The sequence below is a fragment of the Rosa chinensis genome, chromosome 4, assembly GCF_002994745.2.
Source record: "Rosa chinensis cultivar Old Blush chromosome 4, RchiOBHm-V2, whole genome shotgun sequence".
NCBI lineage: Eukaryota > Viridiplantae > Streptophyta > Magnoliopsida > Rosales > Rosaceae > Rosa > Rosa chinensis.
The window spans coordinates 63,102,080-63,354,031 of NC_037091.1; the positions used below are offsets into that span (position 1 = coordinate 63,102,080).

At 39.5% G+C, this 251,952-nt stretch overlaps 24 protein-coding genes, 6 long non-coding RNA genes and 3 other non-coding genes across 52 annotated transcripts; 18 read left to right on the forward strand and 15 right to left on the reverse strand.

Moving 5' to 3' along the window:
• Nucleotides 1-601: 601 nt before the first annotated feature.
• On the forward strand, nucleotides 602-3,119 carry LOC121052604. The gene is made up of 2 exons (XR_005809603.1): nucleotides 602-739; nucleotides 857-3,119. It is a non-coding gene; the product is annotated as an uncharacterized LOC121052604 (long non-coding RNA).
• A 1,244-nt stretch (nucleotides 3,120-4,363) lies between these two features.
• On the forward strand, nucleotides 4,364-6,419 carry LOC112197691. Its single transcript, XR_002935741.2, has 2 exons — nucleotides 4,364-4,489; nucleotides 4,611-6,419. It is a non-coding gene; the product is annotated as an uncharacterized LOC112197691 (long non-coding RNA).
• A 12,825-nt stretch (nucleotides 6,420-19,244) lies between these two features.
• LOC112198221 lies at nucleotides 19,245-21,696 on the forward strand. Its single transcript, XR_002935904.2, has 4 exons — nucleotides 19,245-19,551; nucleotides 20,124-20,161; nucleotides 20,279-20,344; nucleotides 21,598-21,696. It is a non-coding gene; the product is annotated as an uncharacterized LOC112198221 (long non-coding RNA).
• Nucleotides 21,697-21,806: 110 nt separating this feature from the next.
• Nucleotides 21,807-23,257, forward strand: LOC121052977. Of its 4 annotated transcripts, none has more exons than XR_005810434.1 (5): nucleotides 21,807-21,891; nucleotides 22,241-22,409; nucleotides 22,484-22,583; nucleotides 22,703-22,983; nucleotides 23,088-23,257. It is a non-coding gene; the product is annotated as an uncharacterized LOC121052977 (long non-coding RNA). The 4 variants fall into 4 exon arrangements; XR_005810435.1 differs by having other exon boundaries at nucleotides 22,507-22,583; XR_005810433.1 differs by having other exon boundaries at nucleotides 22,484-22,983.
• Nucleotides 23,258-24,449: 1,192 nt separating this feature from the next.
• On the forward strand, nucleotides 24,450-26,701 carry LOC112199843. Its single transcript, XR_002936063.2, has 4 exons — nucleotides 24,450-24,504; nucleotides 25,144-25,237; nucleotides 25,801-25,864; nucleotides 26,635-26,701. It is a non-coding gene; the product is annotated as an uncharacterized LOC112199843 (long non-coding RNA).
• A 3,336-nt stretch (nucleotides 26,702-30,037) lies between these two features.
• LOC112197651 lies at nucleotides 30,038-32,023 on the forward strand. Of its 2 annotated transcripts, none has more exons than XM_024338404.2 (2): nucleotides 30,038-30,245; nucleotides 31,577-32,023. In XM_024338404.2, the coding sequence occupies exons 1-2, from the start codon at nucleotides 30,129-30,131 to the stop codon at nucleotides 31,868-31,870; spliced, it is 411 nt and encodes a 136-aa protein (XP_024194172.1). In that variant the 5' UTR covers nucleotides 30,038-30,128; the 3' UTR covers nucleotides 31,871-32,023. The 2 variants fall into 2 exon arrangements, with proteins under 2 accessions (XP_024194172.1, XP_024194171.1); XM_024338403.2 differs by having other exon boundaries at nucleotides 30,052-30,245; nucleotides 31,574-32,023.
• Nucleotides 31,957-33,307, reverse strand: LOC112197650. Its single transcript, XM_024338402.2, has one exon. The coding sequence runs from the start codon at nucleotides 33,136-33,138 to the stop codon at nucleotides 32,044-32,046; it is 1,095 nt and encodes a 364-aa protein (XP_024194170.1). The 5' UTR covers nucleotides 33,139-33,307; the 3' UTR covers nucleotides 31,957-32,043.
• Nucleotides 33,308-42,610: 9,303 nt separating this feature from the next.
• On the forward strand, nucleotides 42,611-43,675 carry LOC112197614 (chaperone protein DnaJ). The gene is made up of 2 exons (XM_024338356.2): nucleotides 42,611-43,074; nucleotides 43,195-43,675. Exons 1-2 carry the CDS (start codon nucleotides 42,814-42,816, stop codon nucleotides 43,465-43,467), a joined length of 534 nt encoding a protein of 177 aa, XP_024194124.1. The 5' UTR covers nucleotides 42,611-42,813; the 3' UTR covers nucleotides 43,468-43,675.
• A 3,583-nt stretch (nucleotides 43,676-47,258) lies between these two features.
• On the forward strand, nucleotides 47,259-48,131 carry LOC112197635 (leucine-rich repeat extensin-like protein 3). Its single transcript, XM_024338387.2, has one exon. The coding sequence runs from the start codon at nucleotides 47,543-47,545 to the stop codon at nucleotides 47,954-47,956; it is 414 nt and encodes a 137-aa protein (XP_024194155.1). The 5' UTR covers nucleotides 47,259-47,542; the 3' UTR covers nucleotides 47,957-48,131.
• An 807-nt stretch (nucleotides 48,132-48,938) lies between these two features.
• LOC112197636 (leucine-rich repeat extensin-like protein 3) lies at nucleotides 48,939-49,777 on the forward strand. The gene has a single exon (XM_024338388.2). It carries the CDS (start codon nucleotides 49,177-49,179, stop codon nucleotides 49,570-49,572), a length of 396 nt encoding a protein of 131 aa, XP_024194156.1. The 5' UTR covers nucleotides 48,939-49,176; the 3' UTR covers nucleotides 49,573-49,777.
• A 498-nt stretch (nucleotides 49,778-50,275) lies between these two features.
• TRNAG-GCC lies at nucleotides 50,276-50,346 on the reverse strand. Its single transcript has one exon. It is a non-coding gene; the product is annotated as a tRNA-Gly (tRNA).
• Nucleotides 50,347-56,969: 6,623 nt separating this feature from the next.
• Nucleotides 56,970-60,511, reverse strand: LOC112200573 (protein WVD2-like 7). Of its 3 annotated transcripts, none has more exons than XM_024341611.2 (9): nucleotides 60,143-60,511; nucleotides 59,144-59,821; nucleotides 58,734-58,895; nucleotides 58,539-58,576; nucleotides 58,368-58,454; nucleotides 58,169-58,265; nucleotides 57,980-58,051; nucleotides 57,769-57,879; nucleotides 56,970-57,675 (listed from the first exon to the last, which is right to left on the reverse strand). In XM_024341611.2, exons 1-9 carry the CDS (start codon nucleotides 60,182-60,184, stop codon nucleotides 57,340-57,342), a joined length of 1,623 nt encoding a protein of 540 aa, XP_024197379.1. In that variant the 5' UTR covers nucleotides 60,185-60,511; the 3' UTR covers nucleotides 56,970-57,339. The 3 variants fall into 3 exon arrangements, with proteins under 3 accessions (XP_024197379.1, XP_024197378.1, XP_024197376.1); XM_024341610.2 differs by having other exon boundaries at nucleotides 56,978-57,675; nucleotides 57,980-58,039; nucleotides 58,734-58,949; nucleotides 60,143-60,501; XM_024341608.2 differs by having other exon boundaries at nucleotides 56,978-57,675; nucleotides 58,734-58,949; nucleotides 60,143-60,493.
• Nucleotides 60,512-69,203: 8,692 nt separating this feature from the next.
• LOC112195978 (probable aquaporin NIP-type) lies at nucleotides 69,204-70,908 on the reverse strand. Its single transcript, XM_024336225.2, has 5 exons — nucleotides 70,653-70,908; nucleotides 70,342-70,563; nucleotides 70,056-70,253; nucleotides 69,900-69,961; nucleotides 69,204-69,785 (listed from the first exon to the last, which is right to left on the reverse strand). Exons 1-5 carry the CDS (start codon nucleotides 70,767-70,769, stop codon nucleotides 69,533-69,535), a joined length of 852 nt encoding a protein of 283 aa, XP_024191993.1. The 5' UTR covers nucleotides 70,770-70,908; the 3' UTR covers nucleotides 69,204-69,532.
• Nucleotides 70,909-77,429: 6,521 nt separating this feature from the next.
• On the reverse strand, nucleotides 77,430-81,594 carry LOC112197037 (auxin efflux carrier component 3). Its single transcript, XM_024337563.2, has 6 exons — nucleotides 79,973-81,594; nucleotides 79,511-79,841; nucleotides 79,342-79,427; nucleotides 78,374-78,531; nucleotides 78,181-78,257; nucleotides 77,430-78,098 (listed from the first exon to the last, which is right to left on the reverse strand). Exons 1-6 carry the CDS (start codon nucleotides 81,240-81,242, stop codon nucleotides 78,032-78,034), a joined length of 1,989 nt encoding a protein of 662 aa, XP_024193331.1. The 5' UTR covers nucleotides 81,243-81,594; the 3' UTR covers nucleotides 77,430-78,031.
• Nucleotides 81,595-89,901: 8,307 nt separating this feature from the next.
• On the reverse strand, nucleotides 89,902-92,008 carry LOC112198153 (homeobox-leucine zipper protein HOX3). The gene is made up of 4 exons (XM_024339220.2): nucleotides 91,776-92,008; nucleotides 91,366-91,547; nucleotides 91,110-91,189; nucleotides 89,902-90,355 (listed from the first exon to the last, which is right to left on the reverse strand). Exons 1-4 carry the CDS (start codon nucleotides 91,840-91,842, stop codon nucleotides 90,058-90,060), a joined length of 627 nt encoding a protein of 208 aa, XP_024194988.1. The 5' UTR covers nucleotides 91,843-92,008; the 3' UTR covers nucleotides 89,902-90,057.
• Nucleotides 92,009-95,091: 3,083 nt separating this feature from the next.
• On the reverse strand, nucleotides 95,092-105,581 carry LOC112196303 (ATP-dependent DNA helicase homolog RECG, chloroplastic). 5 transcript variants are annotated; one of them, XM_040517930.1, is made up of 20 exons: nucleotides 104,998-105,581; nucleotides 104,615-104,688; nucleotides 104,367-104,449; nucleotides 104,143-104,290; nucleotides 103,149-103,218; nucleotides 102,688-102,962; nucleotides 102,462-102,574; nucleotides 101,939-102,167; nucleotides 101,150-101,313; nucleotides 100,702-100,783; nucleotides 100,212-100,301; nucleotides 99,711-99,944; nucleotides 99,298-99,369; nucleotides 98,920-99,072; nucleotides 98,679-98,822; nucleotides 98,174-98,332; nucleotides 97,271-97,354; nucleotides 96,347-96,919; nucleotides 95,649-95,760; nucleotides 95,092-95,554 (listed from the first exon to the last, which is right to left on the reverse strand). In XM_040517930.1, the coding sequence occupies exons 2-19, from the start codon at nucleotides 104,639-104,641 to the stop codon at nucleotides 95,668-95,670; spliced, it is 2,793 nt and encodes a 930-aa protein (XP_040373864.1). In that variant the 5' UTR covers nucleotides 104,642-104,688; nucleotides 104,998-105,581; the 3' UTR covers nucleotides 95,092-95,554; nucleotides 95,649-95,667. The 5 variants fall into 5 exon arrangements, with proteins under 5 accessions (XP_040373864.1, XP_024192389.1, XP_024192391.1 ...); XM_024336621.2 differs by having other exon boundaries at nucleotides 102,688-103,218; XM_024336623.2 differs by having other exon boundaries at nucleotides 102,688-103,218; nucleotides 104,143-104,278; nucleotides 104,998-105,580.
• Nucleotides 105,582-105,774: 193 nt separating this feature from the next.
• LOC112196304 (serine carboxypeptidase-like 50) lies at nucleotides 105,775-107,335 on the reverse strand. Its single transcript, XM_024336624.2, has one exon. It carries the CDS (start codon nucleotides 107,276-107,278, stop codon nucleotides 105,944-105,946), a length of 1,335 nt encoding a protein of 444 aa, XP_024192392.1. The 5' UTR covers nucleotides 107,279-107,335; the 3' UTR covers nucleotides 105,775-105,943.
• Nucleotides 107,336-109,799: 2,464 nt separating this feature from the next.
• On the reverse strand, nucleotides 109,800-111,349 carry LOC112200104 (serine carboxypeptidase-like 50). Its single transcript, XM_024341121.2, has one exon. The coding sequence runs from the start codon at nucleotides 111,347-111,349 to the stop codon at nucleotides 109,922-109,924; it is 1,428 nt and encodes a 475-aa protein (XP_024196889.2). The 3' UTR covers nucleotides 109,800-109,921.
• Nucleotides 111,350-112,451: 1,102 nt separating this feature from the next.
• On the forward strand, nucleotides 112,452-113,899 carry LOC112195819. The gene is made up of 4 exons (XM_024336031.2): nucleotides 112,452-112,660; nucleotides 112,732-112,813; nucleotides 112,942-113,058; nucleotides 113,606-113,899. The coding sequence occupies exons 1-4, from the start codon at nucleotides 112,542-112,544 to the stop codon at nucleotides 113,654-113,656; spliced, it is 369 nt and encodes a 122-aa protein (XP_024191799.1). The 5' UTR covers nucleotides 112,452-112,541; the 3' UTR covers nucleotides 113,657-113,899.
• A 223-nt stretch (nucleotides 113,900-114,122) lies between these two features.
• On the reverse strand, nucleotides 114,123-118,969 carry LOC112195816 (mitogen-activated protein kinase 9). 3 transcript variants are annotated; one of them, XM_024336025.2, is made up of 11 exons: nucleotides 118,548-118,969; nucleotides 117,239-117,647; nucleotides 117,026-117,153; nucleotides 116,842-116,901; nucleotides 116,119-116,268; nucleotides 115,854-116,009; nucleotides 115,599-115,736; nucleotides 115,422-115,495; nucleotides 114,996-115,097; nucleotides 114,607-114,859; nucleotides 114,123-114,448 (listed from the first exon to the last, which is right to left on the reverse strand). In XM_024336025.2, the coding sequence occupies exons 1-11, from the start codon at nucleotides 118,749-118,751 to the stop codon at nucleotides 114,398-114,400; spliced, it is 1,725 nt and encodes a 574-aa protein (XP_024191793.1). In that variant the 5' UTR covers nucleotides 118,752-118,969; the 3' UTR covers nucleotides 114,123-114,397. The 3 variants fall into 3 exon arrangements, with proteins under 3 accessions (XP_024191793.1, XP_040373547.1, XP_024191794.1); XM_040517613.1 differs by lacking the exon at nucleotides 118,548-118,969 and adding an exon at nucleotides 118,393-118,414; XM_024336026.2 differs by lacking the exon at nucleotides 118,548-118,969 and adding an exon at nucleotides 118,039-118,358.
• Nucleotides 118,970-119,579: 610 nt separating this feature from the next.
• LOC112195817 lies at nucleotides 119,580-121,974 on the reverse strand. Its single transcript, XM_024336027.2, has 3 exons — nucleotides 121,406-121,974; nucleotides 120,833-121,216; nucleotides 119,580-120,540 (listed from the first exon to the last, which is right to left on the reverse strand). The coding sequence occupies exons 1-3, from the start codon at nucleotides 121,640-121,642 to the stop codon at nucleotides 119,845-119,847; spliced, it is 1,317 nt and encodes a 438-aa protein (XP_024191795.1). The 5' UTR covers nucleotides 121,643-121,974; the 3' UTR covers nucleotides 119,580-119,844.
• A 151-nt stretch (nucleotides 121,975-122,125) lies between these two features.
• Nucleotides 122,126-124,936, reverse strand: LOC112195818 (nudix hydrolase 25). Its single transcript, XM_024336029.2, has 6 exons — nucleotides 124,764-124,936; nucleotides 124,397-124,447; nucleotides 123,861-123,953; nucleotides 123,298-123,392; nucleotides 122,597-122,708; nucleotides 122,126-122,510 (listed from the first exon to the last, which is right to left on the reverse strand). The coding sequence occupies exons 1-6, from the start codon at nucleotides 124,827-124,829 to the stop codon at nucleotides 122,406-122,408; spliced, it is 522 nt and encodes a 173-aa protein (XP_024191797.1). The 5' UTR covers nucleotides 124,830-124,936; the 3' UTR covers nucleotides 122,126-122,405.
• Nucleotides 124,937-135,891: 10,955 nt separating this feature from the next.
• LOC112198388 (probable jasmonic acid carboxyl methyltransferase 2) lies at nucleotides 135,892-138,575 on the reverse strand. 2 transcript variants are annotated; one of them, XM_024339502.2, is made up of 4 exons: nucleotides 138,392-138,575; nucleotides 137,629-138,300; nucleotides 137,093-137,517; nucleotides 135,892-136,029 (listed from the first exon to the last, which is right to left on the reverse strand). In XM_024339502.2, exons 1-3 carry the CDS (start codon nucleotides 138,545-138,547, stop codon nucleotides 137,125-137,127), a joined length of 1,221 nt encoding a protein of 406 aa, XP_024195270.1. In that variant the 5' UTR covers nucleotides 138,548-138,575; the 3' UTR covers nucleotides 135,892-136,029; nucleotides 137,093-137,124. The 2 variants fall into 2 exon arrangements, with proteins under 2 accessions (XP_024195270.1, XP_040373849.1); XM_040517915.1 differs by lacking the exon at nucleotides 135,892-136,029 and having other exon boundaries at nucleotides 136,069-137,517; nucleotides 138,392-138,574.
• A 19,728-nt stretch (nucleotides 138,576-158,303) lies between these two features.
• LOC112196454 lies at nucleotides 158,304-167,793 on the forward strand. 7 transcript variants are annotated; one of them, XM_024336801.2, is made up of 26 exons: nucleotides 158,309-158,770; nucleotides 159,172-159,284; nucleotides 159,376-159,502; nucleotides 159,890-159,988; nucleotides 160,068-160,136; nucleotides 160,218-160,352; nucleotides 160,424-160,492; nucleotides 160,768-160,823; nucleotides 160,950-161,109; nucleotides 161,729-161,896; nucleotides 162,283-162,367; nucleotides 162,660-162,893; nucleotides 162,977-163,095; nucleotides 163,296-163,338; nucleotides 164,057-164,214; nucleotides 164,664-164,774; nucleotides 164,911-164,979; nucleotides 165,084-165,227; nucleotides 165,672-165,746; nucleotides 165,836-166,012; nucleotides 166,115-166,200; nucleotides 166,389-166,443; nucleotides 166,775-166,900; nucleotides 167,042-167,155; nucleotides 167,246-167,362; nucleotides 167,432-167,793. In XM_024336801.2, the coding sequence occupies exons 1-26, from the start codon at nucleotides 158,654-158,656 to the stop codon at nucleotides 167,495-167,497; spliced, it is 2,892 nt and encodes a 963-aa protein (XP_024192569.1). In that variant the 5' UTR covers nucleotides 158,309-158,653; the 3' UTR covers nucleotides 167,498-167,793. The 7 variants fall into 7 exon arrangements, with proteins under 7 accessions (XP_040373691.1, XP_024192569.1, XP_040373690.1 ...); XM_040517756.1 differs by having other exon boundaries at nucleotides 162,992-163,095; XM_024336803.2 differs by having other exon boundaries at nucleotides 158,310-158,770; nucleotides 163,001-163,095.
• A 268-nt stretch (nucleotides 167,794-168,061) lies between these two features.
• On the forward strand, nucleotides 168,062-171,486 carry LOC112196457 (SEC12-like protein 2). Its single transcript, XM_024336807.2, has 10 exons — nucleotides 168,062-168,506; nucleotides 168,581-168,675; nucleotides 168,811-168,961; nucleotides 169,162-169,253; nucleotides 169,348-169,447; nucleotides 169,789-169,855; nucleotides 169,953-170,073; nucleotides 170,298-170,414; nucleotides 170,519-170,586; nucleotides 171,122-171,486. Exons 1-10 carry the CDS (start codon nucleotides 168,234-168,236, stop codon nucleotides 171,244-171,246), a joined length of 1,209 nt encoding a protein of 402 aa, XP_024192575.1. The 5' UTR covers nucleotides 168,062-168,233; the 3' UTR covers nucleotides 171,247-171,486.
• Nucleotides 171,487-171,602: 116 nt separating this feature from the next.
• Nucleotides 171,603-177,234, reverse strand: LOC112196456 (probable sulfate transporter 3.3). Its single transcript, XM_024336806.2, has 15 exons — nucleotides 176,895-177,234; nucleotides 176,153-176,344; nucleotides 175,000-175,374; nucleotides 174,876-174,924; nucleotides 174,568-174,775; nucleotides 174,308-174,479; nucleotides 174,079-174,144; nucleotides 173,549-173,662; nucleotides 173,350-173,466; nucleotides 173,123-173,249; nucleotides 172,750-173,036; nucleotides 172,469-172,662; nucleotides 172,304-172,380; nucleotides 172,143-172,219; nucleotides 171,603-172,038 (listed from the first exon to the last, which is right to left on the reverse strand). Exons 3-15 carry the CDS (start codon nucleotides 175,330-175,332, stop codon nucleotides 171,808-171,810), a joined length of 2,052 nt encoding a protein of 683 aa, XP_024192574.1. The 5' UTR covers nucleotides 175,333-175,374; nucleotides 176,153-176,344; nucleotides 176,895-177,234; the 3' UTR covers nucleotides 171,603-171,807.
• Nucleotides 177,235-178,778: 1,544 nt separating this feature from the next.
• On the reverse strand, nucleotides 178,779-178,860 carry TRNAS-AGA. The gene has a single exon. It is a non-coding gene; the product is annotated as a tRNA-Ser (tRNA).
• A 2,458-nt stretch (nucleotides 178,861-181,318) lies between these two features.
• On the forward strand, nucleotides 181,319-182,345 carry LOC121052904. The gene is made up of 2 exons (XR_005810195.1): nucleotides 181,319-181,638; nucleotides 181,756-182,345. It is a non-coding gene; the product is annotated as an uncharacterized LOC121052904 (long non-coding RNA).
• A 3,787-nt stretch (nucleotides 182,346-186,132) lies between these two features.
• Nucleotides 186,133-186,954, forward strand: LOC112196833 (10 kDa chaperonin, mitochondrial). The gene is made up of 3 exons (XM_024337301.2): nucleotides 186,133-186,331; nucleotides 186,436-186,575; nucleotides 186,669-186,954. Exons 1-3 carry the CDS (start codon nucleotides 186,227-186,229, stop codon nucleotides 186,715-186,717), a joined length of 294 nt encoding a protein of 97 aa, XP_024193069.1. The 5' UTR covers nucleotides 186,133-186,226; the 3' UTR covers nucleotides 186,718-186,954.
• Nucleotides 186,955-189,561: 2,607 nt separating this feature from the next.
• LOC112196834 (protein ESMERALDA 1) lies at nucleotides 189,562-195,295 on the forward strand. Its single transcript, XM_024337302.2, has 10 exons — nucleotides 189,562-190,213; nucleotides 190,602-190,680; nucleotides 191,518-191,585; nucleotides 191,690-191,778; nucleotides 192,089-192,286; nucleotides 193,035-193,239; nucleotides 193,351-193,518; nucleotides 193,871-194,038; nucleotides 194,148-194,338; nucleotides 194,526-195,295. The coding sequence occupies exons 1-10, from the start codon at nucleotides 189,839-189,841 to the stop codon at nucleotides 194,686-194,688; spliced, it is 1,704 nt and encodes a 567-aa protein (XP_024193070.1). The 5' UTR covers nucleotides 189,562-189,838; the 3' UTR covers nucleotides 194,689-195,295.
• Nucleotides 195,296-195,581: 286 nt separating this feature from the next.
• On the forward strand, nucleotides 195,582-195,652 carry TRNAG-GCC. The gene has a single exon. It is a non-coding gene; the product is annotated as a tRNA-Gly (tRNA).
• Nucleotides 195,653-196,382: 730 nt separating this feature from the next.
• Nucleotides 196,383-199,599, forward strand: LOC112196835 (phytanoyl-CoA dioxygenase). Its single transcript, XM_024337303.2, has 9 exons — nucleotides 196,383-196,641; nucleotides 196,718-196,842; nucleotides 196,945-197,005; nucleotides 197,168-197,236; nucleotides 197,369-197,487; nucleotides 198,068-198,215; nucleotides 198,352-198,496; nucleotides 198,611-198,697; nucleotides 199,289-199,599. Exons 1-9 carry the CDS (start codon nucleotides 196,587-196,589, stop codon nucleotides 199,353-199,355), a joined length of 876 nt encoding a protein of 291 aa, XP_024193071.1. The 5' UTR covers nucleotides 196,383-196,586; the 3' UTR covers nucleotides 199,356-199,599.
• A 20,898-nt stretch (nucleotides 199,600-220,497) lies between these two features.
• Nucleotides 220,498-222,263, forward strand: LOC112199743. Its single transcript, XM_024340717.1, has 2 exons — nucleotides 220,498-221,248; nucleotides 221,395-222,263. Exons 1-2 carry the CDS (start codon nucleotides 220,498-220,500, stop codon nucleotides 222,261-222,263), a joined length of 1,620 nt encoding a protein of 539 aa, XP_024196485.1.
• The last annotated feature ends 29,689 nt before the right edge of the window (nucleotides 222,264-251,952 follow it).

Consider the following 251,952-nt stretch of genomic DNA (forward strand, 5'->3'; position numbering starts at 1 on the left):
TTTATCCCACTAAAAAAATGAAACAAGACAAGCTGGGTTGAATTAACAACTGAAGAAGGAGGAAGCGAGAATAGGGAATTAGAGATGGTAGATAAGAAGTGGAATCCTGTATCGCACTCCTTGTTTAATTGCTCCTATCAGCATTTCAGAACCACACGAGCACAGCTAACCTCATTTCTCTTTCTCCCTCTGTCCTAATTTCGAACCCTACTTAATTTTACTCCATCCATCAACAGTAGTACACTAGTACTCGTCAACTCTCTTTTTCTCATCTACTCTCTCCATCTGTTGGCTGTTGCTTACGTAATCCTCATCTCCCCATGGGTGGATTTTCTACTCTATGAGGAAGGCTGTGATGACCAGCCGATCATAGATGACGACCAAACCATTAGAAAGGGAAAAAAAAACAAAAGAAAGTTAAAAATACAAATGTAGAAGTCAGAAAAGAAAGAAAATATCAAAGAGGTTGTTAGGGATACTGAAATGCACATGCACCAGTGAGTCAAAGCTCCTTCGCACATGTCATGTAGCTTTTTCTACATTCACACGCTCGCAAGCTTCAACCGGCCCCTACCTCAGATTGACATTTATGTTTTATCCTCATGTTTTCTATAAATATAGGCTGATCGAGTTGTTATGACAAAACCAGCTTGCCTCCATGAACATGAAGCTGATTTTAGTCTCTCTCTCTCTCTCTCTCTCTCTCTCTCTCTCTCTGCCCAGAAGGGATATGTTTGAGGTAGTTACATATCCTTTAATTTCCAACTTTGTTTACTTATCTTCTCTAGATTTGTTTAGTTACCTATATAATAAGTCTGAATTATTCTAATCGCTTTTTATGATTTACTGCTTTCAGATTGATTGATCTAAAAAGAAGGTGCAGACATATAAAAAGAAGGTGCAGAAGTACCAGATAGAGATGACATGTAGAATTATGTATATGGGGTGAGTAGATTCCATGCTATGCTTGTCAGGCGAGCAGTCCTCTCTTGGATTAACCTTGCTTTCGTTGTCTGTTCGACCTTGAACACTATTTAATTTTGATTGCATAAAAACCCAAGCTAGCTAACTGCAAGAGTGTTCAACTTCCTCAATTCATTTACAATATGATAAAGTTACAGAGAAAATTCACCCAAAAATTAATAAATCAGATGATCGCTTTCTTTCTTTTTTCTCGACAAATTAACTCAAATTATTGTATTCAGGTGGATTTATAGTTCGTGCACCTTCACAATTTTATGTCAATTTAGGTCGTATGCCGGTCATCCATGAAATTCGTGTGATATATACCTAAGGAATTAGCTATAATTCTGTTTGCATGAAAATGCATGTAAACATATGTTTATATGTATATATGTATTTTTTGTGTTGTTTGTTAGGTATAATCGTACAGTAGATGTGTAGACAGATACAACCTTCTAGTCTAGAGCTTTGCATGCGACTTTCAGGTGCACTGAGAATTCATAAGCAAAAATGGTTTGAATAGATGGATAGAGTAGTACTGAGGGAGTCTGCATTCAATTTAACTCTCCAAGGTTGTACTTTTGGCATTTAATTGACAGAATCATTTTCTATATAGATCATAGTGCTGCGTATCTAGGTCAAGATTGATACCAATTTATACGATTGTATTTGCATTTCAAGATTTAACGATTGTATTTGCATTTCACTTAACAATTTTCACTGAGAGGTATAAGTTATAACAGGTGTATAATACTAAGGTTTTAAAAGTGAAAATTGTTAAGCATAAGGCCGATGTCAGAATGTTGTAGGTAGGATCTTGTGGTGATATTTACACCTACGGAGCAATAGATCAGTTTGTTACTTGAGTTAAGTAGCTTATTGAGTCCATAATTGAAACCAGGTTTAACACCCGTTCCCTGATTAGTATGGGTTACGGACTCCATCATTAAAATATAAAAGAGAAAGGGGAAAAAAATATCTAACTTGATGATCGATTGTAAACAGGATTTCCTGTAAACTACGATTTACTACGATTTTTCAATGTCTATTATATTTTTCAATGTCTACTACGATTTTTTTTTAGGGAAACAGGATCGGGTTCCATACTACTAAGATAAATAGTCAAATACATTAATAATATTCACTATAAATAAGAAAGGGAAAATTCTTATTGTTATGTGAATTGTTTAGTTAATTGGTAAGGCACGTACAATAGGGTAAAGCTATATGTGGTAGGTTAACATTTCTCATACATGCCTTATTTTATTTAATATTTATCATTTTGAGGACTAGTATTATCACTTTGAATACTCATGTGGTAATTAGAAAAAATTTATCAGTAAGGTAAATAAAGTCCTCCTTAGCGTAAAGTAGGTAACTATAAAAAAATCATCACTAAGATAAATATGGTCCTCATTAGAAAAAGAAAGAGAAATATCCTAATGTAATATTTCCAAGGTGCATTTATATGTGTTTTTTTTTTTGCGTTCTCATCTACGTAGGATGTAATCTAGCTGGTGTAGATTTTAGAACGGTTAGTTACGTTGGTCTCACTCCACATTCATATGGGTTAACCTGAGCTAGGTTCCAATTCCAACTCATCAATTAAAATCATGGTATATAGTTATATACCATGAAAGAGGACACACATATATATTTATATGTATCTTCCTATGTAAGGAGGTTTTAGAGAGGATTTTCTCACATTTGAAGTGTAAGGACCCTAATATTGTAAGCATATATAACCTGAGGTCAGAATGAATATATGTTAATCCATCGAGTTCAAGGTCGATCTGACAATGAATGTAAGGTATATGCAAGGGACTGTTCACTTGACAAGGGTTTGCATGGAATTTGACACCCCACCTCCAATTAGTGCTCTACCACTGCCATCTGTTTTATATTCCAGCTACATACAATACCCAATTATATGTTGTCTTCATCAAAAAGTTCCATATCAACAAGAAGCTAGTTCCCAGTTTGACATAGACGACGGATCTCCTCTCTCTCTCTCTCTCTCTCTCTCTCTCTCTCTCTCTCTCTCTCTCTGTGGAATTAGGTCAATAGTGTTGGTAAATCTTCTTTTTTGTTGTAAATCTTCATACTAGTTGTCTCTTGATATTGTTATGAATCATAATTATCGGTCTTATGAGTTATATACTCTGATCCATGCGTGCTTGTTTGAGAGTTCTTTTTGACCTTATTCATCAGTTATTCTTAATCAAGCCTCTGTGAGCGCCTAAATTAGCACATAGTTTGTCTAATCTCATACAACAGTACTAGAAAGGTGTTCCACTATAGAACATATAATATATGTACTTGTTTGTTTGTAATTATCAATGTCTCTTATATAGGAAAATAGTCCAAATAGCAAACTAAGATACCAAATGGCTATGGTAACAATAGAGTTGGGCTCCATGGCTGGCATGAAATATAAGCAATCTGGAGGTTTCCTGCATAAGTTTTCCTTTAAATGCAAGTAACGATTAAACTATATATTCAACGTCCGGATGAAGCTAATTAAGTTTCCTATGATGATTTATAAGAGTAATTATGAAACAAATCACGTCAGGAAGCTTCCAGAGAGCTAAAATCTGGTGTTTGCAGGTAGCTGCGATAATTGAAGCTCGGAATCCTTTCAATCACCGACTCTTTGTTCAGAAGCACGGAGTCCATTTATATGATAATCTAAATGAAAATACCCCGTTATTTCAACATACCGTACGTATCCGCTTTAGAATTTTTATTTTTCTTTCATATTTAATTCATGAATCCCAGCAAAAAAAGAAAAACGAAAACTTTCTGATATAGGATTTGTCCAAGTATCATGGAGCTGACACACAACTCAAGAAAAAAAAAGTCTGGATTCATCCAAAGAAGGATAAAATCAATTATAAAAGTCACTAGGGTAAGTAATGCAGTAATGCCAAGTATTTACAATTAAGTGAAAGTCTTGGGTAGGGGCTGCCACGTGGTAGGGCAGTGTGGCCCACCAATCAAAACTCAAAAAAAAAAATTCTTATTCCAAAATTGTCCTCAATTTGTAAGATAAAATATTCAAAATACCCTCCTGCTAAACAGTGATCGGAGAGCCGCACTGCCCCACCATGTGGCAGCCCTACCTAAGGCCTTCTCAATTAAGTGAAAGTCTTGGGTAGGCATGGCCCCATCACGTTAAAGATTTGGTCGGGCGATATGATCTTAATGTAATAGTAATCTTGAACTAATCAAAGTAATAGCAATCAATCTACCTATGATGATGATAATGATTATTAACAGTTGGTCAATGATCGTCACGTGTAAGAATGTTGCGGGTAAAAGATACGTGAAGAAGTCGCACGCTTTGAACAACTTGAGAAAGAAAGAAAGCGCCCCTTCCATTTTTTTTTTTTTCTGAAACGAGAGCCATTCATTCTTATCTCTTTTAAATTACATTATAACCTAACCTACAGCTCGGATATATAAACGCTATAGCATAGAGCCCTTTGCACCAACTAGCTACGCCGGCCTCTTGCTCTAAGAGCAGGTTCTTTCTTCTCCAATCCTTTATTCCTTTGTGGCTGTTATCATGTTTGTTCTTGATTCAAACAAAGATACCTACTTCGAATACTTATATATGTGTGTGTTTTTGATTTTATCTCTTTCAGATGAATTATAATTATCTGTGGAAATTCCCAAGCAGAAGAAGAAGAAGAATCAAGGATAAAACAAGCCTCAATAATGATCGTTATGTGGAAATTTTCACACGAAGAGCGAGAGATGGCGCAACCATGAGCGAAGATCTACAAGGCCGGGTGAGTGGATTCCATGCTATTCTTGTCAAGTGACCAGTGTCCTTTTGCAAATTAGTCTTAGTTTCGTTGTCTGTTCGACCTGAATCAGGCCTCTATATATGGTGTAGTACTAGACTAGTTAGACTCCTGAGAAACCCTAATTTCAGATCGAAGTTGTGTGGTGAATACTAGACCAGGAGGACGTATGCCGGATTAAAGTCATAAAATTCTCGATTCATGTTAGGTTAGCTTTCTAGGTTTATAATTCTCGATTAAGACAGATGTACCTTGAAGCAAAGTCTCTTTGTTGTGACCAAACATTGGTGCTGACAAACTTTTCTTTGTGGGATCGCAATTTATTAGGAGTCTACCAGCAAACAGAATTAGATCAATCAGACAGAAGTGGTTGGTCAATTAAAATAGGGAGACAACAATAATTAAGAAAGGAAGCAAGATGGGCGTGTAATTCCCGGTTCTTTGAATTCTCGAAACCCTAACTAAGAAGGCCGGAGCTTATCCATTTTTTGCAATTTTCTTTTGGATCCTTTGGGAATTTAGGTTTAAGTTTATGTCTTGTCTCTTGGTTAAAGCAGTGCGTAGAGTTGATGGCCATTTAGTTAGAATTAGTAATACAAACCATAAGATATAATTGAAGTCTATGAGGCTGTCTTCCCCAAGAATGAGGCAGATAGAGGGCCAAATTCCTCTGTAACGTACCTTTCAGCTAATTAAATGGATCAGATATTATTTAGGTGTACATCTTTGGTCAGATATTCTGTATACGTACATATACATTCAGGTCTACACCCTAGAAAGTTAATAGTTTAGTTTAGGTCGAAGGGACATCGAATCTGAGGTATAAGCAAGGAGACTGTTCATTTGACAAGGGTTTGCATGGAATTCAACATCCAATATTACTTGATCGAGTTCCGAGCCTTATCTCTTCAAAGCGTCTCTCATATCCTTGATCTTCACCGAAAGTTGCCTAATAGCCGTGCATCACACAAAGGAGGTAAAACGTACTGTCACCACTCACCAGCCCATCTCCTACTCTATATATGATATGAATGTTTACCTGCAGCGCCTGCTGTTACAATTGTAGGAAGCGGGAACAGCCAGAACTTCAGTATTTCAACATATTTAAGGGTCAGCTAGTAGCTCAGGTCGATATATACAGCAGTGGCACACAAGAAAAGGAGCTAGGTAGTCCTCTCGATCTTAACCAATACGAAGCTACCAAGTTTAGCTGGATTAACTCTCTCTTTTCAAAGTGGTCTTCTCCAAATGGTGGTGCATTTCAGATAAAGAAGAGGAGACCTATGATATGTAGTCATATACCACGTTTTTCTTTACCATGGTGCAGCATCCCACAAGTCCACCAAAGAGGAAGCAACTCTTTCGCGGCTGTGACTTGCCCTAGATCATGCACGTGGGATTCGTTCCAAAACAAAGACATTTCAAATTTGAGCATGAATAGATCAACGATTGCTAGTTTGCCTAGAAACCCATCGTGCAATGTTCCTGTTTTTCCAAGCAATTAACGAGGAAAAGGAAAACAAACAAATGTACTCTAGTATTTGCTCATGTGAGACACTAGTTTATAGTCTTTTTTTAGTAATACCACAGCCCTGTATTAAACTTCATTGCAGAAATGAGAAAAAAAATGTATAGATTCTAGAATTGCATGAGATCTCATCAGGGAAACAACATAATACAATTTGATAACATAATATAATTTATCTAATTGAATCAAACAAATGGATGGTTCTAACAACACTTACTACTATTATGATGAACCTTCCATGTATTTTATAGAAATAAATAACTAAAAGGTCTTCAATTTAATTGGTTTTTTTACAAAGCTAATCTTTGTATTACGTTATATAACATGAATAGTCGAATTAGAAAATTATAAAGTTATTATGCCTTAATCGCAAGAGAGGGTAAATATGCTCATTCACCCAAAGGGTGAACCTAAGAATTGTAAATATAATCAAGATTATTGTTCTTTTAAGTATTTCTTCAAAAATTTATCTTTGTAAAAAATCATTTATGCTGAACTAAACCAACAAATACAATCTGTCAAATGCAACTAAAATGATGATGATAATATATATGTCGAATTGACTAATTAATAAAATATCATGTTACCTGATTTTTGCAAAGACTATCTTAACATATAACCTAAAACTAACAAGTATCCAACGAGATCGATTAACGATACCTTGTTTTTTATTTTTTTTTGGTTAAAACAGGAGTCGGGAAGAGCAAAGTGCTCTCCCACCCCAAATTTATTGAAATAAAGATAATGTACAATCTAATAGGGTGGCACAACAATCAAACCCCTAGAAAACAATGTGAATGACAGCAAATTTAAACAATACAACTAACACAAAGAGAAAGAACTAATTAATGAAAACGAAAGTTAGGGAGACCAAGCTTATCTCGTCGACATTGGTCCTGAATGAAATGAGGAGACTCGTCCTACCAAGACAATGCAGACAACGATAAACCAGTATTAGCAAGAGCATCTGCCATTTGTTTAGTGTCTATGATTTTTTTTTTTTTTGAAAAATGTCTCTGATTTTTATGAAAGCCTTTATTATATGGGGATTAGCTATTCATGTTAAGGTCCTTTGGTTATTTGGTTTTAGTTTTCGTTTAGATTATAACTTTTGGGGAATTTTATTATAGACCCCAAATTGTCATTCACTTATTAGGTTAAACACACCTCTAAGATTTTTTTAATATACACCCAAATCTACCAATTAACACTATGCCAAAAAGTCCATCAGACGACAGAACTGTTCTGTCGTCTGAAGGAACCGAAATCTGTCGTCTAGTACGGTGTCGTGTCTTGGGGGTATCAAATGAAGAACACTTCTGTCGTCTGAAAAATCAGACGATAGAAATAAATAAAAGTCTTGTGTCGTCTAATGAGTTTTGCATTTCGGGACCAATGTGATATGTATCTTTAAAAGCAGTAACACAACAGTTTTGTGTTGTATGAGCAACAAAACAACTACATTCCAATATAAATTCTATTGTGTGAAGCATATCTGCAAGACAGATTTCTGTCGTTTAAGGTTATTAACACGACAAATATTTGTGGTCTGAATATAAAAGAGACCACAAATTATAGGTCTTTTATATTGTCTTTGGTTAAGTCCAACCACACTTATTTGTTGTTGTTATATGCTTTAGACAACATTTTCAACTAACTTCTGTTGTTGTTTTGCCATTTAGACTACAATTTTCTGTTGTACCAACGCCAAAAAGACAATAGACTTCTAATTGGTTTTTGTGTTGTTTTTGTGCAGCTGCAACCACACATTTTGGTGTGCTTTTGTTGTAGCTTGCAATTTGAGATAACACATATTAGTAGTCCCCTGTTACAATTGGTATGCATGCATTCTGGAAATTAAAATTGCCCATTCATGAAAGTATGGAACCATAAAATCCACATCCAAAATCATTCATTGCAATTTCCATTAAACCACCATTGTCTCATGTACACAAACTTAATCATGAACATCAGTTCAAAATGACCCATATCTACTAATCTGGATCTGCAGACAAGTCCAAATGCTTAATGAAGGAAGAATTTCTACTAGACACAAGTTAATAAAGGAACTAGCTAGTTGTACTGCTGTACCAGTTTCACAATCCTATCAGAGCTTTTTACTTACTGGGAGCAATCATTGTAGTATTTTCTACTTGCTTCACGTCATGAATACACAGGTATATGAGAATTGCATTGAGATATGCATGATTCATCAAAGGTTATAAAATTAACTTATTCATAAGAATCATATTCAAACATGAAACTAAGGAATTAAAAAGTGATTGATACTCGAAAGCAAATAGGATAACAACATTAATAATGCAACAGCTTTATGTCTAGTACCAAAATAAGTCATCTATTATCTACTTATTGCTGTCGATACATGAGTACGGTCACCCGTTGGCCCTTCTATAGCAAGCCTGAAGTCTAAGAGATTTGGCTTAAAGTCCTCATGCAAGAGCACGTTGGAGGATTTGAAATCCCGATATATCACCTATTCAAACAATGCAACAAAAAAGGTTCAACAAAGTATATAAAAATTATTGTCTTCAAAGTTCAAACAAATAAAGAGTTACCATGTGAGGTAAGCCATTATCTACCATCCTTAAATACACTCTTTAGCATTTGAATATTGATGGCCAGAAGCAAAAATAGAAGATGACTTTTGTTTCAAGCTCACAAGCAGAGCTGAACCAAATCTATGGTGTAGTATTATAATATTAACATTAAAGCACAGAGAGCATTTTTAAGTAGCGAGAATTAAAAATGTTCCCCTTAATTGATTTTTAGCCACAGAAATGGAAGAACAAGATCAAGGGACTAGTGTGTTCAAGTAAACAGGGGGTACCTATTAACTCACAGAAATTACACAATGATTATTTAGTTCATGCTTCTTTTATATTACTCCCAAGTTTTATGTCCAATTTCGATTTGTACTAGACAGCAAAGAAGAGTGCAATGTCATTCGAAGGTTTTGAACTCAAGAACTCTTATACCATGTGACACAACCACAGGGTCCCAACAGCTAAAGCTTTTAGACAGGGGTCGTCAACGGGCCGGGCCGGGTCTTGCTATATTTTTAAATAATTGCGGGCCGGGCCGGGCCGGGCTTTATTAAAAATCAAAGGATCCAAGCCCGTTCATATAAAGCGGGTCTTGCGGGCTTTTTCGGGCCTGGCCGGGCTTGGCCTTGCGGGCTTTTTTGGGCCGGGCCTTGCGGGCTTTATTTATAAATAAATATTTAAAGACACAAGTATTTTTTTTTTTTAATCAAGCTTTGGAAATTCAATGGATAATGATCAAATACAACCAAAGATAACAATCTATATAACTATATTTTACCCAAAAAATCTATATTTATATATAGATACTAATTTGTTGATAAATAAATTTTTAAAGACACTAATTTTTTATAAATCTATATTTATACATCATACACTCTAAAGAGCTACATATAGAAATTCAAAGAAAATGAGAAACCGACCGTTGGATGAGTTTATTACAATAAATTATGAGTGTGGTAAAAAATTTAGCCAATTTCACCATACTTTCGAATCCGATCGGATTGGTCAACCGTAGTCACTTATATGTTTTATTGGTTGACCGATGGCGTGGCAACCGCGAAACGTGCTTATTTTTTCACATCACGTTTGTATATATTCCATCGATGGATGTGCGTGGACATAAGATAAAAAATAAAAAAAATTTAATTACAAACACATTGGACTATACCAATTTTATTCCTAAAGTTATATGACTTATACATTGCATTTAAATTGTTTAGGTTCATTCTAAAGCAACCATGAAGTGGAAAATGAATTCGGAGAAACCAACCGCTTGATGGAGAGATTGTAATGTTTTATGGTGGTTGTAGAAAATCCAGCCAATTTGGTTCACGTTTCGAATTTGATCAACTAGGTCAAACGTAGTTACTCTTATAAACCTATATTTATATATCATACACTCCAAAGAGCAACTCCTATCAATTCAAATAAAATGGAAAAACCGACCGTTGGATGAGTTTATTACAATAAATTATGAGTGTGGTAAAAAATTTAGCCAATTTCGCCATATTTTCGAATCCGATCGGATTGGTCAACCGTAGTCACTTATATGTTTTATTGGTTGACAGATGCCGTGACAACCGCGAAACGTGCTTATTTTTTCACATCACGTTTGTATATATTCCATCAATGGATGTGCGTGGACATAAGATAAAAAAAATTAATTTTAATTACAAACACATTGGTCTGTACCAATTTTATTCCTAAAGTTGTATGACTTATACATTGCATTTAAATTGTTTAGGTTCATTCTAAAGCAACCATGAAGTAGAAAATGAATTCGGAGAAACCAACCGCTCGATGGAGAGATTGTAATGTTTTATGGTGTTTGTAGAAAATCCAGCCAATTTGGTTCTCGTTTCGAATTCGATCAACTAGGTCAAACGTAGTTACTCTTATAAACCTATATTTATATATCATACACTTCAAAGAGCAACCCCTATCAATTCAAAGAAAATGGAAAAACCGACCGTTGGATGAGTTTATTACAATAAATTATGAGTGTGGTAAAAAATTTAGCCAATTTCACCATATTTTCGAATCCGATCGGATTGGTCAACCGATATGTAGAATATATATATGCACATATTTTATATAAAAGTATAATAGTATAAGAACTTCCACACACACACACACACATATATATATATATATATATCTCTCTCTCTCTCTATATACACACACATATATATTAATATATATATATATATATATAAACACACACACAAATATATATCTATATGTGTCTATATATATATATATATATATATATATATATTTATAAGGGCTAATTACTGTTTAGTACCCTGTGGTTTTAGTCCAACATCAATTCAGTCCATCGACTTTCAATTTCATCAAAAACACCCCTGCAATATCATTTTCTCGTCCAATAGGTCCATCCGTCGGGATTCCGTCAATTTCAGCCGTTAATTGCTGACATGGCAGTCCAACTCAGCAAAAGTGGGACCCACATGAAAGTCAAATATCGAAAATGACCCTGGCCAATCAGATATGGAAAAATCCAAAATAAACCCCAAATTTTGAGGTTTGGGAGACTCGAACCCGCACCACCATGCATGCATAGCAAAGCCCCAACCACCATGCCACTTGCACAACATTGATATATGTCAAACAACATAATATATATATCTGTATACCCAACAAAATCTGGGAAAATCCAAAATAAAACCCAAATTTTGGAGTTAGGGAGATTCGAACCCAGACCACTATGCATGCAAAGCAAAGCCCCAACCACCATGCCACTTGCACAACATTGATAAATGTCGAACAATATAATATATATATATATATATATCTGTATATGTCAACGAAATCTGGGATTTATTTTATATATTATGTCAATATATATATATACTATATTATATATATATATATATTAATTATATAATATTATATATATATATATGTTGCCATAATATATAATATATAATATACAATATAATATATATATTTTATATATATATATATATATATATTGACATAATATATAAAATAAATCCCAGATTTTGTTGACATATACAGATATATATATTATGTTGTTCGACATATATCAATGTAGTGCAAGTGGCATGGTGATTGGGGCTTTACTTTGCATGCATAGTGGTCTGGGTTCGAATCTCCCTAACTCCAAAATTTGGGGTTTATTTCGGATTTTCCCAGATTTTGTTTGGTATACAGATATATATATTATGTTGTTTGACATATATCAATGTTGTGCAAGTGGCATGGTGGTTGGTGCTTTGCTATGCATGCATGGTGGTGTGGGTTCGAATCTCCCAAACCTCAAAATTTGGGGTTTATTTTGGATTTTTCCATATCTGGTTGGCCAGGGTCATTTTCGGTATTTGACTTTCATGTGGGTCCCACTTTTGCTGAGTTGGACTGCCACGTCAGCAATTAACGGCTGAAATTGACGGAATTCCGACGGAGGGACCTATTGGATGAGAAAATGATATTGCAGGGGTGTTTTTGATGAAATTGAAAGTCGAGGGACTGAATTGATGTTGGACTAAAACCACAGGGTACTAAACAGTAATTAGCCCTATTTATAAACACACACACACATATAGATATATCTATATATATAACACACACACACACATACATATATATATATATATATTAATATATATATATATATATATATATACAGATCCGATCCAGAGCGGAGCTCCGCTTTGGAATTAACGTGTGAAGTTCGAGTTTTGGGTCACTTTTCGGTCGCATATCCACATCTCGACCGTTCAGTTTTTAGGTACTAGTGTATAGATCATCTCTGCAAATTTTCAACCAAATTGATGATCGTTAAGGTATCTAACTCGCTTAAACCAATGGACGGACTGAATCTGTCAACCTGAACCGTACTAGCTTTAAGGCAGTTATAAATGCCTTAACGATCATCATTTTGGCTGAAAATTTGCAGAGACGATCTATACACTAGTACCTAAAAACTGAACGGTCGAGATGTGGATATGCGACCGAAAAGTGACCCAAAACTCGAACTTCACACGTTAATTTTCAAAGCGGAGCTCCGCTCTGGATAGGATTTGTATATATATATATATAAACACACACACACACACACATATATATATATAAAATATTTTGCGGGCTTTTACGGGCCGGGCCTAGCTGGCTTTTAGCTGGCCTGGCCGGGTTTTTGCGGGCTTTTTTGTGGGCCTCCATCAGCCCACCAATGCGGGTTTTTACGGGTTTTTTGACGGGCCGGCGGGCCTCCATCGGCCCACTTGATCAGCGGGCTTTTTGATGAGGCCTACTTTTAGAGAACAGAATACATCCAACATAATGGACAGTTACTGAAGTGACAGTGTCCACCAATATATGTAACTGAAGGCAATTATATAAGTAGCAGATACAATTTAAGTTCCAAAGCCAGAGATGCCACTATAAATGCAGCAAACAAGTAAAAAATGTATAATGTAATACGTAGTTGCTACATTCCAATCATTAGTCATGGCTCTAATACTACACTATCTTAAGCAGGTCACACTGATTTGGTAGAAGAAACTACCAAATACTACTAATACAGAGATATGTAAAGAGAATACCATTCAGTTATTCTATTTAGTTGGAAGAAGAAACATTCATTTCATGACTTGTGATTACACGCATTTCTATGCATGTAATTGTACCTAAAACACTATAAATAAGCTAATCCTTGAGCTAATTATAATGTAATTAATCCAATTTTATTTATTGTGTAGGAAATAAGAAGAATTGCAGAAACCGTGAGAAATTGATCTAAAATTGGAGCAAATTGAAGTTTTCGACAAGAAGACGAAATAGTTGAGTTCGGTCAAGCATAGTCAACATGATTGAGAGAACCGAATCGGAATATTTCAAGATGATACATTTCGTGCTTTAAGATCGGAGGAAGAAAAGGAACGACGAAAAGAAACAATTAATTGATCAATCCGTGGCTTAATTAATTAATTATGAACTTGATTAATTAATCAATTAACCAAGTGTATCAGCCATAACGTGCAGCAAGCCAGCAATTAAACATTGATGGTTTTGCTTGGAGCCAATTACACGTGCTACACTACACTAGCAGCCCATTACATTCCTTTTCCAGTTTTCCTCTCATCACCACCACCCACGTGTCTACCATATCCTATTCTCTCTCTCTCTTCAATCACCGAAACCACCCACACCCCTTACCATTTCTAATTTCCATTTTCTCTTTTCCTTACACTCCACATCAAATCCTCATCAATTTCTCAAGAGATTTCAAGAAGCATCAATATTTGAGATTGGGTAAAAGTGAGAAATCATATAAATCAAGGCTAGTCACACTTGATCCATAGCAATTTGTGACTCGTTCTTGTTACTTTTCACTCTTCTTCACCTTTACCTCTTTAATTGATGAATATTGTTGTTGCTTTGTGGATGGGTTGTGAGTAGTCTATTTAGGAAGCTAGGGTTTGAGCCCTAGCATGGATTTAATGTAATAAATATGCTTTGATTTAATGGTTTTCAATTTCGTGTTTGGCATATGTTCTATTCTATAATATTTGGCTTAGATGCATGCTTAGGAGCTTGATTAACTCTTGAATGTGTAGATGAGCATGTCTAGAACAAATTAGGGGACCTAATCACTTCTCTAATTTATGGCTAGGACACTTGTTTAGAACATGGTTAGCTACAATACCAATTTCGATTGCCGTATTGGCTAGCTTGGGAACCTTGATTCTAGGACTCTTCGCCTTTTGGTTCAACTAGAGGCCCTAACAAGACTCTAGATTGTCCCAATTGAGTTTCTACGACCCTTGATCCGGAGTAGGAATACCCTTTAAGAAATCTAATGACCCATGAGCCTTGAAAAGCCTTGGGTACGGTTCTTGATGCCACTATGAATTGAGTGACCATTGTCGGAATATATTTATGCATTAAATTTGGCTAGGAGGATACCCTAGTGACCTAATTTCCATTTCTTGATTAGTTTCTATTATCTTTATTTTTAATTTTAATTTTCAATTGTTAATTTTATTTTCTTCGCAATTAAAAAAATCAAATTTCACAGACCACTTTCATTGTCCATACCATTTGGTTGTGAGTTTCGCATTTATTTGTGGTTCTCTTGACCAATTTTAGGCTTGGTTGTTTCGAGTCGGGCATGTAAATAGCTTGGTGCTATTTATCTAGGTTTTGTTTGTTAAATTGTTGGTGACTTAGTAATCGGCATGACCAAGGATTGAAGTTAGCTTTTCAATCCCCGTGGTACGATAATTTCGGGTTCAAATATTTCCCACTTCTTTGATGACCGTGCCCTTATTGCGCATAAGTTGCATTTAAGCATCAAATCAACTTGTGAATGACTTGGATCTATCTGCTACTATATGCCTTGCCTATATCTTCCCATCTTTTTTCTTTTAAACATTAGCATTTCAATACGTACTAACACTAGTACTACTGATAATAGCTATCTTCAAAATATATAGGTTCCTTCATATATAACAAAACACACTCAAATACATGCTGATTCTTAAAGTAACATTGCTTAACATGCTCATACTTTTACTATACAATATACTTGTTAAGACTAGCACTGCTAAGAGTGGTCTTATCACATACAAGTTCATTTACATGTAGCTGCAACAATTACATCGATCCATGCCAAATCTAATGTTCAGATTGCATACCATGCTCATACTTTTATTATACAAATACAATATTCTATCAAGGAATTAAAATGAGCTTATGATTATACTCAACTAGATAGCAGTAAACATATAATTATTATGTGTAGGCAAAGATATGAACAAAAGGATAATTAGCTAGTTGCTGAATACATATATGTATAGAGCACAAACATTGAAGACTCACCAAAAATTTAGACAAACAAGCCTTCTGTTTTTCTCCACTACACTACTAGCAGTGAGCCTTCCTTCGCAAATCATTTTGTACCACCAAGTTTCCCTATCAAGGCCAACAAACAGAAGAAACATGTTACAAAATAGAAGAACTATTATCCAAACTCAAAACCCCAAAACCCAAAATTTATCACTGTTGGATTGTGATTGGATGGAAACAATCAACAAACTGTAACTAATCCGAGTAAAACAAGTCAGGATCAAAAGAAAAAGTCATTCATGATTCATCAAAAACAAAGATTTCTTACCCTGCCCTCTAGCAAAACAAGGTGAGATGGAATCAAATCATCATATGCAGCAGCATATAAGTAATCAATTCCTATGTTTCATAAAAGACAATTTGATCAGCTTCAAATGAAAGAGAAAAAACAATAAGATACCAAACAAGCAAGAGAATTAAGGAAAAGACCAAATTTGACACAACTTAAAGTGTAACATTTAGGCAGAAACAGTTTGGCTTTGAGGATTTACGAAAAATTCATTTGTGCAACAATGAACTTGAAATTTTCCAAAATGAAAGCTGACATATCAAGGTATGACATACTAAAATTTCAAACTAATGGGAGTTCGAGAAGTAAGGGAAACGATAGGTGCAAATAGACTGAACTGTCAGGTTTCAGAAAAATATAGCAGCAGCAAAGTCAAAACAGAAAAATTCATTTTAAGACCAATTGACAAGAAATCAATTTTGAAACAACTATTGGAATGTTTAGTTCAATATATACAAAGACCAGAGGTTAAATGATTCAAATAGAAGTTCAAATCTCAGCAGAAAGTCAGAGGGTACACTAAAAATTCTGGAACTTTGCCAAAGCAAACCAGACTCAAAAGAAAAATCACTGAAGATTCATTATACATCAAAATAAGGTGAAACTTTTCAGATCATTTGTTAACTAGCGGAACAGAAATATATCAAAATTTCATGACATTTAGAGATCATTAAGTAGGGCAACACAAAACTCAAAGTTACCAAATTAGCAACTTTCTCAGAAAATTCAGTAAAGCTGTTTTAACCACAATCAGAAGTTTTGATTTTAAAGTTGGTCTGTTTTAAGAGTAAACAAGAGAGACACAACAAAAAGAACTACCTTACAAGCGAAAAGAATAGCTACTACATTGGAGAGTAAACAAGGGAATACAAAGAGGATGCATGAAGCATTACATTTGACTCTTTGCTTGTCAAATTGCACTTAAAAATCACAAAGGAAAACATTTCAACACAATCACACCAATTACATACCAAATCAGAATCAAAGCTATAGATAAAAGTTTGTTTTCCCTACCTCAAGCCTTGGGTTTCAGCAGCTAATAAAGCCAATCAACTGCTACAACAAATCAAATTCCAATTGCTAACACCCACTTTGTATTTCACAAATCTAGCCACCTAGACCAAATTTACAACAAATCACACCCAAACTCTTGGAAAGACTGAAACAGAACGAATGGGTTTGAAACGATAGGAAATTTGAACTTACTTGAGATAGCTGCATAACAAAAAAGGATTTCAGTGTTCTCTACCAAGCACTTAGCTCCATCCTTCATAAATCTCACATAGCTGCTGTCAAACTCCTTTTTGAATATAAGCCATCTAAAATTGCAATAAGCTTGTTAATATAAACTTTCTTGCATCAAACTGTATGTAAATATTCATCAACATTTACATGCTTATATATCAACATGATCTAGTAGAAGAACAACAATGCAATTATTGATAAAACCTACAAATCAGTTTTAATTGAAAGAAGAAAGAGTTTTTGTCAAACAACATGGAAATCAAAAGATTCAAAACCCCAACACATAAATCCATTTCAATCGAAGGAAAACCACAACACTAAATCGAAGACAAACCCCCAAGACAAAACCCCAATATAGCTATATCCATTTCAATCACCCCATCCCAAATAGAAAAAAAACCTAATCGAAATCAAACCCTAAAATTGAAATTTTGGATAATAAGCAGACCCAAAGTTTGTAGATAAATCCCTAAAATCTTTCGAAGATTGAACCCAGTCGAAACCCTAAACTAAAAAACGATTGAAACCCTAAATTGCTTACCTATAATCCGAATCGAAAACAACTTTACTGGTTGCTGGAGAGCTCCAACAATCTGGACGCGAAAGATGAAGTAGAGACTAAGAAGAAGAAGGAGAGACTAAGAAGGAGAATCGAGGGAGTGAGAAGATGAAGGAGAGAGTGAGAATCGAGATCTGAGAGAGCTGATGAGGAGGAAAGAGGCTAGTGTTTTGAGTTTTTCAGTTTCACGGGTTCTAGGTCGAGTTGAGAGGGCAGAGTGAGAAGGAGGGAAAACGACTTAATTGTGAGGGATAGCTAGAGGTCAAAAAGCACAAGTCAAAGGAAGTTAAGGAACTCAGAAAACTCAAAAACAAACTCTACACTTAGACAACATTTAAATGTTGTCTAAATGTCACAACATTTTTTAGTCAACTAGGGCTTGGCTATTTGAGAGGGAAAAATACTTATCAAACTATTGGATATCCCTCCAAATTTGAGACAGAAAATCACCATCTTCTACGACAACAAAAATGTGTTGTTTGAATGCTGACCATTTTTTCAAATTGAACGAGTATGGTTTTAGTCTATATTCAGACAACATAAAAAAAAATTATGTCGTCTGAAAAACTTAGACGACAGAAAACAATGCTTCTGTCGTCTGAATGACTTTTTGGCATAGTGTAACTAGCATAAAAATAAAACCTGTTTTTGTTAAAAATTACTTAAGATGCCACAAGCCCCAAACATATCTATTGAAACTTCCTATTCAATGGGTATGTATCAAAGCAACTGACATAACAAGCATTGACGTCTAGCTTGACGCTGTGACGTCGTAATATATTGGAACCTGATTCCATTTCCCTCAAAAAAAAAAAAAGAGTATGTATCATTTGGTTAATTCTTCCTTAATGGGTATTCGTGTTTTGTTTCATGTTCAATAAGTATGTGTCGTTTGGTTAATTCCTCCTCACGAGGTATTTGTGTTTTTGCTTTTAAGGTTTATGCTATTGAACAAGTATATATGTGTTTCAACATGGCTGGCGTTTTTTTTTTTTTTTTCTCTCAATAGATTCTACAAGTTCTTGACTTCCACCTAGAGTTTAGAAAAATTAATTTAAGCTTCATTTCCTCATAATTCAAATTCCAAAATGCTACATTTAATAAAGATTTTCTTTAGTTAACATTTAATATACTAAAGCTCAATCCACTGTTACACTGTTGACAACTGTTCATAAGCGTGTGAAAAGACAGTTTTGCCCTTTGTGTTCCATCAATTACCGGCTGCCACTCTGAGTGCTATAAACACTGTACATACGGAAGTACGGTTTTACCCTCTGTTTTTTGTGATTTACGGCCTGCCACTGTGAATCTGGATTAGAAGGTTAATAGATTTTTAGCATCTTCGGGAAGCCTCTATCGACATTCATCTAACTGTTTCGCAGCCTTGACCTCTCGGATAGAATTTTAGCCTCCCTTCCACATGCAGTCTGGGTTAAAAATCCACCGACTGCAGCTCTAGATATTTTCTCACTCTCGCTCTCTTCCCTCGCGAATTTAACCTGAGAAAGAGAGAAACTTGGACATGCTTCTCTGCTCAGCTTAATTTGGGGTTAAATTCGTGCTTACCCAGTTGGTAAATAGATTGGTTTGACGGTGAAGCTACGAAACTCCATAAACCAATACCAATTGATCCTCCTGACCGATCTCCATCTCCCACTGCTCTCTTAATTTTCAGGTTCATCAGACTTCACAACAATCAGGTAATGAATTTCCTTGCTACGTTTTGTGTGCATAGAGACTTGGGTATAGTTAGATTATGTTAGTTTTCTTGAATTCCTTACTACGTTTTGTGAGTCTTTTTTTTTTCCATGTTATTGATGATTTCCTGGGTCTGGGTAATTCAGAGACTTGGGAGTGCGTGTTTATGAATTTCCATGTTAGATTGGATGTAGTTTCTAGGTTTTTTTTTTCTCCATTTGTATTAGTGATTGGGAAGAAAAAGAAAGAACAGGTGAAATCTTGATTTTGGTTTTATTTCCAAAATGCTAATTTCTCTTGAAACATTATATGGATGGATGGATCGATGGATGGGTTTAAGATAGCATTACGTTTTGTTTTGTTTATTTTGTCAGATGGAAAGTTTTGTTTTGTCAGTTTTAAGATAGGATTATGATTTTTTGTTTGATCACATACAGAACCAACTTATGTATGAGAGCCATTCGGTGCTCTAGAAGAAGGTAACGAAAGACATTTAAGTTTCAGTAATGAATTCCTGTCAATAATTAGGGTTTAATTTTGATCGAGTTTTCTTACTCAACATTTCAATTTGTAGGCACAACTCGCTGGACGGTTCGTCAGCCTGAAACAATGGTTAGTATATTTATGTACATTGATGCATATATTTATTTGTTTCTGAGTTGCACCAAAATTAACAAGGGTTATAGTAATCCATACTATTTTTGTGACATTTTTCTGGTGTAATTGCAGGCAACTCTGGCTGATACGTTTCTTGCTGACTGTGATTAGCTATCTGACAATGAAGCTGATATTCCTGTGAGTATTTTACAACCTTTCTTATGAGAAACTTATAATGCTTTTGTCCTTTATTAGGACTTGGCAGACTTAGAGACACTGAACTATTTAATATGGATACTGATGTGCAAACATGGAAGAAGATGTTGATGCAAGTGTGTTTCAGAATGACTCTTTTACTTATTCTCAGCAAATATTTTGGTCTCCAAAACTTTAAGTCTCTTTAAGCTTAAATCTAATCAAAGAATAGAGAATCAGGGGAGGACTCAAAGTTACCTTTTATGAGAGTCGTGAACACAAAAGAGCGAGAATATAGATTAAATAAGCTAAAAAACGGTAAAAACCATTTAAACTTCAATAGATTTAGTTCCATACCCTCCTAATATAAAAGTATGAATTAAAATTAGTGTTTAGAATGCCATTCAGTACCATTTGCTCTCCTTGCTGTTTCTTCTATTTCTATTTTATTACTGGAATGTGCATATTGACATGTAGGTAACCGAAGCTTACAACTTGAATTCATTTACTGAGTTCTTTTCTTCAAAACTTTTTAGATATATGCAGATGAATTCTTTTTATTACAGATGAATAGTATAAATTTTGCGGGGAAGAGTCATAAAGCAAAACATATCTTGGTCGGGTACTGTGCAACATTTAATATTATTGTTTTACCAAAAAACTCAGGGACTATTGCAAGAAAACATACAATATATAGTATTCATCATACATGAAATTGCTTAATGTATGAGAACTCTACATAAAGAATTCTAACTGCAATTGACGTATCACACAAATAGCTTTTCATTCATTAGATGTCTTTTTATAAACTGTACTAATGGTTTCTCTATGCTAACTGAAGCCTGCATGTATTTCTCTAACTTTTTTTTTTTAGATGAATTCCAATTATGGTAATGTACTGTATATATAATCATCAATGTTGTTGTGTGCTTATTCTAACTCCTATTGTTTTTTTTTTCTATTCTAGTTGAAAGTTACATCTTTTTTCTCTTTTGATTTTTTGGATAATAATTTGAGTAGTGTAGTTCAAAATGTACTCGAAGTTTCGTGCTTGTAGTCAGTAGTTAGACACAACTAGAGTAGTTTAGCTTTTGCTAAGATTAGTACCTGATTGTAAGTGGTATTTGAGAAGGCTTAAGGAGTAGAGTATGTGATTACATAGACATTGTCTAAAGTGGCAAGTTTAGGTTTCAGATTTCTCTTGATCTTTAATATGTGGGTTTTGACTTAACCATACGTTTTGCTTATTGTTACAGGAAGGACGCCGTGCACATTTCATCGAAAGAGACTTGACTGAGCTGGTGAGATGTTGCAGCTGGGGGTTATCAATAAATTGATTGAGTTGGGTCTTGAGGGTAAGCAATTTAGAGTTCCTTTTTTGTTCTTAAATAGTTTGCCATATTTTATGCTCTTAGTGAATGTTAAGTGACCAGAAATTTTTTAATCAACAATATCTATTTGTAGCTGCAAATTGTGCAAATGAGGTTATCAATTATAGTATTTGCTCAGTGGAGTTTAGTATCATTTTGTTTGGTATAGCCAAATTGCAGGTACATATTTCTCTGTAATGAAATTTGCCTAAACATAACTTTAATCCACAATTCTTTGGATTAATATAAAGCTTAAATTTGTATGATTCTGTAGGCAGAGAATCATAAATGCCTAACTATAAACTGCAGCAAAGTTATGGTTAAGCAATCATTCTAATTTCCTGATTGAATTATAGCCATAAGAGAAAGCAAAACTGAACTTTTAGTCAACTGCATATTTTATGTACCTTAACGCTTTTGGCAATGCAATTTGGTTATATCAAATTTACCGGTTACTTTCATTATACATAATACGTACCTGCATTTTCTTGATGAAGGAGATGTGTAAATTATTTTGTGAATTTTGTAGATTGGTTCTGCTGGAGGTCCTATGTTCTGTATGTATAATGGTTTTAGCTATTTATACTTTCTGCTTCCTTGAAGAATTAATCATGGTTGGGATCCCTGATCAGCAGAATAATTGGAAATTTGAAACTTCCAATTTCAAATATTCGCATCAGATATGAGGATGTTGAGAGGTAAAAAGAAAACTATAAATTTCCTCCTTAGTTTTTATATCTTGCATGTATGCCTTATGTCTTCAATGCTGTAGCAATTTTGGTCATCTGTTTGCAGCAGGCATAACCTTGGAGAGACTTTCTGCCATGACAATTGATGATAGTGAAAAGGGACATTAGAGCTGCTTTCAGAAGGTTATACTTATATAAGAATCAAGTTGCTAAACTGTAATTGGACTGTTTTCATTAATTTAAACATCTTAGACTTTTATTTTGTTATCGTCGTAATTTATAACGATTAATGTGTCTTATAGGCGGATCTCAATTACACTTCAGTTCTATAGTCAACCCCCCCCGGCCCCCGGCAACTGGCTCAAAGACAGGTTAGTCTGGTCTAATTACTATTGCAAATAATGCAATAGATTAGGGTCATGTTGATATTAGAGTACTTACATTGAGCAGACTGATGTTTGGGGAATTCATGAGCGTTAATTAATACAAACAGGTTAATTGATACAAACCGCTAAAATTCTCTGTGTGGCTGTTGTCTTTCTAGCAGAAGGTTTTATTACTTCAAACAACAATCATAAAAAAGGTTTGACCAAATAGGCAAATACAGTTTTCATTTACAAAATTTTTTCCTGTAATTTGATCGACATGTTTGATGATTAATTGTGGTTTCTCAATTTTATTGAATAGGCAATTATATACTTTTGGCGCTGACGAAGCAGTTGTGTGACACCAATGAAATTCATGCATCATCAGTTTTGAAGATCCGATATGCAGAAATGGAATCCATAAGAGTATATCTCTTACTTTCTCTTCTCCAATGAGTGGTGTGAATGAACAAATAGCTTGGTTGTTTGATTTGATTTGGATACATAATGTAAAATTTGAATACTGTATATCAAGGCTAGGACTAGGTGACAAACAATTGTGTCTAAGAAGACTGTACAAGGAATGCTTTCATGTAAATATTTAGTTACTTCAACATTGAGATGCAGGTTGTAAGTGTATAGTGTCTCATATTGAACAGAAATGGCCATTAACTAGATTCCAACTTTCTAGAAGTTGCTGGAGTTCCAGAAAATCTAACTAACTGGTATTTAGTACTAAAAGGTATAGTAATGTAGTGAAAAATGGGGGACAGAAAAACCTCAGAAAAAGGTAATTGATTCCCAATCAAAAGGGATAGACAAATAGGATTCTGAACTTCATGTGTCTTATGCTTTTGACTCTTTGTATAAGTTTTTCTTTAGCCTAGGGCCTGCATATATGTATAGGAGTAATATTCCACCTTAACAGATTTATTGAATCAATATCTTAGTTGTTTCATTGTTTTCTGTGTGTTAATCCTTTTTATGTGACTTATATGCAACACTACTATCTGCATGTTTTGGCTTTCGAATTCTGAGAATTTTTCGTTTCATTTAAACATATCTTAGTTATCTATGCTAATCAAACACTTCAAAACATGCAAAATTTAACAAGCATAAAGTAGAAATTCTACCCCGTGGCATCGCGCGGGTTCTCATTCCTAGTCATTTACTATATACTAATTACTAAAGGAGACTTGCTGTTCATTTAACAGTAAAATGACGCTTTTGCCCTCGGTCAGTAACATGGAGAAATAAAGACTCGAGTTTTCTGTTGTGTTCTAGAAGCCCGCATCGAGTGCAGCCAGATACTCTGGGATATAGACGCGGCGTGAAACGGAGGTATCAAGCGTATTGATCCAAGATTTTCGGAAGAAGATTTGGGTTTGTTTTGTTTTGTGAATTTGGATTTGGTCTCTTCCTGTGGGCTGGAAAGAAATAGGAGCGTTTGGATTCGATGTAATGTTTTCGATTTTGATTGTAGGTCGTTCCGGTAGCAGAAAGAAGGGGAGGGATCGAGGATTCTGGTCGACTTCCGGAGGAAGCTTTGGGTTTGTTTTATGAATTTGAATTTGAATTTGGTTTCTTCTTCTCTGATTGTAGCTTTTTTTGTAAACAATTTTTTGATGGTTGAAAAAGAGTGGGAGCGTTTCTCAGTTCGTGTATAGGTGAGGAAATCCAAATTCAAAGCACAGCCTGGATTCGAAACATCAGTTCAGAATATTGGTCCAACTTCTAAGGTATCGATTACTGCATCTTGGTTTCTCAATAAAAATTACTATTTACTCCAAATAATTGTTGAATAAACTGTTAACAGGTAATGCATCTAAGATTCAAATGATGTTTTTATCTTTTACAATTTTTTTCTTTTCAATGTTCTGATCTTCTATATTTTCAATTGAATTATTCTGGGTTTGTGCTCTGTTACTTTGTTCAAATCGTTCAACCTTCAAATTAATTATAAACTTTGTAGGAAACTTATGGCAAACATCTTTTTGTCATAAAAAGCTTTTCCAGGACATTCATTTTTCTACCTTAAAGATAGCAACCAAAACAAATGTATTAGCTTGACACAGCACAAGTGTTTCGTTGCGTGCCTTTTCACTTGCAGCCACAATTAACACTGAAACTTAAGGAAAACAAATGCTACCAGAAGGAAAAAGCTGTTTCATTTTATTTTGTTGACATGGTGCTTTTAACTTACTGAATTTCAGTAGATAAGCATTACTAGGTAAAAAGTAAAATCATGCTCACTGTTTGGGAACACAATATGTAAAATTGGATGACATTTCTTTAAAACAATGTATTTTCATTTTGAATGCTTTATTTTAAGTATTTCCATTTTGAATGCTTTATATAATCAATTCTACGCTTTGCAGGAAGTTCATAATAAAATATACTGATACAAAGCTCCTACAACTGGTGGATTATAAAAATCTGCCCTACTCCTTGCTGTTTTACTGTTTATGTGAGGTAATTTTCTCTCTCTCTCCAACTACATATGAACTATCAAAATCTCATCAAGTTTTGCTATTATGTACAAATCATGAATAGATAAATCAAAAGCTAAAGCTATAAAAAAAAATTGAATCAGTTTTCGTAGCTTATGATAACTTAACAGGTCTGACCATATCTTATGATAAGTCAGCAGGTCTTTAGCTACTTCAGATTTGTTTGATACTCTTTTGTTAATTTATCTTGGTTTTGTCAATTCATAGATTGTAAACCAATATGATAGATGGTATTGGAAATAATAAATTTAGTACTGCTCATGAGCTCTTTTTGTTCTCTCTTTAACAAACTACTCATGATCTAAAAAACATAAACCAAAGATTGTGTGTAAATAACAAAATACTACTAAACTGTTTATCTCTACTGGCTTACTTGCATCTTCCTGCATAACATTACAATAAACAGAGATTCATTTTTAAAATGTTCAAACAATTCTTTCTACTGTTAAAGAAGTGCCCATCAACTCTTGGTTTTCATTCTGATAATTTCAGTGTTTTGTATCTGCTTGCATTTTCAACAAACAGAGAACTTCACTTAAGAATACTGGTCTGGTTTCTGAGCTCTCGATTACCGCCTTTTGCCTACTTGGTAAGTATCACCATTAACCTCACTAATTCTCATTAGCTGAATGACCTATTGACAAGTAGTCCAAATTTGAAGAACTGGCACAATACTTAGGAGTTCTTTGTTTATTAGATTGGTCCCTTAATTTGAGTAGTTGGATGTTTGATAGACTTTGCATCTTTTATTTTAACTGAAGTCAAGTTTAAATAAGCTTAGTAAATCAATAAACAAATACTTTGATTGGGAAAAAAATGAGGGATTGTTCTGTATACAGCTTGAAATTAGTTATCAAATTTTCTTACCCAAATTTGATCTTTTTGTGTGATAATATTGCATTCTTCGAAATGTTTTTTAAATTGAATGAACCTTTGTTACGAAAATCAGCGATCACATTTGATTGTTTTATTGTTTTGAGAAATTGTTAACGGTTTCAATAAGGTAAAATTTATAATAAGCCTTAATTTCATTGATTTTCTGAGTTATCTTCAAAATGAAAGAATTAACTCATTTTTCTTCTAAATATTGTTTACTGTATTCAGCGTCATCGCTGATTAGGAACTTACAGTGCATGTAAGAGTTCATATTTTGGTTGCAAAAAGTTTATTGTTTTCAAGAACAAATCATAAGTTAAATTGTATAAAAATAAGTTTGAAAGTGGATAATCTGTTTACTGACACATTTTAATGTAAGTACACAGTATCTCATACACAATAATTCATATTCCAGTTTATTGTTTTTTTTTTCTTTTCGATTTTTGGTGAGTGGTTTCTTATATATGTTTTCTTATGTGTTAGGTTCCAGGATCAGTGACACTTGAAAGAAGTTAGAGAGAAGTTCGTTATAGGTTTTCTTAAATTGTATTCATTTGTCTGCAATATTTTATTGGGTAAATTCCTCCTATGGTACCTGAGGTATTGTTACTTGGACAGTTTGATACCTGATGTATTAAAGGGGACAGTTTGGTACTTGAAGTTAGACTCCGTTTGACACTTTGGTACTTCTGTTAATTTTTCTGTTAAATGTAAGGATAAAATTGACATTTAGAATATATGTATAAAAACATAATAAAAAAACATGAGTTTGTGGGTTGATTTTCTTCATAATTTTATAGGTATGAATTAATGATTATGGGTTATGTTGAAGGTGAAATATTCGAATTTTATGTTTAAGAAATATAGTAATCATATAGTGAACACTCATAAGAGTACTCCATTGAAACTAGTCTGGTGCAACTAAATTTTTTTAAACATAAAATTCAATTATGTCAACTTTAACATAACCCAAAAGCATTAATTCATTTTCATTTTCTCCTAAATGACCCAAAAAATGATGAAGACCTAAAATAATACCAAATAATATCATCGCATTGTGTTTATGAAGAGGAGGAAAAATGCAAGTTTTGGAGGAAAAATTAGTGGATTCATAGAGAATAGTACAAAAAAAATATCTGATTATTCTATTTCTTTAACATAAAATTCGAATATTTCACCTTTAACATAACTCATAAACATTAATTCACACCTATAAAATAATCAACCCACAAACTCATGTTTTTTTTATTATGTTTTTATTCATATATTTTAAATGTCAATTTTATCCTTACATTTAACAGAAAAATTAACAGAAGTGCCAAAGTGTCAAACAGAGTCTAACTTCAGGTACCAAACTGTCCCCTTTAATACATCGGGTATCAAACTGTCCAAGTAGCAATACCTCAGGTACCATAGGAGGAATTTACCCTATTTTATTTGTTATTTTGGAATCTTTGTTGCTACAAGTTTTATGTAGGCAGTTATTCATTTAACCATTGATGGTAATTATCTACTGTTTTATTGAATGTGTTGAATTACCAGGTAATTGGAACAATTAGTTGATATATGTAAGATTGCAAAATCCTAAAAACATAGGGGAAATGATCTCCTTGGATGGATTTTCAAGCATTCAAATCTTTCAAAGGAGCAAATCAAATCCTTGACTGGATATTGAGGTTGCTCTTCTCTGGTCTAGAAACTTCATCAGTATCCATAGCTTTAGTCATATACTTCTTGCCTGACTGTCTTAATGCAATTGAACAATAACATATAACGATTTTTCCGCAGCAAAGCGCGGACACATTTTCTAGTATTTAATAAGAAGGGCAAAATATTCAATTGAGAAAATTGAAAACATCTTAATTATAATATACACCCTCTCTATGCATGAGGAAGGTTCAATTATGTGAATTGGGTGTAAATTAAAAAAAAAAAAAATGTATGGATAAGCTTTTCCTAATACATACTTGATCTTTTGAATTTATTTTCTCATAAATTTTTCTTTTTCTTCGTGGATCATTAGAGTACTTGTGGTGTTAGCTCAGTGGTTAGAGCACCCACTACCTAAGATTTAGGTTCTAGGTTCGAGTCACCATGGGGGTAGGAGTGAAATCCTTTGATCCTCTTTTAAAAAGAAAGAAAAAAAAAAGTAGAGTACTTGTATTGTTCAAATAGCTCTAAACTGTTTGAACAATGCTTTCTTTCTAGAGAAAAAAATTAGCCGTAGCGATGAAGTTCTGTTTTCAACAATATACAAAGCATATCCTATATGTCATTTACATTTTTTTTTTTTAGAATAAAAGGCTTGTACGGCTACCCTCAAGCCTTGATTAATGAAACCGAATACAAGGGGGGGACGTTGAGCCTAAACCCCTTATTACAATAAGCATCGAGAGAACGTCCCGAAATAATATCAGGAGTCTCTACAAAATACATGTATTCTAACAAGCACCAATTAGCAAAGAGTGCACTACTGGCTACTCCATTTACTTTGACATAGTGGTGACATATCGGAAAGATAACTCGGTTACAACGAAGCATAATTACTAAAATCTCAGCTTTCCCACTATGTTGTCGCCGGACAATAATTCCGACGACACTTAGTTTCATTCTGCCACTAGGAGATTGAGACCATTTAATTGATCGTCGCCTCGCTAGGCCAGATAAGGCACTTAGAGTGCACGCACAGGCACAAAGCCCAACTAGCCCTACACCACAAGTATAGGGACTTATTACTCGCAAAATGCGCAAATAAACTAAGCAACAGAAAGTAAAAACAGTTTTAAATAAAAAAATAAATAAGAAGAGAGCTAGGGCAGGGCCCAAAAATGGAGCCCAAACCCAAGCCCAACTAGCAACCATGGAGTCAAGAAGGTCAAGAGCCGCCAGCCAACATTGGCCTGATCCCGCTATGACCACTGCCGGACCATCCACAATGCTGTTCCGCCTCCAACTCGAGACCGCCGCCGTCATCCTTCCGCCCTCCCCGGCACGCCATAGAGAGACACCACCCCATTCCACCGTCACCTTCCCCAGATCGTACACCGACAGCCCAACCCAGGTCAGGTTAATCCGATCCAAGCCAAGCCCCGCTGCCACGACGTCATTTACATTTATATGCTTGTAATATGAGCAGAGGAAATTTTGTAAATAAAAACTAGTCAGTCAGATGCATAAATGAAAATTATGGTGCAGTAATACTACACTTGTCTCGTAGTATTACAAGTAATACTACATAATAGTAATTCAGCCATACGTGAGCAAAAGAAAATATCATATCTAAATCCGAATATCGCCATGAAAAACTGACATTAATGATTCTTTTCTTATTTTTTACATGTTGAGGACACGTACTAGACAGTGTATGGTTTCAACAAGCCCTTATGCACACTAATATATACAACTTCAGCACTACGTAGCCTCGACCGTTTTTGCTTTGGTACCTTTTTTCAAGACAATTATAGAGCCCTTGATTCATCTCTGTCTTGTATCCTAGTATTTGGTCATCTTGTATCTCATTTGAGCTTGAGAAGACTAGGATCTGCTCGTTGGGTAGCAAGAACAAGCTAGTATAAGGAGAGCATCTTTTAGAAGCTTCTTTATGTGAGAAAAATAAAATTAGGGTTGGTCAATTCTTAGAATTAGAACCGCAAGTTCGAGCTTCTTCCGGTTTGAGAGATCAATCATTTCTAAACTTGTATGTATCAAACATGGTAACAAAATATTTGTTCAATTTCCAAATAATAAAGAGGGACTGAGGTAGAAGTAAACCTAAGAATCATTTGGGGGGGGGGGGGGGGGGGGGGGGGGGGGGGTAAAATTAACAAGAACAGATATCTAGAGGGTAAATCTACACATCCCTCATAGTTCAGGGGCAAAATAACAATTTCTAATTTCCAAATTCTAACCCAATTTCGACCTTGCCAGCATATAACAAGTCTGAGTCTTCGAACCGTTGATATTTTTGCCGGGGAAATATGTCGTTATCTAGTTGGAAACTGGTTGGCGGTGCACTTCCTCCGTCGGTCGGAGAAAATCGGCTCCCCACAAAGCCGTCGGCGCTGACAACCACAAAAAGAGCTCTTCCTCTTCAGGTTCTTTGTTTCATTACCTGTCCACCTATAGATTCAACAACACCCAAATCTCTTGCTTAGAATAACGTGCATATTGTGCTGTTTTTAGCTTCTCTGATTTCTCGTGTGATCTACTTTGCTTCTGATGGATGGACTCAACCTCTTGATGTGACCCACTTCGGTTGTTGGATTTTCCTTCAATCAATTTTTTTTTTTCTGCAACTAATGACTTATTGGGTTATTTGGCTTAAACTCCCACTGGAATCAATTGGGGAGTTTGGGAATACGTGCATCGATTCATATGTAGTAGACTAGTGGGTTGCATTTTACCTACAAATCCACAGATGGATAAAAGGAAAGAAGTTCACAATAGTGTGGATGAGTTGTTTTGATTTCAAGTTACTTGATTCCTGAATTTTCTTGAATTGGACTTAAAATGTAAGCTGTAATTAAGGGCAAGGCAGAATGGCTGGTAATCTGCCTAATGTGTAGAATCGCTAATATGCAGATGAAGGGAATTTCATAGCGGGTGTTAAGTTTCATTAGTTAAATCTCTGCATTTCTGGTATCAGACAAGAGGAGAAGAGAATGGACAATTTTTAAGTTGTCTCCCTGCGATCGTACTTTGATTACTTATTGTATGTTTTTTTGCCAGAGATAGGCCAGGATTTTATAGCGGATCCATATTTGATTAGTCTTCCCTGCAAATTTTTGTGAGCATTTCATCTCATGACCTGTAGCCAGTCTATGATGGTAGATACATATGCTTAACTGGATCAAAGCTTGTTGTAATGAGCTCATGCTGATCTGAATAAGAAGTGCCAAATGTCATTAGTCGCCGTTTTGAAAGTGGAGATAGAAAGCCAGATATTTATGTAGTCTGTACCGAGTTACAGTCTTACAGCTATTTATGGCTGAAATCAGATGTTTCGAACATTTGTATTGTCAGTTGGCCATCCTTGTTTGGTAATTAAGGCCCTTCAAACTGTATTTCATATTTTCAAAAAGGGTTAGTTTTGCAGGGTTAAATGGTTCAGTTTTTCAGACTAATCCGTGATATGTCAAGAGCCTGGAGAATTAGGCAGGGAGAGTAGGGGCTACTTTTGGAAATTCAAATACCCTCTGTAGTCTGTACTCACTAGCATTGTGTTTAATGATCATGATGTTGTGATGGACTCTAAATCCATTGCTTCTATAGTAAGATGCATTTCTCTTTCTAAAGCCATTACTTATATATTGCTTGAGATCATTCTTGGTTACAAAGAATTTATCTCAGAGCTGGAGACATCTTACCTTAATTTTTATCCCAATTGCATATTATGTGACTTCTTTGTTTGATATTATTGCAGGTGGTGAGAAGTGAGGGAAAACACAACTCAGGCCCTCCAAAAGTACTTGGCGTTTCACGAAGAGATGTTATGCTGTCTTTACCCGCTGCGACACTAGCAGCAGCTACTTTTTTCTCAGTCGAACCTGCTGAGGCACGAATTGTCAAGCCCGAGATTAGGAGGAAAATTCAGGAAAAGCTTGAGATGCTGAGGGAAAAGGCGGGCTTATCAAAGCCAAAAACCAATGAAGGGAAACAGCCAGCACCATCTTCGCCACCAGTGCCTCTTCCAACTCCTGTGGAAGCCATTCTCCCTTGAGCAATGAGATGGTAATTGATCTCTGACATGCATGATTTTAAATTTTGTCTTGCTTTCTGTGTTGAACACTTGAACTCAATGTTCACTTTCGATTTGGGGCAATAAGCACAATCTTTATATATAGCAGAAAAACCAAGTTTATTGTTACAAAAACAAGCTACAAAAATGCTAAACTAGTTGGTCTTTTTGTTCATGCTGCCAACAAGATGGCGCATCTGAAACCTCCAGAACATGAAATAAGCCAAACCCAACCCAACCAAAACAAAAATCCAAACACCCTCCTCCTTGCTCTCCTTCTCCGACCTCACCTCCGCTATACTAAACATCTCCCTCTCCGAATTCCCCGTCATTCCCTCAAGCGCATGCCCGTATATCACGTACACCCTGTCCTCCGCTGCCACGGCCACCGAGGTCGGAAACCTCTCCACTTCAAGCTGCGTCTTGTCAAAAACCGCACCCTCTCCCCAGCTGTCTTGGCTCTTAAGAAACCACATTTTATTCATGGAAACCACCACAACGGTCCCGTCTCGTCGGACAGCAATCCCGTCGGCCAGAGGCAAGTCCTCCGGCAGCAGCACCTCCCTGGCGGTTCCGTCCTCCGCGTCCACCTTGAACAGCTTCCCGGTGTTGGATTGCACCACCAGTAGATACCCCTTGCTGACGTAAGCAATGCCGTTGAGGCCGCAGAAGCTAAAGGGCGAGTCGGGGTCCACAGGATGCGCAGAGAATAGCGGGGACTTGGAGAGGACGGAGGCCGCGCCGTCGGAGTTGACTTTCCAGATGAAGTTCGCCGCCGAGTTGGTGACGTAGGCGTTGCCCTTGAAATCCACGGCGACGTCGTTGGCGATCTGGCGGGAGGCGTCGCCGTCGGCGGAGGGGAGGGGCGTGAGGAAGAGGCGGCGGCGCGTACGGAGGTCGTAGGCGGCGAGGGCGCTGAAGTGAGGGAGCGGCGAGGAGGCTTGGACGGCGGCGAGGAGGCGGTTGTTGACGGCGTCGACGGCGAGGCCGAGGAAGGTGACGTTTTCGGGGAGAGTGGGGTCGGAGATGAGAAGGTCGGTTACGCCGGCGTCGGAGACGGAGTAGATGGTGCGTTGGCGGATGGCGCCGACGATGAAGTGCTGGGCTGAGGGGTCGTAGGCGAGGCCTTCGGGGTAGAGATTTGGGGATCGGAAATTGATGACGTGAGGCTTGCTTGCTTGGGTTTGGATCGGGATTGAGCTCAGCAAAATGAAAACAACAAGGACGGAGGAGGCGATTGAACAAGTCATGGTGTTCGCAGCTCAGTATCGGAGGCTCATGAAGAGATTTATTATTTATAGAAAAGGGGGTTTTCTTGCCTAGGAATCCACTCGCAGCCGGCCGGAGTTTTGACTTTGATTTCTTGTCAAACGGAGAACGACGACTGGTTTCAGAAAGCTTAGAGATCGTTTGATTCGTTTTCCGAAACACATGCTAAACAGCCCGTTATTCATACTGTCCATCAGAAAAGCCCGGCCCACCTAGCGTAACGGTCCAAATCCAAACCCGAAACCCAAGTTAGTATCTCTGTCTATAATATTAATGAAATTTGAATCTGTATCATCTACGGTGTCAGTTATTCTAAATAATTAATTGGTCGTCATTGCTATTTTAAATTGTAGTTCACTTCAAAACAACTTGGGCTATAACATTTTGCAACATTCAGAGTAAGTATTGTATGATCGATCCTCTGACTAATTATTTTTTCTTTTTCAACATTCAGAGAGATTGCCGACACTTGTTTACAAGGGAAAAAAGTAAAGAAATAAAGTAAATAGTGTTGTAGAGAAACTAAAATTGAGAGGAAATTGCTGTATATTCTCATTGATAATAAGGGCCCTCTTTATATAGAGGATTACAATGTATAGAATCTCAATCATACAAGGAAAGTAACGTACATTGAATAGGAATCTAGATTCTTCTAATTTAACCATATTACCACTAGGTCAAGTAACCTAGAGTTTGAGCCAAACACAAATTAGGGTTTACTTGAACACTCCCCCTTGTGTTGCCCAAACGCGGTGCTTCCCTCGTTACCTCGTTAAAAACCTTGCCGAGTAACAAAAACCCAGTGGGACAAAAATAACCTCGGTCGAAGGGGAAAAAGAGTACAACACACCATTCACGTTTCAAGGTGAACATGTAGACATCTCCCCCTGATGTCTGCGTCTCCCCCTGATGACTACGATCATGGAAGTTCAGATAATTTCCGCAAGCCAATTCTTGCCACATGTTTCTCGAACGTGGATTTGGGCAATGACTTAGTAAACAAGTCTGCCACATTATCCTCAGATCGAACCTAGTTCACTTTGGTATTTGAGGAGAGTCTGTTGTTGCTGATTATGCTTGGTGTCATCGCTTTTGATGTAGCCTTGCTTCATTTGTTCAAAACAAACAGCATTATCCTAAATGCTCGTAGGCTCATCTTGTGGTAGATTTCAAACCATAATTGTTCGAACATGCGTGATTCTGGATCTAATCCATGAACATTCACAAACCACTTTGTGAAGAGCAATAATCTCTGCATGGTTCGAAGATATAGCGACGGTCTGTTCTGTAGACCTCCAAGATATCATGGTCTTTTCCCATGGTGAACACTTAACCAGTTTGGGAGCGACCTTTGTGTGGGTCAGAGAGGTACCCAACATCAGCAAAACCTTCCAAAACACTTATATCGTTTTGGGATGGGGATAGCGAACGCAGGCCAGCATTGGCGGCGTTTCTGGTGTGTGATGGGTCCGAATCCATCTTCTCTTTGTAGGGATAGAACAAACACATATCAATCGTACATCTCAAGTACTGAAAGATATCTTTTACACCAATCAAAATGGTGTCGCGTTGACGCAGAGCTATACCTTAGCTAACAAGTTCACTGCAAATTAGATGTTCGGTCCTGTGCATTGAGCTAAGTACAATAATGCGCCTATTGTACTCAAGTAAGACACTTTTGCCTCTAGCACATCTTCGTCATCATCCTTCAGACGAAGATGATCCTTTTCAGGATCAAGACTACGGACGATCATGGGGGTGCTTGAAGGTTTGACCTTGTCAAAAATGCCTAAGCATCTATCGACACGATGCTCAAGTTCCAAACTGAGACATAATCGTGTTCTCCCATAATCCTTCATCTCAAAATCGGATTTCAAGTGTTCAGTGGTTTCCTTTAACTCTTTAAGGGCTTCTAATGAAGATCATGTCCAACATGAACCGCGATGGAATCCGAAACTTGTTATGGAAACGCGTGGGCATATCCCTTCCCAATCAAGTAGTCACTTTAGTGAGCGTTTCAACCTCTTTGTAAACGCGCTCCGTGGTCTAGAGCCACTTGACTTGGGTAAATGAAGTTCACCATGAACCTTTATGTATATTCCGTATCTAGATCCCCATAGAGATACGTAGTGACCACATTTGTAAGCTGCATGTTCAGTTATTCGAAAACTACCAAACTGACAGGGTAGTGGAGTGTAATGACATCCAATAAGAGAGAATATGTCTCATAGTAGTCAATTTCAGGGCGTTTTATGAGAAGTCTTGCGCCATAAGGCGAGATTACCATCTCTTTTTCTCACTACGCTTTCTAACGAAGACCCATTAGTCAATAGGTTTTATGTTAGGAGGTGTTGGCATCACTAGCTCGAAAACCTTCCTCTTCGTTAGAGAATCCATCTTAACCCGGATCGCATCTTTCCATTTAGGCCAAATTTCTCTACGTTGACATTCATTCATCAACAGAGCGTGGTTCGATATCGCAGACTTAACAAACTCATGCTCAACGAAATGAGCAACTACATCATCAATTATGATGGAGTTTCTATCCCACGTCTCATGTACACTAGTGTAAGTTTCATAGAGCTCTATATTCTCGGGAATAGGTTCTGACGTTGAGGCGTCCCCCAACGATAAACCTAACCCGGAAGATTCTCATGAGATGGATTTTGAGTCTTGATGATCAAAGGATTGGAATGTGCCAAAGTGTCCTTCGAACCAACGGGCCTCCCATGCATCCTAGCTGGGGCCATGGCCTGTAACGCCAGAGTGCCACTCTCTTTGGCGTTGGCGCCATGCCTACCTCCGTGTAGGGTGGCGCTACGTCCTCTCATAGAGACGTCCTTCCTTGTAGGCTTGTTTGCAGCATATTTGTGTGATCTCGTCACTTTAATAGGGATTGAGATGAGACATAGTGGGGACAGGCCACGACAATTCCTGTCGTTCCTGCTGAACATCCGTGTTCTTATCTCCCCCTAACGAGGGGAAGACTGTCTCATCAAAGTGACAACACGCAAATCTAGCGGTAATGAGATCGCCTTGCAAGGGCATTAAGTGGCGGACGATTGTTGGAGTCTCAAATCCAACGTAGTTGCCCATTCGTCTGTAAGGACCCATCATAGAGTGATGTGGCAGCGCAATTGGCACATAAATGGCTCACTCAAATATGCGTAAGTATGATACTTGTACCCAGTCACTAGCTGTAACGCAGAGGTACATTGAGTGGCGGTGAGTCGTAGACGAATTAGCATAGCTGCATGCGATATTGCATCACCCCAAGCGGATATAAGGAGATTGGTGCGCATTACCAATGTCCGGACTATCATCGTAGTCGTTTCCGCAAGACCATTTGGGTGCGTGGGAATATGATGTCGAACATCAGTCCCATTGCAATATCCATCGAAAGTCTTTCGATGCAAACTTTCTAGCATAGTCAAATCCAATTGGCTGAATAGGATGATCTGGGGAGTGAGCCCGTTGTCATATGATATGTGCTAGGAGTGTAGCATAAGCAGCATTTATAGGTGGACAATGGCACAACACGTGACCAGCGTGTTTGCGTGTCAACCAACATCATGAAATATTTAAGCGTCCGCAAGTTGGTTGAATCAATCCACAGAATCCCCATGGATTCTATGTAAGAACAGAATGAGTATGTTCATTTTCTTTGCATATGACGGTCTTAGTCTTAATTTTCCTAAGGAACGGGCTTTGTAAAAAGAGCGAGAGACTTTAGAAGCAACCAATGAGTATTTTGGTTAGGCCTGAGCGTCTGAAACGCTATTTGAAGCAAGTTGGTGATTGCAGCATCACCTGGGGCGCCATCACCATGATGGACTCTATCCATTGTGTTATGGATAGGGACTGCGCCAGCCCTAGGCTGGTGGTGGACGGAGGCGGTGCCCTAGGTAGTTGCGTCGATCACACTTAGTCTAGAAATCAACTTTTGATTCATGCTTCGTTTCGCTCGAAAGAAATGATGTCCATGTGAAGTCTTTAGTAGACAGATCATCATATCATGACCAGGATGACCTATCCTATCGTGACAAAGCCAATATGTGTCTAAATCCAAGAGATCTTCTCTCGTAACTTTATTGGATTTATAGTAAATTACCACCAACTACACTTTTTATCCAATATTTACCATTAACAGGCCTTTTTTTTTATATTTCCCTTGCGGTACTGTTCATGACCCATGCGCAAGGCCCATATCCCGTGCGGCCATTGTCCTACCAATTTTTTGAATTGTTCTGTTAATGAGAAATTACAAAAATAACCTTAACTGATTTCTAATGGTAGTACTGACTCTCAGTAATGTACCTACTCTCAATAGTGTACTGACTCTCAGTAGCACTCAACAATAAATATATTTCAGAGATCGCATTATCTACCAAGTTAAACAGGTAGAAAAAGTAAATCTAAATTTTCCATGTATGCTGCTTCGCATAATGCTGCTTCGATTAATTTGTGTATATGATAAATGCAAATAGAGTATTGACCCTCAGTAGTGTACTGACCCTCAGTAGTACCAATCTCATAAGAAACTAACAAACACAAAACCAAAGCTACTGACCCTCAATACAAAAGCACAAGTCTAAAACTATGATTCCACAGCAAGACTATCGACACTGATTCCACAAAAACAATAGATATTGCATCCTTTGGATACCCAGCTTGATCTGTAGTTTCAGCTCCTCAGATGTAACACCAGGTATTGACCCTGCAGAAATTAGAAATTATGACTAATTGACTAACGAAACAAATTCACAAAAAGAAACAAATTCAAAACCGATCTTCCAAATGTGATAACCCTCAATACAAAACTGATAATCAGACTATAGCTACTGACCTGCAAACGAAATGTTGCTGAGTCCTGTAGAAATAACAAACAAATTAAGATCCAATAAGAAAGTACCATAAATACAGAACTAAAGCTATTGACCTGCAATACAAAACTGATAATCAAACTATGGCTACTGACCTGCAAACAAAATGTTGCTGAGTCTTGCAGAAATAACAAACAAATTAAGATCAATACAGCTCCACCAAATTGCAAAAGCCTCAGAATTTCTCAACCAAAATTTCTCAGCTAAAGCTACTAAGCATAATCGAATTTCGACAGTGTTGAATGCATAATCAGACTATAGCTACTGACCTTCAAGACTATAGTTACTGACCTGCCGGTGTCGAGCCCTTGCTTCGCCGCCGGGGTCGCTTGCTTGGTTCTCCGCCGGGATTGCGTCCTTGCTTCGCCGCCAGGTTGCGCCCTTGCTTCGCCATCGGGGTTGTGTCCATGCTTCTCCGCCGGGGTCTCGCACTTGGTTCGCCGTCTGGGTCGCACGCTTGGTTCTCCGCCGGGGTCGCGCGCTTGGTTCGCCGCCGGGGTCGTTCGCTTGGTTCACCGCCGGGGTCATTCCTTGGTTCACCGCCAGGGTCATGCGCTTGGTTCACCGCCGGGTCGCGCACTTGCTTAGCCTCTAGGTCGCGCGTTGCTTCGCCGCCGGGTCGCGTCCTTGCTTTGCCGCCGGGTCGCGCCCTTGCTTCGCCGGAGCCCTAGATGTTTTGATTTTCAGACGGTTTAGATTTTGGGGTCGTTTTGATTTTGGGAGAAATGGTTTATATTAGTCAGTGGCATGTTTCGTAATTTCTTAATATTTGAGTGTTCTTTCTTTATGAAGGGCTAATGGTTGTTGACCGCATGAGCTTCATGTTTTGGAGTCTGCTGTTGGTAAATAATAGTGTGATATTGTAGTTATTGGTCATTAACTCTTGGATTTAATAGCTCGAATAGTGACATAAAATCCACTAGAGGGACACATAAACTTTTCTAAGATGCGTCTTTATTCGCAATCATTAGAGGTATTGCAAAGGAACTCATTTCCGTTCTCTACATGCGTTTTCGCATGGAATCCGTTGGCTATTCATAGGTGTGATTCGCCCTAGAAGCGTAGAGAGTTTCTGTGACAGTAATTAAGGTGTCATTTGGCAAGTGGAACTTGGGCTATTCCATGTCCTTGAATTAATACTGATGACCCAGCCATCGTAGTCACAAAAGTCATATGCTCAGAATCAAAATGGAGTCATAAAGAACTCGAAGTTTTATTCATAAGCCAACGGAGTTACATCATTGTCTCTTTGACTAAATAAAATCTAATCCAAAATGATAGCTAATGCAAAACAATGGTAGTCGTCTAACTTCTTTCAGTAATTCCAAAATAAATATGACCAGGTGAGTAGAGAGATGTCGGTGTAGCAAGGCTCGCTTAAGTACCACTAATCTCAGAACCTTCCTAGTCATCACACTTACTTTTAGTGAGCCTACTTTGAAGAAAAGCTAAACCATTGGCATTTACTACAAAAATATATGGCAATAGCCTTTTACATCTCTTGGAAAAATAAAGACTTAAACAGAATTGGCGATCTATTGATCCTAGCCAGATTTGTAGTCTTCAACCCTTCACTCTAGATCATCTTCTTGATCTTCTTGTTCCATATAGTGAGCTTCTCTTGCTTCACAATATGCTTTGTAGGCGGTGACAATTTCAACCCTTCACTCTTCAAATGTGTGCCCAATGATCAGACACTCCACATCGAGAACATACATCTCTTTGCTCAAACTCTATTGATTGAGGCGCTTTGAAAGCGTCATTTACATGGCTCTTAGTGTTGGTGGCGCCACCAACATGGCCAGAGGCGTTGCCTCCCTCTCTCTTTCCACGTTTACCTCTTCGGTTCCATGTTCGCCTATTTCGGCGATTACCTTCCCAAGTAGAGCGATTATATGGACTAGAACGTCCAAATGTATTCCTAAGATTAGGGTTTCGCTCTTGGCGCCCTCTCTTTGGGGCGCGACTATAATTGGATTCCGGAATATGCTCTGTTCTCACGGATCTCGAATTATAGTTCTTCACAAGGATGTTGTCATGCTTTTCAGCGACATTCATAGCTCCAATGAGCTCATGAAACCTTGTGATTCGTCTTGCAGTAACATCGATTCGATAGTTCTTAGCAACCATCAATGCAGAGACGGGGAAAGTAGAGAGAGTCTTCTCAATCAACATCGCATTTGTGATCTCTTTACCACAGAATTCCATTAAAGATTTAATGCGAAGTGCTTCCGAGTTGTAGTCAAGAACTGACTTGAAATCACAGAAGCGGAGGCTATGCCATCTCACTTCTAGGTTAGGAAGCAGGGAGTCACGGACGTTGCCAAATCTATCTTCGAGTGAGACCCACAGCCTTCTGGGGTCTTCTTCATTCATACACTCGTACTGGAGCGAATCATCCATATGACGAGTCATTAGGATGATGGCTTTCGCCTTATTTGCCTCTAAGGCTGCTCTATTTGCTTCCAAAGCTTGAGCTTGCTCAACAGTTAGCACGTCCTGGCTAGTCTCGAGAATCGTATCCAAGATTCCATAGGCCTTGAGATGCTGGCGGATATCACGAACCCACCTGTGATATTCAGAGCCAGTTGTTCCCAATAAAGCAAAGTCCAATTTGTTCAGGTTACTCATCCTGAAAGAGAACAAGAAATTAGGGTTAGTTTCGGAGCGAAAAAAGGCTACCACGAAAACAAATAAAATTTCTGAGCGTAGTCACTTCCAAGAAATTCGATTCCAAGAGGGGTTAGATTAGATCGAAACAATGATGTTTGCGGTCGATCGTTTTATCTCAACAAACTCTAAGTTTGGAGAACTCTACAAGCTCCAAGCTTGGAGTGAGCACGAACCCCCACAGTTCGGCTTAATTTGGTCTCCCCTATGATAAAGAAAGGGGGGTAGAAGAAGGGAGGTTGCAAGTCCCTGAGAAAAAGAAGCGAAAAAGAATAAAAAAACTTCAAAAAGGGAACTTTTAGTAAACCATACCTCTTAGGATTGGATTGCAGAGCGTATTCGATCCTCGTTGTAGGATTGCAGACGAGCTTCAATCCTAGGCGAATCAAACTTGTTGAAATTCGGAGCAAATTCGCTTTTGAACAGCTCCCACTCCGATTGGTGTACAGGTCTCAAAACGACTCCAATAAGGCTTAAATTTGGAGGTTATATAGAAGAGACAGACTTCAACAACTTTGATGAAGGAAGAATTTTGATCTGAAGTTCTGAACTAGACGTTTCGGGGCTTGCAAACTGACTGATATGCACAGGAACGAGCATGGTGAACAGCTCCCACCTCGAATGGTGTACATGTCTCAAAACGACTCCAATATGGCTGAAATTTGGAGGTCAGATAGAAGAGACAGAGATGAACAACTTTGATGAAGAAAGTATTTTGATCAGAGGTTCCGAACAAGACATTTCGGCCCGTGAAAGCAGGCTGATCTGCACAGAAACGAGTGTGCTGCTGTGTTGCAGGGGGCAGCAGGCGTGCGGCAATGCTGCAGGGGCAGTAGGCGGCACACGGGTGCGCAAGGGCTGCAGGGGCAGCATAGGGCGTGGCTAACATGGGCTAGGAGCTTGCGGCAGTTTTGGTGAGAAGAGTGTTCGGTTTTTTTGTTTTTAGGGCTAGGGTTAGGGCTCGTGCTGATAACGTGTTGTAGAGAAACTGAAATTGAGAGGAAATTGTTGTATATTCTCATTGATAATTGGGGCTTCTTTATATAGAGGATTACAATGTATAGAATCTCAATCATACAAGGAAAGTAATCATACATTGAATTGGAATCTAGATCCTTCTAATTTAACCATATTACCACTAGGTCAAGTAACCTAGCGTTTGGGCCAAACACAAATTAGGGTTTACTTAAACAAATAGCCAATTTTTATTATCAATAAGTAAGGCTGAGTTTGGCATTGCGTTTTTAGAGAAAAAAACAGCTTATTTTAAACTTTTTGATTTTATAAACGGTTTGGTAAAAGTAAAAGATCAGCTTAATAACACTGCATTGGTTCAATAAACGCGGATATCTATAAGCAACTCATAACCTACTTTCTAAAAATCACAATACGGAGACCTGGAAAGAGCAATCCTTGATTTATTATTTTTTAGAAATACCTTTATTGTCCTCATAGCACTTTGAAATTTACATCACGTCCCTGTCTCAGTATAAGTTGATTATTTTTACAGTTGAGTTTTTCTATCGTTAATTATTCTCACAGCATATCAAACTAAGCCCAAGTCATTTCAAATCAGAGACGTGATTAGTACGAGATTACTCGATAATTTCTTGTGGCACTGAAACAGAACGTGTACGCTCCACGTTTGCAACGTCTTTGTTTTACTACACGTGTCGCCACAAGACTATGATATCTGCGAAATAATTGCCGCCCGTAAGTATGACTGACTTAATCCGGGACCCCAATACCAGAAAATATCTGAAACCATAAAAAATATCTACCATCACACAGGGGGGACAAGTACGACACATCACACTAACTAGTTTCTTCCGGAACATTCCGGATCGCAAGCGCAAGTTTTAAACACCGCCCCCGAGAGAAATAATTTCAATAAGATTCTCGAATGCACTTCCATACCCCTAAATATCTATACATCCTGACCCTATCAAAATCCAGTCACCGCCACAAACCTGAGCCTCTCATCTATAAATAACCCATCACCGCCTTTCTCTTTCACTTGTTACTGGATTTCAATTCTGGCTACAATTTGAGGTATTTGAAGCTCTGAGATTTTGTGGACGGTGAAGGTGAAGCCGGAAGGAGATGGAGGCCGAAAACGGGCCAGCGTCTTATTACAGTATTCTGGGTGTTAATTCAGAGTCTTCCATGGAAGAAATTAAGCGCGCTTATCGGAAACTTGCCATGCAGTATCATCCAGACAGGTGGACGCGAAGCCCTTCTTTGCTGGGCGAAGCCAAGCGGAGGTTCCAGGAGATTCAAGAAGCCTATTCGGTGTTATCGGATCAGAGGAAGCGAACAATGTACGACGCAGGCTTATATGATCCTGATGATGAAGAAGACGAGGTACGTTCGGCAGTATCGATCGATTAATTTCTATTTATAATTAATCAAGGTGTTTGGATGTCCCTGTTTCCTGATCGATGTGTTGTTGTTTCCTAATCGATGTGGTAAATGAAAAAGCAGGGGTTGTGTGACTTTGTGCAAGAATTGGTGTCTCTAATGGCGGAATCGAGACGAGAGCAGAAGAGTTATAGCATGGAGGATTTGCAGGACATGTTCATGGAGATGGTTCAAGGATTCGAGCCATCTTTTACATTCTGTGGGCCGTCCACGGCTAATTTTGAGCACGCTCAATCTGGGTGCGCAAAGAGGACGCGTCTGGAATCTAAGAATGTAAGTGTCGACACAGGCTCCGCTATAGGGATGTATGGAGGACCAGGATTCTTTTCATTTTAGAGAGGCTGTGTCGTTGATGAGAGAATCAAATGTTTTCATTTGTAATTTTTATGCAATTTTGATTTTTGTGTCAACCTTCTCACTAGACTTTTGTGTTTTGTAAAGTGTTGCTTGAATTATTCCAAAAAAAAAAAAAAAGTGTTGCTTGAATGGTTTAAAGGTGGGCTTGACAACAATAGAATCTGAATGAATGGGCCTATTTTGTTCCTTTGATGTTGCGGCTAGAGTTCTACTCTTTTCTCAAAAGGAAACTAATTGATTTACTTGGTCCGCTGCCATTTGGTTTGGTAATTATCAAACCAACTGAATACCAACTGATGTTTTAGGTTTGGTAAACCAAATTTTTGGTGACCGAAACCGATAAAATCGAAATCGAAAATTATTGAAAAAGTTAGTTTGGTTTTGGTAAATACTGAATTTACTGATTATCTAAATATTAGATTTATATGTTACAGTTTTCAATATACATACATGTATATTAAGAAATAAACATAAAATTTTTTATAATAGTATGAACATTACTACAATACTACATATACTACATTAATAGTACATGTATTTTAAGTAATCTAGTCAAAGATGGTTAAATAACCTAGTTTTATTGAAAATTGTTAAAACTTGATGTCATATATACAAAAGAAAGCTATAATTAGCCGATGAATACAAAAATCTAGTTTTGTTCATTCTAATTTATATTATAAAGAATTAGTTGTTCTAAAGTTGGTAATACCGAAAATTGAAATACCAAATTTGATAGATATAATTAAAAACCGAAAATTTTGGTTGGTAATTGGTAACTCAGTTTTGAAACCGAAAGATTTGGTTTTAAAGTTGGTAATACCTATAACCGATTCGAACCGACCGAGTGACATCCCCAGTCCTAATCCTTGAACCTTCGATCCCTAGTTTTTTCTTTGCTAGTGTTATTAAATTAAGGAAAATGATTTGTGGCCACAATGAGGCTTAAGATTTGTGGCCTTAATGTTAGGTGTCATGTCATGTCACCTATATACGTACATTACCTATTTGTTAAATTATGCATAACTCTTGAGAAAAATATAATTTTATCCTTTCAAAATCTAATGACTTTTATTTTGGCTTTCTAAAAAAAAATTATTTTTACTTTTTTTTTTTCATTTTTTCTTTTCATTACACTCATGTTTAGATTTAAATAACAATTTTTTTTCTCCAATTAAGAATAGAAATTTTTCATGTAATCCCGTCAATGAATTTGCCCATAAATTCGATCACAATAGATTTGCATAACACATTTATATGAATTCAACCTTTGTTGGGTTCTTGTAAATTTTGAAAATATAATGTGAAAAATACATATTCATACGATTATATATATTTTTTTTGTTCATTTTTTCTCTTTATGTAGTTAGGGTTTAAATGTTATATTTGAGTTTATTATTATTTTTTTTCCCCATATATTTAGATTGTAGATGATAATTAGTGGCTGCTAGCCTGCTACTAACTTGAAATATTTTCTTACCTCTTAATTTAGACATAGTATTTTCCAAAATCATGTGGATGAAATTAATCAATGTATGGAAAGAAAAGTTAATGCCTATTTCTTGACACCTAATTCAATATATTAATGCTATTTGGAAAGAAAAATTATAGGAAATAATTTAATTAAATTAAGAAAAATATTGGTCAAAGAATTTGTAGACCTTAAATTAATACATAATTAATAGCTTATCTTTTTTTTCGTCACCTAATTAAATTCATTATTATAATTGATTCATCCTAACATCTGAAAGAAAGTATAAAAGAATAAAGTTGGTGTTGAAATAGTATGATGTGTATGTGGAATTGAAAATAAAATTTATGTAAGTAAACATGACATGACACCTAGAATTTGAGGCTATAAATTTTAGTCCTGATAGGCCCCTATATCATTCCCTTTAAACTAACTAGGACGATAAAGGTAGTTTATTCTGTGAGGTGTCGTAGGCTTGTTGAACAAGTTGATTTAACCCTGTAATGCTTGTTTATCGATTTGGACGCAAGTTTTAGAATGACATGTATCATGTATGTGTCTGACTATGAAGATGTCAATTAAAATCTGCGTTATAAAAAAAAAAATTAAATAAAAATAAAAAACTAACAACGACGACGATAATTGTGGATCCTGAAAATTAAACGCGGAAAACTAAAGCAATGATTGGTTGAAGGAAGGAAGGTTCTTGGAGGAAGTTGACCCAGCTGGAAAGCAATTATAAGCTTTAGGAAAATGGGACGGTGGCTTTTGTAACCAATTCTCTTAACACAGACGCGTGTAGATATTCCACATTCCCACATCTCTTCAGTTTCTTCAGGCTCAAGTACCCCATGAATCTAATACGGCACTTCACCACTTTTTTCTTCACAGTTTAGTTTAGTCCTTTACAGTATAAACAAAATCATACACAGAGGAACAATGGAGTATTCTAGGTCTCTGATTAAAGGGGCAAAAATAAAGGCAACATCATGAAGCTAACAAAGTTTCTTTCTACTCCAACCAATGAAACACTGTCAAAGCTCAAAGCTTCACAGAGAGGAAGGAAAGTGTCAATCATGGAAAGAAAAAGAGACGTGACATGTTATTTGTTGTTGGCTGGTGTGCGTTGGAAATTGGAATCTCGTTATATTGTTAGGACTGCTTTCAAGCAAGGACAAATTGTGATGGGTATATGTGTCTTGGGAGTAGCCTAGCTCAGTAGCTTCTTTCTTCACTAAACGTAATAGTCCTTATCATGTTTATCTTAATTGGTTTTACAGATAATAATATGCCCTGTGAGCTGTAGCATCAGTGGAACTTTAAAACAAATCGGAGGGCCCGGGGCCCGGAAAACTAATGGAAAAACAAACAAAACAAGACTTAGGGTCGACTTGGGGAGAAGGAATCGGGGAAGTTGCAATAACACCTGGGCAAGGTGACAATATGAATTAGGCACAATCCATAATGAACTACAACGTCAAGAACTCCTCCACACGACAACTCTATATCTCGATCATGTGGGAAAACATTGATATAACATGCATTTTTTTTTTTTTTGAATAAGATAGATATAACATGCATTCTATGTAGTTATATATTTGATGCATTCTATGTGGGTTAGGGAAAGAATGTATAAGGGGAGTCTTTCAAAATCCGAGCGAGTTAACTATCTCACTCCTTAAAATCATGTAGTTAATACGTGGAATTGAATAATAACAAATCGTTTTGATTCGCGTATATGTATAATCAATTTTATTAATCTTGTTAAAGGAAAAACACGATATGTGTTTTCGTTAAAGTAAATTAGTGGTTACATCTCAATCATCCATTATTGTCATTATTGTAATTGATATTACCATTGTAATCCTCACCCTATATAAAGGGACTATCTAATGAAATGAGTAGACTAATTTCCCCATTTTACTTTTACAAATCTGAAATTTTTGTGATTTTTTATATCGATTTACTTCCCTTTTCACATTACTAAATCAATGGAAATTATTAGTTTGTGTATGACTTAAAAACATTGATTTGACTTTTCCGACGTGATCATTCTAAGATCAACATATGTCCCGCTTAAGATCAGTTTGAGAAAGAGGAATGTAAATCTTCCCCAAATAATAACCGGATCTCATATTAAACATTACATCCCAACAAATAATGGTCTACTAAAAGCATATACTAATAGTGATTCATAAACAAGACACCCTCCATCACATTCACCTAAAAGAGTCTTTGAGTCGTAATGGCGGAACTCCACAGATTTGACCATCCACATGCAGTGCGATTCCCGTGAAGAAAACGCAACACCACCCTCCTCCTGCTACTACAAGAAACATCCCATAAGAACACGTCTCCCTCACTCAAAAATTTTCTCAAAGCCTAACGCCCTAACCCATCAAACCCCCAATTCTAAAAGAAAAATCAAAGACCTAAACCCTTTCTTACCCTATTGACTCTCCCGTGCACCCCCTCTTAACGTAATAAAAGACTCTCTCACACGCCATTTCCTCCCATTTTCTTCCAACTCTCTCCTCCACTCCGCTCCAGCTAAATAACCAAACTGATCACAGAGACACTCCAATAATGACACACTGCTTCAAGTTTCTCAGCTTGTTCCTTGTTGCTGTGGCCCTTTTAGGAGGAGGAGCTTCGGTTCGAGCCCAAGACGGCAGTGAGAAGTGCGGTTCATGCGCTACACCCAGCCCCCCTCCGCCGTCTCCTCCGCCGCCATCACAGTGTCCACCTCCACCGGCGCTTCCACCACCAACACCGGTTCTTCCCCCTCCTTCCCCCAAGAATCCTCCACCGTCCACTTCGTACTGCCCTCCTCCGCCGTCGTCGTTGATTTACATCACCGGTCCTCCCGGGCAGCTGTACCCTGTTGATCAGGACTTTAATGGTGCTCATGGAGTGAGGAACTCGGTCGGCTTACCAATTCTGCTCGGACTCGGATTGCTGGTGTTCTGGCGTTTTGGTGAGCAGGCCGGACTTGATTAATTGGATTATAATAAGGTAAGATTCAGATGACAAGGGACATAGAATTTGTTCTTTTTTTTTTTTTTGGTAGTTTAAGGGAATTAAAGGGCCCGAGGGTTGGGAATTGTTGCTCCATCTCAATTGTGTATTTTTAAATCTTCAATAACAAACAATCTTTCAGTTTCAATTCTATCAATTGCTGGGTATTTTGAGTGTTCGGGTAAGGTGACAATATGAATTAGGCACAACCCATCATGAGCTGTAACAACAAGAACTCCTCCAAATGACCACTCTATCTCTCGATTACGTGGGAAAACATTGATATAACTTGCATTCTATGTAGTTATATATTTGATGCATTTTATGTGGGATGGGGAATGAATGTATAAGGGGAGTCTTTCAAAATCCGAGCAAGTCAACTGTCTCACGCCTTAAAATCACTTAGTTAATGCGTGGAACTGAATATTTACAAATCGTTTTAGTTCACGCATATGTGTAATCAATTTTATTAATCTGAAATTTTTGTGATTTTTTAATAACGATTTACTTCTCTTTTCACATTACTAAATCAATTACTAATTTGTGTAAGATTAAAAAACATGGATATTTGACTTTCCAATGTAAACTTTCTAGGATCACTATATCTCCTGCTTAAGATTAGTTTGAGAAGGAGAAATGTAAGTCTACCCCAAATATTGACCGGATCTCCTATTACACATTACACCCCAACAATTAATGGTCTGATCTCCTATTAAACATTACACCCCAACAAATAATGGTCTCCTAAAAGCATATACTAATAGTGACTCGTAAACAAGAAAGAGCAATGTACATACTCTCCTCCTTCGAAAAGAAAAAAATGTACGTACTCTCCATCACATACACCTAAAAGAGTCAAGTCGTAATGGTGGAACCCCACAGATTTGGACCATCCACATGCAGTGCGATTCCCTTGAAGAAAAAGCAACACCACCCCCCTCCTCCTATTACAAGAAAAAGCCCATAAGAACACGCCTCCCTCACTCACAAAATTCTTAAAGCCTTAACTCATCAGACCCCCAATTCTAAAAGAAAAATAAAAAAACCTAAACCCTTTCTTACCGTATTGACTCTCCCATGCACCACCTCATAACGTAATAAAAGCCTCTTTCACACGCCATTTCCTCCCATTTTCTTCCAACTCGATCTCCTCCACTCCGCTCCACCCAAAAAACCAAACTGATCACACAGACACTCAAATAATGATGCACTGCTTCAAGATTCTCAGCTTGTTCCTTGTTGCTGTGGCCCTTTTAGGAGGAGGAGCTTCCGTCCACGCCCAAGACGGCGGAGATAAGTGCGGTGCATGCACCACTCCAAGCCCCCCGCCGCCGTCTCCTCCTCCGCCATCACCGTCTCCTCCTCCACCGGCGCTTCCACCACCAACACCGGTTCATCCCCCTCCTTCCCCCAAGAAGCCTCCACCGTCCACTCCGTACTGCCCTCCGCCACCGTCGTCGTTGGTTTACATCACCGGTCCTCCCGGGGAGCTGTACCCTGTTGATCATTACTTTAATGGTGCTGATGGAGTGAGGAGCTCGGTCGGGTTACCGGTTCTGCTCGGACTCGGATTGCTGGGTGTTCTGGCGTTTTGGTGAACAGGTCGGACTTGATTAATTGGTGGATTATAGTACGTTAAGATTCAGATGATAAGGGACATAGAATTGTATTGTTTTTTTGGTAGTCTGAGGGAATTAAAGGGCCCGAGGGTTGATAATTGTTGCTCCATCTCCATATCCATCTCACTTGTGTATTATTAATCTTCAATAACAAACAATCTTTCAGTTTCAATTCTATTATCAATGTTATCTCTTCACAGTTCACGCAAAATTACTAATAATTAAGATGGTACTGATCTAACTTCTTTTCCCTGTTCTTTGTTAATTTCATAGACTTTGGATGTAGGTGCTTCAATTTTCTTTCTTTTAATAATTTCTGGTCTGAATTGTAAAGAATCATTTTGATTTTTGGATTCATAATTGATGATTGATCAATTATGGATCATCATCACCCATTACCAGCTTGCACCTTCCATTGACGTCTTAATTAAATCAATTGGAAAGATATAGCTTTCATAGTGGAGCCCTATTTAACTTTTATAAATATGTTGCTTAATGCTACCTCATGTTTACACGTGGCGCATGATCACTGGAGTCAGCTGGGAATGTGCCAATGCACAAATAAAGGCAAGACTTAAGCTTTACTAGGAACAAAAATTTAGAAATTAGATTAGATCATCCCCAAAAGCCCAGAAGTTATTAATTCATTCCTTTTGTCAAGGGGTATTAAAAAAAGTAGAAATGCACCAGCCGGGAATCGAACCCGGGTCTGTACCGTGGCAGGGTACTATTCTACCACTAGACCACTGGTGCTTGTTGTTTAATGATCCTTATGTTTCTAATTAGTCTAGGACTCTTCTCTTCTTGTGGCCAATTTTTGGAGCTATACACAATTCTAACCAAATAATTTTTCTTTTGGATTTTGCAAAGATAGTATAACGGGTTTGTAAGTACCGGTTGGGACGGCGAATTTAAAAACGGTATTAATAATCGAGAAGAAGGTGAGTAGAAGCCAACAATAGAGAGGACAGAGACCAAAACATGCATTAAACATTTTGTACTATTTCGTTTGTGAAATGAACAGCATGAACTTATTCTGTTTTATCTAAACCGACAGAGCGGTAATTAACAAACTAATTAGTATATGAATAGTTTGGCTAATTAGGTTAAGAGAAAGAAGACAGTTACACATGGCTGATCGGAAGAAATGAGTGAAGGCCGGTGGTGGGTCTACGAGAAGCTGGAAAATGCCAACCATTTTATTTTGATGTCAGAGTTGCAGCTGATCATTCTATAAAGTTGGTACGTGTCAGATGTACAGCTTCATGAAGCTGAAGGGGAATCAACTTCGGTTAGGGTTCACCAAACCAAACTATGGGTCCTCCACGTACGTGCTACCTTTCACATCATTCTTCTGGTTTGTTTTAGGTTAGTGGCGGGTCGACGTCTTCGTGAATACCTTCCTAGCTAGGGCAGGTAATTTGGTAATTAAGTTAACAACTGATTACTCGTCTTTAATTCTACTAAGTAACCACCATTCATAACTCTACCCAATTGCTCACTTTTCGTAATGTGACTATTCATTAGGTAGGCACGCCATGCCAAACAGGTTGGTGGTAATTGGAAAATTAGAGTCAAGATATCATTCATACATGGAACACAAACATCAATCAATTAATTTGGAGTTAAGAAGAGAAAGCTGGTCACTAATTAGGTCATTTTCATAATTAATATAAATGTAAGGTTTAAATTTTGTCTGATACAATTCATTCAGAAATTAATTTATTCATTCGAGACTTGTTTTGTTAATAAATTAATAGGTACTAAATGGATTACATACAATGTGTGAAACTTATGATAAAAGTTAGAAAAGGAATTCTATTCTGTACAGCCCTTTCTAGACCTTATGTGATTTCGGTTAGCTTTTTGGTACGAACTAGGAAGGGTGGTAGTAGAGTTGCTAGAGGTCCTTCGCGTCACTCTACTGTTTGTTTTCCAAGCCCTCTGATTTCCCTTTGCTTTCTTTTTTACTTATCACACGTGCCCAACTTCAACATCAACGTAAAGGGAGAGGATCCTCTCCTAACCTCCTTATCTGCCTAACCTGCCTAAGCTTTCAATGGCAAAGCAACACTGTACAAAATACATCCAATGGCTGATATTGATTTCTCCGCTATACTTTCAATCCTTTCTTCTATTCGTGACAAAGTATTGAAGCTAGCTTCAGCGTTTTAGACTACAACAAAACCAAGGACTCCTGCTTCGTCTTCTTCATCAAGCTCAAAACCCAAGCGTTTTTAACCCCTCCACACAAATGTATCATCTTCATCTAAAACATGGTCATTCTTGCCTTTGCTTTTCTTTCTTGTTATTATTTGATGTTTTTAATCGTTGTTTATTTGGATGAACGAGGATTTAACATAGCCTTCATTGATTCAGATCTGAAGCTACTACCATTGAAGCTTTAAGCAACCAGTTAATTACAGAAAGATTCAAACTTTGATGAGAATCAGAAAGAAGATCGAAGACATGGGTGTGGATTATTACAAGCTTTTACAGGTCGAGAAGAGCCCATATACGATGAATTGAAGAAAGCTTATGGAAAATTGGCTATGAAGTGGCACCCTGATAAGAACCCACTAATAAGAAAGATGCTGAGACCAAATTCAATCTTGGAAACCAAAGGTTGGGCTTGAAGAAAAGACGGAATTCAAAGCTTTGGTTTCCATCATGAAGATGAAATTCAAAGGTTTGGTTTCCATCCCAGCAAGATGGGTTCGTGATGGGACTGTACAATCGAACCAAATTATACTTGTGTTTGATGGAATTGAAGATTTCAAGCATAACAAATTTCATTCCAAAGGGAGAAACAAGATCTGGAAACTGGCAAAGAAGAAACAGAAGAGAGAGACAGAGAGAGAGAGGGACCATGACTTATTTTTTTGCCACAACAGGGATTAAAAAGTAGATAAATAAGTAGGTAGTTTCGAAAATCAGTATGAGCCGTTGGATGCGCTTTTATACACGTGTCACTTTATCAGTAAAAGCTTAGGCAGGTTAGACAAATAAGGAGGTTAGGAGAGGATCCTCTCCCCAATGTAAATGTTCGAAATTAAGAAACTTGATCATGAGGCTAGGGAATGTTAGATAAGTAAATATTAATCTATTAAAATTGTTACCACACTATTCTTCTTAAAATGAAAATTGTCATCGTCTATTGATATATGTGAATGCGTTTTATATTTCGACCCAGAAAAAGAAAATAAAAATGAGAGGGCTGGTGTCTGAAAATTGAACGAATTAACCAACTCGACATGCGACATGTGCAAGCTAAGAAAGTAGAGTTAGATCAATCGATCAGTCTCCTTTTTCAAATTTGTTTGTTTGCTCTTCTACTCTATTCTATCATTATGAAAGCTTCTGAATTATATTGAGTCCCCAATTATTATTTAGCCTAGCAACCGCAATAGCAACAGATGCCAATGCTTGGTGTTCTTTGGCACCAACAGCCTGTACAGGACAGTTGGATCAAAGGGAAAGAAAGAGCGAATTAGAAAGGAAAGAAGAGATTGAATATGAGAACCATTGGCGTCCATATATTTTTTGATGATCAATGGCGTCCATATATTGCCAACTAAAATAGACTACACAAAGCTCTGAGCTTGCCTCGAAGAAAGGTGCTACTAGAGGAAAGTTGATTAATTTTCTACTTTTCTAGTATATGTAGTACCTATCTTTCATCTTCTGGTAAAAGAAAAATTGGAACTTTCAATTGTACATATAAATACTTTCTTTTTAACATATTTATATAAAAGATTATGGCGGTTATTCAGGTAATTGAGCTTGCTTGGTTAGGGAGTGGAAGCACATTTGGCTTAAAGTGGATTCAACTATGGTACTTAATTTCCTTCATGCACCCCATCTTGTTCCTTGGAGGTTCTGTGTTGCTTGGGTTAATTGTTTGCACCGTATCTCGCAAATGCAATTTAAATCTTCTCATATTTTTAGAGAGGGAAATCATATGGCAGATGCACTTGCTAATGTTGGTTTGTCATCGTTAGGCTTGGTGTGGTGGAGTGAGGCTCCTCCTTTTCTTCTGGATCTTTGTCGATGAGACTCACTTGGTCTTTCCAATTTTCGCAATTTTCAGTTTATTAGAATTGTAGTTTTCTTGTCGCTTTTAATCTGTTGATCGACTAGAGGTTAGAACCTCTTTAGCTTTTCTGTTTTTTGGCTAGGGGTATGGACGATGTCCTCCCTTCTTCTGTTTGTATCATCCAGCTCTTTTAATAAATCAAGTTGGCAAGCTCTGCTCTCTCCAATCATATTGTAGCCAAAAAAAAAAAACTCAAAAGTCTAACTTAAAGCAAGATATGAATTTGAAAGAAAATGGTGTTAGTGCATTGTTCTTTGGGGGTATATGCAATATTGGTCCTCTTGGAATATTTAATATTCAGTAATAGACTAATAGCTGTACACTACCACGTCAGGAAATGAGCATTTTCCACCGACACAATGAAACTAGCTAGTTAATTAGGAACAAATTGTCACCTAATATTTCATATTGCCATTTACTGTTACACATCGAACAAGGAGATATATATACTTGAAATTAATTACTAGGTAGGCCTTCCTATAAGAGCCTTAATAAAGTTTATATGTATAAATACCCTAATTTTGAGGCTTCAGTGGTCTTATATATATAGAAACCAAAGAAGTCGTGCTATCTATTTAGTACTGAAACTACTTGCAGAGTTTAATTAGGTTGGGTTTTCTCTGTTAATGGGATGTATATACTTATAACAACGTCAAGATCACTCAACTTCTTGCGCACTTTAATTTCCAGCTTCCTTCAATTTCCTACTCTGAGTCTTGCATGATGGAGGAAATAAGAGTCATTGCTCATATGCGCTTTTTTGAAATTGCATTTTCTACGTACAACCGATGGACCTGTCTATGTCCATGATCGATTTGATTCTGATTTTCTAACCATACTTTAAAGAACTTGGTTAGGTGTAGAATTTAGTGATCCGAGTTGTTGACCACATGGGTCGTCGCTCATCTCTAGCCAAATACACTAATGATTCCTTAATTTTCATAAACTAAACTGAATCATACATAGTCAAATAGTCAATACTGGTGACTTGAGGGACTCGTTAATGGAAACTAGTTTATAATATGCAAGTGTCCTTACATATGTACATTTTTAATGTTATGGAAGGCTTATGCCCGAAGAATGCATGTTCCCCATGAACCCAGCTCCTTCCTTATATTCTGGCTGGTGCATAACAAAACATCGTAATTCCCAGGCACATAATGTGTACATTTTTGCTAATTAGTTTAATTGATTCACTTGGTAAAACTAGCCATAGTTGATTAATTAACAAACCAGAGTTGTGCAACAGATCCAAGAGATTGAGCAGGTTTCGAGTCTAGTACGTCTAAATTATCTAGCTACGTACCATCAAACGACAGATAAAATCCAGGATGTGGTTAATCTGTTCTCATCCATGTATCCAACAGAAGTTAAAAACAGTTGGTCGTATATGGCTGCCTTCAAATGTCATGTCGATCTGTAATCGCAAAAAGAATGGCACGTACCTAACCAGTTGATTTCTTCAAACGCAAGAGAAATAATTGCCCATTATGACCACAGTAGCCAAAGCTTGAATTCAGTTTCTCTACCTTATCCAGCTCTCCCTGTAGTGATTTTCTTTTTGTCTCAAATATATATAGATAAAAGAGAATAAATACAAATGATGAAAAATAAAGAATCCATAATTTAAAGACCAAAACTAGAATAAGCGAATTCTTACTAATTAGATTCATTATTTACAACTCAAAAAAAGTACGAAGTTACAACAAACATGAAGAAGAAGAGAGAAATCTAAACTCATATGGTGAAATTTGAAATTACTGGTAACTAGCAAGTGGCTAGTTAGCTAGGTAGAGGGAACTTGCTTTTCGATATTGATCACTTTCAAATTTTATCCTTTTAGGCATTTTTCTTCTCTTTTCTTTTCTGGAGTCATGACAAGAGAGACGCTCTCATAGTCTTAGTCTCTTCTAATAATAGGTAAAAGGAATCACTAGCCCTTAGCTTAGCTTACCTCCACCACCACTCACCTCACCCACTCCCCATTTGTCTCTCTTCTCTACTTGTTTTCTTCCTCCCACCTTCAACCCCCTCCTTCCTCTCATTTCATCATCACTATTTTCCTAAAATCTTAAACACCACAAACCCTTGGCACACTCAAACACCATCACCATGTCTCCAAAGACAAAACCTTTTCTCCCAACCCTCCTCTTGGTGATGATCTCTATCATTCTGATCAACTTTCCCATGGCAACAATGTCCGACAATCCATGCGCATACCCGTGTTATCCTCCACCTACCGGTACTACTACTACTCCAACTCCGGTGACCACCACGCCTCCTCAGCCTACCACACCGACAACGTACCCGCCTCCGGCCTACCCTACGCCGACTGGATATTACCCTTACAACCCTCCGCCGAGTACATATAACGGCGGTGGCGGCTACGGCTACGGTCCCCCTCCTCCTGACCCTATCCTGCCTTATTTTCCTTTCTACTACAAACATGGTGCTCTTGGAGACGCCTCATCAGCAACCTCATGCCACCTCACTAGGTCAACGCTCATGGCAATAGCCACCGCCACCAATCTTCTTGTCATACTCATGTTTCTTCTTTCTTTTTAATTTCTGCAAGCTAGTACTTAATTTGTGTTAATTAGTCACAATCAATTAATTAGTGTCAGTGTAATCGAAGGTTTGTGTCAATGGAAACCGCATTTGTGTCAATGGAGGTGAGAGGAAAGTGAGAAATGAACATGATGTTCCATCATGATGGTGATGTATATATAGCATTGTATTTTTCTTCTTTTTCTCTTGTCTTAACGCGCTTAAAGTTGATTAGGATTTTGTAACCGTTTGATTTCATGTGTTACATCACCTGTTTTGGTGTTGCACAAAAAACCAGCTGATTTAAACAATCGGCAGGCCCCAGGAACCTTCAAGATAAATGCCAAGCCAATTCCATCTCCGTTCCTATCTTTCTTTCCTTATATATATCATGGTTAAAATGTGAACTTACTTACAGACTCATTGAGTAATTACCAAGTTACTTGGGGAATTGGCAACCAATGAACTCAATCTGACTTTATGTAATATTTTTTTTTTGAAATAACTTTATGTAAATTTCAAGCTAAGTTCATTAACTTTTATGTCGTCGATCATCTAAAATGGCAACCATGGATTGATTGAGATCATATGCGTCTCTATACATATGAAAGGCTATACTTATATGCCTTCAATGTAAACAAAGCCCAGAAAGCAAAACACTGATGCATTAAAAATGCCTAAAATATTCTGATGAGTGTTGGAGAATATAATCTCGCATCGGAAAATTTAAGCCTTGAAAAATAACATCTTCGATGTCTCCATCTATTGATAATTAATTTTAAATTGAACATATTTGTACAAATAGAACTTGTTTCCCAACTTTTATTACTCGATGAGTTATGCAATGGACTTTACTTTGGGTTCCATATATATAAGGTGGCAAGAGGGCCAAGACTATTCTACTCCCTCAAACAGCACAACCATTGTCTCTGCTCAGCTGCAATTAAGCAATTTATACATGGTCTGTTACAAGGTCCCATGTGAGGATCAGACCATGGGCCTATTACTAGTAGCAACAAATTGGTTTTGAATCTTGAAGATTGTCACAAAACACCATAAATTGGAGCTAGCACATTTAGAGAAGGGGGGCCTTGAGTCTTCATTCATGAGGCAACACCAACTGCTAGATGACTCATTCTGGAACTGCTTCCAAAGCCCACGCCTTTCATAGTACCCTTCCTCACCATCTCTCTGCTATTTCTTTGGGCTCCAACTTTCTGCTTCCCCACGTTTTTCTCATTTTTCGCCTCCTTCCTGCTCTCGAATGCTCGACTCCTCTGCACAGTAGTGACTTCACTTTTTGTTACAAATGCCTCAGCCATCTTGCATTTAGTTTCTCCTGTGGCAGCTTCACTCTTCCCTGACTCTGAAGCTGATGTCGATCTTACAGCAGCACTGTCTCGGCTTTTTCCTACTTTAGAGGATTTGGTTGAGAAAATCTGAAAGAACCAAGACATATTATATATGCTCTAATTCGAATTTGGTCTCATTGACTTACTTGGAATTTAATTAAATGCAATGAATTTATTTACCTTGCTCCCATCAGGCCTCGAAGCGCTAGCTACATTGTAGAAAGAAGGCATTGGTGCTGCTTTGAAGTTGAGGGCTTTCCGGAATTGCTTCGTCTCAGCTTCTATCCTTTCCTGCATGCAACAGCATTAATCCAGTAATCCCACACTGACATTGTCAAATATCTCATTATCAGATACGAAATATTGCAATTGAATCATTTTAATCACATACCTGTTTTCTTGCTTGGACCTTGTTCATTTCATCTTCCTTAGCGTGCATTTTTTCTTCCAACTTCATAAAGAACTGGAATGTATGAGCCACAAAGTTGTAGGAACAAGTCATTTAAATGTTGTAAGCCATATAAATCTAAACACAAATTCTTAATAACCTAAAATCTAGGAGAAAATCTTAGTGCCTTGCCTCTTTCCTCTTTTCTGCTCGCTCAGAACTTTTGAATTTGAAAGTTGTAACACTTGATCTTGCATCAGACTTAGTCAAATTGGCTCCGTTACTAACCCTATAGAAGGTACGAAAAGTGACTTGACTTGATAAAAATTCAACAGTTCCAAAATTGAAACACAAATAGCATTCAATGGGAAAATTCTGATGGAACCTATACCTGTTTGTCATTTGGCGTCCTCTGGATTCAGGCTTGAATGCAGAAGGTTGAAGTTCACCAAGCTTCTTAAGTGATGACTCTTTAACACTACAACAATGTGAGAAGCATATTTGAGGTTCCAATCAACAAAGCATATAGGATTTCTAGCTGCAAAAAAAGGCAATTAAGTACCTTTTACTCTCATTTAAAGATTTTCCCTTCATGGAGTCCTGTGTGATTTACGAGAAAAGAAATGTTTAATGAAAGATTTCAGTACTAAAAGACTTGTATATAATTCACTATTTAAAGGGTGAAGAACATCACAGAATGGTGTTTTTCATATTAATCTTTTCTTTTGATATCATCATATAACAAATGCATGCTCACCTCTAACTTCGGAGTTCTGCGAACAGAATGCTTATTAGTTGGCATTGCAGTCTTTAATGGGAGCTTTTCTTTACCCGTTCTTCGTGTACGCTCTCTTTGTCCAGTATTGGAATTCTCTATAGGATATATACCAGATCCCTTAGCAGAAATGTTTCTTTGGACCTGAGAAATGCTGGCCTTAGGCTTTACAAATTTGGATTCTTTTACAGCCTTCAACTAGATAGAACAGACAGGAGTGTAAGCAATATAACATTGATTCTCAAAAGGAAATAGAGCCACAAGCACATTTCAACATGCTAGCAGGATATAATTATGTCTGGATTGAATGCAGTGGAATTTGTAGTATAAACTATTGGTGACTAAAGAAAACAGACTTTTATCATGGTGAAAGTAGTGTTAGGATCCCAAACCTTTGAAGAAGTACTTTTCCCACTTTCCACAATGGTTTTATCAACACACTCAGCTGGTTCAGTATTTGAACATATATCAACACTCTTAGGCGGCTCCTCAGCATTCACTGCATCACCATTATGATTCTCATTTGCATCTCTCTCCAGTTCCTCAACAATCGAAGTAGATTTTGCACAACCTTTCTCGGGTTGATGCGCTTCCTCAAAATTAACATCTTCAACAGCACCATCCACCAAAATAGCAATATGATTCAATGCAGGTGCCCTCTGAGGGTCAGAGGACGGAAGTTCAGTATCTTCTTCTTTTTCACATTCTGTGACTTCAAAATCTCCAAGATACACAGAACCCTCCGACCTTTGGTCATCTGATTCAGCATAACTGCTCCCTTCATTTTCAAGTTCACATTCTTCTCTGTAAGCGTCATCACTCTCTGATACATCATTCTCGCCGACTTGGTAGCATGTACCTCTATAACACTCGGCTAAATTTGGTCTGGGAAGACCCTTCTTAAAATGAGCTTCAAAATAAGCTTTCCTCTCAATAACTGAACCTGGTTTCATGCATTTCTCAACCTCTTCAACATATCTGTTATGTGAGAAAGCAGACCTCCTTTCCCAAGATAAGCCTTCGTTTTCAAACCTCCCAAATGATATGGAGCCAGAATGTATAGACTTTGGCTGTCCATTTCAAACAAGTAGCATATTTTCTGTTAGATAGGAAATAGCTACAGAACTATCAAGATCACAATTCATTAATTATTTCAGTAGTCAATACACAATTCATAATCACATAAATACATATAGTGAAGCCTTAGTTCAACATAATTTTACTATAATTATCCTTTTCTTTCTTCTGTATCGCATAACCATCCTGATCAGATACTTTTTCAAATTAATCTGAGTAGAATTTATGAGCTAGCAACTAATTGGTCATAGCAAAAGTTGAACAACAGAATTATGTAATCAAGCATAAGGTAAAGGATGACAATAAAGAAGTACCTGAAAGCTAAAACAAAAGGGTTCTTCTATTTCCCCAGCCATGACTACAAAGCAATGCCAATCCTTCAGAGACAAGAAGCTAACAAGAAACCAAGCATGACGCCATTGAACAAGTCCATTTATGCTTCACCAAAAGAACGAAAAAAGATCGAGAACCTAAAGTTACATGATTGCAAGAAATGACAGGAGTTTGCCTTTAAAGGCGCATTTCTCAGGTACAAGAAAAGAATCGCAGATTGCTGGGGTTTGTGTCCCTGAAAATGAAAAGGTTTGCTTTACAAGAAATGAGAAGAATATTAGTTAGGAATCTGAAGCTAGCGTGCTAAAAGCCAAAAACAGACGCACATGAGTCACATGACACAGGACAAGAAACCCACCACTGTGTCTTTGCTTTTAAATCTCGTTCTGATTACTTTTTCATTTTAGGGGTCACAATTAGTTCTTGTTTGGCTAACATGCCAGCTCTGAGACTTTGAGAGGGAGAAGGAGGACACAGAGTTTTGGTCAGTGAATGATTAGCATAATGATGAAGATGGGCTAGTCAATCTTAAAGTCTAGAGTGGGATACTTGAAAAGGGTGGTTTGGTTGTATCAATCAGCTACCAGAATTGCGGTTGTCTTTTCTCCATCGTCTTATTATTTCTGACCTCAAATCCTCTCTTCTTAATTTCGTTCATTAAATTGAGTTCTGCTAGGAATGAGCCGACCATTCACAATTGGGACAAACAGATTTAAGCCAAGTCTTTGAAGGCATGTGCTATGGCTATGCTATGCACTCTGTGCATGTCACAGCTTCTCGATTCTCCAAGGTATACAATATAGGGGCTGTGACCACGTACCCAATTTGAGCCTAAAAATAGCCACTTACTTCACTGAGAGTTTTTTAGTCCAATTTACCCAATCTAACATTTATTGTCAGTTTTAACCTTATTTTAATTAATAAATTGCACTCATCTCTCTCTCTCACTCTCTCTCTCTCTCTCACACACACACACACATCCGCCTCTTCACCCAGATCACCGTCGTCGAGCCCTAGGCCTCGTAGCTTCTATCACTGCCGGCTACCAATGGGCATTTCTCGGCCATCACCGCCACCTACTCCATCGTTGAGCCCTAGGCCTCCATAATCGTCACTCTCTCTTTCTCTGTCATCGTCATCCCCCCCTCCTGTCTCCGATCCTGGCTCCAAACAATCAAGTCCCAAATATGGGACGAGGCTTCGGTGAACGAAGCCATCCTCAAATCCTTGGAGTCGATCAAGGTCTTGGATCGCAGCCAAGGGATTCCGATCATGGACTCCAGATCCCGAGTTCACTACCATCTCCGCCGGACGGCGATTGACTAGGCGATTGGGGATGGTGATCTCGTAGCTGGAGTTCGTAGCGGAGTTGGGCTTTGGGAACTAGACGGCAGCGAAGTAGGTCCTTGAAGAAGTGTATAACTCGGAGATCTTGAGGGACAGAAGCTCCAGGTCGAGTTGTGGCGGCCAGTGGCTTGACTTCACGACGCCGTCTTTCTTCTCCACTTGTTCCAATTCTTCTCCATTCAAGCTTTTCCGGTAATCTGCGACAGCCTCGCCATTCCTTCACTCACAGAGCTTTCCCTCAATTTATCTCTTTTAAGCTCTTTCGGCTGCCTCGATTTTGGCGCCGAGATCCAATTGCTAAGAAATAATTGGTTTTGCTTTGTGAATTGCTCAGTGATCATGTTTAATAATTATTACTGCTTCAAGTTTGGGATTTGATTTTGTTTCAAGTTTGTTTCTATTGTTTTGACTCGTTTTTGGGTGGTAATAGTGCGACACAAATGATTATTAGAGGGCAATAATACAATTATTGGGAGGCAATAATACCATTATTGGGGGGAAATAATATGATTATTCGGGGGCAATAATACGATTATTGAGGGGCAATAATATGATTACTGGGTATTATTAGGGGGCAATGAAATCGGATGCCGGAATCAGGTTAAGGATTTCGGTCACCTGTGGCCGGATTCCGGTCGCCAAAGTTCGCGGCTGGCCACCCATCACTGGAGTCCCGCGAGGTCTCTGATAACTTCTCTCTCTAAGTTACAAAGAAGGAGAGGGCAAAATTGTCCTAAAAATAAATAAAAAGCAATAAAAAAAAACTTAATTGGGTGTGATCTACCCACTTATAAGTTATATTTTATTTGTCATTTTTCCAATGTGGGATCTTTCCTCTCCAATACGCCCCCTCACGTGTAACCTAACTCTAGGTCTGTACATGAAATTAATTAACAATCCAATTCCCACATTGGAAATTGGGACTCAAATCTCATATTGTGGTAACAATCCAATCAAAATTTTCTGATGATAATATAAGGAACCCAAATTCGGGCCTATGATAATTGAAGACGTAATTGGAGAAGGACCTGCTCTGATACCATGTTAAACAGCGACAAGCGTGGTTCGTGGCTCACCATTGTACTGATACTGTCTCAACTTAACCACCCATTAGGTGTTGAGTTTTAATCACAAAATGTCTCGGTACAATTGGGTGTGATCCACCCACTTATAAGTTATATTTGTTTTAGGAAATCAGAAATTGAGAGATAATCGCTGTGTATTCTCATTGATAATAGGAGCCTCTTTATATAGAGGATTACAATACATAGAGTCTGAATCATACAAGGAAAGATAATCATACAATGAATGGATATCTCTAAAATATTCTCTGAGATTCTCTCTAATTAAAACTCTATTACCACTAATTCAAGTAACCTAGAGTTTGAGCTAAACACAAATAGAGATATCCTTAAACACTCCCCCTTGTGTTGTCCAAACTCGGTGCTTCTCTCGTTGCCTCGTTAAAAACCTTGCCGATAACAAAAACCCAGTTGGACAAAAATAACCTCGGTCGAAGGGGAAAAAGAGCACAACACACCCTTCACTATTCGAGACGAACATGTAGACATCTCCCCCTGATGACTACGATCATGGGAGTTCAGATAATTTCCGCAAGCCAATTCTTGCCACATGTTTCTCGAACGTGGATTTGGGCAATGACTTAGTAAACAAGTCTGCCATATTTTCCTCAGATTGAACCTAATTCACTTTGATCTTGAGGAACTTCTATTGTTGCTGATTATGCTTGGTGTTATCGCTTTTGATGTAGCCTTGCCTCATTTGTTCAAAACAAGCAGCATTATCCTAAATGCTCGTAGGCTCATCTGTAGTAGACTTCAAACCACAATTGTGCGAACATGCGTAATTATGGATCCAATCCATATACATTCACAAACCACTTCGTGAAGAGCAATGATCTCTGCATTGTTCAAAGATATAGCGACTAGGGTCTATTTTGTAGACCTCCAAGATGTCACGGTCTTTTCCCATGGTGAACACTTGACCGGATTGGGAATGACCTTTGTGTGGGTCAAAGAGATACCCAACATCAGCAAAACCTTCCAAAACACATGTTGTTTTGGGATGGGGATAGTGGACGCAGGCGAGTGTTGGAGGCGTACCTGGTGTGTGACGGGTCCGAATCCATCATCTCTTTGTAGGGATAGAATAAGCCCATATCAATCATACATCTCAAGTCTCGAAAGATATCTTTTACACCAATCCAATGGCGTCGCGTTGGCGCAGAGCTATATGTAGCTAACAAGTTCATTGTAAACGAGAAGTCCGGTCTTGTGTAGTTAGCTAAGTACAATAATGCGCCTATTGTACTCAAGTAAGGCACTTCTGCCTCTAGCACATCTTCATTATCATCCTTCGAATGAAGAGGATCGTTTTCAGGATCAAGACTACGAACGATCAAGGGGGTGCTTGAAGGTTTGACCTTGTCAAATGCCTAAGCATCTATCAACACGATGCTCAAGTTCCAAACCGAGACATAATCGTGTTCTCCCAAAATCCTTCATCTCAAACTCGGATTTCAAGTGTTCAGCGGTTTCCCTTAACTCTTTAAGGGCTTCTAATGAAGATCATGTCCAACATGAACCGCGATAGAATCCGAAACTTGTTATAGAAACGCGTGGGCATATCCCTTCCCAATCAAGTAGTCACTTTAGTGAGCGTTTCAATCTTATTGTAAACGCGCCCCGTGGTCTAGAGCCTCTTGACTTGGGTAAATGAAATTCACTATTCCGTATCTAGATCCCCATAGAGATACGTAGTGATCACATTTGTAAGCTGCATATTCAGTTATTCGGAAACTACCAAACTGACAAGGTAGTGGAGTGCAATGACATCCATTACGAGAGAATATGTCTCATTGTAGTCGATTCCAGGGCGTTTTGTGAGAAGCCTTGCGCCATAAGGCGAGATTGCCATATCTTTTTCTCATCACGCTTTCTAACGAAGACCCATTAGTCAATAGGTTTTATGTCAGGAGGTGTTGGCATTACTGGCTCAGAAAACCTTCCTCTTCATTAGAGAATCCATCTTAACCTGGATCGCATCTTTCCATTTAGGCCAAATTTCTCTACGTTGGCATTCATTCATCAACAGAGCGTGGTTCGATATCATTAGACTCAATAAACTCATGCGCAACGAAATGCACAACTACATCATCAATTATGATGGAATTTCTATCCCACGTCTCATGTACACTAGTGTAAGTTTCATAGAGCTCTATATTCTCAGGAATAGGTTTTGACGTTGAGGCGTCCCCCAACGATAACCATAACCTGGAAGATTCTTATAAGACGGATTCAAGGATTGGTTTGTGCCAATGTATCCTTTGAACCCACGGGCCTCCCATGCATCATAGTTGGGGCCATGGCCTATAACGCCAGAGTGCTACTCTCTTTGGCGTTGGCGCCATGCCTACCTCCGTGTAGGGTGGCGTTACGTCCTCTCGTAGGGACTTCATTCCTTGCAGGCATGTTTGCAGCATATTTGTGTGATCTCGTCACTTTAATAGGGATCAAGATGAGACATAGTGGGGACAGATCACAACAATTCCTGTCGTTCCTGTTGAACATCTGTGTTTTTATCTCCCCCGAACGACAGGAAGACTGTTTTATCATAGTGACATCCTCAAGTCTAGCGGTAAGGAGATCGCCTTGCAAGGGCATTAAGTGGCGGACGATTGTGGGAGTCTCAAATCCAACTGAGTTGCCCATTCGTCTGGAAGGACCTATCATAGTGCACTGTGGTGGCGCAATGGGCACATAAATGGCTCACTCAAATGTGCGTAAGTACAAAATACTTGTACCCAGTCACTAGCTGTAACGCAGGGGGACATTGAGTGGTGGTAGGTCGTAGACGAATTAGCATAGCTGCATGCGATATTGCATCACCTGAAGCAGATATAAGGAGAATGGTGCGCATTACCAATGTCCAGACTATCATCGTAGTCTTTTCAGCGAGACCAATTGGGTGTGTACATGGGAATATGATGTCCAACATCAGTCCCATTGCAATAACCATCGAAAGTCTTCGATGCAAATTCTCCAGCATAGTCAAATCCAATTGACTGAATATGATGTTTTGGGGAGTGAGCCCGTTGTCATATGATATGTGCTAGGAGTGTAGCATAAACAGCATTACAAGTGGAAAATGGCACGACACGTGACCAGCGTGTTTGCGTGCCAACCAACATCATGAGATATTTAAACGTCCGCAGGTTGGTTGAATCAGTCCATAGAATCCCCATGAATTTGATGTAAGAACAGAATGAGTATTTTCATATCCTTTACGTAGGACGGTCTCAGTCCTAAGTTCCCGAAGGAACTGGCTTTGCAAAATGAGCGAGAGGCTTTAGAAGCAACCAATGAGATTTTTGGTTGGGCCTGAGCAAAGGAACTCATCTCCGTTCTCTACATGCGTTTTCGCATGGAATCCGTTGGCTATTCATAGGGCAATTTGCCCTAAGAGTGTAGAAAAGCTCGTAATTAAAAAGGAGTCATAAAGAAGAGAACTCAACTTTTATTAATAAGCCAAACGGAATTACATCATCGTTTCTTTTAACCAAAGAAAATCTAATCCAATAAACTAGTTAATGCAAACAATGGTAGTCGGCTAACTTCTTTCGGTAATTCTAATGTAAATGTGACCAGGTGAGTAGAGAGATGTCGGTGGAGCAAAGCTCGCTTAAGTACCACTTATCTCAAAACCTTTCTAGACATCACTTTTACATTGAGTACGCCTACTTTGAAGAAAGACTAATATCATTGGCATCTACTACAAAAGTAATATGGCAATGGCCTACATCTCTTGGAAAATAAAAAGACTTAATCAAAATCACCAGTTTCTGGGTCTTGATCCTTGTAGTCTTCCACCCTTAGATCGAGATCTCCATCTTGATCTTCTTGTTCCATGTAATTTGCTTCCCTTGCTTCACGATACGTCTTGTATGCATTTGCAACATTCTGGGGTGCTGTACATGCTTTGGCCCAATGTTCAGTTGATCCACATCGAAAACAAACATCATTATGGTCAGGCTCCCTTGATCGAGGCGCCATTGGGGTGCGATTTGGACGACCTATGCTCTTGGTGGCGTTACCACCATGGTCGGAGGCTCCGCCTCTCTCTCTCTTCACACGTTGACCTCCACGATTCCGTGCACGCCTCTTGGATATTTCCTTCCTCTTTAGGGCGAACATATGGACCAGAATGTCCAGAATTGTCCCTACTCTTAGGGTTTCACTCCTTGCGTCCTCCATTGGGAGCGCGACTATAGTTAGACTCCAGAATAGGCTTAGTTCCCACGGGTCTAGCATTATAGTTCTTCACAAGAATATTGTCGTGCTTTTCAGCTACGTTCATGGCGCCAATGAGCTCATAAAACCTTATGATACGTCCTACATTTACATTAATCCGATAATTCTTTGAAATCATCAGTGCAGAGACGGGGAAGGTAGAGAGAGTCTTCTCGATCAACATCGTATCAAGTTCTAATCAGAGACTTGATAGGAAGAGCTTCCGAGTTATAATCAAGCACAGACTTGAAATCATAAAAGCGGAGGCTATGCCATCGCACTTCTAAATCAGGAAGCAGAGAGTCACGAACGTTGCCAAATCGCTGCTCAAGTTCTACCCATAGCTTTCTTGGGTCTTCCTCATTGAGGTATTCATTTTGGAGCGCGTCATTCATGTGCCTTGTCATGAGAATTATGGCTTTAGCTTGTTTTGCTTCAAAAGCAGTAGCTTGCTCAATGGAGAGCACGTTCTGACTAGGCTCTTGGATGGCTTCTAGAAGTCCATCAGCCTTAAGATGTTGGCGCACATCTCGGACCCACCTATGGTATCCTGCGCCAGTTGTCTCTAGTGGAACAAAGTTCAGCTTATTCAGGTAACTCATCCTGAAAAACAACACAAGATTAGGGTTAGTTTGGGAGCGAAAAAGGCTACTACAAAAAACTATTAAATTCCTGAGCGTAGTCGCTTCCAAGAAATTAGGGATTTTCTGAGCGTAGTCGCTTCCAAGAAAATCCGATTCCAAGGTTTTGGATTAGATTGAAATAACAATGTATGTGGTCGATCGTTTTCTTCTCAACAAACTCTAAGTTTGGAGGATTTTACAAGCTCCAAGCTTGGAGTGAGCACGAACCCCCACAATTCGGCTTTTGGTCTCCCCTATGAAGAAGAAAGGGGGGTAGAAGAAGGGATGTTGGAAGTCCCCGAGAAAAGAAGAAGAAATTAAAAAAAAAAAACTTCAAAAACGGGAACTTTTAGAAGAAAAAAAAATTACCTTAAAAATTAGCCGGAAAAGTTGGCCTGAAAAGTGTTGACCGGCGTTGACTGACGGTTGACCGGGGGTGCTGACGTGGCAGATCGGAGCTGACGTGGCAGTGCGGCGCTGACATGGCAGACCCGGTGCTGACGTGGCAGGGCTGACTGGTTGGGCTTCGGGCCGGTTTCTTCCTTCTGGGCCGTGGGCTGGTCCTTTGCTTCTGGGCTTAGGGCTGCTCTGTTGCTTGGGCTAGGCTCTGCTTCTGCCTCCTTTTTTTTTTTTTTTTTTTTTTTTTTTTTCCTGCCAGTTCGGTTGTAGTCTTTTCTGGTGGCCGGTTCGGATGTTTCCAGGCCGGTTCCGATGGTTATTTTTCCGGTTCCGGTAATCTGGGTTTGAGGCGCTGCAGGTGATGGAGTACGGATGTCAGAGGCGGAGGAAAAAGCCTTAAACAGGGCAGAGGGGTTTCTGGTACTTCTGAGGGCCGGTTCGGTATTTTTCCGGCCGGTTCTTGGGGTGGTGCCGCCGGTTCTGGACTCCTGGGGTCGAAACCTTCAAGGTGGGGGTGGTGGTTTCTGGAATTTGAAGGCTACGAATTTAGGGCTTCAGGGTTAGGACTTCGTGCTGATAACGTGTTTCAGGGAATCAGAAATTGAGAGATAATCACTGTGTATTCTCATTGATAATCGGAGTCTCTTTATATAGAGGATTACAATACATAGAGTCTGAATTATACAAGGAAAGATAATCATACAATGAATGGATATCTCTAAGATATTCTTCGAGATTCTCTCTAACTATAACTCTATTACCACTAACTCAAGTAACCTAGAGTTTGGGCTAAACACAAATAGAGATATCCTTAAACAATATTTTATTTGTCACTTTTTTAATATGAGATTTTTCCTCTCCAACATTTGATATATCTACCGATAGTAATATTTAAAACCTTAGTTGTGTACGGTCTTAAAAGCTATGTCCAAATGCCTTTAACAACGGTGCGATGGGTAGGGATAGAGTGGGATCCTTTTTATACTTCAGAAGCTTTTGGTCCAATAACTTCCAATTTGTGTGGCAAAGTTTATCGAAAATAGTATCTACCAAATCCCAACGAGCATGGATCAATTATAGGTATAGAACAATGGAATCCTCTCAGTAACAAAAGAGACTTCCAACCAACCAAACAGATCTCAAATTGCTACTCATATTTTAACTATATGCAGTACTGATCCAGTTATATATCAGAAGACAATGTCACCATTGCTGCAAGGTAACAAAAATGAAACAATACTATACCCTACCCATGTGGCATGCATATGTATTGTAGATGGCAGTCAATGATCTCATGCAGCTACAGAAACCATTAGGTGGGATGGCTATATCAATTATCAAATGGAACTAGTCTATTGTATAAGTGAGTGACTAATCATGTGGATGAGCTCCACGTGCTTTTGATCTATTTATCGATGATAATTTTTCTTAATAGGCTCACATCTGGAGTACAGAAGCAACCTAGCTAGGAAGGAAGGTCATCATATTGCTTGAGTTATACAATATTGGAGTTAAAATAAACCCTGGTTAAAGATATATACATATAAAAGCTAGCTAAGCTAACCCGCTGGTACCTCCACATTGGTTGTGTGCGCCGGGCGGACAGACTACGTACGTACATAGAGAAGATCGATGACGAGGATGATGTGCAGTTCCATGAAGATCTTCAACGTCGATGATCATTGTTGATACGTTAGGTTCTACTGTTGAAAGTGGTGTTCCTGGACATGGACTTGAGGATGGGAACGCTCTTGATCGACATGGAAGCGCTCTTCGTTATTTCCCGGAGTGGTTTGTCGGTGCGTCTTATCAAATTGTAAGCAAATCCACCCAATATTGTCCCAATGATTGGACCTACAATGTAAACCCAGAGTCCCTTAAAGATCTTCATAATCAATGCTGGCCCAATGCTCCGAGCTGGGTTCATCGACGCCCCTGATACAGGCCTGTTCATCATTAGCATTGACATTAGTTAGCATCATAATCAATCAAAACTATAATTTTCTAAATTGATAAATTGTAGAGGTCTTAACTAAAAGAGCAAGAACATAGGTAAATACCCGCAAACGAAGACATCGACTAATATGGTCATTCCTATAGCAATTCCTGCCATTTGGCCAATCTGCATTTTTTAGCTCCGAGTTAGAATCTTTAATTATGTAATGACATGATCGAAGCACAGCTAATTTTACGTAATTAAAGAGATAATTACTAACAGCTCTATTATCTGTGGCAACGCCGGAAATGACGAACATCAAGAGAAATGAGGCAATGATTTCAATGACCAAAGATTGAACATATGATCCAACCGGTACAGTTCCAAAGAAATCATCCGGATGTAAGGTGAAACAAAGGCATAACGTCCCACTCGCAAGTATGGAACCTAAAAGCTGCGCCACGATGTACAGAGGTAACTGCATGTATATGCACTGAGTTAATTAATAAATTATCAAGAAGCTTACTCACAATCAAAATGCTTAAAGAATTAGCGTAATAATATGCCTGTTTGAGAGGAAAATCGCGAAAGATGGCAAAAGTAAGGGTGACGGCGGGATTAAAATGGGCGCCGGAGATATGACCAACAGAATAGATCATGACCATAGCGGTTAAGCCCCAGACTACAGCCACCCCTGGAAATGTTATTGAACCATATATCTTGTTCACCACTATCGAACCACACCCGGCAAATATCAAGAAATATGTACCCAGCACCTCTGCAATTAGCTGCATGCACGCATGCAATGTAGTTTATTAAATTGAATAATTATGCTGCTAGACCTTGCCAATTTATTATCAATTATATTCTTGGTTACCTTTTGGAGAAGGTGAACAATCTTAGAAGATGAACAAAGCCCGGAAAATCTGCTCTTAGTCGGAGGCGAGCTGCCGGCACCTTCTTCCAATGTTGTCAGAATTTGTGGATCGGACATTTTGACTCCCAAACAATTAAGAATGCAACGGATCTAGTTACGCGATTATTTCAACGATACCTTCAAGAGCAAGCAAGGAAAATAATCTTGTCGTTAATAGAGGAAATTTAAATTGCAAATGATTTCCTTTCCTGGTTTTAGATTGGATAAAATTGATGGCGCAGCTATTTATTTGACTAGCGAATGGAGGGTTCATGTTTTCTATATATTTCATCAAATGTATGCCTTCAATGGAATTAACGGTCAAAATTTTGTGTTAAATTTTCAAGCTGTGAGCTAGCTAGCTTAGTACGTTGTTGTAGATTTTTGGGAGCATATAGCGACTCAATAAAATGGGCTGGCCCGGTTTAATAAAAGATACCCAAAAGTGCAGATTTTCTGATATTGCGCTATAAGTGCATGCCTAGTGATCTGCTGGTTGGTTGGTTTGGAAGTTGGAGGAATTTTTTTTGGGTCAATATATATTAAAAAGAAAAAAAGAATACCTAGCTCACTAGCTAATGAACCTTAACCCTACTCCTGAGAAAACTAAGACCAAACAGAAGAAGGAATAGGTAAAGCAAGCATAAGATTTAGCAGGTTTCCATCCCTCCGAGGCCTCCATCCCTTGTTCGAGGGTGGTAATTCAACGGGTGAGTAGCCAATCAGTTCTAATCGAATTTTCCTTAAATACTAGCTAAAAGTGTTTCACATTAAGTGCTCCTATAACGTTATAGAGGTAAAGTGTTTTTTCAACAGAAATAGGGTTGCAGATTGATTGATTCATTGTATGGATGGTGTAAATCTTCAATTGCTAAAAATATCATTTTATCTATGACTTGACTTTGAAAGATCAGCTGGGCAAGGCGTCTGAAATTGGTGTGCCTATTAAGTTAAAGCTAAAAGACCTAATACATATGAACTCATGATATAAAATTAAAAGTCTAGTAGATACAATATCACTAATCAAATGGAGAAACTCATGGGTCCTAGGTTCCTAGCCTTGACATGATTTAAACCCCCGAGTTAGCTAGATAAAGAGAAAAATCACCAACAACGGCGATCAAGCATTCCAGAACCTGGTGTTGATTAACTTCGTGGGGATTGTTTTGTAATTTTGTGTGGGATAATTCTTAGGTTCACCTCTTATTGAATGAATATATTCACAATCTCTTGCGATTAACACATAATAACTTTATAATTTTCTAATACAACAATTCATGTTGTATAATGTAATACAAAGATTAACTCTGTAAAAAATCAATCAAATTAAAGACTTTTTAATTATTTATTTCTATGAAATACATGAACGGTTCATCATAATAGTAGTAAGTTTTATTAGAATCATCTATTTGTTTGATTCAATGAGATAATTAAACGATTTCTGATTTGATTGATTTTTTAAAGAGATGATCTTTAAATTAAGGCTAATTTAAGATATGGACTGTTGGATTATAAATTTATTAAGTAAAAGTATGTTAATCGACAATGAGGGTGAATATATATGCTTGCAATGTCCCTCTCAATTCTTCTCAACGCACCCACCACCCTAATTCCAAATGGTCCCGATCGATTAAAATGGTCCATCTCTCTCTGGTTCATGTTCGTTATTCACCCTACACTGACCACGACGCCATGGCCACCCCCTCTCAATGTTTTCGATTCATTTTTGTTTCCTTGCATTTATTTTTATCTCATCAACAACGCCTATTAATGTTCTGGTCCAACTTGCTCAAAAACTTAATTGTTATCTTATCTGAAATGCTTGATCTCAGTTTGGTCTGGATTACTACTGTGTATACGAATCGTGGACAGATTTTCTTTTTTCTTCTCTTTTTCACCTGAATAAATTTGTGTATAACAAAGTAGGGTATAATTGATGATGTGTTTAAGTGATACAGTATAATCAGTCTTATAATTGGGTGGTAAGATTTGATAAATCATAAATGTTATGAAGACTTGGTGCCTGCAGATTAGGAGCATGGCCATTATGTATGCTGGAGTTTGGAGATCGAATGAAGCCACGCGCACGAGGACAGCACCATATGTTTCTTTGTATATCCAGCTGCATGCCCTACTCATCATCTTCAAGCCCACCAAAATTAATTGTTGATAATACCCCATTCTTATATTACTAAGTACGCATAAGATATTACAACAGTCCCAATTACTAGCTTATCAAATATCCTTTCTAATATAACTTCTATGTGAACTGTGATATGGGGTTTTTGGTTTCTTGTCAATCGCCCGAAAGTGCTTCAGTGCTCCTTAATTGTTGATTAATTTTAGAGGCTAGCTTGCTTAAACATTATAGTTTCGACCAAGAAAGGTAATATAGCAAATACGTAATTCGAACATAAAAACTTGGATTAAAACACGTTTTCTCCTCATCGTATGTAGACGAACTCAGTCATATTAGTCAAAAATCTAATTGTATGGATCGCATGACAAAAAATTAGTGAATATATTTAAAAAGTAGCTTAGTAAGTATTTCCTCTCGGAAGTTGTAAATCTTGTATCTACCTTATTCTAGATTTTGTATTTCAGTAAATTAACTTCGAGTTGAATGTTAGATATATATATTCATCTCAATGTTCAACAACTGTTGTTGATCTTCTGACTCTTGGATTTTGTACCTTTGAGTAAGTGCATGCAGTGTATAAAGAACAAACTGACAGCACTGTACGTACCGAATAACTAGCAATAAACGATCAAATCCTACTCATACTTCAAAATCAATCTGATCTCTTGTAAATTCAAAGATAGACCTGGACTTTCAGGACACGATTCAAGTTCTGCCATTTATATGTAACAACATCAGTGGGGACTGTTTTGTTTGGCCTTCCATAGTTATCATCCACGCACAGTTCCTTGAAAGGAAAAGACTCTGAAAAACAGTAGGACCCTTAACTAGTCCCTGCCCAATTAGTGTGGTTCTTGTCACGTTTGCATTTGGGGGTTTAAGGGTTTTGGGTCCATTATTTTTGTAACGAAAGAAAGGCTACAACCATGAAAGTCCAAAAGCTCAGCCGAACTTGCTTCTCAAACAGTCCCTACCAGGCTTTGATTCTATCTATACTGATCGATCTTTCCCCAATCTTCTTTTCTCGATCTCTTTCCCTCGATTTATATAAGCTTTAGCTAGCTAGCTAATTGTATATACTATATACTATATAGTATGTACCATGCCCCATCCATGGCATGTTTGGCTGCCTGTGCTCAATCACTGTTGTAATTTCAAACCCTGGCTAGCTAAGTAGCTTAAGCTCCACATGAACACCAGAACACGTACGGTATGGGCATCGAGAGCCATCCACATGAGCTTGGACCCAAGCATATGCTTTAGCCACGTGTGCCTCATGAACTGTACGATGATCTTTGGTACGTCCTCATGCCATGCCCAGCTGCCCACTAAGTACGTCTACATCGATGTGCTATTTATATATGCATGCACATTGTGGCCTCTATCATCTATATAAGCCTATGGCCACATTCTGGTCTATTTAACTTTAATTTGCTCCTATCAATTAGTTGCTCTTAGTGACTTGCCCTGTGGTCCCTCTGATCATCTTTACCATCCATGTAAAAGGACATAGATATAGTCATTATTGAAGACTTGACACTCTTAATTGCCAAGAAAAAGATAGATTTTGTTATTTAGAATGAGATTTTTTGGAGTATATCCGACGAATGGTTTCTTTATTAGAATGGAATCGCGTTAAAAATTTCATGACAATTACTTTGCATTAAAGATTAATTTACAACTAACGGTATAACTCTCAAAATTTTGAGCGACTCTCAATATATACACAAAGCAAAAGCTTAAACCCTAAGCAATGTAGATTGTAGAAGATGAAAAGAAACTCTAATATCAATTGGCGCCACATGTTATCCAACAATTTGTCACATAGAGAGTAAAAACAGTGAAGAAGAATAAGCAGTTCGTTCCTATCCATCTAATCCATCAGTTTCCACCCACAAGGCCATGCCAACAACAAATACAAAACCCAGATATTAGTACATAATAATCAATAAACAAGGCTAGCATGAATCTATGTGTATGAAAGTGATCGAAGATGAGCACACGTGGGGGGTGAGAGCTTAATTTGTTGCATTGTGGCTACAAAACCATGTGAGAGCGTTGCAGGAAGATTATTAGGGGTTTCGTAGTTTACCAAGGCCATCGTTTTCGGTCTGTGCTGGCTGGCTCAGGCTCATTATCGAGATCGATGATGAGTAGTGGTCTCAGCAATATCGAGCATGCATGTTGGTCTTGCAATGTTGCATCCTTCTTCCGGGATTTAATGCCTGCCTGCAACTTGCTTGGTCCTTAATCCTTAATTATTTATATCCACTCTCATACTGCTTGCTTAATTATCATATCTATATTCGTTTAGGGCCTCGGTCTAATTCCATTGCAATTGCATATGTTCCCTTCCGGAACTACATGATTATTGATCGCCTCAAAACTTGGAACAGCTCGTGTTAGGGTCCTCTTTTAACTTGGTGCTTTAATGAGGGCTTTTTATTTATTTATTCATTTATTTTTTAATTTAATTTAAAAATCTCTTCCAGATTTACGTATAACTTAGTTCGATTCATAGTAAGAGACAAATTATGGATGAAATGAGGATAACGGAATTAGGGATAACATATTTCCTACTTACTTTAATGCTCATTAGTCATTACAGGTCAACGTACATTTTTTTTTTTGTATTTTTTTTTTTGACTTTGTCAAGGAGAACCCAAAAGCTTACTAGACTCAAGATAAACCCTTTCGGCGCATGTGAAATGCTTCAACTGTACATTGCAGCAAAGTGGCATTGCAGCACAGTGTCTGGCCACTTTGACAGCTTCGGGATTCGAATCTAGGTTGGGGAGCACACCCAACTAGGCAAGAATCACTAGGCCACTTGCAGTGGTTGGTCAACGTACATGAACTTATAAGGATTTTCTTTAGTCAATTACTAATGATTATCTATATTTATACTATTATTAAGATAAAATGGTCTGTTAGTCAAAATCTAAAATTTTGACATAAATGACCCTGAGAAATTAATAAACTTTGAGAATTAATTAAATCACAAGTACAATTATGTCATTTAAAAAAATATTTTTATTAAAAATAAATAAATAAAAATAGAACCCACAACCCACTTTTCTCTCCCATTATTTCTTCTCTACAATAACTGTTTTCTTTTTTATTTTTAGAAAGAAAAAGAAGAAGATAAATGTTAGTTATATTTAAGAGAAGATATTTTGTTAGCTAGAGAAAGTGGGGAAAAAAAAAGAGTTAGATCTTATATTAATTTTAAATAACTTTTAATAATTAAGTGGTAGTATGGTAAATAGAAAAATTAAAAATTATATAAAAAAGAAAATAAATTATTTTTCAGATAGTTAACAACCTATACTGCAGTAACCACCCATTATTGATATAATTTATCACTTTCTTTTTTCTCAAATAACTTCTATTTTTCTCAATATAATAATATTCAAAATTTTTTACACATGTAGAGCATGTGACTATAAAACTAGTAAATTTATTGGTAATCTATTTTTTAATTTAATATTAAGAGTTGAAATTAAAACACCTAAACATAATAGATTTTTTTTATTTTTGTGTCATTTCCACATGGTAAATTAAATTTCTATGTACGTAAACATCTTCACACAATGATAGACCACTTAAGAAGAAAAGAGAAAGATGATTCGTGCATGTCCTTGATTGCTTATAGTGGAACTGACATACAGGGGGCCTGGATCGGATGCATGATCTCTTCCATCATCATCTAAAGATCTACTGGCTTGAAACATGATGAGTCCGATGATCACCATCGACTCGTGAGAGGTGATGATGGTCCTGTGATCATTCTTTTTCGATGAAAGATGGTCCTGTGATAATTTGTTTTCGATGAAAGATGGTCCTGTGATTCATTATTATGAAAGAATGAAACTGAGATATAACTACCCGATTGATTGGTTCCATCATTTTCCCAATTAGCCAAAAAATGTTGGACCGGTGCACTCTGCCGACTCCGGCGGGCCTAGCTCGTGGGAAGTGACGAGTCCGCGTCCAAACTAAAAGTAGGGTAGCTTAGGGTTGTGACCTTTGTGTGGGACTGTGGGTTGTGGTATGGGCGCTTCCATCAAAAGCCTAAAGCTCTATGGCTGAAAAAGTAATCTACTCTCAATCTGATTAGCTGCTTTGAGTTCTGACTCCAGCAGCTAAGCTTATTTTCGCTGTTCTTATCTAATTCTTTTGCAGCTTTGCTCGTTGTTTTTTCTCTCTCTTAATTTCGTAATGTTAGTATTGAAATTTTGAATATAAAAATTATTAGATTAATTACTGTTTGTGGTGTGACCTACATAATAAGATAACGGCTCTAAAATTTTATTATATAATGCAACAGATTTAGCAAGAAGAAGATGAAGTATCTCCCACTAGGCGGCTACTACATATAACCCTTTTCCTGCTTGGTAGTGTTGCTTTTACTAATGGGTGAAATTAAGACACCAATCAGGTCTCTGTCTTGCTGAAAAAATGCGTATCGTTGTCTTTGACTCTTCGCAATTAGTATTAACAAATTGATTGACAAAAATCCCCCTTTTTGAGTTAAGATCATGATCAAAATTGTGTAGAAGTATTACAAATCCAAGGAAAAAGACAAGCGCAAATAATTGGCGCAGGATCCACATTCCACGGGCAATCAATATTTTGAGAAAAGATATTCAAAACCCAACACTAAGAACCAACAAACCTACAATAATACACTAGGAACTTTTAAGTAACAAACTATACAATCATGATTCAAATGCATGCAGCACCATCTATTTCCTGTTCTTCTTTTCTTTTTTCTTCCATATATTCATGAACTGATTTCGTCACTTCTTTTTTTAAACTAGAGGCCTGACGAAACGAAGACAATTAGAATAGTATCACTAATTATATATGTGGATCTTCCTTGTATTCCTCTCTCAGGCTTAGCTAACACGCTCGGGCTTACGTTGCCCCCCTTTCATCAAACTGGGGGAAAATTAGAGACAAACTTTGGCCTGTAATGGGAAGCATCATCCTGATAACAAGGCTGTCATTTCCTCCAAGTCAAAATCTAAGCTCCCAAAAAACTTGGAAATCTTCTCTCTGCCGGAAAATCCTCATGCATTTAACCTCCAAAAGAGCGACGCAACCGAACTGATCGACCTTCATTCATGCAAGCAAATTCACATTCCTTTCTGTCTGTCTAGCTATTCTCTGCTTCAGAAACTTTGATAACAACATCTTACAGTCCGAGAACGATATAGTAAACCAGCGTAATCGGTAATGCTATCAACATCCCGAATATAACCCTGCGAGGAAATCAATTCAGTAATTAGCTAATGTGCCAAGCAAAATTCAAATTGTGGGATTTGAGTTTGAGATTCGACTTACGCAGTGCTCAGAATGGATGGATGAACATTGTACTCCTTGGCAAAGACAAAGGGAACAATTCCTTGAGGAAGTGCAGCCTGAGTTTGACATATATTCCGTGTTATGTTAGATAATAACTGAACGACACGTAGCCCAACAACAATGAAGGTGGATGAGGAGGAAGATTCTGATAAGAAATAAAGAAAGTAGTTACCTGGACAATAGCTAAGTGGAGGAGGGTGCCACGTAGCCCAACAGCAATGGAGGCTGCAGCCATCACAGCCGGGCCAGTGAGGAATCTCACGGCCATTGCAAACCCGGCCACCGAGTTTCCACATGCTATTATCTTTGGTTGAAGTGCCATAAAAAGACCTGTCAAATTCATTCACATACTAGTTCAGATCACTATGTACGTAACCTCTAATTTCTTTGTATTCTATAGTACTATGTAGTATGGAAACACCAAAACTTAAGATTAATTTCAAAAATTGATTCCGGTCTAATTTCAACGACAAAAAAGAAAAAGAAAAAGAAAAAGAAAAAGAGCGCTTGTTTGTTTGATTTCTCTTTGTGTGTAGATTTCAACTACTTTCACTAATTTAGTCCGCATTGGCATCTATCACAACCAATACCCACCGACCCTGGCCAGCGGCCGGACCTACATGTCGGGTGGTCAATACTCAAATACCATCAACTCATTTATAGTCCAAGAAAGAAACTACTGTATACTCCTAGCTTTATCCAATTTCTTGTGACCACCAAAAAAAAAAAAAAGGCCACCAGCGGATGGTTGTGAGTAATTTGATAGAATATTACCCACACACCCCATGACCCCATCATACTATAGCAGCTAGTTTCGTTGACAGAATAGGCAATCAGTGCCGACCACTCACACTGTGCCACGCTTATGCTCCAGCGCCACAGCAAGAACGAAAACTCTATAGTGCTCATAAATATTGAAACTAAGAAAATATAATGAAGAATTAGAATTATTTATTGTGTGATTTACCGAACAAATCTAACAGCCCATAAAAATTTGTTACTTACTCCGGAACACATTAGTTGTTAGATTTATTATTGGTTGTGATATAAGTATAACTCAAAAATAAATTTATCAGTTCAGTTTACATGTGTAAAATTTCAATACTTGAAAAGAGCGTTAACGGAGGAAATGCAACTTACCTAAACTGAACATAGCCATTCCTAGCCCAGCATCGGACAGAATGGAGATCGACTTCTCTATTATTTTTGGCATAGCAACGCCCCACCTACGATTAATACTTTGGTTAATCATCCCTTTAATTAAATGAAATATAATGCAGACAAAAAAATAATGTAGGTTTCGTCTCACCGGAAAGCGATGAGCGACCAGATGAGACCGATGAGGCTAGAGTACGTGTTGGGATTGCGGATAAGCTTCCGCCAAACCATGATCAAGATCAGACGCGTCATAACGCTCGCCGGAGGCATTTGTTTTCCGCCGCTGGACTCGTGATCAACCCCCACTCCTCCTCCTCCTCCACCTTTCCCGTGTAGCTCGGCAGTGGAGCTCGACCCCTGCTTGTTAAGTCCGGTTGGCCCCTCCTTTTCTCTCTCCTCCTCTCCCTGATCAACCTTTCCGGTGAACGTGAAGGCTTCTCCGCCGTGGTGGTAGTGATCGCCGTCACTCTCCGCAACCGCCACTGCACATTAATTAATTAAATTAAACGGATTAATTAATGATGGGGATCGATATATACTAATTTATCGTCAAAAAACAAAAAAAGATATATACTAATTGCACATGATTAAATTAAATGATACAGTTAATTACCTTTGGTTTCTCCATTCTGGGGGTGGTCAGCAACCAACATCCTGATCTCCTTGGCGCCCTGATCGGACCGCCCCGATTGCTCCGACGCGGCGAAGTCAGGTCCGCCGAAGACGTGGAGCCCTCCGCCTTCGGAAACAGGGGAATTGCTGGAGCTCCAAACGAACATGTGGAGCTCTTTCGCGTCGTGATTCGCTTTGCTACTGTTGTTGGAGTTAACCTGCTGCGGCGGCGGTTGGGGTTGGGGTTGCGGTTGGTTATTTTTGGAGGTTGTTTTAGTGAGGGGGGCGGAGAATTCCGGATTCGGAGCCGGGTACGACGAGGGGACAGTCTGGGCCGGGTAAAACCCGAACCGGGGAGAAGTAACCGTCTGCGCCATTGGGGCAGAATTCTCTTCGAAATTGGAGGGTCTGGGAGTCGGACCTCGGGAGGACTGAACCGAGTACAAGTCGGCGGGTCCGAAATTGGAGTGGCGGGTATTGAAGCCCTGGACTCCCATCATGGAGTAAAAATCGGAGGGGTTGAAATTGGAGCCACGGGGAGTGGGATTCCGGGAAGAGCTGAGGCTGTAAATCTCGGCTCCGGTGAGGTTGGACGGCCGAGGCGTCATTGCGGAGAGCGACCGTCTGGACGCGTTGGACTTCCTCACCTTGACGTGGAGCTTGCCGTCGTCGCCGATCTCGGCGTCGGTTTCGAGGAAGTCGCGGCCGTCGAGGGACATGACGTCGGAGTCGACCTTGAAGGAGACGATGGAGGCGGCGGTCTCCGGGAACTGCTCCATTATCAGCAGCTTGGCGCCGCGGTACTCGAAGAGGAAGAGTAGCAGAGTGTACCAGATGATGCACTGGAGCACGACGACCTGGACCATGAGGCTGCCGGACTCCGGGATTCGGTGGCCGTACATGGCGATCAGCAGCGGGATTCCCATGACCAGAGTATTGGGAAGCGTGGAGAGCGAGAAAATCGTGATCATCCACTCGAGGCTTCCGTTTCGGGTGAAGTTGGTCCAGAGGGCCAGGGCGAAGAGCATGATGATCTTCTGGAGAGTGTCGGCGGCGATGAAGCGGAAGTTCATGTTGTAAGGGTCGTTGGTGGAGATGAAGTGGAAGGAGAGAAGAGGAACTGCGAAGATTGCGACGAAACGGTTGATGCCGGAGCATTGGTCCGGGGAGAAGATCTTCCACCACCGCACGGAGCCGTAGGCTAAGATCATGGCCACGTAGAGAGGCACCACCGCCGTCAAGACCTTGTAGAGGTCGTTCCAGGAAATCATTTTTAATTAATTAGCTACGTATGTGAATTAACTAGAGATGAAGTTGTCAAGGGTACGTCTCGGGTTGTTTCAGATCTGGTGGCGGAGTGGGGATGGCATTAGGGTGAGAATTTGAGGAGAGGGGAAGGGCAAAAGTGGTAGAGGACGGAAAAACCGTTAGATAACGAACTGGGAGAGATCGATGTATATGTATATATACGTACTCTCTGCTAGAGTTGCTAGCCAGCTGCTCTGTTTCTGGGCGTCTCTGCTGGCTGTGGTACGGGTGATGTGAGAGAGAGAGAAGCGAAACACACAGAGAGTGTGAGTGTGAGAGTGAGTGTGAGAGAGAGAGAGAAATGGAGATGGCGATTTTACAAAGGTGCAAGTAACTTTGGAGAGAATATATATAGACGAGGAAACAGAAGCTTGAGAACCTGGGAATTAATTATTAATTATTAATATTTGAAAAGAAAAAAAAAAGTATATATCTAATATTCTAATTTCCTTTTGGTCGTGATGATTGAAAATATTAATATATGTTGTACATTTCTATATTGTGAGGCAAGGCTAGGCTAAAGCATGGTCATCTAATACTTTCGAGCTATTTGCTGTACTTTTTAATCAGTTTTTGATCATGCTAGGTTGATTAGATATCTGGTTTAGATAATTGGATGCTTTTTTCTGTTGGCTAGAGTCGATCTTCACACACATTGTTGTTCGTTCTTCTTCTTCTTCATAAATTGAAAATTGTGTGTTATAAGGTGAAAACAAAGACAAATTGAAAAAATATGAAGAATACTAAAGTTAGAGACAACTCGAGTGAAAATGAGTAAATTTGGTCAGAGTTAGCAATTTGAAAGTGAAGAACCTACATGATTGAAAATCTTTGGAGTTTTTAATCTATGGGCGGTTGTCTAAGAGACTGTAGTTCTATTATTGCCTCTCTCTGTTTTTGGAATCGCAAAAGAGCAAAAAAAAATGTACCATATGTCAACACGGCCACTTCTTAATTGGCAAAAATAAAAATAAAATTATGATTAAATATATCTATCTCGATATAGAACTCGTTATTGTGTGTTTAATTACGTACAGGGAAAAACCGAACCATCAATTGAGCTCTATCTCACTGTATCTCTGCTTGGACCGTCTTATTCATCTCCAAACCACACAACTCATCAGTAGTCCGTAGTCCACTCCGTGGGATAAAAGGAAGTGAAATTTTCCCTTGGCATTGACTATAGAGGGACTAGGCCTCCGTTGGGGACCAGAGAGTAGCGTGAAGGCGGGTTAGGAATTAAATTGACCGCCTGATATGATTAGCTTAACCTAACATGGGTTGGAAGACGTGGCCGCTTTGTTGTGGTATAGGTTTTCAATGACGTGGACTCTCTTCTATCTCGATCATGTTCTACGTTCTGGTTTCTATCTTTCGAAACTAATGTTCTCTCTCCTGTCAAAGTAGAAAGCTCTAAAACTCCCAAAAGTTGCTCCCCCAACTTATTGAGGACCCCTTGCTGGTTTCTGGGGGATGACCATCACCTTTTAGCTAGGAGAAGTTGTTCTTCCTTTTAGTGTGGGGTTTACTATAGAGCTTTTGAAAATTACAAAGCATTGAAATTTGATTTGACCCATAATCTACTCCCTAAAAATAAGACTTCGGAATCAGATCGAACTACCTCCCTTGGCATATATACTCTATCAGACCTACTGATTTATGTTTACTCAATTTTCATTTCATATTTCATTATATATATATATATATATATATATGTGTGTGTAGATGCCCGATCACAGGCGGACGTCCACACTGTTGCTAAAGTGAGGACGTCGACGCAGCAGCAGCTTCCAGGCGGCGACGGCGGCTTGCGGCTTGCAGGAGGGAGGTCGGAGGCATCTGAGACCGTTCTGGGCAGCGATCGAGGTTGCACATTCTGGGCAGCGGCCGGACCTGCAATTGCAAGGTTTTGGGCAATGCCGCAACCTCGTCGCCGGCGATTCCACCTGATTGCAAACCGACTTCTCAGACCCCTAGCCCCCCTCCGGCAAGCCCAGCTGCGCCGTCGAAGCTTGATCGAGGCTGAATGAGCGATGTCCGCACTTTTTCTGAATTGCGGACGTCCGCTCTATATAGATCGTAACATACATGTTTCGTATTATAAATTCTAGTAACTTTTACCTTCTACATGTTGGTGCGGTTGAAAAAATGGTTTGAGCATGTACATTCTTGACCCCAGCTTCTTTTTTTTTTGAAAGGGGACTCCAGCTTTAATTAGGAGGAGTTTTGATCCACCCTTGTTAAAAAGTAAACGTTATTGTAATTTTTAGTACGTATTAAAATTGAGAGGTTAAGAGTGGAATAAAGCTCACCCAAAATATAGTAGGTGTGTACCTACTTTTCACCAATGATTTATGTCTTTGCGTAGCATTGTAAGGAAGTCCATGCAATTGGTGATCGATAGAAGTCAATTTCAATGTTTCAAGCTCAATCCTAAGCTGTCATACTTCGGTTAAAGATGGCAGAATCTAAGAGAGTCAAAATATATCAAACATGCACTAAAATTTGGAATTGATCCCGTTTCATTCAACTGAACCATTGTTCATCGCCTTTTTCTTTTTTGACCATGCATGCATCTATATAATTAGTCTAATGTTGACGTCGTCATCACTCTATTTGTTCTAGCCATAAGTTTTCGCCAAATCAATTTGTTAAATTCTCAAACACCTCCTCTTATGTGCTGTCCCCTCCACAAAAATTTAGTTGGGAGTAATTAGAAATTATTTAAGTTACTTAAAAACTATCAAAATTTCTGTAATTTAACAATATTAAAATGTGAGCGACACACAAAATATCTTTGAAATTAGTTTTTTTAATATTAATATTTGTTGAAATATATTGAAATTTCAAACCTTGATTTGGAAGCAAATGTTTGAATCATCTCGATCGTCTCAAGCCAACTAAGTCATGCACCCTTCTCCTTAATTAGTTTGATCCATAACCATATTATACATGTGAAATTGTGAATGAAGTAGATCAATGTCCCAAACATTTTTGTTTTTTAACAAAAAAGAAAGAGAGAAAATCTAATTGTGGAGGAATTTTATGGTGGGTAATGCAAATTAATCATGAACAGCCAAAAGGTGCCAACGAGACTCCGATCTGGATATTTTAGGTATGCGAATGCGACTGATGTTCATCACTCATGAACTCCCACCTTCTATTATTCGCTTTAATCTGGATCATCCTAATCAATCATTAGCAGATTAATTATCTCAATCAAGCTCTCATTGATCATTTTCTTTCAACTTTGCGGAATTAACCGATCCTGATCAATCATACAGTTTAACAGAAACTTGATTAATTAGGAAAAAAATTATAAAAGATTTCCATGGGAAAGTGATAAAAGGTCTTGTTTCTAAGCAATCATTTGGGCAGGGGTCAATCTGAATAAGATTTGTATGTATATTTGATAATTATGATGCTTCCCACGCACAGTTCTACTAATTAACAATGTTTAATTATTTAACTAATAATTAAAGCCATACGGGTATGTGTTGTTGGTAAAGAGATACATGCATAAGAGATCTTGTTTAGGCCTTTAGGGGATTGTATTCCTTTTTAATCATAAAGAAAACTCAATTCAGAGGACCGTATATGCATGTGATTCCTTGAAAGTAAACGATCGATTAGGTATAGCAATAGCGAAGGGGACTAAGGCATGCATCATTAGCTAGATAATACGAGGACGGGCACATGTTCTACGAAATATCCAGTTGCATTCTCTTTATCATTCCAAGTTTATCAAATGTTCTCGAATAGATTAAAATGTCATAAAACATTCCTCATATATTTTCCCTTCATCGTTAATTGTTTATTTTCTGATTGTAACAAAAATTAAATTAATTAATTAGTAACATTTCGTAGATGTAAACAGTGCTCGCGGGCCATTTTTACCCTTAAAAGATTACAAACACCAATAATGCAAAAACATTGTGAAAATGATTGAATACGTTAGATATTACAGGCACTTCATTAGTTCATTTCACATTTTCACCCCATCATGCCAACATTATCCGGCGAGCATGGTACGACAAATAAATAATCAACTGGCAAGAGGCCTTCTTCAACTTGTGAATGCATGTGGTCTACAGGCATTATTCGAGTTAAACTTTTGATGAAAAGCTGCTAGCTAGCTAACGCAAAGTCATAAAGAACTAGCTAGTACTATAAATTATTAGGGTTTAAGAGAGTACGATTGGGATGTGTACCGATATGTGCATGCACTGGCATGGTTCGATCGAAGTGGCCGGTAGGCCGGCTCTCCTTTTGCACAGTTAGTCCGTACACTTCCATACCCGGCCAGTCAGCTGATCGTGCGCTCAGAGAGAGACGTTTAATTCGGTCAGTCAAAAGAAGCGAGCATGTCGCCGGCCCTCTGCACTGTTGCCTTCCCCACACCCCATGCTCATGGAGCCCCCTTCCTTTAGTTAAACTGCAACTTAATTTTAAATCTGGACCATCTCAAAACACACACATTTTCATAAAAACAAATGCATGTGAGGTCAATTAGTTTGACAATAATCACATACCACTAGGCATCACCCTCATCCTTTTGTTTTTGCCCTTTATATACACTTTCTTGCGCACTTTTCTCTTTTTCTCGGTTCTTCTTCATGGGTAGGAAAAGCTCAACTACGATAAAAGCAAGGATGCCAGTTTTAAAACCCCACTTAGCCACTAAGTACTTAAAAGGGGGCTTTGCAACTGCTTAATCAAGAATCTGTCTACGGCCATGGCTTATGACGCTGATCAAACAATGTGATGGACCGCAAACTATGCATTATTGAAATTGAGGTACTATTCCTCTCAGAACTAGTTAAGATAGGAAAATTTAAGTGAGGCTCAGTTTCATTCCGGGGCAAAGGCTTAGTATCTTAATTGGAAGTATTTTTATTTCAAAGTCAACAATTTGGAAAATTATTAAAAAAAAAAAAAGATTATGTTTTTTAGTTCTTTCAATTTTGAAAGTCATGCTTTATGTTTATCATATTGAAATTCATATGTGCAATGAGTTTATTATTCGTAGAGCATGATTTTTTAGATTATGCCAAAACTTACATAACACCGACATATGGAACAATTTTTTAATGAATTTTCTTACTTTTCGACTTTGAAGTTAGAAATTCTAGTAGTTTGTCATTGTAACACAATCTAATGATCATGATTTACCAATAGAGATTAAGAAACATAAAAGTTTGAATATATAGGTGAATGGTGTCACATTCACTTTTAATTAGAGCCTTATCAAGATAACAATTGCTAATTAAATGATGTCATGTAACGAGAAACATTAATACATCACGAACGTTAACGCTATAAAATTTTCACCATAATAAAATTACAACACTTTTTTTTTTATGAACCGTAGAAAAACAGAACAATTACAACAGAAAATTTGTAGAAACACCCAGCTGATTCAGATGAAAAAACTACAGCACTTCGGGATTTAGTTACTACTACGAATTTAATTAGCTAGCTCCAAAAACAAAAACAGAAAGTGTGTAATTCTGGCAGCCTGCCCATTAAGTTATTCCTCTTTCTCTCATTGGGCCTTATGTTTCTGTACTCCATTTTTCAATTCCTACCAAAGGTCAACATCGATTGGCCCAAATTTTAGGGTTTCCATGCAATTGCTGCCATTATTGAGCTTATAATCCCACATTCCTGTATCTTTTCTTTTTATTGAATAAAGGGTTCCTATATCTTTTCTAACCACAAGAGATTGACTAAAACATAAAAATAGACAAAGAAAACGATCTCATGCCAAACGAACTTGCATTTCGTTTCTCAAAAACCTAGCCACCTTACTCGGATGACCATATTATCGATTATATTAGTGGATAAACCTATTTCTTTGGCTAAGATTAGTGGATGATCAAGTACTTAACAATCCAAATGAACCCCGTGCACGTTCACATGCATCGTAATGAGGACGGTTAAACAATCGCTTTCCGCTGGACACATGACTGCTTCACTACAAGGTTGACTCAAATCTTTGGCTCTGATGGTAATGAAGATAGGGTTGCTGGATTAATATAAGAATGAGATTGATTAAACTAACCTAATGAACAAACACCCAATTAAGAAATTTGGTAATACCAATAGATGTCGTGCTTGTGGGGTTGTTTTGTTAGGTTTAAATTTGTTTATTGAATCCAAAACCACCCATGTGAAAGAACATTCTTTCTGAGTTGGTGTCTTTACGAACTCGATCTCTCATTCCTCTCTGCCATTTCCAAACTCGATCTGGATCAAATGGCTATTTTTAATTCCGAATGCATTTAATATTTACATAAATAGTTTAATTTTCCTTCTCTTACGTACTGTAAATTCTTCCCAGATAAACAGCTAAGAAGAAACAAACACATCTTGTTTGGAATTGTTCCTAGCTTTCATCAAGGAAAGTCTAAACTATGGGGGACACATTAAGTGGGGGGGTTGGGGACATGTTGAGTATATGTTTTGGCATATTCTGGATTAGGATTTAAGTTTCTGACTGAATTTCTGATAATGTGTTTTCATGACAGATGTGTATATATCAATATATCATGCATGGTTTAGCAATGGCACCGTACGTACATATATAGGTGATCATTTATTCAAAATGTTCGGTTGGGAGGGACCGAGTTCATATTAATTCAAAGTGATCGATCTGTGTTGATGGGTTGAAATGACTTATAAGGCAATCAAATATCGCCTCCAATTAAGTATGCCCTAGTTGGTCATATTTTTGAAGGACCGGATGGTACTCTATAACCCCCATATTGCCATTTTATGAATTTTCTTCAGGGTCACCGCACCGGATCGGAATTGTTAGTTAGTTTCCCAAATTCTGTAGATAGTTACATCCTCACCTTCAGCTGGCTATTGCATACAACTAACTAGCTTATTCACAGTCAAGCCATAAATAATTAGGCATATAATATATTAGCATGATCGATTCACCTCAAGGAAAAAAAAAAAAAACGTAAAATGAGTGTGTATATGTATGTCCTACATGGATTGCATTAGTTGTAAGGCATGGTCCTCATTGAGACAGGATCGAATAGTGTTTCCTCGGCTTTTTCTGAAACGGAAGGAATGATCGAGTCGCAACAACACTGAATTACGTGTTTGCCCCCCAATCAAGCGTTTGATCATCAAGTTCCACAAAGGCTTGTCTCGTCCTTCATTATACATACATGTTAGCTCTAGCTTGTTTCTGCTGCCATGTATGAGAGACTTCTCTTACCATAATTTCACCTCCATTTTTGTCCTTTTGGGCAATTTCCGCAACTGGCAGAGTTGCAGGAGTGATGTGCCTTCTACGATGGGATCGGTGGGGAAGAACAGATGAGATTATTTTTGGGTTAATTGGCCCATCAGATGTTACACGACTTATAGCCCAAAAGTGCCTTCTATGTTTTAGTTGCCCAAGAATCATGCAACTTTTACCCCGAATTGGGCTAAGCTACTGTTTAGTTGTTTCTTCATTCAGAAGAAATGAAGACGAAGGAATCAAAATTAAGTGCCCATACATTTACAGGAAAACAAAGAACCCAAACTTTAGTCGAAGATTGGACGGCCAAGAGCGGAAAAGTCATTTGGCTCACATTGTATCGTTTTATTGTGAAAGTGAAATCTATCCTCTCCGTTTAATGATTTTCTTTCTTTCTGTAATAGTTTAGTTGTAATTTCTGTAGTGACTACACTTCTTGAGAGGGCTAGGAAAAGAGTAAGGATTGCAAAATAGCATGTGAATTTCATTCCCTTGTTCTAAACTTTGAAATTCTCGCATTAGACCATAGCCAAATTCAAAGTTAAACAAAGCAATATTGTTTTAGGCTTCCAGGGCCATATATATTTCATGGAAACTGTAAGGATCCATCTAATTATTCCTATCAAGGGCCCTATAAGATTCAAGGCTCACAACCCAATGCTAATACTCGACCAAATCATATTGAATTATGAGTGAATTTGATTTTTTGGTCCGGTAAATGAAGGACGCCCATCCCTACTTGTTCATGGCCTCATTTGGATATGATAATTAAACAGGAAAAATGTAGAAATACCGTAAAGAATGGAAATTATTCTATGCACCGACGGTGTAAATGACCAAACACTTATAAGATGATCTCAACCTTTGATATTTATAATTAATATTGTTATTAATAATCCAAAAGTGTATTTAATATAATCTAACCATTAATTTATGTCAGTGCACTGAATTCTTCCCCCGTAAAAAATAGAACAGACTATATATCTATGCGAATCACTAACAGTGGTGTTCACCTAGTCAGTTGCTGACCAAAGAATTTATGCTCAACAACCCTTAGATTTACATCCAATGGTGGAAAACAAAACACCTCAACTTAATAATAATTCTCTCTGCCCTTGAATTTACATCCAAAGGTGGTTGAGCATTACTTTCTTGGTCAATAACTGACCAGGTGAACATTTTCGAACAATGAAATCATAGCTACGCAAAGTGATATTTCAAAACCTGGTTCTTTTTCCGAGGTTTGAAATCATAGCTAGCTAGCCAAAGTGGCAAACATGCTGCTACAACTTAAAATTAACCAAACCAACATGGAAACATTTGTGTAGACTTTTGAAACAACCGCGCAGAATTGCCTCGTGTGTCCCAATGAAACATGTTGTAATGTTGTATTATAAACTAACAAGAAGTAATTAACTAATTAATATGAACATACATTCTCTCTCTCTAATTTTGACTATGATTAATTTTCTTTCAATGATGATCAAGCTGGTCATTACAAATCAAGTCTCCCGGGATTAAAGGGCGGGCGTCGCCACTTTAGAGGACAAGGCGGTGTTGGCAGCGGCCGAGATTTTTGTCTTTGTAGGGCCGGTGGTTGTGGACGTGGTGGTGATTCGCTCGCAACGAGGGCACATAGTGAGGGTGGATGCCGGAAGAGGCTCGCACGTATGGGGGGAAATCACAGTTGGGGGACCAACTTTCATGGCCCTCAGCTCTTCGACCTCCCTCTGCAGCCTCCTATTCTGTTCAGTCAGTGATCCGAACCATCTCTTCAAATACTCGCATTCCATCTCTGTTTGCTTCAGCTTGCTCCTGCAAATATTTGCTCACTTTACAACTAAGTAATACCCTAATTCAGTAACCGTTTCTCAGAATTTAAAACCAAGTTAATGGAGGGCATGCATCATGGATATTCATAAATGCATGGGTAGCTGGGGCTATTCCAAATTAGAATAATGAGAATTGAGTCAAAGGAGCACTTATTAGAGTGACGAAACTGACGGGCACACGAGGCTGAAACAACACCAACCTATGGCTATTAGTAAATGCAGCAAGTAGCTACTTCTCTATGCATGACTGAGTTGATCGATATTCATCACTTCTTCCTAAATTGACCACCTATGTAACTGCCTTATACTTATTGTTATTGTTCGATTACATCAACTTAATTACAATGCATTGTTCTAAAATAAAAGTTAGATCAATCAATTTCTTGAAAAGAAAATAAGAAAAAGAAGTAGAATATTCTGACATCTTTAGCTTTAAAAAGAAAAATTACACAAACCAAAGGCGTTCTTGGTCTAAATAAAAATCACAAAAGATTCTTACGTGCAGTACATAAACTAGCCAGCGAGCTATGAACGTCAAGATCGTTTGGTTCAAAAACTAAGTGATAAAGTTGTGCGTCTTTGTGAAAGGGAAATGACGTTAATAGTAGTAGAGTACAAATAAATCATATCCCAACCACCAACATGTTGAAGATAATAATAAATGGAAAGAGGGCAGAGAAAACTCTAGGTCCATGACCTAGAAACGTAGAGGCAAATAGGTAACAGTGTGCGAGTACCTGGCCCTACGATTTTGAAACCACACCTCAACTTGGCGTGGCCTCAGCTTCAACTGCAAAGCCAAAGCCTCTTTCTGCCTCTGCAAATTTATTTAAAGGGTTTTCAATTCATTAATATCGAACAACAACAACATCTGCAGGTATTACAATTAATCACAAAAAAAAAAAAGACATGAAAGCTACAGGTGAGAGAGAGAGAGAGAGAGAGAGAGAGAGAGAGAGAGAGAGAGAGAGAGAGAGAGAGGTGGTTTGTTACGGGGTTTAAGGTGTGGTGTTGTCTGAAGCTCTCTTCGAGAAGACGGGACTGTTCCTTTGTGAGACGGAGCTTCTTCCGGGGCGGGCCGCCCGACCCGTTGCTGCTATCTTCTTCGTCCTCCAGTATTTCTTCTTGATCTGGTCTTTGTGCCAATGGTACTTGGTTTATGTCCAAGTCCCTCACTGCACCGGAAACCCATATTCAATAATTTCATACGCCAAAACCTCTCACACGACAACGTTTAGGGTTTAGGAAAATACAATTTCCACAAAGACAGATAGGGGGAAATACTAAGGAAAAACTAAAAAGGAAACACATGCAAGGCATACGCTGACAGAGTCAAGAAAATTAAGAAGATCGGTGATTATGAGGAAAGAAGAAGAAGAATCGGTAGCTAATTAGTTAATTACCAGAGGAAGGAAGAGATGGGTAGGAAGATAAGCCAGGAACAGACATAGTCAACTCCAAGCTCGCCATAGATACCCGCTTGATCAAGCTAGCTAGCTAGAAGGTGATGAGAAGAAGGAAGAAAGGAGAGAGGAAAAGGTAAAGCAAAAACAGAATGAGACAGAGATGAAAAACCCCAACTTTATAGTGGGGAACTGGGGATGAATTAAATAGAAGAGGGCAAAGAAGAAAAGGTTAAGAGAGACATGAAAAGGTCAAATAAATAGTGCGACAAAAATAAGAAATATATGGAAAGTAAAGAAAAAAGGTGACGAGGAGAGGATGGATAAATTGATTTTTGGTTTAGGAGTCGGGGTTGGGGTGGGATAGGGTTTCAATTCTTTGACTGTTGTCGTCAAGTCAAAGGGTCTGACCGTTCTGATGGGAGACACGTGTCCTTGGACACGTGTCCAAGTGATGAAGAACCAGTGTAGGAGAATAACCGGCAAGGTTTACTGTATAAGGGATTAGAATAGTAGCAGAGGTCCGACTCTTATGTCGGTTGAAAAGGTCAAAGCTCATGATATGATTGGACTGTGAACCAGCCAACGACTGCTGCACTCGCTTAGCTCAATTAAGCTTATAAGAAGCTAGCTTTCTAGCAGGCACCTTCTTCCTCACCCTTGTAGACATTTTCACAAAATTTTCATAAACACCCCACCACCCCCCCCGAAAAGCAAATGAAGTCCCATAATGCCATCATCAGGACCATTGAGTCAGTTTCATATATCTGTGATCATGATCACAGATCCAGCAAGAGATGGACTGGGAATTAAAGAAGAATTATAGTTCAATGTTTTCTTTACGGTGTTTGTTTATGAATCATAATGGAGCGCAGTGGGGGTTGTTACTATGATGGGGAAGAATTTCAATGCTATTTGATCTGTTTTGCGGGTACAAAGGAGTTGCAACGCAACGCCTTCTTTGAACTAATGGCTAAAGCAGAAAATGACATAATTTTCCGAGTGGTCTGGAATTTGGACTTTGGAGCAGTGCCATTTATGAAGCTAGGAAGAGCGTGCTTGTTTTCTGCAACGCCTTTTCAATTTTCATTAACTTTCACCAATGACTTTGAATTACTTTCTGGTGTAGTATGGAAGAAAGGGCGAAACAGTTTTAATGAGGAAGACATTGCACGCTTCTGTTCTCTCTGGCATGCATAGATTACTAAGTTATGATACACAACAACGTTTTCTATTGCTCCTTCTGACATAGCAACAGAAAACATTTATGCCATCTTTGATTCAAGGATTACAAGTTTAACCCGAAATGATCAAATTTGTTCAAGTGCAAGAGCTTGAAAACGCAACTCCTTTCTGTCCACTAGTCCTTGCAGTTGTTATTACTCTCCTTTCAGCTCAATTTGAAATACTAAAAGTGACCAAAAACTGAGGTAGAATATTAATGTTTCAGGTTCATCTTCCACTAAAGTTGATGGGTACCAACTACCTTCATTTCATTGAAGGACTTGACAATCTTCTAATTGGGAAAGGACATTGATGAGAAGAGCATTTCCTGATCAGGCTAGTTACCAAGATTAAGATTATAACCAAATTAATGCCCGATTTATATGCACAAAAGCGGAAGCATATGCACCTAATTAATTATTAGCTTTGACCATGAAAATCTATAACCAATTAATCAATGGCCCAAACAAAATCATGTCTAAGCGTTCCTCATTTTCACAAAAAGTGACATATTATAGCCAATTTGGCTTCTTCTTCAGTGGTATGAACAAAGGTGTACGTTGCCTTTCAGACACATTACTGGCAAGAAATTTTATTGTTCATACTTCACATGAAGTTTATGTTTGAAACTACAGGTACAGTGTTTCCCCCTAGTAGAGGGCAAAGACCAAAGCAAGCGTGTGCTGTGTGTAGAGTACTACCGTTCCCAGTTGTATCCATTAATCCTGGGCCTGATGGCATGCATGGCGTGACTAGGCCGGCCAAGTAATGATCAATCCAAGTCTTATTGTCTCAAGAGTACTCTCCGGTCATCTCTAATCACATTATTCATCAATTCTCACATAAGTTATGACATTGTTATAATCCATCTTTCATTATTTAACGCGATTACAACTGCAAAATCAGCCGTCGATCAAAGTTGTACCATATGGTTACGAATCCAACCGCTGGAAATACAGACCGATGTTGAAACCCTGACATTTTCAGAAGGAAGAGGAATTCTACTGCATCATTAGGGGAAAAACTGAAAAGCGTGGGAATGGAGCAATGATACCCTCGTTCGATCATTGCATCCAAGACATGTCCTTGGAACAAGATGGTGGCTGTGGATCCCATCCATGAATGATTGTTAGGGAACCAGGTGGGACGGGATTGTCTGGTTGTCTCTTGCCGTGAATTGCTGATTGGGTATACCACCAAACATACCGTGTTCTGTCATCCCAGTGGATAACACCTCGACCCTACCCACCCAGCACTTTTGTTCTGCACTCAACATTAGGGTTCTAATTTTTAAGTTTTTCTTGTCCAGATTATAAGAACTTATAGTGCTTTAGGCTTTAGCATCTCTGCTGGTGGTTTCAAACACACCATCGAGTTTCCAAAGGAATTTGTTTACTGAAAGAGACAAGAATCTGCATTTTGAGTTTATGCCCTATAGATTCATAGAACATGTAAATGAGAACAAATCAAGATCGTGCATCAAGTCCATCATGTAAAAGTGTGTGCAATGAATCCAAGGTTTTTGCATAAACGAATGATGAAAGTGCGCACGAATTGTTTTCCTTTCATGTTGTTCGAATCCGACAGCAAGATTTCCTCAATCCAGAAATATTTTTCTTCAAAGCAGCTCATTATAACATCATTTGACCTTTTTTTTTCGTTCTTCTGAATTTGTGGTCACATATTATTCCCCGAAAATCATCATCTTTGAAAATAGAGAAATCGTAATTCAGCGAATTATACCGTTATTATTTTGGAAGACTCTGTATGACTTGAACTACCTAGTACTTGTACCTGCGCTACCTGCACTTGATTACCAGTCAAACCCAACCCAAAACCTTCTCAGAGATTCACGAGAAGTAACTAGAGATCTATAGTCAAATGGTTGTTATTAGAAAAAGAAAACAGCAAGTTTTTCCAGTCAATTCAGAGTTTCACCTACTATCACCATGACAACCTTAAAAGTCATCAGTTTGACATTCAACACAAAACAGAAGAAACAATGAAGCTGCCATGCATTAGACATGAGATAGATTAGCTCACTGGCACGCGTATTATGATCAGCAAGTTAGTTCGGGGCAAAGAAGTAGAGGGAGGGGCATTGAATTTTTAATGAGTTTATCCTTAAGACACAGTACATACAACAAGACCTTCTCGTCATTTTTGGTCAGGTACTCTCTTCTGTTGAACCTACACGTTTCAGATACAAGAATGAAACGAAAAAATAATTAAACATTAGACATCGCAGTACCCACATAATTCATCATCTTTAAGCATCCTTAGATGTAAAAAGGCCCCTTCTGCGGATGACTAGCCAAGTATTTGTTACAATTGTCAAATACCAAGTGCTCGCCCAATTAAACTTCAAGAAGTTTATTTGGTTCCAACAAACCCAGCCCTCTAACATCAGGACCTACAAGCTCCTGTGTTCTTATGTACCTGTATTTTCTAAGTATACAAGTGCAGCCTCTAAGTCGTTGTTGGAATTACCATCACGAAGAATTGCATAGAAACATCAAAGCTAGTGAACCTTTGATGTACAAAAAATATGGTACCTAAAAGCATAATCAGAGAAGGCGTTAATAAACAGAAAAAGTGAAGATGTAATCAGTACAACAACCGTACAAGATCCCGGCTTTTAGCTTTTACCTCGGGCCCTTGGCTATCCTCAGTCACCCAGAATAGACAGAGGCTGTCTCATGCTAAGCTCTGCTTTGAGCAGCGGGAATTGCTCCAAATCATGAGAATCACCTAAAATTTTCTGTGAAAAAAAAAAAAAAAACCACACCTTGCATAAAGAACTATACTACATGAACCAAAACATTACCAAACTGGACTTGCAGAATAAAAAAGAAATGCAGTTTATTCGTGGATTTCAGAAATGAAATTTTATCAACACAGGAAATGTACTAAAGGTATGTAATGATAAACTAACTTAACCAAAAAAGTATCATTTTGTGTTCTGAAAAATTATGATCAATTTTCTTTTGGACAATATATACTATGATCAGTTAAAACCTAAAAATACAGCTCTGTATGACCACATGAAAATGAGACATGAATAGGCCAAGTTACTTCTGACCAAACAACACATGACCATCATGTACTGCAGAACCAAACCTAGAATAGACAATGCAGACACAAACTCATAAGATGGTACTTTTGCAGAAATACAAACTTATTTGCAGCGTAGACACCAAACTTTAAACATTTGTACTAATACCTCATTGAAATATAGAAACAATGTAAGAGATGTGATGACCAAATTTATCACAGAAGTCATTGACCAAAAAAAGTTTATCACAAAAGTAAATGATAAAAATGTGCAATAAAGGAATACTAATTACCAGAGCAGCAAGGTGTGCTTCTTGTAAGATATTGCCATCTATTTCCAATCTTGCAATAGGAAATTCTGGAAGATGTCCCGACTGTTTCTTGCCAAGCAAGTTACCAGGTCCACGTAAAAGAAGGTCCATATTCGCCAAGTAAAACCCATCTGATGATTTCCCAAGGACCTTCAGCCGCGGTAGGCTACTCTCAGAAGATGCTAACAGTATACACTTAGACTTTCTCACACCTCGTCCAACTCGTCCTCTAAGTTGATGTAACTGAGCAATCCCAAACCTCTCAGCATTCATAACAACCATCATAGATGCATCTGGGACATCAACACCAATCTCAATTACTTGTGTGGCAAGAAGTATATTTGTTTCTCCAGACCTAAACTTTCTCAGTGCTTCATCTTTCTCATCACTCTTCATTTTTCCATGCAACAATCCACAGCTGTAGCCCTGAAACCTATGAGATATAGCTTCAAAATCCGCAGAAGCTGCACGGAGTTGAGGCAGCTGCTCAGATTGTTCAATGACTGGATACACTAGATACACTTTGCCTCCTTCTTTTAACTCATCGAGCATCATCTGTCACATGTTATATATATTACTCAGATACTAAAAAAGGTGGAACTAGAAAATTCTAGTTATTCTAATAATTCTAATCAACATAAAAATAATAAATACATCAAGGATCATCATCTAAGTAACAGTGACAACCAGAATGATGAGCTTAGCAGCCTTAGCTATATATCTATGATCAATTTTCACTCTCTTTCTTATGCTTTAAATATCCAGTCTACCAAGAAATCCTTGTATGCAGTAATGGCTTATTATTTTTCAAATATCAATTAATTTATTTAAACTGGAACAGATTTGTTTATAAGAAAAGAAAATCTATTGGTAGTCTTGTTGCGGGTTTAAATCAAGGACAATCACCTCATATGCATCCTCATACCCATTTTCATTTCCTTGAATAATGAATGTCTCCACTGGTATTCTTCCTGGTGGCAAGTCTGTTATCTGTAATTTAAAGAAAGTAGAAACAAGAGGATGAGAGAACATTCAGTTTACAGGATATCAATTCTGTACAAATGTAGCACTCATTTATTTATTTATTTTGGACGTGAAATGTAGCACTCAATCTGTTACAGAAAAAGGTTAGAATCACTGGCAGACCTACATTGTGCCCAATGGGGGCTGCCGCCGTCACTCACCAAACGTTTGCATACATAATTACATATATAGAATTAGTCTGCCCCCATAATTACATACATAATTACTTGCCATGCTATGGAAAAGTATAATAAAATATCAAGGACAGCCCCCACTTATAGAATTAGTCTGGCTTTGATACATTAATTGGTCATAATTAACTACGATCTTGTTCTATATGAATTAAAGATTATAACTACGATCACATCTCTTATGGACACAGAACTCTGCTTTTTCTATATGTATTCATACACATAATTTAGCTTGGTGTTTTCACATCCCTCATTAGCCAAAAAACAAAAAACCTCACCCCCAGAAGATTAAAATCCTGGTTCCGCTGGTTTGAATTACTAAACTTGAAATATATTTATTTTTGTGTCAACTTTTTAGGATGTGGAAAGCTAAGATAATAACAATTTGATTGCAAAATGAAATAACTCTATGATTTCCATTCTTTTTAAGCCTTGAAGATAATTTTTTTTTAAAATAATCTGATTTCTAAAGATTCTTTTTTTTTTTTGGTTGGGGGTGAACTTAATTCAGGTGCAGAGAAAAGAAAAACAAAAGTGAGGGAGATCTTTGTTCCAACGTAAACGAGCATGAAAGAACAGCAAGAAGCAAGCATACTTGTGTTAATGACATATCCCCATATAAAGCCAGAGCAAGCGTCCTTGGGATCGGAGTAGCTGACATGGCAAGAACATGAGGAGCCATATGCTTTTCACCTTTGGAGGTTCCATCTGAGTTTGTGGCTAGCATGTTTGATATTATGGAGGTATAGTATAGCTGCAGGGAATAGTGCCTCTGTTAGCTTGATATAAATTGAATTTAGGATAAAAAGGAACACGTTTAAAGGAATGGATTCTTAATGCCACATTATTATTATTTTAGAAGAAATGTTCGATTAATCCATACCAACTAGAAGCTCCAAAGTTTGCCTCAACTTAGCATTACCAATTATCAATAACAAATCTCTTCAATAAAAAAATTAGTGGCAATGATTTTCCACAAAAATATCAACAAGAACTAATCATTCATTTGTTATATATATTCAAATTGTAACAAAGTTAGCAGACAAAGTAAACATACTCCCTCACAGAACATGACCAACATTTTTAGTCCAATAGACAACCTTACTGTTAAACCGTCCTCTCTGGATGACACCAAAACGATGTTGTTCATCCACCACAGCAATCCGTAATGCAGAGAACTCCACACGGTCAGCTATTAAACTAGTCGTTCCAATGACCATTGATATCTCTCCAGTCTGGAGACTCTGATGATCCATAACATCACAAATAAGTTATTATCGAATTACCAATACATTTTATTTAACCAAAAAAAAAACAACAGAACTGGACGTTATTACTTGCCTTTTGAATCATCCGTGACTGTTTTGACGGGGTTGATCCTGTTAGTAAGGCAATAGAAGGTTTGCACTCAACATCCTCCATAGTTTCAAGCAAATTCTTCAAGTGCTCGTAATGCTGGACGGCAAGCAACTCAGTAGGAACCATGAAAGCTGCCTATACATAAAATAAAGAGAAACAATCAGAAATCTATTCTGCTATGAACAAGTGATAATAACTATAATGCATTTGAGAATATGAATGAAGAAAGGTTTGAAATTAATCAAAGTAATTGATGTTCAATTAAATGGACTCCTAGCATTGGACAACCATATTTATTAACTGTATAAAGTAATTGCTAAAAAAACATGAATGACAAGGAAAAGTTTTCAAAAGTCCAACCTGATATCCAAAGCCCATTACCTCCATGCATGCTAGAAAAGCAACTACAGTTTTACCGCAGCCAACATCACCCTGAAAATATATAAAACAGCACATTATCAACCAAGAATATTAAATTTTCGAATATATCTAGTGTATGCCACATCTATTAGAAGAGAGGAAAGAACTAGTGTAAAAGTCTTGGCCTAAAATTGTATTGAACATAAGCTAACGAGTATCTTGTCCTCACAGTCACGTGGTAAGCTCTTGTATATAGTGTACATAATCTAACTCCAGTTACATAATATGAAGACTTTTTAAGTGCAGTAAGTAGATTCAGATCAAGATGTAGAATTGCAATATCAGAATAGAATTAACATATATTTACTAGTTGTACTAATCCTGAAAATAATCTTGTAATCAAGAATTAAAACCTGCAAAAGCCGATTCATTGGAACTGGTTGCCTGAGATCCCAGATAATTTCTGAAACAGCAGTGAGCTGACTACCCGTAAGGGCATACGGAAGAGCTTTTAGAAACTTCTTGGTAAGACTGGACCAGTCTTCCATATAAGCAGCACTTGATTCAGGTTTCCTATACTTATTTAGCAATCCATCTTTCTCTATTTGTGTACCAAGCCCTTCAAGCATTTGGTATAAGCGCGCTAGCTGATAGGTGATTATAATTGGGTCAGTTCAGTTCTATTCATGACTTGATCATTGCATAATAAGAAAGCACAATTTGCAAAAACTAAAAATGTCACTAGGAATTTAGTATGAACTTAGAAACAACACAAATCATATAAAATTATACAATAGTATGTATGGTCACAATAAGATGGAAACATTCCACAATAGCAAAAGTGGTCACAGATAATAGAAATTTGAAAGCTTAATATGAAGAGAACAACTAAGAACAATTTGAATCGACATTACCTGAAGGTAAAAGAACTCATCAAATATTAGCCTCTTCCGAGCCAAATCAGCTTCACTCATACTCTTTGGTTGGTGAATCTCAGTATAAGCCTGTATTGTTAACAATCATATTGCTCATTTTATTGTTTTTGTACAAGACAGTTATCAAAAGAACACCAAGGAGGCAAATATAGCTCTACCAAAAATTATGCACACCGAGATAAAGTGAGGTGGATGGAGATGCATGCTATGCTCTGAGTACATTAAACACCATTTGGCACAAAAGAAAAAAAAAACTATATAGTTGTAGGAAGGATGATATAACCAATGATACAAAATTAAAGCTAACCACAATATTTTAGTGATTTGGATGAAAAACATATGAAAATTAACATATTTTAGTTCCAATGCATGTTATCAAATTAATAAGTGACCATGACTTAGTTATGAAGCTATAGATTACAACTTTACAAGTAAGCTTCATAATAAGAATGAGAGTAAAGGTACTTACATCATGAAGACTGAGCAGCCCAAATTCCAGAGTGATTCTTTTAGGAATAGGATCAATATTGATAGGTAAAACTTGTACAACTCTGGAATAGGTAACACATTACAGATTTACGTTATTAGTTTTAGAGAAAACTACAAAGCAATTGTCCAATTCATCCAATACTGGCAAATTCATAAGTGAAAGAACCAAGAGGCAATTCCCATAATTTAAAACAAGGAGAGTTATTTACATAGTATATCAAAACATAAATGGAGCCTACAAGAAGATTGAGCAAACCAGCCATTCATCCAGAAACTAATGCAAATAGTACAAATTTATAAGGAAAAGATCTAATAGCCTAAAGTATCTTAGAGTAAGAACATTAAGAATTTGTAAATCTCACTCTGCAAGGGAGGAGTTGTGTCATCATGTTAAAAATTAACGTACTGAAAATATAGCAGGCACGAACCTTGCAATGATATCTCTCAAAACGTCAGGATTTAAGCCTCCTTTTGAAGGGTATATAGGATATGGCCTCCCTTTTGCATGAAAAGACAAGTCATTTTCATCTTTAAGGACATCAATATTATATTCTCTCATTTCATAGTGATCTTTAGCAGGCATTATCCTCACCTATATTAAACGGCACCGTCATAAGTACAGGTCTCCAGATTAAGATTAGAAAACTGAGGATAATATCTTTAAGATAACATTTGATGCATTCCATAGAAAGAGGTATCAATGTACCAATCATTAATAATTTTCAGTACATGAAGAGGCGAGCCATTTATATAATTGCATATCAAATGGAACTAAAGGTGCTGCAAAAGGCACTAATCAGTGAGGAAAAGTTAACAAGTCAAAAGGTCTTCAATGCAATTCACATGACTGTAGGCAATCAGTTTTCTCATAGCATTATGAAAATGCCAAAAGCAATCCGCAAATACAGCAATATTTATTAATAACAAGAAACAAAATCATTGAACTGAGGACTTAGATTCTGTCAGATTCCATCCAGTAGGGACCAGCTCCAAGTAAATAGGTGTCCAAACGAAACAAAGATATTCCTTCTTGAACAGTATTTTTTATCTTAATCATAATTGACTATATAATCGAGTACCAGAATGAAAACCACATTTCTATGTTGTAAGGAACAGCGTATGCAATACCAATAGAACACATTGAAGTCCATGAAAGTACCGAACAAGATCAAAAGATAAAAAAGGTACTGAACAAGCAAGAAAACCGATAAACATACCTTACCACTAACACATACAAAGTCTCCCTCTCTGTGCTTCTTCTCAACTATTCTAAGAAACGGTAGAGAAGTAAAACGTGTACCACGAAAAAATTTCTTCAGATGCAAATATATTGTCTTCCTTCTACAATCCGTAGAATCATCCTTATGCTCGGTTATTTTATCGTCAGCAATTTCACAACCCACGACAACCTCAACAATTGAAAAAGAAGTACCAGCTTTGATTCCCCTGTAAGATAACAGGAATAATCAAAACTGAAACTTCCATTACTTAATTGCTAGGAAGCAAAGCAAGCAGTGTAATTAGTCAAGTAACTTAGAATATGTCATATTATAACCTCAGTGCTTCGCTCACCCAATTGGTAAGGTGAGGACACAGAGTGCCTATTACAATACTAATATCACCAATCAAATTATTTCGTATACCAAGACAAAAACTTCAGACTGCTTGTATATCTTAACAGGAAAGTTGCTGACAGATTATTTTCGTATGTAAAGTTAACTACAGGCAGAAATTAATTACCTTGATTTTAATATCTTTCCAATGAAAATCAAGTACTGGCCGTCATCTATGTCAATTTGAGCATTCTGTAAATCAGCGTAGGTCCGAGGAAAGTGGTGCAGCAATTTCCGCACCTATATAGGGAAAAAAAAAGTGACAGAGAGAAAAGATGCGATCTAAGGCATTTTTCCTTTTAATTTTCAATGAAAATGGGGACGGTTCCTTTACTATATCTCCAAAAACTCACCGTATGAAAGCCACAATTTTCTAGCTGATTGAGACGCTTCTTACTTATTCCAGGTATACAACTGATAGAATTGTCCAGGAACACCTCATCAGGCACATTCTTTTGTGATTTATGCGAAACTTTGTTAGAAGATTCCTCCACAGGAACTGGTTGATATGTGTATCTCTCAGTAGCCAAAGTCGTGGACTGATCATCTGTTAACAAGGAAGTTTCTTCACTTGGAAACGCAGGATACAGAGAATCCCCTGTTTCATAGAGATAATCTCCCTCCTGCTCTTCAATCGTAGAGCCAGAAGGAAATCCTTCAGGACTTTGAGTTGTTAAAAGTGTCAATTTTTCAAAGAAATTAGCAGTCCCATCATACAATTCCACCGGAGGGGAATCACCCAAAATGATTGATGGAAATCTCTTGCAGACAAAGGAGGCATCAAAATCATCCATTGCATCTTTAAAATTCATACCATAATGCTTTTCAGCTCTTTCATTCTCAATTAAATCATGAAGACCATCATAACCCATCAAAACAGATACCTAAAAGAAAGGAAAAAGATCAAATATGAACTACAGTAAACTTATATAAAGGCAATAGTGCAGTCATAAAGATAGATGACTAGAGAACAACTTGGAGGACACATGAATAATGCCTCACCAAAAGTGAAATTCTTCAAATGCAAAACTACAGAAAAATATAGTTATAACGAAACCAAATTCTGACATAATCAAAAATTGGAAAAGCATATTCGGGGTGGACATGAGCTATATCACTTATTTTCTCCTTACAGCATTCCTTATACTAAATCATGTTCTAAAATGCACAATGATGGATTTGAGAGATCCAGGACACCAGGGGATTAGAGCTTCACAAAAGACAATCTACTAATGCAAGTACAATAGCCATGTTACCACAGCTCATATTAAACATGCTTCTACATACTTTAATATAGGAGAGCATCACCATGATAATAATATATTTAAAGAGGAGGATCGTCCTACTGAGACATAGAGAAATGACAAGAAGTAACTACAGGACAAAAGTCATGTATGTTCATAAGACACAAGCTATCACTGAAATCAACGCAAGCATCAGTTCAAATGGCGACTAACTGTGAGAGACCAAAGCCTGAATGAGCCAAATATTCTCCAAAACTGTGTACTGAAGTCAATGACCTGAAATAGCTCACTTAGAAGCCACTTTCCAATAATGTAAGGAGCCGCATTCTCTTCATAACCATATAGCTGATACCATATAAGAAGTAGGATCCTATATGCTGACTACTTTTAATCATTTCTTTATCTCAACAAAGTGACAGCTTAGTTACAAATTACAAGTTCCAACTGGAAAGAGCTATGCCAGGGAATGGGTACTCAACAACAAGCCTCTCATCAGAATTCAACATTATGCATACAAAACAGAAACTTTCAGGAGAATCAAAAATCTATTGACCAGAAGGATACCTTGTTAAGCAGCTTTGACCGATCTGAGATGCTTGCTATGCCATAACTATCTGCCTCCTCCAAAATACTCTTAGCAAAAGTATGCTTTGATCGAGAACATAATTTCAATACTTTGGAAAGGAGAAAAGTACTGAACCTGCAATAAAAACTACCATGCAAATTGTGCATCACATAATCATTTACTTTTTGTCATCAGAGTATCAAGTTGCGAAGAACAAACAAACCTCATTTTGCTACCCAATGCATTCCGATATCCCTTCTCAGCTTCAAAAGCTATTGCACTCCTCAATCCATTTCCACCGAAACACTGAAAACAAAAGGTTGGAAACTTCAATTCGCTAGATATCCAAACTCGTAACATCTTATTGAACAACGGTGACATCTAAACAACTCGAAATAACGAAAGGTGATTTTTTTTTTTTTTTCAATTACAGAAAGACGGGGGTTTCTAGTGGAGGCAACTAAAACATACCATGCCAGCTGAAACTGCCAGTGCCATACTTGGTGCATAAACAGGACATGCCTAACTAACAAAAAACATCAAACCTGCACAAGAATGATAATGCATACACAGCACAAGATTAGTAAGACAGCTTCAGTTGCTCGATTCCAAAACTCACATTTTCAACACTACAAACAAGTATCAGCCTTTCTCAATCAAAACAGAGCTCTTTAGCTACCTGAACTGGAAATAATGAAATCATAGCGATTATGTAATTAGATACAGAAAGAAAGAAACTAATGGGCAACTTCTGGGAATCAAAGCTTGTAGCTTTTGGGCTGAACTGAAACACCACCGCTTGTTTTTCTATTGGGAAATGGAAACCAAAAACAAAAGGGAAGTTGCGGAAGTACCTATTGCTCAATCCTCAATGCTCTGTAAAATCAGTAACACCCAGAAACGCTTCCGGTGACACAAATTCAGTTCCCAATTCCTTTCTTCATATTTTTGGGCCCAGGCCTGATGAGGACTCTGATGGGCCTGATCTGGCTCTGGCCCTGTTTCAGTGGCTATAAATATCTGAAGTGCTAGCTGCTGCTATATCAAATCTAATCTAGGGTTTTAACTGCGAAGTTCTCTGCCTCCTTCTCCCAGTTTTTTTCTTAGTTGCTTCAGATTTGAATTATTTTCAATGTTATAATAAGGGCCGAGGCAAAAGGGCAGAGCTTTATGCATCTATGCGTAAGAATCAGTGGCTCTGATTTTGCTTGTAGGTTTTCTACAGGACTCCCTGCCGTTCAAGCCCTAAAGATCAAGTCTTTTTGACGATGGCATCATAGTACGGGTTCTGTGCTTATTGGGTTGTGGAACTGGAGCTTTGGTACTTACGAGGGTCTATAACCCAAATAAGTTCCAGGCTTCTTTTCCCATCCAATTTTCTCTCTTCACAAACCCGCCTCCATTAGCCATTACATTCTGGGTATTTTTCTTATTTAGAGGCACTATTTATTTCAACAAATTTTATCAGTCTCTGGTTTGTATATTACGTTGGACATTGATGCATTGAGAACCAGAATTCTGGGATTTAGTAAACCTTTATAGATGAAGTTTCAGTGGAATTTTAAGCCAGAGAGAATAGGCCAAAGTTCCAGTCTTTGATGGTCACTAATTAATTTTCTGGGCAAAACATATTCATGTAACAGGTTATTGATCATCATAAATAGAAAGGGCTTGATTGATTTATTCAATAATTATGAGGTAAGCTTAACCTGAATACTGCCCCAAATTCTAATAGTGATAAAACAATGACTGAACATTACAGGGTACAACTCTTATGTTCAGGAACATAGTGATGACAGATTATATAGCCTCATGAACATTGGCAAACAACCCTTTATCCAAAACCCAGTCTTCAATCATTGCTTGAGCTCTCAATGGCTGGTCAGTTGGCAAAAGATGACCAGCACCTGAAACCGCAACTTGGCTCAAACTCCCCCATTTCTGAACATAACCAGCAGTTTCTCCACCCAACTTCCACACATTCCGATCTGCCGACAGAAACTTCTGTATCCCTTCCCATTTCATGGTCTTCACCCAAGCCTCGGTGGAAAACACACCGTCTCGCAGATCATACTGCCCTTGATACAGCAACACCTTGCTGTTCTTCACAAGAAACTCCACCATGTATTTCACACTCTTCATCACATCCGCGTGCAACACATCTCCCACTAAATCACTACACTCCTCAAAAACAATGGACACATTCGACACCCCCAACGCCTTCTTCACCTCCTTATGGCTCAACAACTCCCCAACCAAACTGGTTTCGTAGTCGGCATTCTTTGTGTAGTCATACAAAGTAGCCAGCCCTGTCATATTTTGCAACCTCCTCAAAACTCTGTTTCGGCCATTCGTTGCCTCACGCCAATTCCTCGCCTTAATCAACCTCACCGCCGCAACTTGAAGCTCCTCCAGCTCACTCTTCTGCCTCTCATTGATCAAACCAGAGAAGTAAGTATTCGCAGCATGAGTAGCCACCTGAATCACCGGGTCTGTTAGCCCATCTCCGATAGCAACACCGCCCAAATTCACACGCTTAGACTCACTTAACTCGGCATTCCTCTTCAAAATGTAGTAACCAATAGCCGGAACATACTTCCCTGCATAGCTCTCCCCAGTAATGTAAATACGCCTCGACTTAAAAGCTGGATCAAGCTCAACAAACTTGGTGATCGCAGCGAACAAGTGCTTTGCAACTCCAAACTGATCAGTTGGTATCTCTTCGGGCTTCGCAGCGATGCTGAATCCGGTGCCTATAGGATTGTCAAGAAAAACCAAGCCGAAAATGCGGTTCCAAGAACCAGAGTTGGGCTCCAAGGCAAGGGGCTCGGAGGGGTGCTTGTGGAAGTTGACGCGCCAGGGACCGAGCTCGAAGAAGTTGCCGATCATGGAGGAGCAGCCGGGGCCACCCTGGAGCCAAATGAGGAGTGGAGTTTGTGAGAGAGGTGAGATTGGGGTTTGAGCTTCATAGAAAGTGTAGTATATGGCAGAGTTTGTCGTGGGGTTGACTGGGAGGTAGCCTGACCTTGTGGGGAGGGCTTGTTTGGGGAAGAGAGGCGGCGGTGATGAGGCTGTGGTGCGGTGGAGGAGGAAGAAGAAGAAGAAGCACAGGAGGTTTTGGGGTGTAGACTCCATTGTAGACTTTGGAGTGTACAATGTTGAATTGTCTTTGTTGGAGTGTGATGATAAGATTATAAAGTAACTGTGCTTACATGTTAAAAGTGGTGACGTGAGTACTGTTGTTGGGTTCTTCAACGAGAACTAGGCGCCAAATATACCGAATAAAACTATAGATGATGCCAAATTGCATTAACATTACTTGGTTTGAATGGATCAAAATTGGTCAAACTGATACAATTATGGTTCTCAATCATTATTGGTCTTTTTCTTTCGATAAGAAACAAATACAACAACAAAGTAACTCCCCTAAAACATCTTAAACCAGAAAGATTAAAATACAGAAACGCGAGCAACATAAGTAGGCAATATTCCATTCCAACCAAACACACCAGTTTTTATCCGATTATATTCCATTCCAATCAATATTGATCAAGCTAACTCATTCTGTCATGATTCCCCATCATTATTGTTTTTTTTTTTTTTTTTTTTCAGAACATTGGTAAATTTTTGTTTGATATTTCTGTGATTGTTATTTGTAGATCTTGTGTTATATTTTAGTTGTAATCTTTTTTATCCGATATTGCAAAGTGACCTAGTGGTTAAGTGTCATGTTGGGAACCTCCTACCCATGTGTGACTCATGAAGTTGTCAAAATAGTTCGACATTGTGCTGCAATACATAGTTAGAACATTTTACATGTGCCAAGAGATTAGTCACGTGGCATAGGAAGCTTTTGAGAGATTCTGTAAAAAAATTATGTTAAAAGTGAGCGAATAAAGACATTAACTCATTCGGTTCGAATTTTTCATCATTTCGTATAAATAAAGCTCTGGTGCGTGACGATAACATTTCTTAAAAAAGATTCTTTCTTCCCCTGTTGGAAAAACAATTCTATGAAGCGGAACCTCTTCTGTCTTCTCCCAAACCCTAGCCGCCTTGGCTGAGAATTCAATCAGAGGAGGTCGGCCCCAACACCAAATGGCCCCTCTCCCGCTGTCTCTCAATGCATTCTCAAGATCATCCAATGTTGACTCACTCCGACGAGCTTTCAATCGATCTTCCGCGCACCAGACGATGTGAATCTTAGACTTACGGGTACCGACAACTAGTAGGAAAAATCATTGGGGAGCCTTGATGCTTTCCGATATGAGATTGAAGATAGAGATTTTTTAATTGATTGGGGTCGAATCAAGCCAAGTAGAGCATGGCTTAAAGCTGTTGACGTTGTGACGGGCGTGGCTGCAATTTTGACTTCAAAAGCCAGTGTTGAACTGGGTTTGAAGTGGATTGTCGGAAACCCTAGCCACCTTGGTTGGGAATTCAATTGATCAAGGCAGACGACGGAGTCTGGGGCCTAACGTGGAGCGAATATGGTGTTTCGACCTGTACAGTTGGAGCTTCGACCTGAGGGCAGTTTGAAAGGCGAAGCAGCGGCCTGGTGGGTAGCTATTGGTGATGCGGAGGCGAGACATGTGCGCTGGCTGGAGATCTTGAAGGCAACAGGGGCTGTCCTGGAAGCAGCGGCGATCGTGGTCGACGATGAGGGGCTGCCCTCTTCTAAATGGGGGTCCAAATCATTTGGGTGGCCCAGTGAAAAGCCTAACTCAACCTCGGTGAGAAAATCAGTTTCGTGCCCTGTTTGGTGGACAGTTATGGGCCGGCCCTAGTGAGCCACCAATGGCAGTGGCCGCGATGTGGGCTAGAATGGGGCCCAAAATATGTTTGGTGCCCAAAACAGGGATGATGCTTTCGTGGATTTGGACCTATCTTTGGACTAAGCGAGTGGTCTTTGGTCCTCTTGGGTTTCAGGTTTGGGATATGGGAGGAACGACTCAGCTAACCATGCTTATGCTTGACGTAAGCCTACAGAACAGTCTATATTCTACATCCAAATTGAATAGTTTCCTGATGCACCACAATTGAGCGCATTGGCTTCAGAAACTGTTTCTTTACTATTTTTCCTAGTTAGAATATTCTTGTTTTGATAGGCTCCTGAATAAAGAAGCGGAATTGTTCTAAGTGTAATGGCACCTATCACCCCTGGTGGGAACTATGTATTGTGTCATTCTGGCCTAAGTATTTTACTATGAATACAATCGTTATCTCTAAAAAAAAAAAAACTAAAAAAAAACTCTGGTGTGTGACACTTGGTGACAGCCAATGTTCTAAAAATCGGCCTAGGCGACCGCCTAGGCGCTAGGCGGCAAGGAACCGCTCCGATTTTGGCCTAGGCGTTTCCCTTAGGCGCTGGGCTACTAGGCGGGGACTAGGCGGGCTAGGCGGTGGTGCTAGGCGGGGACTAGGCGGTTCTAGGCGGAGCCTAGGCGGTCATAAACCCTAATTTATTCTATATTTTGACTATTTTTATATTTATAATTAATTTTTAGACTTTAAATGTTGTCATTTATATTATTATATGTCATTAAAATAATTTAAAAATTAAAAAAAAACCGCCTAGTCCCCGCCTAGGCCCCTAGGCGCTAGTCCCTGGGTCACCGCCTGACTAGCGCCTAGCGTTTTTTAGAACCTTGGTGACAGCACCTCACTCACAATTTGAAGAACCAAATACTTCTCGACCAAGAAAAGAAATATCAAGCAAGGTAGCGAGCTTAATTTACTCGACGATCATTAACCAATAAACAATTAACTTTCTAGAACTCAGAACAATTGCTCATCGTCGCTAAACAACCCTGTTTCCAAAATCCAGCCTTCAATCATTGCCTGAGAATTCAATGGCTGGTCAGCCGGCACAAGATGCCCTGCTCTTGAAACCACAACATTGCTCAAACTCTTCCATTTCTGCACATACCCTGCAAGCTCATCCCCTCTCCCTCTCCAAACCCTCCTCCCCGCCGCTAAAAATCTCTGAATCTCCTCCCATTGCAATGTCTTCACCCACGCCGCGGTCGAAAACACCCCATCCCACAAATCAAACTGCCCTTGATACAACAACACCTTGCTTCTCTTCACCAACAACTCCACCATGTACTTCACACTCTTCATGTTATCATCATACAAAGCAACTTGCACCACATGGCTACAATTTCTAAACACTGCGGGCTCCTCCACACTCATAATTCTCTTCACCCTTTCATCGTGTAAAAAGTCAGTGACCCATTGAGTCTTGTGGTAAGGCGCTTTCTTGGAGTAGTCAAACAATGTGGCTAATCCTGTCATGTCAATCAGCATATCCACAACTCGGTACCTTGCATCGGTCGCATCTCTCCATCGCTTCAATCTGGCTAGCCTGATTGCCTCGTTCTGATACATCTCCATCTCCCTCCTTTGTTTCTCATTGATCAAGCCCGAAAAGTAAGCATTGTCTGCATGAGTGCCCACCTGAGTCTCCGGGTCTATCAAACCATTTCCTATAGCTACGCCAGCTAAATTAACCAAATGATTGGACTCTTCATTCTTCTTGAGTATATAGTACCCAATTGCTGGCACGTACTTGCCAGCATAGCTCTCGCCTGCTATATATAGTGGACGAGAGCTAAACAATATTGGATCAAGTTCAATAAACTTTGTAATCGCAATGTATAGGTGTTTAGCTACCGAAAATTGGTCTCTTGGGATTTCTTCGCTGCTCGAGGCGATGCTGAACCCGGATCCTATTGGATTATCAAGGAAAAGAAGTCCAAAAATCCGGTTCCAAGAACCGGGGTTGGGTTCAAGCACAAAGGGTTGATTATCAAGATCACGATGATGATGGTTTAAGTTTACATACCAAGGCCCGATCTCCATGAAGTTACCAAACAAGGAGGAGCATCCGGGCCCACCCTGGAGCCAAATGATAAGTGGGGTTTGCGAGAGGTCGGGGAAAGTGAGGCTCTGAGCTTCATAATAGGTGTAGAAAATAGAAGAGCCTGTGGTGGAGTTGACTGTGAGGTAGCCTGACTTGGTGGGCAAAGCTTCCTTGGGAAACAGAGAGATTGGAGCAGTGAACAATGAGAACTTGGAGGGTGGCCATAAGGATGGAGCTCGATGAAGATAGGAGATGGGAAAGAGTTGAAGCAATATGAAAACAGAGATGAAGATGAAGAAGGTGAGCTTCAGAAGAAGCTTGGGTGTCCACGTTGACTCCATTGGAGATTTACAGTAGGTGAAGATTGTCATATATTATTTATAGGAAGGACGACTACTACATAGAGAGCAACGGACGAAAACAGCAAATATCAATTAGAAATTTGCAGCAGTTTTATAATGGAGATAAAGATTGCATTTGTGATTAGAATTTTGAAGAACAGGTTGTATCGTGTTTGTTTAATTAACCGACAATTAAAAAACAACAAGTCTGGCCTAAAATTTTTGCTTCATATTCATAAGTTCAATACACGTAATGTATTAATACTCCATATTACATGACATCGTCTTAGTTATCTATGTTGTTGTAAGACTTTAATATTTATCTTGTTAATTAGGTTCTAATTAATAATTGACACAATGCGAGCACATTCGATAAATGCATGTTATCCCCCTAAAAAATCTAGCATTTCTAACTATTCTTTTAATAGAGCAAAATCCAAGCTGAATGACTTAATCAAAATTGGATTCACCAAATGAGGAATCCGTTCTTTTGAATGGCCTCGGGCGTAAGAACATCATGAAGTTTATCCATGTCCAAATATCTATACTAAAAAAAGAGTCTCACGAAGATTCACTTGGCTAAAAGGAATGCAGGCCATTTATAATATTTAGTAGTTAGCTCATGCCTCAATTTCGTGGAAACTGAACCTCATAACTTAAAAAAATAAACTTAAATTAGAACATCAATTTCATAAAAAATTGAAGATTATAGTACACAACTTTTTGCCAAAATTATGTATTCTTATTTCCTCGATCTTCAAATAATGATTTTTAGTTTTTTTTTACACACTTTTCAACCAATGGAATTCAAAAATCATGATATAATTTTTTTTTTACAATTTTCTAAAGTAAAAAAAAATGATAAATTCATAAAATAAAAAATTTGTTCAAGACTTCAATGATCTGCCAATTGAAACACGTATGATATAGAAAAATTTCAAAAAAAATTAATGATTAACAAGGTTTAACATATGTTGATATGTCATTATATAAGATCGACAAAAATTTATGACCAAAAAAAATAAAACGAATAATGAAATTCCGTCGGCAAAACCTGCGACACACTTCCGCAGTTCCACTCTAAAGGCCCAGATAGCGTCTTGCCAGTTCTTATTCTTAACAACCACGCCGGCCCATTTCAGTGTTCAAGCTTAATGTTCGATCTTACCCAATAAAGGGTTTCCTCTCCAAGATGAGGCTCTACAATGGCTTCCTTGACATTCTGAAGATTCAGAAGTTTCGGAGAATCGTGTCATATACTGGGTTCTACTGCTTCACAGTGGTCTTGAGCTACGCTTACACAAGCAACACGTAAGCCACTTTGAAGCTTTAGCTCAAATGCTTATCTGGTCTTGAAGCTCACGTTGTTCTGGGTTTTCCAGAACTAGAGCTGGGTTTTCCAGAGGTGACCAATTCTATGCGTCGTACCCAGCCGGAACTGAGCTTCTGACAGACCAAGCTAAGGTTTGTGAGTACTGTGAATGTCTTAGAACGTGAAAGGTTTACTCTTTTGGGTGGTTTTGATGTGTTTGATTTGATTGGCATTGGTTTAGTGTTGGATGTGATACTTGAATTCTTGGTTCTGTTTCCAGTTGTATAAAGCTGCCCTTGGTAATTGTTTTGAAACCCAAGAATGGGGTCCTATTGAGTACTGCATCATGGCTAAACACTTTGAGCGTCAGGGGAAAGGGCCTTATGCGTGCCATGCTGTAAGTTTATACTTGACAGTGTTCGTCCAGTTTTCCGATTGAAATGCTCGGTTTTTGGATGATGATGTTTGCTAATTTGAATACATTGTCATATATAACTATAGGCCTCAGCATTTCAGAAATCCTACCTCTCATGTTTCATGAAAAGTTGCCTAAGCATTCATCTGGGGTATAAGTTTTGTGTGCTCTTTATTTAATTATTCATATCTTCCTGTCCTTGGACAAACTATGCTTATTGGGGTGAAATTTGACCAATGTATTTCGACCGGCCATGGTGAGATATAAGTGGAAGGAGACACGGATCAAAAAAGAGTTCAGTGTAATCTTCTCAGAGTTTAAATTCCTGTCTGCAATTTGTTACCTATTTTCCAAAAGAATGGCTCTAATAGAAATAGTGTTGACAAATCAATTACGTATCATTGCTTCAGAGATTACTCTGACAATTCCAAGGAGTTTAGTGTTAAACATGCTTTTATTAGGTCACGCAGGAAGGAATTTGCTTCAGGTTGCCTGTTTAACTTGTGCATTTTTACTGACATGTTTGCAGCAATACATGGCACATCTTCTATCTCTTGGGCAACTTGATGGAAGTGGCTAGAAGGGTATTCCATTTTCCAGATGATGTAGGAGATCTTATAACAGTATCTCTATGACCTTCAGAGTCAGTGGTAATGTTCAAAGTAAATCTGATGCCAATCGTGTATCAAGTCGCACATAATAATTGATGTACAAACTTCCTGTAATCCATTTTGTATGCCTTTTTCATTGGGCTCAGTATATTATGAATTTGTGATTTTCACAAGTTACCGCTAAACAACGTGTTTTGCTGCCCTCATAATCTACGGCCACTAGCCAGTTTCGTAGTTTCAGACCAAAAGAGATTTTGTTATGGTGAAACTTCCATTGGTGCAGCCTTTTAACTTGTTACTTACCTGTGCATCCATTTAGTGCCTAATGTAAACAAAATTGCAATCCGGATATCATTTTTGGGAGTAGTATGAGCAAGTAAAACTTCCAAATAGAGTGATTTCAGTAGGGAGCACCCCTCTGGAAAAGGGAATAGGTAAACTAACAGAACTAAAGGATTTATAAAGCCGTAATATAAATATCGGTCTGCAAAACTATGATAGTAAGCATAATATAGGTTTCTACAGAGAGTCCATGGCATTTCACTTCTCGTCATTGACAACACAAAAAAGTTTTAAAGGTTGGTTAACAAGAGACAACAGGGATTATGGTCCCAGTTAACGAAACGAAATCATCCCCAGATGGATAGTCCATCAGTCCATCTTATCAGATAATACCAGAGGTATGGTGCTGCAGCTGCTGCAGCAATCTTCTATGACACCGCTTTAATCATCTCTTTCTTTTGTGCTGCGATTCTGTCCTTCTGCCAGGGTATACAAGCACAGATTACTTAATAGATGTAGATTTAATTCAAAGATTTAAGCAGGAAACAGTTTATCATGATGACAATGGACTTGGCATACAAAAGAAAACTGTTAACCAACAGGCATCTAACTTAACCAATGATGCGTCGAAACTTACCTCGAGGTACTTTCCATTTACAACAACACACTGAGAAGCACTCATGCTATCACTCTTCACCAGACTATGAGGACTATAGTGTGGCTTATTAAGGTCATTCTGTATGGTTGATCCATTTTCACAGACAGATTCTGTTACTTCAAACCTCTGGGACTTTGGAGGGCTCTGAATAGCTGCACGACCCGCTGAGAGTGTGGTACCCTTTTTAGAATTGCCATTTTGCTCCGTGCCCTCATCCATACAAACTCGTTCTCTGTGGAAAAGAATGGCAAAACATCATATTGATCATACAAAAAATATGATAAATAAAAAAGGCTGAACAGCATTGGGAGAAGGGGAAAAAAAAAACAACAACAAAAACAAAAACAGTATTTTGTCCAAAATTTTACCTAGGTAATGAAGCATGCTTCCTCTGCAGTGCAGTGCTTCTGTCACCTTTACCAAACTGTTCCTCGAGATGGGCAAATTGTCGTCTAAATCGATCAACTCCACTGATGGACAGAAAAATTGTTTAAGTTAATATGTAGTGATCTCAGACAAGGAGCTTGAACCTAAAGGAAAAGAGAATTCAAGATTTGGTTCTTCATGGAGTAATTGAATTCCATTAATGAATGTTCACTCACAGACGTGAAAATTGAGGCAGATATTAACTAATTGATCTCACTTGACAATGTTAAGAAGCAAGCACTTTGTGTCAGATGAAAAGTTGAAACTGAGGAACAAGCTAGAAGGATGAAAGAGTTCTTTCTCACAATCATAAGCATATACATTGCACTTGCATCATCAACACATTAGTGCTGGTAATAAATGCTGACCTTGGATACATGAAGCCAATATTATCTGAACCTTGAAGGTAGTCATGCAGCATCTTCGGATGATACTCTAAAATCTGAATGCTTTAGACCATGAGTAGATGGTAAGGAAGAAATTTCCAACAAACAAGAAGCAAAGTATAATTTTACCAAAGAGAGTATCATTCACTGTAGTCATACCTCTCTATAAATTAGCTCTCTTACATCATCTTTTGTTAGTTTCCTCTTTTCAAAATCAAACTCAAGCTTTGAAATGGGCTGCTTGGATGGTTCATTATCCTTATTTGCCAATCCATGAAAATATGGGTCAGATAGTGCCTGTAAAGAAAGCAATAACCTTTATTAGAAAATACAAACATATGAACATTAATAAAGTTAAAACATATGCAATAAGAAATCAAACTATGGCATACAGTCATATCACTAAATTAATACCTCTTCAGCAGAAATACGATCTCTAGGATCAAATGCAAGCAAACGCTCAAGTAAACGAAGAGCCAATGGATCTGCATGAGGCATTTTTTGTGAGAGAGGAGTTGGTTTCTTTATCTTCATATTACTTAAATATCTTCTGGCCTTTTCATTCCGAATCTGCAATATAAAGATGATCCTACTTGGTGATCAAGAGCTCATGCAAGTCCAAAAGGTAACGAAAAAAGCTTTTGGAACAATATTTTATAGATAGAAAAAGGCAACAAACCCTTGCAATAGATTCGATAGACGGAGTGCCAAGTAAATCAGTAATGAGATCCAATTGATGTACAACATTTTTCCCAGGAAACAATGGTTTTCCTGTTAGCATTTCTGCAAATATACACCCTATGCTCCAAATATCAATAGCAGGAGTGTACTGCAAAATAGATGTTACGAAATGATTAACCAGAATCCCAAAAACAAATTATACAAGTTAAATAATTCAGTTTTGCTGACAAGTACACAATGTCAGGTGACACTAACAAACAGGAATAAAAGAAAAGTTTCATTACAGACAACTAGACAAGTACTATACCATGTAAAACCTACATTTAAGAGAGACATTAGCACTACAACCCCAACCAAGTCTGCTATAGAAAAGGCTATGTTGCTTATTCAAATTTTATTGACTCGTATTATTCAGGTACCTGTATTCTTCATATGTAAAGAACATGATAATATCATTCCCCTAATAACTCTACACATAGAAACTGTGGGAACATTTCAAAATATAACCTATTAAGAACAGCTGTCAATCAACTCCCTAAGTGGTTCGAAGTTCGAATAGATGTCAACTGCAAAAACTATATGAATGTTAACAGCGTTTGAGATTACATAGTACATACCATTCCATACAATGTAAGAAATATCTTTGGGAGATACATTATTAAGCAACAAGATAACGATATATCCTCATGCCAACAAGAAAAGGTATTTTTCACATAATTACCTTGGAGAAAAAGGAACCACAAAGTTCGGGAGCACGGTACCATCGAGTTGCCACATAGTCCTTGGAAAAAGGTCAAACAGAAAATTTTAGCATTAACAAAGAGCATAGAAAAGGAAGCTAAAAAAGCTACTGAATGCTACATTTCAATTCACAACTTCTCTTTTTCCATAGAATAAACACATACAGTCCAAAAGACAGTAGATGGGGCATCGCTAAATGCTGGACGAGCAAGACCAAAGTCACAGATTTTCAGTTTGCAGTCTGCATTAGCAAGTATATTTTTTGGCTTTAAATCTCGATGGAAAACATTTCCTGCAAAAAGAAAAGACAATCATCAGAGACACATAATATGCTAAACAAAAGGAGAGACGGTGGTACTGCAAAATGGAGGTCAAACCTGTATGTATATACTTGAGAGCTCGAAGAAGCTGGTACAGGAAAAATTGATAATGCTCAGGAGTGAGATCATCATTTGCCTTTATAACTTGGTGAAGGTCAGATTCCATCAACTCAAATACAACATATATATCCTTGAACTCTCGTCTACAAGGGGGTAGCATTATATGCTTTATGTCCACAATATCAGGGTGGTGCAGTAGCCGAAGGAGCTTAATTTCTCTTAAAATGCGAGTGGCATCAGAGACATGCTCAAAGACATCATTGATTTTCTTAATAGCCACCTTCTCACCGGTGTGAGTATCAACTGCAGACGCAACAACACCATAGCTACCTTTGCCAATCACTTCTTGTATCTCATATTGACTTGCCTCACCGTATTCGGTGAAAAACTCGTTGTCAAGCATATTCTGAATCGAAGAACTTACAATCAGTAATCCATCAAAAAAGAAACTAATGCAGTAACAGGGCACAAAATGAAAAGTGCACACTTGAACTGATAATTCTAAGTGAGAATCACCATCATAATCCACAATAAAGTTTACAAACCAACAGAAGAACAAGGACTAAAAAGGTTGAACCTTTAAGAGAAATCATAAATCAGTAAAACAAGTATCACACATCAATTTGCAAATCAGTCACAAATCCTAGACACCAATTCACAAACCATTTAACCTGTATAAACAAGTAAGATACACAAAAGTTCTGTACTTTCACATACTTTGAAATCTTAGCTTGCAGATTACACAGCAATGAATAGAAAAGAGAATCTTTAGAAACCCGAAAAGGCAAATAATTTACCTTTAAAAATTAAAATTAAAAAGTTGGTAGTATTTCTGATAAGAATCAGACCACCCAGAACATGGGACTAGCCTGACCCTTTCAGCTCTGAGATTTGAGATATTTCCCACCAACCCAGAAAAAAAGAAAAAGAAAAAAAAAATGCAACGCGTATGATCTGATCAAGATATGCACCGATCACACATGTATGTACACAAGTATGTATATATAGATATACAGCAGTGCAGATTTGAACTTGTCAACTGAATAAACCGTGATCACCATAAAGTCAAAAAGTAATTAAACTAAAGGCAATGGAAAATGAATGAAGATAATGAGGAGGAGGGTTTAGAATAGATTCCAGGAAAGCCATACATATATATGTATATATATTTAGTTGATAAAAAGACAAGATAAAACTTGCAGATGTGAATCCTCAAAATGCGGACCTTATCTTATCTCAGATTACAGAGAGAAGCTAGGGAGAATATATTATATATAATAGAAGAGTTGGAGTGTGTAAGGGTGACCTTATGATGGTCCATGGAGGCGAGTCTGTGATTGGTTCTTATCGGCACCTTGATCGGCTTCAGGCCACTCATGTCCAGGTCCACCGTGATCGTCAACTCCTGCTCCTCCGCCGACGGAGACTGGTAGTCGTGTACATGGGGATCGGGGGAGGATGAAGAAGTAGAAGTTGCGATGCGTTGGAACCAGCGAATCAGGCCGTCCATTTCATCTAGGTGATTCAAGACTGGACCAAACTGCCCGGTTTTAGCGGAGGTTGGTTTACTGTTTCAAGGGGAATATGTCGAAACCTCTGTAGCGACTCAAGTACGGTCCAGTTGTGTTTTGCGGTGAGTTGTTTGGTTTTGGTTTTGGCTTTCGGCGGTTGGTTTGTTTCTATCATATAATGCATCGGCTTGTAATAAATCCCTGATTAAATGAATCAATAATATCTTTTGCTAGTTTCTAATTATCATTATCATAACAATTTTTTTATTTTTTATATTTTTTATTACCATTAAGATGCTAGATCACCCTAGATGTACTAGATTATTAAACAGCAAACAGAGACGTGTTTAGCTGTTACAGAATTATGTCACTAGACAGCGGAGTTTGGAGTGTAACTTGTATTAGAAATTGAAAATGGTCTTCATTCTCCGACCCTTAAATCGATTTCTGTTATGGTATCAAAGCGGGGAATTTTGGCCATATTATGTCACGCTTGATTGACGGTGGAAATGTAAAGTCTAATCTACTTGCGCACATTTGCTAATACATACTAGGTAATGCTCCAATTTCTTCACTACATTTTTTACTGTTGCGTCCGTCACCTTTCCAGTTTATTTAATTACAGCAATGAAACAGATGTAAATCACGATGTAGAATAGAAAATTAGCAAGTAAAGTTTTGGCACTGCAATTTGCTTCAGTGTGTCACCTTCCCAGCTTACCTAATTACAGCAATGAAACAGATGTAAATCACGATGTAGGATAGAAAATTAGCGAGTAGAGTTTTGGTACTGCAAGTTGCTTCAGTGATGAACATCTTGAATCAAATGACTAATATAACATTTATTTTTTGAAGGAAACATCAGAATATCATTCAGCGGTGATCCAAATGCGTGTTATTCCTAAACTGTGATCATTCCTGGTAGAGTACACAACTCTAATGGTTACGTTATTGCAAAGCGAAAAGAATAAATTAGTACTGCAATCTACTAAAGCTGCAGGCTCACGCTCAGGTAACAATCTTTTCTATGTTCCTCAGTGCAATTTTGGAGGTCTTCCCCAATCTCGACTATGTGATTGCAGCTGCAGCATATCAGTTTCTGAGGGTTCGAGGCCTCCCTCTGCCTCGCTTTGGTTTACAAAACCTCATCTTAGTTGCTTGGCTCAGGGGCTGTTGTTGCTTAGAGTGATGCGGAATATCTGAGCTTGACAAAACTGTCAAGGTAACTTCTGAATCTGGCTTTGGTTTAGGAGGTCTCCCTGGGCCTCGTCGCTTCGGTGGCTGCTCTTCCTGTCGATGTTCAAGGGCACAAGGTAATAGACTACTAGTACTTGCCTCCATATCATGTTTAGCTTTAGACCTCCCTCGGCGCCTCTGGGGCTGCTCCTCATTAGGAGGTTCAACAGCACAGGGTACTTCGGCATTGGTACCTAAATCCATATCATTTTTAGCTTTTGATCTCCATCGACGCCTCAAAGGCTGCTCCTCAGGAGCACAGGGTACCACTTCCAGAGTACTTACATCCCCAACTTTATTAGCTTTAGGTCTCCCTGGACGCCGCTTTACTTGGCCTTGTTCTTGTGATTTCTGTTGTTGCTGATCATGCTGAGATTGTGGCTCCTCTCCACTTTGCTGTTCTTCTCTTTGGTTATTGTTTTTTATAACTTCATCTTCACCCACCCCTGCTCGAATCTGTTCTTTTATCATCTCATCTTCGTTTGCTTCTCCCCGGTTATGCGATTTGATATATGCCAGTAACGCCTTTTCCACCTCATCCATGTTTGGCCTCTGCATTGTCAAACAGAAATTACACACACAAGGATTATTGCTATCAGCATTAATATACTTATCTGCTAACAACTAAAACAAAAAAAATGCATGTGGCCACAAATCAATGGGCAAAAAATGAAGACACAACTAGCAAATATGCACTTATGTTCATATCAAGAGCAGCATTATTCAACAAGATCAAAGTGAAAGTCAAAACAATGACACTAACAAGTTACAACAATGATTTACCACATAAGAAAATAAGAATGTAGAGGAACCAAAGGCACACAAGTATAACAAGAAGTAGTACCTCAGATTGTCCCATCACCTCATCTTGGCCTTCTCCTCCTTCAATCCCCTCTTCTTCAAATGCTTCATTAATCCGCTCCGCTTCTTCCCTGCCACGCCATCTACCCCGGCCTCTTCTACCCCGCCCCGGCCGCCTTCTCCTCCTCGACTCTGTCCCAACATCAACAGAAGCCCCACCATCACCATCCTCAACCAAATTAAAATTATACCTCCCACCATCTAACACAAGCACCCCAATCTCAAATTGCTTCTTCAAATGAAGCCTCAACAGACCCTCATGCGCCCACGGCAAATCCTCGTATTCCCTTTTGATAAACTTCGATATTGCAACCTCGCTCACACCTCCTCCTTCCTCCTTCAACTCCTCTATTGCCCTTTGTATCATCTGCATTCCCACACACACAAAAAAAAAAAAAAAAAAAAAAATCAAATTCAATCACAACAACCCATCACTTTTTCAGAGGCATGATCTTCATACTTCTAAAAGTTAGATCACTCTACAAGAATTGTACTTTTGAAGAATCAAAATCTGTTTTCAAAAAAAAGTACAGTACTTTAGAGTTTTTGATATTACCGAGGCATAAGGCGGATGAGTGGGAGTGTAGACACTAGGGATGAGCTGTTGGAGGCGGCGCTCGACGCCGGAGTTAATGTGGTCGGCGGTGTTCATGGGTTTGGAGGTTCCTGCCTCCGCCGCCGCCACACGTGCCAAAACGGCGTCTCGGAGTTTGCACATTATGCGTTCTTGCTTTTGCCGTTCAAAGTTTTGCAGACAAAGCTGAAGGGGATGCTGAGGTTTTGGGATTGCCATTAGGGTTTAAGAGATTTGTGTTTTGAAACTTGAATCCTATCTTTGTCAGTTTATGTCTTTCAGGAATATGAGAAAATCTTTTTTGCCCTTATTTCTGTCCAACGTTTGGACTTGACCAGGTTAAGTAATATTAAAAAAAATAAAAATAAAAAAAATAACGCCTCTCCTCTCCTCTCCCACACCTGAAGGTCAACGATGAAACCAGGTCACGGTGATATTGAAGTACAGATGGGATCAGCCCTCATTAGGATGAAACAGAGCAAATATCTTGGATAGTACTCTAAAATAAAGCAAGCACCACCCATAGAAGCACTCATTTTCTAGGAAACATCAGCAACTACTTCGCTCATTCAAGCACTCTATTGTGGTACATGTTATTTTACAATCTCGAAAGGTTTATTGGGATTTAGTTTTGAAGTAGCATTCAAGCCAAAATGTAAACAGAGGATCAAGTTTTTTCCAATGACATGAGATTACTACGGATTCAAAGGGCAAAAAACCTTTTTCGGCATTTTTTCCATTTAAATTTGATACACTCTACAATCGCCATTCTAGGCAAAACCCGCTGGAGAGTGGAGAGAAGTAAGTCATTCCACAAAGACTTTATTGTTGCAACTTACGAACAATGCAAAGATCTAACTTAAAGTTCTCTCATTCTCATTTACAAAAAGCAAGAATCCTACTTTACTTGATCCAAATTTCAGTACTGGTAAAACGAGTTCAAGAAGATGGACTTATAACTACACAACCACACCCAGAAGATTCACCATTTTGTTGATTTACATTTTGCAGATAATCCACTTCCGTCCAAGTACGACTTGAAGGTCTTCATAACTTCCTCATATGTTGGCCTCTTGTAGTCCACTGCCTGTAATCAGTAATCTCACATATCTAAGTATGTCCATAAACATAATGATGAACTTGATTAACCAAAAGGATTATGTTCGGCTGTACCTGCTCGATAACTTCTTCAGGGCTCGCCCATTTCCACTCTGCAAACTCTGCATCAGCTTCCCCAGTAGCTAAGTTGATCTCACTCTCATCATTTGTGAATCTCATAAGAAACCTGTCCATGGCCCAAATTCATTGTCAGGCAACAAAAACTTGTGTACCTATCACTTACATCCATTCAAATACTTTTGTATGCAGATGGCTTAAAGATAAAGTTACACATTTAAAGAAGGAAAGGAAGCAACTTCTAACAACTCAAAGATAGCATCAAACAAGTTTAATTTGTTCATAATCTCACTGACAGAGGAAGCCTGAACATAACATAGAAAGGTACTTCATGTCTCATAGGTCTTCAGAAGTGACTCAAAGCATATGATCATGCCCCATGCACTGAGAATTCAAATGAGATAGATAGCCAGAGTCACTAAACATGTTGAGAATTCAAGAATCATGAATTACAGATCCACAGTAACATGATCTATATCCTACAAGGATAAACAGCAGAGTGCATCTGAAGAAATTAAAGAAAAAAACATAACTATTATGGAAAACATGTTGCATAAGGGCAGAAATGAAAGTTGGCTGAAGGCAGTTATTGTTATAGTCCAGACAGAAGCAGAGAAAGGAGTTTTGGCAGACAAGTTGCAAGCTTAAGAAGGCAGGTCTTAAATAAAGTGTGTGCATGTGAAGGAAGAACGACATGCCATTTTTGTGCTTGCCCATGCCATTCACCTCCCCAGAGACGATTAACTTTGGTCTTCACGGCAGGTGGGAAGTCATATGTCAACCAATTTGGAACCTGTCAATACATAACCTCAATCATAAGTACACCAACTGATATGGTACTTCAGCTGCTGTAAACTTATCAAACTGGGACGCATCATTGTTTATTATAACTTAAAATGCTTTGAATTCTATACAAGGAATTACTTCAAGACACTTGAGTTCTACTACCAAAGTATTTTCACACTCCAGAATCTATTACCTATAATGAATGTCGAAGACGCGTGAACTTTGTACCACAACATCCTAATGGTTAGTCTCAAAAATGAATCTTTCCTGGTCCGTCTTCTTTATCATTTTGTCTTACATATTGAACATTCTCTCAAACACAAATCTTATTTTTTCTGACACATCAAGAGTTGAAATTATCCAATATTATTAGAGCTTTTAAGGATGAAAATATGGAATCATGACATCACTTTCATAAATAACCTGCACATTTACATTCACTGTAACACTAATGGTACTGATTCTGTAAACAAACCTCAGCTATAATTTCAGCAGACACTACCCCAGTCTCTTCTCGTAGTTCCCTAACAGCTGCTGATTTGGGTTCTTCGCCATCTTCAATACCGCCCTGAGATTGGAGGCCAAAAAATCAATTATCAAATTTTACACAACTAAGCCAAACTCAAAGAATTTGACAAAACAGCAGAACTGAGACCGGCTCTCAAAGATTTAAACAAAGCAAACAATTCCAGAGAAAACTCAGCCTCGGCTGCCCCAAAATTTAGATTTTGTAACACGCAGTACTACAACCAAGATCACTTTAATTTGCTCTGTAGTCTACACACAGAAGAGAGCTTGACACAGTCAATGATAAAGTGACTGTTGGTAAAATGTCCCCATTGATTCAAGGGTTTGAAATACGAAAATTAGGAGACACCAGTAACTATCTAAACAGAATTCAGTAGACTAGACAAAGAAAGGTTTAGACTTTAGACAGACCAGTAATCGCATATTCGATAGTGATTAACAATCCTATCATGCGTTTGCAATTAACTACAGTTGGAGTACTACCTGAGGCATCTGCCATGCTCCGGGAACATTCAATCTTGATCCAACAAAAATCTGCGGCAAAAATTCTCACAACAGTTACAATCTGATTCCAAATTCACAATATAAGAACTGCAAACAACTAAAAAAAAAAAAAACTCAAAACAGTGCAAGAAAGCAGAGATTACTCCAAACAGTATGTATAGCTATCTAAAAAATTATTGATGCAAAATTGTCAAAGATCAATCTTTAACATAGTAGTAATAGTAACAAGAGCAAGATTAAATTTTGACCCCACCAGAAGAAGAGAGAAATCTAAGCAGCAAAAGACAAAGTCAAGAATAGAATAAATTTCAAAGCAAGAGATAAAGAAGAAGAAGAAGAAGATTACCAGATTATCGGAGTTAATGAGGCAAACGCCGACGTTGGGACGGTAACCGGAGGGCAGATCCTCCATTGCTGTCTGTCTGTCTGTCTCTCTCTCTTTCTTTCTCTGCTTGAAATTGATTGATTGCTTAGGCTCAGACTTTGAGAAGAAAAAGAAAAGAAGAGAGTAAATAAATGCTTTACGACTCTGGGAAGATCAGAAGCACCCCCCACTATAATAAAAACAACCTTTGTGGGAATTAGTGACGTTGACCGTGACAGAGTACTGACTCACGCCACAAAGTTTCACTACTGTATTCTGCTGCGCACGCTCCTATCTTCTCTATAATGAGCTCTTTATCAATGAAGTCTCGATGAAGCGACTCTCAAGTGATACATCCGATTTATTAGAAATTTTGCATTTAACTGTCATCCAATAGTAGCGGTTAGGCAATACCCATTAGTCTGAGTTTGGCATAGCTAGCTGCCTAGCTTAGAACAATGAGGGTCAAATCAATTCACCCTTATCAAATTTTAGAAAATCCGTAATCTAATTCTTGAATCTTTATGAGATGAATTAAAAATTTACACAATCAATTCACTTTATCTAATTTGTTTTAATTCTTTCCATGCTTTCTGACCTTATTTATATATGTCTATAATATAAATGATCTTTCTTTGTTTAATTTAGCATATTAAAGTAACATCATTCTTTCCTATATTTATCGTGCATCTCAAATCCCAAAATCTATTCAACATAATTTGATGGTCTTTCAATTTTCATTAGTACAACTACAAGAAATACTATACTTCAACAGCTTGTGTTATTGTTTTTTTTTTTTTTAGGGTAAAAGATTGTGTTATTATTAGAGAATGATTGAAAATAAATTTAATTTGTTAATTAATAAAATTTGATTCTTCTGAATGTTATAAATATAATCTCGTGTGCGGCCTGCCTGCGCTGGTAGAATTATCTAAAATTTATACATGGGAGGGGTCTCGGATCCGATTGCATGACGTCAGATCTGATGAAGATGGTCAACGTTCAACCTAGATGGACTTGATGGGATTTTGGAAACTGCACAAGGAGACGTGAAGTCCACGGTAAGAGCGTGAGGGCGTGCGCTTGGGAGCAGAGGCCTTAGTGATGGCGAAGTAGATTTAAAGTCAATGAGCTGAACATTATGCGCGGAAAGAGAGAGAGAAAGCAGCGCTAAAAGACAAAAAACGCAACATAAAGTAGTGGGCGTGGAGGGGCGTTGACTTTGGGAAAAGGCTAAGTGCACTTCTCTTTATTTTATTCATCATATCATTACATCTTTTTTGTTATTATTCAATTCTCAAATCTCAACCAAGCTGTACTTCCCCCAATAAGCTATGAGAGGCTCAATTTTCAACTATGCCCAACGGGTTTTGTTGGGCTTTCTTTGGGTTATAAAGGAGCCCAAAGATAAATGTTAGGTCATCATTCATAAGGAAGGAAAATGTTACAGTTGATCAAAGCCAAATGGTCGAAAATGAATGTGAATGTGAAGACAGTCTCTTGAAATTTATATATCTGTTAAATTTATAAAGTTATTCTTCTGAACTTGATAATTGATCTATTGCAATCAGTTGCCAAAGAACCGGAAAAAAAAAATTGCGATTATTTCTTTGTTGTTACTCTCGATTTCAAACTTTTTGATCCGGTGTTTTGTGAATTTAGAAGTGCTTTAAGATCTCCCAACTAGCTAGTCCTTCCTCTCCATTCCTTAATTTGGGTAATGGGCTTTACATCTTCGACTGATATAATTGGTTTTGATTGAGTTGGGCTTGACTTAATTTTGGCTTGGTTAACAGATCACTAAATACTATATATTGCATGCTCAGAGAAATTCATGGCCCAAGTTAATTGCCATAATAACCGGCATTTTTTTTTAGTAATGCTACGAGGGCGAAATATTGTATTCATCACAAGTCAGAATAGGTCGTTACATACCCTTCCGCTAACATTGATAGACAGACAATAAGCTAGTGGCAGTACCCACAAGTGGTACATACATATAATCCTACTCATTATACATTTAAATACGTAGATGTAGTGGATACCCTCTTTCGGTACTACTCCAGAGGCGCTAGAAGTACATAGAGTGTTCCTAATACAAGGAATTTATTGTAATTAGATAGACTAATAACATAGAGATGGGCCTAGGGCAAACACCCTAGCCCATCATAGAAGCCCAAAAAGGACAGCCCCATGAAAAGAGGCTCAAACTCGGGTCCGGCAAAGATTGGTTTGGCCCAAGCCCAAACTTCATCGTCCTCAGCCGACTAGCCATGCGTACACCTCCGCACCCCAACGTCATCCCAATGACCCACGCCGCTACAACCCCCGCCGCCACGCCCTGAGTTGCAAAGCCCCACACCGAGCAGGGAATCCAAGATTCTGCTACTCCCTGGTACGCCGTTCCCCGATCCAGGATCATAAATCGCCGCCCAGTCACCTCCGACTCGCCGGATCTGGAAATCCCTCGATGAGGAGCCCCATCCATGTAAACACAACCACCGGCCTGAAGCTCCGTCGTTCGGACTCGCTGCCAAGCCATCCAGCCCAAATCTCGAGCCAAAACCTTCTCCAAGAAGCTCCCAGGCATATTCATTCTTGACATTTACATATGTTATTGCAATGGCGTTTCTGACATTATAGATTGCTTGTACTTGTAACAGGCGATTGATGCAGTTGACAATGGGATCAATCGGTATGATACAAACCAGCCTCCAAGATATGTGAATAATACACACTTATCTTCAAGGGTGGGGAGGTTGAATTTGGACTGGATAGATCCTGATCAATCATTTGAGAAGAAGAATGAAGCCTTTCAACGAGCAATGGCTCTAGCTGGTAGTGAATTTTTAGATGTGCGTCTTTCTTTGATTAAGAGTTATGAGATATGAAAAGGCGTTTCTTTGATTAACGTACAAATTTGAACACATATCCCAAATAGAAGGGGTTAAAGCTTTAATGAGGTTGTGTTCTATTGCATTTTGTTTGTATCCCCTTTTTAATGATTTGTTTCCAAATTTCAGAGTCTGCATTTTCATGCCAAATCATGATTAGCCATCTTTATAATCAGAGTTGCATGAAATCTCTTGGCTCCATCATGTCATATACCAAGTCATCAGCTGCTTCTTAAGCCTTGTTTTAAGTTCAGGCTTTGGTGGAATACTGTGTCTTTTGGGGCCAAACCAATGCTTTCAGATATAGGCAGAAAACTCTCAAGAACGCAATGACCAAATATTCTGATATGTTCCACACCTTGAACAACCCTAAGAGAAACATATATATAGGAGAGTACGAGGTAGGGTTTCTGATGTACATGGGCTTTATGACGTCTTTTAAAAAGCATGGATTAAAATAGAATTATCATTTAGAAAAGCCCATAAACCAATTTAAGAAAGTTTGAATGCTTTGGACAAAACCATATGAAAATTCGTAGATCAGTACAATAGGATTGAAAAAAGGATCGCATCCTATAATTAGGGTTGTTAATTCCGACACGACCCAATAACACGACTCGAAACCCGCACGATTAAAAAGCGGGTCGGTGGTGGGTCAATCCGCCATGACCCATTTAATAAATGGGTCGGCCACGGGTCAACCCGCCAACACGAAGTGAACTCGTATAACTCGATTGTACTATAATATTTCTTCTTGAAATTTTGGACGTTCGGAGTATTTGATCATAGGATTAGACAATTGGAAATATTTCGCTTTTGTTCAAGTAAAACCCTAATTTGTGTTTAGCCCAAACTCTAGGTTACTTGACCTAGAGGTAATAGGGTTTAATTAGAAGAATCTAGAGATTATCTTTCCTTGTATGATTCAGACTCTATGTATTGTAATCCTCTATATAAAGAGTCCCCTATTATCAATGAATATACACAGCGATTTTCTCTCAATTTCTGATTCCCTAAAACACGTTATCAGCACGAACCCCTAACCCTAAAACCATAAATTCGTAGCCTTCAAATTCCAGATACCACCGCTGCCCACCTTGAAGATCCAAATTCCAGGAAGCCAGAACCAGCGGAGCCACCTTCAAAACTGGTCAGAAAATACCAGAACCGGCCCCCGGAAATACCGAAAGCCTTTCGGCCAGGTTCGAAGCCTTCCTCCCTGCCTCCTGCTGCCATACTCCACCAGAAGCTGTAGCCTAATCCCAGATTACAGGAGCCGAAAAATCATCACAGGAACCAGCCTCAAGATACCTGAACCGGTGACCTGAAACTCCCTAGCCGTGAACCTCCGCCTGCATCTTCAATCTTGTTTCAGTCAACCCTGCCCAGAAACACGTGCAGCCCACAACCCAAAAATCAGTCCAGCCTCGGCCCAGAAGAGGAGAAAGACTCTCTGCCCAGAAACGAAGGAGCAAACCTGAAGCCCAAAAGCAGAAGAGGTCCAGCCAGAGCCACGTCAACATCTGCGTCAGCATCCAGTCATCACTACCGCGCGTCAGCAACTGGCTCGCCACTTCAGCAACCGGTGCCACCTCAGCAGGTCGGTCAACACCGCCGGTCAACCTTTTTCAGGCGACTTCAGACGACTTTCCCGCGACTTTTCCAGGCACTTTTCTAGCAACTTTTTCCAGCCAATTTTTCCGGTCAAGATTTCCGACAACTTTTCAAGGAATGGATGAACTACAATGTCTTGCGGATAGTGCGACTACGCACACCATTCTACGACATAGGCAATTATTCTTAGAGATGTTGCCTACATATTCCTCTGTGACTATGATGGCTAGACCATCAGGTTAATGGCACCTTGATTAAAGTAACTGAAGCTCTCTACGCTCCAAAGGCAAATTGAACCTTATTGAGCTTTAAAGATATAAGAGCCAACGGATTCCATGCGGAGACGCATAATGAGAACGGAAAAGAGTTCACTTGAATTACCTCTAATGATTGCAGACGGAAGCGCATCTTAGAGAAGCTTATGTGTCAATCTAGTAGACTTTATGTCACTACAATTCGACCAATTGAATCTAATAATGTCATAAGAGAAGATCTCTTGGATTCTTACACATATTGGCTTTGGCATGACCGACTAGGACACCCTGGTGGTGATATGATGCTCCGTATACTAAAAACTTCACACGGACATCCATTCTTCAGAGTGAGAATAAGCAAGAATCGAAAATTGATTCCTGGACTTAGCAAGACCGCAACAATTGCAGCATCTGCCGCTGCAGCCATCTTGGGGCGCCATAGGGCCGCCCAAGTCCCATGTGATGACGCCATCAATGGCACCAACCATGAGCATGACGCCATGGTTGTTCCTCCTAATGGCCATGACGCCATACATACTAATTCCCATGGCTCCAACGCCATGATGGGAGATGTAGTCACACATTTTGCTTCTAATAGCGCTACAGACGCTCAGGCCCAACCAAAATCCTCATTGGTTGCTTCTAAGGCCCCTCGCTTATTTTGCAAAGCCTGTTCTTTCGGGAAATTAGGACCGAGACCGTCCTACGCAATGGATCCCAAAATACTCATTCCGTTCTTACAGAGAATCCAAGGGGATATCTGTGGACCAATTCAACCATCATGCGGACCTTTTAAATACTTTATGGTATTGGTTGATGCGTCGACACGCTGGTCACATGTCGCTCTGTTGTCCACTAGAAATGCTGCTTATGCTAAACTCCTTGCCCAGATTAACCGTCTACGGGCTCACTACCCTGACCATCCAATTAAGTCAATTCAACTTGATAATGCTGAGGAGTTTACATCGAAAACATTCAAAGACTATTGCATGTCACTGGGGATTGATGTAGAGCATCCAGTTCCCCATGTTCATACCCAAAATGGTCTCGCAGAAGCCGCTATCAAACGACTACAGATGATAGCACATACATTGGTTATGCGCACCAATCTCCCTGTTTCAGCTTGGGGATATGCAATATTGCATGCAACGACGCTTATTCGTCTAAGACCTACTGCAACCCAATTTTACTCTGCGTTACAGCTAGTGACTGGGTACGAGCCTGATATCTCGCACTTACGTATTTTTGGGTGTGCCATTTATGTGCCTTTAAGCCGCCACAGCGTACTAAGATTGGTACACAACGACGAATGGGCATCTATGTTGGCTATGAATCTCCAACTATTGTCAGCTATCTTGAACCCTTGACAGGCGATCTCTTTACCGCTAGATTTGCGGATTGTCACTTTGATGAGACAGTCTTCCCATTGTTCGGGGGATATAAGAACACATACGTTCAACAGGAACAACAGGAATTGTCGTGGTTTGTCCCCACTATGTCTCATCTCGATCCCCGTACTGCACAGTCTAAACTTGAAGTGCGAAGAATAATCGAGCCCCAGAACGTAGCAGATACTCTGCCTGATGCGTTTTCTGATATTGCCAAAGTGATGAGATCACACATACCTACTGCAAACGTGCCTGCAAGGATCGATGTCCAGAATACTGGACATCACGCCACTCCTGTGACACCAGGAGATGGCGATATTGCCCAGTATGGCAATGATGTGGCGTATATGGCCATAGGTCCAGCAAGGAAGCCCGGTAGACCGATTGGTTCGAAGGATACTCGCACTAGAAAGAGAGCAAATGAGGCACAAACAAATCCTTTGATCATCGATACTCAAAATCCGTCCCATGAGAATGTTCCGGATTATGGTTATGTCCAAGAGACATCATTGAGGGACGCCTCAATGTCAGAACTTATCCCTGAGAACGTAGAGATCTATATAAATTACACTAGTGTACATGAGACGTGGGAACGAAGCTCCTTCATCATTGATGATGTATTCACGTATTCAGTGGAGCGTGAGATTATTGAGACCGATGATATCGAACCACGCTTCGTTGATGAATGCCAACGTAGAGTCGATTGGCCAAAATGGAAAGATGCGATCCAGGCAGAACTTGATTCTCTAGCGAAAAGAAAGGTATTCGGACCAGTTATGCCAATACCGCCCAACACCAAACCAGTTGGTCACAAATAGGTATTCGTTAGAAAGCGTAATGAGAGAAACGAGATTGTAAGGTACAAAGCTCGCCTTGTGGCGCAAGGCTTCTCACAACACCCTGGAATCGACTACGAGGAGACCTATTCTCCCGTAATGGACGTAATAACGTTCCGCTACCTTGTCAATTTGGTAGTTTCAGAAAAACTGAACATGCAGCTTATGGATGTGGTTACTGCGTATCTATATGGGGATCTAGATACAGAAATATACATGAAGGTCCCAGACGGACTTCAGTTACCCAAATCAAGTGGCTCCAAACCACGGAGCGCGTTTGCGATTAGATTGAAACGCTCACTATATGGATTGAAACAATCCAGACGGATGTGGTATAACCGTCTAAGTGACTACTTGATTGGTAAGGGATATGTCAATAATGAACTATGTCCATGTGTGTTCATAAAAAGGACAAGTTTCGGATTTGCAATAGTAGCGGTTTATGTTGATGACATGAACATAATTTGCACCCTTAAAGAGTTAAGGGAAACCGCTGAACACTTGAAATCCGAGTTTGAGATGAAAGATCTTGGGAAAACACGATTTTGCCTCGGTTTGGAACTTGAGCACCGTAGAGAAGGTATCCTGATTCATCAATCAGCGTATACCCAAAAGATGCTTAGGCGTTTTAACACTAACAAGATTAAGCCTTCAAGCACCCCAATGGTCGTCCGTAGTCTTGATCCAAAGAAGGATCCATTCCTTCCAAAAGATGACGACGAAGAAGTGCTAGAGGCAGAAGTGCCCTACCTAAGTGCAATAGGCGCATTATTGTACTTAGCACAATGCACAAGACCGAATATCTCATTCGCTGTGAACTTTCTAGCTAGATATAGCTCTGCGCCAACACGACGCCATTAGACTGGTGTTAAAGATATTTTTCGATACCTAAGTGGTACTATCGATATGGGCTTGTTCTATCCCTACAGAGAGACGATGGATTCGGACCCATCAAGTGCCAGGGACGCCACACATGGTGGACTGCGCTCCCTCTCCCCATCCCAAAACGATATAAGTGTTTTGGAAGGTTTTGCTGATGTTGGGTGCCTCTCTGACCCACATAAAGGTCGCTCCCACACTGGTTATGTTTTCACTATGGGAAAGACCGCGATATCTTGGAGGTCTACAAAGCAGACCTTAGTCGCTACCTCTTCGAATTATGCAGAGATTATTGCTCTTCACGAAGCAGTTCGTGAATGTGTATGGCTTCGATCCATAGTTACGCATGTTCGAAGCAATTGTGGTCTGAAGTCTACGACAGATGAGCCAACAAGCATTTATGAGGATAATGCTGCTTGCATTGAACAAATGAAGCAAGGCTACATCAAAGGCGACAACACCAAGCATATATCGCCTAAATTCTTCTACAATCACCAACAACAGAAGCTCCTCAAGATCAAAGTGAACCAGGTTCGATTTGAGGACAATGTGGCAGACTTGTTTATTAAGTCATTGCCCAAATCCACGTTCGAGAAACATGTGGCAAGAATTGGCTTGCGGAAATTATCTGAGCTCTCATGATCGCAGACATCAGAGGGAGATGTCTACATGTTCGTCTCGAGGCGTGAATGGTGTGTTGTGATCTTTTTCCCTTCGACCAAGATTATTTTTGTCCCACTGGGTTTTTGTTACTCAGCAAGGTTTTTAACGAGGTAACGAGAGAAGCACCGCGTTTGGGCAACACAAGGAGGAGTGTTTAAGTAAAACCCTAATTTGTGTTTAGCCCAAACTTTAGGTTACTTGACCTAGAGGTAATAAGGTTTAATTAGAAGAATCTAGAGATTATCATTCCTTGTATGATTCAGACTCTTGTATTGTAATCATCTATATAAAGAGGCCCCTATTATCAATGAATATACACAACGATTTTCTCTCAATTTCTGATTCCCTAAAACAGCTTTTTAATTATTGGATTTATTATTTATGAATTATATATAATTATTTATACTTTTCTTCTTGTAGAGTTTTTAGTAAATTTAATCAATTTATGCATTTTTTTAATTAAATGGGTCCCATTGTTAACGTTAAAATGATCAATTTTGTCTAACAAGACACGACCTATTTATTAAATGGGTTAAGCGGGTTGGAAACCCCTATAATAAATAGGTTGGGTTTGAGTTTAAATTTTTGACACGATTATTAAATGGGTTGGGTTTGAGTTTATATTTTGAGACACGACAAATACCTTGACCCGACACAAACCCAACCCGATACGACCCATTGACAGCCCTACCTATAATAGGATTTAAAGGCAAGTTCAGTCCTAACCACTTTACAAGCATGCATATGTATGCAAGACATACCTGATTGATGAGAGTTGTGCATGAAGCTTGAAGCATTCCATTCTTCTAAGGACCCAAGAGTAGAAAGCTATTACATGAAAAAATGACTTTTGGTTGTTGTGCTTAGGAAATGCCAATCAATTAAACATTGCACTAACAGAGGAATGGATAGAAAAGAAATGTAATGTTGGCATTCTCTCTCTGAACAGATACTGTATACAGTAGATCAGTTATGAATACAAGTAGTGGAAATTTAAATCTTTTTAGTGAGTGAAATGACCAGAACTGTATACTTGGGTCTAGTAGCACTACTATATAAGTGCTTACTAACAAGCTCTGCGTATTTCTGAAACAAATCATCCATTATCTCTTTTCCAAAATGAGCTTTTAGCATTGACTCTGCCATGACTCTTATGTTGTTGGCCATTCTCTGCCCACGACTAGTTACCATTTGATCATCATCAAATGCACATTCAGACCTGTCTTCATCGAGACGATCAGTACCACTGCTATCCCAGTCAATTTCAATGTTTCGAGGCGGCCTTTGATGAAGGACCCTTCTATTTGTAACACCAAATTCAATTCCTCTACACACGAGGCATAGTAGGGAAGGTTGAAGGAATCAACCTTTTTCCCCTTCAACACGACCCTGCAACAAGCCAACAATAGAAGAGAAGACAAAAATATTTACACAAACATTTCATAAGTTCTAGACTACGCCATTTTATTCTATGCAAAAAACCCAAGTTCTAGACTACGCCATTTTATTCTATGTGATCTCGTGCTTCTCTCAATGCAGTAAGCAAGTCTTATTCATGTATATATTGTCATGAATTTAGCAAATATTGAGGTTCACCTGACTCTGATACCATGTTAAAGCAATCTGAGGCTTATATCCAAAACCAATTGGCAATAAATAGAGTGGCCCAAACATTAGCCCATAAGCAAAGCCTCATTTTTCCCATGTGGAATCTATATATTCTCAACATTATTCATTTATTCACATATATAATTGGCATTATATATATATATATATATATATATATATATATACAGATCCTATCCAGAGCGGAGCTCCGCTTTGAAAATTAACGTATGAAGTTCGAGTTTTGGATCACTTTTCGGTCGCATATCCACATCTCGACCATTCAGTTTTTAGGTGCTAGTGTATAGATCGTCTCTGCAAATTTTCAGCTAAAATGATTATCGTTAAGGTATCTATCTGGCTTAAACCAATGGATGGACTGAATCTGTCAACCTAAACCGTACTAGCTTTAAGGAAATTATCAATGCCTTAACGATAATCATTTTGGCTGAAAATTTGCAGAGACGATCTATACACTAGTATCTAAAAACTGAACGGTCGAGATGTGGATATGCGACCGAAAAGTAATCCAAAACTCGAACTTCATACGTTAATTTTCAAAGCGGAGCTCCGCTCTGGATAAGATCTGTATATATATATATATATATATATATATATATATATATATATATATGTATATCTTTATATCTTAGACTTCGATCTTACTTCAACACGTCTCCCCTCACACATGCATGACCTGATTTCTAAACATCAAAAACTGATTATTCTATTTTGGATTACACATCATTTACCATATATAACTACAATTAGTTTTTCTATAAGATGCTCAATCTATAGTTATATACTACCTAGTAAGGGCATTTAGCCCTATATAATTCTTGAGGTCGAATCCATATATATGTACCCTGTCACGGTTTCCTAATTGTTTGAGAAAATGAAAAAAATGTTAAAGGTGAATATTTAGATGCTACAAAAGAACGACAATTATATTATTTGATCCTTTACACGATTTAGAAACTAATATGAGTACTATGTTATTGAACGCAATGATGCAACAAGAAGCAATTATACAGTATACACACATTAAAGAATGAGAACTTGAGAATGGATAGAAAGGAAATGTGATGGAGGCGTCTTCTCTGAATGGATACAATGTAATAATTTTTTTTTTGAAATAGAGTTGATTCATTAGATCAACAGCAAATAGGCTGAAGTTTACCAAAACTTACATAAGAAATCCGGCAAGAAAATCCGGAGTAACCTACCTAAGCTAAAGCAAACCTTTAAAGATCACTAGGTCGCTCACATTTAAGCGAGCCTATACAAGAATGAAAAAACCTCGCCTCCTACGGAAAGAAATCATTCAACTAGCCCTCACTTGCCAATCACACAATTGTGGTACAAGCAAGAGACTAGAAACATCATAGAAGACTCATAGAAGTTAATCCAACCTCACACAGGCTCAAACCCTAATAAATTAGGGCCCCAATTGCCTTAACCCAAGCCCGTAGGCCCAAGTCCAGTCTTGTCTAGCAGAAATACAATCAAACAGGTCCATCAGCCCAAGATTGAGCCCAAGCCCCTGCCCCATCAGCCCAAGAGTTATCCTAGGCCCAAAGACCCAGGCCTAACCCCAAGCAAATAGAGGAGGAGCCTCTCTGCACCGCTGCTCCTTCTCCGCCGTCGCCGTCATGTCCTCCGGCGGCAAACCCTTGGACCACCACATCGGAAGTGCACCAACTCGCCTGACCCGCCGCCTTGCCTCGACTAGACCAACCGCTTCCTTCACCAGAGACCCCAATCAAGCCTGACGCTGCACCAAAGCCCAAAGCCTCCCTTGCAACGAACAGCTCTCCTACGTCGCCGGCCGGGAGCCTGTCCTCCCAGCCTCTGTATTCCCGTACAACCCCGTAGCCCAGATTAGAAACTCTGATCAACGCCGATGCCAATCAGAGATCGAAAGTAATCCCCGATCAAATCAACTGCCGTCCTCCAAATGGAACTTCTTCCCTCTCCAGACTCACCGGTCAACTGTGTTGCCCCAGCCCACGACGAGAATCCTCGCCATTGCTTGCTCGGACAGCAAACTGAGAATCCCGCCGCCACTACCCGCTTCTAAACCCTAAGGTTTCTAGAGAGAGTTTTTTTTCTTTTCTATAGTGTTTGTAGACTGTTGAAGTTGCTCTAATTGAATAAAGGGTTATAAATGGATACAATGTAATAAATTCTGAATAAAAGAAGAGGAAAATTCAAATCTTTCGAATGAGTGAGGTGACCAAAACTGTATACTTCGGTCTAGTAGTACTATTTGATAAGTGCTTGCTAACGAGCTCTGTATATTTCTTAAACACCTCATCCATTATCTCTTTTCCAAAATGAGATTCGAGCATTGACTCGGCCACGACTCTTATGCTATTGGCCACTCGCTGCCCACTGCTTGTTATTGTTTGATCATGGTCAAATGCACCGTTAGGCATGTTGTGATCGAGATCAGCACCACCAGTATCCCAATTCACTTCGAATGCTTCAAGGCGGTCCTTGATGAAAGACCCTTCTTTTTGTAACACCAAATTCAATTCCTCTGCACATGAAGTATAGTAGGGCATGTTGAAGGAATTAACCATTTCCTCTTTTATAAGACCCTGGAACAATAGAAAATAACAATTGATAGTTAGGTAGTGATGGATGTAGAAATATTTTTCTGCGAAGCATGCAAGAAGATCGAAGCAATGGATAAAATGATCGAGTCTTACCTTGGACACCGTGTCCATTAATGCGTGGGCTAAGAGCTCGAACTGGTAGAAAGTGCCCTGATCAGCTGTTGGGTCAGTGGATGGCCTGCCCATGAAGGACAACACCATTCGTCCTCCCTCGGCTATTTCTTGTGCCCTAAACCTCAGAAAAACGGAAAAGTCTTTCTGAAACTGCATGGAGTATGCGTCTAATACGCACTGCGGGCTGCTCTTAGAAATGTATATATTTCCTTTGTTGTTTAGGCCATCGGGCACCTGAGAGAGCCAGTGAAGACTAAAAGAAGAATGAACAAAGTGCACGCTCTTTCTGGGAAACAATGGACCGTAAAACGAACCGGGCACAGCAGAAATCAACGGATTTATGACATGCTGATCGGGATCACGACTATTATCATAGTCTTGTTTCAGTTTTTGGTAGAATGATGGGAGTGACATGAAGATGGAGTTGAAGTCGTTGCTAAAGAGGTCATTTAGAAACACTCTAAGCTCTGTAACTTTGCTAGGTATAGCATGTATGGCATCCATGATCTGCGAGATGAGTAGTAAGGTGTTGGGTCCGGATGAGCAACCCAAATCTGCTATTCCCATGCTCTCTATTGCCATGATATTGGATCCCAAGAGTTCTAGCACTGCTTCCTCAATGATCGGCTTGGCTATGGATAATGTTTTTCTCTACAGAAAATTAACAGTAACACATTAATGGAAAACAATATTAATGTCGGGAGATAAAAGAAAGAAAGCCGATTGATCCATCGATGAGAACCTGAACTGTAGAGTTTTTGGCATAGCTAGTCTCGTCATCTCCGTTGTTCATGTGAAGTATTTGCGTCACCTCCATCTCTCCAACTCTGTCAGGCGATCGATCGATGTAACTAGGCTCTGCAGGAGTGGTTCGAGGTTGAGATTTTATAAACTTCATACCGCTAGTAGCCACCCAATATTGTTTTAAGGCTGCAAGCTTGGAATCTCCAAACACCACTCTTGATATTTTAATGATAAGGCTGCAAGCTAGGAATCTCCAACCACTACTCTTGATATTTTAATGATAAGGCTGCGAGCTAGGAATCTCCAACCACCACTTGAGTCGTCGTTTTTGTTACGTGAGCTGCAGCACACCAATCTTTACAATGTACAGCTCTATATCCACCGATTTTGATAAAGTTCTCCCTACTACATTAAGGCTTTGACAAAAATGTATATGTAAACTTCCCAACTGTAATATTCAGAAACGTAGCCAGGAATCAAAAATGGGTTGGACCAGTTTAAGCTATATAAAAATTTTGCAAGTTTCCAACACTACCACTGGCTGCACAACAAAAGCAAGGAATTCAATTAGCCAACCTTACTACCTTATTAATAAAAGTTTTCAGCATGTTTTGGAACTATAAAAACAGATTGATACCATTGTGGGCACAAGTCAACAAAAACAACCATGAAAGGAACAAACTCACATGTCAACAAAAAAACAATCATGAAAGGTACAAACTCACAAGTCAATAAAAACAATCATAAAAGGAACAAACTCTTATTTTTCATGTAAAACCAGTATAGCTTTCAGGGCTAAGAGCAACTCCAACAGTTTCTCTATAATTTCTATATGATAGGGAAGCAAAAATCAAAACTTTAGCATATTTTTCTGTTCCAACTCCAACAGATTCCCTATTTTACAACAATCCCTAAAATCTCCACCTTCTTCCTTAAAATTTTAGAGATTGCTGTAAATATAGAGAATTTTGTTTTCTCTTTCCTCACTTTCCCTAAAATAGGGATAGTTATAGGGAATCTATTTGAGCAAAAGAGACTGATTTTTCTGTAAAGTAGAGAAAAATCAAAATATGGGGAAGCTGTTGGAGTTGCTCTAATAGGCTTAGAGGAATGAGGTTAATTGTAGAAACAGGAGGAAACGATGAAGGTATTCTATAGTTCAATTAATGTATTTAATTCCTCTAAGCCTAAGGTACAGGGTAAACCCACAAACTTGAAACTAAATGGGAAGTTGAAAAGAGGAAGAGCGAAACGAGAAGATCATGAGAAGGTTGATCAAATGGTAAACCCACAAACTCGAAATGAAATCTAAACCTATAACTCGAAATGAAAATGGAAAACAATCAAATTAAGAAGAACTTGATGGCACAACTCGATCAATGGTTTCTTCCTTGATTAATGTAAAGAGATCATGATCTTATCCTGAATTCCTTATGAGTTATGAAAACTAAACAGAGCACGTGTGATTCGACATACACAAGAAAAAGAAAACAAGAACATCTACATAATATGAACTTTTGAAGTTGATTATACCTGAGATTCTAGTTGTGGCTTCAGCTGGAGTAGTAGAATTGAAACAAGCTGAGATTCTAGTTGTTGGCAATGGCAGTGAACAACCCAACAACTGGACTGAGGAGGCAACGGGACTGCGGGAGTGATTCAGACGGTGAGAGTGCGAGACATTCAGATCTATTCTCCTCGATGGACTTAGTATAATTTTTTTTTTAATTTTGGGCTGATACCTATGCTTGGAAATTTTTTGGCCCAAATCTCCCTTAGACTATAGCCCAAATAGCCTTGGCTGTAGCTACATCCCTAGTAATATTGGTAGGGGCTCTATAAGAGCAAAATTGTAAATTAGTAAATGCTTGAATATTCAACAATACATTACTAGATTTGACATGGTATCAGAGCAGTGTTGCTCTTGAGATCGATACCTTTCTAGAAATCTAGATTACCCATACCATATTCCGCTGCCAGAAATACCAAGAGAAGAACTCTGTTTCTTCATCTTACCCAGTACCCATAACCCATTACCAAGCCTTTTGCTCAAAGATCGAGCACAAACTCATACCCAAAATAGCAATAACAAATTTTGTTCTTCACTATATCTAGTACCCATACCAAATACTCAGGAAGAAAATCAAATTACCATGACTCCTTTCTGATCATACCTAGACTAGACGCATACCAAGAAAGAAGGAAAGAGCTACGACAATTTCTTTTTGCCATACTTTCCCACCATATATAGACCACCAGAAATTATACCATACCACATTAGTTTAGAATTTCATTGTTTTCTGAAATTCCAGCTTGGTTGTGAAGCCATTGCTTCATCAGACCCTTACAAGATTATTGATCTCCGATGACGATCCTAGACAAGATCAGACCTACGAAGTGGCTAACGAAGATTTTGTAGCTCACCTTCATCAAAGCAAACCAATTCTTCATCCATCGTGTGGAATCAGACCGCAGTGCCGTCGATCCCAAACCGCACTCGACAAACAGCCCTTCAGCCCATATCGAGTTCTGACCATCTTCATATTGCACCAAGCTGATTACAGAAGTTTCTTTTTTTTTCTTTTTGATCTGGGGCTGATTACTGGTCTCGAGAAAGAGGAGAAGAAAGAAAGGGAAAAAAAATTCAAAGTAAATTAGATTAGAAATTTTATCCTTATAACATCGAGCTTACTCACTCAACACAATTAGATCCATCCAATTAATGCAATGTCTAGGCCAAGGATCGAATAGAGAAAGGTAACCGAAAGGTTGGAAAGTGAGCATTGCTCCACCAAAATCTTAATCCTCCTTACCTGGTCGCATTAAAAGGAGTTACCGAAAAGTTGCGCGATAGGCAATACCCAAGGATCAGATTTCTCTTCTCTTTACTAAGTAAGTACTGAACCACCATGGTTCTCAATGAAGTACCAACTGATTCATCCCACACATCAGCAACCAACTCCGAATCTTCTTCTCAACATAAAGGCCAATCGTCATCCAATGATCATGGTCCTATTGCTCCAGAAAAATTGGATAGCACCAATTTTATTTCCTGGTCTAAACATGCCAAGTTGAACATCATCGGTCGAGGTAAACTTGGCTATCTCACCAGCACGAAGAAAGAACCATCTGAAGAAGAATATGAGGAGGGTTATGAAATTTGGATTGAAGAGGACAGTCTTGTTCGAGCATGGCTCCTCAACTGCATGCACAAGGATGTCAGACGAAATTATGAAAGCTTGGAGACAGCTAAAGATATTTGGGTGCTCTCAAAACTACTTTTTCAGTAGCTCAAGATGATACAAGAAACTATAAGTTGCAAATTGCTTATGTTTCCATTAAACATAATGGAGCTCCTCTTCATGGCTATTATAGCAATATGAAGAAAATATGGCAAGAGCTTGACATATTGGATCCTCTCTCCGGTTCAAGGATGTAGACTTTATCACCTACATGACTAATAGTCACTAAGCACTGCATCTATTTCTTTTTGGTTGGGCTATCACCTTGATGGAGTTCGGAGTAGAATCCTAAACACCAAGCCATTGCCTTCCATAGAAATGGCTTATTCTCAAGTCAGTGTTGAGCATACTAGACTCCAAAAGATGATGCCTGATACAAAAGTATGAAGGATCTGCCATGGTTGCTCAATACCGACCACCGCATGTCCGTAGCTTCTAACCTTCTTCATCTATATCACCTTAGAAAACAGCCTCTCCAGGACCCATGAAATGCACTCATTGCAAATTAACCAGGCATATGGTAGAGACTTGTTTCCAATTACATGGCTTTCCAAAATGGTGAGAGGGTCACATTGCTAATCTTAAGGAAGCAAGAGCAAAAGAAGTACAAGAGAAAGCAAGATCACTTAATCCCTCTGGCAATAAGAACCCAAAGAGTTATCGACCCAAAGGCAAACCTCAAGTCTCCCTCCAAATTACTTCCCTAGACCTGAGTTAGAGTACAGCTTCTGACGAACATGCTCACAGTGATCACTATGGTAACTCCACTTTTGCCTTCATGACCACTTCAGGTAGACATTTCCCTTTGTTGTCGAGTAACTCTACCTTTAATTGGAATGATATGTGGATAATTGATTTGGGTGCAACTGACCATATGACTAATAACTGTAGCAATATTCACCATTTAACTCCAGTTTTCTGGTCTGGCGTAACTAATGCCAATGGAAATTTCTACCCTAATACTGGTGCTAGGTCTGTCACTCTTATAGACTTTATTACCCTTGATACTATGTTACTTGTTCCTTCCCTATCTCATAATCTCTTGTCTATCAAACAGATAACTAAACAATGTTATTGTTGTGTAATTCTTTACCCTTGGTCGGTGTTGTATATTTTAGGACATCCTAATAGGGGAAACCATTGGGCGGGGTATTGAGAAGGGGGGATTATACTACATGGAGATGACCATTACTGGTAATCATCGTGTAAGTGAAGTGCATCAGATTCAAAAAAAAATATCCACAGATGAAGAACAAATCTGGTTATGGCATAAGAAATTAGGATATCCATCATTTGGTTATCTCCAAACTCTCTTCCCTTTATTATTCCAGCATAATAGACCATCAAACTTTAAATGCAACACTTGCATTTTAGGCAAGAGTCACTTTGTAAACTATCATTTGAGCTCAAATAAAAGTATTGCCCCATTTGATCTTGTTCACTATGATGTTTGGGGGCCTTGTCCACTAACGCCTTCTAGAATGAAATGTTTTGTTTTATTCATTGATGATTGCACCCGGATGAGTTGAATCTACTTGCTGCGAAATAAAAGTGATGTTTTTTCAGTATTTCAGACTTTTCATGCGATGGTCCAAACTCAGTTCCAAACGCCCATTGTTCAGATAATGGTGGAGAATATGTGAACCATCTCTTTCACCAATATCTAGCTACCCATGGCATCATTCATCAGACCACATGTCCTTAAACCCCTCAACAAAATAGTGTGGCGGAATGAAAGAACCGCCATATTCTTGAAGTTGCTCGCTCCATGTTGATCGGAGCTCATATGCCCGAATATTTTTGGGGTGATGCCATTTTAACTACTGCCTATCTCATAAATAGGCTTCCTACACAAGCCCTTCAGTCCACATCCAAGGAAAATTGTCCACCACCATAAACACCAATTCAAGCTCTTGCCAGTCATTTGCCTTTACCACCTACCCATACCCTTGATCCAAAGATTTTTGGTTGTGTAGCTTATGTACATATCCATCGAAATCAAAGGACTAAGTTGGATGCCTGTGCTGAAAAGTGTATCTTCATTGGTTATGCTTCCACTCGGAAGGGATATCGGTGCTATAACCCCACTACTAAACGTACCTATGTTTCAATGTGAACATGATCTATATTTTTCCCCGAAGACTCATCTTCAAGGGGAGAGAAATATTGAGGAAGAGCAGTCTTTGAGGGATTGCTTGTGTCTCTTGGAACCCGTGGATATCCAGGTACATAAAAATACTGGAGAAACAAGAATTGAGCATGGAAATACTGAAATGAGCAACCAGTTACCGACATTAGAAACAAATTCTAGAATCACTGAAAATGGAAATCAGCTGCCAATTCCAAAATCAGTAGTTACAAATATTTCTTCCCCTTCTTCTACCCCATTAATAACCTTGTGTTTGAATTTCATGATAATTTAAATTCTGAGCCTGACTCTGAAACAGAACCAAGTAACATCATAGGGGTTCATAAATTGCCATTTTGGAAAAATCGAGGTCAACCAAAGGCTCAATATGAACTAGATCCTAAAGCCAAAGCCAAATATCCCATAAGCAATTACATGTCCTCCCATAGGTTATCCAAGTCATATACGTCTTTTGTATTTCATTTATCTGCTATTGTCATTCCAAATAAAGTACAAGAAGCTCTACCAGATCCTAAGTGGACCTAAAGCTATGGAAGATGAAATGGAAGCCTTACAAAAGAATCACACATGGGAACTAGTGCCAAAACCTGTAGGGAGAGAACAGTAGGGTGCAAATGGATCTATACATAGAAGTACAAGGCTGATAGTACACTGGATAGATACAAAGCCAGGCTGGTTGCCAAAGGGTATACTCAGACATATGATGTTGACTATCAGGAGACTTTTGCACCAATGGCCAAGATGAACACCATTCGAGTACTGCTGTCATTAGCAGCTAACCTAGACTGGCCTCTGAAGAAGTTTGATGAAAAGAATACTTTCCTACATGGAGACTTGAAGGAAGAAGTCTACATGGATCTACCTCCTGGCTATTCTCTATCTTCACAAGCAGGAATGGTGTGCAAGTTGAAAAAGTCTCTTTAAAATAGTCTCACAGGGCATGGTTTGGAAGATTCAGCCAATCTATAAAACAATTTGGTTACAAACAAAGCAACTCTGACCATACACTGTTTCTGAATCACAGGAAAGATAAACTTATTGCACTTATCATTTATGTTGATGATATGATTGTGACAGGTAATGACCCGGAAGAAATCAAGAAAGTGGAAGCACATCTATCATATGTTTTTGAGATGAAAGATCTTGGAGGATTGAAATACTTCTTGGGCATTGAAGTGGCTAGATCAAAATAAGGCATTACCCTATCTCAAAGGAAGTATGTGGTTGACTTACTCATAAAGACTGATTTACTAGCATGTAAACTAGCAGATACACCGATGGAGCAAAATCACAAATTAGCAGAATATCCAAACCAAGTGCATACTAACAAAGAGAGATATCAATGGTTAGTAGGCAAGCTCATTTATCTATCACATACCCGATCTGATATTGCATATACTGTAAGCGTTGTAAGTCAATTCATGCATGCACTAAGTGAAAATCACATGGATGCGGTACATAGAATTTTGAGGTACTTGAAGACAAATCTAGGTAAAGGGATCATGTTATCCAAGAACAACCACATTGAGATAGCAGGATACACAGATGCAGATTGGGCTGGTTCTATCACTGATAGAAGGTCTACTTCATGTTACTTTACTTTTGTGGGAGGTAACTTGGTCACATGGAGAAGCAAGAAGCAAAAAGTAGTTGCTAGATCCAGTGCAGAAGTTGAGTATAGAGGAATGGCTCATGGAGTCTGCGAAATGTTATGGCTCCATCATTTTATGAAGGACTTGGGATTCAAACCCAAGTATGCTATGAATTTGTATTGTGACAATAAAGCAGTCATTGATATAGCGCACAATCCAGTTCAGCATGACAGAACAAAACATGTTGAAGTTGATCGACATTTCATTAAGGAGAAGTTGGAGTCGAAAACCATTAACATGCCACATGTACCTACTAAAGATCAACTTGCAGATATCCTAACCAAAGATATTTCTGAAAAAGTGTTCCACAACTCACTAGACAAGTTGGGTATGCGAGACATCTATTCCCCAACTTGAGAGGGAGTGTTACGTGAGCTGCAGCACACCAATCTTGACAAAGTGCAACTCTATAGCAGCTCTATGTCCACCGATTTTGACAAAGTTGTCCATATATACTACATTAAGGCGTTGACAAAGATGTATAATATGTAAACTTCCCAACTGTAATATTGGTAGGATAATTATGATAGGAGCTCTAAAAGAGCAAAATTGTAAATCAGTAAGGAAGTGCTTGAATATACAGCAATACATGACCAGATTTGACAGTTTTTTGAATAGTACAGCTATTTATATTCTTCAATAAAAAATACAACCTGGTTATCAAACAAAATTAAAGCCTTCCACCAAATAGCCAGGGAGCCAGATAGGTGTGACGAATTTCCAAGATTATAGTTTGTGTTAGAAGTTTAGAATTGTTGATGACGAGGTAAAGCTGCCATTGCTGATCAATTATGGGAAAATTCTATGTTACTTATTTTTCAATGGCATATGCATTGCCTAGTCTATGTGCGCCCCCTCCTCTGCAATTAAGCGTTTGGTTTCTCAAGCAAAAGCTGATAGAGATTCAGAGTTCAAATCCCCTCCTTGATTAAAAAGAAAATGGTAAGGTGACAATAGCCGCACTCTTAAAAAATTATGAAAGAAAAAAAGAAAGATAACGCCAATCATGTTTTACCCGTCATCAAATTTATTAGGCGGATGGCAAATTTCAGAAATACAATATCAAATAATCTGCAGTTTGAATTTATAGCTTCTTAATATTCATATTCAGAAAAAAAAAAATAGTCAGGGGTTTAAACCTTTGAATTGATAGATTTACAAACTAGGAATGTGCCTAAAAAAGAAATCCCCCATTTTTCAACTTAAAAAATTTGATGACCAAAATGGCCGGCTGATTCACATGTATCTCCATGAGCCCCTATTATGTCATTTTTTTTATCCAAATTGGCTGCTAATACTGATCACGGTCTGAATTATTCAAGCTCCGAATCTCAATGTATAACATTAAAGCCTTGAAGTAGAAGGCAATCACCAAAACTAGGAAAAAATTCACCAACGGTGTCTGAACACTTAGGGGACTTTCAGAATGATACCTGAACTTACAAAGTTATCAATGTGATACCTGGACTCATTTTTTTGTATCAACATCGTACCTACGACCAATTTCCGTTACGGAGCCGTTAAATTTTGCATGTGAGTAACTTGATGAAGACAAAAAGACTGATTTACCCTCAAAAGTTTTTTTTTTCTTTTCTTTCTTCTTCTTCTTTTTTGTTTTCTTCTTCCCCTGATTTGAATCATGAAGATTCAAATCATCTTGCTCGGCCGATTCCCACCGCCGATCGCTGATCAAACACCGCTGTTGCGTCTCAATCCACCTTCATGCACCACAGATGCTTCTGGTTCCTCCCACTTCAAATCTTACAGCAAATTGAAATTGTGCATTGAGGCTTCGCCGCTCACTCCGAGTTCATCCCCGCCGCCGACGACTTAGCCACCACCACTCTTGTTCTCTCCTCCAACCCCTTTTTATACACCATTGATCAGAAACACAGACCCCGCCAGCCCTCCACTCTCAAATCACAGCTCCAATCCCACCCCGCCATCCTCTCCGTCGTTCCAAACATGCAACACCACCTCCACACCATCCTCACCTACAACTTCACTGGTCTAGCCAACAACTTCGGCCTCTAGCCCAACTTCGATCATAGGCAATTGTAGGCAGACAAAGATTAACATTAACTTCGGCCTCCACACCATCCTCACCTGCAGAAAATTCGAGCTGTTCTGATTCACCAGCTCCACCACTCTACGCCTCGCCGATAAGCAAATAAAGAACTCGAAGCCTCCACCATCGAGAAATGGAGGCTCACATTCTGCGTGTCCTGAGCGGCAGATATCGACACCGTCGGAGAAGATGTTGTCTGAACATAATTGAGTTCGGGTTCCACGGCGACAGCTCGTCTATTGCAGCCTTGGCTTTCTTGATGAGCCAATCGACGGCCATACTGGGCCGGTAGTATCCGAGCCGGTCTTGTACTTCGTATAATTGAATGGCGGTGTGGGCGGCAAGCCGGACGGGGTGGTCCCTGGGGCCTTTGGCGATGCAGACCTTGCTGTGGAGGTCCTTCCAGCCGGTGGCCCTTAGAATGTGGCCTCGAGCCTCCACGATTTCGCTAGCGGTGGAGGAAGAAGTAATCCTTATCCCTAAACCCAATCAAGAAGCAGCGGAGGATGACGTCATTGCGCAGTGGTGGAGGTTGCTGTGGCTCTCCCCCATTTTTCTTCCTGCATATTCGATGGTAGGTTCTCCGAAAGCGGTGGTGTTGGCAAGGAGGGAAGGAGAGAATAAAAAATCCAAAAAAGAAGAAGAAGAAGAAGAATAAAGAAAGAAAGAAAGAAAAGGGAAAAAAAAAACTTTTGAGGGTAAATCGGTCTTTTTATCTTCATTAAATGACTCACGTGCACCGCACGTGCAAAATTTAACGGCTCCGTGACGGAAACTGTTCGTACGTACGACGTTGATATGAAAAAATGAGTCCAGGTATCACATTGATAACTTTGTAAGTTCAGGTATCATTCTGAAAGTCCCCTAAGTGTCCAGACACCGTTGGTGAATTTATCCCCCAAAACTAAGCTATCCTGCTTTCCTCTACAGCTCTACTACACGCCAGAAGCTCCCTAGATTTTTTAGTGCAATGACCTTCATTAGCAAAAGCCTCCTTTCAACTTCTTTTACCTCTTCTGATCTGAATCTATCTTGAAGTCACTTTCGTCAACTTGGTGCTTTTGAGAACTTCAGAGTTGCTTGCAATATTAAGAAGAGGAACCCCACACAAAACGAACAAATTTTACTTTTGAACAGACCAAAAAATCAAAAATATTCTACCTCTAACGTTTCCGGCATCAGATGATCAGATTAAATATGGTTGGAAGTCAAGCGATTTAATTTACTCACAATTTCAAACACCCTTTTCATATTACAGGCATGAACCATGCCATCACACAATAGAGCTTTTTTATATAGAACAGGCAGACTGTCCAAGCTGAATGAGCTTGGAAATGTTGTCCTCTACTGATCGGTGTGAGCTACTTAAATAATTTGTCTATAGAATGATGATGATGATCGATCAGCCAACAACTTTAGAGGGAGTACTGGTCATTCTTAGAATTAAGGCAAAGGAAGTTTCTATAATTCCTGTAATTCCTACTGTAATAAGAAAATACGAAAACTACTGTAATTCCTTCATCTAAGGTTTACGGCCCTGTTTGGGATTGCTTCACATTTAAAAAAAAAAAAATCAGTTTTTATTTAAAATTTTAGATTTTATTATGTTTGGTAAATAAATAAAAAACAGTTTTAATTGAAAATTGAGTTTTTGTCTATTTAGCCCATTTCTAGAGCGTTAAGTTTTTTTAATTATCTCTTACCCAAAACACTCTATGGAGGTCTTCCCTCATACCCCATTAAGATTTTTTTTTTGTTTTTTTTTTTTAATACCATTTTACCCTCACCCCTTTGTTACTTAGAGAAAGAAAGAGAAAAAAATGGAAGAGAGAGAAACCATAGGAGACTTCGTCGGATTCCGGTCACCGGCCGCCGCCCATCGAACTTTTTTGAAAACCTCACCGGAAATGTTTATTGCCCCCAATAGACATCTATTGGCCCTCAATAGAGGGGTAATAGAGGTCTATTGCCCCCCAATAGGACTTTCAGTCGTCAGAATGAGAAATAATCTCCCTAAATTTAGACAAATAAAACTTTAATTACAGAAAAAAAAAAAAAAAAAAAAAAAAAAAAAAAGAGGGATACCCAAATTTTGGCCAATATACTCCCACTTACTCCACTAAGAGTTTTTTTTACTCCCATTCACCCAATTTAACGTTTAATGGCAATTTTACCCTATCAATTCAACTAAAACTCATCTCTCTCTCTCTCTCTCTCTCTCTCTCTCTCTCTCTCTCTCTCTCTCTCTCTCTCTCTCTCTCTCTCTCTCTCTCTCTCTCTCTCTCTCTCTCCCCCCAGCGACGTTGTGGAGTCCCAATCCGAGGCCATCGGAAAAGCGCCGTCGTCGACACTTAAATCAGTCTGGCATCGAGGCTCTCAATCCGTCATCGTGCAGCACGGTTTCGACTCAGATAGAGACTCTGGCGCAGTCGTCGAGGCACAAATCAGTCCTGTATGGACGCTCAATCCGCCGACGTGCAGCACTGACTTTGACTTTGACTCCAACGTGCAGCCCAAATTCCGATTCCGGTTTCGACTTCGACATGTAGCACAAAATTTGACTCCGATGCCGACAGCTCGGCAATAAACTCCGACAGAGATTCTGGTGTTGGGTCGATGAGGATCTGCAATGCTGGAGATATCGATAAGGGTCTACAACGCCGGAGATATCGATGAGGATCTGCACAGCCTGCAGCTTGCCGTCTATGACCGAAAGACGATGAGGAGACTCTTCGATTTGAATGTTCTGATCTCAGGGATACAGGGCCTCGGTGCTGAGATTGGTACTGATTAATCAGAGTGATGAAATGATAGAGTTGGATTTTTCTACTTCAGTTTTGTTGATCGTTTTCGCTTAGTTTTGTGATTACTGATTAATAAGTGAGAATAGAGTTGGATTGCGGAGCTGCTTCATGAACTGTTATATCTCTATCTGGTCATACAGTTACCTAGTTATACAGTTACCTTTCCATATTAACAATCATGCTAGACATATCACCCAGCTATGTTCCTGATTAGATTCTTTTTGTGAGCTGGACCTTGTCCATATTTATATATGTGATTGTTGTCGAGAGTCTCTCCCTAGAGTTTTTTCATATTAGAAGTAGGTTGCAGACTTGCAGGTCAGTGAAAATTACGTTATTTAATAATATTTTTATTGCGGGGGGGCCAATAATGTTTTTATTGCCCCCCAATAATGTTTTTATTGCAAGGCAATAATACCGTTATTGGGGGTCAATAATAATATTATTGGGGGGCAATAATGTTTTTATTAGGGGGCAATAATAATATTATTGGGGAGAAATAATATTTTCCCGTGACCTATGGGATCTCCGAAGAGCTTTTTGAGGTCTTCCGGCGACCAGCGACAGGAGTCCGGCTAGCATTGACGGGACTCCGGTCAAGTCTCCGTTGACTTCTCTCTAAGTGACAATAGGAGGGATGGCAAAATTGTCTCAATAATATACAAAAAATAATTAAAAAAATACTTAATTGAGTATTAGGGCAAAAAATATGTAATTTGTTGGGTAAGTGGGGTTAATATAGCTCAATTTTTGGTAAATGGACATTTTGCCACAAGGAGATTACATTAATTCAAAACGTCTATTGCCCCCCAATAGACATTTAACAGGCCTCTATTGGCCCAATAGAACTTTTTTTTTTTTTTTTTCTTTCATTTTGGGTTTCTGCCCCATTTTATCCAAAAAACAAAAAAAATGAGAAATTGATTTGGGCACCCAGAGAAAAGCTCTGGGTACCCAATCACCAATCTCCTCTGCCATAGCCTGGGTCGAGCACCGGCAGAGATACCAAGCCATGAGTGCGCCGTCCGACCACAAACATCTTCTCCTGGTAAGCTGTGGAGAGAGAGGAGAAAGAGTAGAAGTAAGATGTAATTTTTTAATTAATTGGAGGTTAAAATTGTCATTTAACACTGAATTGGGTAGCTAGGAATTAAAAACTTTTGGTGGTGTAAGTGGGAAAGCCTTGGCATGATTTTGTGCTTTCGGTCAAAGACATTGGCAACGGATTTTAAAAGCAGCTCAAATGTTGCTTTTAGAAGCTCATGTGGATCAAACACTCTCTAAAGTTGTTTTATATACTGACAACACTTTAAAAAATATTATTTACCAAATACGAAACTATTTTAATTCACAGCTAATTATTCTCGTAACACAGCAGTATCAATTTTTTTTTAAAAGTCACAGCAATTCCAAACTAGCCCTACGTACAAGCTGGGGAATTGGTTATAAAACCCTGAATTTATTATAAAGCCCAAATTTGGGGAAGGCTGAATTATGTTGAATTAAGTGCAGTTGGGGGCTTGCGGCCTAGCTAGTGTCACAGTCAGAAGGGCACAGTTTAGATGGCCAGCCTTGTTCATGAGAAATTTGATTTCTTAGATTGGAACTGTTTTTTAATTAGTCATTGGTGTGTGCCGCATCACCGCATGATGAGTCTATGACTGAAAGCAGTGGTAGCGAGTCTATGACTGAAAGCTATGGTAGCTTGGGGGTAGTACATATGAGTGATATGACTATTTACTATTTAGAGATTATTGAAGGAAGTTTCGTTGTGCTCTGCTATTGGGTTTCTCAGTAAAATAAGTTCGATAATTTAACAAACAGAATGAATTGGGGGTTTCAGGGAATTAACAAAGAATGTGTAGTGCAACCTGAGGCTGACAGTTCGTTTGCAGAATACATTGAAGAAGCCAAAAAAACAAGACTTAAGACTAAAATGGAGATTAAGATAAGCTTGTAGAAGGTCCTCAAAGTGTGCATATCCAGGGTATAAATTAGTAGTAGTATATCTGTATATGATGACTATCATACGGTGAAACTGGAAACATATGTGAAGGTTTCTTAAATTTAATGGAAATTGCATTTCCTCACCATGTCATGGCATAATCCATGTGATTCTCCCTGTTTTTTTTATTGAGTGAATAGATGAGACCTCATTTCCGTCTAGTCGTTCATTGTTTTCTTCTACTTAATTGCCTACCTTTCACTAAAAAATTGTTCAAATGAACTTCGAAGGGGAGGTGAGAGGATGTCGTCAAATAGCTTCACAGTAAGCTAATAAATTTATAACTTGTTTGAGGGACAAAATGGCTAGCAACAAATCCTCCTTTAAACTTCTTTTACCTGGTTTCCTTCTCTTGTTACTGCATATTCTACCTTCCTTGAAGCCAACTCGGCCAACTCTAGTATTAAGAGTTTTAAGGTGACATGCATTGAGGAGGAGAGGACGGCCTCCTTAAATTTAAGCAAAACCTGAAAGATCCTTTAGGTCGATCGGCTTTCTTCTTGGGTTGGGAAGACTGCTGCAAGTGGATAGGCATAGGTTGCAGCAACTAAACAGGCAATGTCCTGAAGCTTGACCTAAGCAACCCAGGCTTCTGTCTCGAAAAAAGTACAGCAGCAACTGAGTCTATGTGGGCATGCCCAGGTGGTGAGTTAGATCCTTCTCTGCTTAATTTAACATACTTGAATTACTTGGACCTTAGTTACAACAATTTCAGGGGAACTACCATTCCAAGTTTCATAGGTTCACCCAAGAAGTTAAGGCACCTTGACCTCTTTGTTTCATTCTTTGGGGGAACGGTCCCTCTTCATCTTGGGAATCTATCAAACTTGAATTACTTGGACCTCAGTGACAACAATTTCAATGGAACTCCTGTCCCAAGTTTCATAGGCTCACTCAAGAAATTGAGCTACCTTGACCTTTCCCTCTCATATTTTTCGGGAATGGTTCCTCCTCAACTTGGAAATCTGTCACACTTGCTCCATCTTGATCTCATAACATGTTCTATCCCATGAATCTATGGGTTTCAGATCTAAATTGGGTCTCTAGTCTCTCTTCCTTGCAATACGTACCTTGGTTTGGGATGCCTGAACCTTAGCAAGGAAACAACTAATTGGCTACATGCTGTTAATATGCTCCCTTCACTGTTAGAGTTGCCTGCCTGTGAAATTCATCACCTTCCTCAATCACTTCCATATGTAAATTTTACATCACTTTTGGTCTTAGACCTCTCAGCCAACAACTTCAACTCTTCATTGCCTCAATTGCTTTTCAATGTCCGTACCCTTGTGAAAGTAGATCTCTCTAGTCTGAAGTTACTGGCTCCATTCCGGAAACTGCATGGGAAACTAACCATTGCAGCCTGCAGACTTTAGACCTATCATCTAATTCCATGAGTATGGAAATACAGGAATTTGTTGAAGCTTTGTCCAGATGTAGTAATGGCAGCTTAAAAGAGTTAGATGTCAATTTAAATATTGTCAATGGGTTCCTGCCTGATTCCTTGGGATCCCTCAAATATTTGAAGTCTTTAGATCAGAAACTTCACTCTCTGGTCTTCTTCCGGCCACAACAGGAAATCTGTCACATTTGCAGGTCTTGGACCTTTCCTTCAACATGATGAATGGCACAATTCCAGAAAGTATTGGACAACTAACACAGTTAAAATCATTAGATCTCAGGGGTAGTTCATGGGAAGGCATCATATCTGAAATTCATCTTCACAATCTCTCTGCATTAAGTGATTTTTCATCTTCTAAAAATAACTCTTTGGTTTTTGACATCAGTCATGAGTGGATTCCTCACGTCAATCTATTTGCTCTATCTATCAGTGACTGCAAAATGATGAATCCTGCATGTTCAGCATGGCTCAGAAATCAGGGTGTCCTGCAAGAAATAACTCTCTCCAATGTGGGAATTTCAGATACAATACCGGTTTGGTTTTGGGGAATTCCATCACATCCTTCTTGGTGGTTGAATGTGGATCTCTCCAATAACCAACTAAGAGGACAGCTTGCTCACTCGATAAATTTTGTTGAAGGTGTTGGGGAACAATCATATATATGATCTCTGAACATAACAGAAATCTCAGTAAGGATTGTAAGATACAGATTAATTCTCAATAAATTAAATAAAAGTTATTCATAAACAACTATATATATGTACGACTAGGATTGCAAGTGAGGTATCAATCCTAGTATACGAGTGCAGTAGTGTTTGAATCCTACTATACGAGTGAAATCAAACTTACTGATATACTGATGAAACAAGTAATAAAGCAAAATAGAAAATAAGATTACTGACTTGATTTTTCGATTGAGGCATGCAAAATGCACTGGACTAAAGACAGATTTCGCCCCTGCCCTTGTGCTTGCAGTTCAGTGGGCGTCTATCTTGTAGAATTCAACAATCGATGATCCAAAATTAAAGCACTGTGGTTGAATGTGGATCTCTCCAATAACCAACTAAGAGGACAGCTTGCTCACTTGATAAATTTTGTTGAAGGTGTTGGGGAACAATCATATATATGATCTCTAAACATAACAGAAATCTCAATAAGGATTGTAAGATACAAATTAATTCTCAATAAATTAAATAAAAGTTATTCATAAACAACTATATATATGTATGACTAGGATTGCAAATGAGGTATCAATCCTAGTATACGAGTGCAGTAGTGTTTGAATCCTACTATACGAGTGAAATCAAACTTACTGATATATTGATGAAACAAGTAATAAAGCAAAATAGAAAAGAAGATTACTGACTTGATTTTCCGATTGAGGCATGCAAAATGCACTGGACTAAAGACAGATTTCGCCCCTGCCCTTGTGCTTGCAGTTCAGTGGGCGTCTATCTTGTAGAATTCAACAATCGATGATTCAAAATTAAAGCACTGTGATTTTGGACTCTGGCGAACCATAAATTATATTTTGTACTCTCTTGACACGAAGAAGACGTGTAGAAGAAATGAGAAAGAAATTTGATACTCTTGATCTCTTTGATCTATGATCTATGATCTTGCTATGTTGAAGGAGATATGACTATGGGTTTATATAGAAACCTAAGTGAACCAACATGTCTGTTCACTTATCTCCTTGAGAGACAAACTAATTCCTACAACCACCTATTGGAAATAAAGACATGTACCCTTTCAATTTGAAAGGTCATGATGAATTATATTTTCATTCATATTTAATTGGAATTTACGATATAATTTCCAACAGAAGGGGCATCCGTCAATTTGAACAACAACTCCAACAACTCCTTGGACGGTTCTCTTCTTGTTTGGCCAAATGTAATGTACCTTGCTTTGGCTAGCAACAGATTTTCTGGACCAATTCCCTTAAACATTGGCCAGCAGATGTCAAATCTGTATCTCCTAGATCTTTAAATGGTAGAATTCCTGCTTCCATAAGTAATATGGAGAATTTGACTTCTCTTGATCTCTCGAAAAATTATTTATCCGGAGATATCCCTACTGATTGGAAGGGTTTACAAAGCCTAACAACCATAGATTTTTCTGATAACAACCTTTCCGGTCAAATTCCATCCTCCATGTGCTCACAACTACCTTCACTGCATTGGTTGAGATTAAGCAATAACAATCTTTCCGGGGAGCTTGAAAAGCCCTTGCAACACTGTACATACCTGGATGCACTTGATCTTGGAGGAAATAAATTTTCAGGGGCCATATCAACATGGATCGGAGAACGTTCATTCTCATATTTACTTCTCGGAGCCAACATGTTCACTGGAAATATTCCTCAGCAAATATGCAGCCTCTCCTATGTTCAGGTTTTAAACCTTTCTCAAAACATATTATCAGGCTCCGATCCATCCCTAGATGCCTTGGTAATTTGGAACAAATGAAACATCGGGGCTCTACTTGCTCAAGGCACTACCCTCATTTACGGGTGTGCGGTATTTTGATCTTGAGCATCAGTGAAAAGATTAGGATATGAATGTAACAATAAGCTCTTGCCTCTCATAAACAGCATTGAACTGTCAAGCAACAACTTATCAGGAGAAATACCAGAGGAGATAACAAATCTCTCGTACTTACGTAGCTTGAGTTTATCTAGGAACCAATTGACAGGAAAGATACCACAAGGCTTTGGAAGCTTACAGCAGTTGGAAACTCTTGACCTATCGATTAATCATCTTTTGGGGCCCCATTCCTGTAAGCATGACTTCTATGACTCCATTGAGCAACTTAAACTTGTCATACAACAACTTGTCGATCTGGGCCAATTCCAACAGCCAACCAATTCCATACCTTCATTGACCCAACCATATATGAAGGGAACTCAGGACTTTGTGGACCTCCATTGCCAAACCCATGCTCAACATCCAATAATGAGGATCGAACCCCTAAAGAAGATGAAGATGGGTCTGGAAAGATATGGTTCTACATAAGTACAGCGTTGGGATTCATTGTGGGATTTGGGCTGTTTTTGGTAGTCTAGTACTCTAGTGATAAAGAGGTCAAGGAGACACGCCTATTTCCAGTTTCTTGACAAGCTGAAAGGTAGGCTTCTTGTGGTTATCACAGGGAAATGAATGGCTGTTTACAATACTGAGGTTGTAAATGGAACGTTCTCATTTCATTATGTTGTCCATTGCAGTGTACTATATGTGGTTTGTTATGTTTGAAAGGTGTGCTTTTTGGTGTAAATATTTGAAAGGTTGTAATATAAGATTGAAGGTGGCTTGTAATATTATTATTCTGTACTTGGTACTTGTCCTTCTGATTGGTTGAGAATCTAACATTAGTGTAATTGTATCACTTATTGTAGTTTATTCAATGGTGCATTGCATTACTGTATGAAAGAAAGTACTAATAATTTCTTTAGCATTCCCATAATGGTCGAAGAACTGGGAATTCTAATTGATCAAAAGGCCTCTAAGCCATCTGTGGTTTCTGGCATAAGGTATGAATCCAATAAAAAAGAAACAATATGAGCGTATACCCTAAAAAAGTAATGGATTGATATTGCATTTAGAGTTTTTCAGGTTCAAAATCTTAAAGTAAATTCCACAATCCAGAACATGAATTAAACAAATTATAATGAGAAATATAAAATCAACATACTTTGAAGCATCATGTTCTTCGTGTCCCCATAGAGCTCTGGAGGTTGAGAGAATAGAGAATCAGAGGGAAGATCAGGACAGAGTAGTCTTGGTACTTGTTCCCGTTTGAAGACTCTTCTCCCGGTATTTGACTGTTTGTTGAATTGTAACACAAGTTTTGCTGGAGTGGGGATATTTTAGGGTCATTTGAAAACTAAAAGCTCTCAGTTTCAAGCCGGATACTTTTTAGACATGTCAGAACGAACCTTGCTTGCAAAATTGTGGCAAGGCCTTAATCCAAGCTTTATGCGATCTTTACCCAAAAAAAAAAAACAAGCTTTATGCAATCTAAAATGATAGAAAGTTCAACTATTTCATTGAGCTCTAGAAAGACATTAGGTTCTAACTTTTGCCTAGTATTATTATTAGGTTATTAAGAAATGTTCGTCTATATAGTATATCGATTTATCAAATAGAATAGTTCGATTTAGAGATAGATTGACTTCGTTCATTGATAGACTAGTTTGAGACTATTCTGTCTCTATATCAAACAAGTCTTACCTTTATATCAAATTATCAATTTAAATTTACTTGATGTATTTATATATGCATTTGTATATATACATGTACTCTATAACTTCACAACGAATAAATTTGTTTAGGAAGTTTGTAACCTACCAAACAATCAATTCATGCAAAAGGTACCAAACACTTTTGGAGAGAAAATAGGTTGCCAAGTGGGATCTCTCTACCCTATGATTCATGGGTCACCTTGGTCCTAACTCCAAAACTGCAATAAATTTCATTTCTTTAGACGAAAGCCAAAAAAACACAAAAGAAAAAAAAAAAAAAAGAAGGGAATTTTTAATTTTAATTTCCTAGAAGCCGTCCTACAAAATTGAGAAAATTAGATGGAAAGAAAACAAGCGGGAGGGGAAAGCATAGGGAAGTGTGCAAACAGAAGCAAAGCTAAAATCAAACCAGACTCATCCACATCAGAAATATTCTTTTGGTCTAAACATCAGAAATATTCACTTGCATATTAAAAATCACATCTTTAGCAACAAAATTAAAGATTCTCTCTCTCCTTCTCTCTCTCTCTCTCTCTCTCTCTCTTCTTTAATCGGAGCAGAGAGAGATTCCTCTCACTCTCACACAAAGCAAAACCCAACAATCCAAGCAACAAACCAGGAAAGATAGGTAGGTGAAGCAGAGCTAGTACTATTGGGTGAGGGATTGAAATTCATTCAATTTCTGTGTGAACCCAGAAATGGATGATGAAGTTGTGCAGCGAGTTTTCCAAGAAGGAGGGCGAGACTATTTCCAACAGCAACCCTCCACTTCGTCTTCGTCTTCCTCTATTCTCCAATCACTTCCTCTCCATGTGGTACTAATCAAAGCTCCTATCTTTATTGCTTTATTGGGCTCTTTGTACTCGTCAAGATTGTATCTTTCTGTGTTTGTTAGCTTCATTTTGAGTTTTGAGTATTGGGTTTTGCTTGGAATTGGGATTAGTGGGATGTTTTTCGTGTTGTGGTTTCCATTTGCTGCTTGCAATTTGGGTGCTTTATGGCGTAGGAAGTAAGAATTGTGGAACTGACTGAATTTTGATGTTGGGTTTTTGAGGAAATGTGGATGCAATTGTTTTATCTGTTCATTTCTGAATAATGTTCATCCAAGGAAATGTGGATACTAACATTTATAGTTGAAATGTTTTAGTAATTGTTCTTCTTATCTGTATTCTTATTTGATTTCATCTTAACAATGCTTTGGGGTTGAAATGTGCAGTCTTTTGATCGTGGGTATTATTTGTTGGTAAAATCTATCCAAGAGCTTAGAGAGAAAAAAGAGGGCCTTGTTACAGTTGGCATTGGTGGTCCAAGCGGTTCTGGTAAAACAAGGTAGGTGTATAGTTTTCTCCAGACGAAAAGCATTTGCTGTTTCTGTTTGTTCAATTGTTAATCTTATTATAATTTTTGATGTCCTCTGAAGCTTAGCAGAAAAGGTGGCATCTGTTATTGGTTGTACTGTTGTGTCAATGGAGAACTATCGTGATGGGATTGATGAAGGAAACGATCTCGGTTCGATAGATTTTGATATGCTGGTCCGAAATCTTGAGGTTTGCATCCATTTATTGGCTTTTGGTTCTGTTTCATTTTACTCTGCTGGTATCTAATCATGCTTCATGCCTGAACAATTTGGCTAGATATAAACAACTACGTAGCATTTTTTGAATGGTTTTAACTGCTCAGATGCTAACATATTTGACCATGAAATTTCACTAGCAGATAAACCGTTTTGATAATAAGAGCAAATTTTACTAGTATATATTATTTCTCATGTCACATCTGGGCAGATTTGTTATGTTCAAACCCACTTGTCTGCTGAGAAATCACATCATTGCATTTGTACATTGTGATCATTAGCAATAATGATCATTTTAATCTGTAAGGATTGTTCTTATTATATCTATGGACTCAGTATCAGGCTTTTATGCTGATAATAGGATTTGGCAAAGGGTGAAGATACATTGGCTCCAGTTTTTGACTATCAAGAAAAGAAACGCGTTGGTTCAACAACAATACAGAGTGCTTCATCTGGAGTGGTAAGAATGTAAAATAGTTTGCATATAGTTCGTTTTATATACCTTGATCTTTAAGTTCATAGCTCCACTTTCTTTGTAGGTAATAGTTGATGGCACCTATGCTTTGCATGCAAAATTACGCTCTTTGCTGGATATTCGAGTTGCAGTGGTAATTTTTTTTTTTTTTAGACTTGGTAAAAATATTGGTTACCAGAAGTTTGACATGATATTTGGTATGTATTTTCATCAGGTTGGTGGTGTCCATTTCAGCCTTCTTTCCAAAGTTCGATATGATATTGGAGATTCTTGTTCACTAGATTACCTTATTGACAGCATTTTCCCATTGTTTAGGAAGCACATCGAACCAGACCTTCATCATGCACAGGTTGGTGTTTGACTGCTCCCGACTGTTGATATTTTACTGCTAATTCTTATTGCTTTTCCTAAATTTTGCAGATTAGGATTAACAACAGCTTTGTCTCATCATTTAGGGAGGCAATCTACAAGCTGAAATGTCGGAGTGAGGTCTGCATGTGTTCCATGTTTATTGTCAATGGATATTTATCTTATAGTCATGCATTGGAATTGTGCCTTCCTCATTTACGTTGCTATGTTAGCTTTATCATTGGTGGGTACTAATAACCGATTCAAGATTTTCTAAGCCCTTCAGCTGTCAATTGCAATATTGTTCTTCCTTTACAGCTTATAGCTTTTTCATGAAACTTTCAGTCTAGATAGGGTATTATTCATCCTCTCGTGTGTGTCACTAGTTTAGCTGAACTTTCAAAATTTTGTTACAGGCAGCAGAGGGACATTTTGCTAGTGCCTTTCAAGAAAATGTTGCTCAAATAGATAAGTGAGTCTTGTGGCAGATGTAATTTTATCTATCTTACATCTCTTATGATTAAATAGAACTAAAGAATATAGTAAATTCTTGAGTTATACCGCAGAGGAAAGTGGGCCTAATGTGTTTCTTTTTCAGTTTTATTGAGATGTATCTTAGGCCTCCTTCGGCAAGTGAAGAAGCACGGATAAATGATTGGATCAAGGTGCGTCAATCTGGTATAAGATATTATCTTTCACTTGGGGACCAGAGGATTGTGGACAAAAATTTCATTATCAGGCCAAAAGCAGAGTTTGAGGTAAGAAGTATTTTCGTAGATTGACTCTGGTAAAGACATTGTAATATTCTACATGCTTGAGAAATGGTTCTTTTGCAACCCTTCTGATCAGCTATGAGGAATAATCAGGGCCACCTGATAGCCTGCCTCATTAAATATGTTCAACTACTCTGCATGAGAGCTTCACTTCTCACTCTTTATAATTGAATGCTAATTTAGTCTGAAAAATGTTTTATACTACTGTTAAAATAAAAGGGTATTGATGATCCTAATAGGGTATAATCATAAAACAAAGAGATGATACAAACTTGAGGCACAAATATCTGATATGAAACTTCTGAATGTGCTTCATAGGACTTTGGCATGTTCAAATTAGACCTTAGAGCCTTATGACTTGCATTCTGTAGGTTCCCTCTGTGTTCTTTATGTGAAACAATGATTTATGAAACCTTCTACATGTGGCGTTGATCAGTGCAAACTTTTGGTCCTTATTTTTATTTCGTTTAACGGGTTGCACATTACAGGAGATGCATGTTTATATATGAAATTTGTGTAAAGACTTACTTTTTATGTGATAATTATGTAAGATTTCTTGATGTTTAGAAACTCTTACCTATTTTCTTGTCTTTAATTTTGGAAGCAGGTTGGAAGGATGACTCTAGGCGGATTACTGGCTTTGGGATACGCTGTGGTTGTTAGCTACAAAAGAGCATCCAAATCAGTCAATAATGGCAATGTTTCATTGTCCCTTGAAACCATTGATAGTCTTGGTGAGACATTCATGGTGCTGAGGGGCACAAATAGAAAAGTATGAACTCTGTATTTTTACTAGAGTGGTTATAGCTTTTACATGCCAATTTTTTTTTCCCTTCAGTATAGGGTTTGTCCAACTGATATTTTACTAATACGAGGGTTTCACCTTTTTTTTTCCAGTCTAAATCTACTAGTATTAAGTAATGAAAACGGTTGTACAAAAAGGAAGGATTTGGGGGACCCTTTTAATAAACACATAATGACAAACAAAATTCTGTGTGGATGAGTATAGAATATAGAACAAGAATTATCTTTGCAAATATAGGTTTTGGAATAAGATCTTTCCAAACTTGTTTTGGTTCTCCTAGGAAATGTAGGTTTTGGAATCTGAATGGCTTGTTATTTGTTCATAACTAAGGCTTTCATGTTTTATTTGTGTAGACAGTTGGAACAGAAGCATTGAAGATGGGTATCAGTGAGCCTTGGATCACTAAATCATATCTGGAAATGATTCTTGAGAGCAAAGGTTGGAATCTAGACAAAATTTTCTTTCTTTTGATCTTTACCTATGTGTTTTTGGTCTCAAGCACTAAAATCCCAAGAATCCCAAGTTCTTTCCTTAAGCTTTGGTCAGAATTAGAGTTTTCTGTCCTTGGAATTCCTCTGAACCATACAGCACCTTCTGGTGTTTTTTGATTAATTATCTGATGCAAATAGAACGCATGTCTCGCTCTCTCTGTCTCTCTCTTTTGATATATGTGTTACTTATATAAAAGTATGTAATTAAATTGTGTACATGATTTTCGTTTCTCTTGCAGGCGTACCTCGCCTTAATACACCACCTCTTTTGTCAAATACGCCTGTGACTAGTAATCAGGACAGAATGATTGTTGCACCAAAACCAATCCGTGTTCCTCCAAATCTTGTTACTAGGCTTGAGGATCTATCTCAGCCATGGACTAGATCTCCAACAAAATCAACGATGGATCCTATAGTGGCCACCTGGCATTTCATCTCATCAGATCCTTCCCAAGCTGATAGCTCAACCATAGGTAAGTCGCTCTGACTTAGGGGTGTACATATTTTCTTCCGTAAGTAGTTATATCCTGAATGTGCTGTTACTGAATGAGTCTAGACCGCTCTCATAAAGCAACCACAGATCCTTCCTCTTTCAGGGATGGCATGAAATTGGCTCCAATGCCTGATTCATATGACTTAGATAGGGGATTGCTTCTTGCTGTGCAAGCGATACAGGTAAGCGGTTTAAGTTAATAAGGTATTTTTTTCCTTTTCTTTTTGTTGTTATATAGCTTTGGCGACTCCCATTATAAAAACTTATAGTTCAAGATATTTATTGGAGAAATTGTATTTGATTATATTGATAGAAGTACTAAAAAATTAAATAACTTTTTAGTATGTTTATCTTCATGCATTTTTGTGCATTTTTTTTGCAGGCACTGTTGGAGAATAAAGGTTTTCCGGTTATAGTTGGAATTGGTAATACAGTCTTCAGCTGACTCTCTCCCTCTTTCATGTTTTGTATTTTTTTTCTAGTCAGCTATGGCCTATATTTCTAGTTATGCTTATTGAAGTCTGTGAATTCAGTTGAAAAAACACATGGTTGTCTTTTCTAGTCTTTATCTACAATGTGCTAAGTTGTATATAGCAATCTTCTTTTCAACAGCATAGTTGAATTATCTGCCTGGGCTGAATTTCAACTTGTGCTTCTTTGTTTCTCCTCAAAAAAGATTTCAAGTTGTGCTAATATTATATCTGCAGAATATGAGCAGATTAAACCGGATACAGTTGTGTGATTTTAACTCGAAACATCATGTATCTTGTGTTTTTGCACACGAATATGATGATTTTATGATGATTATGATATGTGAAGTTATATGAGAAAAAAAAGGTGAGGAAAAAAGGAGAGATATAATGTGCCTTGTCCGTGTTATCAACTATTTCTCTTTAGCTTACTTTGTTTGAGCTGTGACCAAAGCTATAGATTATATGCATTTCTGACCTTAAATAAGCTATCTACAAATATGTCATATACCCATTTGTAGTGACTCCACTTAAGTATGCATTCATGGATATATGTGCAATTGTTTTGTTTTGACAGGTATGGCTTGATTTTGGTTTCAATGATTGTTGACCTTTGGACTGAAAGTATTTGAGCTTGAAGTATGTTCTCATGTTGCTGATATTGTTCTTGTAGGGGGTCCAAGTGGTTCTGGAAAGACTAGTTTGGCTCATAAAATGGCCAATATAGTTGGCTGTGAAGTTGTTTCCCTTGAAAGATATTACAAATCTGAACAAGTAAAGGATTTCAAGTACGATGACTTCAGCTCGCTTGACCTATCTTTACTTTCAAAAGTAAGGCTTTGATATTGTCTAAGTTATTTTTTGACTTTTTTGTACTTTGTATATTTTCTGAGTTTTAAATTTAAACTATATAACATGGCCAGGCAGTTCAATCATATAGGTTATGCAAGCCAATTCAATGTAACAAAGAAAAATACATAAAAAAATGGTGTCCTATGTGCCCCTCAAATTTGATTTTTCTGAGTATATATGTAAAATTGACCTCATATGATTCTCAGAACTTCTTGAAGGTAAATTTACATTTCTTTTTTTTTTGTTTTTGCTAAATTGTGCCAAATTGCAAAATGTCCTTTTGGCTTTTGCTCAGTCAAACAACAAACCAAATAAATATATGATTTCACTAATATCAATATTCAGGACTCTAATTTTAGGTAATACTCTCTGCTTAAATGGCTGCTTTGCTGTTGCGTTACTTAATATTCTTACATTACCATTTGCAGAACATTAATGACATAAGGAATGGTCAAAGGACAAAAGTACCCATGTTTGATTTGGAAACTGGTGCTCGGAGTGGGTTCAAGGAACTTGAAGTTTCTGAAGATTGTGGAGTGGTCAGTTATCAGACATATTTACATTGCTCCCAGAACTTCGCTTGCTTCTTGTGTAATAATATCTTATTGGCCTCTGCTTTGCTACTAAAGAAATCAATCAGATAAGCAAAATTTATTTTGTCTTTTGTACAAGCAGATCATTTTTGAAGGAGTTTATGCTCTGCATCCAGATATCCGAAAATCACTTGACTTGTGGATTGCTGTCGTAAGTATACCCCTGCTATCTATTCTTTGCGTTTTTAAGCAGTTTCAGGTGTTTATGAGAAAGACTGGATATGAAGTATCCGTTCTCCTTCATTTGGCTATCAGGTTGGAGGTGTTCATTCGCATCTCATTTCTAGAGTTCAAAGGGATAAAAGTAAAGTGGGATGTTTTATGTCCCAGAATGAGATCATGATGACAGTGTTTCCAATGTTCCAACAGTTCATTGAACCCCATCTGGTTCATGCACATGTTAGTACCCTTCAAACTTCTTAGGAAAGTAATCCATTTGTTGCGTTGTTTTTATTTTTTTATTTTCCAAAAAAAAAAAAGGAAAAATGGATGAACTGATTTGTGATGTGTCCAAGAAAACAGAAAAAGAGCTTGCTAAGATTTTTACAATTGCTTGAGTTGGAGAAATTTTGCAATTCATCCGGTTCTAACAGAGCTTAATTATTACTTTTGAAACTGTGAAATAACTGATTTGATATGAGAAGAAAACTACATATGTATATTTATATGGCTTTTCCAAGGAAAATATTGTTGCTGGACTCATAATGTGAAATCTTGAGACCATTCTTCTTGGCAATGAAATCATGATGTGTGGGTGTGAGCATATGCTTTCCAATTTGCACATTGGAACTGATCTATGGCAGTCCCACCAAACTTATTTTATTTGCTGCTATCTAAATGCAGCTCAAAATTCGAAATGACTTTGATCCTGTACTTTCTCCGGAGAGCTCATTGTTTTTATTGAAGAGTAACAAGCAAGTAAGAGTACAGTATTGTTTTCTCTCTGCCTTGTAATCATAAAACATGATTTTCATCTAACATGTTATGCTATTTCCATTTGGTAATAGGTGGCTTATCAAGATATTTTAAAAATACTGGATCCTGTAAAGTTCTGCAGCTCTGTACAGAATTTCATTGATTTATACTTGAAACTTCCTGGACTTCCTACCAGTGAGCAGTTAACAGAGGGTGACTGCATTCGGGTCAGAATATGTGAGGGCAGATTTGCATTGCTGATACGGGAGGTTTGTAATGTACCTTTTTTAATTCGGATTTTGTAATGTAAATACATATAGTTCTCTCTCGTTTAACCACAGTGAACATTCCATTCATTTTTGTATGCGTAGCCTATACGAGAAGGGAATTTCATCATCCAACCTAAAGTGGATTTTGATATTAGCATTAGTACAGTTTCTGGACTTCTTAACCTTGGGTAGGCAACAAATTCGACATACAAAAGTTTTTTTACTTTTTCACCATTATTGTCTAATTATTTTCATATTCATTATTAGATGAACTCATTTTCTCATTTGATGAATGAGTTCTTTTGAGATTCACCTTATAGCGAACAATTTATATAAGCAAGTAATGAAAAATTGAAGCATCTTTCTGTGATGTCAGGTATCAAGCTGTAGCTTATATTGAAGCATCTGCTTTCATCTACCAAGATGGGAAGGTCAGATAAAGCTTGGTTTTTCTTGTACACATTACATTTTGGAAAGTGTTGTCCTTGTGATAAGAACATAATGATGTAGTAGGTGAATTGCCTGAGCACAAATTCTTGAAAAATGTATATGGCAAACTTCTTGCTTTTGTGGTATGCCTCAAATATGTCCTCAACTTGAGCTTACTGTTGATAACTTATAGCCTGCGCTTTTAGATGCAAACATGTACCTTGAATCCTTTTTTTTTCTAAGCTGGCAACTAGTATTGATTTAAGTTCAGTGACTTCTTGTTTTTTAGGCTGAAAATATCTAATTCATATTAAATTTTGATTGCGTGTTTAGATTTTGGTTGAGGTTGATCATCTACAAGATGCTCCAAACCCTTACCTACAAATCAAGGGGGTTGATAAAGATGCGGTGGCAGCTGCAGGGTCATTGCTTAAACTGGATGGTTCATATACTACCAAGGTTTTCCCTTTACTTCTGCCACAGTGTGTTCTCTGTGCATGCTGGCTTCAGTTTCAATTCAAAATCCGATGCCAAATCACTTTGATCTTTTATTTTGCTTCAATTTCTACTGACTGGGTAGTTGATTTGTTTGTTGTGTAGAGTTATCTTCAAATAGTTCTGGAAAGATTACCAGAACTGGGAAGAGGCTCAGGTGGAATTCACAGTCAGCAAGCTGCAAGATTGCAGGAACTTGTGGAGTTCATTCAGTCTCAGGTATTTTGTTTTAAAATTGATGGATCACTAAGACTAAAAAGTTTTAGTGCATGCTGCTGCATTTCTAACAGCGGGTGGTGTGACAAACAGGGCAGCAGTTCAGCTTCGGAATCCTCACCAATTAGGGAGGTTTCTCCAGTGGACGTGGTGATCGAAGATATGCAGTCAAGGATTAGAAGACTTGAGCGGTGGCATACAATCAATACGGTACGCTTGCAAAACTTGTAGTGTCAAAGTTTTAGTAGAGCTGCTAATTTATGCGTCTGAATTTTGCAGGTACTATGGACATTTTTAATGTCTGCGCTTGTTGGTTATTCGCTCTACCAAAGGAAGCGTCAGTGATGATGCTGTTTCTTTCTGAGTGGCGTCGAGAGTTTTTTCTGAATCTTGTTTTTGTATCATACCATTTTTATGGCGCCATCTCAGAGAGACCCTTCTCCGCCGGTTCTAATCAATTACTGTATATACATATATGAGCAACTTCCTAATTACAGTTGCTTGGTTACGATTCAAGCACAGCTTACATCCAATTGCTCAAAAGATCCCCTCTTGGGGGACTGCGAATGAAAATTACAGGCTGAGTTTGACGACACTTGCAATATTTTTACCCAAAGATTTTACTCATTTGCAATCAAAAATCATCTTGTCCTCCATTTAAACTCCGAAAACAAAGACTGTCCATGTATTTCATAACCCTTGCAATTTTATTCCTCCCTTCATCTCAGAAACTAAATCGAATGCGATTCGAGATTCTTTGACTTCTTGTTAGACTGTGAGGCGTGGGGCTGAGTCTCCCAGCATGGGTTTCAAATTCCGTTTTTTTTTTTCAAAAAAGAAAAGAAAAAAAAAAGAGCAAACTAAAAATTACAAGAATTATATAACAGAAGGACTATAGAAGTTGGTGAAACTCTAACGGCAGGGGTCAAAATGCAATATAAGAAACATACAGGGGCACGATATTCTTTGCGTTTGAAGCTAAAGAAGAGCAGCAAAACCCAGAGCCACACTCACTGCGAGGATCTCATTTCTTCTTCTTCTTTTTCTTCACAGAAATCGAAATCAAATCTGAAGAATCCAAATGGAAGCAGAAGCTCTGAATCACATAAAGTACGGCGTCCCTTTCTACGGCATCGGTTGGGTTCCCGACGGCATCCCTCTCACCTCCTCGGAACAACCGGAGCAGGAGAACAACGATCAGAAAACCGAGACTCGGACCGAGTCGACTCAGTCGGTTCCCGATTCGAACCATATAGTATTGGCCGGCGGCGGCGGCGAGGGCAACAGCGGCGTCAAAAACGCCGTCGTTCTCATCCAGTTCGATCCCGCCTCGACTTCTATCTCCCATGAGCCGGTAAATCCATGTTAATTAGTGATAATTAGATACAATGAATGCAGCTTAATTAGCTCCGGTGCTTTGGTTTTCAGGTGGCTAAGCTCGGGTTAGGCTCTGATTTGCCTTACAGAATGGCGGTTCATCCCGGTGCTGACGGTCTGATTTGTTCGTTTCCTGAAAGCTGCAGGTTCTTAAATCCAAGTTCCAAACTTGATTTTAATGCATTTGGCGTGCCTAATTGGACTTGCATTGTAATTTAGGGTTCGTGATTCGGAACCATCATACTTGTTGTTCTTGTATTTGATGTGATTTTCTTGTCCAGTTGGTTTGAATGGGAGAAAGAATTGAGGGAGGGAGCTCATAAGCTAAGTGTGAAGCAATCTGATAGAGTACTTAAACAATTGCAAGATGTAGGGCAACAGTTAGCGCTGGCATTTAACAAAGAAGGTTCGGTGCTTGCTACCGGAGGCGAGGTGAGGACTATTTTTTCACTTTGTAGTTTATATGCATGTTTTACATGGCGTTGTGGGTGAACATCTATTAACATGGCGAACAAACCTCACACCATGCTCCAGTTGTATGCTATGATTTATTTTAGACGTCGCATTGATAAAAACAGCAAGATTTGCTTTTTCTCCACGGAGCTTTAATGTTGTGATTTGGTGCTTTACAGGATGGCAATTTAAGGGTTTTCAAGTGGCCCAGCATGGAAATTATGTTCACTGAAGCTCAAGCTCATAGAACAGTCAAGCAGTTAGATTTCAGGTTTGTAACTACAGAGGCAAAGTAAAAAAAAGATATCTACCTCCTTTATATGCAGTGTTGTTGATGATGATTATATCGCTTGGTTGTCTTGCAGCCATGACGGGAAATTTCTTGTCTCCTTGGGACAAAGTGGCCCTGGTAGAGTCTGGGATGTGACTTCAGCTGCAGTTGTAGCTACTTTACCAACGGAAAAGGTGGGCAGTTACTGATAATTTTCCGATGAAGAAAACTGTCTGAATTTTAACTTTGTGATTCAAAGGATCTTTGACATAGTAAAGTGACATGGGTGCTTTCTTTCAAGGAGATTTATTTTGTTTTTGTTTTAATATAAGGATATACTGCATGGTATATTAGATTCTTTTTTTTATTTTTTATTTTTTATCAAACATTGATAAAAAAATAAAACCACTATTACCTATCCCTATGCTGTCATGAGTCATTATGACAAAAAAACTGTTAACAACTTGTCATAGCATGTGAATTAGAGGATCTTCACGTTTTTGTTTTTGAATGACCAAGACTTCTATATATGCAGGATGAGGTATTTTGTGCATGCAAATTTTCTCTAGTGAACAATGGGATTGAAGTTCTACATCTAGCAGGTAAACCTTTGGTGTGAAAGAAGCTTTCATTCTCTGAAATACTGAGTTCTACATTACTTTTTCATGATTTAACCATTTCAAACTATTTATAATTTAGATAAAGATGGAATCATTGTAACATGGAACACAACCACATGGAGGAGGGTTCGATCCAAGCGAATTACTCGAGATGGCATCACCGCCTTTGATGTTTCGGCTGATGGAAAGCTCCTTGCATGGTCTGTTCATCTTGGATGCTTCTATTAACAGTTTTTTTTAGATGGTTGGTGTACAACACGATGTGTCAAATGCATAGGGTTGATTTGAGATCAGTTTTCCAATTAGTTCATCCAACTGCAGTCTATCATGACACAATTCCCTTCACTGGATTGCGTTCCTCAGAAAAATATATCATCTGTTTCTGGAAATAGAATACTGACACTTGTTATCGATGTAAATGCAGCGGGACAACTGCTGGAGATCTTTTGATACTAAAGTCAGCCGGACTGCGGGTTCAAAAAGTCATCCCAAAAGCACACAGTGGGTTTGTAACTGCGTTGAGTTTCTCGCATGATTCAAGGTGTGAGAACTAACGACATTATGTTTCTTCTTTAGTAGTAATTATGCAGAATTTCTTTTTCCTTTTAATGAAGTGTTAAATAAGCATATAATTTTTAAATACAGAGTTTTGGCTTCCACATCAATGGACTCAAGTGCAAGGGTGTCCACACTTGAGGAAGTGAAGAAAAGTGGTAAGTTCCTACCATCATTTTGGGATTTTATTGCATATCACTTCATAGTTGTCATGGCCATGGCTAGACATCCCTTCACAGGGTAGATATGTTGTGGTTTTCCACCTATAGTTGCGGTCCCATCAGGCTGTTGGGGCTCAAGGATAGAAGTAACCCATTCCAGATCAGTTTAACTTAGGCTATCATAGAATTAGCATCATTGTTCGAGGTGAGTTTTCCCTGGATGTCAAACTGTGCTGCACTTCCTTAATAGGATGCTTCTGAAAACTTTAATCCATAGGCTGGTCAACCATGACATTAGGATCAATTTCGAACTTTCGCGTTTTCTTCTCGTGATAGTTTTCAGGTTGGGGTTGGTCAAACTAAATTTAAAGTAGTAAAAAGGAATTGGAGTATAATGCTTGAAAGAGAAACAAAAGCCTATTGAATAGACCGTTGATGCTATATTTGCTCGTTTCAACTTGTGTTTTATTGAACTTTGTTTTCTTTCTTTTAATGAGTTTAGTGTTCAATAATGCTGTTGCTTTGGTTGCAGGAGTGAGCTTATGGGTTGTTATACTCATTATCCTAGTATCCATTCTCGCATATTTCCTAAACGATCCTGAGAGCTGGACAATGTTGAAGTCTGAATTGGAGAAAGTTTACAGCTTGTGGCGTTGAAAGGACTTTAAATTTGCAGAAAGAACAGTTCGGGTGCTCGTCATTGTACCAATACAGTGGTGGTTTTGATAGCCTGTTATAGGATAATAGCTGGGGTGGGATGTTTAGGTTCACTCGAGCCCAACCCATTTTTAGTATGATAAACAGAAGCTCTTTGAATTGTTTATATCGTCTCTCTTCCTAAGTTTATCACAAAAAATACCATATTTTTTCATATTATATGATCGTGATTCTTTTTTTATTTCTTCGCATGGGTAATCCGCTTATTTGTTCCCGTATCTACACACTAAAAACGACCAAACAAAATTTGTTAATTACACAGGGTAACAGATTATCAATTACCTTCTAGACATGGGTAAAACTACAAGGTTACTTTGAATTCATGTGTAGAATTGAAGAACAAATTACAGAGACACTGAAACACGTATAAGGAAGGTGATAGAGGAAAAACATGAGTCGCACAGAGCTCCAAATATGGTTGTAGAAATTCTAACAATGCTCATTCACTTCATTTGTATCTGAAAATCTTATTGTGGGCTGCTGTGTTCATTAAGTACGTAACTATTCACTTTGGGAACTCTCATTTACATTTGGCTTTTCCTGTTGCTGCTGCTGCTGCTTCTGCCATCCCTCCTTGTATATATTTGAAGCTTGATTCTTCATCGATATGGACAATGACGCTACGGCCTCTCCTACTGTCAAGTACAGGGCCTCTGGTTTCATCATCTCTTCGCCTGCATATGCCTTTTGCAGTTTCTCCATGACCTCAGACAGTGGATTTACCAACACTAGCTGTAAATACAAGTAACAATGTCAGTATCAATTAGCAGATCAAAACAAACATAAAAGGATCGATCGAAGTGTGCGTATAGCAAAGACATATTTCTACAACTTGCCTCAACTCCTCTTTTTAGGAGTGATTTCCTCAAATCTCCAAAAAGTGTGATGCCAGTTGTGTCGATGGTGCTCACAGCTGAAATTAAGATACAGAAACGAGATGGACCCTTTCAGAGTATGATGCCGAAGAAACAGTTGATGATTCTCAAGATGAACATACCTGTCATGTCTATAATAACATATCGAACGCTCGAAAGTGTTTTCCCTTCATCTTCTTCTTCTACCCATCTTAAAATCCTTCATGTTTCATAACGAAAAGTTAAGGACCAGAGAGGATCCAAATTAATGAGTAAACTTGCAAATTAAGAAACATCAAGTAACCTGCCTTTCATTGAGATATGTTGTATTGGCAAAGTTGATTGCAGCTTCAATACTTATAATGAGGAAACCAGGGACAGTTGCTGTCGATTCCTTGTAATGCTGTAGATCTCTAAATATATCTGTCCCCGGTATATTTCCCAAAATCACTGTCCTCGGCCTAGTAACTTGCAGCATAATCTTGAAAACCGATATTCCAACCTATATTTACATCATCCAAAACAATCTTCATCATCTTTATCCCATGAACTGCATACAAAAATAGGAACTCGGGTTGTGGGAACTTACAGCAATGGCAAGGCCTTCTTGGACAGAGATGAAAATGACTCCGAAGAAAGCACATACCAAGACAAGGAAATCATATTTATCAACCTTCCATATGTGATAAGCAGCAGGAACATCAATGAGACCAATCACAGCAGTCACTATGATTGCACCCAATATGACATTTGGTGTGTACTGGAACAGTGGCATTAGGAAGAGCAGTGTCACCATAACCGCCACTGACATTACTATGTTGGAGAGCGCTGTTTTTGCTCCGGCATTGTGATTCACAGCTGACCGTGAGAATGAACCTGATCATGAAAATCAAACCTTGTTATCAGAATTAATTTTCGTTCACCAATATGTTATGGAAGCACTCGGGACCTCATTTATTTACCGGTTGTAATGTAACAGGAAGTAGTAGAGCCAACAATGTTCATGATGCCAATTGCTATCATCTCCTTGTTTCCATCTACCCGGTAGTCTTTTAAAGCAGCAAAAGTCCTTCCTACTGCAATACCTTCCTATTTAATTTGATCCAGATTTCAGTCATAGGTAAAAATGTGATCCTTTTTATGTCCTAGAAACTTGGTCTAGTTGATCAAAATGAAGAGGGAAACTTACAGTGAGAGAAATAATCCCAGTGGTAATCCCAGTCTTAATTGCTAGTCCTAGATGTGTTCCTTTGAACTGCAACATGTTATATGAAGGTGGGTTTAACCCTTTCTGTAACTCTCCAATCTGCCATACAAAATTAAACCAAAATTAACCTCCAGTAATAGCATAAGTTACAGTGTGTGGCCCAAGAATTTAACTTGCTTACCACACTGATGCCATGGTTATTGGCTTTGACTGCAAACATAATTAGGGTGGAGAGGATCACAGACACCAGAGGTGCACCAGCTGAGACCCAGAACAGCTTTGGCTTTTTCATGCTCTGCACAATATCAAGGCACACAACCCAATATAGATTAGTCAAAGTCACACCTGTCAATCCTTTTGGAATCCTGACATTGTCAGTCTTGATGTTTTTTACTAATTGCAAGGGCATAAGACCCTTGACCAACAAGGTAAATAGGAGTTGGGAATCATTACTCTGAAATCTTAATGGAATGTAAGTGTGGATCGATCAACTTTCTATTATATTAGTATAATGTCAGTAAGAATTAAACCTGTGATATGCTAAGATTATAATATGAGAGAAATCATTACCGCAGAGCACAGAGGGGCGGGGAGGTATTCCAAATAAATTTACCAGCCGTGTGGATCAGATTAATGCAATAGAAACAGATAAAGCAAGTTCCTAATTAATTAAGATTAAGAAAGAGTCAGAGAGTGGAAGAGACAACATACAATGTGTCTGGAGAGCAGTAGCAGGACAAGGAAGCAGCAACCCATGAGTATAGTTTGCCATGACCACTGCAAATCAATAAAGCAACCAAATTATTTGTCTATGAATAAAGGAAGAAGAAAAGGAACTAAATGACTATAATATCAAACATAACTAGAGGTAACTTAAAGCTAAGAACTTTAATAGAGAGTGATAATTATGTGTGTTCTCTTTCTGTGTTTGATTAATTACCTCCTTCCTTTCTTTAAAGACAGAGGTCAAAACGGGGATCAAAGCCATTTTCTTGGTGAAATTTGTTATCCCAAGGAGGCTTTTAAGCTGTTGCAGAGAAACTATTACAGCAGCTCCGGCCATGAAGCCAATAAGAGTGGCCTTTGAAAGAAAATCAATAATAAATCCAAGCCTGCAATTAGCACCAAAAAGATTCAATCAAGTTTTGTTGCCTTAATTCAAGCTTTCGAAATGAAAGAAAGGTGAAAGGACTTGTTTACCTTAGAAATCCTAGAGAAGCCTGGAAGATACCAGCAAAGAAAGTAGAAGTGAAGGCTAGCTGAAGGAACAAGACCGGTTCGTTAGAGGGAGAAACTTCTTGCATAAGCATTGATCCCATTATTAGTGAAGCAATAGAAACAGGCCCTACTGCAAGGTCCCTTGAGCTTCCCAAAACAGCATATAACAAAGGAGGAACAAAGCTTGAATCTGCAACGAGCAACAATGTTACTCTATTTTTCAATCCATCAATGATTACTAGCTAAATGACTATATAGAAACACCAATCAATAACAAGTTTTTCACTTACATAAACCCACAATGGGAGGTAGATTAGCCAGCTTAGCATAACTGATACCCTGCAATTGTTAAACAGGATAAGTAAAAGTCGAAAAACAGGTCTGAAGATCAAAATTCATATGAGTTATGGTTACCTGTGGGATGGCTAAACTAGCAATGGTGAGGCCAGAAACAATGTCAGATTTGAAGAGCTTGAAGCTGTAAGTAGGACCCCATTCAAGGATAGGGAACACATACTGAGCCCCAAGAATCCATTTTTTCTTGGAGGTTTGGCCTTTAAACTGGTGCAAAGGGTCATCAGGGAAGAAGGTCTCCTTGAGCTTGGTCTTGAGCTTCTGAAAGGTGCTTCTGTATGGGGGTGGAACAACCTTGTGAACATCCATGCCCATTTCCATGAAGTGGTGCATGTTGTGACTAGTACTATTAGCACCATTGTTGTTATTGTTCTCATTAGTTGGTGTCTCCATGGCTACTGATGATTAGTTGCGTAGCTCAGAAAACTTGGGTCTCTGTAAATAAATGAGAGAGTAGACCCATCAATCAACTTCTCCAGGGGACCGCTATAAAACAAAAACTAGTATACTAGCTAGGAGAAAAGAGAGAGAAAAGCAAAGCAAGCCAAGCCCACAACTTTTGCTTATCGAAAAGACACCAAAATGGGACTATATCTATATATACTTAAAGGGGCCGGGGAGGAATCTGTAAAAAAAAAAAAAAAACTGTTTAATTGTGGATGAAATTGATGAAAAGAACTAGTCCTTAAGATGAATACGGAAGGTGGCAAATAGGTCTCACCCATCTATGTACACTTTCAAGATGACAAGATTGTTCATCCAGCACTGAAGAAGGTACAGAAACCAGTGTGCCATGCATGTATTTAAATGGACTGGTAATAGGGTGAAGAAGATGGTGAGATACTCTCTTTCTTCTTCCTCCAGCTCTGTGCATTATATATAAATGCTGAATGGTGTTATGGTGGTGCACACTTCTCTAAAACTGTTTTATGAATTTTATGTGGACTCTTGCTAGTAAATGTGATTTACAAATTCCAATACACAATTTGCTTGATCAGTTCAGCACAGAGTGAGAGGCAGTTCCGTAATGTTCCGGAATATCACAATTTTGTAATCGAGAGAGAGAGTCGTTAAATTAGTTCATTGACAATCACAAGTAACAATTAATCTAGGAACTGTCATCTCCTAAATTTCACTACCCCAAAACTCGAACGTTTTCGCTCGGAGTCATATATATCGCTTTGTATTAAATTATTCGGTTCCGGTCGGTTACCTTCTAAGTGATGATATATGATATGGCGTGAGGATAAATCGTAAGCTAGGTAGAAACGACAACATTGTGAATCTGTGATGCAGAAAACTTTGATATAAGCCGAATGCCACGAAGCCGGTGCTAGCACATACGGACCACGTGCCCGCAATGCAATCCCAGAAGCTCCATATTCGTAATTTCGTATCTTTGGTTCTGCAAAATCAAAAAAAAATTTGGACATCCAACGATAATATCAGATATATTATATATATATATATATATGTGTGTGTGTGTGTTCTTTTTGTAGGACTTAAAAGTGGTCTATCTTCAAGTAAAAACATCAATCACCTTTGAACTTTGATTAGTTAACAGAGTGAGCTACTTTATGAGAGATTATCTACAACTTGTCTATGTTAATCTATTGAATTATTGACTAGGCAACAGAATGTGGTCATATATGATTCTAATTCTAGTAAAGTTGGTCACTTTTAAGTCACATAAAGTTTATTTGGATGGATTCAACTTCTTAAGGTCTTCTTGTTCATCAAAATTGAACGTGCGGAAGAAAGTTGATCAAATATCTCAACCAAATAGTTTAACAAAAAAATAAATTACACTGAATTTCTTTCAGTTAACTTTTGTGAAGGTACAACTCTGTTCTCGTTTGTTATCAAAATTTTAATTATATAAAAGTGGTCGAAGATTTTTGATAAAATACTTTAATGAGAAAAGAAGAGGGAGATAAGATTCTAGATGCACATACCAAAAGGGTTGGATGCAACTCGCCCTCCAAATCAAATAATATATGGCCTCCTTTAGAATAGCAGTAGTACTTTTCCATGAAAATACAAGGAACCAATTCCAACTGATCAAAAGTCATCCTCTATATCAAATCTTATTGATACAGAGGCAGCTGGTGCTGATTAATTGAATCTGTGATCAATATATATGCCAACCGATAGATGAAAACGGGTAGGGCAAAAGCCAGAGCAATATAAAGAGAATCACAGAACGATTTTCTTGATTCTCCTACAGAGAATTCTGAGACGTCATGTGTGGCTAAGGAGATGAAAAGTTCTTACTTTCAATAGATCAAAACCCTAACAGAGTATGAAGGCATAAACTGCAAAAGTCAATAACCCCCTAATATAAATAATGAAAAACAAAAGAAAAATATATGATCCCTACGATAAGATTGGGCTCAGAACCCCTAGTTCTTTAGTTAGTTATGCATCTGTGGTTAATAATCGCATAATTTGCTCTCTGATTATTAGTTGCTTGGTTTATGTAGAAGCATCAAGAAAATCTAGGGACCAGAAGGACAGTGAATAAAGGGCAACCACTGGAATCCGAATACCAAAAGACATATTTGCAAAGCTTTTAGGGTTTGTCATGATCCTTGAACCTTGCCAATACCGATAGTTGAAAAGCAGAGAGATTGAAGTAGGGCCTCTGGAACATGTGTTGAACGTTCAAGTGGCACTCACGGGATGAAGAACCTTGGAGGTTTCCTCATACACTGAAGCCTTACTACTACTTTTTCTTCCTGATTAAAATTTATCCTAATGATGATGAGATGAAAAAGTAGACTTAAAATTTTATGGGAAAGGAACAGGAAATGATCATCATTTCATTTTTTTTTTTTTTGGAAGACCAAACCAGGGATTGGATTGGATGGATAGAATGTCAATGTAAGTAAGACATAAAGTTGGAAATGAATTATGAGTAATGAATATGGAGGATATCATCTCTCATATGATCTAATTGGAACCACAGCCACTGGCTCAGCTTTTTCTGTGGATATAGAATGGGCCTCCCCTCCCATTGTTGTTGATGAGTACCAACCGCAAAGTTGGATCTGCTGGTGCGCTTTCTGTTACTTGTGTATGATACTATGATTGCAGCAAAGATACCCATAATCATGGAGTTTGTGGTATGCTGGCATGGCATAAGTTGTGTATATTTTATTGTACCCATAATAGACTACACATGAACTGTTGGTTCCCCTTGATTTATAAAACTAATATAAAGTTTGATTCAGTGAAATTGGAGTTCCTTGTTTGAGTTGTGTCTCCACTTTTGTATTGTATTAAGAAAAGAAATTTCCTCCACCCAGTCACCCCCTTTTGGTTCATCCCAGTTTGTTCTCGATCATATCTTTTTGAGAAATGATAGTAACCTAGGTTGGGGAGGTTGTACCATATATGTTATCTTTGATAGAAAGATCAAATTACTGGAGAACATACTATATTACAAAATCTCAATCAATAAATTTAGCTTGAAAATCATGTAAATAATATTTATAAGTCAATTTAGAGAATGAGCTCATGCTCTAAACCGATAAACAAATGAAATTGACTGACAACAAATCTAATGGTATGAGCTACCTCATCCCACTTCGTTAATCGCGAAACCAAAATATGGAGTAAGGAGTAAGAATTGTCGTATGTTGTCAACAATAATTTCTTACACTGCAGGACACGACTCACATATCCAAATGAACTAGTAAACAATACCAATTGTTCAAAATATAAGATGAATTAAATCAATGCCCATGCATGAACACAATATTAGTATGAAAATGTCTAAGAAAAGAATGACGAAAATTCCAACTTAATCCCAGAAAGAAAAGTTGATTAAAAACAAACGTGGTCGGCAGGATTCGAACCTGCGCGGGCAAAGCCCACATGATTTCTAGTCATGCCCGATAACCACTCCGGCACGACCACATTGTTGGTGAATGAGTTACTTAAATTTTACTTTACTCGAAAAATAGACCAGCAAACATCAAGATAATAAGAAGAAGATTCCGGTATATGGGGTGGAGAACCTGACCTACGAAGTGTATCTTCAAAACGAGAGTGCAGGATCTACGGTAGGCCCAACAATGGTGACATTCCATTGAGGATAGAAAGGTAAGCAGCAATGCAGCATATCATATACAGGATCAAAATCTTTCCAGAAAGGAAGAAAAGTTTCTTCTAGCAACATTATTCGATTCCTGAAGTCAATCAATAGTCGATAAAAGAAAACTATATATATAATTTAATAATTATGCATCAAATTCATCAGACATTGCACACCATTGTCGATATGCATGGTTCTCCTTCCCCAGCAAACCGCCCCACTAATATATAACGCGTAATACTAACCATAATGAGCACCATCATGTACAGTACACTACAGATTCCGCCTTTGTATCTAGTTGTCTCACCATCCATTTAGCTTGTAGCCTTGGATCTTGTCAGTGTCAAACTCATGAATTTATAGTACGTGGAACCAAAATTTGATGATCTCACTACACAGAAAATGCGCCAATTCTCTAATATGTTGATGACTTATTCTTCATAAGAGATATATAGTTATTTAGAATAGGATGATGGTTAATTGCCAGAAGAAAAACTAGGATGTCATGCTAATGTTCTTACTTCTTAGTGCTGATCGAAATTGTGTTTTTGGTCTAACATCATAACATAGTTTTGTACATAACTAGTTTGAGAGTTTACATTTTGAGTTTAATTAGAGAGGTGTATATTTGCGTAAGATAACTAAAAATGAACCTAACTAGAACAATGTTGTTTTAGATTTAAGCATAATATATATTAGAATTAGAAAGTCTTCGATCATTATTGGGTTCATTGCTAGCTGTTTTTTGCTAAAAGAAGCTACAGAAGTTCCTAACCATATGAGGAAAGAAAAGGAAAATGATTAATCTTTTGACTGCTGGATGTAATTGCAGCCTTGCAGGACCAATATGTGTTGTTTAATTATTATGCCCTGGAGTTCTGTCTTCAGCTGTGTCCTTTCTAGAGTAATTGAGTAATGTTTAACCAATAAGTATATTGCACTATTAGGCATTAGCTAGCACATATATGTCATGTCTCATTTGCATGAGGTGGCAATTAATAATGCGTTTGCTAGACTTTGCTATCTAACTTTCTCAAAGCAATCCTGATGGGTTCCTGCATGCATATCAATATCAAGAATCTCTATGAATTAAATTCTCCTGGTGAAAACAATCTTTATAACAAACTACATACGGAACTTAACCCAAAGATTCTTGGAGATTACATTTCCAAGCTAACTAGAGAAACTGCAGAGCAAGAAAGGTCAGCCTCCTTTCTGGAAAATAATGTACGTGATGGTCCTTAAAGGCTAAAGCAAATTAATTAACGGTACATATATGCTCGATCTCCTTTTATCAGGAACCTTCTGAACCGCAGAAGCCTACCACATGCTTTTGGGATGGCAAAGTTATGGCCAAAATGCACAAGAATTTTGGTCCTCATGAGTATCTCAACTATACATGCATATTTCGATCAAAAGAGTTTATGGTCCTTTATTTTTTCAGCACGAAAATAACAAATAACTGGTGGCCGGAGAAAAGGAATGAAGAACATGACTTGAAAAGAGTTTGGTCTAGATCATGATCAAGGTATGGTCTTTGTGATACCAAGTTGGAGTTTTCATGATAATGCTGATCTTCTTGGGGCTAAAAACTTTAGGTGCTTGTCAACCCTAAAAGTAGTATATTTTGCAGAATTTAAAGGCTTGAACGTTGATGTAATATTATCCCCACATATTTTTTCTTCCTTTCCATAAAGACAGACTGATTGGCACTTGCACTTATAGTCTATCTTTACAATATTCATGTCAGGGATGGGACTTGGATTGAAGCACTTTGATTTTGCAGGTGTCCAGATTGAGATCAATAATTGATAATTTGATATATAGGCTAGGCGAATGACAGAAATCCGAAGGCTGCTACGTTGCCACAATATGCATATGGGATGGTCGACCATTGGAGTAACTCTAGGAGTCTAGGCCTGTATCAAAATCGATGACAACGTTACAGATGAAGAAGACAAAACTTCGTAGCACATGTTCCTTCCTTCTCGACTTGAGTGCAAATCTCAGGGGGTTTCGTTATAATATATATTTTGAGATTTAACTATTTGATCGATCATATGCAAATATGTAAGGATTAAATTTAGTTTATTCTCCTCAAATTTGGGGTTAATTTTATGTTAGTCCCAGTGGTCTCAATTTAATCAGAAACACCTCTAAGTTTTCCAATTTCAGTCAGCCGTGTCCAAACTGTCCAAATTGGACGTTAACTCTAACAATTGGTCAACTTTATGGGGTAAAATTGTCATTTGAAGACAAAAAAATTCGCAACAAAAAAAATCCATCTTCTTCTTCCTTCAATCCCACTTCGGGTCTCTCTCTCCTCTCTCTAACATTTTCTGATCTCGATTCCCATTTCACCTCCCTCTAAACGTACTCCCTCACCCAGAAACTCCAGACCCTAGAGTCCTAATCCCCAAACCCTTCTTACTCTACCTCAATCCCACAAACCCAAAAACCGCAAGACCCATCTCTTTTCTCTAATCGAGCCCGATCCGTTTTGTGTCTCGTGGCATGCGAGCTTTTTGGAGGGTCTGAATATGTCTCCATCACCATGCCGATGTGGGTTCTAACAAGAAGCACATTCACAACCTCTCTCCGTAAGTCTTCGATCTTCTGCTCGCTTTTGCAATTTTGACTGCCTTGAATTGCACCACTTATTGGCTTCGCAAAACCCGTTTCTCAACAAATTCATCTCCTTCCATGGAGAATTCTAGAGTTTCTGCCAGCAGGTACGCTGGGTTTGCTCCGAATTGACTGAATTCTCACCGGAAATGGGGTTTGTTGTAACACTTGAAGTTTAATTACTTTGAGGTTCAGACTTATCTACTCACAATTTCGCGACGGTTTTACCTGGAGATTCAGTGGCCGAACTTGTTGTTGCAAATGGTGCCTTCAACTTATTGAACTTATACGAAACTTTATTGGTCTGGAGGCTTGTGTTAGCCGGTGGACCTTTGCGTACCCAATCCGTATCGACCAAGCTCTCTTTTGTCTCAACAAGTGTGAATTCCCTCTCAAGATCCAGCTCATCGTCTTCCTCGAAGAGTTCTCCGGCTCGCACTTCACATCCGACCTAGATTCTCTTCTTGTTCTTCATTTTGTGTTCTTAGTTTTTTGTTTTCCTCATTTGCTATGTCTAATTTAGTGTTCTGTAGCCACCAGGTATGAAGGAAGTGGTGGTTTTTTGAGATGAATTTGATTCTGTGATGGTTTTGAAGAAATGGTTTCTAGTGGCTGATTTGGTTTTGTAAAACGAGTTTAATTTTGTGATCGGTTTCAAAAGGAGGGGAGAGTGATTATTGTGTGTTTTGCAACTTTTTCCCTTTACTTACTAGTTCAGGTATCAAGGAAGAAGATACGGGCTAAAAATGTAATTTAACTCCTCAGGTGGATCCAAAACGTGAAAGTTAATAACGTCCATGTCAGCAGTTAACGTCCAATTTGGACGGTTTGGAGTTTTGGACAAGGCTGACTGAAATTGAAAAGCTCGGGGGTGTTTCTGATTAAATTGATACCACAGGGACTAACATGAAGTTACCCCCAAACCTCAGGGGGTAAACTGAATTTAATCCAATATGTAATACAAGAAAACGGATATTTCTGGCATATTGTTCCATTAAAACTTAAAAGTATTTTAAGCCGCTCGATTTGGTTATAGTTTTCCGTTAACTCCTAATACTGTGGTTGTGAAATGTGAATGCTTTCAAGAGTATAACTAATTAAGGTGGTAGTAAATTGACTCTATTAAAAATGTTCAGGATTTCTAGCTCAACACAATATTTTTGTGTGGAGTATAATTTTTAAAGATTTGCACTAAAAAAATTATGTTTTATATAAAAGCTACTAATGTTTTACACCAAACATCAACGCTTCGCGATTTCATGTATTATGTTTCATGAAAATGCATCACCCTAGAGCATAAATAATTTATAACACTGATAAATGATGGAGAGTCACTTTTTTGATTTAAATCTGAAAAATGCATCTTAAATTGCCCCAAGTCCTGATAGTTGAGAGTCACCCTTTTGATTAGATATATTCTCCTTTTTGACAACAAATTCTTCATCGAGGAGAGTTATGTCAGAGCGAACTAAAACTCTAAACCTTAAGAATCAAGTTCAAGACCCACTTTTCAATTTAGTCCCAAACTTTTTTCATCATAAGTTAGATATTTCTCTTATTATTATTATTATTTTTTTGAAATAAGATATTTCTCTTATTAACCGTACAAATATTGTCCTTATTCCTAAAACAAACAGTCAACCACTATCAACCTATTAGTTTGTGTAATGTAGCTTATAAGGTTGTTACTAAGATAATGAAAAAATGGCTTCGTCCTTTACTCGTTAAGTGTATTTCTCCTAATCAAGGAGCCTTTGCCCCTAGAAAACCTATTCACGATAATATTTTGATAGCCATGAATTATTCTATTCTTTTAATAAGAAAAACCGTAGAGTTGGGAGTATGGCTATTAAAATTGATCTTCAGAAAGCTTATGATTTACTTAATTGGGATTATTTAGTAGCTTGTTTGCAAGCTTTTGGATTTCACAGGGACTAGATTACTCTGATCAAATCATGCGTAAGCACGTACAGTTTCTTTTTCTATCCTCCTTAATGGTACGCCTTATGGTTCGTTTCGCCCTAATCGTGGCATCAGACAAGATGATCCTCTCTCTCCTTATTTGTTTATTCTTGCTATGGAACCGTTCATTCGAAAGTTAAATTTTCTTGCGTCCCAATCTAAATCACAGATTGGTCTTTTAACTTCTCCTCATGGTTTTAAGATTTCAAAATTAATGTTTGCTGACAATTGTCTCATTTTTGCCAAAGCTTCTCACTCTGCGGCTAAGCATGTCTTACACACTCTGTCCTTATTTTCTGAAGCTAGAGTCAACAAGTTAACTATCATAAATCTACTATTTATTTCTCCACTAATGTTTCTGCTTCTGTTAAACGTGACATTGCTACTTGTCTTGGTATTCAGCATAAGTCTACCATAGGTCAATATTTGGGCGTGCAGAACATTGTCTGCTGGAAAGATCCGCTTAATTTTAATGATCTTATAGTCAAAATTCAGAAGAAACTTGCAGAGTTGCAGGTTGGAAGTCACACACTCTTTCTCGCGTTGGTAGGTTAACCTTGCTTAAATCTAATCTCTCAGGTATGAAATCTTGCTTTAAATGCCCCAAATGACTTACTGACAGATTAAATAAGGAATTAAGATCTTTCTTTTGGGGTAAATCTCAACCTCATGTTAGTTGGGATCAACTTTGTCTTCCTAAATCTAAGGGTGGTCTGGGTGTTCGTCAACCTAGTCATTTTAATCAAGCTGCTTTAGCTAAACTTGAGTGGAAAATTTTAACACAACCCGATAATTGGTGGGTACAACTTGTCACTAAGAAATATCTTCAGCATAACCATTTGTTTACTGTTAACAAGAAAAGTTCTGATTCTCTTGCTTGGAAAGGCATTTTAGATATTAGATCACTGTTAAACCAAGGTATTAGATGGATTGTCGGAGATGGTCGATCTATTCTTTTTTGGACATTTAATTGGGTGCTACCATTCCCTTTATTCTCTATCATTCCTGAACAAGATCGACATCAGTTAGATTGGTCATTGACTGTTGATCATTTTATTCATAATATGACTTGGGATACTGTGACTTTGAATCATATTCTTCCTCAGGACATTATCCAAATGATACCAGCGATTCCATTACCTATTTCCCCTCTGCCAGACCGATTTGTTTGGGGTCCTTCTCCCTCAGGCGTTTTCACAGTTAAGAGTGCTTCATGGCTGCAAGTTCAAGATTTACCCACCCATTATAATCTCACCTTATTAAATAAGATATGGCATCTTCGAATTCCCCAAAAGTTAAGGTTTTTGCTTGGTCCCTCATAAGAAATGGTCTTAAGACTAGGGACAAGCTCTCTCAATATCTTCCTAATATTTCTCCTTTGTGTCCATTTTGTGCTATGCATCCTTAGTCCATTGATTATCTTTTCATGACCTGTACGTTTGCTACACAAGTTTGGAACCATACTTCCTTACCTCATCCTCTTTCATGGAATCGCTCTTTTCTTGATTGGCTGCAACACATTAGTTTCGATAAGTCCTCTAATGATAATCTTGCATCTGTTCTTATCATTGCCTGGTCTATTTGGCATTGTCGAAATAAACTTATTTTTCATAACTCTTCTATCTCTCCTACTCGTTGCTTGTTTCAAGCTTTTATCTTGAAGTCGAATTATCTTAAAGTTAATCCCACATCTACTCTTTTTAAGGTCTCCAAATACTTTCATATTAAATGGCAACCACCAAATTCACATCAGGTTAAGTTAAATTTTGATGGCTCTGTTCTGAATGGTATTGCTACTACAGGCTTTGTGTTTAGAAATGAGGATGGAAATCCTCTTTTTGCAGCCAGTCGGAAGCTTGGTATAGTGGATGTTTTAGTAGCTGAGGCCACAGCGTTAAGAGATGTTCTTCACACTGCTCACTTACATCATTATCCCAATGTTGTTGTGGAAGGAGACTCTAAGTTGTTGATTGACTGCATTCAAAGCAAAACTTAGGTGCCTTGGAGAATTCAATTGCTCATCAATGATATTCATACGTTAACGGCAAACTTTCAGTCCATTATCTTCAGACATGTCTACAGAGAGGCAAATTTTGTAGCAGATCGATTGGCAGAATTGGCTCACCAGAGTTCCACTCCATCTATTTGGTTCTTTTGTCTTCCCCTTTCTATGTCCCCAGTTCTATTTGGATCAGTTGGGAGGGGGTGTTAGTAGAGGGTTTGTTTTGTAGTTTCTGTCTTTTTTAGTCATCGAAACAAAAAAAAAAACCTCTAAGAAGGAATTCGAGGCTAGTCCCAGCGGAAATGATGGGCTTTGCGGGAATTGGTACCAAGTTCCCAATGCAAATTCATGGATCATAAAGTACTTCGACCCATAGTGACCAAGCAACTGAACATGGCCTCATTATATATTGGGCCGTTTGTATTAACATGTCCAAGGCCAACAAGCCCTTAAACCCTAAAAACCCTAAAACCTAGAACCTTCTTCCCCTTACTAGAACTTCATCCCAAAGCAGCTCACAAAATATAAGAAAAAGCTCCGCCTCTCTCTCTCAAATCCTCTCCGACCCAGTAGCTCTGAGAACCACCCCCGCCGCAAAAATGGCAAAGCGCCTCATCCCAACCCTGAACCGTGTTCTTATAGAGAAAATCATCCCACCCTCCAAAACCACCGCCGGCATTCTCTTACCGGAGTCATCCGCCAAGGTAAATACTACCCATCTTCTTTTCATCAAGTTTTTTATGGGTTTGTGTTTGTGTGTGTTTAAATTGGTTTGATTTAACGGATGTGATTGGTCGGATTGGCGCAGCTGAACTCGGGGAAGGTGGTTGCTGTTGGACCAGGAACTAAGGATAAGGCCGGAAATGCGATCCCAGTGGCTGTGAAAGAAGGTGACACTGTTCTGTTGCCCGAATATGGTGGCACCCAAGTTAAGCTTGGTGACAAAGAGTGAGTTATCTGGGCTTTGCTGTGTTGTGTTGGGTTATTATGTGTTTTGGGGTTTTCTTTTGGTTGAATTAGGTTGTGGGTTTTTGTGTGCAGGTTCCATTTGTTTCGGGATGAGGACATTTTGGGCACTCTCCATGACTGAGTTATTCGGTATTGTGTTTTCGAGGATTATGCTATTAAGGGTTGGATGTAACTGATAATTAGTGAATTGGAATTCCTCATGGACCTTTTAGTTTGCTTTAAAATGAGATTGAGATAATTTCCAGCTTCTAATGGATTTGGATTCAGAATATGAATTATGGGCAAACTTTTTTTGTATCCTTCTTGTGGGATGTTATTGAACTTGCTATTGGGTCTAAATTCACTGCATTCTCCTTAACCAGTTTTGTTGATGTGCTTCGTTTTCTTTGTTGGAGGAATTTGGGCGTAGTTAAAATGAACTGAATGCGTACTATAGTTGTTGTCTGTTTTTGGTTGTTGATTTTTTTCTCTCTAAATTTTCGAAATGTGTTAATATTGTAGTTGAGTGTGTCATATGATTTGGTTGGATGAGCTTCCAGTGAGAAGTTGCTGTCCCTAAATTTCACAGTGCTGTGCTGTTATATTTAGGAAGGATAATCTGTAGCTATAATGTATTTCTTGCATAGTGCATTTCATACACCATATTGTATATTGTTTCATCAGACTTCAAAAATTCATTTTAACAGATAGTCTTTCTCTTTGAGTTTTTGTTCCTTACTTTCCAACCATTAAATGAAGAAAATTGGATTCATCTTAAAACGAATGTTGTATTTCAAGCTGCTGTTTAATGTTTTTGTTTTGTGGTCATGTGTTAGGTTTTCGATCAAAATCAAAGCAAACTCTCAAATAATGACTGTTTTGGGATTTTGTGGGTCATTTGTTTGGTATATCTTACTGCATTTTGTTGATTATTGTGGCACTGCAAGAAAATAACGATTCCAAAACAGTATAATTTGTTTTGGCAAATGTCCGAACCATATGTCATTGTCCCACCTTAGAAAATTCTCTCTGGTTCTCTGGTCCCAAAAGGCAGCTCCGGCTTTATGTTGATTGTGCAGGAGATGAGTTTTCAATGTTGTTGCCTTGTGTTTTAGACTTGTGTTCTTATCAACCATCTATCCTCTGCCCTTTGTTTCTGTAGATAAGGTCTATTTCCTGTTTCCAACTACTCGTTTAGAGTTGATATAAAAGGTTGGACATTATTTCTACAGTGAAATTGAATGCTTGCCATTTCCAAGCTGGATTGCTGCTGCGTGCTAAATGGAATGGTCTAGAATTCTAACGATTCTAATGAATTGTTGTGGTCATTTTGCGTTACTTGTGGTAAATTCATGCTAATGTAATGTTTTGGTCATTTTGCATTGATTAACATGATGTTTTGGACATTCTGACTGACCATATCACATGCCCGACAGAAGCTTGGGTGAGTCCATGTTGATTTTGCCAACTTTATGAGTTGGATCCCTATGGTGACATTGGCTAAAAATCCTAATGGGGACGCCACAATAGATCTGCTTTTCAAAGATCTCATCGGTTGGCTCTTATGCATTATTGCACGGTTCTTTCTACTCGTGTGTTACTCATTAGGATTGGTTGCATTTCTTGCCAATGGCATTTTCTTACTTGCACACAACAAATCAAAAGAATTCTTTTGATTGATAGAAATCAGTCAAGTTTGCAGGCTTGGCTAAACTCATCAAACCAAAATCTAATCCTGGCAATGACACCATTAGCTGAAGACATGGAGTGCATCAATCAGTTAAGTTGTAGTCCTTGTTCAACCTAAACAACAATGCTTCCTTGCTCTTGTCAATCAGTACCTTTTTAAAATTTGGATAGCCTTATGAAGGATAAAAATATTGAATGCCTTGAAGAAAAAAGGTCCTAAAAGTGAAGCCAATAACACCTCGATGATCAATGATCATCAATCATGATACACACTTCTCCATAATTATGTATAAAATGTGCCCCACTTTTACAAAGTAATCATTTAACCCCAAAAGTATGCTAATTGAGATTTACATTATGTGATAGAGTGTTATTGTATGGATTGTGGAATTTACTTTCCTTTCTGTCCAAGTTATCTTTTGTTCCAATCCACGAATAGAGATAACTGGACATTGCCCTTCAGCGAAGTAATTGGGTAGTAATCTTTAACCGAAAAGCCCATCACTTCTTGCTTGTTAAATCAATGATGTCCATTCCTCTTCTTTTTGGTTCTGGCCTCCTTGCCTCGCTTTCAAGTTTCAACATCATTCTAAATTAATGCAATCAACTTTGATTAGCATTTGACCCTTTCTGTGCGCGTGCATTTATGTTCGTGACATTAGATCTCTTTGAAAATCAAAGATTACAACTAGTTTTGTTTTGTCATCAAAAAACTAGTTTTGTTTTCTCTAATAATTATTTTTTGTACCTCCAAAATTTAAGGTAATTTTCTTGAATCATACTATTATTTCTCATTAATTACTCTCATTAATTACTTCAAATGTGAAATTCGATAGAAATAACGAGAAAAGATATGTCAACTTCAGTTTTGGGCGAGCTTCCAAGTCTGGTAGCCCGACGTCTCGGGTTCGATTCCATCTGAAAACATTTGTGATCAGGGAAGTCCATGCTTGAAGCAGATCAGTCTCTTTAGTTGTCAGTTTTAGGAGAAAGAACTAAATTAGTCTCGCACTCTGAGGGAAACCACTCTAAATAATTAAAAAAAAAATAAAAATAAAAAAAACAAATGTGATACAAGATCAGTTTCGGGGGGAAAGAAATTGGATTAATCTTGCGCTTCCGGAGAAACCACTCCAAACCAAAAACAAAAAAACAGATACGTGATATAAGATCATTGATATACAGATTGACGTGACAAATTTTCTCAAAAAGAAAGAAAAGAAAAGAAAAAAAAAAAAAAAAAAAAGTCACTCCCAGTTCAAATCAAGGCATATAAAGTTATAAACAAAAAACCCCTCGTCATTGGACCAAAAAAGAACCCTCGTCAAAAATCCCCAGCAAGCACGTGTACTCCCAACTCATTCTTTCTTTCTTCTCTTGTTTTTCTCCATCACCCTTCTCCTTTTATTCTTCTTCTTCTCTCCTCCAATTTCAATTTCCTTCGTCTTCTTCTTCTTCTTCATAAAACCCAGAACCAAAACAAAAAAAAACAAAAAATTTAGAAAGAGAGAAAAAAGCGGGGTTCACATGACGTAGCGGAGAGAGAGAGAGAGAGAGAGCTTGCAGAAATCCCGATGCACCCATACAACCGGCTACCGAGTAGCGGACACAGCAGCCCGTCGCCGCCGCATTCCCCGCTCCGTTCCCCCCGGTTCCGCCAAACCCGGTCCAAAGCCTCGGGCCGGTTCATTAACCAGCCGGGTCGGACCCTAATCCAGCGCATCGCCTGGCACCTCCTCTCCGTCCTCATCCGCCGCCAAGGCTTCTTCCTCTTCGCTCCTCTTCTCTACATCTCCGGCATGCTCCTCTACATGGGCTCCGGCTCCTTCCCCGACGACCGCCTCCCCATCATCCCCCGCCATTTCGCTCCCGGCTCCCGCTACCGGAGCCCCCAGCTCTACGACAAGCTCCGCCCCGAAATGGACGCCGATAACTCCTCCGCCGATGCGGTGCGTTTTTTTTTTTCACTCTATATGAGATCTTATTACTTGAATTCGAATCTCTTTCGATCAGGTTTTGTTTTAGGATCAGAGAGATTGTGATGGTTTAATCAGTTGAGGAATTAGTGAAGAAGAAACATTGAGGTTAATCTGGTGAAATGTCTCTATCAGTTGAGATTGTACTCGGTTATTTCAATCTGACTTTCACTGTTGTATGAGTAAATACTTGTTACTGACCAATGCCGGGATTTGAGCAAGTGTTTTGTATGTGTTTGATTTCGAGTGTAGGTTGTGCTGAAAGATCTTGAACGCTGTACATGTCGTTCTGACTTTGATTTGATTTGATTTTTTTTTTCGGTGTGTTGGTTACTGACATAAGGTGTTGAATTCTGTGTAGATTTCAACTGTCTGGAAGCATTCGTTCAGTGCGTATAAGGGTGTGGAATGGAGACCCTGTGTAAACACCTCCTCTGGAGGTAAGAGTTATTTTACGTGGTTTTCTCAGCTTTTGTTCAATCAAATTTAGGACTCGGGAATATATGCTTGCTATGTAGTTGTATCAATTCCATAGCTTATTATTGCCTTTAGTTTTATGTTTTTGGTGAAAACCATCAGATACGTTTCTGGTTTAGTATATCATCATCTTCCTGGTGAATTATGTGAACCTTTTTAATATATATCGAAAGGGAACCCGAGAGTATGTGATAACAGGTTTGATGTCAACTCTTTGTTGATTAAAAGTGTAGTTTAGACACGCTTGGCGGGAGATCTAGATGTAAATCCCATCAAGATGTTCAAATAACATGCTTTCAATTGAGAACTTTTCACTGGTAACAATGAATAGATAAGATATTGTTTGAGTGAGGGCTCAGTGCTGACTAGGTGTTGGAATTCAGCTTGTACTTAGCATTTTCTCCCATGATCATAATAATAATTAGAACTTTGCACATCATCAATTAGAGGAAGACTTATGAGTTTGAATTGTTACGGTAGCAATTGAAGGTGATTGTGATGTGTTTATGTTAGGTTGAGATTTGGTTGTCACAACTTCAGTTGAATGTATTATACATAAAATGTGGTTATGGCTGCTGGTCTCCTTATATTTTCTGCCTCAACCATCCCCTTCCCTTGGAACCTAAGATAGATTATGAAATTAGATACCTTTTTCATATTCTCCTTCCTTTTCCTTTTGGTATTTCTCTAATGTAAGACATTATATTTATCGTTGTGCATACTTGTAGCTTTGCACATTTATATGTTGGTTTCAGTCGTCATGTAAACTTGATCATGTGTTATTGTGTTTGTTGTTGTAGTTTTACCCGAGTCAAATGGTTATATATATGTTGAGGCAAATGGTGGTCTAAATCAGCAGAGGACTTCTGTAAGTTTGATTCCTCTTTTGTTGAGCATTTCTCTTTCTCTGAGATCACTCATGTAACAAGATTGTTGACTCGTTGCTACATGGTTGTTTTTGATGCTTTCCAGATATGCAATGCGGTTGCCGTTGCAGGATATCTTAATGCAACACTTCTAATTCCCAATTTTCATTTTCATAGCATCTGGAGAGATCCAAGGTTTGTGAGCACTTAAATATTTGATTTTTCAGCACTTAGATTAGTCTTTATGTCCAAAAGAAAAGATCAAGCACCAGAATAGATATAAAAAATTAAGTTACAACATCCAAGAGCAATTTTTTTTTTTTTTTTGCTCTTTTGCATTGGCATGATGCCATGATACTGCTTTACTCATATTCTCACCGGCATCATGTTTATAACCTCATACTTTTATTAGTTCTCTATTGAATTGATTGGATATTGTACTTAGTGTTTCATTCTTGTATAAACTGGATTCTGATTTTTTTCCTTGTTAATTAATATTGTCCAGTAAATTTGGTGACATTTATGATGAAGAATATTTCATCAGTTCGTTGGAAAATGATGTGCGAGTGGTCAACAGGATTCCTGAGTATTTGATGGAACGATTTGATCACAATATGACCAATGTTTACAACTTCAGAATTAAAGCATGGTCGCCAATTTCGTATTATAAGGATGCGGTTCTCCCGAGGCTACTTGAAGAAAAGTGAGTTTTAAATTTTGAATACAAGGTTTTCCTGTTATGTTTATAGTCACTTTCTTGTTTGGTAGATGTTGCAAGTGTTCTGGTGAACAGTAAGCTTTTTTGCTACTAGTTTTTACTTATAACTCAACTCACCTTATTAGTTCAGAGAGTGGGAGATAGGAAAGATGGAATGGGAAGAAAGATAATGTCTTTGGAAATGCCGTATTGTTGCCCATCAAAGTAAGATTAGGTGCCAGCAGTTTGTCTTTGTGTAGCTAGAGGTTCTAATTTTCAACCTGGACATACCCGTCCATGTGAATCTGATGATTTTGTGCCTCCAATCCAAATCCTGCTGGATAGATGAGTTTTATTGGGTTAGATTTGCTAGACATGTCAACTTGAACTCGAACTAATAAATCAGTTCCTCACATGTTGCTGCTATAACTACCATGATGAGATCCAATAACAAATGTTTTGTTAAATTTTGTGATGAAAATTGGATAAGCATATTTTAAAACTGTATGATATCTTCAGCTCTTTACAATGGATTTCAACAACTATTGACTGTTCTGCACTCTGTGCAGGGATTGATATTTGTTATTTTTGTTTCCAATGCATTTTTTTTTTCTACGGATGGTTATGTCTACATATCTATTGGAGATCTGCAGTATTCATCCAAAATTATTCTTGTGACTTGGGGTGTGGCATGATTCATCCGGTGCTGATAAGAAATTATTTCTTAATCTTGGTTATATTTTGAACAAAACAGGGTTATACGGATTTCTCCTTTTGCCAATCGGTTGTCATTTGATTCTCCTCCTGCTGTTCAACGACTTAGATGCTTGGCTAATTATAAAGCTTTAAGGTTTTCAAGTCCTATATTAACGTTGGGAGAAACTTTAGTTGCAAGAATGAAAGAACGCAGTGCAAATTACGGTGGCAAATATATTTCTGTGCATCTTCGATTTGAAGAGGTTAGTCTTTAATTAAGTAGCAGTGTGATATCCTAATTGTCTTTTGTCTATCCTCCTAAAGAAATAGCATCTTTTACTCGCTAGTATAACAAGCGACCTTTTTTTATGCAGGACATGGTTGCCTTTTCTTGTTGTGAATTTGATGGTGGAGCGCAAGAAAAGGAAGACATGACAGAAGCAAGGGAAAGGGGTTGGAAAGGGAAATTTAACAAACCTGGGAGGGTTATACGTCCTGGAGCAAACAGGATCAATGGAAAATGTCCCCTCACTCCTTTAGAGGTATGTTTTGCTTTTGTATAGTTGTATCTGGATTCATTAATTACATGATGAAGTATTATTTAGCAAACAACAAAGAGCCTGGCTTTTGCCATTTCCTGATCAAAGTCATAAAACTAATAATCATATTATCAAAGACAACTTATCATAACTAATAATCAGAAACTGTTTTGCTATATTTAAGAAATTTAGTTCAACAACTTATAATAGCTGAACCCATTTTTGAAAGCCAGCCTATGCCAATGTTTCATCAGTAAGCTGGGGTACTGGTCAAGTGCTTTTAATTGTCTCTGATTTAAGATTCATTGATATTTACATGACTAAGTTAATTTTTTTTACTGTGTCATCTAATCAGGTTGGCTTGATGCTTAGGGGAATGGGATTTGATAAGAACTCATTTATCTACTTGGCATCTGGAAAGATATACGATGCTGAGAGAACAATGGCTCCATTGCTGGAAATGTTTCCGAATTTGATCACAAAACAGATGATTGCTGCAGATGAGGAACTTGCTCCATACAAGGTATAAATAATCTTTAGTATATTTCTTTTGTTTTTTTTGTTTTCCCTTCGCTTCCTGTTTTGTGGTCTGTTATGAAACCATTGTTTCTGACTTGAGTTGCTGCTTCTAGAATTATTCTTCCAGGATGGCTGCAATAGATTACACTGTTTGTCTTCACAGTGAGGTATTTGTGACAACTCAAGGAGGAAACTTTCCCCATTTTCTGATGGGACACAGAAGATACTTGTATGGTGGACACTCCAAGACTATTAGGCCTGACAAGCGGAAGTTAGCATTACTCTTTGATAATCCAAAAATTGGGTATATAACATCTTCTTTGCAGTTTATTTTCTTTGACAAATGCACTTTTATGTGAAATGGGTGGAAAGGGGCTCCATTGATGATAATCATTTTATTTGAGTTGATATACAACGTCTTAAATGTTTAAACTTCATTTTTCTATAATTTCTTACATACATCTCGGTTTTGTTGTTTATCCCATTCCCAGATGGAAGACTTTCAAGCGGCAATTGCTTAGCATGCGGTCTCATAGTGATTCAAAGGGGTTTGAGCTTAAGAGGCCAAATGATTCTATATATACCTTCCCTTGCCCAGATTGCATGTGCCGAACAAACAAGTCAGAGGATTCAAGACCGTCATTAGCTACGTGATTTGGCATGAAGATGTTGGGTGGGTGTTCCCTGCTCCTGTGATTTTGTGAGCACACCTTGCTGCTGACCCCCTTTTTTTTGTGCTGGTATTCTTTCATTTTTTCCTCCTGCCTATGTGTGGAGAGGGCATACACTCAAGTTTTGGGAACTACAAGGAATTTGTTGGGGTCTGATTTATATCATTATTTTCCTGGGGATTGGATTGCGAGGAAGTTGCATATCTTGTATATGTGCCTGAAGAGAACATAGCGGCAACAATGACAATAATCCTTCCATCACAGCAGTTCTCAGGTGTTGACTGAGCGTTTCGTATTTGCAGCTGCTGTATTTAACAAGCTGCGAAATGACAATCACATTCCTTAACACCCTGGTTTTTGCAATGTTTGTAGACTAGTTAGAGTTTGACTGGCATTGGCAAATAGGTTCAGGTTGATTTTTGTGTACATTTCTCTAAAACCAGGGTATTCTTTTTGTTTTTTGGGGTTTCATTTATGTAACTTTTCTTGCTCTTAGAGGTTACCCTTACAGACGTTATCGGGGTACAGTTTACATCAATGAGTACATACATGAATTTTTTGTGAATGAAGGTCATTATTGTTGTTTGCAACTTTTCCGGATTGCATTGTTTCATTCTCTCTTTAACGTTGCGAGTGGCTAGAGCACAATGCTTGTATCCCTTCCTTCGCCAACGCTTTTATTGGCCTTTGTTTTTGGGCAAAAATGCGAGGGAATCGGTTTGTCATAAATTGAAGTGGCTGCCCATCTCGATCCTTAGATGCGATTGTTCAAGTCTTCTAATTTTGGGCCGTGCCGAATTAGTGCAGCTTTAGAATATTGGCATTGTTCATGCTCGTAAAGGGTTTATTTATTTAGGTAGCTTGAATGAGCAACTCGCACCAGTGGTCTAGTGGTAGAATAGTACCCTGCCACGGTACAGACCCGGGTTCGATTCCCGGCTGGTGCACACACATTAATTTTTACAATAATTTTGGTACCAGGAATTTGTTTTACGCCTTCTAATAGAAAAAAGATTTTCATCAACCAAAATAAAATTAGCCTAAGATTTTGCTGACAATAAGGATAGAGTTGGTATGTTTAGTTGGACCTGTATTGAAATTAATTAGCAAAGTAGCTCATCAACCAAAGAGAGTGAGGATAAACAAAAAGAGAGAGAGAGTGAAGACGACAATCATTGAAGTGGATTTTTTTTTCTTAATTTTTTTTTCGGTTTTCTAGGGGCAGAATTAAAAAAAAAAAAAAAAAGAGATATGGAGATATAAATCTTATATAATTAAGCCAATTCTTGAGGGAATGGTTAAATTTTTGAAGTACCATATATGCCCTCACATACTATAAATATTAATAAACAAATTATTTCTATATGAGGATAAGATAGTCAATAAATTATATTATATTTGAAAAAATTGCAATATCTCCCATGAAAAAAGGAGACGCTTCCCCTTCCCCAAAATTAGGAGAGAAATTGCAATAACTTTTTTAATTTAAAAATAAAAAAATAAAAACCAATTGACATGTTAAGGAGCTAGTAGAATCATTAAAAAAAATTGCATAGACTTTGTTTGGGATAACAATCAAATCAATTACTAACAAATATTATTTTAATTGATTCCCATTTGTGTCATACTTGAGAAGAACAAATGAGTTGTTGCTTTCTCTTACCACAAAAAAAAAGAGTTGTTGCTTTCTCAATTCTATTTTACAGCTAAGAACAAATAGAAAAACCAAAGATGGTAACCTCATCTTGATCAGGTTATGTTGATTCTTGTCAAACCCCGCGATAATCCAATACACATACATACATACATACCAGAGAGAAGACTAGAAGAGAACATTAGCGTCAGCTCCAAGCCTCCAACGTTTGACCTTTCTCCAAAGCCATGGGCATCGCCGGCAATCTCAGTTCAGACCAAATCCAGTCCTTCAACTCCCAAGGTAAAACCACCCCAACTCCCAACTCAACCGCCAAACCTCTCCTTAAACAACATTCTTTCGTTTAATCTCTCCGCAGGTTATCTTGTTCTGGAATCGTTTGCGAGCCCCGAGGACATCGGAGCCATGAGGGCGAGAATGGACCAGTTGCTCCACGACTTTGACTGCTCCTCCACCGCCTCTATTTTCTCTACCAAGAACCAGGTACTCACCCCCTATTTATATTTTTACTTCACTAAATTTTCCATCTTTATTTACTTGCCGGAAATTAAAGTCGAACCCTTTATTTTCTGTTGATTCTTGCAGCAACAGTCGACCGATAATTATTTCTACGAAAGTGTCGACAAGATTTCGTTTTTCTTCGAGGGTAACTACTTCTGTTCAGCTTAATCTTAAATGTTCTATAACTGTGATTCTTGTTCTTCTGAACCCTTTTTTTGTGTAGGCACGTTTTAGCTAGATAAGTATGGGCTTAAACTATTTTTGATACATACATATATATATATATGGCACTTGTTAATTTTGGCAGAGAAAGCTTTTGGGGATGATGGAAGCCTAAAACAACCAAAGGAACTTTCCATTAATAAAGTTGGACATGGTAAGCTAACCCATGCCTCTGATTTCATCTAGTGTTTTGTTGTAAATGTTTTAGAAATGGTGCTGTTGAGTTTGTGTATGCATTTTTGATTGAAGCTAATTTTGTAAAGCATTGTGGGGTGTGTTGGTGTAGCATTACATGAGCTTGATCCGGTGTTTAGAAAGCTCTCCTATTCTGAGAAAGTTTCGAGTTTGTTATCCTCATTGGGATACAAAAGGCCGATTCCCATTCAGTCTATGTATATCTTTAAGGTATTACATCTTTTTGCGTTTAAGGTTTTGTGGATTGAGATATAATGTCCTTGCATTGCTCTCTTAAGGTTTTACGTCTTTAAGATTATTGATTTTTCAAAACGAGGCTGTTATGGGGAAGGAATCACAGAAGTATGGGATACAATTTATTTCATAATTGAAATGACTAGAGAGATTATGACATTGGAATGTTGACATGAAATTTTAGCCTTTTCTCGTTGTCTTAGAACTTGGATATATATGCTGGTGTTTATGGATGTAGATATGCGCTAGCATATAAAAATATAGAGGCTTTCATGCCTACATATGTGTATGCACAAAGTGTAACTTATGGATCAAACATGTGTACGTAGCTGAGAGATATGTGGATATCAAATCAGTATTTTGTTGGGATTGGATCTGAAATGGAATCACAGGCTTGTCTAGCAATCTGCAGAATTAGCAGGACTGTGATTCGAAACTGTAAAATGTAAATAGTGTCCTGTAACATTTAAAATTTTGTAAGTTGTGAAGCACTATTTTGTCTACAAACAACCTTGTCTGATTTACACAAACTAATCTGTAAGAATATTGCTGGCAGCAACCGGGTATTGGAGGCGAGGTAGTGCCACATCAGGATAACTCATTTCTTTATACCGAACCACAGACTTGCACAGGGCTGTGGCTGGCCTTGGAAGACGCAACAGTAGTAAATGGCTGCCTATGGGCTATTCCTGGATCTCAAAAGAGTAGTGTTCTCCTTCCGCACCTCTTCTTCCTTCTGTATTTCCTTCCCTAACGACATCTTTGTCTATTTTGACTTTTCTGCTTGATGTGTTTGATGTAATCAAGTTTTTCTCTGATTTTTCATTGTCTGGAATGCAGATGGCCTTGTTAGACGGTTTATTAGAGGTGAAGACGGTGTGACCTTTGATCGGCCTTCCCCTGCGTATGATCCAAAAGATTTTGTGCCTATTGAAGTCAAAGCTGGGTCTTTAATTGTTATTCATGGTGATCTTATTCATCAAAGGTCAGTGACATTGTTTCTGTTGATCCTTTGAGAAAAACATGTGATTTGTCTCCTTTGCTGGATGGTCTGAAAGGACTCTTTTTGCCTTTTTCCTGTAAAATCCTTGGACTACAGTTTTGAGAACCAGTCTTCGAAGTCAAGGCATGCGTATAGCTTGCATGTGGTGGATACAGATGGCTGCAAATGGGCTCCAGATAATTGGTAAAGTTTACATATATGATTTCTAAGCTTTACATCTTGTTTCAGGAGGTACAGTCTATATATTTTCTGGTTTCTATAGCTTTGAGGTAACTTGTACAGTCTATATATTTTCTGGTTTCTCTAGCTTTGAAGTATGAATCCAAACTATGAACTTTTGTGAATCAGAGAAATTGCCGAGTGTACCAGTATTTGATGTGTTAAGAATGAGTGAAGGATAGTTAATGTGAGGAAGCATTTTATCTGTTTGTAATTAACTTCTCTAGGATGTTTGAAGTTCATGTGTTTGGATCAGGGGTGTTTGTCAACCAACTCTCTAACCTTTTAGAAACTACCATGTAAGTATGGAAGATCATTCCAACTAAGAGATAATGGTAGGAGAAAAATGCTACCTGTGCAGGATAAAATTATGTAGTACAGAAGATGGTCTATTTTTCACATTTATGTTTTCGCTGTCTGCTCTTTTTGTTGTAGGATTTATGACATTTAGCTCTATGACTTTTGTCCGACTTAGAGGCCCTAGCTCAAAATCGTATGTTCCTTGTAGCTGTTAAACTGATTTATCCTAAAGCCTATGATTTTATCTTGAACCAGGATTCGGCGGAAGGTGGCACCAGAGCCCATCTATGTATCTCAACATGACCTGAAAGTTGATGTCTAGCTCTATTGTGTGGTTCTGCATCTCAAGCTGACACATCTGTCTCCTTTACAAAACTTACGGTCTCACTGTAATTTCTATTGCTTTCTGCGGTTTTAGGTGCGAATAATGCAGATTACTAGAAATGTGGTTGCAGTATGTCCTACAATAAACAAATTTGTTAAGTACCAGTGTGGATGTCCTTGCAACAGTTTAAATTGCAAAAGTTCAATGCAAGCTTGGGACTTAGACCAATTTTGTTGGTTGATGGATGCTTATAGTTACAAAGATAATCCTCGAGATTATTTGTAACCTCTGCCACTACAAGTTTTTTCCCATGTCTTGTATAGTTTCGACCGAGAGAAACTGTCGGGATTAGTTCTTAAGGGCTGGTAACACTTGGGTGCGAAAACTTTGAAAAGAAAATATCCTAGGAAGAGAATTAGGCTGAAACAACAAGCACAACTACACCAGCGTCAGCCAATGGGGTGTCGAAACATAAGCGATTGAGGCTATGAGGATTCAGCCATACGGCTTTCTAATGGAAAGATCTTCCAAATTCCCAATCTTACGGGAACATACCCAAAACTTACTCCCTGAAAAATAAAAAGGTCGTATGAGACCTTGATTTTTCACTAAAAATTGTGGATAAAAATCGCACGTTTCTTATTTTGTCACGAAAATTTTCAATTCTTAAATAATTTTTAAGCAATTCTCCGACCCGTAGAACTCAGAAAATCTTAACTTATTTTTTTTCTTACGATTTTTCAAAGTTTGAAGAATATGCATAAAAAAATAATAATTACAAAGTTTGGCATGTTTTGGCAAATCACAGATCTTTCAAACGTGCTAAAAACCCTTTTTTGATAGGAAAAAAAATTCGTAGAGCATGAATTATCAAAATGTGTTTGATAGGATCATCTCAAAAAAAAAAAAAAGTGTTTGATAGGAAAAAATTTCGTAGAGCATGAATTATCAAGATTTCAATCTTGAAAGAAGTTATTGGACTTTTTAGTTTTTACTGACATTTTGAACTACTCACTCGTCCATGAATGAATTTACCTCTCTCTCTCTCTCTCTCTCTCTCAGCAGTTCTGAAATTCTAAACAATGCTCCTTTTATGCCGAAAGACATCATGCCCACGCTTGTTTCGATTATGCTCAGTCGAGGCTCTCGGCTCTCTTATTATGGAGTTTTGTCGAACTGCGCCTCGAGGTCGGCCATAGGGCAATCACCCTATCAACGTAGCTTGTGGTGTTGGTGATCCGTAAATCACAAAATAATCATCCAAATTCATGGTCGGGATAATTTTCCATCCATCAGAAAAGGCTGTTGGTATAGTTTTACAAGTATATAATTTCTAGGGTTTGTCGGCTTTATTTACAACTCTACCCGCACGTACAGGTCGAACTAAATAGAGAGACAGTGCTATGCTCACCTCGCGTCATCAATTATACCACTAGTAATTGCCACAGAATTAAGTGGGTGCCGTGTGCGAAACAGCCAAAATTTTCGACCTGCAATAGAATTAGAATGAGCAAAACAGTGGGGATGACATGAGTCGTATAAATTGCCCTGCCATGCATGGGCTCACTTACTAAATAGTTAATAGTAGGTTATATATAAGTCAGGAGAGCACAGCTAGGTGTAAATTCTCACTTTATCCCAAAGCCGGCCAGCAGCCACTAGCCGGACAACACGTCACCATTGGTCCCTGGCTTTTAAGATACATGGTTGAATGAGATCAGAAAATGTTTCGCAGTCACCGACCATCTTCAGCGTTTGGGTTTGGCGTGCATATGCAAATGCAGCTGCTAGCTCCTCCATGAATGTTTCTTCTCAATCTCTCCAGTCATTGATGATAGTGTTTATTGTTCAATTATCTGTATCCACCCTCTTCAAGTTTCAACCGTACAGGATTTGTTTCACTTGAATATATATACAGAGAAGTAATAAGAGTTCAGGGACACCTTGGGTTAACCTTAGTGACGAGGAAATAGTGGATAACAATGTTAGGATTAATATAAGATTCCGGCTAAGAGTAAAGGGTCATGCCCGAGATATTTGAGGAAATTTAAAACTATACATATATATTATATAAAATGGGTTTTTTTTGACAACTTGATATACTCGATTAAAAAAACAAGGGGAAGAAGAACCCTTGACAGAAACAAACAAAGAGCCAGCACCAAACCAACGAAACTAAAGGTGGACCTGCAAACCCATCATACAACAAAATATAAAATGGGTTAGCCCTTTCAGAAACAAAAAAAAAGGTTAGCTAACTAGCTGTAAACTGCATATTTACCATTGAGCCATTGACAAAACAAAAGATAGAACAAACTTTCAGCCCAAACTATGCATAAAACCATCACTATTCTTGATCCATTGAAGGTTATAACTTAACCATGCACAAAAGCAAGAGTTCCAAAACTCAGGGACAATGCTTAAGTATGTTCAAATAAAACTTAAATAATTGTTGTTTATGAGACAAATTAACATTGTAATAATTCAGTCCTAAAAATGGTAATATGTTGTAGGAAAATATGATTCGAGAAAATTGTGAGAGAAATTGTGTCTTCTATTATTGATAATAAGAGCATTTTATATAAAGATTTACAGAGTACATACAAGGTAATAGAATCTGAATACAATTAGGAAATCTAGAACTTTCTCCTATTACAACTCTAGAACTAAACCCTAGTTTGAAGAGGCACACATGATGTCAATTTCCTTCAACACTCCCCCTTGTGCCGCTCAAACTTGGAGATGACGCTTTGATTGTTGTCTCACTAAAAACCTTGCCAAGTAACAAAAACCCAGTGGGACAAAAATAATCATGGTCGAAGGACAAAAAGAGCACAACACGTCCTTCACTCTTCAAGATCGAACATGTAGACATCATCCTCCCCTGATGTCGACATCTCCCCCTGATTGCTACAATCATGGGAGTTCGGATAACTTTCTTAATCCGATACACTTTACATGTTTCTCGAAGGTGGATTTAGGTAACGACTTAGTAAATAAGTCTGCTACATTATCCTCTGATCGGATTTGATTTACTTTAATGTTTAGAAGTGATTGTTGTTGCTGATTGTAAAAAAAACTTAGGCGATATATGTTTGGTGTTGTCGCCCTTGATGAAACCTAACTTCATTTGCTCAATACAAGCTGCATTATCCTCATAAATGCATGTAAGTTTATCTGTGGTAGACTTTAAACCACAAGTTCCTCAAATATGTCTAATTACAAACCTTAGCCATATGCATTCACGCACGGTTTCATGTAGAGCAATAATCTCCGCATGATTCGAGGAAGTAGCAACAAGGGTCTGCTTTGTAGACCTCCAAAATATCGCAGTACTTCTCATGGTAAAGACATAATCCGTTTGGGAGCGACATTTGTGAGGGTCAGAGAGATACCTTGCATTAGCAAACATCATCATCGTTTTGGTGTAAGGGAGGAGGATGACGCCGGCCACCCTTGGCGGCGGCGGCTTTGTCGGTCACGACTTTTTGGACGGCATCTAGGGCTAATGAGATCCATTCTCATTCTTCCATCATTCTTTTCTCTCTGCAGAGATAGAACAAGCCCATATCTATCGTATATTTTGAGTAACGAAAGATTGTCTTTATACCAGTCTAATGACGTTACGTTGGTGCGGGGCTATATCTAGGCAACAAGTTCGTAACAATTGAGGTGTCTGGTGTTGTATTGTGATAAGTACAATAATACGCCTATTGTACTCAGGTAAGCACTTTTGCTATTAACACGTCTTCTTCATCATCCCTGGGACGAAACGGATCCCTCATAGGGTCAAGACTACAGACAACCATGGGAGTGCATCTTTGACTTTATAAAAATGCCTAAGCATTTATTGACACGGTATGCCAGTTCTGAATCTAGACAAAACCGTGTTCTCCCAAGGTCCTTCCTCTTAAACTCTAATTTCAAGTGTTCAGCGGTTTCTATTAACTCATCTTTAGTTTTAACATAAACCGCGACAATTGCAAATCTGGAACTTGTTATGGAAACGCGTGGGCATAGTTCATCATATCCCTTCCCAATCAAGTTGTCACTTTAGTAAGCGTTTGAACCTTATTGCAAACGTGCTCCGTGGTCTAGAGCCACTTGAAATGAAAGTTCATAAGAACCTTCATTATATTCCGTATTTAGATCCCCATAAAGATACGTAGTGACCACATTCGTAAGCTGCATGTTCAGTTATTCGAAAATTACCAAACTGACAAGGTAGTGGAGTGTAATGACATCCATTACGAGAGAATGTGTCTTCTCGTAGTCGATTCCAGGACGTTTTGTGAGAAGTACAATAATGCGCCTATTGTACTCAGGTAAGCACTTTTGCTATTAATACGTCATCATCATCATCCCTGGGACGAAATGGATCCCTCATAGGGTCAAGACTACGGACGACCATGGGAGTGCATCTTTGACTTTATAAAAATGCCTAAGCATTTATTGACACAGTATGTAAGTTCTGAATCTAGACAAAACCGTATTCTCCCAAGGTCATTCCTCTCAAACTCGGATTTCAAGTGTTCAGCGGTTTCCCTTAGGTCTCAAGGGTTCCAATTATGTTTATCAACATGAACCGCGATAATTGCAAATCCGGAACTTGTTATGGAAATGCGTGGGCATAGTTCATCATATCCCTTCCCAATCAAGTAGTCACTTTAGTGAGCGTTTCAACCTCATTGCAAACACGCTCCGTGGTCTAGAGCCACTTGACTTGGGTAAATGAAGTTCATAAGAATCTTCATTATATTCCGTATCTAGATCCCCATAAAGATACGTAGTGACCACATTCGTAACCTGTATGTTCAGTTATTCGGAAACTACCAAACTGACAAGGTAGTAGAGTGCGATGACATCCATTACGAGAGAATATGTCTTCTCGTAGTCGATTCCAGGGCGTTTTGTGAGAAGACTTGTGCCATAAGGCGAGATTACCATCTCTTTTTCTCATCACGCTATCTAACGAAGACCTATTAATGTCAACATACTTTATGTTAGGAGGTGTTGGCATCTCAGGCCCGAAATCCTTCCTCTTCGTTTGTGAATCCAATTCAACCTGGATCACATCTTTCCATTTAGGCCAATTTTTTCTACGTTGGCATTCTTCAACGGAGCAAGGTTCGATGTCATTGGTCTCAATAATCCCACGTCCTCATGTACACTGGTGTAATTTGTAGAGATCTCTATATTCTCAGGAGTTGGTTCTAACGTTGAGGCGTCCCCAACGATGTCTCTTGGACATAACCACAATCCAGAATATTCTCATGAAACGGATTTTGAGTATCAATGATCAATGGATCAAGTTGTGCCAAAACTCGCTCTCTTCCTAGGGCGAGAATCCATCGAACCTATGCGTCTCCTACGCTCTCTAGCTGAACCCATGGCCTATGACACCATTATTCCACATTGTGGTGTCACCATACCACCATCCATGGTGGTGGTGCCATGCCCATCTCTTATGGGTGGCACCATGTCCTCTTGAGGGGATATCTATCCTTGCAGGCATGTTTGCAGTAGGTATATGTGATATCGTCACTTTTAGGGGATCAAGATGAGACATAGTGGGGACAGACCAAGACAATTCCTGTCGTTCCTGTTGTTTGAACATTGACGTTCTAATCTCCCCCTAACGACGGGAAGACTGTCTCATCAAAGTGACAATCCGCAAATCTAGCGGTAAAGAGATCGTCTGTCAAAGGTTCTACATAGCGGACAGATAGTTGGATATATATATATATATATATATATATATATATATATATATATGCATTCGTTGCAATGACCCATTTTGATGTGCTGTGGCGGCACAATTGGCACATAAATTGCACACTCAAATATGCATAAGTACGAGATATTAGACTTGCACCCAGTCACTAGCTGTAACGCAAATAAAAATTAAGTGGCTATGAGTCGTAGACGAATTAGCATACCTGCATGCGATATTGCATAACCCCAAGTGAAAATATTGGTGCGCACTACCAATGTCCGGGCTACCATCGTAGTCGTTTAATGATGGCTTTTCCGTGAGACCATGGGGGTGTGTTCATGGGAATATGATGTCTAATATCAATCCCCAATGATATGCAATAGTCATCGAAATTTTTTGATGTAAACTCTCTAGCATTATCAAGTCGAATTGACTGAATGGGATGATCCGGGTAGTGAGCTCGTAGCCATATGATCTGGGCCAGGAGTTTATCATAAGCAGCATTATGAGTGGATGATAGAGCGATATGTGACCAACATGTCTATGTGTCAACCAACATCATAAAACATCTAACAGTCCGCAAGTTGGTTGAAGCGGTCCACATAATCCCCTTGGATTGTATGTAAGAATGGAATATTTTCTTTAGTGTCCTTTGCAAAGGATGGTCTCGATCCTAATTTTGCTAAAGAGTAGACTTTATAGAATGAAATATGGGCTTTAGAAACAACCAATGAGGATTTTGGTTGAGCCATGAAGTCACAAGTGACTTTAGAAGTAACAAGAGGAGGCGAATTAGGGGGTATGGCGTCAATGCCATATAGTGCCCGCAGGGGGTAGGCAGCGCCTGCCATGTGTGGTTTGTTTTGCACATTCATGGCGCCGTGAGGCGCAGGCAGCTCCTCGAACCAATTTTTGGTTCTTACTTCTCTTCATTATGTAGAATGGATGTCCGTGTGAAGTCTTTAATATACGAATCATCATATCACGACCTGGGTGTCCCAAAAGGTCATGTCAAAGCCTATGTGTGTCAGAATCCCATAAGTCATCTCTCATGCCATGGTTTGATTCAATGATTCGAATAGTGGTTGCATACAACCCAGTAGAACGATACATAAGTTTCTCTAAGACTCGTTTATGTCCGTAGTCATTAGAGGTGATGCAAAGGAACTCTTGTCCATTCTCACAATGTGTTTCCACATGAAAATCATTGGCTCTTTATATCTTTGAAATAATAAAGTTCGAATTAAAGTATGTCCAAGACATTAAAAAAAGAATCGACACTTTATTAATAGCCAATGATTACATCAAAGTTTCGTAACCAAAAATCTAATCCAAAATATAAAAATCAAACTAAGACAAATTGTAGTCACTCAATCCTTTTGGTAACTCCAATTAAACATGACCAGGAAAGTAAGAAGAGATGTCGGTGGAGCGAGGCTCTCTTAAGTACCACTATTCTCAACTAGTTTCCTAGACATCATACTTAATTGGGCGAGCCTAGTGAGAAAGAGCTAAGACAATTTTCATTTATTGATTTGAGGCATAATTGCCATTACATAATTCTTGGAAAATAAAGACTATACTAATAAAAATTTACGGCATTTTATCTTCATCGCCAGAGTTAAAGTCTTCCATAACTCGATGTCTTGATCACCATTGATCGGGACTCCATAAAACATAATGTAGAGGATGCTCTCTTGATTGAAGTATATTGACGCAATATACATGGTCCCTAGGACCGTTGGAGTTGGAATAGTGTTATCATGGCCAAAAGTGTCGCCATGGTGTCCAACCCCCAACCCTCAACGTCATGACTCATTTGGTCATGTATTCGCCAACTTTGGCGATTACCTTCATGAGTATGTTGATCATATGGATCATATCGTCCATGGCGACTTCTTCTAGCCATTGAACGGTGCTCATGGTAGCCATCTTGAGGCCTACCATATTTTCTATTCACAAATTCGTTGCTGTGCCTTTCAACACATGTCATAGCTCCAATTAGCTGATGGAAATTTGTGATCCGTCCTTCGTTGATTAAGATTCGATAAAATTCAGAGAATCTTAATTCAGTGATGGGGAAGGTAGTTAGGGTTTTCTCAATCAATTGTTCTTCTGTGATAGTTTTTCACAGGCATGCATCAATGATCTGAGCGGAGAGCTTCCGAACAATATTCCATAACTCTGTCAAAGTTAGAGAAGCTGAGATTCCATCGTGCTTCTAAGTTCGAAAAATTGTGGATGTTGTTAAAACGTTCATGAAGCGCTACCCAAAGGTTTCTAGCGCTATCCTCATTCATGTACTCAAACTGGAGTGCCATCTCCATATGGGGCTTCATCAGGGTAAGTGCCCTGTAATTATCTATCTCAGTTTAAGAGTCTTGAGCGGTTCCTTCAGAACAGAGCTCTTGGATTGTAGGCAATAAATCAAGGGCAATTAGGTAGAGCTCAACATTATGAGCCCACATGAAATATCCCGTGCCCGTAGAATCCAATAGAGTAAAATCGAGCTCGTTCAAGTTTGATATCCTAAAAAGGAGAAACAAGAATGGATTAATTTTGGAGTCAATGCTTCCACGAAAACTAATAAGATTTCCAAGCTATGCTTCCAAGAAATCAATTTCTAAGTTTATTTGGATTAGACCAAAACAATGATGTTTAATATGGTCAAAGATCGATGCTTGAGGACACTTTTAGTCCTATGATCACGAACGGTAGTTCGTATATAGCGTGAATCCCCACAATTTCGCTTATTTAAATAATCGAACCCACGTTCGTATATTGCAAATCCTGTAGCAAATAAAGAAATTTAAAAGACAAGAAAGCAAGAACTTTAATCTTTAAAAACTTACTTGTTGATTCGGAGCTTGAGTCACGTGCGTGTTGATGCAGGCGTGATGGGGCAAAGCTAACCAAGGAGACGGTGAAGCAAGGCTTGCAGCAGTGTCGGATGCGAGGGGAAGCAGGGGCTGCAATGATGCTGTAGTGGTAGCAGGTGCGCAAAACAGCAGAGCTGAGGGGCTGCAGGGCCGCGGGGTTGCAGAGTGCGGGATGCTGGCAAGCTAGTGCGCAGGTTGCGGTAAGCTGGCAGGCGCACAGGTTGCGGGGGACAGACGCTAGCGTGGGCTAGCTGTGTGCGGTGGTTACGGAGGCAGCGGGAGAGCGTAGGGGGCTGCGGGGGCAGCAGGTGATAGTGGGGAGGCTAGCTCGTGCTAGGGCTTGCGGCTGTTTTCGGTGAGAATTTTTTTCTGCGTTTTGTTTAAGGGTTTTTGGCTTTTAAGGCTAGGGTTAAGACTCATGCTGATAACGTGTTGTAGGAAAATATGATTCGAGAGAATTGTGAGAGAAATTGTGTGTTCTATTATTGATAATAGGAGCCCTTTATATAGGAATTTACAGAGTATATACAAGGTAATAGAATCTGAATACAATTAGGAAATCTAGAACCTTCTCCTATTACAACTCTAGAACTAAACCCTAATTTGAAAAGGCACACATGATGTCAACTTCCTTCAACATAATAATGGTAATTGTATGTATATTATATGTCAACATATTTTAAAATTTTCCTGTTTTATATATGAGCTTTTGTTTATCAAACTAGAATTAGAACTTTCATTTCTTTCTTTCTTTTTTAATACTACCTTCGATATGGAGTCAGCGTTAAGGGTAGTGTAGTAATAGTGCTTGATTGGTTTTCTTTTAGTACATAAAGAAAACTTTGCTGTAAAAATGTAATCAAATATTCCAGTCACAATGTAGTCCTCAGCTTTCTCTGCGTTTCTTTTCCTTCCTTCTTCTTCCTCCTTTAGGAATATACCTAGAATTCTAGCAGTCAGGGCTATATATATGTGCTTACCATGCCAATACCTTCGAGATTTCTTAACAATTATAGTGCATGATACGCCTAGAATACTAAAAGAAAAGCACTTGTTCCCTATTTGGTATGAATATGAGCAAACAATGCTGTCGGAGAAGAGAAAGGCAGAAAACCGAGGCCGGGTAGGACTTTTCCAGAGAAACAGTGGCTAAGCATTGTAATGGATATATTACCGACGCGTACTATAGATACCGGCACAACACTGTACACTGACCAACTATTGAATTTACTGACGAACGTATTTAGTTTTTGGTTTTTACTTTACTAATTACTGACGTCTGACTAACATTAATAATGGTCCTCATCATGTTCCAAAGTAAATAATATAAGAGCAGCACGTACATATACCAATATGTTGATATGCAAATTCCAAATTAAGCCCAGGAACAGATTTATGAAGCTTGCATGACTGTTAGATTGAAGCTAGTACATCCAGAGTGCCTTCTTTCTTTATTAATCCGATAAACGAATGGCTTTGAATGCAAAAGCTAAAGCCTCAGTTTCTTGCCTATATCATGGGCGTTGAAGAAAACCTACACAAGCTATATATATATGTAAAGTAACTCTATAATTTCTCATGAAGATCCTAGCCTTAATGAAAGTTAAAATTTAAGAATTCAACTTGGACCAGCAGACCGTTGAGTCTTATGTATGTAATGTTGAGAATATATACGTCCCACATGAGAAAAATGAGATCTTGCCTATGGATTTATAAGGGTATGGGCCACTCCATCCATTGCCAATTGGTTTTGGATGTGAACCATAGATTACTTTATCATGGTATCAGAGCGGGTTATCCCACGTGTGCATGCCTCGCCCCCACACGGGCTCCACGTCACCCAAAGTTGTCCACGTGTATGGCTTGAAAATTCGCCACACGTGCGGGGGCGTGTTGAGAATATATACATCCCACATGGGAAAAATGGGACATTGCCTATGAATTTATAAGGATTTGGGCCACTCCATCCACTGCCAATTAGTTTTGGATGTGAACCTCAAATTATTTTATCATGTAATTAGTTTTGGATGTGAATCTCAAATTATTTTATCATGTAACTCCGAACCTTTTCAGGTGTAGGTTTTCCTTTTCGAGACAATTAAGAGCTGTAGACTTCTATGATTTAGATGAAGGCTTACTGACGTTGATTGCTAATTCCAATTTACAAATCTACCGTAGGTGCTGCTGATACAGTGCTTTTAGGTGATTAAAGGCGGGAGCCAGTAGCTCTCTCTCGGTGGAAAGTCTTATTTTGTGTTGTGCCAGATAAACCCAATTCATTATTGTTATCTCTATCTTTTAGATGCCACTGTGCATAATGTGTTTACTGTACGGTATAAAGTGGAGTGATATCATGATCAAACCATGCAGATACAAATAAAATAGTTCTGTTAACAAACGCAGTGTGACGCAATATTCTGCAGCATTACCCAACTGTTTTGTCGCATGCATGATACAAACAGAAATGCAGGACCAGGTAAATCCGAAACTGATTTTGATATCTTGAGATATGAGAGCTTGCTAGTTATGCATATGTATTGACCTTTCATTTTCGATGGACCTCCAGAATATGATGGATCGGAGTTTTATTTACAAAAATCGAAAGGGTACACTAGCAAACTAAAGAAACCTAATTAATTAAAGAAGAGGGACACCAACCTTACTCTTCCTCTGCGTCTGAACAAATAGAAGAAACAAAAGCGGGATGAAGCAAATACAGAACCGGCCCGATCAAAAAGATGTGCCGTATGCATTATGCCATCAAAGAGAAGACACGCATGCATACTTTTATTACATGAATATATAGATTCCTAGTTATATGCATCCTTAATTTGTTCAAAGCAACTGATAATATTGGTATGCCATGAAATCTGCAGTGGTGTCTCTGTTTGTACAAGCCCATGTGGGCTTGTGCTCATAGGTGTAATTTCGTATCCTTAGCACCCTTGAGATTGTCACTCTCAAGTGGAAAGAGCTCCAGAGTTTGAGTTTCTCTACTTTCTTCTTCTTGCTCGTCTTTGTAAATATTGGGTGTAGTCAATATCATACCGTAATCATAATCGTAATAGTGATGAAAGTCCAAGGGCTTTTTGTAAATTAATGTATCTGACCAGTTTGTGTCTGAGGTCGGTCCAGGTGAACCGGATTGTTCCACAAGTTGCCTGGAGGAATTTCTTTTCACCATGCTCATCATCCTCTCTCGCGGTACTGAAGATGATTCCTGAGGACGTACAGTAACAAATGAAACTCATGCACATATGTAGTTTAAAACAGTAAATATCCATATCACACATTTCAATTCATTTCTATATTTTCTTGAGATTTTGGTTCGATATACTGGTATACGTTTACCTGATCAGAAGGTAAAGTAAACTTTGGTAGTGTCCGCTTATTTTGCTGCTCAACTTCAAGACGACCAACAAAGTCAACTGCAAGTAGACAATTTCCATAACTTGTGATAATCTGATCTGTTAATTAATTTTAACACCTGCTCAACTTTGAACCTCATATAGAACCAATAAATTTACAAGTCCTTGTGCTCGAGTGCCTGTTCAATTAATTAGGTTAGCCTGCTCTTAGCTAGGTGTTTGCTGACTAGCCTGGTGAGTACAAGGCACAGTTATATTATTTGTACTGAATGGTCTTAATTATTATTAACAAAATCATTGAGTCTCTCGCTCTCCCCTCCTCAAAACATAGATATTAAATATGGTATACAGTTATTATTGAGCCGTAGGTGACCTAAAGGAGGTGGCCTCAATTAGTGTTGAGCCCTAGTCCGCCTATTTCTTGGGGAGCCGTGTGTGCAACACAAAGAGTGCACGGATGTTAATAAGAAAATGATGCTAATTCATTGGTACCTCCTGCAGATTCTTTGTCCGGGAGACCGCTAATTGTGGTGTTAGTCAAAGTTTGTTGTTGTTGTTGTGAGTCAGACTGATACATGGACATGAGTTCACGGCGTCTCTTCTGCCTCTCCCTGGCACGGTGGTTCTGAAACCAGTAGAATACATTCTTGCCTTCAACCCTCCCATAGTTTCGAAGCCGTGCAGTCACCTGTCGGATTTGTTGGGCCGTCGGTGTCTTGATCCCAGATCGATAGAGCTCCTCCAGGTGCATTATCTGCTCCGGGATTGGATTCCATCGGGAACTTCGCGGAGGGGCTGCAGCTGCCGGTTGTTTATCACTATAAAAACAATCACTGCTATTTCTGCCTTGCTCATCAGACGTCACTGGAACCACTGCATACATTTGAAATCATATTATCACCTACCCACAGAATAATCAGACCATCAAAGTATAATATATACATATGTGTGTGTGTGTGTGTGTACATCTAACATCTGTACGTACTCTGATGGAGGAACAAAGGGATTTGGGTCATGTTGGAAGTAGAGCTAAGCTTTGGAGTGAGTAGTACTGCAGGCTGAGGATATGCAGCTTTGATCGAGTATTCAGGCAGAGCCCTATTATTCAAACTATGATGGCTAACTAGACAAGGGAATGTTTTGAATCATGAGCAAAGATGGTAAGGGGATGGATAGAGTCGAGTATGCATGCATGTGTGTGTGTGTGTGTATATAGTCACGGCAAGTTCGGGAGACACCAAAGAGCAAGGATGACATTTTTTCTTTCTTTTCAAAACCCACCCTAGCCTGTCAGGTGACTCAGGTCTCAGTCTCACCAGCTCCCACCCTCACAAATATGCGCATTTACTTTTCAACAAAACCCTGTCTGGACAAAATAAAAGCTACCCGCTCCTTTTCCTTTCCACTGCAGTTCAATTGTTCAAATATTCGATCATTTTTTTTTTTTAACAAAGTCGAGAACTCGAGATAATAGTTTTAAAAATCTACTTGTTCATATTTTGAACTTCATTAGGCCGGCCATTAGGGTCTAAACTATGGAAAGGATTCCTCAAATAACATTTCAAGATTAAAGTTTCAATCAAACTAGATTTAGGACTATGGAAAAATTGCCTTCATCAATCCATTCCAGATTTATTTCGATTAATTTTGCAATGACTGCGTTACGAAGATTCTTGTTTTAGTCTATGTTGCATATATTAATATCCTCATCACGAAAATTCTAAGATACTATATAAAAGAATCTTTTTTAATAATCAAGAAGAACTTCATTAAGAATGAACTGCTTACAAAAGATTTAAAGGCCAAATCTCTACAAGGCAAACCAACATGGTAGCACTTAAGGAGAGACCTTACTAGACTTCACCCTGTAAATCTATACTGACAGACTCGTGGAGCCACAAAGGCCCCGACTCCAAACACAAAAACGGACTACTAACTTTTAACGCCTCTTGGTGGGCAAGCTTGTTGCCATCACGTTTCACAAAGCGGCTACTACAAATAGCAAGAGACTAAAATAAAAACTTAACTTCGTCAATAATATGACCTTCCAAACTTAAATCCTCCGAACTATCATGCAGTGTGTTGATGATTGAGAGAGCATCACCTTCGACCTCTATGTTGGAAAAACCAACATGAGCTGCGAACCTGAGTCCATGTAGCAACGCAAGAACTTCCACCGATCTGGGGGGTAGATAACCAACTTGAGGAACCTCCATTGCTCCCTTTAAAACTCCCTGATGGTCTCTAAATATTACCCCCAGACCACATATCCCCTTCTTTGGATTGCATGCCCCATCAAAATTTAGTTTTATATTTCTATGCTTTGGAGGTTGCCAAGTTGCCACATGCCGGACCGCAACCACTTTGTCCTTCACCCGAGTGTCATCCAATTTCACAAACTCCTGCTGCCATTCAACCGATAATAGTGCAATTGCAGTAGGCTCCATAAATTCCTCGCCATGTCTATGCAGATTTTTGTTCCGCCACAGCCACCAAGCAGTAAAACAAAATAACTCAAAGTCATCCCTGGTTGTAGTAGAGCAAACATGCTGCACTAAATAAAAAAACGTTGGTTCCTGCCACACTTTGCACACATTATGTAAGAAAGTCTTCTTCCAGGTCCTTTTGGCATTCAGATAGTCCCAAATAACGTGCACCACCGATTCAAAAGGACTCCTGCATTGCCAGTGCCAAGAGTCATCCAGAATTTTCCTTTTCTTAAGGTTTGTTGCGCGCGGTAAAAACTCATGCATCGCTCTCCACATAAAAACTTTGATCTTATGAGGTGCTCTTAATCTCCATATTGTCCCCCATACTTCCTTACTACCATTGTAACTTGAGCTCACTTCAGGGTCGCGTTTCTGTTTTTGTAACTCTTGAGCTGCCCAATATCCAGATTTCACGCTGTAGATACCATTTTTGGTGTAATGCCACACCAACTTATTAGGGACTCTCCTAAGGCCCAGGGGCATACCCAATATCATAGAAGCTTCATGAGGCAGAAAAGACGAAGTGATGAGTGGAACATTCCATGCTTCAGACTCGGTAAAAAGAGACTCCACCTTCTGTTGAACTGGCCATTGCAGATGAGTTACCACCTTGAAACTTACCGGACTAGGTTGCCATTTATCAGTCATAATGCTCACCCGCCTTCCATCCCCAATTTTCCACCTAGTCCCCCAATCCACCACCTCTTTTCCCCACAACAAACCTCTCCATATAGCAGATGGATTGCGTCCCAAAGTCAGGCTCAAACCCCCAGGCCTAACACCACGCTTAGTGCACCACCATCGCCACAGATGTTGTGCTCATCGCCGCCTCTGCATCCGGAGGCCTCCCCCTCCCGAAATAAAATAAAATAAAATCCAATAAGAGGAAAGCTTGTAGGAGCCCCCACCAACTTGCGGCACTGCACAAGCTGCCACCGCTGACATCAAATATGGAGGTCAAGTCGATTACCCCAACCAGCCATCACTTTAGATGTTGCTGCTAATTCATAAGATTCGAGGACCTTGCAATTCAACCCAGATCCACCAACGTCGTGCACTTGCTAATGGTACACGAGATCCACTCCTCATACGTTCCAAACAAATAGTGCCTTGTGATAGGCTATTTCTATCCACCTAAATAGATGCACAAAAATGTCTATAACTTAACCCTACAAGAATGTCGAAAATAGTATAGGTAAGTAGGGATCGTTCCCGCAAGAGATTGTGGTCTAATCACTAATCTAAAGACTCAAAACAAAATAAATCCTAAACTGTTTAGTTATAAAGATCTGACTGGCAGACGACTCTAAACTACTCTAAATGTCACAAAAATTTACAGACATCTCTAGACATAAACTAACTACTGACAAAGTTTGATAATTTTTGAAGGTGTTTTGGTTGACGAACTAATTAAATAAGAACGAAACACTAAATGACTTTGAAAATAAAAAGACTTGATTCAGGGTTTTGAAAATCAAAGATAAAACAAGTTAGAGGAATTGCATCCACCACCAATCAATCAACTAAACTAATCATGTTCAACCTAATTTCATTTATTTATGGATGAAGATGCTCAAGTTAACCCAATGCCTGAATTAACCTATTGTTTTTCCTTACATGTATGCTAGGTGAGAGACGCTCTACACCAAACCTATTTTCTAAAATGTAACCTAAGTTGACGCAACTCTAGATTTAACACAAAGAAATCATTACGCAATAGAAAAACGAGACATCACAAGGCATCTTGAGTACGACGCGTCTCAATTAACCTAGGAACCTAATCACTTGACTTATAGACAATTTACTACTCTAGAACTCTCAACGGAACCCTCGAAGCAAGGCACAGGCAATGATCATTCATAGCAAGAGAATCCTAAACATGCAATCTAAGTTGCGCACCAAAGAAAACATGCAAAGGAATCATCAATGTGAAGATAGAAATTAGGTTCTCATCCAATAAATAAACAAAATTAATTGAAAGTCATAACAAGTTTACAATCATGATTTGGGGCTTCAACAACCCCTAACTAGAGAGTTAGTTTCTCATAGAAAGAAAAACGAAAACAAAATAAACTAAAGAAAGGGACGAAGAAGTCGCGGGAGATGAAAAGAAGAGAGGAGAGAAGAGGAGAGGAGAGAGCTACTGCAGATTGATCCCCTTTTATATGCTTAGAGGTTGCCTTCATCTTTCTTGTTGTGTAGGAAATCCAAAACCTAAAAGAATTAGGGTTCACGTGCTTAGGTGGAGTTTTCCTATTGGCTCTTGAACTTGATGACTTATTCTAACCATTCATATCGTGCCGTTTGTTCATCATAAGTCGGAATATGAAGCACAAAATCGTCCTTGGGCTTCTCAGTGTGATTTGGGCTTCGAAACATAAATTCCCGTCCAACCTCAGATTCACGCGCAGCCTGACCTTCTTGTACTAAATCGACCATAACTTCGTCTAGAAAAATGATATTGACAAGCCGTAAAAATATTCGGAAACTAGACATCTAAGACTTTCCATAAATATAAAGATCAACATCTGTTTCATCCGGAACTGGTCTCAGTGATCTGTCGAAGTTGACTGATCTGCACAGGCAGATTTGCCGATTTTGCCTTTCAATCCCTCTTTTACTTCTTTTCTCCTTCTTTGCTCCAAGATACCTATAAAACAAGTAAACAACGTAAATAACGAGAAAATACACTAAACTAATAAAGAAAGTATAGAGATTAACGTTATTAATATCGCATAATTATGCTCCTATCACCTTGAAAACCAATCACCTTTGACACCACCAAGGTTGGAGTTGACCAACCTTGCCGAACCAATTGACTGCACAGAGCTTGTCTACCTCACACCATAAGCCGAGAACTAAACCAGTACCGTCTCATCTTGCTTTATCTTCTGTTTATACCTTGTTAAACAAAAATTCTTGAATTATCTTCATATTATTCAAGTAAATCCAGAATATGTGTCTGGCCCAAACTCTAGGTTACTTGCTCTAGTTGTAATAGGGTTTATGTTAGAGATATTCTCGGAGATATTTGTAGATATCCAATCATTGTACGATTATGTTTTCATGTACAACTCTGATTCTATGCTTGTAATTCTCTATATATAGAGGCCCCTAGTATCAATAAAAGCACATCAAATTCTCTCTCAAATATCGATTTTCTTAAACACGTTATCAGCACGAAGCCCTAACCCTGAAATCCTAATATCGTAGCCTTCAAACCCTACCAACCTCGCCACACCTCGAAGCCTTCGATCTCAGGAGCCTAGAACTGGCAGCGAAGTCTCTAGAACCGGTGGAAAAATTACTGAACCGGCTTCCAGAAGAGAAAATGTTTCCTACCCAGTTCGTACTTTCCAGACCGCCTTCTACAGTCAAATTTGGTCACCATCGGCGCCCTGACTCTAGGATCCAGGAACCGGAATCATAACTCTCAGAACCGGCCATAAAGTTACTGGACCGGCAAGCCCAGTTTATTGCACCTACATGTCGCTCCAGTCAACTTCCGCCCAGCCCATTTACTGACCAGCCCAGCATAAGCAACAGCCTTGCCTCTGTCCTGCCCAGCTCTCTTGCGCACCCTTAGCACCGATGCAGCATCAGCTCTAGCTTACTTTGCCAGTGAAAATAAAAAAAAATAGAGAAGCAGGAAGAAAGAGCTCTCAGTCAAAGGCAGAAGAGAGAGAGAGAAAAAAAAAAAAGGGGAAGGGAGTGGCCCACGTTTTTCAGTCAAAGGTAGCATAGAAAGAAAGAGAAAGCGGCCCACGTGCTGGCAGAAGAAGGATTTAAAAAAAAAAAAAAGGAAGCCCACGTGCTGGCAGAAGAAAAAAAGAAAAGAGGAAGCCCAAGTGCTCGCAAAAGAAGAAAAAAAAAGGACGAGAAAGCGGCCCCCACTTTTGGTCAAAGTCAAAGAAAAAAAGGTTTTATTTATTTATTTATTTATTTTTATTAAACATTTCTGCTTTCTGTACTTTCAATTTCTTTTTTTTTTCTCTGGGATTTGCAATCTCCCTTTTTCTACCCCCCTTTCTTCTTACATGGGGAGACCTAAGCCGAACTATGGGGTTCGCGCTATCTCCAAGCTTGGAGCTTGTTGAGACCTCTGAACTTAGAGTTTGTTGAGAAGATACATACAATCGACCACACGCATCATTGTTTCGATCTAATCCAATACCTCTTTGAATCGAATTTCTTTGGAACGATTATGCTCATAAATTCCTAATTTCTTTGGAGCGATTAAGTTTAGAAATTTCTATTGTTTTCATGGTAGTTTTTTCCGCTCCGAAATTAACCTTTTTTCTTGTTCTCTTTTTCAGGATGAGTAACCTGAACAACTGGACTTTCCTCCATCAGGAACAACTGGCTTTGGATATCATAAGTAGGTATGTAATGTCCGCTAGCATCTCAAGGCAGAAGGAATCCTGGATACGATTCTTGAGCCTAGCCCGGACGTGCTAACTGTTGAGCAAGCTCAAGCTTTGGAAGCAAATAGAGCAGCCTTGGAGGCAAATAAGGCGAAAGCCATCATCCTAATGACTTGTCATAAGGATGATTCGCTCCAGTACGAGTATATGAATGAATAAGACCTCAGAAGGCTGTGGGTCTCACTCGAATAAAGATTTGGCAACGTCCATGACTCCTTGCTTCCTGACCTAGAAGTGAGATGGCACAGCCTCCGCTTCTGTGATTTCAAGTCAGTTTTTGACTACCACAGAAGTACTTCGCATTAAATCATAAATGGAATTCTGTGAAAAAGATGTCACAGATGCGATGTTGATTGAGAAGACTCTCTCTACCTTCCCTGTCTCTGCTTTGATGGTTGCTAAGAACTATCAAATCGATGTTACTGCCAAACGGATCACAAGGTTTCATGAGCTCATTGGAGCTATGAATGTTGCTGAAAAGCATGACAACATACTTGTGAAAAACAATAATTCGAGGCCCGTGAGAACAGAGCATATTCCGGAGTCCAATTATAGTCGCGCCCCTAAGGGAGGGCGCCAAGAATGAAACCCTAAATCTAGGGACATTTTGGTCCATATTTGTTGCTCTAATGAAGAAGGTAACTGCCAAAATAGGTGGAACATAGAACCGAAGAGGTCAACGTGGGAAGAGAGAGGAAGGCAATGCCTCTGGCCATGTTGGTTGCACCACCAACATTAAGAGCCATCCAAATGATGCTTTCAAAGCGCCTCAATCAATGGAGTTTGAGTACAGAGATGTATGTTCCCGATGTGGAGTATCCGGTCATTGGGCACATATTTGTAGAGCTTGTGAAGATATTGTCACCGCCTACAAAGCATATTGTGAAGCAAGAGAAGCTCACTATGTAGAACAAGAAGATCAAGAAGGTGATCTAGAGTGAAGGGTTGAAGACTTCAAATCTAGCTGGGATCAATAGAGCGCCAATTCTGTTTAAGTCTTTATTTTTCAAGAGATGTAATAGGCAATTGCCAAATATTTTGTAGTAAATGTCATTGGTGTACATACCTGGTAACTGCTGGCCATAATTAACACTCATACTTAACCATGTCACCTTGGCAGAACGACCTCAGTGGAGTGATCTCTGGAAACACACTAAGACAACCTCCACCGACAAGCCAACTCTAGGCCGAAACATGCCTTGAAGCGCCGACACGCGCCACCCAAGGTTGTCTTCGCAGAAAGAACCAAAACTCAGCAAACTAAAGGGTATCAGTCCCACATCGAAAACAATAGTGAGGCAGCTCACTATTTTTCCTATAAAAGGTCACTTCTCTCTCTTCATTGATTACGCATTCAATAGCTATTTATCGCTACATTTGTCAATACAAGTACATCGTTTAACTTTAGTATCAGAGGTTGTATTTCTCTTGACAGATTAGCGGGACTTCACAAACCATATACATATTGGAAGATTGGACCCCTGTCCACGTTATAAAATCGACATCAGGTGGCGGTATTCTGAGCCTTAACATTGACGCCGTCTGTGGGAACTCTGAACTAAGAGTCATTTCCCATTCAAACTACCATGGCTAGCGGAAGCGGCGAAGGTGTTGGAGACCAAGCAGATCAGGCTGCCAACCCTCAGCCCAATCCTACCAATCCATCAACCGTCAACCGTGAATTGGTCACCACACCAATTAACGTGGACGGCCAAAATCTCAACTCCCCCGAGATACACCCAACACAATCTGTCGTGGAAAATCAGAATGGCACAAGCCGTCAAACGCAAAGCCGGGATCTTACTGCTATGTTAGAAATAGCCTTGGCAGATTTGTACAACGCAAACAGAGATCGAGAAAAGGAACGAAAGGAGAAGGCAGAAGCTCAAAATCAAGTAGCGACGTTATTATCAAAATTTGACGAGCTGAAGAAAGCGCTGGGAACAAATGCACGACCAAGCCAAAGTGAACACTCCCAAAGCGCAAGGCTCAGTCCAAGCACAGGGGTAAGAGCAGCACCGATACCGGTAATCCCAATGGGTGTCGCCCTAAACCCAACTGAACTAGCGGGATTAGGACCGATACCGCCACTACAGGCGCACAAGAGCAGGTGGCGGACTCACAGCCGCAATATGATAATTCATTCAACGCCGGTCAACAAAGAGGAACTGGAAACATGCTTGCACCACGACAACAGATTATGGCACCAACCCAACACATGCCTAGACCAACTGTTGACCCCACCACTTTGATACTGAAAAAAATGCGGGAGCTAGAGGAAAGGTTACTCAGAGTTGAGACTGGCACCCCACCACTAGCGCAGAATCCACTCTTTACTGCACGACCTGGTCCATTTACCGCCAGAATTTTGCAAACCGTCAGACCCACATATGCCAAAACACCCAAGATAGCCCAATTTGGCGGATCAACAGATCTATTCGTGCACATGGACACTTTCAAGAAGGTGACAAGTAACAAGGGATTTGAGGACGCAATGCTTTGTCACCTATTCAGCGAAACGTTGGATGGCGAGGCAATGAGTTGGTTTTTCAAATGCTCTCCAGGTTCCATGGACTCATTCTCGGCTCTGTCAAATGCGTTTCTGTCAAGATTAATCCTCATGACGGACGGCTACCACAACTCTAGCCAATTATTCAGCATCAGCCAGGGTATTGACGAGTCGTTAAAATCATTTGTAACAAGGTGGAGGACCACCATATCAAGATGCCGGGATCTTGACAAAACAATGGTGCTGGCGGCCTTCAAGCAAGGACTCCGCAAAGCAAGTTTTCTGTACCACCAAAATTGTAATTGTCCAAATGCTACATATGTCTACGTCATGAATGAGGCAGTCCTGCATGCCCAAGCTGAATACAGCACTTATGGCGCCACACCACCACCACCACAAACTCCACTTAAAAACCCCCAACCCCCCACATTCCAACATGGAAACACCACCACAACCCCAAACATAACCACACCGCCCAATGACAAAAAAAGGGAATGGCAGCGGGGTAATTACCAGGACACGCGGCAAAATGATCAACAATATCATAACAAAATGATCGCCGCGACAATCGCGACAACCACCACAATAAGCAGGCCGCCACAAATGCCCAAAGATTTGAGGTATTTACAGTCTTAACCGCGTCATATGAAGAAATATATGATCAGTGCAAAGATCAAATCCCACCACCACCCCCAAGAAAATACCGCAGAGTAGGAAAACCTAGAAACACCGGCAAATGGTGCAAACACCATGAAGATAGCAGTCACAACACTAACGACTGCAATGCACTCAAGACTGCAATTGAGTCATTATACCGTGACGGAAAGCTTGAGCTGTATAAGGTCCATCAACAACCTCTAGTTGTCACCAACATCGAGCCAATGCGGCAGATTAACACCATTGATGGCGGTGCTTTCATAGGCAGCTTATCACACAGAGCAAGAAAGCGTTATGAGCGCGCTAACCACCCAAGGGAGGTATTCAATATTCGCTATGACAGATCAATCAAGATGGCCAAAACTGGTTGGAAACCAATCACTTTCTCTGAGGAGGAGGAGCGCGGTATTCACTCACCGCATGACGACCCATTTCTGATAGATGCAGTCCTCGACAAGTGGTCTGTAGGAAGGGTACTGGTAAGCGGATCAGCTGTGAACGTCATTTTTAACGGATGTTACAAACAACTGCAGAGCAACAACAAGCTTCTGCAGGACCACGAGCCGCTACTCAGTTTTTCCGGTGACGTGACCCAATCTATGGGGTCAGATTATATGCGCTTGTTGGTCGGAATAGTCCCTTGCACGGCGGAAATTCATACTGAATTCATTGTAGTAGACTGCTTCAGCTCGTACAATGCCATTATCGGTCGTCCAACTCTCAACAAACTCAAATGCATTATAGCCGGATACATGCTACTCATGAAGTTCCCAACACTCAACGGCACAGGATCTGTCAGGGGAAGCCAATCAATTGCACGAGAATGCTACTCCACAACGATGTCAAGGTCAAGAGGTCGCTAAGAAATTTTAACGGTAGCCAGCACACCGCAGTTGACGGACAAAATTGATGACCCCAGGGATAAAGAAGATAAGAAGTACTACAAAAAAGAGCCCGTCAACCCAGAAACATCGCTCCGCACTATAAGCATCTCTGACGAACACCCAGAAATGACTGTTCGTATCGGAGCCCAACTCTCCCTAAAAATAGTGGCCGAACTCACCTAGTTTCTCAAAGAAAACTCCGCAGTCTTTACATGGTCGTATGTCTACATGCCGGGAATCTCTCTCGATATAATTCAGCACAAACTTGGCATTAAGCCCTCCTTTTACCCCGTCAAGCAGAAGCGACGGGCATTCGATGAAGAAAGATATCGGGCCATCAGGGAAGAGGTAACCAAGTTGCGTTACATAGACTTTATTCGTCAGGTGCATTATCCACAATGGATCTCCAACGTGGTGATGGTCAAGAAACCTAACGGAAAGTGGCGGATGTGTGTCGACTTCAAAGGTTTGAATAAGGCATGTCCCAAAGATAGCTTCCCACTACCTCGCATCGACCAACTGGTTGACGCAACGGCAGGACATGAGCTCCTCAGTATGATGGATGCCTTTTCTAGCTACAACCAGATAAAGATGCACCCCAATGACCAGGAGTGCACGACATTCACCACTGACAAGGGTTTATATTGCTACAATATCATGCCTTTTGGCCTCAAGAATGCCGGAGCCACGTACCAACGGCTGATGAACGCAATGTTTGCGAACCACTTGGGTAAGATCATTGAGGTAAATGTCGACGACATGCTGGTCAAAAGCGTTAAACCTAGCGGTCATGTAGCCAACCTCCGCATCAACTTTGCCATAACACAAGCATATGGAATGCGACTGAATCCTGAGAAGTGTTTCTTTGGCGTAACCACCAGCAAGTTCCTCGGATATATAGTCAGTGAACGGGGAATAGAGGCTAACCTGACAAAATACAGGCAGTCATAAACATGAAATTGCCAGAGAAAAAAGTTGGGGTACAAAGTCTGCAGGGAAAGTTGACGGCTCTCTCCCGATTCATCTCCAGGCTAACCGACAAGTGCCTACCCTTCTTCAAGGCAATGAAGCGGTCCCATTGCAAAGTGGTCGACTGGACGCCTGATTGTGAAGCGGCGTTTCAAAGCCTCAAAGAATATTTAGCTTCTGTTCCACTACTCTCAACTCCGGTACCGGGTGAAACACTATACGTCTACCTAGCAGTATCCAAATCCGCCATCAGCTGCGCAATTGTCCGCATGGAGGTAACAGAAGAATTGCCAGTATTCTATGCTGGCAGGGGGGATGAATGGAGTAGAAACAAGATACCCGCCACTTGAGCAATTGGCGCTAACACTTATAATGGCCGCTAGGAGGTTACGTCAGTATTTCCAAGCACATACAATCCATGTTCTCACAAATCAACCGCTAAAGCAAGTTCTCCAAAGTCAGGAACACTCAGGACGCCTTAGCAAATGGGCAATAGAACTAAGCGAGTTCGACATCGATTACAAGCCAAGAACCGCCATCAGGGGACAGGCTGTTGCTGACTTCATAGCAGAGTTAACGGAACCACAGCCTGAGCATACCACCGATGTAATGTCAGAGAACAGCATTCGACAACCTGAGGCCGCACAGGCAAAGACGCAATCACAAAGGGACCTCTATGTAGATGGTTCAGTATGCTCCAAGGCTTGCGGAGCTGATATAATCCTCACAGGGCCAGGGGGACTTAACGTAGAGTACGCCCTAAAGTTTAACTTCAAAGCCTCCAACAATATGGCGGAGTACGAGGCACTTATCACAGGGTTATTACTGGCCATCGATTGTGGAGCAGAAAGTGTCAACATCTTCAGTGACTCACAGTTAGTGGTCAATCAGGTCAACGACATTTTTCAGGTCAAAGACAAACAACTGGCGGCATATCTAGGGTACACTAAGACACTGCACGGTCGGTTCAGTTTCTTCAACATCACGCAAATACCCCGCGAAAAGAAGGCACAAGCCGACTCCCTGGCACGCTAGGCAACAGCTCAGCCACATCAAAGTCCCGCCGATACTAGGGTGGAGACCCTCGATAAGCCTAGCATCACTAAAACTCTGGCGGAGGTCTACACCATTGAGGTAGGCCCAAATTGGATGGATGAGATACTCAACTACAAGCGTGACGGCACATTGCCATCCGACAAGGTGGAAGCCAGATGACTGGTGCGAAGGGCAACACGTTACAATATTCAAAATGGCAAGCTCTACCGCCAAGGGTTCACACATCCCAACTTGAAGTGCTTAACGCCAAAACAGGGAAAGCAAGTCCTGGCAAGGATACACGCTGGAGAATGCGATAATCACTCAGGAGCTAGATCATTAGCCAACCGCACCATGCGCCAAGGATATTTTTGGCTGACATTGGGAGAGGACGCCAAAGAAACATCAAGAACATGCCACAAATGCCAGCTGTACGCTGACCTTCCACATGCACCTGCAGAACCGTTATCCATCATATTCGCACCCTGGATTCACTCCAGGTGGGGGCTGGATATTGTCGGAAAACTCCCAACCTCCAAAGGTCAGTTCAAATACATAATCGTAGCCATCGATTACGATAGCAAATGGGTCGAGGCTGAACCATTAACGGTCATCACCACCGCCAAGGTCCAGCATTTCTTATGGAAAAATATCTACTGTCGATATGGAGTGCCCGATACAATCATTACCGATAACGGAACGTAATTCAACAACGAAGAACTCATCAACTTCACCGCCAAACTAGGCACCAAGATGCGTTTCGCTTCGGTGTCACACCCCCAGACCAATGGCCAGGTGGAATCCGCCAACAAAATCATCAAGAAGCTGCTAAAAAAGAAATTGGAAAACAAGAAAGGCTTATGGGCTGAAAAACTTCCGGAAGTTCTGTGGCCCATCCGGACAACACCAACGGCAAAACCCTATTTTGCATGATGTTTGGCACAGAAGCAGTCCTCCCCATTGAGGTAACCCAACCAACAGCTAGGGTTGACGGGCTTGACACTGCAACAAATGTTGCTGGCGTCAATCTCGACAAGGACTTATTGGAGGAAAGACGAGACAAAGCCCACCTGCATAACTTGCAAAACAAGCAGAGAGTGTCGCGTTTTTACAACAATCGTGTGAAGGCCAGAAATCTACAACTTGGCGACTGGGTCATGAAAGAAGTCATACCACCGCCAAAAGCACTTCGCCCAACTTGGGAGGGACCTTACCAAATCATAGAGGTAGTGAGCCCCGACACATTCTATCTAAAAAACAAGGAAGGCGTCACATCCACTCACCCATGGAACACTTAACATCTCCGTTACTACTATAAGTAGCGACATAACATGCCCACGAGCATCTTCACTTAGCTAATTTTTGCAAAGTTTAGCTAAGAAAAGCTACCCTACGGGTACATATTTTTGTAAGAAGCTGGGTCAGCCCAGTCATCAATGAAACGAGGAATTATTCAAACCATCGTCCCAAACATGAAAAAAAAAAATTTAATAAGTAAATATACATGTCAAAAATATATCAAGTTTGGCCAGGCCAACACCTTTGCTCCTCAAGACAAGGGCGATATATATTCATTTAGACAGGCCAATCTTAATCCCTTTCATGTTTCATTGACGCGCAAAAGTATCTACGCCAAAATCACAAGGGAGTTCACGGACAAAAATCCATCACGATACAGAGAAAAACAAATACAAAAATTGTTGACATATCCTAATCTTGCCTGGCAGGAGAGGAGGACCCCGAAACATGATCACCACGGCGGCATTTCTCCACAAGCTGATGCGAACTAATTTTTTTCTTCTCAGTTTTATTTGGCGGCGTCGAGGTCTCAGGGTTACCATCAGACCTCGCATCATTTCTCCAGAAGAACCACTTTCTTCGCTACCATCAGCAGTGCCACTCTCTGAGGAACCGTCATCTTCGGATCCCTCAGCATCCTCCGCGGAGACATCTTCGACAGGCGTCGACTCTAGAGGGGCCCGATCAGCTAGTATCTTGGCAAAGTTCAGGTAGACGCTATCTTTAAGCTCTTTAAAGTTGGCGGCGGCACCTTGTTTACCAGCATCCGTCAGAAGCGGCTTTAACTCTGCTGATTTCTTGAAAGCGTCAACCGCCTCTAGACGCACCATCTCCCTCTCGTCCTCCGCCAGCTTGGCTATCTCTGCTTGCCTAGCCGACTGGAAGTCTGCCAACTCTTTTTCTTTGGCGTTAAGCACCTCCTGCAATTGGGCGATGATATCTTCTCTCTCAGCTTTCTCCTTCTTCAGGGTCGCCAACTCAGCATTAAGGCTGGCAATGGTGGCGGTATCAGCGATAGTCTTATCCACCGCACACATGAATTTCTCTTTGACGTCTAGCTTGGCAATGTCCAAGCGGTAAACTTATTTTTCTCCCTCTCTGCCGACAGGTTACGCTGTGCCTGCAGAAGTTCGTCTTTCAGTTTGTGCTCCTCCGCCGAGCCCTGATGAAGGTACAACTCATGAGCACCCTTCAAAATCAGATCTAGGGATTTCTCCAGCTTTGACGACGCCGCCGGCCGAGGAACTCTCGCCTCACAACCAAAGCCAAGGCGCTCATAGACCTTGTGCAGGAAAGCCTGTTGATTGGCGGGTGCACTTTGCACTAATCCTACGACAGGGTTGTCAGAGATAAATTTTCCTCCAACATCTTTATGGCCAGCCGCATCATGTTTTTCCCCCACACGCTTCTCACCAAACTTCATCTTCTTTGAAGGATCTGAGGGAACGGTCGAGCTAGCTGACAATCTTCCTCTTCTGCGGCATGCCGGATCCCCCTGCTGGTTGACTGCCAACATCCCCACCAATACCACCGACATGTCTAGACACTCCGATGTCGGCCCCAACCTTGCTTCTTCTCTCCCTCTCAGCAACACCCACCATCATGTCTGCATCCCCGACAACAGTTGTTACCTTCTCCTGTGACTTATCAGCGGGTACCTCCAGGGAAAACTCCTTGTCTTGCTCATTCTCTTGTTCACTTCCTCCGCCACATCTTTTCCTTTGGCCCCTGTCTTTTTCTTTTTCAGATTGGCACGATTCAAGTATAGTGGAGCCGCCAAAATTTTCGCCTCCCCCACCGTCGTTATCTCCCTCGTTTGCGGATCAACTATCTATTTCTGCACCTTGGCCGCCTCGTTAATCATAAAGTTGACGTAGTCCTTGATCTCGCTAATATCAGCCATCACTTTTTTAAGAACTTCGGTGGTTCTTTTGTTCGTACGAATTGTAACTACAAAAGAGAGCACATATACCGTCACTTTTCGGACAAATAACAGCATACCACAGTTCTAATAATTAGTTGCACTTACTAGGCTCTCGAGTCAGGCGCAAGTGAATAAGTAGAGACCAGTGTGAGAAGACGCGAAGATCTAGGCAACTTTTGTGCTCCCGGCAATAGTGCACCCGACACACCCGCTGTCGCTCAATGTCCGTCAACTTCGGTATCCAACCTTCTGCAGGCAGAGACAAGATATCACATAACGGGCCAGAACCAATAACAAAATATGGCGGCACAAACAACAAGCAAGGAAGTAAGTATCGCACTCAATACAAAAAATAAAGCCTCGAGCACATAAACAACAACCTTTTATGGCTTGGAACTTCAAAGGAACCCGGAACCGCGGAACCTTCGCTCCATCTGGCCTCGTGTCATACTCCCAACCATCGGTGGCAACACACACGGCGGCCCGCCATGTTGTGGAAGAATCGGGCGTATGTTCCAACAGTTTCGGGGCTCTAGGTCGACGAGTTAGTTTAACAGTCCCGCCACATTTTTTCCTCTCGTTGTATGTCAACTCATAGAAGAATAATACCTCAGCAACTGTCGGAAATTCACACCCCGACAAATCCCACAAAGTTGTCAAGGCCAATAACACCTTCCACATGTTTATTGACAGTTGACCCACCGCAAAATTCAATTCATGCAGCAGATACTGTAGGCTCCGAAGTAGTGGCAGCTTCACTCCATGATTCAATATAGTCTCATGAATAGCGGCGTAACCCTCCGACAAGTCAGTAGCCTTCTCACCCTTCTCTAACAGCCACAACTTCACAATTTGGGGCAACCAAAACCTATCTTTCATTTTTTGTATCTTTCGCCACGACATAATGGAGGAAGGTTCGTCTACTCTGACACCATCACTGAGAACCCAAGAGAAGTTGGCAGGTCCGGAACTCTGACCTTCATCCCCAATTTCAACTCCATCGTCACTCTGGCCAGAGGCGCCGACACTTTCTTCACTACTATCGGATACCTCCTCCTCCCTGGTACGATGAATAACTTCGTGCTCCTCACTCTGACGTGCCGCCATAGGTGATGGATAAATTACCTGGAGAGGGACAAGATCTAGCGGTTCTTCAGGACTATCTTCTGTAGAAGTGGGATGACGCAACGAATCAATAAAACCCCTCTCCGACGAATTAAGCAACGACACGTCCGATTCTTCACTCCTTGAGATATCGATGACCGTCGGCATGCCACACAAACACTCTAAACCTAGAAGTTAGAAATCAAGTCAAATCTAAAACCTACCCCATGCCATCAACAACAAGAACTCACTTAAGAACAGTCACTCCAAAATCCCAGAAAGTACCCAAAAGGTCCCAGAAAAGCCAGAAACCCTCAGACCCTCAGACACAGAAACCGTAAACATATCTTTTCGGTACAACCAGAGCAAAAGCATTCACACAAACCAGACCAAAACAAGAACACAAAAAAACCCAGAAACAGAGCATACCTCAAATTCACCGAAGCAAACGCCGACGAGCGATGAAGCAGAACAACCACGGGATGAGCTCGATCACCTCTTCTCTCCTTCAAATTCTTTTCCTCTTTCTTTCCTCCACTCGATCAACGCAGTTTACAGATCTTTTCTCTATGATTCCCTCTCACTCGGAAAAAAAAAATGCAAAAGAACATAATAGGGCGAAGTGAGTTGGCTCGATTTCGTTTCCCCCTTAAATACAAACTCTGGCGACAAATCTCAGCCGTCTCCAGAAAGTAACCACCCGCCATGATCACGCCACGTGCCCCCACTAACCAAGACGATGCCTCGGCAATAACAACGTGCTCATAAATGCAGTATTTATGATGAAGCGACAACGGCTGCGCAGCGACGTTTTCGCACACGCCATTCCTATCAACAGCCCCCACGTGTCACCTACAATGTCAGAGGATCCTGGAAAATCTGGCTAAACAACCTAAAATTTCAAAAACAAATCACTGCCATTCTCACTTATCTGCAGCTAAATGGCCTCATCCCCCGCTAATTGGCCTTTTCCTCCACTACTTAGCTCTATTCTCCACTACGAATCACCAACCAACGATTCAATGATCTACCACAACATCAATGTTACCGACAGAAATATCGTTTCACCGCTAACATTTACCATCACTCAACAACCGACAATTACTAACCGACATGCCTCCCACATTGTTATTTCCAATAACAATTGACGGCCACTCAACTGACACAAATTACATTTAGCGGAACATTCCCAACCAGGAATATCCCATTCATCATCGGCACACCGACCTTAACAAGGCGGTGCCGTCAAGTTCCTCTCCTCCGGGAAAGAGTAAGGGAACAGTTAACACAGCTTACGACAACCACTGATCTGGCAGTTAACTTCTCGACGCTAAGGCACTGAAAGAGTGGGGTCGCTACTCACTACCTCATGCTGTCACACAGTTCCCCTCAACAAACAATCATTCGACCAAATGAAGGTCTTTCTTAGCCGGGGAGTGGGGAACTCCCTGGAGGGCCTACCAGGGGCCCACCCGAAAGGACAAAAAGCTCTCGCTCAGACAAAATCCATGATTGATGACGTACTCGCACTAATTATGCCCGACATATAACTAAAGGTTCCGCCTTAGTTGTGGTAACTCCCCAACCAAGAAATCCCTCCTTGACTAGGGACTTGGGGGACTACTACATACATGGCAACTACCGGCCATAATTAACACTCATACTTAACCATGTCACCTTAGCAGAACGACCTCAATGGAGTGATCTTTGGAAACACACTAAGACAACCTCCACCAGCAAGCCAACTCCATGCAGAAACATGCCTTGAAGCGCCGACAGGTGCCACCTAAGGTTGTCTCCGCAGAAAGAACCAAAACTCAGCAAACTAAAGGTTATCAGTCCCACATCGAAAACAATAGTGAGGCAGCTCACTATTTTACCTATAAAAGGTCCACTTCTCTCTCTTCATTGATTACGCATTCAATAGCTATTTTCCGCTACATTTGTCAATACAAGTACATCGTTTAACTTTAGCATCGGAGGAGCGAAGACCGCCAACTGCGGTCTCCCCTCTTGACGCCGTTGTATTTCTCTTGACACATTAGCGGGACTTCACGAACCATATACATATCGGAAGATTGGACCCCTGTGTACGTTATCGGAAATCGACATCAGGTGGCGGTATTCTGAGCATTAACAATTGGTTTAGTTTTTCTTCCACTAGGCTCATCCAAAGTGAGTATGATGTCTAGGAAGGTTTTGAGATAAGTGGTCCACCGACATCTCTCTACTCATCTAGTCATATTTATTTTGGAGTTGTCGAAAGAAGTCAAACGACTACCATTATTTTTCATTAGCTAGAATTTGGATTAGATTGTCTTAATGGTTAAGAAGCAATGATGTACTTCGTTGGCTTATGAATAAAATTTCGAGTTCTTTTCATTATGACTTAATTTTGATTCTAAGCATATTACTTTACTTCGATGGCTGGGCCATTAGTATTAGTTCAAGGACATGGAATAACCCAAGTTTCCCTTGTAAATGGCACCCTTGATTACTGTCACAGAAACTCTCTACACTCTTAGGGCAAATTGCACCCTATGAATAGCCAACGGATTCCATACATAAATGCATGTAGAGAACGAAAAAGAGTTCCTTTACACTATCTCTAATGATTGCAAATAAAGACGTATCTTAGAGAAACGTACGTATGTGTCTCTCTAGTAGATTTTATGTCACCACTATTCAAGCTATTAAATTCAATAAAGTAATGAGAGAAAATCTCTTGGATTTAGACACATATTAGCTTTATCACGACATGATAGTTCATTCTAGTCATGATATGATGATCCGTCTACTAAAGACCTCACATGGACATTAATTCTTTCTAGCGAAATGAAGCATGAATCAAAGGTTGATTCTTGGACTAAGTGTGACGGCCGCCACTCCCTCTGGCGTTACCGCTGTCCACCACCAGCCTAGCGTTAGCATAGTCCCTATCCATGACACCATGGATGACGCCCTAGGTGATGCTGCAATCACCAACTTTGCTTCCAATAGCATTTCGGACACTTTGGCCCAACCAAAATCCTCATTGGTTGCTTCTAAGACATCTCGCTCATTCTACAAAGCTCGTTCCTTAGGGAAATTAGGACTGAGACAGTTTTATGCAAAGGATATGAAAATGCTCATTCTTTTCTTACATAGAACCCGTGGGGATTCTGTGAACTTATTCAACCAACTTGCGAACGTTTAAATGTTTCATGATGTTGGTTGACACGCAAACACACTGGTCACGTGGTGTGCCATTGTTCACCTGTAAATGCTGCTTATACTACACTCCTAGTACATATCATATGACAATGGGCTCACTCCTCGGATCATCCTATTCAGTCAATTGGACTTGACAATGCTAGAGAGTTTACATCGAAGACTTTTAATGGTTATTACAATGGGACTGATGTTGGACATCATATTCCCACGTACATACCCAAATGGTCTCGCAGAAAGGACTACGATGGTAGCCCGGAAATTGGTAATGTGCACCAATCTCCTTATATCTGCTTGAGGTGATGCAATATCTCATGCAGCTATGCTAATTCATCTTCGACTCACCGCCACTCAATCTGCCTCTGCATTACAACTAGTGACTGGGTACCAGTATCTCGTACTTATGCATATTTGAGTGTGTCATTTATGTGCCAATTTATGATGGGTCCTTACAGATGAATGGACAACTAAGTTGGATTTGAGACTCCAACAATCGTCCGCCACTTAATGCCCTTACTAGGCAATCTCCTTACCGCTAGATTTGAGGATTGTCACTTGATGAAACAGTCTTCCCATCGTTAGGGGGAGATAAAAACACTGATGTTCAGCAGGAACGACAGCAATTGTCGTGGTCTGTCCCCACTATGTCTCATCCCGATCCCCACTAAAGTGACGAGATCACACATTTCTGCTGCAAGGATGGACGTCTCTACGAGAGGACGTAGCGCCACCCTACACGAAGGTAGGCATAGCATCAACGCCATAGATAGTGACACTCTGGCGTTACAAGCCATGGCCCTAGCTAGGATGCGTGGGAGGCCCGTGGGTTTGAAGGATACTTTGGCACATCCCAATCCTTGGATCATCGACACTCAAAAATCCATCTCATGAGAATCTTCCAGATTATGGTTATCGTTAGGAGATGCCTCAATGTCAGAACCTATTCCTGAGAATATAGAGCTCTATTAAAACTACACTAGTGTACATGAGACATGGGAATGAAACTCCATCATAATTGATGATGTAGTCGCGCATGAGTTTGTTGATTCTGATGATATCGAACCACGCTCCATTGATGAATGGATGCCAACGTAGAGAAATTTGGCCTAAATGAAAAATGTGATCCAAGTTTAAGTTGGATCCTCTAACGAAGAGAAAGGATTTTTGAGCCACTGATGCCAACACCTCTTACATAAAACCTGTTGACTAATAGGTCTTCGTTAGAAAGCGTGATGAGAAAAGGAGATGGTAATCTCGCCTTATGGCGCAAGGCTTCTCACAAAACGCCCTAGAATCGACTACGATGAGACATATTATCTCGTAATGGATGTCATTGCACTCCACTACCCTGTCAGTTTTGGTAATTTTCGAATAACTGAACATGCAGCTTACGAATGTGGTCACTACGTATTTCTATGGGGATCTAGATACGGAATATACATGAAGGTTCATGGTCAACTTCATTTACCCAAGTCAAGTGACTCTAGACCACGGAGAGTGTTTGCAATGAGGTTGAAACGCTCACTAAAATGACTACTTGATTGGGAAAGGATATGTGAATGCCCTCGCGTCTCTAAGACAAGTTCCAGATTCTATCGCTGTTCATATTGGACATGATCTTCATTGGAATCCCTTAAAGAGTTAAGAGAAACCGCTAAACACTTGAAATCCGAGTTTGAGATGAAGAATCTTGGGAGAACAAGATTATGTCTCGGTTTGTGTACATATATGGCAACTGCCGGCCATAATTAACACTCATACTTAACCATGCCACCTTGGCGGAACGACCTCGGTGGAGTGATCTCTGGAAACACACTAAGACAATCTCCACCGACAAGCCAACTCCAGGCCGAAACATGCCTTGACGCGCCGACACGCGCCACCCAAAGTTGTCATTGCAGAAAGAACCAAAACTCAGCAAACTAAAGGGTATCAGTTCCACATCGAAAACAATAGTGAGGTAACTCACTATTTCACCTATAAAAGGTCCACTTGTCTCTCTTCATTGATTACGCATTCAATAGCTATTTACCGCTGCATTTGTCAATACAAGGACATCGTTTAACTTTAGCATCGGAGGAGCGAAGACCGCCAACAACGGTCTCCCCTCTTGACGCTGTTGTATTTCTCTTGACAGATTAGCGGGACTTCACGAACCATATACATATTGGAAGATTAGACCCCTTGTCCACGTTATCGGAAATCAACATCAGGTGGCGGTATTCTTAGCATTAACAGTTTGGAACTTGAGCATCGTGTTGATAGATGCTTAGACGTTTTGACAATGTCAAGCCTTCAAGCACCTCCATGATCGTCTTTAGTCTTGATCTTGAAAAGGATCCTCTTCATCCGAATGATGATGACGAAGATGTGCTAGAGGCGAAGGTACCCTACTTGAGTACAATAGGCATATTATTATACTTAGCTCAATGCTCAAGATCGGACATCTCATTTGTAGTGAACTTGTTAGCTAAACATAGCTTTGCACCAATGCGACGCCATTGGACTGGTGATATATGTGAGCCCCTGAGAATTTTGTTTAATTTTTAGAAGGTAATTTTTCGCCAATAAGATTTTTGCAAGGTGATTTAAGTGAAGAAATCGATTTCGGAGATTGTTTTGATATTGTATTTACATGAGCATTTGCAAGCATAATTAGCTATAATGAGACACGCTCATGATACCGCCAGCGATACCAACTACCGCCAACGGTGTGACCTACGGAAACATAGCCAAGCGGTCTACCGCCTGACCCCCGACTCACCCCCAGATCATCGCTGATGCGCCTCGCCAAGATAGCATCAGAAGCTCTAGAAGCTCGAAACTAAAGCATATCAGTCCCACATCGAAAACATGGAAGAGCTCGGTCTCTTCCCCACATATAAAAGGTTCTCTCCTCTCTCCTCATTAATTACGCATTCACTATTTACCTACTGTTATTCTATCAACATAAATACATTGACTAACTTAGGCATCGAAGAAGAAAAGACTGCCCAGCGCAGTCTCCCTATGACGTCGCTTTGTATTTCACTTGACAAGTAGCATAAGCTCTGAGAACATTGCAAGTAGCGGTCCGCCCATCGGACCAGCGTTAACAAAGACTTGGGCCACCGCTCAATCTTAAACATTAACAGGTATCGAGACCACCTATTGGGCCTTATGATTTAAGTTTGGGCCGAGATTCTTTCCTTTGAGCCTAGCACGTTATAGAAGTTTAGTGAGGTGACCGTCCGTTGAAGTTTCGAAGACGATAAATTGTGTTGTAACAAAGTTTTGGATTTTTACGAGATCAAGTTTTGGGCCTAAGACGAAGTCGAGAATTAACTTAGGAAGTTTCCGACGAAAAACGAATATAAGAAAAATTACGAGCTCAAAACCGAAAGCAATTAGCTAGAAGGGTTTCGTAATTCGTCGCAGGGGTAAAATTGTCATTTCACACTCATAAGTATAAATGGGAAATTGCAACATGGAAAACCTTATAACCCACTCTCCCTCTCCACTTCCAGCTGCGTCTCTCTCTCTATCTTCCCTCTCGACCTCTTGCACACTCTCTCTCTCTCTTCTGCCCTCTGCACCCATCGGAAAACTCCATCTCCGGCCACCACACAACGTCACCGTCACCGTCACCACCAATTGATTCAGCACTCAAAGCCGACCCAAACTCAACCGAAAACACAGCCATGCACCGCCTCCGGCCTCAACCCTCGACCACCCAATCTGCGACGTTGCTGCCTCACCTAATCCTCTAATTCTCATCAATCCTGTTAATGTTTAAGATTGAGCGGTGGCCCAAGTCTCTGTTAATGCTAGTCCGATGGGCGGACTGCCACTAACAATATTCTCAGAGTTTCCGATACCTGTTAAGTGAAATACAAAGGGCGTCAGAGAGAGACCGCGTTGGGTGGTCTTCTCTTCTCTGATGTCTAAGTTAGTCAATGTATTTGTGCTAACAGAATAACAGTAGGTAAGTAGTAAATACGTAATTAATGAGGAGAGAGGAGAGAACCTTTTATAGGTGGGGAAGAGGCTGATCTCTTCCACGTTTTCGATGTGGGATTGATATGTTTCAGTTCCCAGCTTCTGGAGCTTCTGATGCCATCTTGACGCAATGCGTGGAGGCACGTCGGCGCGTCGGCAGTGATCTGGGGGTGAACCGGGGCTCGGGCGGTAGCCTGCTTGGCTGTGTTTCCATAGATCACTCCGCTGGTGGGAGTTGGTACCGCTGGCGGTAGCATGAGCGTGGCTCATTAGGGCTAATTATGCTTGGCAAATGCTTATGCAAGTACAAGTCCTCCAAGTCCCCAGTCAAGGAGGGCAATCTTGGTTGGGGAGTAGCCTAGAGGTTTGAAGCGTTATTTCCGCTAGACTTGCAAAAGCATAATTAGCTTCAGTGCGTTGTCAACCATGGACGTACTGAGCAAACGCTTTATACCCTTTCTGGTGGGCCCCTGCTAGGCCCCCCAAGGAGTCCCCCACTCCCTGGCTAAGATAGACCTCCGTTTAGTCGGTATATTGTTTGTTGAGGGGAGCTGCACTGAGCAGAGGGTAGTGAGCCCAATCTTTGGTACCCTAGTGGCGGGGGTCAATGTGCCTGATCAGGGCCGTCGTAGATTGTTGACGTGTCCCCGTGTCTCGGAGGGACGTAGCCTGACTGTAACGTCGCGTGGCGGTAATTGTCAGCATGAGGCGTTGCCTCTGGAATCGCCGTTGGCAGAAGTCCCTCCGCTGATAGTAAGCGGTAAGCAGTGTCGCGGGGACCTGCTTGGTGGTAGCCCAGTGAGAGGGAGAAGTTCCGCTAGCGGTGTTGCGCTTAGCCGAAATTCTCACTTGCAAGATGAAAAGGGGGAAGTTCCGCTAGCGGAGATTCTCACTTGCAAGATGAAAAGGTAGAAGTTCCGCTAGCGGAGTTGCGCCTATCGGAGTTTCTCACTTGCAAGATGAAAAGGGAGCAGTTCCGCTAGCGGAGTTGCGCCTAGCAGAGATTCTCACTTGTAAGATGAAAATGGAGAAGTTCCGCTTGCGGAGTTGCATCTAGCTGAGACCCGCTTGCAAAATGAAAAGGGAGACGTTCCGCTAGCGGAAACCCTTTTGCAAAATGAAAAGGGAGATGTTCCGCTAGCGGAGATTGAGCTTTGCAGAGACCCGCTTGCAAAATAAAAAGGGAGACGTTCCGCTAGCAGAGATTGAGCTTAGCGGAGACCCTCGACGATTGGTGGTCTTCCTTTTCAACTGTTACTTCGGATAGACGCTTCGTCTGATGGCGTCTGACAAGTGGCCAACATGTATTGGGTTAGCGTGTGGAATGACGTCCCTGCAGCACGCCCCCTCCTCTCCATTAATACGAGTAATTATTGATTTTGTAACCGAGGCGTCGCCTCGGTTAATCCGGAGAGTAAGTGAGGTCGTGGGGCATGTGTACGGCTATAGTGTGATGTCGTTTTTTCATCAGATGGTTTAGATTTTTTTGATGTTGACATAAAAGAGAGGGAAACCACAGTGGTTTAACACTATGCACTTTGAACCAATATCGTCGTCTTCAACCTTCGCTCTGAGATCCGAGAAGAAGGTTCTGCAATTTGTGAGGTTACCGATCTTTGGAGGACGGAGACTTTTTGAAGCGGAGATGAGCATCATCAAGCGCACCAGCGTTCCCAGCTTTTAGGTTGGTAGCTTGAATCTTGTCCCTATTTTATTGGGGTTTTTTTTTTCTGGCAGTTTCTGTTTTTTTGTATTTGGGGATGGGTTTTGGTGTTTGACAGAGTTGAGGTTTAGGGATTTGCTAGATGGTCGAATCTGGGTTGAGTGTATATGTGATGTGTTCTTGTTTTGGCACTTTCTGGGTTTTCTGGGTTTGGTTGTTTTTGATGTTCTTGGCTAAAATTTGACATAGGGATAGTTTAGATCGGTTTGGAACTAATTGACCTGGGTTTTAGGGTTTGTGATGGCTAGTGTCATAGAGATCTCGAGCAGTAAGGATTCTGGGTCTGACGTGTCCCGCAGCGTGGCGGATATAATGTTTATTGACTCGTTACGTCCGTCTGCCCCTACAGGAACCTCACTGTCTGAACTGCTAGACATCCAGCCACTACAGACCATACCTTGGGAATTTGCAATGGGTCGTGCCAGTCTTCCAGAAAGTTCTAGGGCGAGGGAGGATGTTGCCACCCTCAAAAGGCGTAAGGAGAGGCTAGCGAGCAATAGCGCCGCTAGCAGTTCTGCTGGTGGGGGAGAGGTTGGTGGGGGAGAGGTAGAGTCAGCTTGGGTTCTCCGCGACGGCACTTCAGTTGATGAGGCGGGATGACCGATGACAGTGGCTGCCGTCAACCGTGTGAAGCGGGTCTTCCGCCTTCCTGGCGTGGTGAAGTTGGCCCGCCAACCGCTGATGAGAAGGCTTCCATTTTACCAGCGGGGTATACTGCTATTCACGAGGCCATCTTCAGCCAGGGTGTCACCTTTCCGCTACTCCCCAACCTTCAGATCCTGGTATGCGAGTTTGACCTCGCCTTTGGGCAAATTTGCCCCAATATGTGGCAGTTGCTGTTAGCGCTGAACTCGCTGTGGCGTCTATCTGGGTGTGAAGGGCCGACCGTGGTAGAGGTAGTCCATTTCTACGAGCTTGCCTACATAAGGCGACAAGGGTGTAGCAGACAGGTGAACCTCACTCGCCTACAAGGGGCACCCAAGTTGATAGAGAATCTGAAAGATTCGATGTCTCCCTGGCGGGCGACCTTTTGCGTGGCAACCTCGGGGTGGGAGTATGACACAGGAGCAAATGATGGGGCGCCGACGTATAGGATTAAGTCAGAGTTCCAGCCAATCCGAGGTTGTTGATAGTCACCGCTGACTGAAGTTGGCGGACCTTGCTTGTATGATGTGCCATTATCTTTTTTCTAATCATTACTTCGTTTCCTGTGTAGCGGGTCTTCTTTTCAATTTGACTCGCAAAGAGCAGTGTCGCGTGGCGAGGATAAAAGGCTGTTGGCAGAACCGTAACTAGCTCGATCTTCGCCTGCTCACCGGGTGGGAGTTGTTGGTCGATCTGAGACTGACACGCACGGTTGGTAAGCATTTCCCGCCGACTTGTTTTTTTTTTTGTTCATGCTGATTAGTGCTATGATTGTTCAGATTCACAGCCAGGAAACAAAGCCAGACGGGAGGCTTTCAACAAAGCTATGGACCACACCGAGCTTGCAAATTTTTTGGAAGGCATGTACGCTGCCGGGCTGGCCACGCAGCAGATCACATCGATCTCACAGACCCTGGCGGTGAGTCCATCAGAGAATCTGGTAGTGCTCCCCATGCCGCACCACTCACAGCTCCCTCTGGCTGGTCAGATGGAAGGGCCGATTGGGGGTGTCGCCGAGCAAGGTGCTGTCTGCAGGAGCCAAGCTGCAGTTGCTCCCGTCAGGACCAAGAGGGTTGCCGCCCAGCGGCGAGGGCATCAGAGCGAGACATAGGCGCCGAGGTAGGAGGCAGTTATAATTGAGGGGCTAGAGCCTCAAGAGCCGCCGCGGGCTGTCGTGGAGGTTGCGGTTCAGGGTGGCGGTCTCCAGAAGAGGCGTCAGAATGACGTCGAGGAGGGTGAGGAGGCCGCCGACGTCGTACCGATCGAGGCGCGCCAGCCGAGGCAACAGAAGAAGGCAAGGCCGACTCCTCGACCAGCGACCGCTGCTGTCACCAGGGAGGAGCCCAGCGGGGGGTTGGACTCGTTCGCCTCTTACGCGGAGTTCTTGACTGATCCCTAGTGGGAGTTCCTATTCCACCTTTGAGAGCGGTTGGGTTTCGGTGGGCTGGATGGGACCGTACGTCCGACGGCCGTCCAACAATCGGCTTTCAGTTCAGCCTTCTGGCACCTATCAGTGGGGCTCCATGAGTTGTTCTTGGCGGCGTCAAGCCAACCTCAAGTTGAGCGGCAACTGAAGGAGGAGATAAAAGGTCTCCAGAGGGAGCTGCAGGAGGCCAAGGACAAACTGGAGGATGTCAAGCGGCGCCTGACCAAGGTGGAGTGTAATGCTTTGGATGCCCGCGACAAGCTGAATGTTGCTGTTGAGCAGGACCTGGACCGAAACGATCACGTATCCCGCCTGGAGCAGGACATCACCCTGTTGAAGGAGCAAGTGGCGGCCAAGGGTAAGAAGGTCGATATCATGTAGCGGGAGTCTGCCACCAAGACTGCGGAGCTGAAGAAGCTGGAGGGCGAGGTTGCCCGGCTGGGGAATGAGAAGGGCTATGCAGAGGCCGCTGCCGTGGAATCCTTCAAGCAGTCTGCGGTATATAAGCAAGCCCTGACTGAGGTGGCGAAAGCCGGTGCCGCTGCTAATCTGGAGTTGCTGAAGTAGAAAGGTGCCATTGACTAGGTCAAGGTGTCTCAATCTGCCAGTACGTCTAGGCAGCCGCCTGTGCCAGCGGGCGGGTCTGCCATTGCCCAGGCTGGAGATGCCCGCTCTGGCAGTGGCGAAAGTGATCACGGTCCGGCAGATGAATCTCAGCCTACTCCACCTACTTAATCCGAAATTTTTCGTGCTGACTTCATGGCCGCCCACACCCGAGCGGATGGTACCATGGTGACGCTGAGCTCCATCACTCATAGGTCTGATCAGACGAGTCGCCTGGCTGTGCAACAGCCACCGTTGGAGGGTGAGGATGTCGTCGCTGCTCCCAATAATCCATGAAGACTGCTCCATAGCTTTTGTAATGCCGCTGAGGCTTGTTTGTTTCTCTATTTTTATTTTTAGTGCCGTTAAGGCTTCTTTTGTAATTTTGACAATATTTTTGGGCGGGGAGTCCCAACCCTGAATATACGAAGCATTTGCTATTTGCCTTTTGAAATTTTTCCAAGTGTGGATTTGTTTGCTGATTGCGTTGTTTGAATGTTGATGAACCGCTAGAGTTTTGACGTTGCTTTTGCTAATCAACGAAACATTAAAGGAATTAAAATTGTTCCAAGTACAGGATGTAGCGGACGTGGTCCGCCGAATATTGTAGGTGTTGCCAGTTAACTCTTGTGCTTGGACTTGGTGACAATGGTTAGAATAATTCCTCGTTTCATTGATAGTTGATAGATCATCATTTACAAAAGCGGGGTTGTACCCGTTTGGTAGCTTCCTTTGGCTAAATATTGAACAAAAATTTAGCTAAGTCAAGATGCTCTTGGGTAGCGGCATGACTATTTGTAGTAATATCGAAGTTGTTCGGTATTCCAAGGGTGGGTCATTGTGACGCCATCCTTGTCCATTAATTAGAAGGTGCCAGGGCTAACGACTTCCACAATTTTGTATAGGCCTTTCCAAGTTGGGCGGAGTGCCGTTGGCAGTGGAATGACCTCCTTCATTACCTAGTCCCCCAGTTGGAGGTTTCGGGCTTTGACTCTGGCATTGTGGAAATGCGATACCCGTTGCTTGTTTTGCAAGTTGTGCAAATGGGTCTTGTGGCGTTTCTCCTCGAGGAGATCCTTGTCGAGGTTGACGCCTTCGTCGTTGGTCTCGGAGCAATAGCCCTCGACCCTAGCGGTAGGTTGGGTGACTTCCATGGGTAGGACGACCTCAGTGCCGAACATCATGCAGAATGGTGTTTCACCAGTGGCGGAAGTTGGGGTAGTCCTAATGGCTCACAGAACTTCCGGCAGCTTTTCAGCCCATAAACCCTTGGCGTCGTCGAGTTTATTTTTTAGCAGCTTCTTGATTATCTTGTTTGCTACTTCGACTTGGCAGTTGGTTTGGGGGTGAGAGACAGATGCAAAACTCATCTTGGTGCCTAGGTTAGAGGTGAAAGATATGAGTTCCTTGTTATTGAACTGTGTGCCGTTGTCTATGATGATTGTGTGGGGGACGCCGTAGCGGCAGTAGATGTTCTTCCAGAGGAAGTGAGTGACCTTGGCGGTAGTTATCGCTATTAGTGGTTCCGCCTCAATCCACTTACTGTTGTAGTCGATGGCAACAATGATGTATTTGAACTGGCCCTTTGCGGTTAGGAATTTGCCAAGCAAGTCCAGGCCCCACGTGGAGTGGATCCATGGGCCAATGATGATTGATAGGGGTTCCACCGGGGCGTGGGGAAGGTCAGCGTATAGTTGACACTTGTGGCAAGACCTGGAGACTTTCCTGGCGTCGTAGCCAAGTGTGGGCCAGAAGTAGCCCTGTCGCATTGTGCGATTGGCCAGAGATCTGGAGCAGGAGTGGTTTCCACATTCCCCGGCGTGTATCATTGCAAGAACGGCCTTTCCCTCCTCTGGGGTCAGACATTGGAGGTTTGGATGGGTGAACCCCTGGCGGTAAAGCTTGCTATTCTGGATGTTATAGCGGGTTGCCCTCCGCTTAAGTTGCCCTGCTTCGATCTTGTCGGTTGTCAGTGTTCCAATTGTTCTTGTACTCTATGATTTCGTCCATCCAGCTGGAATTGACCTCAATGTTGAAGATTTCCGCTAAGGTTTTAGTGATGCTTGGTTTGTCAAGGCACTCCACCCTTGTGTCCGCTGGACTTTGGTGTGGTTAGGCGGTTGCTAATCTTGCAAGTGAGTCAACCTTGGCGTTCTTTTCCCTGGGGATCTGTGTGATGGTGTGAAATTTAATTTTTTGAGTAGTGTCTTGACATATCCCAAGTATGCCGCTAACTATTGGTCCTTGGCTTGGAAGGTGTCGTTGACCTGGTTAACTACTAGCTGGGAGTTGTTGAATATGTTGACACAATCAGCCCCTGAGTCTATGGCGAGGAGTGAGCGCTTCGTACTCCGCCGTGTTGTTTGAGCTTTGAAGTTAAATTTTAACGCGTATTCCACGTTTAGTCCCCCTGGTCCTGTCAAGATGACCCCGGCACCGCTGGCCTTGGCACAAGTGGAGCCGTCCACGTGGAGGTTCCAATCTGACTAATGCTGGGGGGCTAATTCTGTAGCGGTTATCATTTCTGTGTTGGCCTGTTCTGCCGCTAGGTTGGGTTTATCCTGACGCTCAGTGAGCTCAGCAATGAAATCTACCACCGCCTGGCCTTTCAAGGCGGTCCTTGGCTTGTAGTCAATGTCGAACTCGCTGAGCTCTATGGCCCACTTACTGAGGCGCCCAGAGTGCTTAGGGTTTGGCATTACCTGCTTCAGCGGTTGGTTTGTTAAGACATGGATGGTGTGGGCTTGGAAGTATTGGCGAAGGGGTCTAGCGGAGACAATGAGTGCAAGAGCGAGCTGCTCCAAGGGGGTATATCTTGTCTCCGCCCCGTTCATGCCCCTGCAGGCGTAGAATACTGGGAGCTCTTCCTGGCCCTCTCGTGGTACAATGGCTCAACTAACCGCTGATGGTGATACCGCCAGGTAGATGTACAATACCTCCCCCTGTACAGGGATGGAAAGAAGTGGGACTGCTGCCAAGTATTCCTTCAAACTTTGGAACGCTGTCTCATAGTCTGGGGTCCAGTCGATTTCTTTCTTGTGGGTCCTCTTTAGAACTTTGAAAAATGGGAGGCACCTGTCAGTGAGTCTAGAGATGAACCGCGAGAGAGCAATTAGTTTGCCTTGGAGGCTCTGAACGTGAACCTTCCATTCCGAAGCCTTCATGTTGAGAATGGCTTGCACCTTGTCAGGATTGGCCTCTATGCCCCGTTCACTTACGATGTAGCCTAGAAATTTTCTAGCGGTGACGCCAAAGAAACATTTTTCTGGGTTGAGACGCATACCATAAGTCAATAGAATGGCGAATATGATTCTGAGGTTTGCCACGTGTCCGCTGGCTTTGATACTTTTAACTAACATGTCGTCCACGTATACTTCTATTATCTTGCCAAGATGCTCAGCGAACATGGCATTCATCAACCGCTGATAAGTTGCACCGGCGTTTTTCAAACCGAAAGGCATGACATTGTAACAGTATAGGCCTTTGTAAGTGGTGAAAGTGGTGCATTCCTGGTCGCCGAGGTGCATCTTAATCTGATTATAGTAGGAGAAAGCGTCCATCATGCTGAGAAACTCGTGTCCAGCGGTTGCATCGACCAGTTGATCAATGCGGGGTAGCGGGAAGCTATCCTTGGGACATGCCTTGTTAAGACCTTTGAAGTCAACACATATCTGCCATTTTCCGCTAGGTTTCTTGACCATGACCAGGTTGAAAATCCACTGGGGATAATTGACCTGGCGGATGAACCCAATGCCCTGCAGCTTGGCGACTTCTTCCCCTATTGCACGATATCTCTCTTCATCGAATGCCCTTCGCCGCTGCTTCACAGGATAGAAGGATGGTTTGATACTCAACTTGTGTGTGATGATCTCAGGGGAGATGCCCGGCATATCAGCGTAGGACCATGCAAAGACTGCGGCGTTGTCACGTAGAAACTGTGTGAGTTTAGCCGCTACCTCTGGGCTAGCTAAGCGCCGATGCGGACCATCCGCTCAGGGTGTTCGTCGAGGATGTTGATAACCCTTAATGATGTCTCTGGGTTGACAAGCTCCTTTTTTACATATTTCTCCTCGTCATTCCGAGGGTCCTCAAAAATGTTTAGTGTCTGTGCATGGTTTCCTACTGTTAGGATTTCATGGAGGCGCGTCGACCGTGCCACCATCGTTCAATAACATTCTTGTGCCAGTTGTTGACTTCCTTTCACACATCCTGTCCCGTTGGGTGTGGGGAACTTCATGAGAAGCATGTATTCGGCTATGATGCATTTGAGCTTGTTGAGTGCCAGTTGACCAATGATAGTATTATATGAACTGAAGCAATCGACAATGATGAACTTCGTATGTATTTCCGCTGTACATGGACTAGTGCCGATAACTAGTCGCATGTAGTCAGAACCAGTGGTTGCGTGATGTCACCGGAGAAGCTGAGCAATGGCTCATGATCCTGGAGTAACTTCCTATTCCGCTGGAGTTGGTTATAGCAACCATTGAAGATGACATTGACAGCGAATCCGCTGTCAACAAGGACCCTTCCCACTGACCATTTATCAAGCACGGCGTCGATCAAGAATGGATCATCGTGGGGCAGATGTACTCCGCTCTCCTCCTCCTCTGAGAAGGTAATGGGTTCCCAACCAGACTTTGGGAGTTTAGCGGATCTCTCATAGCGGACATTGCAAACTTCTTTGGGGTGGTTAGCGCGTGCATAGCGCTTTCTTACCCTATGAGACATGTTGGTGATTGGAGCACCGCCATCGATGGTGTTGATGCGGCACATGGGTTCGATGTTGGAGACCACGGGTGGTGGTTGGCGCACCTTGAATTGTTCCATCTTGCCATCACGGTATAAAGTCTCAATAGCCGTTTTGAGAGCATTGCAATTGTTGGTGTTGTGACCGCTGTCCTCGTGGTACTTGCACCACTTGCCGGTGTTCCTGGGCTTCCCCACCCTTGGGTATTTTCTTGGGGGTGGTGGCAGAATCTGGTCCTTGCACTGGTCGTATATCTCCTCATATGAAGCTGTGAGGACTATAAACACTGCATACCGTTGGGAGGACTCCGTCTGTTTGTTACGGTTATCCCCATGGGATGAGCGATTGCCCTTGTTGTAATGCTGGTCCTTCTGCCGCTTGTTCTGATAGTTGTCCTTTTTTCACTCTCTCTTCTTATCAGTTGGCGGCGTAGCAAAGGTTTTGTTAGCGGTCTCTTGATGGATGGAGGAGGGCTGAGTGGACTTTGCCGGTGTTGGCAGTGACGGTGGGGTTTCTCCGTATGTGATGAATTCTGCATGTGCATGGATGACTGCCTCGCCCATGACGTGGTCATACTTGGCATTTGGATGATTGTAATTGAGGTGATAGAGAAATGACCCCTTGAGGAGTCCTTGCTTGAAGGCTGCCAATGCCATTGTTTTGCCAAGATCGCGGTACTGAGATGCTGCCGCCCGCCACCTGGTGACAAATGCCTTCAATGTTTCCTCAACGCCCTGTTTTACGTTGAACAACTTACTTGTGTTGTGGTGTCTGGTGGCTAGCAGGATGAACCGAGAGAGGAAAGCATTTGATAGTGCATTGAATGAGTCAATGGATCCAGGTGGACATTCAAAGAACCAGCTCATTGCCTCACTGTCTAGCGTTTCGCTAAACAAGTGGCAGAGGGTGGCGTCATCAAATCCCTTGTTGTTAGTGACTTTTTTGAAGGTGTCCATGTGGACGAAGGGGTCAGTCATGCCGCTGTAATGTGACATCTTTGGTGTCTTTGCATATGCTGGTCTGACGGCCTGCAGGATCCTGGCAGTGAATGGCCCTAGCCTGGATGCAAAGAACGGATTTGGTGTTAGCGTTGGGGCACATGCCTCCGCCCGGATTAGCCTTTGTTCTAATTGTTGCATCCTTTCCAGGATTAGGGCTGTTGCATCGCCAGCGAGCCCCGCCTGGAGGTTCCGCTGGGCCAGCTCCCCCTGGGGGCAGGCGGATTACCTTCAGTTCTGGCCCTAGCTGCAGAGCAGTTGGTGTGAGGTTGTGACTCCGCTTCCTGCTCCAACATTAGGCGGGGCAAGGGAGGTGGACCCATTCCCAATAGTTCTAGTGGGTTCAGCGGTACCTGCATTTGTATGATTGGGACGGCTACCAATCCGCCGATGTTGGGTCGACTATTTCTGGTGCTCCGCGATTGCTCACTCTGCGCTGGGTTAGTGTTTACCGCCAGCGCCTTTTTCAATTCGTCGAATTTTGACATTAGCGTGGCCACTTGCTTTTGGGCCTCGGCCTTCTCTTTGAGCTCTTGTTCGCGCTCCCTGTTTGCCATGTGGAGGTCCGCTAATGCTAGTTCATACATAGCGGCGAGATCTTGGCCTGGTGGGCGACTGCTGCTCGGTCGGGTCTCAGCTGCGGTTTGGGTTAGTGGGACTTGGGATGAGCCCTGGGGTTCCGAGCTGGGGTTGACCGGAGTGTTGAATAGTGCTCAGTTAACGTTAACCACTGGGTTAATGTTAGCTGCGGGGTTGGTGGGATGGGGGTTGGCAGATTGATCCGCCTGCTCTTCAGTGTTTCTCCCGCTACCGTTAGTCATGGTGATTGTTGTGGTGGGATGACCTTTGGTTCAAGAATTCCCACAGACGGCTCCAATGTTAATGTTTAAGATTGAGCGGTGGCCTAAGTCTCAGTTAACGCTGGTCCTATGGGCAGACCGCCACTTACAATATTCTCAAAGTTTTGGCTACCTGTCAAGTGAAATACAAAGGGCGTTAGAGGGAGACTGTGTTGAGCGGTCTTCTCTTCTCCAATGCTTAAGTTAGTCAATGTATTTGTGCTGACAGAATAACAGTAGGTAAGTAGTAAATGCGTAATTAATGAGGAGAGAGGAGAGAACCTTTTATAGGTGGGGAAAAGGCTGATCTCTTCCATGTTTTCGATGTGGGACTGATATGTTTTAGTTCCCAGCTTCTGGAACTTCTGATGCCATCTTGACGAGGCGCGTGGCGGCGCGTCGGCGGTGATCTGGGGGTGAGTCGGGGCTCGGGCAGTAGCCTGCTTATCTGTGTTTCCGTAGGTCACTATGCTGGTGGGAATTGGTACCGCTGGCGGTAGCATGAGCGTGGCTCATTAGGGCTAATTATGCTTGGCAAATGCTTATGTAAGTACAAATCCCGACCATCGCTACCAAAAATTGAAGCACCAAGCCCTAAGGAGACCATGCCTCAAATCTCGAAGCCAGAAAACCACCATACGAGCTCGCCAGAACTCGTAGCTAGCTCTGCATGCCTCCATTCTCCAACCTCCAATCCAAATCGAGTTAAACTACCTCCATAAATGGAATCAGCGCCTCACTACCCACATGTTCCTGAGACGCCAACCTCTGATTCAGACTAGAGGCTTCACACGCTCCGGCGACTGCGCGTGAGCTACCCAGCGCCACCGTGAGCCCAACCAGGTCACCCATTTCGTCTAGTAAGCTTGATTTCATCCCTTTTCATTGGTCAAGGCCTATATTTCAGTTTGGATTGAAAGACCCTAATTTGATTGTTTAATTTGAAATATGTGAGGTTTTGTGGAGTCTGCGAATTTGAGATTTTTGGAGAGGAGAAGCTCCTGGGTCAGTTTCGATTGAAATGGGAAATGGTAAGGATTATGTTCAGCTTCTGGCCTCTATTTCAAATGTGTTCTTAAAGGAAGGATGAAGAAATGATGGGGATTTCAGGTTGCAATACATGGTGAAGGATGTGGTCTTGGCAAAACTGAAAATGGGTAAGGAATGTAGGCCTATGAATTTAAGAGTTGGATTGTTGTTTGGACTTTGAGACTAATTAAATGAGTTGTTGTTCTGTTGTGGAAATGGAGACTTGAGATTCTTGGTTTTCAGCGATTTGGAGTATCGGAGAAGATGAGCTACTGGGGTAGCTTTGGTTGAAATCGGATATGGTAAGGATATTCTGCAGTTTCTGTTTTAGATTACAAAAATTGGTGATGGGTTGATTGTTGAGCTTATATTGTCTTCTAGGGATTCGAAAGGTTGGTAAGGGTGGAGCACGACTATGTTGGAAAGAGTCACGGCTTGGAAAAGAAGAATGGTAAGGTGTGGAATTTGAATCTGTTACTTGTTGAAGTTGTTAAAATCAGCAGCATGATTGTTTGTAGCCTCATGAATGGGAAAGTGTTAAAATGGTGATATTGATATGTTATTGAATGGAATGGGTTAGATACAAAACTGTCCTTGGTTAATTTGATTAATGAAAGAGATTAATGTTGGATTGGTGATGATTAAGAGTAGTTTGCTCAAGACGGTAAACAATGACAATGTATATAACTATCATTCCGGATACCACGGTTGTAAGAAAAGAAGTGAGTTGGTTATTGTTAACGAAAATGTAAATTGCTCAAGTTCATAAGGAATTGGCATCCGAAATGAAGTATATTGGCTAATGATCATTGGGCTGAACTCAATAAGAAATTTGTTTAGTAAATACTTTGATGATTAAAAGGGGAATTAAGGAAGCTAAGGTATACTAAGAAAATAGAAAGGTCTAACGAGTTGACCTAAAAATTTAATTATGGATCATTGCTTTGTTAAGTTATCCATGTCCCGAAAATTGAGATAAATTTATTTAATGGAATGTTCGGGAATGGAAATTGTCAATTGTTTTCTTAAAGTAAAAGGTTAAAGAAATGAAGGTCAAAGTGTTAAGTATAATTGCCATATCACGAATGATTCAAATGCTACGTCGATCATTTGGATTGTTTGGGAATGGATAATAGGTTTTATCTATTAAAGAGGAATTCGTTAGACTTCAAGGAAATTAAGTAAATGTTTTGGTTGCTCGGTTAGTTGAGTTATAGTGACGTTAAGTTACTCATTAATTCGATTTTTATTATAAAGGACTCGAGCATGTGCACTTGGATTCAGACAAATGATCGAAAGTCGGGATCGAACTCGAATGTGGATGAGCACTCCATATCCAGGTAGGGTGAGTTGTCCCTTCCTTGTTAGAAGCTTTTTTATATGTGGAATGCTCTACTATGATAGTATGTTGCCTGCAAGTGCATTTTTGGTTGTTCATTAGTCGATGCCTCGTGATACCTATGTTTTCATAACTGATAATTGCTTATTGCGAAAAACCGAGGCTAGACTTGCATGTTGAAATACTGTACCCATTGTATGTTTGTACTTGTGACCTGAAAGTGAATGGAACCTAGACGCGTTGATTCCTAGGGATCCCACGGTATCGATAACCGTGAACCTCCGGAGGGGGCTGTACTCCTATGTTTGTCGAGGAAGGGTAAGTACCGACAGTGAACCAGTCATAGGAGACTTAGGGCCAGGAAATGGATACTTTCGCTACTTGTAGTCACAAGGACTACAGAGTAGTTGGCCGGTTCTCGAAGGATGACGAACCGGGTCGGTCACCCATTTGTTTTAGTCTAGCCGGTAGGTAAGTATCTGGGAGCTCCAAGTTGTGTGAAGCATGCTGCATATGTTTTATGAAAGAAAACAAATGTTTGTGGTTGCCTCTTTTAAAGTATATTCGATAAACGTGCACAATATTATATAGTAAATATTTTCAAGTATATTATTTTTCAAACCTAGTATGGTTGGGTCTGCCCCTACTGGGCATGCGAGGACGAAAGCTCACCCCTATAACAGTGTGCAGGTCTTGAGCATGTGGTCGGGGAGAATACAGAGGAGCCACATGGCCCGGCTTGGCACATTCTTCTTTAATTTTATCAAAAGAAGGTTTTGGTCCTTTATCGGATTTTGAAGTCACTTATTTATTTACTTTTAATTGTTTCCTACTCGCTTATTTACAAAATTTCGGGAGACCCGCAACCCTGGGGCACGTCTCTCATACTTGTATTTACTTAGTGATTTATTATTTTCCAAATTGGCCTCCTATTGTAAGCCCAAATCCTTTAGCCCACTTTAAATTCCGCTTTGAAGATATGTTGTTCGGTTGCTAGAATGATTTGTCCAAGAAGATGTTTTGTAAACCAACAACCTAAACCCAAAAGGCCTTGCGATTTTGGGTTGTTGAGTTATCAGGATGTCATTCGTGACATGTCGGTTTCTCATTGGCTAGGGGTCGTGGCGCTATGGGACCCCTCTCTCGGGTCACCACAATATATGCTTGTTCTATCCCTATAGAAAGATGATGGATTCAGACCCATCACACACCAAGAACGCCGCCAACACTAGCATGCGTCCTCTATCCCCATCCCAAAACAACATTGGCGTTTTGGAAGGTTTTGCTGATGCTTGGTATCTCTCTGACCCACACAAAGGTCATTCTCAATCTGGTTAAGTGTTCACCATGGGTAAGACCGTGATATCTTAGAGGTCTACAAAACATACCCTAGTCGCTATATCTTCGAACCATGCAGAGATTATTGCTTTTCACAAAGCGGTTCATGAATGTATATAGATTGGATCCATAATTATGCATGTTCGAAGCAATTATGATTTGAAGTCTACCACAGATGAGCCTACGAGTATTTATGAGGATAATGCCGTTTGTATTGAACAAATGAAGCAAGGCTACATCAAAGGCAATAACTCCAAACATCATCAGCAATAACAAACTCTCCTCAAGATCAAAGTGAACTAGGTTCGATCTGAGGACAATGTGGCAGACTTGTTCACTAAGTCATTGCCTAAATTTTACTTTCGAGAAACATGTTGGTAGCATCGTTTGCGGAAGTTCCAAACTCCCATGACTGTTGTCATCAGGGGGAGATGCAAACATCAAGGGGAGATGTCTACATGTCTCGTCTCGAAACGTAAAGGGTGTGCAGACATCAAGGGGAGATGTCTAATTGGTATAATCATGACTTGCCAATCTAACATTTTAATTGGATAATGTGAATGACTATATGATTAGGAACATGGTAACAATTACATGTTAGACTTTTGAATGGGACTATAATCCTATGTCAAGTACTCAAATTACATGAACATAATACCAAAACTTTGTTCAAGATGTATGTTGAGAAATATATTTTAGACCTAACTTCCAATATTTATCGGGAACAGTAGTATAATAGGGGCACTCAGATGAAGGTTCTTATACTTGAATAAAGTAAATTATTGACAGGGCATTCACAAACTGCTTAAACAATTAGAATATTGTTTAGCTATTTTTCATTTCTTTTGTATGCTTGATTTTAATAGGTTTTTATTTTCTCTATAAATTTCAATTCGATTGTGATTTTTGAATTCTGATACAAGCTTTGTTATTTTCTGCTGATCTTCAACTGCAGATTCAATTTGTTTTCAGGGCCATTAATGCAGTACAAGAATTTAGTTGAGCTAGGGAAGTTGCAACATGAGATGGTAAGAAGCAATTAATGAAGATATTTTTTGCTACCTACATGGCAACTCTTTGTACTGAAATCATAATAACCATTTTTTGGTGAGATAATGGTATGTACATATACTTCATACAAAATGTAGCTCCTAGAATTGAGACCCAACTCCTAAACTATTTTGCTCGACTTTTGTACGCATATCTTTAAGTACATTTTAGTTATTTTTGTTAACTAAATCGCATTCAACTACAAAATCTCTAAAAAATGAACAAGAAATATTACAATTTTCTTCCCCGCAGCATCACGCGGGACTACTTTCTAGTAAATTCTAACTCTCTCTCTCTCTCTCTCTCTCTCACACACACACACACACACACACACACACACACACACACACACACACACACACACACACAAAAACACGTTGCCCTTGCTTGTTTCGATAATGCCCGGTCA

What these genes read in the sequence shown, in the direction of transcription:
- LOC112197651 (XM_024338403.2), top strand. Translation starts at nt 30,129, where the DNA reads ATGTCGTTATCTAGTTGGAAACTGGTTGGCGGTGCACTTCCTCCGTCG. An exon ending in AAAGAGCTCTTCCTCTTCAG is followed by an intron (nt 30,246 to 31,573) that starts GTTCTTTGTTTC and finishes ATATTATTGCAG; the next exon opens with GTGGTGAGAAGTGAGGGAAA.
- LOC112197650 (XM_024338402.2), bottom strand. Translation starts at nt 33,138, where the DNA reads ATGACTTGTTCAATCGCCTCCTCCGTCCTTGTTGTTTTCATTTTGCTG.
- LOC112197614 (XM_024338356.2), top strand. Translation starts at nt 42,814, where the DNA reads ATGGAGGCCGAAAACGGGCCAGCGTCTTATTACAGTATTCTGGGTGTT. An exon ending in CTGATGATGAAGAAGACGAG is followed by an intron (nt 43,075 to 43,194) that starts GTACGTTCGGCA and finishes ATGAAAAAGCAG; the next exon opens with GGGTTGTGTGACTTTGTGCA.
- LOC112197635 (XM_024338387.2), top strand. Translation starts at nt 47,543, where the DNA reads ATGACACACTGCTTCAAGTTTCTCAGCTTGTTCCTTGTTGCTGTGGCC.
- LOC112197636 (XM_024338388.2), top strand. Translation starts at nt 49,177, where the DNA reads ATGATGCACTGCTTCAAGATTCTCAGCTTGTTCCTTGTTGCTGTGGCC.
- LOC112200573 (XM_024341608.2), bottom strand. Translation starts at nt 60,184, where the DNA reads ATGGCTGGGGAAATAGAAGAACCCTTTTGTTTTAGCTTTCAG. An exon ending in TCTTTAAATGAGAGTAAAAG is followed by an intron (nt 58,455 to 58,538) that starts GTACTTAATTGC and finishes ACATTGTTGTAG; the next exon opens with TGTTAAAGAGTCATCACTTA. An exon ending in GGACGCCAAATGACAAACAG is followed by an intron (nt 58,266 to 58,367) that starts GTATAGGTTCCA and finishes TACCTTCTATAG; the next exon opens with GGTTAGTAACGGAGCCAATT.
- LOC112195978 (XM_024336225.2), bottom strand. Translation starts at nt 70,769, where the DNA reads ATGTCCGATCCACAAATTCTGACAACATTGGAAGAAGGTGCCGGCAGC. An exon ending in TTGTTCACCTTCTCCAAAAG is followed by an intron (nt 70,564 to 70,652) that starts GTAACCAAGAAT and finishes GCGTGCATGCAG; the next exon opens with CTAATTGCAGAGGTGCTGGG. An exon ending in TTGCCACAGATAATAGAGCT is followed by an intron (nt 69,962 to 70,055) that starts GTTAGTAATTAT and finishes TAAAAAATGCAG; the next exon opens with ATTGGCCAAATGGCAGGAAT.
- LOC112197037 (XM_024337563.2), bottom strand. Translation starts at nt 81,242, where the DNA reads ATGATTTCCTGGAACGACCTCTACAAGGTCTTGACGGCGGTGGTGCCT. An exon ending in TGGTCGCTCATCGCTTTCCG is followed by an intron (nt 79,428 to 79,510) that starts GTGAGACGAAAC and finishes TATTAATCGTAG; the next exon opens with GTGGGGCGTTGCTATGCCAA. An exon ending in CCATCCATTCTGAGCACTGC is followed by an intron (nt 78,099 to 78,180) that starts GTAAGTCGAATC and finishes ATTTCCTCGCAG; the next exon opens with GGTTATATTCGGGATGTTGA.
- LOC112198153 (XM_024339220.2), bottom strand. Translation starts at nt 91,842, where the DNA reads ATGGCGAGCTTGGAGTTGACTATGTCTGTTCCTGGCTTATCTTCCTAC. An exon ending in CCCATCTCTTCCTTCCTCTG is followed by an intron (nt 91,548 to 91,775) that starts GTAATTAACTAA and finishes TTTCCGGTGCAG; the next exon opens with TGAGGGACTTGGACATAAAC. An exon ending in TTTCAAAATCGTAGGGCCAG is followed by an intron (nt 90,356 to 91,109) that starts GTACTCGCACAC and finishes AAATATTTGCAG; the next exon opens with GAGCAAGCTGAAGCAAACAG.
- LOC112196303 (XM_024336621.2), bottom strand. Translation starts at nt 104,641, where the DNA reads ATGGCACTGGCAGTTTCAGCTGGCATG. An exon ending in AAAATTGTGGCTTTCATACG is followed by an intron (nt 102,575 to 102,687) that starts GTGAGTTTTTGG and finishes TTCCCTATATAG; the next exon opens with GTGCGGAAATTGCTGCACCA. An exon ending in ATGAGTTCTTTTACCTTCAG is followed by an intron (nt 99,945 to 100,211) that starts GTAATGTCGATT and finishes ATCACCTATCAG; the next exon opens with CTAGCGCGCTTATACCAAAT.
- LOC112196304 (XM_024336624.2), bottom strand. Translation starts at nt 107,278, where the DNA reads ATGGAGTCTACACCCCAAAACCTCCTGTGCTTCTTCTTCTTCTTCCTC.
- LOC112200104 (XM_024341121.2), bottom strand. Translation starts at nt 111,349, where the DNA reads ATGGAGTCAACGTGGACACCCAAGCTTCTTCTGAAGCTCACCTTCTTC.
- LOC112195819 (XM_024336031.2), top strand. Translation starts at nt 112,542, where the DNA reads ATGAGGCTCTACAATGGCTTCCTTGACATTCTGAAGATTCAGAAGTTT. An exon ending in TACGCTTACACAAGCAACAC is followed by an intron (nt 112,661 to 112,731) that starts GTAAGCCACTTT and finishes TGGGTTTTCCAG; the next exon opens with AACTAGAGCTGGGTTTTCCA. An exon ending in GGCCTTATGCGTGCCATGCT is followed by an intron (nt 113,059 to 113,605) that starts GTAAGTTTATAC and finishes ACATGTTTGCAG; the next exon opens with CAATACATGGCACATCTTCT.
- LOC112195816 (XM_024336025.2), bottom strand. Translation starts at nt 118,751, where the DNA reads ATGGACGGCCTGATTCGCTGGTTCCAACGCATCGCAACTTCTACTTCT. An exon ending in ATCGTATTTCTGCTGAAGAG is followed by an intron (nt 115,737 to 115,853) that starts GTATTAATTTAG and finishes CTTTCTTTACAG; the next exon opens with GCACTATCTGACCCATATTT. An exon ending in TAAATGGAAAGTACCTCGAG is followed by an intron (nt 114,449 to 114,606) that starts GTAAGTTTCGAC and finishes ATACCCTGGCAG; the next exon opens with AAGGACAGAATCGCAGCACA.
- LOC112195817 (XM_024336027.2), bottom strand. Translation starts at nt 121,642, where the DNA reads ATGGCAATCCCAAAACCTCAGCATCCCCTTCAGCTTTGTCTGCAAAAC. An exon ending in CTCATCCGCCTTATGCCTCG is followed by an intron (nt 121,217 to 121,405) that starts GTAATATCAAAA and finishes GTGGGAATGCAG; the next exon opens with ATGATACAAAGGGCAATAGA. An exon ending in AGGTGATGGGACAATCTGAG is followed by an intron (nt 120,541 to 120,832) that starts GTACTACTTCTT and finishes TTGACAATGCAG; the next exon opens with AGGCCAAACATGGATGAGGT.
- LOC112195818 (XM_024336029.2), bottom strand. Translation starts at nt 124,829, where the DNA reads ATGGAGGATCTGCCCTCCGGTTACCGTCCCAACGTCGGCGTTTGCCTC. An exon ending in CTGCTGAAATTATAGCTGAG is followed by an intron (nt 123,393 to 123,860) that starts GTTTGTTTACAG and finishes ATGTATTGACAG; the next exon opens with GTTCCAAATTGGTTGACATA. An exon ending in CTGAAGAAGTTATCGAGCAG is followed by an intron (nt 122,511 to 122,596) that starts GTACAGCCGAAC and finishes TACTGATTACAG; the next exon opens with GCAGTGGACTACAAGAGGCC.
- LOC112198388 (XM_024339502.2), bottom strand. Translation starts at nt 138,547, where the DNA reads ATGAAGTTTATAAAATCTCAACCTCGAACCACTCCTGCAGAGCCTAGT. An exon ending in CCAAAAACTCTACAGTTCAG is followed by an intron (nt 138,301 to 138,391) that starts GTTCTCATCGAT and finishes AATTTTCTGTAG; the next exon opens with AGAAAAACATTATCCATAGC. An exon ending in TAATGGACACGGTGTCCAAG is followed by an intron (nt 137,518 to 137,628) that starts GTAAGACTCGAT and finishes CTATTGTTCCAG; the next exon opens with GGTCTTATAAAAGAGGAAAT.
- LOC112196454 (XM_024336801.2), top strand. Translation starts at nt 158,654, where the DNA reads ATGGATGATGAAGTTGTGCAGCGAGTTTTCCAAGAAGGAGGGCGAGAC. An exon ending in AATCACTTCCTCTCCATGTG is followed by an intron (nt 158,771 to 159,171) that starts GTACTAATCAAA and finishes TGAAATGTGCAG; the next exon opens with TCTTTTGATCGTGGGTATTA. An exon ending in TCCGGTTATAGTTGGAATTG is followed by an intron (nt 163,339 to 164,056) that starts GTAATACAGTCT and finishes TTGTTCTTGTAG; the next exon opens with GGGGTCCAAGTGGTTCTGGA.
- LOC112196457 (XM_024336807.2), top strand. Translation starts at nt 168,234, where the DNA reads ATGGAAGCAGAAGCTCTGAATCACATAAAGTACGGCGTCCCTTTCTAC. An exon ending in CTTCTATCTCCCATGAGCCG is followed by an intron (nt 168,507 to 168,580) that starts GTAAATCCATGT and finishes TTTGGTTTTCAG; the next exon opens with GTGGCTAAGCTCGGGTTAGG. An exon ending in GATGGAAAGCTCCTTGCATG is followed by an intron (nt 170,074 to 170,297) that starts GTCTGTTCATCT and finishes ATGTAAATGCAG; the next exon opens with CGGGACAACTGCTGGAGATC.
- LOC112196456 (XM_024336806.2), bottom strand. Translation starts at nt 175,332, where the DNA reads ATGGAGACACCAACTAATGAGAACAATAACAACAATGGTGCTAATAGT. An exon ending in CTGGGATTATTTCTCTCACT is followed by an intron (nt 173,250 to 173,349) that starts GTAAGTTTCCCT and finishes CAAATTAAATAG; the next exon opens with GAAGGTATTGCAGTAGGAAG. An exon ending in ACAACATATCTCAATGAAAG is followed by an intron (nt 172,381 to 172,468) that starts GCAGGTTACTTG and finishes TGAAACATGAAG; the next exon opens with GATTTTAAGATGGGTAGAAG.
- LOC112196833 (XM_024337301.2), top strand. Translation starts at nt 186,227, where the DNA reads ATGGCAAAGCGCCTCATCCCAACCCTGAACCGTGTTCTTATAGAGAAA. An exon ending in TACCGGAGTCATCCGCCAAG is followed by an intron (nt 186,332 to 186,435) that starts GTAAATACTACC and finishes GGATTGGCGCAG; the next exon opens with CTGAACTCGGGGAAGGTGGT. An exon ending in GTTAAGCTTGGTGACAAAGA is followed by an intron (nt 186,576 to 186,668) that starts GTGAGTTATCTG and finishes TTTTGTGTGCAG; the next exon opens with GTTCCATTTGTTTCGGGATG.
- LOC112196834 (XM_024337302.2), top strand. Translation starts at nt 189,839, where the DNA reads ATGCACCCATACAACCGGCTACCGAGTAGCGGACACAGCAGCCCGTCG. An exon ending in CCGAGGCTACTTGAAGAAAA is followed by an intron (nt 192,287 to 193,034) that starts GTGAGTTTTAAA and finishes TGAACAAAACAG; the next exon opens with GGTTATACGGATTTCTCCTT. An exon ending in GTCCCCTCACTCCTTTAGAG is followed by an intron (nt 193,519 to 193,870) that starts GTATGTTTTGCT and finishes TCATCTAATCAG; the next exon opens with GTTGGCTTGATGCTTAGGGG.
- LOC112196835 (XM_024337303.2), top strand. Translation starts at nt 196,587, where the DNA reads ATGGGCATCGCCGGCAATCTCAGTTCAGACCAAATCCAGTCCTTCAAC. An exon ending in CCAGTCCTTCAACTCCCAAG is followed by an intron (nt 196,642 to 196,717) that starts GTAAAACCACCC and finishes ATCTCTCCGCAG; the next exon opens with GTTATCTTGTTCTGGAATCG. An exon ending in TTTTCTCTACCAAGAACCAG is followed by an intron (nt 196,843 to 196,944) that starts GTACTCACCCCC and finishes TGATTCTTGCAG; the next exon opens with CAACAGTCGACCGATAATTA.
- LOC112199743 (XM_024340717.1), top strand. Translation starts at nt 220,498, where the DNA reads ATGCGGGAGCTAGAGGAAAGGTTACTCAGAGTTGAGACTGGCACCCCA. An exon ending in AAAAAGGGAATGGCAGCGGG is followed by an intron (nt 221,249 to 221,394) that starts GTAATTACCAGG and finishes CGTCATATGAAG; the next exon opens with AAATATATGATCAGTGCAAA.